This window comes from Prionailurus viverrinus, chromosome E3 (genome assembly GCF_022837055.1).
Source record: "Prionailurus viverrinus isolate Anna chromosome E3, UM_Priviv_1.0, whole genome shotgun sequence".
Lineage (NCBI taxonomy): Eukaryota > Metazoa > Chordata > Mammalia > Carnivora > Felidae > Prionailurus > Prionailurus viverrinus.
In genome coordinates this window covers 26,976,514-27,257,328 of record NC_062576.1, presented here as the reverse complement: position 1 = coordinate 27,257,328, position 280,815 = coordinate 26,976,514, and the positions used below count along the sequence as shown (strand labels likewise).

At 46.6% G+C, this 280,815-nt stretch overlaps 3 protein-coding genes and 1 long non-coding RNA gene across 4 annotated transcripts; all 4 read right to left on the bottom strand.

Moving 5' to 3' along the window:
- Nucleotides 1-93,479: 93,479 nt before the first annotated feature.
- Nucleotides 93,480-117,678, bottom strand: CLEC19A (C-type lectin domain containing 19A). The gene is made up of 5 exons (XM_047839338.1): nt 117,583-117,678; nt 106,427-106,592; nt 98,948-99,041; nt 94,888-95,017; nt 93,480-93,611 (listed from the first exon to the last, which is right to left on the bottom strand). The coding sequence occupies exons 2-5, from the start codon at nt 106,588-106,590 to the stop codon at nt 93,532-93,534; spliced, it is 468 nt and encodes a 155-aa protein (XP_047695294.1). The 5' UTR covers nt 106,591-106,592; nt 117,583-117,678; the 3' UTR covers nt 93,480-93,531.
- Nucleotides 117,679-124,902: 7,224 nt separating this feature from the next.
- SYT17 (synaptotagmin 17) lies at nt 124,903-208,226 on the bottom strand. Its single transcript, XM_047839336.1, has 8 exons — nt 207,569-208,226; nt 203,909-203,926; nt 203,077-203,225; nt 195,500-195,648; nt 192,534-193,153; nt 158,407-158,527; nt 156,714-156,869; nt 124,903-125,230 (listed from the first exon to the last, which is right to left on the bottom strand). Exons 1-8 carry the CDS (start codon nt 207,581-207,583, stop codon nt 125,034-125,036), a joined length of 1,425 nt encoding a protein of 474 aa, XP_047695292.1. The 5' UTR covers nt 207,584-208,226; the 3' UTR covers nt 124,903-125,033.
- Nucleotides 208,227-234,848: 26,622 nt separating this feature from the next.
- LOC125154694 (uncharacterized) lies at nt 234,849-248,271 on the bottom strand. Its single transcript, XR_007147886.1, has 3 exons — nt 248,214-248,271; nt 246,076-246,269; nt 234,849-234,893 (listed from the first exon to the last, which is right to left on the bottom strand). It is a non-coding gene; the product is annotated as an uncharacterized LOC125154694 (long non-coding RNA).
- Nucleotides 248,272-254,887: 6,616 nt separating this feature from the next.
- On the bottom strand, nt 254,888-261,835 carry ITPRIPL2 (ITPRIP like 2). The gene has a single exon (XM_047839115.1). The coding sequence runs from the start codon at nt 261,149-261,151 to the stop codon at nt 259,553-259,555; it is 1,599 nt and encodes a 532-aa protein (XP_047695071.1). The 5' UTR covers nt 261,152-261,835; the 3' UTR covers nt 254,888-259,552.
- Between the last annotated feature and the right edge of the window lie 18,980 nt (nt 261,836-280,815).

Genomic DNA, 280,815 nt, shown 5'->3' with positions numbered 1-280,815 from the left:
AGGTTATGACTCTTGATCTCGGATCAGGTCATGATCTCACAGTTCATGAGTTTGAGGCCCACATCCGACTCTGAGATGATGGTGAGGAGCCTGCTTGGGATTCTGTCTCTTCTTCTCTCTACCCCTCCCCTGCTTGTTGCTTGTGCTCTCTCTCTCTCAAAATAAATAAATAAACTTAAAAAAAAAATTAAAGTGAGGGGTGCCTGGGTGGCTCAGTCATAGGTTAAGTGGCCAACTTCGGCTCAGGTCATGATCTCACAGTTCATGAGTTCAAGCCCTGTGTCGGGCTCTGTGCTGACAGCTCAGAGCCTGGAGCCTGCTTCGGGTTCTGTGTCTCCCTCTCTCTCTGCCCCTCCCCTGCTCACGCTCTGTCTCTCACTCTCTCAAAAAGTAAGTAAACATTAAAAAAAAAAAAATTAAAGTGATTCACTGTTACTCTTCTAGTATGCTTCCCAGTTTTTTTGACATAGAGTTCCCGTTTTCAGGACCTACGTTCTGATAAATTTATTTTAGGAAATACTGTTCTAAGGACTCTGCTGATGTTTTTTTTTTTTAAGTTTATTTATTTTTGAAAGAAAGAAAGTGTGAGTGGGGTAGGAGCAGAGAGAGAGACAGAGGGAAAGAGTGTGGAGCCCGATGTGGAGCTTGAACCCAAGAACCATGAGATCATGACCTGAGCCAAAGTCAGATGCTTATCTGACTGAGCCACCCAGGTGCCTCAGTGATGTTTTATTTTTGAAAACAGGGTTGGGGGGGTAGTGAGGGTGGTGGTAAACATTGATGCTAGTAATCACCATAGTCTTTCCTTTATTTTATTTTATTTTATTTATTTATTTTTTTTAATTTTTTTTTTCAACGTTTATTTATTTTTGGGACAGAGAGAGACAGAGCATGAACGGGGGAGGGGCAGAGAGAGAGGGAGACACAGAATTGGAAACAGGCTCCAGGCTCTGAGCCATCAGCCCAGAGCCTGACGCGGGGCTCGAACTCACGGACCGCGAGATCGTGACCTAGCTGAAGTCGGACGCTCAACCGACTGCGCCACCCAGGCGCCCCTCCTTTATTTAAAAAAAATTTTTTTTAATTTTTTTTTTTCAACGTTTATTTATTTTTGGGACAGAGAGAGACAGAGCACGAACGGGGGAGGGGCAGAGAGAGAGGGAGACACAGAATCAGAAACAGGCTCCAGGCTCTGAGCCATCAGCCCAGAGCCCGACGCGGGGCTCGAACTCCCGGACCGCGAGGTCGTGACCTGGCTGAAGTCGGATGCCCAACCGACTGCGCCACCCAGGCGTCCCAAAATTTACTTCTTCAAACCCAGGCATTGGTAGCCATCAGTTATCTGGCGGTAACAGGTGACAGATATCGTTGTGGTTACTTAGAGTGGAAGACAACTAAGTCATGGTCTGATCCAACCCCTGAGTCTACTGACGAGGAACCTGGGGCTCAGGGAGATTCAGTCCACTGTGCAAGGTCACCGAATGCATCGATGTCTAACAAATTGGAAAGCTTAAAAAATAAATAAATGGTTAAGATATGAAGTGGCCCAGAACTATCACTTCCATTATCTCCGGCCCTTTAGTCTACTCTCATCTATCATTTGTTTACTTGCATCAGAAAATAACATTTTGTAGAAAGACCATGAATGTGGATACACTTGTTTCACCCATTAGAGAGAAGAGATGTATTACAACAAAGAGCACTAGATCTCCAGAGGTCTCTCAGCCTTCCAGAGAAAATCAGGCAAAGTGAAAATTCAGGCCGGAGTTCTTTATGTTAATGATGATACTGTTCAAAGAGCTTCGCTGGCGTGGAACTCTAGAGTTCTGGACATAATTTTACCTGCTCTGAGTTTCTAGTGTCCTCACAATGTGGGCCCTGTGACAAGTAAAAAAAAGTTGACAGCTGGGGTTGGCCTCTCCATGGAGAGATTTGCAGAATGTGACAACTCAGCCAACCTCTACTTGGGGCTTAATTCCACACTGTCACTAATAACACCAAAGAGGCCACATGGCATGTGTTTCCCACACCCCATGGCTTCTACTCTCATGCAGCCCAAACAACTTGTTTTCTGAAAAATCTAATTGGCATTGACCTTTGCTAGGTCATGGTCCATCAACGTCAGCACTATTGGCATTTGAGGCCAGCTAATTATCTAGGCGAGGACTGTCGTGTGCCTCACAGGGTGGTTAGCAGTGTCCTGTGCGTCCACTTACTAGATGCCAGAGCAGCCCCCAGCTTGTAATCAAAATATTTTGATTACAAAAATAAGTAAACAAATAAATAAAATATTTTGTAATCAAAATATTTCCAGATATTCACAAATGTCCTTTGGGGGACAAAATTGCCTCTGGCTGAGAACCACCGTTTCATCTTATATCAATCTTTTTTAATGTTTATTTATTTTTGAGAGAGAGAGAGACAGCGTAAGCAGGGGAGGGGCAAAGTGAGGGAGACACAGAATTGGAAGCGGGCTCCAGGCTCTAAGCTGTCAGCACAGAGCCTGACACGGAGCACAAACTCATGAACTGTGAGATCATAACCTGAGCCGAAGTCAGACACTCAACCAACTGAGCCACGCAGGCGCCCCAAGAACCACTGGTTTAGATGAATCTAATGAGAATGACTGACTAGAGAGTTATTTTCCTGTTAGATGGTGAAGTTTCTCAGATAAGGGACACAGGAAACATGTGTTAATCATCTTTGTATCTTTCCTCCCTGGCACATAGTAGGTGTTCATTCACTGATTTTATCCCACAAGTGTTTACTAAGAACCTATGTGACACTCTTCCAAGGGGGAAGGGATATAGCAGGTTTCAAGAAGTTTGCAATACAGAAGGGGGAAGATAGATAATAAAAACATAAATAGAGGCATAAGTAAATATATAGGGCAATTTCAGATGCCAAATGCTTTAAAGAAAAGAATATGGATAAATATGAAAGAAGCCTGCCTTGGCCAGAGACTCCAACATCAATTGGAAGTAAGTTGGTAACAGGATCCAAAAATAACAACGGATTCAACAAGATAAAAGTCTGTTTCTCTCTCAAGGAGATAACAATGGATTAAACAAGATAAAAGTTTGTATCTCCCTCAAGGAGAAGTCCAGAAGCAAGTTATCCAGTTCTGTGAAGGCAGTCCTGCTCCAACAAGTCCTCAGGGATCCAGACTTCTTCTATTTTATTGATCTGCATACAGCCTCCATTTCTAGGGTTAGCTCATCAGCTGCTCCAGCTCTAGCCATCATGTCACATTCCAGCCAGTAGAATGAATAAAAGTGGGGGCGGGGGAAGGCTATGTGCCAATGATTTTTTTTAAGGATGGCTCCTGGAAACTGCCACATTGTATTTCTGCTTGGATTGCATTGGCCAGAACTTAGTCATATGGTCATAAATCATCAAGGGAAGCCGGGCCATTACGGGTACAGCTAAAAATAAGTGGTTCCATTTCTGTGGACAAGGGTGGAGAAGTGTCTGCCAGAGATGGTCAAGGAAGGCCTTTCTGAGGAAGAGACAGTGATGAGAAGAGAGAGGCCATGAGAAGAACTTTCTGGCTAGGGCCCTCAGTTGCTACAAGCCTGGCATATTTGACAGATAAAAGTAAGGCCAATCTGGGGGAAAACAGGCAGACACAAGATCCCACAGAGCTTTGTGGGGCATTGTAATACGTCTGGGTTCTATTCACCGGCGACGGAAAGCCTTTGGAGGATTGTGAGGAAGGGAGAAAGGTTATTTGTGCTTTCAGATCACTCTGGCTGCTGTGTAAGGATCGAAGTGGGAGAGGTAGGAAGATCAGTTCGCAGGCTGTTGGAGTAGAGGTAATAGTGACTTGAACTGACCTATCGTGTGCACATGGTAAGAAGTGATTACACTTTGCCTACGATGCTGTGGGATATTGGGGGGCCTGGATGGCTCAGTCGGTTAAGCATCCCACTCTTGGTTGTGGCTCAGGTCCTGATCTCATGGTTTGAAGGATGGAGCCCCTCACGGGGCTCTGTGCTTACTGCACAAAGCCTGCGTGCTGCATGGGATTCTCTGCTTCTGCCCCTCTGCTGTTTGCACCCACGTGCACGCTCTCTCTCTCTCTCTCTCTCTCTCACAAAATAAATAAATAAACTTTAAAATGTATATAATGCTATGGGATATTGGAGCCAAAGCACATAGGCCTCCATGAGGGATAGGATGTGGGGGGTGATATAAAAAAATTAAGATATTTCCCAACGTTTGACCTGAGCAACCAGTGTGTGATTTATTGGTATAGGAAAGGCTTGGGAGGAGGCAAATTTGGGTCAAAAGTTCTCTTTTGAGCCTGTTAAATCCAAGATGTGTATGAGATCTCCGGGGAGAAATGCCAAGCTGGGAGCTGGATATGTAAGAATGCGGCCTGAAATGCGATTTTGAGAGTCATCAGCCTAAAGATGATGCTTTAAGGGTAAGTGTGAAATCAGTGCTAGAAATAATTGTCTCAGGAAAAAAGGAAAGTTATACATGTTCAAGTGCAATTAGACAAATTAAAAAAACCAAGAATCATCTATGTTAAAGACCCTTAAACATCCGTATAAGCCCCCTTCAAAATCATCAAGTATGCAACTCTGGCTCTTGGTATTCTAATTAAACCTGCCTGAGAATTCAAGCACAGCTCACAAGGAGCAAAAGGCTTTGTGTCATCATTGGTGGAAAAGACCTGAAAGAGCTTCTCTGATGCATTTGCATCGCATCAGTGCTGTTTTCTGATTTTTTTTTTTTAAAAATTGCAATTGTGGGGGGGCCTGGGTGGCTCAGTCGGGTAAGCGTCCGACTTCAGCTCAGGTCACGATCTCACAGTTCATGGGTTGGAGCCCCTCATCTGGCTCTGTGCGGACAGCTCAGAGCCTGGAGCCTGCATCTCATTCTGTGTCTCCCTCTCTCTCTGCCCCTCCCCCACTCATGCTCTCTCTCTGTCTCAGAAATAAATAAACATAAAAGAAAGAATGAAAATATCAAGCCTCAGAGAGATTGCATGTCTTGCTGGAGAACTGGGTCTGCCTTTCCTTAGACTTTTCAACAAGCGTAATTATTCAGGAAGCCTTACTCTATACAGTGCATCTCACTGAGCTCTCCCATTTCCTTACCTAAAGGTAGAAACCCTATGTCATTCTTCTTTTTTTTTTAATCAACTATGGTTTCAGGCTTATAATGGGTGCTCAAATATTTATTGACAGAATGAACTAGAGACACGGATATGACTACACAAAAACAACAGATTCATTAAAGAGGTAACATGGAATTCTAAGAGTCCTGGGATATCACTTAGTCTACAGGTCATTACCTGGCTGGCCTCAGGTGGTCGATGGCCTCAGAAATGTTTTGAGTGGTTTCCAATTTCTGCAAAACACAAAACAAAACAAAATCAAGTTATATGAGCTTCCAACATTCAAAAATTGGGAAATTGAAGACAACTATCCAGATTTTTTTTTTTTTTTTTTTTTTTTTGCTTCTCTTGAAATTGACAATACTGAACTCACGTTCCCACAGGTCAACAAGGAGAAAAGGGCTGAGGAGGTGATGCCCTAAACTCTGTTTAGATTTCCACCTAGGCTTCTGAAGCCATTTGAATTTGTAACCTCAACTGTCACACTCCTTTATGGAAGTGAGAAAGCCAGGTCGTGCACAGCAAAGTGACTTGCTAGAAGGGGGTCCAAGCATCCTCACTCCCAGCCTCTTGCCACACCCTGCTGCCCAGGAAGCACAGGCAGCCTAAAAATCTGTGTTTGTCCTGACTGTGCATAAACACATACACACAGAGATGAGTGTACAGCCAAGGCTAAGTCTCAAGACGAGGAAAAAGACTAAAAATGTAAATTGGGTTAATTTCAAAAATCTTGTCAGTTAAAAAAATTACAGTAAACTTTCTATTGCACTTGGTCACAAAGTCAACCTTTTTTAAAAAAATGTTTTTAAAGTTTGCTCCTGAAAAAAGCAATGTTTTTTTAAGTAATCTCTATACCCACTGTGGGGTTCGAATTCATGACTCCAAGATCAAGAGTCACATGCTCTTCCGACTGAGCCAGCCAGGAACCCCAAAGCTGGCCCATTCTGATCTGAAACTCTCTTTTCACATTGTTTAAAGAAATAATAGGGGTGCCTGGGTGACTCAGTCGGTTGAGCGTCCAATTCTTGGTTTGGGCTCAGGTCATGATCTCACAGTTTGTGGATTCAAGCTTCATATCGGGCTCTGCACTGGCAGTTCAGAGCCTGCTCAGGATTCTTTTCCTCTCTCTCAAAATAAATAAACTTAAAAAAAAGAGAAATAATAAATCTGGGTTAATATTTATTCCAGTTCTGAGCCAGCCATGGTTTCACTTTCTACATCATTCAGTAGCGATCTGGTGCGATGGTGAGAAATGAATGAAATAAGAAACTGGAGGGTGGGAGAGTAAGAACCAGCTGGCTCATGGGGAGGCCTCCTGGGAGCAGTTATTACATAATGTGGTGCTTAATAATCTAGTGAACTGTATACCTCCAGAACACATCCAAATGTTAATTAAAACGTTTCTTCCTTCCTTACTCATTCTGCAGGGCCCCCTTGAGGTGCTCATTGAATTTAATTCCTCTCTCCGGGTTGTTCTCCCCTCCCCCAACCAGGGCATCCACTGATGGGGGAGAGGGAGGGTCACCAGAGAACCAGAAAAACAAAAGCAACAACCTTTGGACCCAATTGGGTAAATCATTGATCTATACGTCAGAAACACTTCAGATGTGTTTTTTGTTCTCCAGGTCAGTGCTTGTCACATTTCTATGTGCTTCCCAGTCACCCGGGATCTTGTGAAAGTGCAGACAGCTTTAGCAGCTCTGGGTTGGGGCCTGAGACTCTGCATTTTTAATAAGCTCCCAGGTGCTGAAGCTGCATGTCCAGAGACCACGCTCTTGGGCCTCCAGGCCCTAGAGTTGACCACTGGTTCTCAAACCTGCCTGCCCATTCAAGTCACCCCAGCGGATCCGGGAGAACTACTGATATCTCGTTCTCCTCGGCAGATTCTGATTTAAAATGTATGGGTGGAGCCTGGCCGTTCGGAGTTTTCAAAACTTCAGGAGATTCTAGTACAATGCCCAGTTGGAGAAGCACTGCCCCAGACTAGAGCAAGCTTTAGTATATCTCAGGGTCACCCCCAGGGTTTGTTAAGACACACAGATTGCAGGACTCCACCCTGCAGGGTTTCAGTTGCGGTGGGTGGGGCCTGAGAATTTGCACGTCTAACAAAGTGCTGCTGATTCTGCTGGTGGGCTGGGAAAGAGAGAGAGAACACACAGGGGTGCTGTGGGGAGGAACTGATCTTCACTTAAGTACTTAAATAAGCAAGAATGACCAGTGCTTGGAAGCTATGTTGGCTGTCCTTCTCTTGTCACCCAGAGAGGACTGTCAACTAGTTACACCCAGCCTAGGATCCACCTTTATGCCCCAAGGCTCGTCAGTTCCCCCAGCTGGTTCACTCTGTGTGGACAGCTCCTTTTACGAGAGTTCAGGCCATTTGTAGCCACTGTAGAATAGACGCTGGTGGCCTCATCCCCGGAGAGGTGGTGCTGATGGTGAGGGTGAATGCCTGGCCCTGGGCAAACTGGAGATTTCCCACCAAGTCTGGATGGTGGTGGAACATTCTCACTTGTTTTGGTAAAAGCCCATGATTCCATTCCAGAGGTGCTTTCGTGGCTCTGTTTCTTGGGCAAAGGGTGGAAGAGCTCAGCTGTGACCATAGGAACATTGAGAAGGGGTGGGAGCAGTAAGAATTCTCTCATGGGAACAAGATGGAAGTATGCCCAGGGCACCTGGGTGGCTCAGGCTCCTTGCTGCCAGCGTGGAGTCTGGGTGGGATTCTCTCTCTGTCCTCCCCCACCCCCTTCAAAATACATAAAAAAACTAAAAAAGAAGAAGGAAGAGGAGGAGAAGGAGGGGGAGGAGGAGGAGGAGAAGGAGGAGGGGAGGAGGAAGAGGAAGAGGAGGAGAAGGAAGAGAAGGAAGAAGAGGAGGAGGAGGGGAAGGAGAAGGAGGAGGAGAAGGAGGAAGGAGAGAAGAAGGAGGAGGAGAGGGAGGAGGAGAAATAGGAGGAGGAGGAGGAGGAGGAGGAGGAAGAGGAAGGCGGTGGCAGCTCCACATCGAGGGCCGTTCCTAAAAATGTTGAGCTCCTTACCCCAGAGTTATTTTCCAAATCCATGTAATGTTTTTGCTAGCTTTTAATTTTTTTTTCCAGTTTTTGATTCTTTTTTTTTTACATTAAATTACATGCTAGAGATTTACAACTAAGCTTCAAGACAAAGCAGAGGTAAGGCCTAGCAGCTTTTTAAAAAATACTCATTTTGGGGGCACCTGGGTGGCTCAGTCGGTTGAGCAACTGACTCTTGATTTCCACTCAGGTCATGATCTATCAGTTGTCAGTTTGAGTCTCACTCAGTGCTGATGGTACTGAGCCTGCTTGGGATTCTCTCTCTCCCTCTCCCTCCGTGCGCTCTCTCTCAAAATAAATAAATAAACTTTAAAATAAACATTCATTTTTATCTTCTCCAAATACATTCCTTTACTTACCTATTCATTTTCTAAAAAAAAAATTGTTTTTTTATTTTTTAAAATTACTTTATTATTTTATTTATTGAGAGAGAGAGAGAGAGAGAGAGCACAAGTGCACAGGCAAGCAGGGGAGGGACAGAGAGAGAATCCAAAGGAGGCTCTGCTCTTTCAGCACCGAGCCTGACTAAGGACTTGAACTCACAAACCATGAGATCATGACTTGAGCCAAAATCAAGAGTCTGATACTTAACCGACTGAGCCACCCAGGCGCCCCTACCTTTTTCTTTTCTTTCAGGGACATTTTCATAACCAGTAGTTTGAGTTAAGTAGCATTTTTTTTAAACTGAAATAAATTTTATACATAACGTTATGTAAATTTCAGGTGTATAACATGTTGATTTGACACATTCCTGTATTGTCATATGATTACCACTGTATATTGACAATTAGGACCTATAATTATTTCCTTTTAGTGGTGGGAATAACTAAGATCTAGTCTCTTCGCAAGTTTGATGATTATGATACAGTATCGTGGTCTATATTCACTATACTATACATTAGATTTTTAGGACTTATTTAGTACCTGTTGCAAGTCTGTTTAATCCTTACAGAAAAATAACCCTGGAGAAAGAAACTACCATTTATTAAGTGCCTATATGTCTCAGGGATTCCACAAATTTATTTGCCTTCATTAGCTCATGGATTGCGGTAGAAAACTCTGCATTGGGATTATAACTATCTGGAATTTTTTTTTGGAAAAATATTTTTTCAAGAAAAAATAGTCTGTTCAGATGAAGCATTCTCACAGAGAAAATAATGTAGACGCTGAAGAAACATGTAGAGCTGTGAATGTATGTGGGCCATTAAGCCATAGAAATTTTCTAGACCTCCCCTGGTGGCCATTAAAACTCCTGCTGAGAGCTAGTTGGTTAATTCCATCACAAAGTTTTAGCTATCACCTCTAATGGTTTTTACCAGACCAATGGGGGATCCCGACAGGGTTAATGGGCAGTAAGGTTAATTTTTGCCTTCTGGCAGAGACTTTAAGAATTTTTGTTTTGGTTTGTTTTGATATATATATACCATAAATTATATAGCAGAATGAAGCCACATATTAGGCAAGGGACCATCTTTTTTATTTTTTATTTTTTTCCACCAAAATACTGTCAAACACTGGCCTTGAAAATGACCACGTTTAGGGGCACCAGGATGGCTCAGTAGGTGGAGCATGCGACTATTGATCTTGGGGTGGTGAGTTTGAGCCCCATGTTTGGTGTAGAGAGTACTTAAAAAAAAAAACAAAACCACTGTGTCCATTTCACAGGTCTGTTTGGGAACTACTCCATACCAGGCACTGGGTTTATAATGGTGAACAAAGTAGACACAACCTTTGCCCTCAAAGAGCTTCAGAGCTGGCAAAAGAAAGAAATACTACAAGTAAATATATAACCCCAAGCTGAGTGTTGAGCCTTGTCTCTTTGTTGTATGGATACAACCCCAAGTTGTACATATGAGAGAATAACAGGAAGATAACTTGCATGGGATGTCCAGGGGAAGTGACTTTAGCTGGGCCCTAGGGGATGAGAAAAAAGGAGCTAGGTGAGGAGTTCTGGTGGGGGAAGAACATTACAGCTGGAATTGAAAGGTCCTTGAGGTAAGAAGGAACTTGGCAACTTCTGGGGACTTAAAGAAGGGCTGTGTAGGAGACAGAGTTCTTAGGGTTCTCCAGGGAAAGAAAACCAACAGGAGAGACAGAGAAAGACACTGGCTCACACGATAATGAAGGCTAAATCCCACAATCTGTTGGAAGCCCAGAAGAGCTGGTGGTGTAGTTCGAGTCCAAACGTGAAGGCCTTAGAACCAAAGGAGCCAGTGGTGTGAAATGGGGCCAGTGGCAAGCCCCGTGAATCAGGAATGCTCATGGTATAAGTCCCCATCTCAAGAGGAGACAGATGTCCCAGCTCTACACTCAGGTAGGGGTAGAGAATTCTCTCTTCCTAAGGCTTTTTCCACTCTGGACTTCAACCCATTGGGCTAACGCCAACCTGGAGGAGGGCAATCTGCCTCACTCAGTCTACCGATTCAAATGCTAATCTCTTCCAAAAACACCCTCACAGATTCGCCGAGTAATGTTTAACTAGATGTCCACCTGGAGAGCCCATGGCCCAGGTCAAAATTAACCATCACAAAGGCTGATGGCCAGAAGAGGCAAGAGAGGAATGCAGGGATGAGTGGTTTGTACTGGTCAACTTGGTTACGTTGGAAAGAGGTCTCCTAGAATCCTCTTCCCTGTTCGATTTGGCCAAAAGAGGCAAGAGCAGGTGCAGCAGCACTGTCCCTGAAAGTCATCGTGGTCAGATGCAGTGGTAGATGGTAAGATACAGAGATGCCTGCAGGTTCCACTGGACTTTGCTCTCCTCCGCTCTACATCCAGCTCTTGTCCTGAACAACAGCAGCCCCTGTCCCACCACCAGATGCTTGGTGGCAACAGCAACACAGAGGCACAACCTGCCATAGAGCCTTCCTTGGCTGTTCTATTTTGGTGGCCAAATGTGCTTGGCTGCTCAGACCGACTGGCCAGTGCTTCCTTTGATCTCCTACTTTCCCTCCTGAATCATTCCTTCCCTTACTCCTCCTTCAGCTCTGTGAGGTCTAATTCCTAGAATGAATCTCTTATCCCATAACCTATAGTGATTCTGGGTTGAACCCTCACTGATACAATGGACCAGACCATGTAGGCCACTGTAAAGAGCAGGAGAAGCTATCAGAGACCGGTGGGTCAGGCAGCTGGCCTACATCTGTGTGTGGGGCTCCCTTGACCACAGCGAGGATTCAAGTACCCCAGGATTCTAAGCAGAGCAGGGCAGTGTGCAGAAAAAATTGCCATCAGACTATTCCCAAATCTGCCCCATGACCGGTTCCCTCTGCATTCTGGCAAGTGGTCATTATGATTTTGCTCCTCAGCCCTGACGAGAAGAGGTATTTTTCCCTAACAAGTAGAAGGATTAATGAGCAGGGAAAGACTCCAGTCCCTTATGGCCAGTGTTTAGAAGCAATAGCTTTGGGGCAGGCACAGGAATATGTTAAATGATTTGACTTTTTTTTTTTAATGTTTTATTTATTTTTGAGAGAGAGAAAGAGAGCAGAGGAAGGGCAGAGAAAGCGGGAGACTGAGGATCCAAAGTGGGCTCTGTGCTGATAGCAGCGAACCCAATGAGGGGCTTGAACCCACGAACCGCAAGACCATGATCTAAGCCAAAGTCGAACGCTCGACCGACTGAGCCACCCAGGAACCCCATAAATGAACTGGCTTTTGGACCAAAAGCAGCTGGAAATCTGCCCTCCTTTGGTGTGTATGTACAGGGCTCCAGGGATTTGCATGTGTGATTGGCTGAAGGAGAAAGTAGTGGCTACAGTTCAGAATCAATGGGGGGGGGGGGGGCAGGTAGGGGGTTGGGTGTGCTTTAAAAATATGCAGATGCTCCACTGTAGACCATGTAAATCCGATCTCTGGGGGTAAGTTTTTGTTTTTGTTTTTGTTTTTAGTCCAAAGTGATTTCTCTGAAGCTTTTTTTAGTCCAAAGTGATTCCAAGATGGGGCGCCTGGGTGGCGCAGTCGGTTGAGCGTCTGACTTCAGCCAGGTCAGGATCTCGCGGTCCTTGAGTTCGAGTTCCACGTCGGGCTCTGGGCTGATGGCTCAGAGCCTGGAGCCTGTTTTCCGATTCTGTGTCTCCCTCTCTCTTTGCCCCTCCCCCGTTCATGCTCTGTCTCTCTCTGTCCCAAAAATAAATAAACGTTGAAAAAAAAAATTTAAAAAACAAACAAACAAACAAAGTGATTCCAAGAATAGCCAGGGTTGAGAACCCACACAAACGGAGTGAAAAGGTCACAAACAAGGGACCCTGTGGGCCATGTCTGATCCAAGATGTGCTTTGATGGACACTATCTTCTTTCAGAAATTTAAATTCACCGCTAATATTGAAACAGAGAGACTGCAAAGACAAACATGAATTTCCAGCTTCCTTCCTCTGAAAACATGCAAGGATTGGCAATACTGGGCCGCGTTCACACATGGCAATGAGAGTTAAGAACAGACTGAGAGCTTCCTTTAGGAAGCCCCAGCCTCTTCTGTTAGTCACAGTCCCTACTAACTGCGAACGTACTGCCCGGCCTGTTCCATTCACCTTATTATCTAGCCCTCTGCTGTACACACTACATTTGGGGACCCCGCAGAGATCAGACGCGGAGGTCAGCCAACTAGAGCCATAAGGCTAGATCTGGCTTGCTGTCTATTTTTGTATGGCCTGCAAGCCAAGAATGGCTTTTACGTTTTTAAATTGCTGGGGAAAAAAGCGAAAGAATAATGTTGCATGACACATAGGAAATCAATACAATTTCGGCGCCCATATTGTAGCATAGGATAAGGCTGTGCTCATTTGTTTATGTGTCTGTGGCTGCTTTTGTGTTACCATGAAGAGTAAGTACATAGTTGCAGCAGAGATTGCATGGTCTGAAAAGCTTTAAAATATGTGCGATCTGTCCCTTTACAGAATAAGACTGTTAATTAAGAGAATAGGATTTAGAATGAAAGAAAGCTAGGATCCAGTGTTAACTATGTGAGAGAATTTGGGCAAATGATACCACCTCTCTGTAAAATGCAGAAAAGAAATCCTACCCAGCAGGGGATTGTGAGGATGTAGATTAGATCACTAGGCATAGCCCACAGCCCAGTGCCTAGAAAGTGGAGAATAAATTGTAGCCCATAGGAAAGCGAGACCGGGCATCACCTTGTGAGATTGATAGTGTTTTTCAATGAGTAACAGAAAAAGAACCAGAGTCATTTGCCTAAACAACAACAACAACAAAAAAGAGTTCATTGCTATTACCTCAAAGCGGTTACACTATTATGTCATTAAAGTCATTTTGCAATCATTCAAACTGAGCCATTGTTCTGCATTAGATATCTTTTAAATGTGAACACTGTGATATTGACCAAATACAAAATCACCTTTATACTCATAATTACTAACTATTGGCTTTGTCATCATGCAAAAGCCTTAGAAATAATAACCCTAGATAACCTTAGAAATAATATTTATGTTAGCATAAATAACAATAGGATTTCTTGAGAAAATGAACTGTCCATACTGAGTGAAAGCTGTCTTTTCTGTATTGTATATTTTACATTTTTGAAATTCATTCCATATCCAGGAGCTGATATTTTCACTTAATTTAAAAAAAAAAAATTTTAACATTTATTTATTTTTGAGACAGAGAGAGACAGAGCATGAACGGGGGAGGGGCAGAGAGAGAGGGAGACACAGAATCAGAAGCAGGCCCCAATCTCTGAGCCATCAGCCCAGAGCCCGACGCAGGGCTCGAACTCACGGACCGCGAGATCGTGACCTGAGCTGAAGTCGGACGCTTAACCAACTGAGCCACCCAGGCGCCCCTGATATTTTCACTTTAAAAAAAATGCATTTTGGGCACCTGGGGGGCTCAGTCAGTCAGTTAAACATCTGACTTTGGCTCAGGTCATGGTCTCATGGTTTGTGGGTTCAAGCTGCTCTCTATGCTGACAGCTCAGGCCTGGAGCCTGCTTCAGATTCTGTGTCTCCCTCTCTCTCTGTCCCTCCCCCACCGCCGTACACTCTCTCTCTCTGTCTCAAAAATAAATAAACATTTAAAAACATTTTTAATGAATTTTCTTCTGTTTGAGCAAAGTTGACCAAATAAAATCCTTGCCTATAAGTATTTTTAATCTAATTAAATCTCCAGAACTGACCATGCATATAAAATATACATAACATTACATTTACTATTTTAGCCATTTTAGGGGCGCCTGGTTGGCTCGGTTGAGCATTCAAGTTTGGCTCAGGTCATGATCTCACGGTTTGTGGGTTTGAACCCCGCATAGGGCTCTGCACTGACAGCACAGAACCTGTCTGTCTCCCTCTCTCTCTGCTGCTTCCCTGCTCACGCTGTCTCTCAAAAATAAGTAAACTTAAAAAAAAACAAAACAAAAAAAAAACAAAACAGGAGCACCTGGGTGTCTCAGTTCCTTGAGTGACCAACTTCGGCTCAGGTCATGATATTATGGTCTGTGAGTTCGAGCCCTGCATCAGTCTCTGTGCTGACAGCTTGGAGCCTGGAGCCTGCTTCCGATTCTGTCTCTCTCTCTCTCTCTCTCTCTCTCTCTAAGAATAAATAAACATTAAAAAAAAAAAACCCTTAAAGTGTACTATTGTGTGGCATGAAGGACATTCAGTGCTGTGCACCCCTAACTACTACCTAGTCCCAGAGTTTTTCATCACCCTAAAGAAACCTGGTACCCATTAAGCAGTCACTTCCCATGCTTCCCCTCAGCCCAGCCCCTGGCAACAGCTAATCTACTTTCTATACCTATCAATTTGCCAATTCTGGACATTTCATTTAAGTGGAATCATACATTGTGTAGTTTTTTGTGTCTGCCTTCTTTCACTCAGCAGAATGTTTTCAAGGTTCATCCATGGTTGTATTGTAGCATGGACCAGCATTTCGTTCCTTTTTGTGACTGAATAATAGTGCTTTTTTTTTTTTAACGTTATTTATCTTGAGAGAGAGAGAGAGAGAGAGAGAGTGTGTGTGTGTGTGTGTGTGTGTGTGTGCAGGGGAGGGGCAGAGAGGGGGAGAGAGAATCCCAAGCAGGCTCCGTGCTGTCAGCACAGAACCCGACATGGGGCTCGACCCCACGAACCATGAGATCATGACCTGGGCCAAAACCAAAAGTCTAACACACCCAACGGCCTGAGCCACCAGGCGCCCCTGAATAATATTTCATTGTATTGATATCCCACATTTTGTTTATCCCTTCATCTATTGATAGACATCTGGGCTGTTTCCCTTTGGGACTGTTATATATAGCTCTGGGATGAACATTTACATACATGTTTTGAAACATGTTTCAGGTTTGAAAACCTGTCAGAGTTCTAGTATCAAGACCCTTTGAGACCTTGCTGAGTGTCTTAAAAAAAAACGAACCAGTTGATAAGGACAGTAAAAGGACTGAGCCCTGGGTGGAAGGGTCTTGATAACAGATTTGCTTGTTTTTGCTTCATGCAGGTCTCACCTCCGGGAACACAAGTGCCATGAGGGCCAGGCACTCATGAGGGCCATGAGGGCCAGGACTGTAGCTCAAGGACTGCGGCACCTTGAGAGACTGAATAGACAGACACTGGCCAGACCTTATATAAAAACAGAATTCTGACCCTCAATCTGCAGCCCAGGAAACCAACCCATTGTCTACAGTAACCAGCCTGGGAGCCAAACAACAGCCCCTGGAACAACTGTCCCCCAAAGGCCAGGGCTTGATTAGTAACTGACAGCTTCCCTAATTCCTATCTCTGCTTCTAGCTTAGGACCAGCTAGAGAAAGCCAAATGGGTACCCCTAACCAATCACATGGCATGCCCTTCTTCTAGTTAGCCCACTTCTGACTTCCCCATGCCAACAGCCTCCACTGGGGGCACAGCTGGATCCTTCCTTCCTTCATTTACTTATGAAAAAATTTTTTTTAAATTATTATTTTTTAAGTAAGCTTGACACCCAATATGGGGCTTGGACTGACAACCCTGAGATCAAGAGTCAACATGCTCTATGCACTGAGCCAGCAAAGCGCTCCCTGCCCCCACCTTTTTTTTTTTTTTTTAACAATAAAGCTTTCCCTCTCCTCTGTCTGCCTTTGAGTCTGTGCCAAAACACAAATAATGGGGGCTGACTCGCTTGCTATAGCCTATATAGACAGCTCTGAGTAAGGAGCATCTGTTTGTTCTCCTTTGGATAGTCTTTGTCCATTTGCACAACCACCATGCCCCGGGCAGGGCCTGACACACAGACCATGGTGTGAATGCACAGGGCTGAGGAAGGGCCAGTGTGTCCCTTTCACAGTGCCCTGCTGGACACTCAGGCCCACAGCAAAGCCACACACTCTCTCTAGAACTCCGGCCCTGCCCCTGCAGCGGCCAGCCCACCACCTCTACCCGGACATCCGCAAGCCCTGGGCCCCAACGTTCCCAGACCTACTGGTTACCGCCTCCCTCCTCTGGAAGCCCTTCACCTGCTTTCCACACCCAGGATCACCCCAGGGCCCTGCGTGGCACGTAGGAGTCAACCTACCTCCTCCCTCTCGTTCTCCCCAGCCTATAATCCCTCTGTAAGTCCTGCTGGTTCTACTCCAGAATGCCCAGCGAAGCCACCCCTTCCTCTGGCTCCGTTCCTGGCTCATTCCTTCGTTGCAGCAATAGCTCAGAACTGGTCTAGCTGCCTTCAGCTTGGCCTCCTCGGAAACAGCCAGGGGACATTTTCCCAAACAACCCATTTCTGACCGGGAGGCTTCCCTGCCCAGCAGCCTCCCGTCACCATCACATTAGTGCCTAAACTCTAGAAAGAGGCTTTCTGGAGCCCCCAGACCCGGTCCCGGTCCACCTTTCCAGCTTCAACTCCAGGGCAGCTTCTGTTCTCAAAGTATACGCTCTGCCCTCCCTGCCGTCCCTGCTTTTGCCTCTGCTGGGCATTCTCTCCCCCTCCCCTTGCCTTGGCAGGTGGCTCCTCTTTTTCAAGCTTCACTGACTCACTGCCTCAGTCGTGAAGCTGCCTCCGTGCTGTTGCCACGATCCCCTCCGGACACCTGGTCACTCTGGGCTCATTACACTAGGATGAGACGTGCCGGTCTGTCTCCTTCCTTCCCCTCAAGTGTGTAAATTCCGTGAAGTCTGGAATTTTTGCTTTTGACCTTTGTGGTCTCAGAACCAAACGTGATGCCTGGCACATGACAGATACCAAAATGTCAATATTTGTTGAGCAAATGAATATTTGCAAAAAAAAAAAAAAAAGAGCTGTATCAGGGTTGGATTACTCAACAGAGTTTAGGGCCAATAGCCAAAGAGGGGAATACCCTCCCCTACCCCCACCCCACAAGAATTTGGTATTTGATACGTGGATAAAAGCAACGATGGTGTCATTCTGAGAAAAGAGAAAAAAGGAGAACTTTGTATACATTCTTACATTCCTTTTGCTGTCTGGGGTTCCCCCCCCATTATTATGTTCCCAGTTTTAAAGATTTTCTTTTTTTTTTTTTTTTGTTTTTTGTTTTTTTTTAATTTTTTTTTCAACATTTATTTTTGGGACAGAGAGAGACAGAGCATGAATGGGGGAGGGGCAGAGAGAGAGGGAGACACAGAATCGGAAACAGGCTCCAGGCTCTGAGCCATCAGCCCAGAGCCCGACGCGGGGCTCGAACTCACGGACCGCGAGATCGTGACCTGGCTGAAGTCGGACGCTTAACCGACTGCGCCACCCAGGCGCCCCTAAAGATTTTCTTTTTAAGTGATCCCCACCATCCAACACGGGGCTTGAACTACAACCCTGAGATCAAGAATCTCATGCTCTACGAACTGAGCCAGCCAAGTGCCCCTGACTTTTTTTTTTTTAAGATTTTATTTTTGGGGCACCTGGGTGGTTCAGTTGGTTGAGCATCCAACTTCTGCTCAGGTGGTGATCTCACGGTTTCTGAGTTCGAGCCTCACATCAGGCTCTGTGCCAACAGCTCAGAGCCTGGAGCCTGCTTCAGTTTCTGTGTGTGTGTGTGTGTGTGTGTGTGTGTGTGTGTGTATGTGTGTGTGTGTGAAAAACAAATAAACATTTTTTAAAAATTAAAAAAATATATAAAGGTTTTAAGTAATCTCTATACCCAAAATGGGGCTCAAACTCATGACCCCAAGACCAAGAATCACATGCTCTACGACTGAAACAACCAGTGCCCTGAAACTTGCTTTTGAGTCAATTTTAGCAAAATATCAAGGATGAGCAGGTACATAACCTTTTATTTGTTTTGTTTTTTTTAAGGACCCATGGGAGAGATTTCTTTCCTATTTCTTCCCCTCCTTCCAAAAAACATCTTACCTTCTATTAAGTAAATATGTTTTTATCATGTGTTTCCCTCTTTGCCTAGCTTCTGTGAAGCTCAGAGCCAAATTTGTGGCCCATATTTTATAATTATACAGTACCCAAGTGCATGCATTTCTGACTGCTAACTTCTCGGATTATTATTAAAACTTTATTTTTGGGGCGCCTGGGTGGCTCAGTCGGTTAAGTGTCCAACTTCGGCTCCAGACATGATCTCATGGTTTGTGAGTTTGAGCCCCACGTCAGGCTCTGTGCTGACAGCTCAGAGCCTGGAGCCTGCTTCAGATTCTGTGTCTCCCTCTCTCTCTGACCCTCCCCCATTCATGCTCTGTCTCTCTCTGTCTCAAAAATAAACATTAAAAAAAAAAAAAACTTTATTTTTCTTCTTGTTTCAATTAAGCCTTTACTTTTAATTGTTTTTTAATTTTTTTGCATTTATTTATTTTTTTTAACGTTTATTTATTTTTGAGACAGAGAGAGACAGAGCATGAACGGGGGAGGGGCAGAGAGAGAGGGAGACACAGAATCTGAAATAGGCTTCAGGCTCTGAGCTGTCAGCACAGAGCCCGACGCGGGGCTCAAACTCACGGACCGCGAGATCATGACCTGAGCCGAAGTCGGACGCTTAACCGACTGAGCCACCCAGGCGCCCCTGCATTTATTTATTTTTTGAGAGACATAGAGAGACAGAGCACAAGCTGGGGAGGGGCAGAGAGAGGAGGAGACACAGAATCTGAAGTAGGCTCCAGGCTCCGAGCTGTCAGCACAGAGCCCAACGTGGGGCTCAAACCCACAAACCGCGAGATCATGACCCGAGCCAAATTCGGACGCTTAACAGACTGAGCCACCCAGGCACCCCATTCACTTTTAATTTTTAAAAAATTTTTTAAAAGTTTATTTATTTAAGTAATCTCTGTACCCATCATGGGGCTTGTACCCACAACACCAAGATCAAGAGTCTCATGCTCTTCCAACTGAGCCAACCAGCTGCCCCTAGATTTATTAAAAAAAAATTTTTTTTTAATGTTTATTATTTTTGAGACAGAAGCAGAGGGCGAGAAGAGGAGGGGCAGAGAGAGAGGGAAACACAGAATCCAAGGCAGGCTCCAGGCTCTGAACTGTCAGCACAGAGCCTGACGCAGGGCTCCAACTCATGAACCCTGTGAGATCATGACCTGAGCTGAAGTTGGACACTCAACCGATTAAGCCACGCAGGCGCCCCCCTAGACTTTATTTTGTAGAGCAGCTTTACACAAACAGCAGGTTTACAGAAAAAAATGAGCAGAAAGTACAGAGAGTTCCCATATATTCTCTCTTCCCTTACATTTCCTGTCTTATTAGCAATTTGCATTGGTGTGGGACCTTTGTTGTAACTGATAACCCAACGTGAGTGTGTTATTGTTAACAAAAGTTCAAAACTTACATTAGGGTTCACTCCTTGTAGTGTGCAGCCCTATGGGTTTTAACAAATGCAAAACAGCATGCGTACACCCTTTCGGTATCATACGCACAGAATAGTTTCATTGCCTGAAAAAATCCCCTGTGCTTCAACTATTCGTCCCTCCTCCCACCACCTTACTGTTGGTTTTATTGGTATCTTGAACCATGTAAGAAAAAGGATGAAGAGGAATTATAATCATCTTATCCTATCATCCTCCTATGAAAAGTTTCAGATACCCCTGAAGTTCCAAAAAAGGATACAATGAGTAGCAGTGGTTGAATTGTTAATGTTTTGTCATTTTTGCTGTCATTTACTTATTTTTGTTTTTACTGAACTTGGTTTTTTTTTTTTTTTTTTCCCCCAGAACCATTTGAAAGGAAGTTGCAGGCATCATGGACACTTGGTCCCTAAATACTTCAGCATTCACGTTGTAGGAATAGAGACATTCTCCTACATTATCTCTGGGCATTATTCCACCTAAGGGAATTAACGACAATTCTCTACTGTCTCCAGTATCCATCCACTTCCAAATCAACCCAGGTGTCTTCAAAATGCCTTTAAGACTGCTTCGTTTCCTCAAACCAGGATGCCATTAAAAGTCACCTGTGGGAGGCACCTGGGTGGCTCAGTCGGTTGGGTGTCTGTCTTCAGCTCAGGTCATGATCTCACAGCTTGCAAGTTCAGGCCCCATGTCGGGCTCTGTGCTGACAGCTCAGAGCCTAGAGCCTGCTTTGGATTCTGTGTCTTCCTCTCTCTCTCTATTCTCCTCTGCTCATGCTCTGTCTCTCTCTGTCTCAAAAATAAATAAACATTAAAAAAAATTTTTTTTTAATTCATCTGTGGTAGGGGGACCTGGGTGGCTCAGTCAGTTAAGCATCTGACTCTTGATCTCAGCTCAGGTCATGATCTCATAGCTTGTGAGTTCGAGCCCCACATCGGGCTGCGCTGACAGCGTGGAACCTGCTTGGGATTCTGTCTCTCCTCTCTGGCTCTCCACCGCTTGCACTTTCTCTCTCTAAAAAAATAAATAAATAAACACAAAGAGAGAGAGAGAGAGAGAGAGAGAGAGAGAGAGAGAGAGAAATTCACCTGTGGCAGGTATTGTTGTCTCTTTACTCTCTTTTTATCCAGAAAACTCCTTTCATCTCTTTCCATCATCTCCTCTTTCACACTGATGTAAAAAAATTGTATAACACACACAAGTTTTGCCACCTTAATCATTTTAAACTGTGCAGTTCAACGGCAGCAAGTCCATTTACTTTACTGTGCAGCTAACACAACCTTCTGTTTCCAGAACTTTTTCATCTTGCAGAACTGAAACCGTGCACCTGTTACACATTAACTTCCTGTTTCTCTCCTCCTGGCCTCGGGCAACCATTGATCTACATTCTCAATGACATGGACTTTTATTTTTTGACACAAAACAGACTGTAATTATTTAACGTATATATTTCGACGAGTTTTAAGGTAAGTTTACATCTGTGAAACTGTCCCCGTAAATAACTAGAGCCATAAACGTAACCATCACCTCCAGAAGCTTCCTCTCTCCTTCCTTCATTTAGTGATAAGAACATGTAACATAAGATCTACCCTCTTAACAAATTTTTAATGATATAATACAGGGGCAGCTGGGTGGCTCAGTCAACTAAGCCTCAGACTCTAGATTTCGGCTGGGGTCACGATCTCATGGTTCCAGAGATCAAGCTCTACGTTGGGCTCTGTGCTGACAGCGTGGAGCCTGCCTTGGGGTTCTCTCATTCCCTCTCTCTCTGCCCCTCCTCCACTCTCTCTCTCAAAAATAAATAAATAGGGGTGCCTGGGTGGTTCAGTCAGTTAAGCACATGACTTTGGTTCAGGTCATGATCTCGCGGTCCATGGATTTGAGCCCCATGTCAGACTCTGCTAACAGCCTGCAGCCTGCTTTGGATTTTGTGCCTCCCTCACTCTCTGCCCCTCCCCTGCTTATGCTCTGTCTCTCTCTCTCTCTCTCTCTCCCAAAAATAAATATTAAACATTTTTCAAAAACATTCAAAAAATAGGGCTATCCCCTTAAAAAAAAGAATATCCTACAGATATCATACACTATCATTAGCTGTATGTGCTACACATTACATGCTGTATTATAGATCTCTGGGACTTTCTGTCTTGTATACCTGAAACTCTTCCCTCAGACCAACACCCTCCTGGATTCCCCTTTTTTCCAGCCCCTGGAAACCACCATTCTACTCTCTGCTTCTGAGTTTGAGAGTTTGGGATTTCTGACAGAAGTGAAAACACCTAGTATTTGTTCTTCTGTGTCTGCTTATTTCACTTAGCATAATGTCCTCCAAGTTCATCTAGGTTATACAATTAATACCAATCCTTTTTAAACTTTCCCCAAAAATAGAAGAAAAAGGAACACTCCCAAACTCATTTTATGAGGCTGGCATCACTGATACCAAAGCTGGACAAAGACATTACAAGAAAACTACAGACCAATATCCCTGATGAGTATAGATTCAAAAATCCTCGTCTGGTATTAGCAAACCAAATTCAACAACACATTATAAGAATCAGACACCCTGACAAGACAGACTTATCCCTGGGATACAAGGATAGTTCAACATACCCAAATCAATCAATGAGCTACACCACGTTCACAGAATGAAGATAAAAATCTCATGAGTATCTGAACTGATGCAGAAAAAGCATCTGATAAAATACAATATACCTTTTCAGGATAAAACACCTATGAACAAATTAGATATTTAATGGGGCGCCTGGGTGGCTCAGCTGGTTAAGTGTCCGACTTCAGCACAGGTCATGATCTCACGGTTCATGGGTTCAAGCCCCGGGTCAGGCTCTGTGCTGACAGCTCAGGGCCTGGAGACTGCTTCGATTCTGTGTCTCCCTCTCTCTCTGCCCCTCCCCTGCCCCATACTCTGTCTCTGTCTCTCAAAAATAGATAAACATTGGAAAACATTTTTAAAAATTAGGTATTTAAGGAATTTACCTCACCACCAAGACCATGTATGAAAAGGTAACATCGTACTTAATGTTAGAAAACTGGAAGCTTTTCTTCTAAGATTGAGAACAAGACGACGATGCCCACTCTTACTATTTCTTTCTTTTTTCAATGTGTATTTGTGTTTGAGAGACAGAGAGACAGAGCATGAGCAGGGGAAGGGCAGAGAGAGAGGGAGGCACAGAATCCAAAGCAGCCTCCAGGATCCAAGCTGTCAGCACAGAACCTGACGCGGGGCTCGAACTCATGAACGGTGAGATCATGGCCTGAGCTGAAGGCAGACACTTAACTGACTGAGCAACCCAGGTGCCCCTACTCTTACTATTTCTGTTCAACACAGTACTGCAAGTCCTGGCCACAGAAATTAGACATGAAAAAAGAAATAAAAGGCATCTAAACTGGAAAGGAAGAAACAAAACTATCTGTTTCCAGATGACATGATCCTATGGGAAGAAAGCCCTAAACAGGCCACAGACACACACACACACACACACACACACACACACACACACACACAGTGATTAGAATTAACAGACAAATTCAGTAAAGTTGCAGGATAGAAAATCAACATACAAAAATCAGTAGTGTTTCTTTACACTAACAATGAACTTTCTGAAATGATTGACATTTACCTTTAAAAGAATCAGGTCAGTTGTCATGAAAGATGTCCCACCTTCCAAATGTGTCTGGCCCCTTCCTGGTGTTGACTCTCTCCCGTGTCTTTCTGGAAAACTGGAAAGTTGCTTCTAGAGCCTTGACTCGATTCAGGCTGTTTTGGGGCAAGAGCACTTCATAGGTGACCTGTCCCTCAGAGTGCATCCCATCAGGAAGATACACGACATTATAGCAGCAATATTTTCAAGGGATTAAAGGGGCTGAAGGACTTAGTCTGGCCTTGAATTGAGTTGATCTCTCTACAGTTGATATCTAAGTTGATCTCTCTACAGTTTCTATAGATGTTTCCAGCAAACTTCATGCTGAATTTTTCTCCCAGCCACTGTATCCTGCCTTCAAAATCAACATTAATCTTAGCAGCCAAGGATGAAAAGGAGATATTCAATTAAATCAGCTGCAAATGCCACCCCCCCCCAACCATCTCCTGTTTCCTTCTCCCATATTCAGAAGACTGCTTTAATCTTAAGATGGGTTTTTATCCTTTACATTTTGATCACTAAATGGGTAGGAAGTTCTTTGCCTTGATGTTCTCAACCTGGGGCATTTTCCTTCCGAAGGTGTTAAAGTAGACAATTTCAGAAAAGTTCAAAGAGCCATCTTAAGATCTGGCCTCAGGTTCAATCATTATCTCTAGCTCATTAATCAGAAACATGGATGTCTAAATTGGCTTAAAATCTGTGCACAAGGAAACACACATGGAAAATACTCACATATCTCTGTGCCAGTTTGCAAAGGTTGGTTGGAGTAAGGGGCTGGTAATAACGATTATAAAAATACTTAGTATTTACTGGTTACCCCCTACATAGCTGGCTGCATGGAGTTTTTTTTTCCCAACACCAGGTCTCTGATTCTCCAATACCAACTGGCTGTCCAACAATTCAATTCTAATGCTAACTGGAGTAAGTGTCCGATCCCACAAATTAAAGGGCTGTATCCCACAAGACTGTCCCCACTTGTTTTTTAAGATTTTATTTTTTTTAATGTTTATTTTTGAGAGAGTGAGCAGGGGAGGGGCAGGCAGAGAGGGGGACAGAGGATCTGAAGCAGGCTCTGTGCTGACAGTAGAGAGCCTGATGCGGGGCTCAAACTCACAAACTGGGAGATCACAGCCTGAGGCAAACTCAGATGCTAAACAGACTGAGCTACCTAGATGCTCCTAAAATTTTATTTTTAAATAATCTTTACACCCAATGTGGGGCTTGAACCCACAACCCTAAGATCAAGAGTTGCATGCTCTAAGGGTGCCTGGATGGCTCAGTTGGTGTGACTCTTGATTTCAGTTCAGGTCATGATCTCGCAGTTCCTGAGTTCAAGCCCCCAAGTCAGGCTCCCTGGTGACAGCAAAGAGCCCACCCACTTCAGATTCTCTGTCCCTCTGTCTCTCTGCACCTCCCCCACTCACACACTTTCTCTCAGAAATAAAAAAAATAATAAAATAAATTTAAAAAAAAGAGGTGCACGCTCTACTGACTGAGCCAGCCAGGTGCCCCAGGACTGATGGGGGTGGGGGGTTGGAGGGATAGGGGTCAAGGAGCTGATGGCCAAGAAAGAATTCTTGAGGTGTCTTTGGTGCAAAAGGTGATTTTATTAGAACACAGGGACAGGACCCGAGGGCAGAAAGAGCTGCACTGGGGTTGTGAAGAGGGACTGGTTATATACCATAGAGTACGGGGAGGCAAAGTCAAGAGGAAGTTTCTTAAAGAGATTTTCAGACGCTAAAGACTCCCAGGATACTGGAGGCCTAGCTCTTGTCAAGCTAAGGTTATTTTTCCCTCTAGCAAAGCTTTATCATTAAGACAGTAAGTAGGGAGTTCCTGGAGACCAGGCTGTTGATAAGATTGCCTTTTTCTTTAATTTACTGAGCTATTTGTAAACTGATGGAGACTCTTTATCAGTTAACTGTTGGTTTTATTTTTCTTTCCTTAGTCCTGGGGCAGCCGGGAGCGCCTGAGGAATATCACACGTATCCCATTTGGCAGAGGGGGGCGGGGCAGGGTGTTGTTAGCTCGGGCTTTGCTCTTAGCTTGCCTTATGCCCCCTCATGAGGACTGCCCCCAACTTAGATGTGAGGCACAAGCTCTGAGTCACAACTTGTGACCAACTGGCTACAAATTTGGGGGTTCTCACAACTTCTTCCTGAGGTTTAATAATTTGCTAGAATGTTTCACAGAATTCAGGAATATACTTCACTTATTTTTATTAATTTATTACAAAGGATAAAAATCAGGAACACACCAGTGAAGAGATGTACAGGCAACGTATGGAAGGAAGGGTGCATGGAGCCAGCGTCCGTGCCCTCCTTGGGTGCACCGCCCTCCCTGCAGCTTGATGTGTTCACCAACTTGGCAATTCACCCAATTCTGGAACTCTGTGTTCCAGAGTTTTTATACAGCTGGATCTCCAGCTCCCCCTCCTCTCCCCTTCCTGAAGGGGAGGTTCCCACCCTCTAATCACATGCTCGGTCTTTAGAATGACCAGCCCCATCCTGAGGTTATTAAAGGGCCCCATCCATTGTCACCTCATTAGTAGAAACTCACATTTGATGAAAGGGGCTTGTTATGAATAACAAAGGATGCTCCTATCTCTCTGGAGATTCCAGAGTATTTGGAGCTCTGTGCAAGGAACCTGGAACAAAGATCAGATACATTTCTCCTTTCCTTTCTTCCTTTCCTTTCCTTTCCTCCTTTCTTTTTTCTCTTTCTTTCGAGAGAGACAGAGCATGAGCAGAGGAGAGTAGAGAGAGAGAGAGGGAGACACAGAATCTGAAGCAGGCTCCAGGCTCTGAGCTGCCAGCACGGAGCCTGACACAGGGCTTGAATCCATGAACTGCAAGATCATGACCTGAGCCTGAAATCGGATGATTAACCGATTGAGCCATCCAGGCACCCCCCAAATACATTTCTTATTCTATCACACTAATACATATTTTCTGATTATCTACTCTATTCCAGAGACTGGGCCAAGTGCTGGAGATACAGTGTGGGGGAGGGGGGGACAAGAAATGCATGGTTCCTGCTTTCATTGAGCTTGTAGTTTAGTAGGGGAGACAGATAAGTAAATAGGCAATTACAATTCAATGTAATTAGTGGTATTGATTGAAAGGGCAGGCCTACGCTGGCCGACTCCATCTTGTTCTGTGTCCTTCACCTTGACCACACCTCCTCCCCTTGAGTAATCCCCCCCCTCACCTGCCTGACAGGACTCAGACCCTTCCCCAGCCAATCGGCTGAGGCCATAGCCATTACCTCACCAACTGCCCCTAGGCCCCAATAAAACCTTTGTCCTTTTGAAACTCGCTCTCTCTTCCTGGTATCTCACCACTGCAGGTAGGGTGCAGGTAGGGGATTGAGCTCGAGCTAGCTCGAATAAAGGCTCTTTTGCTTTTACATCAGACTCGGCTCCCTGGCGGTATTTGGGGATCATGAATTCTGGGCATAACATTGATGAGGGAGTATAACTCAAGCTGAAGGCCAAGCACAAGGTAACAACACAGCCCCCTCCACCTCCCAGGTAGGATGTGTGTTGACATCGCTCAGGCACTCCTGGCTGCCCAAGAACAAAGGAAAGGACAGAAACTAAATGGTTGAACTGCTAGAACTCACAAGAACTGAGTCTCCATCAGTTTACAAATATCTTGGTAAATTACAAGAAAAAGACAATCTTATCAATAAACTAAGCTCCAAAAACCTATAGCCCCAACATTACCCTCCGCTCCACAGTGATGTGGGGGGAAAAGACAAGAGGGAAAGGTAGATCCAGGAACTCCCTACTGTCTTAATGTTGCTGCTTTGCTGGAGGGAAGGGTAGCCTTGCCTCGACAAGAGCTAGGCCTCCAGTAATCTGTGAATCTTGTTTAGTATATGAAAATCCCTTTAAGAAACTTCCTCTTGACTTTATCTCCCCCGACTCCATAATATATAACCAGTCACTCTTCACGACCCCAGTGAAGCTCTTTCTGCCCACGGGTCCTGACCCTGTGCTTTAATAAAATCACTTTTTGCACCAAAGATGTCTTCAAGAATTCTTTCTTGACCTTTGGCTCCAGACCCCCATCACTCTAAAATCCCATCAGTATTGTTAAAGAAAAAAAAGAGACATCAGACCCAAAATGGAGCCACTTGTGCTAAATCCCATGTCAGCAAAGCAAGACTTAATATCTAACTTAACTGCAGCTTCAGCCTCTCCCAGGAATGTAACCTTGAACCAGTCTACATGGAATGACCTAGGTCAGTGTTAGTGAGGTAATCCGCAGGATAGAAGCCTCCTTCCCTCTAAAGAAGGTGACCTTCCTGAAACCATCTACTCTTCGTTGGAAAATTTCCCTTTTCTGCCTATGAAATACTTCCATTTGTACAGCTCATTGGAGCTTCTCTTTGTTTGAGGGGTGTCCTGATTCATGATTCATTGAATAAAGCCAGTTTGCTCTTTCAACTTGCTTGGTTCACTTTTGGTTTTTAAGAGCATGAAGAAGAGGGGTGCCTGGCTAGTCCACTGGGTAGAGCATGTGACTCTTGATCTTGGGGTCATGAGTTTAAGCCCCACATTGGGCCTAGAGCTTACTTAAAAAACAAAACAAAACAAAACTATGATGAATAAAGTATAAAAAAAGTGGTAGTACATGGAAGACCACTGAAGGGGTAAGGATAAGGTCAGGGTTACGTAAGGATAAGAACAGAGCACTTTACACTGGCTCTGAACACAGAATATTCACATGTAAAAGAATGGAGCTGGATCCTCATTTACCACTATGTGCAAAATTAGCACAAAAAGAATGAAAGATCTAAATGCAAGAGCTAACACAATAAAACTCTTAGAAGAAAAGATAGGGCAAAACCTTCACCACATTGAATCTGGCTATGTTTTTTTGCTAGGACACCAAAGGTGCAGGCAACAAAAGAAAACATAAATGGATTGTTTTCATAAAAATTAAAAAATATTTGTGCATCAAAAGGCACCGTCAACAGAACGAGAAGGCAATTCACAATATGTGCAAACCGTAGATCTTTTTTTTTTTTTTTAAGTTTATTTATTTTGAGAGAGACAGAGAAAGCGCCAGGGAAGGGCAGAGAGAGAGGGAGAGGAAGAATCCCAAGCAGGCTCTGCACTGTTAGTGCAGATCCGATGCGGGGCTACATGTCACAAACCGTGAGATCATGACCTGAGCCGAAATCAAGACTCATACGCTGAACCGACTGAGCCATCAAGGCGCCCCTGCAAACCGTATATCTGACAAGGGACTAATATCCAGAATATACAGAGAACTCCTGAAACTCAACAGCAACAAAACAAACAACCTCATTAAAAACTGAACAAACCGGGGATGCCTGGGTTGCTCAGTTGGTTAAGCATCCGACTCCTAGTTTCGGGTCAGGTCATGATCTCACAGTTTGTGAGTTCCAGCCCCACGCTGTTAGCACGGAACCTGCTTGGGATTCTCTGTCTCTCTCTCCCTCTCTCTGCGCTTTCCCCACTCACACTGCCTCTGTCTCTTTCAAAAATAAGTAAACTTAAAAAAAAAAAAAGAACATAGGACTTGGATAGACATTTCTTCAAAGAAGATGTTCAAATGGCCATTAAGCACACAAAAAGATGCTCAATATCATTAGGGAAATGCAAATTAAAACCACAATGAGATATCACCTTCCACACATTAGAATGGCTATTCTCAAAGGAAACAGAAAATAACAGTGTTGGCAAGGACGTAGGGACATTACACCGTGTATTGATGGCAGGAACGTAAATTGGTTTTGTCGCTATGGAACACAGTATGGAGGTTTCTCAAAAAAAAAAAAATTAAACATAAATTTATCATATGATCCAGAAATTCTACTTCTGAAATTCTGAATTTCAATGCTTTCAAAGAATTGAGAGCAGGGTCTCTAAAAGGTAGTTTTACACCCATGTTCTAAGCAGTATTATTCACAATAGCTAAACCAGGGATGCAGCCCAGGCGTCCATCCACAGACGAATGCATGAACACGATGTGGTGTATGCAGGCTATTCAGCATTAATAAGGAAGGAAATTCTTTTTTATTTACTTTATTTTTATTTTATTTATTAAAAAAATTTTTTTAACGTTTATTTATTTTTGAGACAGAGAGAGACAGAGCATGAACGGGGGAGGGGCAGAGAGAGAGGGAGACAGAATCGGAAGCAGGCTCCAGGCTCTGAGCCATTAGCCCAGAGCCCGACGCGGGGCTCGAACTCACGGACAGTGAGATCGTGACCTGAGCTGAAGTCCGACGCTTAACCAACTGAGCCACCCAGGCGCCCAATAAGGAAGGAAATTCTGACACATGCTGCAACATGGGTGAAATTGGAATTCAGTGTGCTAAATGAAACAAATAGGGGCGCCTGGGTGGCTCAGTCAGTTAAGTGTCTGACTTTAGCTCAGGTCATGATCTCAAGGGTCATGAATTCAAGCCCTGCAAGTGGCTCTGTGCTGACAGCTCAGAGCCTGAAGCCTGCTTTGGATTCTCTGTCTCCCTCTCTCTGTGCCCCTCCCCTGCTAGAGCTCTCTCTCTCTCTCCCACAAATAAACATTAAAAAATTCTTTTTGATGATTAAAATGGTAACTTCTATAGTGATATGTATTTTCCCACAGTTAACAACAACAAAAAAGTACAATAACAGGTGTTGATGAGGATGTGGAGAAATTGAAACCCTCAAATACTGCTGGTGGGAGTGCAAAATGGTGTAGCCAGTTTAGGAACAGTCTGGCAGTTTCACAGAGAGTAAACATGAAGTTACCATTTGACTTAGCAAACTCCTAAGTATATACCCAAGAGAAATGGAAACATATGTCCACATAAAAACTTGCACTTACATGTTCATTGCAGTTAATAGGCAAAATATGAAAACAACCCAAATGTTTCTCAAGTGATGAATGGATAAACAAAATGTGGTACCTCCATACAATGAAATAATACTCATCCATAAAAAAGAATGAAGTATTAATACATGCTACAATATGGATGAACTTTGAAAAGATTAGGCTAAGTGATAGAAACAAGACACAAAAAGCCATAGGATTTTTTTTAATTTTTTCATTTTTAAAAATTTACATCCAAATTAGTTAGCATATAGTGCAACAATGATTTCAGGAGTAGATTCCTTAGTGCCCCTTATCCATTTAGCCCATCCCCCCTCCCACAACCCCTCCAGCAACCCTCGGTTTGTTCTCCATATTTATGAGTCTCTTCTGTTTTGTCCCCCTCCCTGTTTTTATATTATTTTTGCTTCCCTTTCCTTATGTTCATCTGTTTTATATGTTAAATTCCTCATATGAGTGAAGTCGTATGATATTTGTCTTTCTCTGACTGTTTTCACTTAGCATAATACCCTCTAGTTCCATCCACATAGTTGCAAATGGCAAGATTTCATTCTTTTTGGTTGCCGAGTAATACTCCATTGTGTGTGTGCGTGTGTGTGTATATGCCACATCTTCTTTATCCATTCATCCATCGATGGACACTTGGGCTCTTTCCATACTTTGGCTATTGTTGATAGTGCTACTATAAACATGGGGGTGCATGTGTCCCTTCGAAACAGCACACCTGTATCCCGTGGATAAATGCCTAGTAGTGCAATTGCTGGGTCGTAGGGTAGTTCTCTTTTTAGAGTTTTGAGGAACCTCCATACTGTTTTCCAGAGTGGCTGCACCGAGATGTGGGGTGGGGAGTGGAGAGAGAGGGAAAGAGAGAATCCCAAGCAGGCTCCACACTGTCAGCCCAGAGCCTGATATGGGGCTCCATCCACGACCTTGGGATCATGACCTGAGCTGAAATCAAGAGTCAGATGCTCAACCAACTGACACCCAGTGCCCCATAGAATATTTGAGTCCACGTATGTGACATGTCCAGAATAGGCAAATCTATCGAGACAGGAAGTAGGTTAGTGGTTGCCAGGAACTGGGGGAGGGAGCAAAGGGGTATGACTGTTAATGAGAATGATGTTTGTTTTGGGCTAATGAAAATGTTCTGGAACTAGATAGTAGTCATGGATGCACATCTTTCTGAATATACTAAAAACCACAGAATTTTACATTTCAAAAAGGAAAACTTACAGCATGCAAATTAGATCTCAATTTTCAAAACCGAGGAAAAAAAGACTCACCTGGAGATCTTGTTAACATTTAGATTCTGAGTCATTAGGTCTGGGGCTAGGCCTGAGACTCTGCATTTCTAACTTGTTCTTGGGCCATGCCAACACCGCTGGTCTTGGTCCGTACTAAGTGGCAAATCTAGGCTGTAGCCCCCTCTTGATTTAGCAAGTAAGCTTACGCTAACACAACAGCCTTACCCCCTGAGCTTCTGAAAGGGTAGCTGCCCAAGAACAGAACCCTGAAGTCCAGGGAATTTTAGCTCCTTCGGTCAGTCAGTATAATATACACAGTCACTGTAATTGGGCAGTGTCATGAGATCAATGTCTCCTGCTATGCAAACAATGTCTGTGGTGTGGCCTGGGCGTTTACAAGCAGCAAGAGCCCATTATACAGCAGTCGCCTTGTATTATAGCCTCAGCACACACATAAAAGGTACAAATAAAATAAATGGGGAAGTTCACAGACAGATTTGAGGTACTGTTTTGTACGACTGAGCAAAAAGTCAGTATTTTGATAATTTCCATAAATCTATGGGTTATAATTATTAATCCCATGCCAGAAACCTCAGCTGTTTAAATTTTAAGTCCATAGCCCATGCTGCTGAGGGCTGATTTTAATTTCTTTCTTGAAGCCTGGAATAATGTGATCGACCCAGTGGAAATGATTGAATCCCAGATGAAAACCCATTGAAAGAGGCACAGACCAGAACCAAAGGCCAACTAACACTCAAAGAAATGACACTGTGTGGAAGTGTAAAAAGAAAGTGATTGATATTGAGTATCTAATAGGTACCAGGCACTCTTCCTGTGTTACTTGTTTATATTTGTTAAGCATTCTCTCAAGTACCAGTAACAATATGCGACCATAATGGACGCATTCCTTAGCTATATTGCTAGATTACGACCAATCCCCCAATCGACTCTCATTGGCATATGATAGCCGCTATGTTTTTTCTTGCTCATTCACATCAGTGAATTGGCTGAAGGTGACTGGGGTCGGTTGGATTTAGCACCAAGCCATGGGTTTAAGTCTTACTTCCCACATCTCTCCTGAGATCAGCAGGTTTCTTGAGTTGTGTTCCTTTCGTGGAGATGGTTAGGGGCATAAGACGGCAAGCCCAGATGCACAAGCATATTTATTTTAAGGCCTTGCTTAGCATTTTACCAGCCAATATCCCATTAGACAATGCGAATCACGTGATGAAGACCAAAGTCAACACAAGAGGAAGGACACCTTCCATGAGGCTAGTGTGGATGGAGAGTTTTACTACGGAGCAGGAAATACTTGGGGCCAATCTTCCAGTATACCTCGGTGACTTGGCCAAATACGCTATATGTTTTCCTCCAACAGGGAGTCTGAAAGCAGACAGCCCGTGGCTGGTGAAATGTTCAATCATAATGCCACTCCAGGCCTTTCCTCTTTCCTCTCTGCCTTCTTCGGCATGCTGGATTCTGCCTTCACGCAGAAGTTTCCAGGATTGTGACATGGCTGCTCCATTTCCGGCCCTCTCTCTGTATTGCCAGCAGGAACAAACACGAAGTAAGAAGGGACTGGGCCTGATTCCATGAGGCAAAAGCTTTCCCAGAAGCTTTCTTCAGATTATCAGTCATTGACAGGAACTATGTCATTTGGGCATCATGGAAATGAACATACCCTTCAAAGGCCCACTGCTGCTCCAAACAAAATCAGGGTCTTTTTAGGAAGCAGGGGTAACTGACATAGGGTAGGCAACCACACTGTTCAAATCTCACAAAGATCCTCTGAAGTAAGCATTATTCCCATTTCAAAGGATGAGGAAATCCTGGCTCAGAAAAGTTAAATTAACTCACCCAAGTTGCCTCAGCCAGGGTACAAGGGTATAAGAGGATGGAGATTTGAACATAAGACAATGTCCATCATGATGATTTCATAACAAATCACTCATGGGGCCCCAAACACCTGCATTCTGGTCTTTCTCTCCACCACTAACGCAAATGTGTGACTTTGGACATTTCAGCCGATCTGAGTGAGTCTCAGGGTCTCCATCTTTCCAATGTCTAGGTGAGAGTAAGGTAACTTTATCAGTTCTTTTTTTCAAGCGTGAATGTTGTGTGACTTTGTAAGCGGTTTCTGATGTCACTTATGAAGACACAGACCCTTCCTCCTGGCAGTTTTTTCAGCCATTTATTATACACTTGAGGTTGGAGAGTACATTGATCCATCATGGCTTGTTAATGTCAGAGTTTGAGTTTGTTATCTCTCCAGAGCATTTCTTGGGGGCACCTGGGTGGCTCGGTTGGTTGAATGTTGAACATCAGCTCAGGTCATGATCTCAGCTGGTGAGTTCGAACCCTATATTGGGCTTGATCCTGTCAGCACAGAGCCTGTTTCCCTTCTCTCTCTGTCCCTCCGTCCCTCCCCCACTCACACTCTCACTCTCAAAAATAAATGAAAAACTTAAAAAAAAAAAAAAGCATTTCTTCCAGCTCTATTCAATTACTTGGCAATCTATGGAAAACCAGTATCATAGGAAAATTGATGTTTAGATGAATACAGCCATCATATTCTCTCCCAGAGCATTTAATGTAATAAATTACTTATCTCTGGCCTTAAAAGTAACAACAAAAAACTAAACTTCTTTTTAGCGAAATAAAAAAAAATTTTTATGCACGGTTCTCATCAAAGACAATTAATCCTTTTAGAATATTTCCTATACATGTATATAAATAAATATATGTAATATGTATAATATATAGCCCTATATTCGAGTGGGATAACAATATTTTGAATCTGCCTTATTTTCCATTTATATCTTATCCATGGCAAGAAATAAACATTATATCATCACTGGGAATGTCTGCTAACATTCCTTTATTTTATTTTTTAATATATGTATATATATTTTTTAACATTTATTCATTTTTGAGAGACAGAGTGTGAGCAGGGGAGTGGTAGAGAAAAAGAGAGAGACACAGAATCCGAAGCAGGCTCCAGGCCCTGAGCTGTCAGCACAGAGCCCGATGCAGGGCTCGAACTCACAAACAGTGAGGTCCTGACCTGAGCCAAAGTTGGACGGTTAGCCAACTGAGCCATCCAGGTGCCCCAATATATATTTTTAATGTTTATTTATTTTTGAGAGAGAGAAAACATGAGTGGGGAAGGGGAAGAGAGGAGGGGGACAGAGGATCTGAAGCAGGCTCTGTGCTGACAGCAGAAACACCAATGTGGGGATTGAACCCAAAAAGCGTGAGATCATGACCTGAGCCAAAGTCTGATGCTTAACTGACTGAGCCACCTAGGCACCCCAACATTCTTTTATTTTATACAAATACACTGAAATTTGTTTAACTGTAGGCATTGTTTCCATTTTTTTTTAATGTTAAAGAGTCGTAACTTCTCATAATGGGATCCATATAACTGGAGATATACAATATGATTTTGAGTAGTATATTGATGACTTATTAAATATTTAAATAGTTATATATTTAGGGGTACACGGCTGGCTCAGTTGGTAGAGCATGTGACTCTTGATGTCAGAGTTATGAGTTCAAGCCCCAAGTTGGGTTGTGGAGCCTACTTAATTAAAAAAAAATTTATATATTTATTTGCATATATATATATTTGCATACATATATTTGCATGTGTATTGTATATAGTCAGAAACAATGTAACTAGCCTTTTTGATAGTCATGTAATGTTTAATTTCAAGATAAAATTTATTTAACTAAATATCTTGAGTCAGTTAAAAAGACTAACAAAATGGTATGGTGGCACATGGATCGAACAAGACCACAAACTTAGTGCTTGAACAAGAGAAGTTTAGAAAACACTTCCATAAATGGTGCTGTGGTAAATATCCTGGGGCACATATCTCTGATTACTTGTCTGATATTTTCCTTGGGATGAATTCTTATAATTTTTCAAGTGGTAAGCACATTATTTTTAAATGTATGTTTATTTCGAGAGAGCGAGAGAGAGTGAGGGAGGGGCAGAGAGAAAGGGAGAGAAAGAATCCCAGGCAGCCTCCCCGCTGCCTGTGCAGAGCCCGATGCGGGGCTTGATCTCACGAACTGTGAGGTCATGACCTCAGCCCAAATCAAGACTCAGAAGCTTAACTGTGAACCACCCAGCAGCCCCAAGAGGCAGGCACATTTTTAAGGTTTTATATGTATTCTGCTAAACTGCCCTGCATAAAGGATGCCCCCATTTACCTTCCCACATTCTGTCCCACTGGAGTAGAAGCTTCATGAAGATACTTTGCTTTGTTCATTTTTGTAGACACAGCATTTACAAAAGTGCTTAGAAAATAGGTTCTCAATAAAAATGTGCTAGATGGACTTGTCAAGAACTGTGAAGGGTCTGAGACCTTATTCTACCTGCGAGTTAACACGATGGCCTGCCATGTCTTCATGGATGCTAGCAGATGGCACAAGACTGCTAGATCAGAGACAAAAGTCTATTACTCACCGCAATAGCAGCAGCTAGCATTTGTGCCCGTACCCCAAGACGCAGTCCCAAAGGGCAGTGCAAAAGGGACAAGGGATGCCTGCATATACAATGAGATGCATTACAGAAAAGGAAGCTTAAGCTTAGGCCCCAAATCTTTCATAATGGGCAATTAACCTGCCTGGGTTTTTCCCAGAGGGAGACATTACTCGTCTACATTGGACAGTAAACAAAATTGTCCTTTGTTCTGGAAGGAGATACTACCTCTATCTTCCAAGGCTGTTTGTTGCACATGCTTTTTTTTTTTTTTTTTAATTTGAGAGAGAGATAGGAAGAGAGCACACAAGTCGGGGAGAGGGGCAGAGGGAGAGAGAGAGAATCCTGTGCAGGCTCCTCACTCAGTGTGGAGCCTGACCTGGGCCTCAACCTCACAAACCACAAGATCATGACCTGAGCCAAAATTAAGAGTTGGACACTTTTTTTTTTTTTTTAATTTTTTTTTTCAACGTTTATTTATTTTGGGGACAGAGAGAGACAGAGCATGAACGGGGGAGGGGCAGAGAGAGAGGGAAACACAGAATTGGAAACAGGCTCCAGGCTCTGAGCCATCAGCCCAGAGCCCGACGCGGGGCTCGAACTCACGGACCGCGAGATCGCGACCTGGCTGAAGTCGGACGCCCAACCGACTGCGCCACCCAGGCGCCCCAAGAGTTGGACACTTCATCGACTGAGCCACCCAGGTGCCCCATGCTATACATTCTTAAAAAAACAATCTGGAAAAGCTCTGTTCAAAAAATAGGCAGACCCTCTAGAGACCCATGGAGAATTGTTTCCTAATGATGTCCACCCATCATTTCCATACTATCTCGGCTTTTGGTAAATTCTCCCATGAGTATGCCATTCCATTGGCCATTTTGATTAATCTGACCCAAAGAAGCTGGAACCAAATCCATTTACCTTGCCCCAACAGCATGTAAATGCTGTTACTGTTTAAGGTTACTGCCAACAGGACTCTAAGCAATAGTACTGGCCTTGGCAATTCTCCCACCATTGGTCTTGGACCCAGCCAGCTGAACAAATCCCATAAATGAACAAATCCCATCTGGATCCACCTTAGATAGCCAGGTGGCTTTCTCCTTAAATTTTTGTACTGACCTTTCCTCTTGGCTGAAGGCATTGGTCCAGACAGCAGGATGTATTAGCAATTGCACAGATTCCCCTGTGGCCTGTAAAAAGGAAGCCTGGGGAGCTTACATCACCCCTAACAACTCTGGCCAGTGAGTTGAGACGGACCTGAAAGTCTTCCAAGGATGAGGTGGTATCATTTGATCACCAGCTAAAGGCAGGGACAAGTTTCAGAGCACCTGTTGTAATTGGATGACTTCCACTGCAGGGATCACTGCCCACAGGGTGTGAAAAATAATGAGCCAGCCATTGCTCTGGGAATTTTAGGGCAGCCTCATTTTGGACAGATCTCTGCAGATCTATGGAGGCTGTAGGATCTACTTGTGGCATTTCCTCAATACTTGAACACCTCTTATGACCATCCTTATGGTGTAAGTCCTGGAGTTTCCAGGAGAGAGACAAATTAACGCCTGGCTTCCACATAAGAAGTGCACATGGCACTTCCGGAAAGAGCGTTGCTTACTACTACTGGGGTCTCCCACAACAATCCCACATGGAACCTACACCAGTCGGAGGGCATAGGATGATGGGGTCTCCAACATCTTCTCCTGGCCAGTTGGTAGACCTAAAGGCACCAGTACAGTTTGAATAGTCGAGGCACAGCCTGAGGGCACTCAGTCCAACCTGTTCTGTTCATGCCAGCAGCTGGGACATTTCTCTGCCCTATTCCCCCAGTGACTGAGCTATGGCTGTGGGAATGGAGGTAGACAAGAGGCTGACAGGTGTTTTGTGGGGGAGGTACAGGAACTGGTACCAAGCCTGGCTGTTTGCAACAGACTTCTCAGTAAGGTTAAGGAGAACAGTGATAAAATCATTATCAGAATCTTCTCACCGGGGATGGCAGACCCAGTAGACAGATTTTAAGGCGTTTGCAGCAGTTTGGGAAGGAGGGCATTTTCCTAAGGAAAGCTCTAGAAGTAGCTCTGAAAGACAATGGATTGTTAACGTCCTTTCTTTTTCCATACCTCCGGGAGTCCAAGGTGTCTCCTCCCCAGCAGCCTAGATTTTTGCCCTTCCTCAACTGCCACAAAATCCATGTGTCCATTCTGGTGACCTCACCTTTTCCAATCATCTCCTGCTCGCACAAAGCCCTCTTGTCTGAAAGGCTGGCAAAGGGACAAGGGCATTTTTATAAAACTTACAGAGAACTCCCATGGCCCCCCTTTAGGCTGTTATTGTAGGGACCTCAGTGAGCAGGGGACTCAGTTCATTGTCCTTGTGATCTAGGGCAATGTTAATCCAAAAAGAGAGTCCAGGGGTGGCAAAAGCAGAATTAAGTTGGATCCTCCTTGGCCCTCTTTGGCCAGGTTTCTACCCCGTGATGGTTAATTTTATGTGAAAACTTGACTGGGCCATGAGGTGCCCAGACATTTGGTCACACATTATTCTGTGTATATATTGGGTGTTTCCACATTATCTGAACATCTGAAGCAGTAGACTGAGTAAAGCTGATCACCCTCCCCAGTATGGGAGGGCCTCATCCAATCCACTAAATATCCTAATAGAATAAATGATTAAGTAAGAATTCTTTCTCTCTGCCTGCCTGACTTCAAGCTGGAACACAGTCTTCTCTCTTTGGGCTGAGACTCGGAATGGAACTTACACCATCAACTCTTTTGGATCTCCAGCTTGCCTATAGCAGATCTTGGATTTCTTAGCTTCCATAATTTTATATATACATAAAATTTATATATATATAAACCCCCATGGGGGTTCTCTGTCTCTCTCTACATATAATTATGGAGACTAAGAAATAAAAAAAATATATATATACACACACACACACACACACATATATATACATACACACATATATACATACAATGATTTTATATTTTATATAAATACATACTATTCTGTTTCCCATTGTTTCTGTTTCTCTGGAGAAACCAGACTCATACATTCCAGGAAAGGGTAGCCAGAGTTGCTAAAAGCCCAGAAATGGTCAGGATGGGATTCTGAATTTTCAAAGTAAGTCACTTCAGTATTCCTTTCATTCTGATCATTACTCGGGACGTGGCCAAGAGGAGGAGATGGTCACTATCTGGGGACAGCTGTATTCAGAGACTAGACTGTCTGACTAAGGTGGTTGGACCACAAAGAGGTGAGGAGGGAGAGTCTGAAATATTTTTGAGTTGGATTTGGAGGACTCAGTAATACCAGATGCTTATGTATGACAGAGAGTGCTAATGGCTGAATTGTAACCCTTCAAAATTCGTATGTTGAAGTCCTAACCCCTAATTTCTTAGAATGTGACAAGTGTTTGGAGACTGGACCTTGAAAGAGGTCATTAGGTAAAATGAAGTCATTAGGGTAGGCCCTAATTAAATGTATATATAACATATGTTTATATATACTTATATATAAACTACCCCGAGGCCCCCAAGGGCCACAAAATTTCTGCAGAAGCAGCCACTGTTTGCTATGTCATCCCCACCCCCTGGAATAAACCAGAAGTCAACATTGCAAGGGGGCAGGCATGAACATCATCAGAGTCACTAAAGACTGGGAGAATGCATTTTAGTGCGTCGTGACCAAGATTCTTCATTAGCTTCTGAGCATCCACTGTGGCTTGAGATTCATAGTCAGGTTACTCAAACCAATGCCCCCAAGTCTCATAAAGCAACAGAAATCAGGAAGATGAGGCTTTCAAGACAAATCCACTTCTATTTTCTCTTTCTACATCCTGTAGATAAAAAGGACTCACTATTATTTCTTGGAAACCCCACTGCACTTCTGGGTCCCAAAGTAACATCACTCAACACAGTTGTCAAATTATGACTGGTTAAAACAACATGTAAAACTTTGAAAATGGGCAGAGGTGGGGCACCTGGGTTGCGCAGTTGGTTAAGCATCCAACTCTTGGTTTCAGCTCAGGTCATGATTTCATGGTTTCATGAGTTCGAGCCCTGCATTGGGCTCCGCGCTGACAGTGCAAAGCAAATCCCTGCTTGGGATTCTCTCTTTCCCTCTCTCTCTCTGCCCCTTCCCCACTTGTGCTGACTCTGTCTCTCTCAAAATAAATAAACAAACTTTAAAAAAAAAAAAGAAAGAAAAGAAAAAGGGCATATAGACACTTGCAGAAAGAACAGAGTGACTCAGAAGCATCCAGCAACCCTGGAGATTCAATGTATCTCATGAGAATGAATGAATAAAGATACAAGACTTGCCCAAGGCCACCTAGGCATAAGCTAAGTCTGGGACTCAACCACAGGGTGCCAGCTGAGGCTGCTGGAAACTTCTGCAGTTCAGTATTGTTATCTTGGAATTTCTTCCTTCCCCTAGCATGTGTCTGCCAGGACACTGCCTACACTAGAATAGAATGATTTCTTGACTTGTCTGTCTCTCCCACCTGACTTCAAGCTCATGTGACATATTATCTACTTGCCTACTGGTTTATTTTCAATGTATTCCCAATAGGATGCAAACTCTTATAAGGGCAGGGCTTTTTTTCAATTGATGTGAAATTCACACAAGTGAACCATTGTAAAGCATACAATTCAGTGGCATAAAGGACATTCACATCATTTTGCAAGCATCATCTCTCTCTCTCTCTGGTTCTAAGACATTAAACAGTCAATCCCCATGATCCCCTCTAACCGGGACCTGGCAACCACTCATCTATTTTCTGTCTCAGTGGGTTTGCCTCTTCTGGATATTTCATATAAATGAGGTCATCCAATATGTGTCTGGTCTCTTGACATGTTTTTGAGACTTACTATGTTGTATGTGTCAGCACTTCATTTCTTTGTATGGCTGAATAATATTCCATTCTATGGATAAACCACCTTTCATTTATTCATTCGTTAATGAACATTTGGATGTTTCTATCTTTTGGTGATTGTGAAACAGGGTAGGGGTTTTTTGGCCCACTCTTTTTTTTTTTTTCCAGGGCCTAGAATTAGGAATGAAAGGTGGGCCAGGTGTTATAAATTTCTATCCTCCCTGGTACATATGGGCATTGCTAAAAGGCTTGTCGATCTGAGATCAAAAGAATAAATGACCAAAGAAGCAATTATGGTAGAAGGCACCGGGAGGGAGGAAGGGAGGGGCCCAACCAGAGAAAAGCTTTCTATTTTCTACCTTTTGAACTTGAAAAAATGAATCATGATGGCCACAGAGAGACATTTATATGCCTAGTTCTGAGGAAGGAGGTTATTTATTATTGGACAAGAGAGGCAAAATGATGCATTAAGATGTTGGGAGATTCAGAGTAAATCAAAAATAGATGGAGAAGGCAGTTTCTACCCAGGGGTTGAGCTCCAGGGAGAAAGCCATTGAAATCCAATTGCTTCCCCACAATGGACTTCATTAAATTGCTAAAATTACCAGGAGTCTATTGCAAAAAAAATAGAAAGGGCGAAGGAAGTAATTTCTCTTTAATTGTTGATGCAATTCGGAAGAAATTAAATTGCAATTATGTCATTTACTTATGAAGAGACCGAGTGTGAACACCCTGTGGGGACCCCTATCAGCCTTTTGAAAACAAGATGGCTTTTTGTTCGGGATGGTTCCCGCGGGCCCTCCCGGTTCCTTGGTGGGTTTGGCTACTTTGGCGCGCCCTCTCGTGGCCATGTGTGGAAGGTTCGGCACTTGCCCTCCGTCCCAAGAACAGGCTCCATTTGAGCTGCACAAATTAATTTACGGGTGGATCCGCAAATTAATTCACACTTAAACTGGAAAGTCCATTTCAGCATGTGCCACTTGGGGTGCAGGAAGGGCTGCCTAGGTCAACTAACGTGACATATTATAATTATAAAATAATTATGATTACGGTTATAATTTCAAGTAGTTTTGAATATCATAATATGAACAGTTTCCACCTCTCACCAGCTCACACATCTCATTTGGGATCACTCGTGTATTTCATAAAATTCCAGAATTTTCCTATGCATATGCAAGCCTGTCGCCATTCCCCCTCCACCTCCCAAATGGGCTCACGTTACATGTACCGTTTGGCGCTTTGCTTCCTCCTCAAACCCGTCTTTTTTTATTTTTAAATTTTTTATGTAAGCTCTCTGTTCAACATTGGAGCTTGAACTCACGACCTGGAGAGCGAGAGTTGCATGTTCTGCCAACTGAGCCAGCCAGGCGCCCCTACTGCTTCTTTTTAATTATGACAGTGCAGCAGCAAATATCCTTGTATCTTTGCCTATCTGTGCCCATCCGTCTGGACACGTTGCTATTGAAATGATAAAGCTGAAGTGGCCACTGGGACCGTGTTAGAGTAAGATGTTTGTTTCTCTCTCATATGCCAGTCTACGTTGGGAGTCTAGGGCTGGAATTCTGGAATGAGAGATCTGGGGACCTAGTCTCCTCCTATCTCCCTGTTTTGCATTGAGCCCTCAAACACAGCTCCAACTTTATCCAAACAGCTGCTCTAGCTCCTGCCAGCTTGTGTACATTCCAGCCAGAGAGAAAAGGGAAAGGTGACAGTGGAAGGCATACTCCTCCAACCTGGAAACCACGCACGTTATTTTTGATCACATTTGATAGGTCAGAGTACAGTCACATGACCACCCTGGCTGCAAAGGAGGCTGGGAAATGTAGTCTTTATTTTGGATGGCCATGCACTCAGGAAGGAAGGTGAAATTAGTTTTCAGAGACAACTACCCCTTTCTGTCCAGAGGTAACGAGAGAGAGAGAGATGAGGCTCCAAAATCAAGTGCTGTCTTTCAGGAAGAAATAACAGGATTTGGTGATTGAATGAGGAAAGGGGACGAGAACAAGGGAAGCATTTTAGATGACAGTGACGCTTCTCGCTTGTTATACTTTACAAGCCCCTCCGCTCCACCCTGCTCAGAATCAACACCTCACCCAGGGAGTATTTCCCCGCAGCCACTGACGCATGCCTCTCCTTCTCCAGAAAATACCAAACCCCTGATGATTCTTCTCTTCTACCCAGCTCATTTGGGCTGCTCTCCACCCCCAAATGTACTGCCAGCTGCTGTTTACTTAGGAAATGAAAACTAATTTTGGTGTTAGCTTTAGCACAACCTAATCTCTAAGCAAATCAGCTGCTGCTGCCATTGCACAAATATGAAAGACTTCAGAGTCAAATAGAAAAGACTTCTGACTTACAGGCTCTATGAAGTTATGCCCACAGCACAATGGTACTGTGGCGTTAAAAAAGCTACTTCCCTTCTGAATTCTGAAAACACCATGTTTGTTGTATTTGCCTTTTCCTCCACCTGGGATGCTCCTCCTTTCAGGTCTCTGCCCCATCATCATCTAATCAGGGACAAATGGCAAGCAGCCTTGGAGCCACTCCACTCCACTCTGCTCAGAATCACCCTTCCTTCTGCCACTGTCCTTTTCATCACAGTACCTTATTACCATCTGACAAATAATAGGTTTACTCTTCAGGTGGTTTATCATGTCTCCCCACCCCTTGAGTAGATTGCAAGCTCCTTGAGGGCAAAAACTTGTGTATTCTGGTCACTGCTGTCTCTCTGGTACCTAGAACAGTGAAATACCTTGACGTCTATTTGCTTAACCGCCAGTGCTGGCAAAGGTATAAGACATGGGAAATAGACCCTTTGGAATAAACTGCTAATGGCAATGTTGTTCAGAACCTATCTTCTGGAAAACAATTTAGCTTGATTCTTATTCTCTATGTTTATCCTAAAAATTTAATCAGTGACACAAATATTCAGAATATGCATTGGCAAACCTTTTCTGTAAAAAGGCGGATCGCACACATTTAAAAGTTTGTAGGACATACAGTCTTGGCCACAACCACTCAATTCTGCAGAGAGTAGCCATAGGCAATATGTAAATGAATGCATGTGGCTGTGTTCCAGTAAAACCTTATTTACAAAAATAGATGGCAGATTGGATTTGGCTCACTAAGCTATAGTTTGCTGATTTAGATTTAGAACAAAATGCCATTTATAACAGCATCTATTGAGAATATCTGAAATAGTTAACAATTGGGAATTGACTGCCACATCCATAAGGTGAAACTGATGTAGCCATTCGAAATGGTATTTTCAAAGAAATCATGATGAACTGGGCATAATCCAGTTTAGAGCATAATCATGGAGATGAGATCAGGTTAGCCTTTAATTAAGAGTTTGAGGGGCGCCTGGGTGGCGCAGTCGGTTAAGCGTCCGACTTCAGCCAGGTCACGATCTCGCGGTCTGTGAGTTCGAGCCCCGCGTCGGGCTCTGGGCTGATGGCTCAGAGCCTGGAGCCTGTTTCCGATTCTGTGTCTCCCTCTCTCTCTGCCCCTCCCTGTTCATGCTCTGTCTCTCTCTGTCCCAAAAAAATAAATAAACGTTGAAAAAAAAAAAAAAAAAAAAAAAAAAAAAGAGTTTGATCTCTGGAGTCAAAGAAACTTAAGCTGATTCCAAACTTGGGTGCTTCCTGGCTGTTTGAGTATGGGCAAATTGCTTTATTTCTGGTAAATCTTAGGTTTTTTTCAGGGCATGTGGGTGGCTCAGTTGGTTAAGCATCCAGCTTCGGCTCAGGTCATGATCTTTTGCTTGGTGGGTTTGAGCCCTGCATCAGCCTCTCCCCTGACAGCTCAGAGCCTGGAGCCTGCTTTGGAGTCTGTGTCTCCCTCTCTCTCTCTAATAAACAAATATTAAAAATTAAAAAAAAAAAACTTAGTTTCTTTGCATTTGAAAAGTGAGGAGAAGAAATTACCTATCTTGTAAGATTGTTGAGAGATGATATATACAGCATATTGCTTGGCATATAAGAAGTGCTTAACGTAATTGTTCTCAAGTGGGGAAATTCAAAATGGACTTGTTTTTATAGTCTCACCGGACTGCTGAAGCTGGAAGGAAGCCTTCAAGGGTAAGTGCTAAGGAGGCACTCAATAAATACGTGACAGCTTTGGCTTCCAAAAGACTAAGGAAGAATGCTGATTGGATCATCTGCAGTCACATGACCACACCTTGGACCAATCAGTGCGTCAGAAAGTTTGCTCGCGTGCCTGTTCCTACAACAACGAGGACAGCAGTACCTGTGCACTTTCGCGTGTGCTCCACAGCTGCTCGTGGGCTTTTTCTAGCAGTACCTAAGTGTGCAGACAGTGGTGAAAATGGCATGTGGGGTCCCTGCCCTGGTGGGGTTTACAGTGGTCTTGGGGAAGTTGCCAGACTTTGGTATATTGTACCATTTCCAAAATCTGTAATCCTGGAGTTCACTTCCTGTCATGGCCCTATGTTCCTGGGGTGCGTGGCTAATGTTTCCATCTGTTGGAGCCCTTATATATGATGCAGTGATTTACAGTAGTAGGGGCTGAATAGCCTGCTGTGGGTTTCTGATAGTGAGAGACTCTTTTTGAAGATCTATTTCTCACCCTTATTTTTTCTTTCCCTCCTCTTCCCCACCTAAAACTCCATTCTCTGCCTGTAGCCTGTACTCTCTGTTGAGTTCTGTCTCCCTCAAAACACTTTCTCCAATTATAACTGCCTTTCTACCCTGATGATTTCCACCTAACATCTTTGCTTTACTCAGATTTTTATTCACAGTGTATTTATAATCAAATTCCACTTTAAAAGTTCCTTTTACGCCTAGCCCTTCCAAAACCAATCTACTGTGTCCACAGTTATAGAAGTATTACTGGATGCTGGTAGAAAATACAGATTTCTTGGATTCTATTCCAGGCCAATGGACACAAATCTCTGGGAGAGGGTTTGTTTGTTTGTTTGTTTTTTGTTTTTTTTCCCTGAAGGTTAGTCTAACAAGATTTTTACAAGATGAACAACCAGGTTAGAGAATCGCTTGTCATCGCTGAATTTACTACACTTGTAATTTTACATTGGTTATACGTGTACGACTGTCTGCCTTCTCTGCAAGATGCTTGCGTGTTCAGTACGTATTTATTTTGAAAAAGAACCACTGACTGCCGACAGGACGCAGCGACGACGTTCCCACAATACACCGGCAGGTGGCACAAGAGGCTAGGCCATAGCTGAAAACTAAAACCTGTGTTCTCATTCATTGAGATCATGGGTGGGTTTGTATTTGTAAAAATGGTTTTGTACAAACAGTCCCACAAATTTGTGGGATGATTTCTGTTTATGGCGCATTAAAACCCCTCTTGGGGATCCTTTTAAAACTCCTTTAAAAATGGGAATGTTCATGAATTTCCCTGGAAGGGGAATGATTTTCCTCCAACAATCTCCTCTATTAAGTATGTTTGAAGAGTACTCAAGTACTCAAGTATTTGAAGTGCATATTTTTATCTTAATTTATTTTATTATTTTTTTCAATATTTCATTTTGGGGATGCCTAGGTGGCTCAGTCGTTAAGCATCCAACTCTTGATTTCGGCTCAGGTCATGATCTCCTGGTTCTTGGGATCAAACCCTGCGTTGGGCTGTGCGTTGACAGCACTGGAGCCTCTCTCTGCCTCTGTCTCTGTCACTCCCCCTTGCACGCGCACTCCCTCTCTCAAAATAAATAAATAAATAAATAATAAAAGATCTTATTTTTAAGTAATCTCTATACCCATCATGAGGCTTGCTCTCACAACTCCGAGATCAGAAGTTGCATGATCCACCAAGTGAGCCAGCCAAGCAAACCCCCTACGAAATCTGCATACTTCATTAAAAATTGTTTTAATGTTTTATTTTATTTTTTTGAGAGACAGAGAACAGGGGAGGGGCAGAGAGAGAGGAAGACACAGAATCCAAAGCTCCAAGCTCTGAGCTGTCAGTACACAGCCAGACACAAGGCTTGAACCTGCAAGTCGAGATCATGACCTGAGCCTAAGTCAGATGCTCCACCAAGGGAGCCACCCAGGTGCCCCGAAACGTGCATAGTTTAAAAATAGATACGTGATGGTATTGCCTGCAACCTTCCTGGGCCTCAATTCTCCCTTCTGTAAAATGCAATCAGAAATGACAGTTTCCAGACTCCTTTCGGGCATGAGGGAGGTTCTGGGTGGGGGCGGAAGGTAGAAGAATTCTATTTCTTGATCTGGGTGCTGGTTATACAGGTGTGCTCCGATTGTGAAAATTGATAAAGCTGTAAGCTTACGGTAGGTGCACTTTTCTGTGTGTATGTTATACATCAAAAGGTTTTAAAAAAAGGAAAATCAATAAAGGTTCAATATTTCCTATCACCGCCATAATGGATTATCACAAGTTTAGTGGCTTAAAATAACACAAATTTATGGTACAGTTGCTATGGAAAACAGTATGTAGATTCCTCAAAAAATTATAAATAGGATTACCATATGATTCAGCAATCCCAATTGTGGGTATGTGTTCAAAATAATTAAAAACAGGGTCTTGAAGAGATATTTGTACACCCATGTTGATTGCAGCATAATTTACAATAGCCAAGGGTGGAGGCCACCTAAATGTCCGTCAAGTGATGAACGGATAAACCAAATGTGGTCTACACACGCCATGGAATATTATTCAGTCTTAAAAAGGAAGCAACCCCATCATACGCTACAATAGGAATGAACCTTGGGAACATTAGGCTAAGTGAAATAAGCCAGTCACAAAAGGATAAAGAGTGTATGATGTCACTTCTATGAGGTATCTAAGGTGGTCACTTTTTTTTTTTTTAAGATTTCAAAAATTTTTTAGAAATCTCTACACCCAGTTGTGGGGCTAGAACCCACAACCCCGAGATCAAGAGTCGCATGCTCCACTGACTGAGCCAGCCAGGTGCCCCTAAAGTAATCAGCTTTTTAGAAACAGAAAGTAGAATGGTGGGGGTGGGGGTGGCGGGAGGAGCTGGGCGGAGGGGAAAATGAGGAGGGAGGAGGCTTCTGTTCAAAGAAGAGAGTTACAATTTTGCAAAATGAAAAAGTTCTAGAGATTTGTTGCATGACAATGTATATGTAGTTAACACCACTATACTGCACACTTAAAAATGGTTAAGATGGTAAATTTTGTGAATGTGTTTTTTTACACATTAAAAAAAAAAGTCCCCACAAATTTATTATCTTACCGGTCTGTAGGTCAGAAGTCCAAAAATGGGTCTCACTGAGCTAAAATCAAGATGTCAGCAGGGCTGTGTTCCTTTCTGAGGTTCCAAGAGAGAGTTACCTTCCTGCTCATTTGAGTTGGCAGAAGCCAGTTCCTTGCGATTATAGGGCCAAAGCCCCAGCTTTCTTCTTGGTTGTAAGCTGGGGGCTGTTTCTCAGCTTCTAGAAGTTGTCCCGTTCCTTGGTTTCCTGCCTCCATCTTCAAAGCCAGTGTTGGTGAGTTGAATCTCTCATGTTGAATCCCTCCTCCGCCATCTTTGAGGTCTCATGGGATTAGATTGGGCCCACCTGGATGATTCAGGCTACTGTGCAAAAGCCCTTTCATCCTATAAGGTAACATATTCACAAGTTCCAGAGAATTAGGATGTGGGCATCTTTATTCTGTCCTCCATGGGCCCCCTGACCATTGTGATTTGTGTCCACATGATGGCAGAAGAGAAGATACAAATAGGAGAATGGATGCCAGTATGGATTCTAATACAAATACAAAGGTTCACATTTATCCAGGGTTTATTATGTGCCAGACACATTTCAACACCTCATAGGCCTCATCTCATATAATTCTTCTAGGAGGTAAATGTTATTATTTTATAGCCAAGGAAATGGAAGTCTAAAGTGATTAATTAACCTATTTAATGTCACGCTGCCACTGATGATGGACTTACCGTAAATTTGGGATTTATATTCATACAGTCTGCATGCTTAATCAATCGGCTATCTGCTTGTTTCATAAATGTAATGATGTTGATGACAAAATATTAATTAGGAGATTATACCTGTACATTTAAAAGGAATATCTATAAATAGTGAGTTCAAGAAGTAGGGAATTCGACACAGCACCACATTTATCTTAGAATCAAAGACACCGGAGTTCAGAGGGAGAATGAGTACTTATTCAAGGCCAGAGACGGAGGAACTTTTAGAATCTTAGTCTCTTCAGACTAGAGGGTCTTGAAGGTAATCTTTTTCATCTGTCTACCTTTGGGTAGGACCTTATACAGCCTGACTTACAGAGAAAATCTAGCTTTGGGGCTGTATGTGGTGGTGATGGGAACGTGGTTATTAACGTGTTTTTCTAATTATGTACGAAAGGAAGCATTCTCTCTGTCTCTCTTTTTTAAAATGTTTATTTAGTTTTGAGAGAGAGAGAGAGAGAAGGAGAGAGACAGAGCACAAGTGGGGGAGGGGCTGAGAGAGCGAGACAGAAGCCAAATCCGAGCTGTCAGCAGAGAGCCTGATGCGGGGCTCTGACTCATGAAACGTTGAGATCAGGACCTGAGCTGAAGTCAAACACTTAACCTACTGAGCCACCCAGACACCCCAGGAAGCTTCCTCTTAATTCTTGCTTGCATTCAGAAGGCCATGCTGGAGAAGACTCTCCTGCAGCCAGAGTCCTGGGTTTTTACCCTGTGTCCAGCCCTCCCCATGTGCTTTCAGAGTAAATCCTGATTGGTCTAAACCTGGGCTTAGCAACGATCCTGGTCTGGCCAAGAGCACATGAGGGGAGTCTGCTGGGGGCTTCTGGGAAAGGTTCTTTGCTTTTCAGAAGAGGTACACAAAGAAGAAAAGGCTGCTGTTCCTCCTCCCTGGACCTGTCCCTGCCAGCCCACGATGCTTGGAACTGTGGCAGCCATGTTGTGACAACACAGGTTAATCAGAGGAGGAGACGCGGGGGTGGCCGAGCAGGTAGACAGAAGGACTGGATGACTTCGCTGAGCCACTGAACTAACTGGTCCTGGATGCTTCTGCTGCCGGAATTCTTACTTTTCAGCCACTGGTGGCTGGATTTTCTCTCACTTGCCGACAGAAGCCCCCCAACTGACTCACCCACTCACAAGTTTCAGTCTTTGTTTTCCCATTGGTCATGGTTTGTCTCAAGACGACAGTGGCACTGATGGCTGACCCCACTGCCTGCCACCCTTCCGAGGCTCTCCGATGTGTCTACTTACACACGATAGAATGGAGCATTAATTGAACATCTACTTCGCACCCAGCACTGTGTGAGGCTCAGAGAAATAAAACGTCTGCTCAGGATCCCACAGCTAGTAAATGTCTGATCTGCACAACACAACACTGCTTCTCCCCTCGAAGGAAGCTTTCTTACCTGTTCCGAATGCAGGAAGGGGTTCATTTAGTAAAAGACGATAAGAACGGCTTACTGGGTGGCTGCTCCCCTTTTCATACTGCGGTCTCTGGAAGGAGGTCAGTATGTGTGATTCACATTTGAAGAGTGCAGCATTCTGTTCTGCCTCCTTGCAGGCAAAGTATCTATATCTAAATTATGCAGAATTCGCTTGCCCAGGAGAATCTCTTGTCGAGTCTCCCCATTTATTTATTTATGAAATTATTTATATCAGTATGAACTTGTCTTTTTTCTTTTTCTTCTTTCTCTTTCTTTCTTTCTTTAGAAAGAAAGGTAAACATACTTTATTTATTTTGAGCCTCAGGTTATTTCAGCTTTGGCCACTGAGGCTCCTTCAGGTGGCTCCTGTGTCCCTTTGACATACCCCATCCTTGTGACTTTTTGTGTGACTATTTCCTTTTACTTTCTGGCACTACAAGGTGCTCCAGGCTCGGCTCATATGTTTCTTGGCCCTGTTCTAGCATCAGCCCCCTGTCCTTTGGTTGGAGAATGGTATTAAAGACTGAGATCTGAGAACCAAATGTGCTTGTTGCTACTGAGGGGTTCCTGCTGTTGGTCCCCTCGGTGGATAGTACAAAGCAAAGTACCTGTTCACTAACCTGTGTATACAGTGTATCATTAACTATTTCTACGTGGCACCATCTGAACGTATATTAAGCTCAACGAGAGTTCACAATGATCTTTCCAATTGTAAACCATTGCCGCGTGGATCATTCTAGACTTCTCTGCTTGTTTATTTAAAATCTCCTACTCCAGGGACACAAGGGTGGCTCAGTCAGTTAAGCGTCCAACTCTTGGTTTCAGCTCAGGTCACAACCTCTCGTTTCATGGGTTTGAGCCCCACAATGGGCTCTGTGCTGGCAGTGCAGAATCTGCTTGGGATTCTCTCTCTTTCTCTGCCCCTTCACCGCTTGCTCTCTCTCTCTCTCTCTCAAAATGAATAAATATACATTAAAAAATAAAATGAAATCTCCTACTCCAATAATGAGAAGCTTGGTTTCCACCATTACTATCCATTTACTTAATTGTTCAATTCAAGCAAACACATATAGTGGTATGCCTTTGTTTTGACCAGCAATTCAATGTGTAGAAATTTGTCTTACTAAAAAACTCCCCCAAGAATATACAGATGCTTGTGGGAGGATGCTGATTGGCAGACTGACTTCCTGCCAATATCTGACTCCCTTCCCTGTGGGAGGATTATACTTCTCTGCCATTTGAACCCAAGATTGGTCATGGGACTTGTTTGGGCCCCCCTGCCCTCACAAAAAAAATGTAAGCAGGTCACATGTGTCACTTCCTGTCAGTCGCTTCAAGCCAGTGTATGTCTTGTCACCTCTTTTTTTTTTTTTTTTCTCTATGCTATGCTGTCCTGCAAATTTCAGATAATGGCTGCTCCATCAGTCTGGCTCCTGGAGCAGAGCTGACACAGGGCAGGGCTGTGGCTGGAAATAATGGAAATGCACCATGAGCAAGAAATAAATCTTCTTGTGTTCAGTTACTAAGATTTGAAATATTAATTACAGCAGCCTAACTTAGCAGCCCATCCTAGCCCATCCGATAGAGTTTGTAACCGTGAAAACTGAGAGGGATGTGAATATCCGTCAATAGAGGACTAAGTTAATAAACAGGGTGTATTTCAATAACAGTCTATCAGTGCAGCTCTGACCACAAAAAATGTCTGCCTCTATTATTGGGATGGAAAACTGTCCACATTGTTAAATGAAAACACAAGCAATTGGTGGACCAGTTTACTTAGTAGGATCACATGCTGTAAAACAAATAATTTATGGACTGATGTTAGCATGTGCGTAGGAAAAAAACTCTGGAGGAATAAATACCAAATTGTAGCAGTGGCTGTCTCTACATTTTCGATTTCTGTACTTGAATTTTTACAAGTTCTGAGTCAAGATTCCCTCTGCTCTGGGCTGGATCTGTTTCATCTGTCAGTTGGCAGCCAGACTGGATTATGCAAATTGGCTTTCCCCTTGGATGGATTTGACAATCTACAAGGTTAAGTCTGGAGGCAAACATGTGGACTTGTTAAGTGGGGACAGGCTACTAAATAGGGCACTTTGAGCAGAATTCCTGGAATTTTTTCCAAGCCCATCAAAAGCAAGGAATGTCATTAGCACTCATCTTAAATCCCAGCATAAACAATAATGATCACAAACTGATGAAGGCTTAGATCCTTTCTCCACCTCCATTTGTCACTTATGACTCTTGGATAATTATTTTCCCAGAGGAGTTTTATCAACAATAAAGAGACATGTTGGGAGTGGAGGGTTTTGTCTTTTTCATCTTTGAAGCCTCAGTACCTGGCTCTGGCTTGGCCCAGGATAGTTATTCAATTAATGTGATTCAGAAAATGTCATTTTCAATAATTATTTTTTTAACATCTATTTTATTTAAAAAACTATCATGCAGTAAAATTGACCTTGCTTGGTATGCAGATCAATGATTTTTAACAAAAGTTTTAAATGTTCATTTATTTATTTTTAATTTTTTTTTTAATGTTTAGTTTTGAGAGAGAGAGTGAGACAGAATGTGAGTGAGGGAGGAGCAGAGAGAGAGGAGGGACACAGAATCTGAAGCAGGTTCCAGGCTCTGAGCCATCAGCATAGAGCCTGATGCAGGGCTCAAACCCATGGACCATGAGATCATGACCTGAGCTGAAGTTAAATGCTCAACTGACTGAGCCATCCAGGTGCCCCAGTGTTTATTTATTTTGGAAGGAGGGCGCAAGTGGGGGAGGGGCAGAGAGAGAGGAAGACACAGAATCCGAAGCGGGATCCAGGTTCTGAGCTGTCAGCATAGAGCCTGATGTGGGGCTCGAACTCATGAGTTGCGAGATCATGACCTGAGCAGAAGTATGACACTTAACCTACTGAGCCACCCATGCGCTCCACAGATCAATGAATTTTAACATATGTATAGATTTCTATAGCTACCACCACAATCAGAATACAGAACAGAATTCTATCATCCCAGAAAATTCCGCTGTGTTTTTCCTTTATAATTACATTCTGTCTCCCTCCCCATCCCTAACTCCTGGCAAACAATGATATGGTCTGTGTCTCTATGGCTTTATCTTCTCAAGAATATCATATACATGTGAGCATACACATTAGATAATATTTGAGATTGGCGTGTGTCATTTGTTTTTTGTTTTTTTTAATTTTTTTTCAACGTTTTTTATTTATTTTTGGGACAGAGAGAGACAGAGCATGAATGGGGGAGGGGCAGAGAGAGAGGGAGACACAGAATCGGAAACAGGCTCCAGGCTCTGAGCCATCAGCCCAGAGCCCGACGCGGGGCTCGAACTCACGGACCACGAGATCGTGACCTGGCTGAAGTCGGACGCTTAACCGACTGCGCCACCCAGGCGCCCCTGTTTTTTTTTTAATCTTGAGAGAACACAAGCTGAGGAGGGTCAGAGAGACAGTGGGACAGAGGATCTGAAGCAGGCTCTGGCTGAAGCAGCAAGCCCCATTCGGTGCTTAAACTCATGAGCTGTGAGATCATGACCCGAGCTGAAGTTGGACGCTCAACCAACTGAGCCACCCAGGTGCCCCTGTCATTTGGTTATTTTTTTTATTGCTGAGTAGTATTTCTCATTAATATCTCTTTTTCTTGAGCACCTACTATGTGTCAGGCTCTGTGCTAGGTATTGGGGATATAACAAAAGACAGGGTAGATATGGTCCCTATTGGTAGGGAGCTTACAGACAGCCTCATAGAACGTTCATAGAACGTCAGAGTCCTGAGAGGGCCCAGAGATAATCTCTCAGCTACTGAAAGTGTGGCCTTGGACCAGGAACATCAGCATTCCCTGAGAATGTGTTAAAAATGCAGAACCTCTAGGGGTGCCTGGGCAGCTCAGCGGTTAAGCGTCCCACTTTGGCTCAGGTCATGATCTCCCGGTTTGTGAGTTCGAGCCCTGCATTGAGCTCTCTGCTGTTAGCACAGAGCCCACTTTGGATCCTGTCTCTCCCCCCCCTCTCTCTCTCTCTGTCCCTCTCAGGCGCAATCTCTCACTCTCTCTTACAAATAAAAACATTAAAGAAAAATGCAAAATGCAGAACCTCTTACACCTGAAACTAAAGTAACATTGTATGTCAACTATTCTTTTCTTTTAATGTTTATTTATTTTTGAGACAGCGCGAACCGGAAGGGGCAGAGAGAGATGGAGACAGAGAATCAGAAGCAGTCTCCATGTTGACAGGAGGGCGCCCAAACTGGAACTCACAAACCGCAAGATCATGACCTGAGCAGAAGTCTGATAATGATCAACGGAAAGAGCCACCCCGGAGCCCCCAGCTATTCTCGAATTAAAAAAAATGCAAATCCTCGGGCTGCATTCCAGACCTACCAAATTACAGTTTATATATTAGCAGGATCCCCAGGTGGTTTCTTTGAACATTCAACTTTGAGAAGTCCTACTTTGCCCTCCACAGAGCACAGAGATTTCTACATCCTTGTCCAAGACCCATTCAGTCTTTGCGTGACCGCCTCCAGCCACGGGTCTTATTTTGCACTCCAGCCACCTGATAAGCAGCTCAAATTATTTGAATCCTTCTTAGCCTAAACAGAAATTCGCTTTTGTATAAATTCCACACTATGATTCTAGTTCTGACTTTTGGGTCAATCCAAAACACATATTCTTTCACCTGATATCCCTTTGGTTATTTACTGACTTAGTGTCCTTTTCTCCAGCCTGGATACTTCCAGATGCTACAGTCACCCTTTGTGCATCCTTTTATTCACCCACCTAGTCTATTTTTATTGGTACCTACTACATCTAGTCACTGAACTTGACCTATGTCCCCGAAATTTGGACATAGTTAAAATGGGTTCACTGGATATTATAGTTCTGCATATTCCTGATAAGATTTAAATGAAGGAAAGAAAACCTTTAATGTGGGTGTCCATGATTGGAAGACACAAGCCCCCAAATGCCAGATAGGTAACCAAGATATGCCATTTAAAGGAGGGTAGTAGCTGCTATCAACATCAGCCTATTGTTCCTGCCTGGGAGTTAAGTCCCACGAGTGCCTCATCTTCTGACTTTTCAAGACAAGTCAGAAATGTGGGATTTGGGAGCGCCTGGGTGGCGCAGTCGGTTAAGCGTCCAACTTCAGCCAGGTCACGATCTCGCGGTCCGTGAGTTCGAGCCCCGCGTCGGGCTCTGGGCTGATGGCTCAGAGCCTGGAGCCTGTTTTCCGATTCTGTGTCTCCCTCTCTCTCTGCCCCTCGCCCGTTCATGCTCTGTCTCTCTCTGTCCCACAAATAAATAAACGTTAAAAAAAAAAATTAAAAAAAAAAAAGAAATGTGGGATTTGATGTGAATTTTTGGATTTTCAGATGTGTACAATTATACCAGTCAGGGTTATCAACTGCTAACAGAATTCTCTCTGGTTGGCTTAAGCAGACAAAGGGTTAATGTGAAAGGTATACCAGTTAGCTCCGAAAATTGACCTAAAGGTGGGGAGCTGGGCTCAGGAGACCAGGCAAGAACCATGAGAGCCCCAGCAGCTGGGACAGAGACAGGTAGTACCCAAGGAGGTAGCTAGTAAAAGGCTAGCATTGGTAGGTACCACTGCCCTTGTGACTTTGGGCAATGCTCCCCTAGCCCATCAGTCCCACTGCCCTTGATGTCTTCCAACTGCCACCTCCATTTGAAATGCCAGGTGTGCTACGTAAGTTGCAGCCTCTGGGGCACATGTCCCGGAATTCCTGTTTTTGAGAGTTTAAATGCTGGGAGGTTAGAAAAAAAAAAAAATGAGCACAACAACCATATTAGGAATGCCTTCGGCTGCAAGTTACTATGAACAACTGAAAACCTAAGGACAGGGATGCCTTGCTAGCTTAGTCAGCAGTGTGTGTGATTCCTGATCTCGGGGTTGTGAGTTCGAGCACCACACTGGGCCTAGAGCTTACTTAAAAAAAGTATATATACAACAAATAAAAATAAGTTGCAAACAGAATGCCCTTCATCTCTACACATTCCAGAGTGTATTTCCCTAGTACAAGTTTCTTCCTCCATGTAACCACAGAATGATCAAATTCAGGAAATGACACATTAATACAAATATTTGGCTTTTTCCAATCTCCAGAGTGGGTGACTGGCAAGAGAGAATGGAATTGGGAATAGCCATGAGGGTAGCCAAACACAGAAAATAATTTTGAAAAAGTCCCACCATATAGAGTGTCTACGGACTGTGTCCAGCCTGAGAGCCACCCACTGACTTTACTGCTTTAAACTTCCTGCTGAACTATCTCTTTTGATTAGAAGAGTAAGAATATATGATATAAATTTCCACTTTTCATATTGATATCATTTACTTTCTTTTTTTTTTAATTTACTTATTTGAGAGAGAGAGAGAGAGAGAGAGAGAGAGAGAGAGAGAGAGAGAAAGAGAGAATCTGAAGCAGGCTCCGCACCTGTGGAACCCGATGTAGGGATCAAACTCATGGAACTGTGAGATCATGACCTGACCTGAAACCAGGAGTTGGACATTTAACCTACTGAGCCACCCAGGTGCCCCAATGTCATTTACTTTCTAAATAGTGTTGAAAAGAATCTATTGGAGGTAACCGGCAGGTGTAGGGACAGAGTATTATTTTCTCCAAATTTTTACTGAATAGATAAAAAATGAACAGGTTTTTTCTTTTTCTTCAATTTCCTTGTCATGTCAATTTCCTGAAAACCTTCCCTAAATGATATAATTATGTTGCTTTAAGTCTTACAATTTATAATGCAATCAGAATAAAAGAGGGATATTGAGAGTTCTTCCTCATCTCCTAGAAAAATGAAATTCAAATTGTGCTAGAGAGATAGGAAATGGTACACATGGAATATTTTTATATTATCCTTTTTAATGAAATGGAGGGTAGGAAGTATTTTGTAAAAAATGGGTGCTACAGGGGCCTGGCCTCTGGTCTGCTTGGGGGTGTGGGGAAGATTATGTGGGGCTGGCTAAAGGGTGAGTCAGAGATGGGAGAGCAGTTAAGAAAAGAGGAGGGAGGCAATGAGGTTCCACTTGGGGAGAAGGAGAGACATATTGACTGTATGCAGCCTTTTCTTATCTCCAAACTGCACCCTCTTTTGCCATTTTTTCATCTTTCTTTCCAGAGGTGCCAAGTCCCAAACTAAAGGTTTAAGCAGAGAATGTCAAAGAATGGGCTATAATACAGCTGGTTTCTCCACTCTGACAGGGAGGGAATTCTTTTCTTTTTTTTTTAAATGTTTGTTTTTGAGAGAGAGCAAGCATGAGTGGGGGAGGGGCAGAGAAAGAAGGGGGCAGAGGATCTGAAGCAGGCTCCAAGCTCCGAGCTGTCAGCACAGAGCCCAATGTGGGACTCGAAGCCACGAACCGTGAGATCATGACCTGAGCCGAAGTCAGATGCTCAGCCGACCCAAGTGCCCCCAGGAAAGGAATTCTTATTGGAATTGGGGTCTCAGGGGTTTGGCAGACCTGAGGGTCTGGGAAGGGCAACACAACCAGGTTCCCAGAGTGTCGGACCAGAAAAAGAGTACCAAGAATTGGGTTCAAGGAATGACCTATGGCTGGAAAAAAGAAAATTTAGGAAGGCACAGAATTTATCTGTATTGGAGCCACTAGTATGGGACAAAGACTGCATAGTACGTGTGGGTATGGGAAGCCTGTGGTGAATTGCAGGTTTTGGGGCTAGTGGCAGGGTGGGGTGGGAGGTTGGGGAGAAGGGAGAGTTTGTGAGAGGAGGGCTTGCCAGATTAAAGAAATGAAAGATAGCCTCCCTTTTCCTCATTCCATTGTTTCTGCCTTCTAAAACTATTCTTATTTGTGTTGACATGGAAAGAAACATCAAGGGAAATATTAGATGAGTTAATCTTTAATTAAGTCAAGCTGAACATAGGTATTTGGGACAAGATGATTTAAAAAATCTAGTTATGGGGCGCCTGGGTGACTCAGTTGGTTAACTGACTCTTGATTTTGGCTCAGGTCATGATCTCACAGTTTGTGGGACTGAGCCCTGTGTTGGGGTCCTGTGTCACAAAGGGGGGCCTGCTTGGGATTCTCTTTCCCCCTCTCTCTCTGCCCCTCCCCTGCTTGCATGCATGTATGCATGCACGCTCTCTGTAAAATAAAAAACTAAAAATCTAATTTAGGAGTTAAAGAGCATAGGGTTTGGGGTTTAGATAGACCTGAGGTCTATCCCGGGTCTTCTATTCCCTAGCTGTGTGACCAGAGATAAGTTACTTAACCTCTCTGTGCCTTAGTCTTCCTTTACAAAATACAAATAGTAAGAAAATCTACCTTGTTGGGTAGTAGTGAGAATTACACAAGACAATGCATGCTAAATGCCTAGTACAGATTCTGGTGCATACCAGGTCATCAATACCCCATAGTATCTCTGCTCCTGGTGACTTTAGGGACATCATTTAATCTCTTGGGGCTTCTGGAGTTCATTGTATGGAGAGATTAGACAAAGGATGGGAAATTGCCTTTAAAAATTACAAAATGTATTTGTAAACAGAAGGTTTTAAAAAATCATGCAAGAATACATAAATAAAGGGATACATAAATAAAGGGAATACATAAGCCAAAGGGATTTTGCTGGTTGCATTGAAAGCCAGGGGTCTGGAGGTCACCCAGAGGCAGCAGACATCCACGTTGACAGAAGCTAAGATCTTATTCATGACCAGCTTTGAGCTCCCCAATGGCTTGATGATAGGAAACTGTGTGCAGGATATCATGAAAGATACTGTTAGTTGCTACCTGGTGGACATTTCCCTTTCTTTCCTTTTCAGCCAAATTCTGGTTTTGTTCAGGTATCCTGTGGTCATGAGCTTTAAGGAATCTGGCCATCTCCTCAGCCCCACTGAATGGGGAGTGTAAATCCTGACTATTTCGAGCCAATCATAGTAATTCTGCTTCCTTGGCCAGTGACTGGTTCACAAATGGGCATGTGATACCATCCTGGCTAGTGAAGGAAAGCCTAGGGGGTTAGGCTTCTATGAAAGTTTTCATATCTTATATATGGACACAAGGAAGAAATATGTCCTCTTTTCTTGCTCTGGCCTTTGGATGTTGTTTTGTGGAGCTGTGATTTTTGGACCTGTGTCAGTCATTGTGCAACCATAAGAAACAACACTACATCTGGCAATGTGGAAAGCTCTAGATAACTTAGGTATTTGGTGATATTGTTGAACAATTAAGGGCACTCCCCCCCTCCATTCAGGCATCTTGTTATATGATTATTTTGTATATGGATCCTATTCTGCAACCTTGTTAAACTCATTTGTTCTAGTAGTTATTTTGTAGTTCTTTAGGCTCTTCTATATAAATAATCATGTTATCTGCAAATAGAGATTGTTTTACTTCTTCCTTTCTGATCTTTATGCTTTTATTTCTTTTTCTTACCTTATTGCAGTGGCAAGAACTGCCAGTACAAGGCTGCCTTGTTTATGATTTCATCTTGTTAGATGAGATTGTACTTTTATCATTGCTTAAACCAGTTAAATTGGGTTTTCTGCCAGCTTCAATGCTTCCAGCTGAAAGCACTGTAGCTGATGCTATTATTAAAGGAAAGATTGATCCCAGAACACTTGGTTGTATGCAGATTGGAATTATGGTGATACAGACAAAATAGTAACATCTCAGGTTACCTCTAGCTGCAGACCTGTTGGGTTCCATTTGAAAATATAGCTTCTTAAAAGAACGTTTTTTTAAGTTTATTTATTTATTTTGAGAGAGACAGCATGAGTGGGGGGGTGGGGCAGAAAGAAAGAGGGAGAGAGAAGAATCCCAAGCAGGCTCCACACTGTCAGCGTGGAGCCTGATGCAGGTCTATTAACCCACAAAATATGATTGGAAACCAAGAGTCCAATGCTTAACCAACTGAGCCACCCAGGCGCCCCTGAAAATATAGTTTCTTTACTCCTGGGGAACCAGGCTATTCCCAGTGATGCCGAGAACTGGATTTGCAATAGGGTGACCTGATAAGGCCAAGATCTGTCTCATGGAGAAGTCTGGCTGCATTCCCCACACAATCGAGAAAGTACTTTTACGGCCACATGTTTCTGTGACAGGCTCCCAGTCTCCCAGGAGGAAGGCTGGAATTTGAGCTCACTGTTGCCAATTATCCAAAAAGGATGTGATCCAGGAGCACGATAAGGATCAACAGGGCTCAGCTGGGATTTGGCCTTCTCCAAGAGGAAGGAATAAAATCTTTGATCGGCTCTGAAAACAAAACTAAACAAAATCTCAGGCAATGGCAGACACGGTTCTTTGCTATGTATAAGCTTTTTTTAAAAAAGAAAGTTTAACCAAATGTTAAGGTTTTCCTATGTGGATCTCAGACTCCAGCGTTTACTCGGAAACCCAGCGTCACGTTCGAAGTACCTGTAGGCCATATGTGCTCCAGCAAGGGCTTCGGGGGTGTCAGGTGGTGGCAGTGGGCACGTTTGATCCCCACCTGCCGCCACACGAATGCCCAGACCCAGAGACTGCCATTGGCTTTCTGAGCAGTCACTGAGAAGCCTTGCCAAAATATAATGATGCCAAGTAAGATGAACAGAGGGTGCTTGGCCTTTGCCTGCAGCGGCCGGCTTTCTAACACCGGAGGCTCCGAGGTTCTCAGTGCCAAAAGCCATGCGGCAGCTCTTAACCTGGAGAGAAGGCACATGGGACAAGTGGCATTCTTCCAAAGCCTTTATTCGGTCGTTTTGGATAACCGCATTTTAAAATGCCGGTGCTTGTCATGTTCTTTCCAGCCTGACATTTTGGAGAAGGCGTGTCTAACTTTATACATTTATGACGCAGCATGAACCATGGAGAAATCATTTCAAAGATGTATTCAGGCAGCTTCTAAAGGGCCACTCCCACGGCTGCTGACGCAGGTCATCCACGGTGCATGGATGGGGGTTACGAACAGTCAGGCCGTTTTGGGTTTGCCCTGGTTCTGATGAGAGCGGAGCTCTCTCTGGCCATATTTACTTACGGCTCTGCGGTCAGTCAAAAGGACACGTTCACAAGACTGCAGGCTGGGAAAACTGTTCTCTCTTGCGTGTTCAAATAGCTCCATATGGATAGCAATATCCTTTGTATAAGACAATAATATGAAACTCACAGGGGCATCTGGGTGGCTCAGTCGTTTGAGCCTCCAACTCTTGATTTCGGCTCAGGTCATGATCTCTCAGTTGTGAGACTGAGCCCCACATCGGGCTCCATGCTGATGGTATACAGCCTGCTTGGGATTCTCTCTCCCTCTCTCTGCCCCTCCCCTGCTCTCTCCCCCCGCCTGTCTCTAAATAAATAAATAAATAAATAAATAAATAAATAAATATAATATGAAGCTCACAGATCACCGATCATCTGTCCAAAATAGTCCAGACTGGGGTACCTGGCTGGCTCAGTCAGAAGAGCATGTAACTCTTGATCTTGGGGTTTTGAGTCCCACATTGGGTCTATACCTAGAGATTACTTAAAAATAAATAACCTTTAAAATATTCCAGATTTTGTGACACTGTTAGGATGAACAAATGAATAGGTAGAATATTGTGGTAAATCACACAACATAAAATTGGCCATTTTATACTAAATGTCACTGAATTATACTCAAAATATCCACTCTATTACTAATTGCTTTGTTGTTCTTTTAAAACATTTTTTTGGGGGTGCCTGGGTGGCTCAGTTGGTTGAGCGACCAACTTCGGCTCAGGTCATGGTCTCGCAGTTTGTGAGTTCGAGCCCCGCATCGGGCTCCGTGCTGACAGCTCAGAGCCTGGAGCCTGCTTCAGATTCTGTGTCTCCCCCTCTCTCTGCCCCTCCCCTGCTCATACTCTGTGTCTCTCTCTCGCTCTCAAAAATAAATAAATGTTAAAAAAAAATCAAAAAATTTTTTAACATTTATTTATTTTTGAGAGCGAGGGAGAGAGAGTGAGCACAAGCAGGGGATGGGCAAAGAGAGGAAAAAGAGACAGAGACAGACAATCTGAAGCAGGCTCTGCAATGTCAGCACAAACCCTGACGTGGTGCTCGAACCCATGGGCCCTAAGATCATGACCTGAGCTGAAGTCAGATGCTCAACCAACTGAGCCACCCAGGTGCCCCAAGTGCCTTGTTGTCATAGAATTTAGTTAAAAGTAGTTCATCCGGCAGCATCTTAATTTCCATTGCCAAAGCCAAAGTCAAGGTTGAAATGGACATGTAGACTTTCTGTTATTATGATTTTAAATATTATGTGTATTTAGTGTATACTGGTGTCTTAAAACTTTATTGATTTTAACTAATTACAAGGTGGGTATTATCAGTATCCTCCTTTACAAGGGTGAGATCTCTGAGGTTAACTGACAAACCTGAAGGGCTATACAGCTTTGAATCCAGATAGGCTCTAGAGTCCGTATGCTTAACCAACAGGTTAAATTGGCAATAATTACTGCTGTGTCACTTTTGGTACTGGCATTGATTGAGGGCTGACTGTGTGCCTTATACGTGCGCGCGCGCGCGCGTGTGTGTGTGTGTGTGTGTGTGTAGACTGAGAGAGAGAGAGAGAGAGAGAGAGAGAGACGTGTCCAAGGTCATAGGCTTGACAAAGCCAGGATTTGAACTTGGCTCCTCTGCTCTGGCTTCTTGCATTACTTCATGTTGCCTCTGTTGATGGAATTAGCAAGTGCAAAGTAGGAACTCGAGCCTTGCCAGGGAGCAGGAAGTTGGGAACCAGGAAGATGGCTGGGCCTGGTCTGAAACCCAGCATCACTACACATCTGGGGACTGATTCAAAACCAATTCCAGAGAGGGACAGATGTTAACTGACTTATTGTCTTGTCTTCTGCAGAAGCTATCACCAGGGAGGGACCGACCAAGATGTGTGGGCACCTGGACGGGCAAATGATGTGGTGTCCCGTTGACTCAGGTGGTCAAGGTTAAAAGTCTGGCTCCATCAGCTACCAGGTTTGTGACCTCGAACAAGTTCCTAGAGCTCTGTGCCTCAGTTTCCTCATCTGTAAAATGGTAAAAATAAATAGTACCTACCTTACAGGGTTGTAATGAAGAGTCAGTCATCTGTATGCATAGCGAGAGCCTTGTAAGTCACTGTAAAAGATAATGACAATTTTCTCTATCTGGTTGCATTTCCAGGGATGTTTTAGCACCATCCCTGTGATTTGGCTTGGACTGTCCCATCCCTTAATTCAGTTTGGACCCAAGTCCAAGCCACTGTGCTAATCAGGATCTTACCACATCTCAGTCAGTCCTCCCCCAGAGCAAGAAGGGAGCCCCTGGGTCCTGCTGGTCTCCTGCCACTGTCTGCGTGGCCCTTTGCTGGGGAGACAGAAACCAAATCCTTCCCAAAGATGCTGGGAAATTAGTTTAGCACCGTCTGCCGGTGTGCAGTGACTCAGAGGCTACCAACGTGGTGGGGCTCATGGGCTCGGGGGTTTGAACAAGATCGATGTTGTCATGAATGCAAACCAGGCCGAGTTTGCCGTGAGGCTGGGAGGCAGGGAGAGCCTGGGCCTTCTGCTTGCTTGCAGCTCTCTTTCGAGGTGAGCTGAGGTTTTGAGCTGCGTTGGCAGCTCTCACAATGATGGCAGAGAAGCCAGAGGGCCCTGAGGAGAGGCACTGGGGTGCCAGGGAAAGCTGGCCGTTGGCTGGACTAATCTGAGGGGGCCTCCATCCTGGTTGCTTACTGTGTGACCTTGGCAAGTAGCTTAACCTCTCTGAGCGCCCTCTCCTTGTCAGTCAAGTGGGGTTGCAGGGAGGAGGAGTGGGGTGACGTATGTGAAGGGCAAAGCTTAGCACAGGACACAGCAAATGCTCGGTCATCACACCAGTTCCTAAGGTTGGGCTTTATATGCTCCCTGTCTCTTCCTTTCCTCAAACGTCCCCATCCCCTTTGGACCCTTCAAAACGACTCTCTGAAGGCGAACGTTTACCAAAAAGGTGGAGAAGGAAAGGACTGGGGGGAAGTGTTGTGAGAATGTGTATGTGTATGTCTATGAGTGTGTAAGTGTAAGAAACAGAGGAAGGCACACACAAGGCAACACACACACATACACATGCACGTACACATAGAGATGCACAGACACACATAGAAAGAGGGGGGGGCAGAGGCAGACGGGGGGTCCAAACCCTAGCTCTGCCACTCATGAGCTGTGTGACCAGTCACCTAACTTCTTGGCCCCTCACCTTGCTCATCAGTACAACAGGGACCCTACAACTCCTTTATAGGGTTGATGTGAATGGTTGCACATAAAGCAGTTAGAGAGTCCGGTACATAGTAAATGCTCAGTGAATTGTGGCAGGCAGGATTCCAAAATGGAGCCCACGGTGAGCCCTCCCTATCCAATCCCTTCCCCTGGAGTATGCGGGAGGGGGGACACGGGAATACGGTGAGGCATCACTCTGCCGATTAGGTTACATTATATGGCAAAGTAAAAGGGTGCTGTGGATGTAATTAAGGTCTCTAACAAGTTCAGTTTACCAAAGGAGAGATTATCCTGAGTGAGCCTGATTTAGTCACCTGAACCCTTAGAATGTAGGTCTAGAGGTCAGAGACAGAAGAGATCAAGAAATTCAAAGCCTCAGCGATGCTCTCCAGTTGGCCTTGAAGGAGCCAACAGCCGTGTGGGGAGAGGACTGTGTGGCAGGGAACAGTGACAGGCCTCCAGGAGCTGAGGCCTCAGTCCCACAGCTGTAATGAAGTGAGCTCTGTCAACAACCAGTGAGCACTGGAAGAGGACCCTGGCTTCAGAGGAGACGTCGGCCTCACCTTGACTTTGGCCAGGTGAGACCCAGACCCATTATGGAATCAATTTATTCTTTAAATAATTTTTCTTCTTTTAATGTTTAGTTTTGAGAGAGCGCACGCGAGCAGGGGAGGGACAGGAAGAGAGGGAGACAGAGGATCTGAAATGGGCCCTGTGCTGACAGCAGGGAGCCCAAGGTGGGGCTTGAGCTCACAAACCGCGAGATCATGACCTGACCTGAGCTGAAGTCGGACACTCAACTGACTGAGCCACCAGGGCGCCCCTGGAATCAATCTATCCACCCATTCTACAGCTGATAGCTGTTCAGATTGTGTTCAGTTCTGGTTGGCACTTTTACTTTGCCCTGCAAATTTTTTTTTTTTTTTAACATGGACAATATAAAGCAGGCTGACGGTGAGAAATCCTGCCACGTGGTGTTCATATTATGGTCTGGTTATACTTGGGTAGGAACTTCCGCTGAAGCCACCGACACTGTGGCCCTGCCCTTGAACGTGGAGCTGGAAGGAGAGATTACCACCAGCTCCATCACTCCATGGATGGCAGAGAGTACAAGTGACCTCCCCGAAATGACAGAGGAAAGAAATTACAGGGTAAGTTGACGGTGGAGCTGGCATTAGGTCCAGGTGCCCCAGAAAGAGCAAGAGCTTTGGACTTAGATGGACATTGGTTCCAGCCACTCACTAGCTATGTGACCTGGGAAAACGCCTCAAAGCCTCTGAGCCTCAGTTTCCTCATCTATAAAATGGGGGACGCAGTAACGCTTTGCAGGAAGGGTTAGTGAGGTAATACTTTATGTGCCTGGCCCTCGGCAAGCATTCAGGAAAGGGGCTCTGATCGCCACCCCACCCCCAAGTCTGGAGTACTTGCCGTGCACCTTGCGATCTCCGGAATAACAGGGAAGGGATCCCATGGTCTTGACAGCTTTTGGCAGAACTTCATGAGCGCCAGACTCCTCCCAGCCACTTCCCAGAGATAACTATCTATTCGTCTGGAAAGATCTATCTTGACTTCACTGCAACGAGGAGCATATTTTGCTCCTGTAACATTTCTCTTGGTGCAGTACAGGCAAGAGATAGTTTTCGGCAGGAGGTGGAAGGAATGTCCCAGAGAAAGGAAAAATCAAGAGCGCTGCCCACACTGCCCCTGGTCACTTTCTTTTTCTTTCCTTTTTTCCCTCTGTCTGCAGTCTCTTTCTTCATTAAGTCTTCTTAGGCCAAATAAGAATACTCTTTAGTATCTGGGAGTACACTCAAATTTTCAAATCCCTTCAACATGTGTTTTTCTTTTTTCTTTTGTAAAGTTTGTTTTGAGAGAGAGAGAGAGAGAGAGAGAGAGAGAGAGAGACTCCCAAGCAGGCTCTGTGCTGTCAGCGCAGTGCCTGACGTGGGGCTCGAACCCATGAACCTGAGTTTGACCTGAGTTCAAACCAAGAGTCGGACACTTAACCGACTGAGCCACCCAGGCACCCTGCTTCAACACATTTTATGTTTTTTAAAAACATTTTAAAAAATGTCTTACTTATTTTTGAGAGACAGAGTACAAGCGGGAGAGGCGCAGAGAGAGAGGGAGACAAAATCCACGAAGCAGGCTCCAGGCTCTGAGCGATCAGCACAGAGCCCAACAAAGGGCTTGAACCCATGAACCACGAGATCATGACCTGAGCCAAAGTCGGACGCTCAACCGAGCCACCCAGGAACCCCACATTTTGTCATGTTTTAACTTCACAGCAATTATGTACTTGGCACATGGCTATCACATGCTAATAGCTACAGTCAGAGGCAATTAATAACTCATATAATTATATGATAATATAATGGCTAATATCCGTCGATCATTTACAAAATACCTAGCACTGTTTTAAGTGCTTTTATGGGTGTTAATTTTCCCAACAACCCTCAGAGGTAGATATTAACGCTGATACCATTCTATAGGGGAGGAAACTGAGGCTCAGCCAGGTTCGGCAACTGGCCCAAAATTGCACAGCTAGGAAACAGAGGAGCTGAGTGTTGAATCCGGGTGGGCACATTTTTCTCCCTTTGTCCCTTTAGATCCAATTGCTGTCCTCTGCTCCGTTCTGTGCTCTGGGACTCTGACCTCCATGACCTATTATTTCCTTGCTCTCTGGTTTCCCTTTGGGTTCAGCGGGTGGGAGGTTGGGAGGACAGGAAGAGACGAGGCTGTTTCTCGCCCCTGCCCGCCTGGCTGCAGTTCTGGACAGCCATGACTCTGGCGAGTGGCCCTCCCTCCACCAGCCTGGCTCTGGTGACACAGCCTCTCTTCTGGTACCCGTCGGGGTGGTGCGGCTCCCTGCTGATGCCAGTCCTGTGTGTGATGCAACACGTCATCACGAGACTCGTTTGAAATAAACCTTGTACTGTGTGCCACATGCTTTCCTGGCTGAGACACCAGGCGATCCAACCTCAAAGCCTGAACACTCAGCCGCCACCTTACATGGCCTCGACCCGACCTGGAGACGAAAGCTTTAGGATTCCCCTCGGAGAGGGAAGTGAGAGAGCCTGTAGCCCAATGATCTCATTTCACCAGTGAGAATACTCTAGGAGGTGCTGCACGGGGAAATGTCTTGCCTCTGACTGTAACAGATCCTGGGCTCTCATCATTCTGGACGGACCCACACATAGCTTCTTACTGCAAAGCACCTGTGATTTTTCTGTCTGGGCCACTCTGTGGCCCCAAGAATCTGCTCACTGAGCACTCTAGCCAAGCTGCAAGCGCTAGAGGACTTGTGTCCTTGAGGCAGCCTCAAGCAGTGACAGATAGAGGCTGGTGGACTAATGCCCCCAACTCCCTCACCCTTTAGGTGAGTTCTGTACAGTCTCCCGGCTGGGCTGGGTCCCAGGTGCCCTAAGTAGTAACTCCCTCCTGAATGCACCCTGAGTTGGCTTCCTTCCCTTCCCTGTCTCACTTTCTCAGGGTCTGCTGGTGCTTCCCGGGATCGCCTTCCAAGTAAACGACGTGCATCAAATTCTTGTCTCTGGGGTCTGCTTCTAGGGAACCCAGACTAAGGTAGGGACCACCAAGGGTTTTCTCTTGCCCTGCACCTCCCTTTTGTTCTGAGAAGTAGACTTCCCACTCTTGGCAGGGGGGATAGATCTCACTCTCCATCCAGCTCCAGGGCTTGGAAGTCTCCTATATCACACAGAGTACCCTGTCTGTCTGACCACAGGGATTCGTTCAAGGATGGACATATGTGATATTGTGATTTATAATAAGGAACAAATATTTGTTTTTCACCCACAGGCTCCTGGCTCACAGCTCCTAAAACCCTTGGATTTTCCTGTGATGAGAGGGATAAAGGTGTCTTTTGTTATGCTAAAGAGGGACCTTGGAAAGCATCTAAGGATGGGGGCAGGCTGCCACGGGAGCCAATCTTGTGAATAGAGCCTTGGAAATTTCAGTCCCACGCCTCTCTCTCACCCCCATCTCTGGGGAGGGGAGAGAGGCTGGAGACTGAGTTCAGCGGCCAGTGGCCAATGATTTAATCAATCATGCCTGTGTAATGAAGCCTCCATACAAACCCAAAAGGAAGGGTTCAGAGAACTTCGGGGTTGGAGAACATGTGATTTGGGGAGCTGGGGCACTGAGAGAGCATGGAACCCCCCCCCCTCCTTCCCACATGTCTTGCCCTCGGTATCTTTTCCATCTGGCTGTTCCTGAATTCTATGCTTTTATCATAAACCGGTGATGTAGTAAATACATGCTTTCCTGAGTTCAGGGAGCCTCTCTAGCAAATTCACTGAACCCAAGGAGGGGGTCACGGGAACCTAGCTGACTGGTCAGAAGTACAGGTGACAACATCGATTTGTAATTGGCATCTGAAATTGTGGGGGGGGGGGCAGTGAGGATCAGTCTTGAGGGAATGAGCCCTTACCCTGGGGGATCTGATGCTATGTCCAGGTAGATAGTGTCACAACTGGCCAGAAGTGTAGTTGGTGACCACAACTAGGACTGGATACAGAGTCTTAGCATGTCACCCAAAGCCCCGCTAATAGCGATCAACTCTAAGACTGCTGGTGGAAAGAGAAGCCCTCCTTCCATGGGGGCCACCCAACTCCAAGGAGCAGGGCAGTGGGGCTGCTAGCAAACCCCTGCCACCTCTTAGGGAAAGCTTGTCTGTGAATGAAGCCGGCACCAAGCAAAACAGGGCTGAGAGAGACAGACTTCCTGAAGACACTGTCTGCATCCCGGTTTTATTACTATTTAGGTGTGGCAAGGCCAACAGAAGAGGTGATTGCCGTTAAAAAGATAACTTGTTATGCTCCCAGACCTCAAGAGAGAGTACATGTTGCAGGATGGGGGGACAGTCAGGGAAGTACCAGGGTCAGTCACCAGGTGGAGGTGGGAGGAGGGTCTGTGGGTAATAGCCTTTATTGTGGTTCCTGCAGGAAAAACAGGTGAGGCAGAGGAAGCACGTTTGGATAACTTCAGTGGACTCTGGGGCACTGGGGCTGTCCCTGATGGTTGTCACTGGCCCTGGGGTGATGCGAGCAGGTATATGGTGGCCCGGGTGTGAGAAATGGATCAGGGAGGATGCTGAGGTATAGACTCTGGATTGGGTGGTTTGTACCCAAAAAGTGCATTTGGAGGGGTTCACCTGAGGAGTGAGGGGGACAAAGGAGGCAGAAGGCCCAGGCGAGGTGACAGGGAACTCAGGCCTGTTACTGGGTTGTGGAGAACAAAGTGTGTCCTGTCCAGCTATGCACGCAGAGCAGACGGTGAGGCAACGAGTTTGCAAGGTAAAGAAACATAGTGAACACAGTCCCTGAACCCAGCCGTGTCTCGATTTTGGACTTCGTCACAGGAGCCGGTAAATTCCCTATTCTCTTGCAGAAGCCAGTTGAAGGTTGTCACTTGCCAACAGATAGAATCACACAGCTGAAGGCAGGTTTGGGAGTAAGAAACCAGGTATCTACGAGGCCAGTCTTGTTTTCCACTGTGCCTCTCAATGTGCTTGATGTGTCCCAAACAAATGCCAGGTGACCCCTGGATTTCAACAAATGGTGTGGGTGACAGGACTCTGTGGAGATCATAATGACATCTGGGTGATCAGCCACAGCCCCTGTCTCCGTGTTGACAGGAGAACAAGGGAACAGAGGTGTCCAGCGGGGGCAGTTAGTCCATGAGCAGAGGCTCCTTCACTGCAGTCTCCCCAGGACGACAGATTACAATTCCAGAAATGTGCACCTGCTCTGTATTCGGGAGACTGTTTTTTGTGCATCAAGAGACCACTTGAGGCCCTGTGAGCGAAGACGTAATGGAGCTGAGTCACAGTCTGGGAACGTGAGGAACTAATGTCCTCAGATGGAGGTGACTTGAGGGCATTTACCAACAAAGCAAATGTCACGAGGTAGTGATGACATTGCAGTTAAAGGGTGCCTTCCTGGGGCACCGGGGTGGCTCAGCCGGTTGAGCGGGTGACTTTGGCTCAGGTCATGATCTTGCTGTTTGTAAGTTCAGGCCCTGGGTCGGGCTCTGTGCTGACAGCTCAGGGCCTGGAGCCTGCTTCGGATTCTGTGTCTCCCTCTCTCTCTGCCCCTCCCCCGCTCTGTCTCTCTGTCTCTCTCTCTCTCGCTCTCTCAAAAATAACATTAAAAACAATTAAAAATAAATAAATATTTAAAAAATTTTCAAGGGTGCTTTCCTATCCTTCAGGGTCTGCTATCAAAACAAAGCAGATACTCTGCCTCTCCAGAGGGTTTTACCCAGAGACCAGAAGTTCTCTGAATGCAGAAGAATTGGAAATAGCATATTGTGTTGGTTAGCACGAGGGGTTGACAGCTGTATCCAGGACTCAAAAATAACTGTGGCTCTAACAAGATGAAAATTTGTCTTTCTCAGGCAAAAGTCCCCAGCTCGTGTGGTGGCTGGGGGTGCAGGGTCCCCCCATCTTGTTGGCCTGCCTTCCCTGGGTGCTGCCCCATCTGCAAGTTCCAAGATGGCCACCAGCATGTCCAAATTCCAGACATAAGGGAAGGGGAGAAGAGGAAGAGGAGGGGCACACTGCTTCCTTTGAAGTCATGATACAGAAGTTGCTCCTATCGCATTGGCCAGAACTTGGTCACAGGCGGCCATTATTCTAGGCAGCCCTGTGCTCAGCTACAAATTGTGACCCTGCTCCTACAGAGTTGAGTTCCTCAGCCTTGGTGCCATTGGCATTTTGGGCCAGATAATTCTGTGTTGTGTGTGTGTGTGGGGGAGGCTCTCCTGTGTGTTACAGGGTGATTAGCAGTGTCCCTGGCCTCCACCCACTAGATGCCAGTAGCACTCCTCCACACTGTGACAACCCAAATAACCCATCTCCAGACAACAAGATTGTCCCTGCTTGAGAACCACTGCCGCAGACGAAGGGGAGGGTGGATATTGGGGGACAGCTAGCCATCTCTGCCACCTATTAGCTAAGAGTTTTCATTTCTTTCCTCCTCACAAACAGAAGAGAGTGGTCAGTTAGGAGCACAGCCACACGAGGCAAGTGGACGTGAATTCAGATGCCACCTCTGCTGAGTACAAATCTGTTTCTGCCTGAGGAAAACCTGGCTGGTTGCTGGGCGCACGGACAGGAGATGATGCACGGACAGTACATGGCATGGGGCCAGTCACATAACGAGCACTCAGCAAATACTAGCTATCTACATGGAGGCTGGCTTGGTTTTGGCGGGGGTGGGGGAGGAGTCTTGGTGAACTTTTCTGGACGGAAGGGACACTTGGGTTGTGGGAGTTTGCAAAAGAGGAGGGAGACTGATGGACCATTATTTGATGGGGGAACAAAAGAATTACAAAGAGCCAGGTGATGGTTAGAAGGTGAGCAGCAAAGATATCAACACTTTCTTATATAGAAGACAGAACTGGGGCGCCTGGGGGGCTCGGTCAGGTAAGCCCTGATTTCAGCTCAGGCCATGACCTCACGGTTCATGGGTTCGAGCCCCACATTGGGTTTTGTGCTGACAGTGTAGAGCCTGCTGGGGTTCTCCCTCGCCCTCTCTGATTCTGTCTCTCAAAACAAATAATTAATAAACTTAAAAAAAAAAATAAGACAGAGCTGGGACTAGGTCCCTGAGTTCCATGCTAGTGTTTTGTTCTTTATCACTACAATGTGTCTGGGTAACAGTGGTACAGCCGTTGATCCTAGGCTGATTCCTCTTCCAGGTGCAGCCCTCACTGACCTTCTGAATCAGGACTGGGTTCAGCTGCATAAAACAGCAAGCCCAGTTGATGGTACTTTATAAAGGTAAAGCGCGGTCTCTCACATGAAAAAAATGTCTGGAGGTGGGTGTCCAGAGTTGGAAAGACAGCTTGGCATTTTCAGCAGGGACCCAGGTTCCTCTCACTTTCTGCCCCACCATCATAAGCATGTGCCTTTCAGTCTCAAGGTCATCTCATGGTTGCCAGTGGCGGCCACAGCCGCTGCTCTCCCATCCACGTGCCAAGTGGCAGGAAGGAAGGGACAGGCGCAAAAGCAAGACTATCATCTGAGCCAGCCCCTTTTGCTGGACAGTGTTACCAGAAACCCTAGCCAGCAACTTCTACTTCCATCTCATTGGCCAGAATGCTCCCTGAAAGGGATGCTGGGAAGTGTAGTTTTTTAGACAGGCACATTGGCTCTCCAGGTGTCACCAGAGCTTTCTGGAAAGGAATAAGGGGTGGAATGGATGTTGTGTAGGCAACTAGAAATTTCTGCCTCACCTTCCAAGGTGGGAATCTGTGAGTGACCAAAGGAGAGGGTGATGGGGGGGGGTGGTGAGCCAAAGAGAGGGAGGGAAAGAGAAAAAGGAGAGAGAAGTCATCTCTGAGTTACATTCTGAAAGGAGGGATCGCTCCTAGGAGCTCTTTGTGCTGGGCCTTCTCCAAGTGGAGTAAGATGTCAGCAGGGACCATGTCAAGGTGCTTTCATTGTGGGATTCTAGCTAACTTCAGAAAAAAGGCCATTTGTTAGAAAGAAATAAGGAAGCCTAAAGAATCATTAAAAAAAAAAAATCAAAAAGGATCCTCAGGTGGAACAAATCAAGAGTCTTGTCAGTTCAAACCATGTTGCTGTTGTTGGTAGGTCCTTTGACTTCAGACTCTAAGTCCTGGGAGAGAGCGTGCGGTTCGCCTTACCTGCGAACTGTAGGAGGACACTACAGAGTCTGTCTGTAGTGGGGGGAAAAGGGCTCCCCTAGAAAAAATTGGGATGTTGCAGCAGATAGAAAAGGATTTAGAGATCCAAGGGCCAGCACGATCAGTATCCACTAGCAGAAGTGATGGGAAGAGAGACTATTGTAGGTTATTAAGGGCAGGAGAGTAAGGGCCATGTTCAAGGAACATTCAGTTGGCCAGGGGTGAACAAGCAGGGGTGCAGATGGTGGGAGGGGGACAAGGCTAGCAGGGTAGGTTGAAGCCAGACCCTAGAGTTCTTTGATAACCAACCCGAGAACTGTATATTTTTTTTATCAGGTGGGTGAGAAGTGTTTTTGCACAACAGGACAAAGCAATCAAGCGTGAGCCATGCTATACAGATTGATCTAAATCGTCACATAAATGTGGGGAAAGTCTCTCTGGGTTTCAGGGACACTGGATGAGGGACTCAAATGCCACCAGATCGCTCTCCCCCTCTTTTCCTCCCTCCATCCCTCCTTTCCTTCTCACCGCTTCTCTCTCGTTGGCTTCATTTTTCCAGACCATCTTCCTCACGTAGTTGAACTCCACGCAGCACCTATCACCTCCCTCAACTCACACTCAGCTTTAACCGTGTGAGCCCTGAGCCTTACCTCCTCGGGTGCCAAATGGAAGAAGTTAGAGAGGGGTCCTGATTGGTTCAGCTCAGGTCAGGTGACACCCCCAAGCCAATCAGGTCCAAGGAAGCCCACCTGAAAGGAGAGAGCCTCTCCCATCAAAAGCCCCCCGCGGGGCACCTGGGTGGCTCAGCTGGCTAAGGGTCAGACTTCAGCTCGGGTCATGACCTCATGGTTCGTGAGTCCCACTTCGGCTCCGGCTCCGTGCTGACAGCTTGCATTCTGGAGACAGCTTGCATTCTGGAGCCAGCTTCAGATTCTGTGTCTCCTTCTCTCTCTGTCCCTCCCCAGCCCACACTGTCCGCCTGTCTCTCAAAAATAAATAAACATTAAAAACAGCAACAAAAGTGCTGGAAAAAAAAAAGCAAGCAAGCACACCACAAGAGCAGGGCAAAGAGCATTTCCCAGGAGGAGGAGGGTGGTGGGGCCTTGTAGAGATAAAGCAGCGAATATCCACTTTTCTCTTCCTCCTGTTACTGTTTCAAGGGCATTTTGAGCACCTACTATGAGCCAAGCACTGTGTTAAGTGTTTTATATGGCATATCCCATTTTGCTCTCTCAACAAGCAGGTGTCGTTATTACCCCATTTTATATTTGAGCAAACTGAGTCTCAGAGAACGTTAGAAAAACTCGTCTAGGTTAGGCAGCCAGTCTAAGTGGCAGAGTAGGGATTCAACCCCATTCTGCTGAGCTCTGAACTATCCCATTCTGCCGAAGATCCGCTTTGGGGCCTCCCTCACCTTCCTACGCAGAGAGACGTTTGGCAGGGTCACCACTAGCCCTTTTGGCGCCTTTATTAAATTAGAAAAATGCTCCCCTTCTTCAGGATGTGTTACCGTCATCTGCTGGAAATTGTCAATGCAGATATACAAATCTGCCCCCTCTGTGATGTGAACGATGCCCCTTTAGATGAGCTAGACCTTGCGTCGTTCATAAACCACCCAGCTCTGGGTGTTAATACAGGAGGCAGAAACTGTGGCCAGATGTTTATTGAATGGCAGGGACTAACGTGGATTCACTGGGACCGTGACTTATGTGGCCTCTGGAATAGGCAGATGTTTGGGGGAATGTCTGGAGCTGCTGGGTCTGGGTTGAAGAGACACAGGTCAGTGCAGAAGCTGGTTTCTCACTCCTATGCTGGGTCTTGCCATTTTGGCTCTTGGCTACTGAAGAGGCTGGCTGTACGGGAGGACCCTCGGTCAGGTTCAGACTCTTCCTGGGTACACATGACTGACCCATGAACTTGAGCTCAGCTGGGCAATTCTCAGGGATATAGATGTCTGTGACCTGGGGATGTGTAAGGGTATCTGGGGCTCTGGGATCCTGTAGCCACTGTGGTGGGAGGGGGCAGTGGTCAAGGCGGTAGGAGGTACTAAGTTCAAAAGTGCTGGGCTTGGTGCTTTAAGGGGCTGCGTGGCCATATTCCTGGAGGAATCCCGGCGCTTATGTGAACTTACCTTGGGCTTTTTGGCCTTGGAACTCTTAGAATACCTGCTGGAGAATTTCGAGGCTTCGGAATTAGGCTGGAGCCCCGTCTTGGGGTATTCGTGATGTAGGTCACTGGTTTCATGAGTGGACAGTCATAGGGGACCGTCTTGGATGCATGGTTTGGGATGCTTGGAGGAGTCTGTGACAGGCTGGATGGCTTTGGTCTCAGCAAAGGCACCATGGGAACAACGCCCAGAGGTAGTGGTCTTGGTGGTAGTTGGAGGGTACCAGGGGCCCTCCGGGAGGGGGGTGCCGTGGGGACCTCGGGATTACTTGCTCTAAAGGAAATTTCTTGCCATGTACCTTTCGTCTTTCCTTTTGTCTTAGGTGAATGGCGGATGGGGTCTGGCAATGCCATTACATAGAACAAAATGGAAGGGAGTTTCATCCCTGAACGACTGCGTGAATCAGAGTTGCTCTACCAGGCTGGACCACTCACCTCTGAACTCTTACAAAAGCAAGAAATCAATAAATGTAATAAATAATAAATAATAAAAACGAACAAACCTAGAAATGACTGTATTTTGGGATCTCTTTGTTACACAGCTTAGCTTTCTAAAAGATTTTTTTAATGTTTATTTATTTTTGAGAGAGAGAGAGAGAGAGTTGGGAGGGGTGCAGAGAGAGGGGGTGGAGGACCCAAAGCAGGCTGTGCGCTGACAGCACAGAGCCCCACGCGGGGCTCCAACTCACCAACCAGGGACCAGAGCAGAGAGGAAGTGACACTTAACCAGCTGAGCCACCCAGGAGCCCCTACACAGCTTAGCTCATATACGAATATAGAATATATGCTCCTTTGTCCCTGCCTCCAAATCCTGTTTTCCTTCCCACTGCCCGCACCCTTTCTCCATTCAGCCCAAGGCAAAAGGAATACTCGTTTTGGGTTTCAGCCCAGTTCGCTTATGCCAGTTACTTACCCAGCCTGAGGAGCTCCTCTAGTGACGTCAGAGCAGAGTGGGGGCACCCATCCCTTTGGCCTAGAGGCTACCATGTCAGCCCCAGCCTGTGAGCACAGCTGCCTTTGTCACGGTCACTCCTGTGCCAAGAGTGTGATGTTCTCACAACAGTCGCCACAGGGAGTGCCAACTTCCCCACGTGGCAGTCACAGAGGAAGCGTCTTACCTGGTGGCCGGACCTGGACATCAGCACCCCTCCCACCCCCCCCACCCCCGGCTCACTGCACCCCGGCCATCCAGGCTCTGCGTCAGAGCCCATGCCCTACACCAGTAAGTGTGTAGATGCAATCACACTAAGAATGTGGAGAAAACGATAGACTTCACCCAGGAGTTGTGGGGCCACAGGGCAGAAGGGGCACATTGAGCCGGCCACGTCATTCCCCTAGTGGCCTGTGGTGGGTGTTTCTGTCTTCCCGTGTCCTTCAGCTGGGATGCCACTGAGCCTGCCCACTGACTGCATTTCGTATCTAGCTCCCAACCTTGGTGTCTGCCCTCTCTCGGATTCTGATTCAAATTTGTTATCCAATAGTGTGTGGAGGGGCTTCTCCATCCCAGTCCACATCCAATCATCTGTGATGATACTAAATAAAACAGAGGCTCCTTTGTGGGTAAGACCCCTCACTCTGAAAGGTACCTTAGTGGGGCATGTTTCGTTATTGGAGCATGACCTTTGACGGAGGGACATAGTGCGGTCTCATCTCGAAATATCACTGTATTTTACCTAAATAAATGTAGTCAAATTTTATGCAAACTAATGTATTTCTTATATAAATATAGAAAGATAAAGATGAATTTTCCTACCAGCTACTGAGACTGTAACAAATAGCACGCCCCCTATGCTGGACACCGTTTGAAGTGCTTCACAAATATTAACTCATTAAGTTCGCCAAAACTTGCCATTTGTAAGGAACCGAGGCACAGAGAGGTTAAGTAAAATGCCCAAGGCCGCCCAGCTATTAATGGGAGAGCTGAGATTCACACTCTGTCAGTACGACTCCAGAGCCTGTAATATGCTCAGCCACTATGTCATTCCTCTTTCCCTCGTTCTGAAGGAAGGAATAAATAGAGATTCCTTTTGTGCTTGCGCTCTCCTAGGGTGTCTTTGCATTTTGAACGATGTACAAATTAAGTCACGAATCCAATTAAGGGTACTGGCTAAACGTATAAAATAGAAATGGCCCTGTCTCTAGGGCAGTGGCTTCTCATGGTCGCTCTAAGGAAGTGATCAGAATTTGGGCACCTTAGTGAGAAACCCCGGGAGGACAGGTATGTTCCAATGGGGAGGGTACTGGTTTTGGAGTTAGCCAACTTGGAGTCAGAATCTTGACTCTGCCAATTACCAGTCATGAGACTTTGGCCAAGCTACTTAATGGGAATACTATTGCTTAACCCACAGAGTTACTGGAAGGCTTAGCCAAGACCACACCAATCCAGTGCCTGGCACACAGTGGGCTCACAAATAGCGCTGGCTCCCGGTATCATCCCTTTATTACAGTATGCGTCCCGCTCAGCTTTGAGCCCATTATTTTTATGTAAATACGTTTCTTCCACACCGGATTATAAACCCCTCAAAGGTTCAGGCTGGATATAACCCAGTGTTTTTAGAGGCACACCAGCCTGGTAGGCACAAGAATACGGTGATAAAACAGGTAGTGTACATTTCTATAGATCCGTCCCATCCTGTGCTATGAAGGTCCAGATGGTCAATGCCTTCATGACTTGTAATGGCACAGGTGCTCAGAACACAGACCTCTCAATTGTAAGGCCACTTGTTCCATTTGCTCTTCCTTTAGTGATGGGCTCTTGGGAGGAAGTGGCTGGGACCAAGGCCATTGAACACATCCCAACTCTCAACAGAAGCTGCCACATTGCCTCCGCAAAAGCTTCACAACTTAACCTACCCACCAGCGTGTGAGGATGTCCATTTCACTAGAACATCTCCAACATCAAATCTTTCCGTTTTGGTTTTTTTTTTTTAACTTTTTGCCTATCTGAAGGATAGCACGTGGTATTTTGCTGATGTTTTGGTTCCCTTTACCTTACTATGGAGTCTGAGCACTATTTCGTAGGGTTACTGGCCGTGTGGTTTTCTAGGAGACACCTTTCAGCAGTGAGGGGGCATGTAGCTCGGATGACCACGTTGGGACCTCTTTTTCATGTTTTCAAGTCTCTGCCTCAAGGCCTACCACGGGGCATGGGACAAGGCTGGAGTTCATTTGTGTCTGTTGAAAGGCATTGAATCTTTTTGCAGTCAGCAATGGTCTAACTAAGCTGTTCCCTGGGGTTGGAAACCCTCCAGCTCTAGACATATACAAAAACAAATTGCAGAGAGTGAGTGGAATAAGTATTTGAGCATTTCAGAGCCATGGTGGACTTGATTGTTAGGCTGAGTGTCTTGCTGAGGGGCAGATATCTAGATTGACGGATCACAGGCTGTGGAGCACTTGATGGGCTGGACCCGCTGTGCTATTTGGAAAGTGTGCCCCCCAAAGATTCATTTGGAAGGTACAGAGTGAATAGTCCAAGGCTACTGCAGGAAGTGCTGCCTCGCGGGACATGTGCTGGATGTGACCTGCTATGTGAGTCAGAGGCTTCTTGGCTGCAGGGAATCCAGAGGGACCAAGAGAAGCCTGCCCTGACCACCAGCCCTCCATGTCATGCCCTTGTCAGCCAAACTGCCCATAAAAATTACCCATGAGTCCCTCAGCCTGGCCCTGGGATCTGGCTCTGGTTTGGTGCCTGCTACCCGCGCCACACCCCCTCCCCAAACCCCCAGCCCAGGTCCCATCAACTGTTCTGTCCATTCCCTGCATCTTGAGTACAATTGTTCCCACTTTCTTGGCTGTGAGCACAAAGTTTGAGATCAGAGACCTCGGCAGTCAAGTAGTGGTCTCACGATCACATCCTGAGTGCTGAGGGCGATGCTCGGTATAGAAGAAGAACTCAATAATTAGCTTAAAAATAAATGACTCCTTGCCACTCAAAGCATGGTCCCTGGATCAGTACAAAAGGCATTGCCTGGGAGCTTGTTAGCAATACAGCATCTCGGGGCCCTGCTCCAGACCCTCTGAAACAGGATGTGCACTGTAAAAGACCCCCAGGTGCTTCATATGCACCTGAGAATTGAGAGCACTGGCCTAATTCATAGACTTGTCCTGAAAATCGGTGACGTCAGGTGTGTACGTGCCCAGCAAAGAGCTTGGTATATTACAGATGTTCAAATAACATGAGTCATTTCTTTCTGTGTCCCTTCTGCCCTAAAGTGCAAAATCTCTGAAGCTAGAGACCATGTCTCATTTCCCTTGAGATCTCTAGTCAAGTTTAGCACCTGGCTTATAGTCATTCTCAGTAAGTTTTTAAGTGCTAAAGACTTAGCATGGCTTCGTACAGTGATTTTTCAAATTGCAGGTTGCAATCCATTAGTGGGTGGGGAAATAAATTAAGTGGGTTGTAACCACTTATTTATTTTTTAAAAAAATTTTAAAGGTTTATTCATTTTTCAGAGACAGAGAGACAGAGTGTGAGCAGGGGAGGGGCAGAGAGACTGACACACAGAATCCGAAACAGGCTCCAGGCTCTGAGCTGTCAGCACAGAGCCCGACGTGGGCCTGAACTCACAGACGGTGAGATCATGACCTAAGCTGAAGTCGGACGCTCAACCGACTGAGCTGCCCAGGTGCCCTGGGGTTGTAACAATTTAAAAAAATAATTAGGGGGCACCTGGCTGGCTCAAGCAGTGGAGCATGTGACTCTTGATCTCCGGAATGTGAGTTCAAGCCCCACACTGGGCATGGAGATTACTTAAAAATAAATAAATAAAAAGTAAAATAGAAGAGAATAGAAAATGTCAAAGCGCATCACATGTAATAAGGATACGTTTTGGGGGGTACCTGAGTGGCTCAGTCGGTTGGGCATCCAACTCTTGATTTTGGCTCAGGTCATGATCTCACAGTTCATGGGTTCAAGGCCCACATGGCTCTCCGGCAGTGTGGAGCCTGTTTGAGATATTCTCTCTCTCTTTCTCTCTCTCAACTTCAGCTCAGGTCATGATCTCACGGTTTGTGAGTTCGAGCCCCACATCGGGCCCCCTTTGGCTCCTCCCCACTCATGCTCTCTCTCTCAAAAACAAATAAACATTTAAAGTGTATTTCTTCCCGAGAGTCACAGTCTAACTTGGTCACACTTGGCCAAACTTAGCGATTCTGTGTGCAATTTCTGGAATCGGATGCCGGTGGATCTATATCCCACTTCTCCTATTTATTGACTGTGTGACCTTGGGCAAGTTACTTAACCTCTCAGTGGCTTCCAACTATGAACAAAGTTGTTATAAACATCCATGTGCAGGGTTTTGTGTGGACATAAGTTTTCAAACCCTTTGGATAAATACCAACAAGTGTGATTGCTAGATTGTATGGTAAGAGTATGCTTAGTTTTAGGTGTTTTTTTTTTAAGTTTTTATTTAAAGTCCAAGTAGTTAACACACAGTGTTATATTAGTTTCAGGTGTACAACATATTGATTCCACAATTCCGTACAACATCCAGTGCTCATCACAACAAGTGCCCTCCCTAGTCCCAATCACGTATTTCACCTATCTCTGCCCCCAACGCCCTCAACCAACCTCCCCTCTGGTAACCATCCGCGTGTTCTCTATAGTTAAGATTCTGTTTCTTGGTTTGCCCGTCCCTCTCTCTTTCTCCCCTTTGCTCGTCTGTGTTGTTTCTTAAATTCCACATATGAGTGAAATCATCTGGTATCTGTCTTTCTCTGACTTATTTCGCTTAGCATTATACAGTCTAGCTCCATCCATGTCGTTGCAAATGGCATAAATATGCTTAGTTTTGTAAGAAACTACCCAACTGGCTTCCAAAGAGTCTGTACAATATATTTTGCATTCCCACCAGCAATTAATGAGAGTTCCTGTTGCTTCACATCCTCGCCAGCATACATTACCGTCAGCATTCTGGATTTTGGCAATTCTAATAGGAATGTGGTGATATCTTACTGTTATTTTTTTGTGATTCCCTCATGACTTCTGATGCAGAGCAAGCATAATGTTTTCAAGGTTCATCCACGTTGTAACATGTCAGAACTTCATTCCTTTTTATGGCTGAATAATATTCTCAATTATAGTAGAAGAAATAAAGGGAGTAGGTCCTGGGTTTGTTTTTTTTAACTGCTTCAATATCCAAATGGGGAAAAATAAAAGTCACTTGTGTATAATTTTCATGAGGGTGACACCACCTCCCCCGTACAAAGAACTGTCCCTAACCAAGCTGTTTTATGGCCTTAATATGCTTCCAGTTAAATTGGCTTTGCTGGAAAGAAGTTATTTGGGTTTTGTCCCCACTTTCATTGGTCTGGCAACTTGGAGCTGACAAACTGTGTTGAATTTGTGTTATATCAACTTAGCTACGGTGGAACTGCCTTTCTCAGAACTCCCTTCCTCACAGAGTTCCCTGTCGTCACGGGTTGCAGAAATATTTGTGCAAGATTTGGAAGCCAGAAGTGGACTGGCAGTCATGTTGCTGTCCACACTAAGGAGATTTTACTATGTTTTCGCTGTCGTTCTTCCGGTGTAGTTGTGTCCTTTGCTCTCCAAACAAGTGATCACTCTAGTCCAGGGAAAAGAGTCAGATTTTATAGAATCTGTTTGAAAATATGTTTTGATGAATGTAAAACTATAACAAAACATATGGATATCCTTTCCAAATTTGAAAATAAACAATAAAGAGAACAAATTGGAAATGTATGAATCACCAGATGAAAGGATTAATTATTCATCTTCCCGTATGAATTCCTCCTGTGAACACTCCCTCAATAAGTCACTTGTTCATATGTCCTTGTCTTAGGTTCTGCTTCTAGAAAATGTGACCTAAGAGAACAGGAATTTCTGGATGCCTCGAACGCGTACCTCCTAAGTGCCAGTCTGGGGGTCCTGAATAGACTGGAGATGATAACAGCTCTCACCCACCTCTTCAGGAATAGGTGCTTATGTTTCCCAAATGCCAAATTCCAACATGTCTATTTCATAAACCCCAAATGTCTCCATGGCCCTTAGATGTTTCTACACTATAAGGTATAGGAAGGCAAGGGAAACAAAGTGAGGGGTGTTATGGCACCTTATAGTTTGTCATCCCCTACCCGTCACCTTAGAATTGTATCAAGAGCATGGTGGGGAGGCGGTGGGAGTTGGAAGCAGGAGAAACATCATGGACTTGCATGAATATTCCAGTGCACCGGAATTCTGATTTTGGGACTTGGGATTTGTCCTGCATGCTGGCAGCAAATTGTGAAATCCCTGGGTAGGCAATGCTTCTCCGATATATTGATGTGTTTAAGCTCCTGACTCACCCATAGTTAAACAAAAACAAAAACAGCCCACTTGACCTAGGGCTGGGGAGTTAGGGGTGATGACCAAGGGGTGTGTGTTTCCTTTGGGGGGTAATTAAAATATTCTAAAAGTGATTATGGTAATGGGTGCACAAATCTCTGAATGATCTAAAAGCCATTAAACTATACACTTTAAATGAATGACTGTTATGGTGTGTGCTATAGACTGAACACTTGCGTCCTTCCCTGGCTCCCATTCGTGTATTGAAACTTATCCCCGGTGGGATGGTATCTGGAGTGGGGTCTTTGGGAGGTGGTTAGGTCATGAGGTGGAACCCTCATGAATGGAATTAGGGAAGACAATAAAAGAGACCCTTGAGAGTTCCTTCATCCTTTCCACCATGTGAAGACACAGTGGAAAGTTGGCTGTCTGTGAACCAGGAAGCAGGCTCTCACCAGGCACTAAATCTTTTGGTGCCTTGATCTTAGATTTCACCTCTAGTACTGTAAGGAAGAAACTTCTGTTGTTCATAAACTACCCAGTCTATGGTACTCCGTTATAGCATTGTGGACTAAGAAAGTGAGTGAATTATATTTCAGAAAGCTTTTTGAAAAAGAAACCCTCCCAGATTTCTTTCCAGCATATTCCAGTCATGACGGCAGTGCTGGGGTGCAGTGTGGGCCACTTGAATGTATGTGGTTAGCGGCCTCTCCCCTATCTATTGGAGAGTGACTACTAAGTCTTGGGAAGTCCTTTACACCAATAATAACCAAAATGCCACCCAACTCCCAACTTACTCCAAAGCCCTCTTGGCTGTCACATTGAGCTTTGCCCCTCTCCACCCCATTCCATCTAGGCCAACATATATCAACCTTCAAGGTAGACCAGCAGGCCAGCTTTCCCCCAGCCCCTTCTACCACCACTAGGTCTTGGTTGTCCTCTATCTGCTAGAGTGAGAGTCTTCCTCATTCCCTGAGCTTTGTGAAAGAGCTTTCAGATCTTCAATTCTGAGAACTCCTGAGAAGAAAGTGGCTTTCTAGACCATGAATTGTAGATCATTATAGATCACCGAGTCTCTATTGCTTAACTATCTTTTGGTTCCAAGTGTTAAGAACAATTATCCACGAGTTTGAAAAGGAGTAAAAAGATGGCTGTATAACTTTTCAAACTTAAATCAGAACACTATCTGCTTAAAGGCTATCTGATTTTCTAGGGGATGTAACTGTTTGACTTTGTTATTGATTAGGCCCCAGTTCTATAAAGGTAGGTGTTAACTTGTAGAAAATTGACAAGTTGCAAATGATTTTTGTCCTGTGGAGAAGGTAATCTCAAAGATCATTGACATAGTATTAGAGCAGGGCTCAGCAAACTTCTTCCATAAAGGGCCAGACGATAAATAGACTTTGTGGGCCATACATTCTCTGTTGCAACTATTCCACTCTGCCATAGTAGTGTGAAAGCAACCACAGACTGCTATGAATGAGCAGGGCTGCGTTCCAATAAAACTTTATTTATAGACGTTGAATTTGAATCTTACGTCACTTTCACATTATGAAATACTGTTCATTTTTTTTCCACCTGTGTAAAAAAATGTAAAAAAAAAAAGAAAACTCTACAAAAATAGGTGGTGGGTTTGGTTTGATCATCAAGTCATAGTTTGCCAATTCTTGGCCTAAAGGTTTTATTGTCCCACAGGTCTTTAGCTAGTTTCATATTTAACTTGGAAACTTATTCCAGCATTCTTTTTTTCTTTTTTAAAGATTTTATTTTTTAAAGTAATCTCTACACCCAATACGGGCCTCAACAGTAGCACGTTCCACTGAAAGAGGCAGCCAGGTGCCCCAGCATCCTTTTTTTTTTTAACTTTATTTATTTTTGAAAATAAATTTTGAAAGAGAGAGACAGTGCAAGCAGGGAAGGAACAGAGAAAAAGAGAGACATAGAATCCGAAGCAGGCTCCAGGCTCTGAGCTGTCAGCACAGAGCCCGACAGGGGTCTCGAACTCACGAACCGAGAGATCATGACCTGAGCCGAAGTCGGACGCTTAACCATCTGAGCCACCAGGTGCCCCAGCATTCTTTTTTCCTATGAAATGTGAGTGTGGATGTGGGTGTATATTGGTGGCAGCATGTATATATTAGTTACTTCTATCCTCTGAACCAGTTTTGCCATCTAGCTGGTTCCTTCATTAATGAGTTAAATACATCTTTGACACATGTTCGCCATATATTTTCAGTTCATTTTGAATGTGGAGTCATTCGGCTATCTCTTCTCTTACCTGGGCTCCTCTCCTCTCCACCAAGTGCTTATCAAGATGTTTCCCTAAATAAGGTCAGGTCTATGAGAAATTCTGATGCCTACAACTTCCTCCACACCTCTATTATTACTATGAGGCCCTTTTTCCAACAATATCCTTCTTCGTGAGGCCAACTGCTGGGGCTGGCAATGGGCTGGCCTGCATGGATGAAAGATACTGAGTTAATGACACTGATAGTGGCTGATGTCCAGTGGGGCTTGGCAATGAGTTGGCAGTGAACTTCAAGCTGCCAGGGCCCACGTGGAGGAGAGCGGGGCGTGTGGAGCCTCTGAAGGCTCCAAAAGGGCTTCTCCCCAGCTCCCCCTGCATCCACGCTTGCAGCACAGCTGGAGACTCATTCCTGCGGTATCATTACTATGAGCCAGGGCTCCCTAGAAGACTGGCTCTGACAGGCCAGCGTTATCGCTGGGGACTTTCTATTGTAAGACAAATAGTAATGACTCCAGCTGGGCGTGGGGAGAATCATAGGCTTCTTCCCAGGGTAAGTTCCCGGGGTGCCTGGTTGTTGTTTGGTTGGGCGGGGGTGGGGGGTGGGGTGGGGGGGGTAGGGGGGGCAGGTGTTAATTACACAGTCCCTGGGTGGTGGGAGGGAGCCATTTCCCAGCTGAGGAGGACTGGAAAATCTGGCACCTTCCTCCCAAGTCAAGATTGCCGAGACCACTATGATCAAATGCTCGTCCTCAGTGGGTGGTAATCAAAGGATTATTTATTTTGTAAAGTCAATACCAGCCATGAGTGTTATTATTTTTGTCATCTTTGCATAGATTGGGGTGGAAATTGGTATTACCTTCTTGAAAGTATTTGACAATAAATATATCAAACATATCAAAGTTTTGTCCCAATTACTGCAGCTGGGCCTGGGTCTGTGGCCAAGTCAAACCAACCCTAGGGGTTATGAGAGAGAATAGGCTGAACTTAGCATAGTTTAGAAGCATCTACATATTTTTAACTACACAAATGATGCGCATGTATATGATCACTGTGTGAAATCAAACATTACAGATAACGCTGACATTCCCCCACGGGACCATCGCTCTCATCTCTGAGGTCCACAATTTTATCAGTTTTGTGTGCATCTTTCCAGCTTTTTTCTGCCATATTTACAGATACACGTGTCTATAGAAATATGAGGTATAATTCCATGGGGGAGATTGTGGATATATAAATGATATAATATTTTATCCATTTTTCTACAACTTGCCTTTATCACTCAACAATATGCCTTAGGGGCGCCTGGGTGGCGCAGTCGGTTAAGCATCCGACTTCAGCCAGGTCACGATCTCGCGGTCCGGGAGTTCGAGCCCCGCGTCAGGCTCTGGGCTGATGGCTCAGAGCCTGGAGCCAGTTTCCGATTCTGTGTCTCCCTCTCTCTCTGCCCCTCCCCCGTTCATGCTCTATCTCTCTCTGTCCTAAAAATAAATAAACGTTGAAAAAAAAATTAAAAAACAAACAAACAAACAATATGCCTTAGACATGTTTTGTGTCTGTACATAAAGGCTACATAGTGTTCTAGTGACACGTGCATAGTTTATTTAACTGACGGTTTCTTTGAGGGCAATGGTTCTCACCCTTGTGTACTGCCCATCTCCCTATTCCATAGATGATGAAAAGTGTTCATACTCATAACACGCTGCTCAAGAGATGCATATTAATTTGTAATAGTCTGGGAACCTCTGTCCTCACTCTGTCCCTTCCTTTCTCTTTTGAGAATGCATATAGGAACGCAAGCCAAGAGTTAGTGTCATTATAATTGGAGTAATCTTGAACTCGGTCTTAAAAAATGAGTAAATCACTGTCAGGCCTTCCATTTTAATTATTGTTACTATTAAACAACTTGGAACATCTAACAACTGGTCTCCGTGTGCTTCCTTAGTCCCATCCAGCTGGAAAGAGAGAAAACCCACTCCGTCCACCATGAAATTGAGTGCTTCCTTACATAATAGGCCACTGCGTTATTCTCACATAGGACCCTAGGCTCCCTTTGCATAGAAGAAAAAATAGCTTTTCCAGGGGCCCATCCTAGCTTATGGAAGAGTATAAGGGTGAGCCTTAGGAGTGAGGGAGTGAGGGGTAATTCTGCTTTTGGTGTCTGCAAATTAAGAGAGAGGACAGGGGGACAAATAATAAACTTGACACTGAAGGCCAAATAAAAAAAGAGAGGGGGGGGTCAGGGGGTGTTCCAGGCACAGGAAGTGGCCAAGACTGACGAACACCTCAGGACCCAACCACTCTGGCCTGTGTCCCAAGTCGAAATGCAGAAATGAGTCCACACCACGTGTGGCTGAGTTCCGAGAAGACAGCATGACTGAGCAGGCCTTGCGTGGGCCAAGTGCTTAGTCTCATTCACTGCAGAAAGCACCTGCCCAGGAGGCTCTGTCTCAGGTAAGCAGACAGCTGCCTTGGTGCCAGGTTCCAGCAGAGGTGTGTGCCTGGGTCCCCACCAGTGGTCTGGCAGTGGGGAAAGAGGTCAGCTCAGGATCACTAGTGTTGCAGCAGTGACATTAACACGAGCCAAAAGGACCAGGACCCGAGGGCTGCCCATGTGCCTTGAAAGGTTTCTTCCTTTGCGGAGATAAACAGGAATGAACATCCCCTAGGGATCACAAATTGTCACAGAAGGAAGGTCTGTGGCAACAAAGACAGTCTCAGGTACTCACAATAGGTGCAAAGTCACCCAGGTTGAATACTAAATGGCGGTGTCCTGTCCTTGTCCTAGCTGATGAAGCAGGAATGCCAATCACCATAATGACAGCGAATGTTTATTAACTGTCTACTATGTGCCAGCCACTGTGTGAGCACTTTTCGTGGAGTGTCTCACTCCATCCTCACAGCGTCACAGGAATGTTGGCATTTCCATCTGCATTTCCAAATGGAAGCCTGGCAAGGCGAAGCAGCTTGGCCAAGGTTACACGTTGCTGCAGTGGAGGATCGAGCCACGCATCTGACCCAAACCCACGATCCTCTCACCTTGAGGCTCAGCAGAGCCCCTGTTGTGGGGTTGTTGGGAGGACTGCATCGGCTTCCATGGCTGAGGTCCCTGACAGTCGGTGGATGTTAGGAAGAAGTGCTGTACGGCCAGCCCTGGGTTGGAAAAGAAAGCCGTGGAATCTTCTAACATGGCATGTTTGTAAGAACTGGCTTCCTAAAGAGAATTCCCCAGCTGGTCAGAGTCGCCTTAAAAAAGATGGACACTGGGCTGTTGGCTTCGAAATTTTCTTCAAAACAACAGGGGCCTGTTTTCCCTGTTTTTTTCTTTTTTTAGTATATGTGCTGCTGAAGTGAGCACTGTTTTTTTCTTTTTTTAATGTTATTACTACTATCCTTCAAATTGGGCAAACCACTTAACTATGCCCCATGTGTTTATTTTGACAGCTGATACACCTCCTGATTCTCTTTTGCAGCACCACAGGGAATATCCTACTTCTTCTTCTTTTTTTTTAAGGAATAACATTTAACAATTTTTTTAAAGTATTGTGTGTCTCCTTTTTAAATTATTTTTTTAAATTTAATTAATTTTTTTTTTTAATTTACATCCAAGTTAGTTAGCATATAGTGCAACAATGATTTCAGGAGTAGATTCCCTAATGCCCCATACCCATTTAGCCCAGCCCCCCTCCTGCAACCCCTCCAGGAACCCTCAGTTTGTTCTTTGTATTTATGAGTCTCTTCTGTTTTGTCCCCCTCCCTGTTTTTATCTTATTTTTGCTTCCCTTCCCTTATGTTCATCTGTTTTGTATCTTTTTAAAAATTTTAATGTTTATTTATTTTTGAGAGAGACAGAGACAGAATGTGAGTGCGTTAGGGGCAGAGAGAGAGGGAGACACAGAATCTGAAGCAGGCTCCAGGCTCTGAGCTGCCAGCACAGAGCCTGACACGGGGCTCGAACTCACCAGCTGTGAGATCATGACCTGAGCCGAAGTCGGACGCTCAACCGACTGAGCCACCCAGGCACCCCACATCTGTTTTGTATCTTAAAGTCCTCATAGGAGCGATGTCATATGATATTTGTCTTTCTCTGACTAATTTCACTTAGCATAACATACTCTAGTTCCATCCACGTAGTGGCAAATGGCAAGATTTCATTCTTTTTGATTGCCGAGTGATTCTCCATTGTATATAGACACCACACCTTCTTTATCCATTCATCCATCGATGGACATTTGGGCTCTTTCCATACTTTGGCCATTGTTGATAGTGCTGCTATAAACATGGGGGTGCACGTGTCCCTATGAATCAGCATTCCTGTATCCCTTGGATAAATGCCTGGTAGTGTGCCATTGCTGGGTCATAGGGTAGTTCTGTTTTTAGTTTTTTGAGGAACCTCCATACTGTTTTCCAGAGTGGCTGCACCAGCTTGCATTCCCAGGGAATATCCTATTTCTTATAAGCTGAGAATAGGAAACAAAAATTACTCCCTCCAAAGGCTCTTCATGGGAGTGAGCTGTGGTCTTGCTCTTCGCTGAGAAGACTGCCCTGAGGCTGCAGTCAGCTTTCTGTTTTCAACCTTCTTCCCAGTTTGAAATTTGGAGTTGGTTCCTCATGACCCTCTTGTACTAGAGATTTTTCGTTGTATCATTAGTGTTTCCACCAGCTCTTTTTTGATAAAACACACCTCCAATTCCTGCTGGAAAGCCATGCCTCTGCAGTTCTCAAAGGCTTGATTGCACAGACCATGATTGGCTGCAGCAATCAAGTTCCTTTACCTCCTGGCCACAGTGATTGGTTGAGCTGGCCAAATAACCCACATACAACCAATGATATGAAAGGAGATGGTTGCTGGGGCTTCTGGGAAAGAGGCACCCCTCCTGCTCTTGAAGGATGTAACTGTAGAATTACACTGGCCATTTCTGCTTTCCTAAGTGGGGAGACTGGAGCTTCAGGATCAAGCCAATGCCATGGAGGCAGAGCAGGGAGGCAAACATCTTTGGCAATATCATTTAAGTCCTTGGATCAAGCTGAGCCTGAGGCTAGATACCTCAGGACTTTGCAGCTCAATCAGTAAACCAAAGTCTTTTTGTGTTTAAGGCAGTTTGGGTTGGGTTTTCTGTCACTAGCAATCACAACAGCCTCGATGGTGCACTTGCCTCTGAGGACTGGCAAGGGAGCAGAAGGAGTATCCGCCTGCTTGGAGGCTTGGTCTGAAGGTGGGGATCAATGTGCTGGCAAGAGTGCGGGTGAAGAGGGGCTCTCATACACTGCAGGTATGAGTATAAATTAGTACAGCCTTTTGTGGGGGCTGTCTCATTATACTACAGGTATACGTGTTAATCTGGGTCCTCTGAGAAGCGGGCACCAGGATGGATTAAGTGTGCAAGGATTTTATCAGAGAAAATTGCCTTTGTGAAAGAAAATATGGGGGGGGCAGAGAGGGCTGGGAGAGGTGTCAGTCTGTGACACAAGTCTGCCCCCCCCATCCCCCCAGTGAAGGACAGACAGTGGAGGCATCCTAGACTGGCCTGTAGTCTAAGGCAAGTTCAGCAAGGCCATCAAGGTGTCCCTGAGCCGAAGTCCGCCAACATGGGAATGCTCTCCCCCGGAAACAGGGCTGTCTCAGGACCCTGCCTCACTTAGTCATTGCCTGGGAACAGCCTATGGAAACTGAGGCCTCCAAGCAAACAAAGTGATGGATTTCTTTTTTTTTTTTCAAAATGATGGATTTCAACAGGAGGCCCCGAGGTGCATTCTCATGGTGGTCGCAGGACACATACTCAGAAACCACTATTAAAAATCAGCAGTGGTTAACTCTGGCTGGTGCGATTATGGGAGATACACACAACCTAAGACACCTTTCTCTATATACGGTTTTACAGTCCATGTCCATATTTTTATATATAAAAAAAGTAATCCTATTTTAACATGGGCACACACTTTGAACAGGTAATTCCACTTCTAGGAATATACCCCCAAGAAAATAATTGAACATGCATACAGAGATGCTTATCACTGTGTTATTTGTAAGAGTGGAAAATTAGATGGTACGTAAAAGGCTAACAATAGGAGTGTTAAATACTTTTTGCTACATCCACATGCTGGGATGGTATGCTTCATTTGCAATGATCCTATGGGTGATATATATTAATTGCCATGCGCTCCAGCATCCCTGTCTGTCTGTCCATCTATCTATACTCTAGGTGTCTAAAAATCTCTCTTGATTGTTTCCACCCCTCCCTCTATCCATCCATCCACTCATCCATCCATCCACTTACCCATCCATCCATCCATCCATCATTGATCTATTTCCCCCTCTCCACCCCCCCACCCCCACCCCGGATTATTCTCAGGCTTGGTTGCCTGGCTTCCCTGCCCACAGCATCTCAGCAGCAACAGTCTAGAAAAGATGGGAGATTCTGTGGGCTGTCAGAGACTGGCACAGTGACTCCCAGATATGATAGGTGACAAAAATTACCTGAAGTAGACAAAGCGCATATGACCCTGAATCGTCAAGGAAAGGCTAATCTTGTTGGATATCATCTGTTTGAGGAAGCAGGAAAATGTATAACGTGGTTAAGAAAGATTCCCATCCAAAGTAGAAAAAACAGAGGTATTTGTGACGCCTGTGGAATGAGTTTTAGTTTTCTGGAAAAGTCACCTCGGCCGAGCTCCTCATTCCCCAAAGCTGCCTGATAAATCACAGTCAGAGCTGAAGGGGAGTGTATCTCCATTATATAAAAGAGAAAACTGAAATTCAGGGATGTTAAGCCACTTAGATGAGGTCACACAGTAAGCCGAAGTGGTGGGATCCGAATCTATGTCTTTTTGATTCCAGTTGTGATATCATGGAGATGTGCCACCCAGATCCCTCCTTCAAGGATGAGGACAGAGAGCTTTCAGCTGTCAGTTCCTTCAGGGTCAGCTGCAGCCACAGAGAGGTCACATCCTTTCTGGGGAAGACTGCATCACTGAGTGAAGTATGGGTCTAAAGTCCTGGCCACTTCAGCCCTATGTGGTCCACTCCGACGGTCAGGATTTCTCCCGGATCTCCCGGCCAGGTTGGCTGATAATTTGCCAGACTGCACCCCAGTTCCACTCCTTCCTCTGCTTTCTCTTCCCAGGTATTGGTTCCTAATAAACAATCTCTACTCCAAACTCTGTCTTAGCAACCAATGCCAGAAAACCCAGTCTAGAACCAGTGATGCTGGGAGCAGTCTGAAAAAGCCACAAGACGGGGCTTAGGACCTGGACTGCTCTCCTGCCCCCCTCTAGGTTGGCAATCAATAGCAGTAGGTGGAGCACAGCCTCTGGCACAAGGTGGTCCAAACCTCCATAGACTGAGCTGGGAGGGTGTACCAGGGCGAGGGAATGTCCTAGCAGAAGCCATGTATCAGGTAGTTGATGAACAAAGAAAACAGTACCCCTTAAGCATAACTAGGTTGGATGGCTATTGCTACAAGGCTTTGCAGGATACTAAACAGCCAAGGACAAGTAACAGGCCCTTCCTCTAGGAGTGAAAACCAGAGAGCCTCTTGGGTTGCAGACAAGGAAGCTGTCAGGAGGGCAGACCAAGCCCGAGACTCAGAGTGACCGAACTTCAAAGGCAGTTAAGCTCCCAAGGAAAGCAGTGTTACACTATGGTCAGGGCCCTGAATGGGACCCTGACACATGGGATGAGGTCATCTGGGTGGTGCCCCCCCAAAGACGTTTCCACTTGAGGGGCCATTATGAATAATGCTGCTATGACCCCTCATGTTTGAATACCTGTGTTCAATACTACTGGGTATATACCCAGAATTGGAATCACTGGGTCCTTTGGTAATTCTATATTTAACTTTTTGGGAAAGCACCATACTCTTTTCCAGAATGGCTTCACCATTTTATATTGCCACCAGCAATGTATAAATTTGTTGATATTTTTGGGTTTTGGGGGGAACGACTCTCCTCTTTGGGCCCACATGGTTCAGATGATATTAACTCCCACCACTCTCTGCCCCAGAGATGGGTATCTAAACAACCAGAATTTGCTAAAGTGGAATAGGCATGTGACTGAGCCAGGCCCGTGAAATTCAACTCTGAATCTCAAACAACCTTGGATTTGTGTTGCTTACATATATCCACCACCCTTGTTTCTTAATTAAGCCAGTTTCAGTGTGACTAAGTCACCACTCTGTATCATTAAGACTTGCTTGTTTAAAACCTCTGCCTGGGGCGGCACCTGGGTGGCTCAGTCGGTTAAGCATCTGACTCTTGATTTAGGCTCAGGTCATGATCTCATGGTTCGTGAGATTGAGCCCCATGTTGGACTCCGTGCTGACAATGTAGAGTCTGCTTGGGATTCTCTCTCTCTCTCCCTCTCTCTCTCTCTGCCTCTCCTCTTCTCTCTCTCTCTCAAAATAAATAAAAATACACATTAAAAAATTAAAAACAAAAATCTCTGCCCAGGAACTTTATCTCTTCAGTGGCTTATATTTATTGAGTGTCAGATTTACACTAGATATACCTACATGATGTGCTGGAGTTGGGCTCACTTTTGACGGGGCAAGACCGGCTCAGTGAATGGTCAGAGACGCGATCTTGCAGACAAAGGGGAACTTGCGGCTGCATGTGTTATCATTCCATGACCTCAGAGCTGCAGTGAGAAGAAGCACAGAATCCGGGTGAGGGTCCACCTACCACAGTAAAAGTAACCTCACCGCCCCACTGGAGTAAAAGCCCTCTCCCGTGGCCTCATGCCTGCACTGGCACCCCTTTCTGGCTGGTGCTTGATGAGGCTGCTGTCCGGCCCTTCTCTCTCCTAAGGCTGGTCCTGACTTGCTGCTGTGGAGGGGCAGGACACCCTTTACCCAGGGGCTTGGCCCAGCTCTGACTCCCAGGCTCCAGACTGGCTCCCAGGATAGCAAGTCCCTGTTCCCTACCTCCCTATTCGAATCAGGAAAAGAAAAAGGGGCGCAGGAGGAGCAGGAGTTGGGTGCTTGAATCTGGACTTTGGTAGATCCAGGTTTGAAACCCATTTCACTACTTGCTGTGTGACCAAGAACAAATTGTTTAACATCTCTGAGCTTCCATTTCTTCATCTGCAAAATGAGAATATGAATCATTTTCACTTCTCCAGATAGGGTTGAGGAGTGATGATGTTGCTCATGCTGATGGCGGTGATTGCTAATACCACATGCAAATCGTTGTGGCCACTTTATGTACATTAGCTTCTTTCCTCTTCACAGCAACCTTGTGCGTTAAGTATCATTAGCCCATTTTGCAGATGCAGACTCTGAGCCAGGAGGTTAAGGCATTCACTTTGGACCACGTGATTAATACGGGGTGGAGCTGGGGTTCGGAGAACAGCTGGATCAGCTGTGCCTCCTATAATCCTCATGTCTGCCCTGTGGGTAGAACGGTTACTAAATCCATTTTACAGAAGAGGAAGCGGAATCTCAGAGTGAATAAGTGATTCCCTGCAAGGTTACAGAGCTAGAAAGCAGCAAGGCAAGAGCTTGGACCCAGGTGTATATCCTTTTCACTACTTCCACCTCGGTGCTTCTCCAGGCATACCTCTGCTCTGATAGGAGCACGAGCCTGGGGTCGCGGCTGGCACTCCAGCGCACTGGGGAGCTGACACAGAAGCACCATCTTTTGACTACAGTCTGTGCGACCCCGCCCCTCCAACCTGCCCCATGCTTCTGCCTCTAGTATCTTTTTAATGCAAGCACGGTCTGCAGGTCAACAATGCCCCGCTACCTACTGTTTAAACTGTATCCAGGGCGGAGAAGGGCCCGGCCCCCCAACCCCGCCCACTCCTCCCCCACCAGCCCCCTAACGCCCAGGAAAGTGGGGGGCAGGCAGTCTCTCTGCCATCCCCGGCTCCTCCCCAGCACCCCTGCAAAAGCCCTGATCTCGCGGGCACTCACCGCTGGTGGGTCGGTACCATATCTGCACGCAGTCCTCTTCTGGGTCCTTGTGGACGCCGTCGTCCGGCTGGCTTCCGTCCCAGTAGCTGTAGTCATAGGAGGAGCCGTCGGTCCATTCAAACTGCCCTTCCTGGGCAGTCCCATCCAGAGTGGAGGAACCCAGTCCGTGAGAGAAAGATCTGGCATCAGAGCCAGCCCCAGCTCAGGGCTGACATTCTAACGCCTCCATATGGAACAGTGCAGAAGTCCTCACTTTGGGGGCGCCTAGGGGCTCGGTCCGTTAAGCCTTGGACTCCTGATTTGGGCTCAGGTCATGATCTCACAGCTTGTGGGATCCAGCCCTGCCTTCTCGGTATTCTCTCTCTCCCTCTCTCTCTCTCTGCCCCGCCCCCACTCGTGGGCGCGCATGAGCCTGCATGCTCATGAGCTCTCTCTCTCTCTCTCTCTCTCTCAAAAAGAATCTTAACAAGGGGCGCCTGGGTGGTGCAGTCGGTTAAGCGTCCGACTTCAGCCAGGTCACGATCTCGCGGTCCGTGAGTTCGAGCCCCGCGTCGGGCTCTGGGCTGATGGCTCAGAGCCTGGAGCCTGTTTCAGATTCTGTGTCTCCCTCTCTCTCTGCCCCTCCCCCATTCATGCTCTGTCTCTCTCTGTCCCCCCCCCCAAAAAAGAAAATAATTAAACGTTGGAAAAAAAAAAGAATCTTAACAAACAAACTTTTTAAAAAGTCCTGGGGTGCCTGGGGGGCTCACTCAACTGAGCTTCCCACTTCCGCTCAGGTTATGATCTCAAGGTTCCTGAGTTTGAGCCCTGAGTTGGGCTCTGTGCTGACAGTATGGAGCCTGTTTGGGATTCTTTCTCTCTCTCTCTCTCTCTCTCTCCCTCCATCTCGCCCAGTCTCTCTCTCTCTCTCAAAATAAATATATAGGGGCACCTGGGTAGCTCGGTCAGTTAAGCCTCCGACTTTGGCTCAGGTCATGATCTCCTGGTTGATGGGTTTGAGCCCCACGTGGGGCTCTGCGCTGATAGCTCAGAGCCTGGAGCCTGCTTCGGAGTCTGTGTCTCACATTCTCTCTCTCTCTCAAAAATAAATATTAAAATATTTTTAAAAAGTCCTCAGTTTGATGCGAGATACTGCTATTATACCATCACTACTAGCTGCTGTTTATTGAAGGTTCATTAGTTGCCATCGGGGCTCTACTTGTTTTCTCCCCACCGTCGTCCAAGCAGGCATCGTCATGTCTATTGCACAGATGAGAAAACTCAGATTCAGATTGGCCTAGCCAAATTCACATAGCTAATAAAGCATTGGTGCTGGCATTCAAACCCAGGTCTGTGAGACTCCGTGCCCAAGATTTAACTACTACACTTTTTTTTTTTTTTAATTCAATTTACCAGCAGACCGGAGTCACCCTTCATTTCTTTCCTTTTGTCCCTGTACTGTGTATTTTTCTTGCCTGATGTGAGACTTCTCTGTCCAATTACAAGAAAACTCCTGTTGGGAATTTGATTGGTGTTAAAATAAATGTGCAAATTAACTGTGGAAAGAACTATATCCTTGCCATGTTCTGGAACACGAGCCATTTCTGCATTTATTCAAGTCCTCAGAAAAGTCTCCCCCGAAAGACTGATGATTACGGAGGTGGCATCAGATAATGGAAACAGCATGCTGCTTCTGAGAGAGAGGCTAGAGCTAGATGCTACCCACCTCCTCACTGCCATCTGGACAGGTTACCTAACCTCCCCAGCCTCAGTTTCCACACCTTTACAATGGAGCTAGTCTCTCCCTCAGAAAGCTGTTGTGAGCAGTGATGAAATAAAGGGCACAAAGGACTTAGCTAGTGCCCTGCAAGGAAGATTTTAAAAAACAAGATCTTTTACTGTATTGTTTGTTATTACTACACTCAATTATTGTAATACAAGTTCCTTAAACCCTAAGTGTATTCACAATCCTTTTTTTCTCTAAGTTTACTTAAGTAATTTCTATACCCAACGTGGGACTCACACTCATGACCTTGAGATCAAGAGTCACATGCTCTTCTGACTGAGCCAGCCAGGCGCCCCTATAATCCCATTTTTTAAATTTATTTATTTGTTTGTTTATTTATTTATTTATTTATTTCTGAGAGTGAGTGGGGGAGGGGCAGAGAGAGAGAGGGAGAGAGAGGAGCCCAAGCAGGCTCTGCACTGACAGCAGCAAGCCTGATGTGGGGCTCAAACTCATGAACTGTGAGATCATGACCTGAGCCCAAGTGGGATGTTTAATTGACCGGACCACCCAGGTGCTCCTATAATCCCATTTGAAAGTTACTATTACGAATAGAAATTTTGCGGTTCTTTTTTTTTTAATGTCTATTTATTTTTGAGAGAGAGAGCATGAGCGGGGGAAGTCCAGAGAGAGAGAGAGGGGGACAGAGGATCCAAGGAGCCTCTGTGCTGATGGCAGTGAGCCCAATGAGGGGCTCGAACTCATGAACCATGAGATCACAGCCTGAGCCGAAGTAGGACACTTAACTGACTGCGCCACCCAGGTGCCCATTGTGGGTTTGTTTTTTTTTTTCAATTACAACTTCTATGTAGGTTCTTGCAAGATGAATTCTATTGATTTAAAAAAATATATATCCGGGGCGCCTGGGTGGCTCGGTTAAGTGTCTGACTTCGGCTCAGGTCATGATCTCATGGTCCGTGAGCTCGAGCCCCGCATCGGGCTCTGTGCTGACAGCTCAGAGCCTGGAGCCTGTTTCAGATTCTGTGTCTCCCTCTCTCTCTGCCCCTCCCCCGTTCATGCTCTGTCTCTCTCTGTCTCAAAAATAAATAAACGTTAAAAAAATAAATATATATATATATATATATATATATATATATCCATCTCTGTTGAGTCTGGCTACTACTGTTGCTTCTGCTATTTGACAGTGACTTCTACCAGCCCTAGTGAGCTCTTAGAGTGTCCCAAGTGCCAGGCTAAGCTCACTGACTTTTCATAACAAGGCACTGTTATCATTACCCCTATTTTATAGCTGAGGAAACTGAAGCTCAGAGAGGTCAACAAAAAAAAATTGCCCAGAGTCGCCTACCAGCCAGTAAGAGGCAGGACGGGGGCTGGAACCGGAGCCCTATTCCCCGCAGTACTCTGGGGGCAGGGCTGGTAGCATACATGCAAAACAGAGACAGTATTCAGCTCCCCCAGGGAAAGTCTGGGGACAGAATTCCCAGGGGGACTCTGCTGCGATGTCGCCAGGTATGAGATCTGGCCTTGCTCTTCACCATTATTCCATCGACCCCTGCCCCATTTTGCATCCCAGACCCACTTGTCTTTCAGGTCCTCGAATAGGTCATGATCTCTCACGCCTCAGGACCTTTGCCCATGCTATTCCCTCTACCCGGAATGCTCTTCCTCTGGCTGACTCCTATTTATCCATTAGATACCAGCTTAAATGTCTTTAACTTAGGGAGGCTGTGGCAACCACGGAAGTGCACTGCTTGGAACTCCCTCAGGAGGACCAGCTACAGGGAGCACGGCTGACCCACAGCCTCAGCTCCCCTGCCCCTTCGGATTCACCGCTGCGTTCACAGCCAGACCAGGTTTCCTCCAGGCTGTGCCCAGTCAGTCAGTGACTCAGCAGGTACTCAGGGGTGCTGGTGCCGGCCCATTCCTGCCCCAGGCGGGGTTCCTTTAGTGACCATCCTTTGCCTGAGGACTCCCCACTGGCCTAGCCAAATCTTTCTCAGAACTGTGCTATCATCACACTTATGTCCCCTCCTCTTTTCTCCCTCACAGATCTTTCCCCCTCAGAAATATTTTACACATCTAGTCACATTTTTGTGTCCACTGTTTTGGGAACTCACACCCAAACAGAGGCCTTCCCTGATCCTGCTATGTCCCCGTCATATACTCTTTCACAACACTACCTTCTACCTGGGGCATCCCGGTATCTGGTTTCTCTCCACGTGCTGGGCACGCCGCAGTGACCTGCCGTATGGGCCCCAGGTGAAAGGTCGGCTAAGTCAAACTGGCATCCTGGCTGCAGCTGCCAAGAGGGCCTGATGGCCCCTGCTTCCTTACCTGTCTGTGATCGTGAAGCCCCGTCCAGATGTCAGCTGGGATCCCAGGCACACAGCTGTTCACAAGGTCATACACAAAGACATTCTCTTCCCAGCTGCAAACGTAAGAAACGCAGTAGTGTTACTCGTCTCTGTTCATAGGACAGAGCCAAAAACTGAAAGCAATCCTTGTTTTTTCCTTCGTTTTCTTTTTTAACATTTATTTATTTTTGAGAGAGAGAGAGAGAGAGAGAGAGAGCTCACTCTAGTGGGGGAGGGGCAGAGAGAGGGGAGGGGAGACAGAGACTCTGAATCAGGCTCCACGCTGTGAGCGCAGAGCCCCATGCGGGGCTCAAACCCATGAACCATGAGATCATGACTTGGGCTGAACTCAAGAGTCGGCCACTTAACCGACTGAGCCACCCAGGTGCCCCTCCTTCTTTTTCTTTTTTTCTTTTATTTATTTAAAAAAAATTTTTTTTAACACTTATTTATTTTTGAGAGATAGAGAGAGACAGAGCACAAGCGAGTGAGGGGCAGAGAGAGAGGGAGGCACAGGATTTGAAGCAGGTTCCAGGCTCTGAGCTGTCAGCACAGAGCCGGACATGGGGCTCGAACCGACAAACTGTGAGATCAAGGCCTGGGCCAAAGTCGGGTGCTTAACCGACTGAGCCACCCAGGCGCCCCTCTTTTTCTTTTTTTAATTACACCACCCATATGTGACTGTCTTTTCATGGCCACCTCCGGATCAGATCCATGCCAGTTCAAAGCAGATCTCAGCCCCACTATTCATCCTAAAAATTTGCATCTGTCTCAAACACCCCAGCAAATGAGGTGGATTATATTGACAATATCATGAAGAGACAGAGAAAGGGGTTTCTCATGCGCTCTGCACATCAAATAACTTGATGGAAATCTCCACTAGACACTTTCGTTTTCTCTCAGAAGCCCTCCTATGCTGCCAGTCCTTACATATCCTACCAGGTTTTTGTTCACATACCGCCTCCAAAATCTTTTGCCTCCCTGGAAAATTCGGCTCCGGGCTTGAGCTCGCATAGCCCACTCAGCAACACCAAAGCCCTTTGGTTAACAGGCCACCCCCGCTTAGAAAGTGTCAGCCTCTTCAGGCTGCAGTAACAAAATATCATAGACTGGATGGCTTTCAAACAACAGAAATCTATTTTTCACAGTTCTAGAGGCTAGAAGTCCAAGTTCAGGAGGCCAGCATGGTCAGGTGAGGGCCTTCTGGGTCACAGACTTCTCGCTGTGTCCTCACACGGAGGAGGAAGGGGCAAGACAGCAATGTGGAGCGTCTTGTATAAGGGCACTAATTCTGGGGCACCTGGGTGCCTCAGTCGGTTAAGCATCTGGCTCCTGATTTTGGCTCAGGTCATGATCCCAGAGTCATGGGATTGAGCCCCGTGTCAGGCTCCATGCTGAGCCTGCTTGGGTCTCTCTCTCTCTCTCTCTCTCTCTCTCTCTCTTTCTTTCTCTCACCCTCAAAATAAGCAAATAAACATTAAAAGAAAAAGGGTGCTAATCTCATTCATGAGGGCTTCACCTCATGACCTAATCACCTCCAAATGTCCAACCTCCGAATATGGTCACGTTGGGCATTAGGATTTCAACCTATGAATTTGGGGGGTGGGACACAAATATTCAAACCATAGCAGAAGGCATTGGTGTGTTCTTGGGGGACCCTCACCTCCTATTTCAAAGAACTCAGAAAATACTTCACCTAACAAAAGACATCGGTGGAGGACACTGAAAGCAGTCTGCTGCCCAGAGCAACAAAGAAATGGAGATGGATGGATGGATAGAGAGATAGACACATAGAGATTTTCCTTGGATCATTAAAATGTTTCCTGAGCGCTGACTTCATGACAGGTACCGTGTTGCATGTTTTGCATATGTGAAGTCACCGTATTGCCTTTTTTTTTTTTTTTTTTTTTTTTGCATTGTCATATCAATGGGACACTGGGGTGGACACCCCTGGTTGCTTACTCCATAGCCATTTCTGGTCTCTTTGCCTGCTGCCTACATAAGAAGTTAGGAGAGGAAGGGCACCTGGGTGGCTTGGTCAGTTGAGCATCTGACTCTTGATTTCGGCTCAGGTCATGATCCTAGGTTCGTGGGATTGAGCCCCAAGTCAGGCTCTCCGCTGAGCAGGGAGCCTGCTAGAGATATTCTCTCTCTCTCTCTCTCTCTCTCACCCCATCCTCTGCCCCTCTGCCCTGCTTGAGCATGCCCACATGCTTTCTCTCTCTCTCTCTCTCTCTCTCTCTCTCTCTCTCTCTCAAATAAAAACACCACCCAAAAAGAAGTTAGGAAAGCTAGGTTTCACTTTCTAGCCTCCTCTTCAGCCACCACTGGCCATCAACCCCAGGTGGGCCAAATGGATGTAAGCGGACTTCTGTAAGGGGCGTCTGGGAAATACTGCCCTCCCTGATAAATGGAGACAGGTGTGCAGAAAAGGCTGCAGGGTCCATCGTGGCCTTTCCTTCTTGGGTTATAGTTGAGGGTGGACCTGATGTTTGAAGCTGCTGCACTGAAGAGCCTGGGGAAGGGAACAGCTCACCCAGCGCCCTGCTACCATCGGCAGAGGCCAGAAGGGCAGGTAAGGGAGGTGAGGGCAACGGACACACAATAGACTCGGCTCAAGGAGCTCACAGACCCAGAGGGGCAGATCCCACCAGACCAGGGGTCCCATTTTCGGCTTCCACGTGGCATTAAGGTAGACTTCAGTATGTTCAAGAAATCTTTATCAAGTCATAGTTAGCAGCCTCAGACCGAATAACCAGCAAATAACTCACTTTAAAACGGGACTCTGGTGAGGTGCCCTTTATGCTGCAACAAAGCGTATCTGCTGTCATCGGCTTCACCGGATGGCCACTCTCCACGGGCTGCCACCTTGTCTAAAATGCCCCCTATTAAATTCCCTTTGTCCTGAGGCCCTGGTAGCCAATCAGAGCACCCACGTTTATTCTGCTTCGTTCTGTGTTTGTGGAAGACGTTGCCACTCCGTTCCAGAAGCACTCAGAATCTTTCTCAACACCGTGCTGCAGGCAATCCCATTCAGGGAGCTGCAGATACAGTTGGGAACTCAATCTTTGGGTCTCCCCCAAATTCATTTGTTGAAACTCCATATTCATATGTTGGGAATATATGAACCCAAATTCCTATGTTCATACCATTGTGATGGTATTAGAGGGTGGGGACTCTGGGAGGTGATTAGGTCATGGGGGTGGAGCTCTCATGAATGGGATTAGTGCCCTGAAAAGATGCCAGAGAGCTCTCACCCCTTCCCCGGTGAGGATGCAGCTCGAAGATGGCCATCGTGGACCAGGGAGCAGGCTCTCCCACTATGAACCTGACCAAGCTGGCACCCTAGCTTGGACTTCTCGCCACCAAACTGGGAGAAATACATTTCTGTTGTTTGTAAGCCACCCTGTCTGTCTTGTTTTTGTAACAGCAGCCTGAATGGACTAGGAACCGAGATACCGTTGGAGGAAATGGAAGGGAAAAAGGGTGAGTGGGGCAGGGCTTGCTGGCCCTCAGAAAGACGATCTGACATGGGAACCTTAAGTAAGAACTGGCCCCCTTGAGATGCCTAGAATTATAATAAACGGAACTATTAATGGCTCCCTCTCTTGAGCACTCAGTGACGAGCTAACTTTGTAAGAACTTCAGATGCTTGGTCTCCTTGGTCAGACGGTGTAGGGAGGAAGTGGCAGAGCTGGGACTAGTCCAGGACTGTCTGAGTCTAGTGTCCTTGCTTCTTCCTTTGGAACATCTGCTGTTTCCATTCTTTAGGCTTCCTCATCCTTGAATATCCTGATCCAAGATGGTCCTTCCAGGAAACCTTCCCTGAATACCCCCTATCCACTCCGGACCACCTGGAGCACACATTTCTGACTTCCCAGAGGCAGGCTGGTTGGTTTATTTCTCTATTTCTTAAGGTCTGGTGTCCTCAAATCAGCCACAGGGACCACATAAACAACACCAAACCTTACTTCTACTTGACATCAGCAGGGCTGTCTTCAACATTGATGTTCCAAGAGTATGTGTTCCGCCGTGTGAGGGAATCCACTTTCTGGGGACAGGGTGTTTTCACCCTAGTGGGTCCTTGAGCTTGGTCCTGCCCCGCTGCGTAAGCACTGGCATCCCCACACGCCTCTCTCACGCACAATTTGGGGTCTCCTACATTGACTGCTGAGCATACACGTTGAGCAGTCATCGGGTAGAGTGGCCGCCTAGCCATTTTAGCACTTTGTCATCTTTGTTCAACAGCACCTGCTTGGGAAGAAATTTCTATATTTCATTGCATTTTCCCCATAACTGGTCAAAATAACTGGAACATAGAGAAGCCCAAGGTGCTACTGCAAGTAATAAGGAGCATAGAGCAGTTGAACTTAATTCAACTCAACTGCCTCTTAAAACAAAGGAGGAAATGATTAGGTAAGCAGAAAGTATGAGGATCTTAAATTTCAATCAGATGCTTCACAGACAGACATAAGCTGATTGTGTGTTTAATTATGAAAGAAAAAAATAAAAGCATGAAGAAAACACCAGAAATATAGAATTGGATTGTGTCTCAAAGACAAGATGTAATTAGGGATTTTATAATAGCGTCTAGCTTTCTGTGAACTGAACTTCACATACAACAGGTTAAGGAGTTGTTCAGATCCAACTTTCCAAAATGTTTTCATAAAAGTATCATAGACCGGGATGCCCCGGGTGGGGGGGCTCAGTCGGTTAAGTCTCTGACTCATGATCTCTGCTCAGGTCATGATCTCATGGTTCATGAGTTTGAGCCCCGCGTTGGGCTCTGCACTGACAGAGTTTGGGATTCCCTCTCTCCCTCTCTCTGCCCCTTATCCACTTGCTCTCTCTCTCAAAATAAGTAAATAAACTTAAAAAAAAAAGTATTAATACCAAAATGGAAAACTACCTGTAAAAGAGAGGAAAGGGAGAGAATGTTAGTAGTACAAGAAGGAAAAAGAGGGGGCATTCGGAGTTGAGAAGACAGGAAGAAGGTAGGTTGAGGCAGCAAAGGACCAGAATTGGGTCAAGAATTGCCTGGAAACTCCCCACATTTGCCCAGAATCTTTGCTGATGCCTAGCTAAGGTTGAGGTTATAAGCACCATGAGTGGCTGAACTGTCCTGCCTGTGGGCTGGCTAAAGAGAAATTTTCACTTGGAATCATTTAAAAATGTACTCTTTATTCCGAGTATCTCATTTTCCTCTACAGCCTTGAAAGTTTTGACAACTTCTTTGATCCACCGGTGTGCGGGCCGGTCCTGTGCTCTGCCTGTATCACAGCGGATTTGCCCTGAAGACTGCCTTTCCCACGTTTTCTTGTCAGCTTCCCCCCAAGCAGTGGGAAGGGCCAGAAGAGGAAGGGGGCAGAGAGAAGCGGAGAGAAGCCCGGTATTTCTCTCCCTGCCTCGGGAGTCGCTGGCGGGGGCTGCCTCGCCTTGGTGGCTCCAGCTCTATGAGACTGGTTTGCCTTCCCATTAGGGGTGGAATTGGCTTCCTGCTGTTGTGAATCTCTAGACTGCCTCATTACGATCTTAGATTCCATCACTCGTGCGTATTAAATTCTGTTCTGCATGTCTGAAGTGGTTCCCGTTCTCCTAATAGACCATGACTGCCTCCCATCTTCTTCAGCATCACTGAGAATACAGTGGGAGCTCTATGTATCTGTTGGCTGAATACATGGAGGATTCATTTAAAAACTAAGACGGGGGTGCCTGGGCGGCTCCGTGTGTTGAGTGTCCGACTTCGGCTCAGGTCATGATCTCATGGTTCATGAGTTCGAGCCCCATGTCGGGCTTATAGTGCAGAGCCTGCTTCTCTGTCTCCCTCTCTCTGCCCCTCCGCCACTCACGCTCTCTATCTCTTTCTGTCAAAAATAAACATTAAAAAAAAAAAAAAACCTAAGATACAGGACCCCTTCTCTGTTCTTAACAAAAGTCCGTGACTCTAAAGCATAAAGAACCAACTGTCTTTCTGACTTCAAGTCTCTGAGATCCTTGAAAAGAAGCCATACATCGGCAAGGCCGTCGGGTGTGAAAGCAAGTCAGTTAGAGGTGATGAAGGGGCACCCGGGTGGCTCAGTTGGTTACGCGTCTCACTCTTGATTTTGGCTCAGGTCACGATCTCACGGTTCGTGAGATCGAGCCCAATGTCAGAGCATGCTTGAGATTCTCCCTTTCCCTCTCTGCCCCTCCCCAGCTCGTGCTTGTTCTTTCTCAAAATAAATAAATAAATAAATATAACAAACAAATAAATAAAAGGTGATGAAAAATGGGCTCCAGGAAAGGTGGGCAATGAGTGCAATTACGGTGCCACGGAGTTAGGGTGACTTCAGTGAAGAGACGGAGGAGAAGGGGATGGGAATTCCCAGCAGAGGGAACAGAATGTGCAAAGGTCTGGAGGAGTAAAACGGTTGCACCAGACCGTAAAACTTTGAGACGGTCAATGTGGCTGGGGCTTAGGAGACACAGAGGAATGCTGAAGGTGGCCTTGGTGGGTGGTCATTCGACTGTTCAGGTTCCAATCCCAGCTCCACCACTCTAAAGCTATGTAACTTTGAGCCAGTTACCTTCTTGGAGGATCGGGTTCCGTGTCTGTGCAAAGGAAGATACTACCTACCCAATATGGTTTGAGAGAGCTTCAAAATGATGCTGTACACAAACACTCAGCAAATAGACGTCAGTTATTATTCCTTGTATTATATTCTTGGTATATATATTATGCACATTGTATCGCAGGGTCAAGCCCCGTGTTGTCACATGTGAAGGCGGATCCTGTAGCAGCTCTTAGCTTCCCATGCTACACGCTTCGCCTTCAACTGTTTCAATGACAAATTGGGCTGGATCGGTTTGTTTCTTTCTTCTTCTTCTTCTTTTTTTTTTTTTTAATTTTTTTTTCAACGTTTATTTATTTTTGGGACAGAGAGAGACAGAGCATGAACGGGGGAGGGGCAGAGAGAGAGGGAGACACAGAATCGGAAGCAGGCTCCAGGCTCCGAGCCATCAGCCCAGAGCCCGACGCGGGGCTCGAACTCACGGCCCGCGAGATCGTGACCTGGCTGAAGTCGGACGCCTAACCGACTGCGCCACCCAGGCGCCCCTCTTTCTTCTTTTTTTAATGTTTATTTAATTTTGAGAGAGAGAGAGAGAGAGAGACAAAGCAGGAGTGGGTGAGGGGCAGAGAGGGAGGGAGACAGAATCTGAGGCAGGCCCCAGGCTCTGAGCCGTCAGCACTGAGCCCAACGCAGGGCTTGAACCCATGAACTATGAGATCATGACCTGAGCCGAAGTTGGACGCCTAACCGACCGAGCCCCCCAGGCCGGATCCGTTTCAATGAGAAATTGGGCTAGATCAAAGTTAGCTTGAATTACCAAAGAGAAACACCAGTGAGAAACGCCAGTTTTCACTCTCCGTTCCAAAGGGGGTGCTTGGTTGGGCTATGGGGGACGGATGTCCACTCACCTGTGGATGGAGGCCAGTTTCGCAGATTTCCTGCCAATGGAGAACTCAGAACAGTAGAAGTCAGCCTCGGCCCAAGTCTTATTGAGAGGGAAAAATCGGTAGCAGTGGCCTTTGAACTCCATCCAGAATAGTGGGCACAGAGAAGCCGGGGGCAGCTCGGGCATGGCTGTGGGCAGAGAAAGAGACTGGCGGGAGGGCTGGTAGCGCGGAAACATTGTTCCTACAGCTTGTGACACCTTTTCAAGAGTGAAAGTAAAACATGTCCCATTGTGATTAGTAACATTCTGTGCTTGAGGTCCAAAAAATACATGCGTACCTAAAATTTACCAAATGACAAAAGTAATATATGCTCATTGTAGAACACTTGAAAAATGTTACTGCTTTGGTGTGTTTTTCTTCGTATCATGCTTGAACGCAGTGATTTGTAAAAATTCAATTATTATATTGTACTTTACATACCTGTCAATATTCAGAGTTCCAAAAATTAGAATATATTCCCCTCCTGTTATTATAAATTTTCATAAACATTGTTTTAAATAGCTCTTGAATACTCCACGGAGTGGTTCCCCTAGAGTTTATTTAATCATTCCCCTATTTGTGGATAATTAGACTGGTTCCCTTTTTTAAAAAACAAATACACATAATGCTGAGATGAACAGCCTCGTACATCAAGCTTTTTTCAGCATTTCTGAAGATTTTCCAAGGAGAGATTTTTAAGGCTTTGATACAACTTGCTAAATTGCCTCCTGAAAGCAATTTATCCTCCCACAGTAATGTCTGAGAGTGCCCATCTCACAGTGCCCTCGCCAGTGCCGGGTGTTGTCACTTTAATGGCAATCTTTGCAAATTTTATAAGCAAAAAAAAGGTGTCTTGTTTCAATGTGCAACTCTGGGCTCTGTGGTGAGGGCAGACATTTCTCCACGTGTTTACTGACAAACGATAGCCAAGACTATTTATATCTGTAGCCCATCGAACTACTGGGGTTCAGGAAGCATCCTTAATTCTGAAAACGCACAGATGGAAATCCACTTTTGAGACAATAAAGTTCCTCCAAGCCTCAACCCCCTTGAAGGCCTCTTAGGAGATATCTTTTTTTTGGAAACCACAACTCAAGATAACTGGTTTGCGAGGAAGAAGGCACAATGAGAACCTGCCTTGAGCTATGTTAGGTAGCTCACCCACGGTGGGGGGGCAGGGCTAACATCTGTTGGACTGGGACTTTGGAGGTCCGGGTCCCAGCCGCCAGCTCTGTGCCTAACATGCCAGGTGACAATGGCACATTCAGCTGTCAAACTGGTTGATCTCTGGGGCCCCTTTTGTGGCCCCCCAAGGGTGTGGGATCTTTGCCTTTCAAGCCACTGTAACAGCTGGCTGAGCTCTTGAATAATAAAGTAGTGGACAACATTTATGAAGCATTTGTAATGTGTCACACACCTACAGGGAAACTGAGGCTTGGACAGGTTAAGTGACTTGCCCAAGGTCATCCTGCTCGCAAGTGGCAGGTAGGGATTTGAACCGAACCTCCTGACACCAGAGTCTTTGATCTGAAAGTCCACGTGATGCCTCATCATGGGACACCAACGGGGCTGAGAATGGTTCACTGTCTTTCAGCACCTTACTTCATAGAAGTTCGCCAAATGCTTGGCGTCCATGGATTGCTCTGTAATAGTATGATTATTAATGATTAGCTCAGGGTTTCATAGCCGGGGTTGATGGGGTTTCGGGGATCCATTGTGTCCCCTGAAATGAAGTGCAAAATCAAGAGTGTGTACATGTGCATGCGCATTTATCTGGGGGAAAGAGTCAGATGTCTTAATCCAGAGAGCTACGCTAAGCAGAGAGGTTCCATGTCTCCCATCACTGACCAGAGCCACTGGGCTTTCTCATTTGACCAGAACTGCCCTTCCTCCCCGGCCCCAGACAGCCACACCATCAGTCCTGCTTTGTTCCACCTCTTGAAACAGTGGATGTTGCTGAGCTCTTTGTAGGAACTTTGTGGCACTACCTTTGAAGATGCAGAAAGACTTTAATAATTAAATGAAAGGGGCTGGAAGGGGAAAGGAGGCGGCCAGGGTTCCTACTCCCCTCTTCCCCAAGGTCCAAAGGCTTCTCCTGGGTCCTAAAGCCTGGTGGATATTTCCAAAGCAGGTCTCCCTGTGGAAAACAAGCTCCCTCCTTCACCCTCCTGGTTCCTTTGATTTTGTCTACTGAACAAATGGTGGTTATGGATGCCTGGGGTGAAGCATACCAGAAAATGGGGCTGTGACAGGTCACTGCTCAATTATTCCCTTTTCCACCTGGGCAGGCAAAGGCCTTTAATTGGAAGGATCTGGGAGGCAAAAAGCCACGTGTTTGCACATGGGATAATGAACTCCACCCTGCCTGGTATCCCACACCCCCCTTCCCTCTGGGATTTCTAGAAACTGAGACTAGAAGGATCTTAGAGGCCTTTTATCAGCCTGAACCCCAAAGTAGCCTTCACTAATCTGTGTCTCTCTCACAAAGGGATTTCTACAGGTTTACAGCTTGATGAGTCAGGTAATGATGGCAGGTAATGATGGTAACAAACAGGACCAACCCCACTGGCTGTCACCTGAACCAGGCATGGTGTCAGGCTCTTTGTACATATCAGCTCAGTTAGTCTTCACACATCCTACAAGGTAGATACCACAATCACTCTAGTTTTTCAGAGGAAGGAACCAAGGACAGAGAGGTTGAGTAACATGCCCAATATCACACAGCAGCTGAGTGGCGGAGGTGGTTTTTAAAGCCAGGCTGTATGGCTCCAGACCTAATTTAGAGATTCCTGTCGGATTTAAGCCCATTTCCTTTTGACTCAGTCTTGATGGTCTGGACATTCATTCATTTCCTTTTTCATTCAACAAATTCTATTTGAGCACCCACTTGGGCTCAGGCAGTTAGCTGGAGATACCGTGGCCAGCTACACAGAGGGGGCTTCTGATCACTTGGGTTTTACAAGATTGACATAAAGAAAAATAAGAATGGGGGCGTCTGGGTGGCTCAGTTAAGCGTCCAACTTTGGCTTAGGTCACGGTCTCATGGTTCGTGGGCTCCCCGCGTCTGGCTCTGGGCTGACAGCTCAGAGCCTGGAGCCTGCTTCCGATTCTGTGTCTGCCTCTCTCTCTGCCCCTCCCCTGCTTGCACTCAGCCTCTGTCTCTCAAAAATAAGTAAAATGTTAAAAACTTTTTAAGAAAAATAAGCACAGAAATAAATTATTATGTCGTTTGTGGATGTGGGTCATGCTGGCAAAAACTTGAGGGAGCACCCCCAAATTATTTTTGGAGGCTCTTATTTGTTTACTCGTTTTGTCTCCCTAGTTGAACTGGTGGCCACTCCAACTGTCTCCTCAAGGAGCTCATGGGTTGATTAGGACAGGACACCAGAGCCCCCTTCCCAGATGGGGAAACTTCAGGGTGTTGCCACAGGAGCACCTAAAAGTGGCACCTAGGATTTGGAGATCTGGGACGCTTCTGGGAGGGGATGATGTCTCAACTGAGTCCTCAAAGATAAGAGTCAGGGAACATGTTTCCAGTGAGGACACAGCAGGTGCAAAGGCCTGGGGGTATGAGAGAATATGGAACATTTGGAGAACTGCAAATGGTTCAGCCAAGCTGGGAATCGGAGAGGGTGAGAAGGTAAGAGATGAGGCCAGAGGTGGCAGAGGGAGGGTGGAGGGGAAGGAAGGGGAGGGGATGCACAAAAGGGCTCGTTGCTCTGGAAACCGGGAGCCTGCAGTGGTCTTTTCCTTCAGTTAGCAGCACTAAAGGCCACCAAGGTCTCCCAGCTGGGGTGGGAGTCAAAGTCTTTGGGAGCTCTGAGCTTGCGAAGAAAAAAGAACACACCAGTGGAGTTCGGGCCTCATTTTTTCTCTCTCTCTCTCTTTTTAAAAGAAGAAATTGTCACCTTCCCACTCAATCTGGCTGCTCGCTCCCCTGGCACCAATCCAGCCGCCCACAGTGCACTACCACGCTGCCTCCCGCCCAGATCCGCCTTGGGAGCCAGCCAGGAGGGGCGGTGAGGGAGGCTCTGGGGGCCACGTCCCAACCCCCAGCCCCACCCCCACTCCTGGGCCCCAGATGTCCCAGGAGACCGGGAAGGTGGCCTCTGGGAGGGCTGCCTCACTTCCCGCTGCCTCCCTGGTTCACACAGCCCGCTGTCAGGCCGTCCTCCTCCACTAGTGAGTCCTGGATCCGCACTGGTGGTCCTGGGCTTCTCATGCCCGAGTTTTGCTCTCCCTTCTCTGGGCCACTCTCGTGGCCACAAGATACAGAGGAAAGAGCACTGGGAAATGTCTTACATTCTTAATAGCAGCAGCCAGTCATTGGGTGGTGAGTGTATAACTGCTCAGATCAGGCTTGGAGGGGTATCGGTATCATGCCCGTTTTACAGCTGAGCAAACTGAGGCTCAGAGAGCTGAAGTCACTTGCCCCTACAGCTAGCAAATGGTGGTGGTATCAGGATGGACTCAGACATCCCTAAACACTAAGTGCCTCCAGGAAACCTCTTTTTTTTTTTTTTTACTGGTCTTGGTTTTCTCATTTGTAAGACAAATATACCAAACACCAAATTTAACAGTTCATTGCTGAAGCCCTAACTCTTCAATGTCTTTGGACATGGGGCACTTGGGAGGTGATCAGGGTTAGATAAGTTCATGGGGGGGGGGGGACCTATGATAAGTGCTCTTATAGGAAGAGAAAGAGAGAACAGAGCCCCCCACCCCCACCCCCCTCTCTCCACTGTGAGGGGAGACAGCATCTGGAAGAGAGTACTCGCCAGGAACCAAATTGCTCAAGATCTTGATTTTGAACTTCCCAGGCTCCCAAACTGGGAGAAATAAATTCCTATTATTTCAGCCTCCCAGTGTATGGTGTTTTCACCATAGGTTATAGCAGCCTGAGCTAAGACCAAAAGTTAATTAAGCAAATAATTCAATGTTTCCTGGGTGCCTACTGGGCTTTGAGGTCTGTGACCTCAAGTCGCTCAGTATGGAGAGAGGAACACACACATGGCAATGAGATGCACTTCAGAAATATGCAGAGGGCTCCGTGACCGTGGAGGAGGGGTGGGGAACGGGCCAGAGCGTCCATGCGGCACTCTGGGATCTGACTCTATGATCCAGGCTCTGAGATGTCTTCAAAGAAGTAGGGACATCCAGTTGCTCAGACCTCCATGCTCCAGCGTGGACTCTGGAGTCCAACGGCCCCAGCTGGACACTCAGTGCTTTGTGCCTCTGTTTTCTCATCTAAAAATGGACATGACTTGGGGCGCCTGGGTAGCGCAGTCGGTTAAGTGTCCGACTTCAGCCAGGTCACGATCTCGCGGTCCGGGAGTTCGAGCCCCGCGTCAGGCTCTGGGCTGATGGCTCGGAGCCTGGAGCCTGTTTCCGATTCTGTGTCTCCCTCTCTCTCTGCCCCTCCCCCGTTCATGCTCTGTCTCTCTCTGTCCCAAAAATAAATAAACGTTGAAAAAAAAAAAATAAATAAATAAAAATGGACATGACGATAATGCCTACTTCACAGGGAAGCCATGGCCTGGCTCATGGTTGGCATCCAAGTAAGCATTAGATATTACTACTACAGAGACAGCTTGGGCCCCGAAACCTGCCTGGAGCTGTGAGTACAGTGCCAGCTTCCTGGAGGAAAGAGAAGCCCGATTCCCCCTTGCCCACCCCCGGGGGCCTGCGGAAGCAGCCAGTGAGCTTCAGACTTCAAACGCTTTGCTGGAATGTCCTTTGCTGTGAAGAGTACTTGGCCTCAGGAGCCAGGAAATGAAACTTGTTGGTAACGGTTGAAGAATCATAATGGCAAATATTTATATAGCTTTTACTAGGTGCCAGGCTCCCTTCTAAGCACTTTACACTCATTAATCCACTTAAACAATGTGATCAAAGCCAGGTTCGGAGAAAAGGTTTTACGGAAAGGCTGTAGTCTGGCTAAAGCCTCCCAAGCCTTCCAGAAGTGTCTAAAGTGATCTCAAGCAAATCTAGAGGTGTGGCTCCGATGCACTGTGTGCATATATCTTCACGTGCATGGAAGGTTAGGAGCGCTGGGATCAGTAATAATATGACCAATGCTCTTTTCTGCAAGGAAAAGTTGGGAGTATCCAGGGGAGGATAAACTAGGCCCATTCTCAATAAGGAGGGTTTTGACTGTGCCCTCAGCTTCATGGTCTGCAGGGGCCCCCTGACACCCTAAGATGAGCCCTCCCTAGTCACACATCAACATGCACACTCATACACACACACCTGCACGCACACGTTCTCTTCTGACTCGAAGTCACTTTCCTCTAGAAGATCTGTCTGCCCAGGCCCCAACTAGACTTTCTGCTGGGCTGGGAACCTGGAGAGAAGGAGAACTACCACTTGGACAGATGATGACCATGGCAGGGTCACTGGCCTCTGTAGGCCTCGACTTCCACACCTGTAATATCGAAGGGTTGGGCTCCATGGATTCCCCAACCCTTCCTGCCAATTTCAGTTCTGAGCTTTCCAAGGTTGCCGGGGTTTGAAGTGATCTCAGTGCCCCTCTCAGCTGAGCTGGGGGTGAGCTGGGGGAGAGATGTCTGGAAGTTCCTTTCTCCAATGGAGGTTTCTGTCACAGCAGAAGACCGTCTCTGGCCATTTCTATCATCTCGTCAACAACTGCAGTAACAGAAGTACTAGCGGTAAGAACTCAGTTTTTAAGCACTTACCGTGTGTTAAGCACTTCACGTCATGACCTCACTGAAGATCCCCCAAATGTTTCGTAGGCACTGCTAATTATCCCCACTTTCTAGAGGAGGAAACTTGACGCTCAGAGATGCCAGGAGCATAAGCAGAGAGAGAGAGAGAGAGAGGGAGAGAGAGAGAGAGGAGACTCCCCAGTTGTTTCCACTTGCAAACTCAGCCTCAGGCCCTTTCCACACACTGGATACAAAGGAAAGACTGGAATATACAAGGCAGACTTCAAGGATATTTTGTCCATCTCTCTCCTGCTTGCCCATTGCATGGATGCACAAACTGAGCCATAAGAGCAAGGATGAAAGACCATTATTATGGACTGAATGTTTGTGTCCCCCTGTTCCTCCCCCATTCATATGTTGGAGCCTTAACCCTCAATATAATGGTTAAGTGGGGTCTTTGGGGGGGGTAATGAGGGTTCAATGAAGTCAGGAGGGTGGGACCCCCATGATGAGACTAGTGTCCTTATAAGAAAAGGAAGAGAGGGGTGCGTGGGAGGCTCAGTCGGTTGAGCATCCAACTTCACCTCATGGTCATGATCTTCCCGCTTGTGAGTTTGAACCCCGCATCGGGCTCTGTGCTGACAGCTTGGAGCCTGGAGCCTGCTTCTGATTCTGTGTCTCCCTCTCTCTCTGCCCCTCCCCCGCTTGCACTCTGTCTCTGTCTCAAAAATAAATAAACATTAAACAAATTAATACAAATAAATAAATAAAAATAAAAAAGAAGAGGAAGAGGGACCAGAGTGTGCACATGCTCTTTCTCTCTCTGCCATGGGAAGACATAACAAGAGGGTGGTCATCTGCAAACCGGGAAGAGGGCCCTCACCAGGGAACTGAATCAGGCAGCACCTTGACCTCCCAGCCTAGGAACTTTGAGAAACAGATTCCTGTTGTCGAAGCCACCCAGTCCATCGTACTTTGTGATGGCAGCCAGAGCTGACTGAGACAGATGCTCAGAGATTTTATGACAGAACTGGAGCCCGACACTTGCCTGAATGAACTCATCTCCCACCATCAGGGTGGCCAGATTAAGAAGGAGGCCCAGGTAAATCTGAATTTCAGATAAACAACTAATTTTAAGCCTACCTCCCACATAATTTTTTTTTTCAACATTTATTTATTTTTGGGACAGAGAGAGACAGAGCATGAATGGGGGAGGGGCAGAGAGAGAGGGAGACACAGAATCGGAAACAGGCTCCAGGCTCTGAGCCATCAGCCCAGAGCCCGACGCGGGGCTCGAACTCACGGACCGCGAGATCGTGACCTGGCTGAAGTCGGACGCTTAACCGACTGCGCCACCCAGGCGCCCCCCACATAATTTTTTTAAAAAATGTTTTTATTTATTTTTGAGAGAGAGAGAGAGCATGATCAGGGGAGGGGTAGAGAGAGAATTGCACAGAGGATCTGAAGCGGGCTCTGCGCTGACAGCAGAGAGCCTGAAGCAGGGTTCGAACTCACAGACTGTGAGATCATGATTTGAGCCAAGATCAAGAGTCACTCAACTGATTGAGCATTCCAGGCCCCTGTCCCACGTAATATTTGAGACATGTTTATGCTGAAAGATGACTGTTTACCTGAAATACAAATTTACACGGGCACCAGGCATTTTCTCTGGTAACCCTATCACCCACTGTTTAAGTTGGTCCCAACACTGTAACAGCCCAATAATGTGGTCTTATGGGAGTCTTACAAGTAGTTCATTATTAGTCATACTTTAATGGGGATCAAAACGGTATCTCTGCCATAAAGTTATTGTGAAGGTTAAATAAATCTATACACACAAAAAAGTGCTTAAAACAATGCCCGGCATATAGTAAGGGCTGTGTAAATCTTAATTGGTTATAGGTATTATTTAATTAATTAATTAATTAATTGAGAGAGAAACAGAGTGCAAGTGGGGGAGGGGCAGAGAGGGAGACAGAGAATCCAAAGCAGGCTCCAAGCTGTCAGCATAGAGCCCAACACAGGGCTCAAACTCACAAAAAGCAAGATCATGACCTGAGCCGAAGTCGGACACTTAACTGACTGAGCCACCCAGGCACCCCATTAATAATAATTATTATTATTATTTTCATATATTTTATTTTTTTATTTTTTTATTTTTTTTATTTTTTTTATTTTTTTTTTTTTTTTTTAAATTTTTTTTTCAACGTTTATTTATTTTTGGGACAGAGAGAGACAGAGCATGAACGGGGGAGGGGCAGAGAGAGAGGGAGACACAGAATCGGAAACTGGCTCCAGGCTCTGAGCCGTCAGCCCAGAGCCCGACGCGGGGCTCGAACTCCCGGACCGCGAGATCGTGACCTGGCTGAAGTCGGACGCTTAACCGACTGCGCCACCCAGGCGCCCCCCACATAATTTTTTTAAAAAATGTTTTTATTTATTTTTGAGAGAGAGAGAGAGCATGATCAGGGGAGGGGTAGAGAGAGAATTGCACAGAGGATCTGAAGCGGGCTCTGCGCTGACAGCAGAGAGCCTGAAGCAGGGTTCGAACTCACAGACTGTGAGATCATGATTTGAGCCAAGATCAAGAGTCACTCAACTGATTGAGCATTCCAGGCCCCTGTCCCACGTAATATTTGAGACATGTTTATGCTGAAAGATGACTGTTTACCTGAAATACAAATTTACACGGGCACCAGGCATTTTCTCTGGTAACCCTATCACCCACTGTTTAAGTTGGTCCCAACACTGTAACAGCCCAATAATGTGGTCTTATGGGAGTCTTACAAGTAGTTCATTATTAGTCATACTTTAATGGGGATCAAAACGGTATCTCTGCCATAAAGTTATTGTGAAGGTTAAATAAATCTATACACACAAAAAAGTGCTTAAAACAATGCCCGGCATATAGTAAGGGCTGTGTAAATCTTAATTGGTTATAGGTATTATTTAATTAATTAATTAATTAATTGAGAGAGAAACAGAGTGCAAGTGGGGGAGGGGCAGAGAGGGAGACAGAGAATCCAAAGCAGGCTCCAAGCTGTCAGCATAGAGCCCAACACAGGGCTCAAACTCACAAAAAGCAAGATCATGACCTGAGCCGAAGTCGGACACTTAACTGACTGAGCCACCCAGGCACCCCATTAATAATAATTATTATTATTATTTTCATATATTTTAAACAACGTTTGGAAATAACCTTCGCGGCAGAGGTGATAGGCAAGATTCTCAGCCCTGAGCAGGCTGCAGGATTCAGGAATCTTCCCACCCGGACGGGTCTCTCAGAAAGAGCCCCCAGCCTCTGCATTGCTCATTTGAAACTGAGCTCATTTGAAGCCCTGAGACTTTCAAGTTGGAGACTGGAATGCCATACACCAGAGGCTGCTAGGTCCGAATTCCCAGGGACACAGAAAACCCTCAGAAGTGGGCCACAGAGCAGTGACCTCCAGGGAGGTCACGAGAGGGACAACTGTGTCCCCTCAGCCTGCCCAACGGTGGTGGCGCAGCATCAGGTCCGAAAGCTCCCTGGGGGCAGCTGCCACAGCCAGGGTGGGGGTGGGGAGCCCAGGTGCCAAATCCCTAACAGAAACAGCCTTTTCAGATCTTCCTACAGTGCCAGGCACCAAGCCTGAAGTACTCCCCCACTTTATCCGACTTCCCTTGCAGAGTAGCCCCAGAGGGTGCCACTCTCACCCCCATTGTCCAAAGGAAGCTGAGCTCAGAGAGGTTGAGAAACTTGGGCAAGGTCACACAGTTTTTAAGTTGCAAAACTGGGATTTAAACTGGGGCATGACCCTAGCACAATGCCCCTGGGGCCCCGGAGGGGAGATGGAAGGGCTGGGGGGGGGGGGGGGGGGCCCAGCTCAGCTCCCGCCACACCGTGGGTCAGGCAGGCCTGCAGCCCAGGCAGGCCTCACGGATACAACCTCAAGTATCTGTGAGGTGTCCTCCTCTCCGCCTGCTCCGGCCCTGGCCCCTATGCTCACCTGGACTGATATTGATGTCCGTCTGTGGAAAAGCCTGTGCAGAAAGGAGGGTCAGTGAGGCCGCGGCCCACAACCCCCACCTTTGCATCCTGAACCCCGAGGAAGCCACCTCCAGGCCTGAGTGGAGGAGAGAAGCCTTTCTGGGAGCTCTTCTGGGCGCAGGCGAGAATTGCTGGGAGCTCCGGACTCACTGGGTAGACCCCAGTCTCCTCCTCCTCCCCTCCCTTCTCTCCTCCCTCCTCCCGGCACTGGCACTGCTGGAGACAGCTCCGAGTGACAGCTTGAAGGCTGCCGGGGTCAGCCCCCTCCGGGGAACTAAGAGAAACCCGCAGCCCTGCTTCTGAGCCACTGCGTGGCCTTGGGCATGTGCTCACTTCTGTGAGACTCAGTTTTCTCCTCTGTAAGATGGGATAATAACAGAGTTTGTATCTGGGCCTGTCACAGGAAAGAAAGTATCTTGGATCCTGTAGAGGAAATACATACATACCAGAAGATAAAAATGCAAGTCGGAGCCCAGTGCGGAAGGAAGTCGGAAGTCGGAAGTCCACAGCAGGCGGGAGGCTTGCTTCGGCTCAGCTGTCCCTCCACCACGGCCCTGCAGGCATTAGAACTAGCTGCTTGCGGGGCCTGGGTGGCTGGGCAACCGACTTCCGTTCAGGTCATGATCGCATGCCTCGCGAGTTCGAGCCCTTCACCAGGCTCGGGCTCGTTGCTGTCAGTGGAGAACCCACTTTGGATCCTCTGTCTCACTCTCTTTACCTCTCCCCTGCTTGCGTGCAGTCATTCTCTCAAAACTAAATAAACATTAAAAAAAAAAAAAAAAAAAGAACTAGCTGCTTGCCTAGGAAGACCTAAGTGAGTTAACCTCCTCCCCATCCCTCCACCTTTCAGGGTTTCTTAGGGGTTAAAGGAGGTGCCTGTAGGAGGTTCTTGACACAGAATAAGTGCTCAACAAAGAGAAGCAAAAGTTATCATTCATGCATAGTTCTAGTGTGTGGTTTGCCCGGACTTAAGTATTTTTTTACAAAAGCAGAAATGAACTACTGGGACCTCATCAAAATAAAAAGCTTCTGCACAGCAAAGGAAACAATCAGCAAAACTAAAAGGCAACCGACAGAATGGGAGACAATATTTACAAATGAAATATCAGATAAAGGGTTAGTATCCAATATCTATAAAAAGCGTATCAAACTCAACACCAGAAAATAAATACTCCAGTGAAGAAATGGGCAAAAGACATGACTAGACACTTCTCCAAAGAAGACATCCAGATGGCTAACAGACACATGAAAAAATGCTCAACATTGCTCATCATCAGGGAAATTACAAATCAAAACCACAATGAGATACCACCTCACACCTGTCAGAATGGCTAACATTAACAATTCAGGCAACAACAGATGTTGGCGAGGATGCGGAGAAAGAGGATCTCCTTTGCATTGCTGGTGGGGATGCAAGCTGGTGCAGCCACTCTGAAAACAGTATGGAGGTTCCTCAAAAAATTAAAAATACAACTACCCTACAACCCAGGAGTTGCACTACTAGGTATTTATCCAAGGGATACAGGTGTGATGTTTCGAAGGGACACATGCACCCCCGTGTTTATAGCAGCACTATCCACAATAGCCAAAGTATGGAAAGAGCCCAAAAGCTCCTTGATGGATGAATGGACAAAGAAGATGTGGTATATATATATATATATATATATATATACACACATATACAACAGAGTATTACTCAGCAATCAAAAAGAATGAAATCTTGCCATTTGCAACAACATGGATGGAACTAGAGGTATTATGTTAAGCGAAATTAGTCAGAGAAAGACAAGTATCATATGACTTCACTCATATGTGGAATTTAAGATACAAAACAGATGAACATAAGGGAAGGGAAGCAAAAATAATATAAAAACAAGGAGGGGGCCAAAACATAAGAAAGTCTTACAGAGAACAAACTGAGGGCTGCTGGAGGGGTTGTGGGTAGAGGGATGGGCTAAATAGGCAAGGGGCATTAAGGAGGACACTTGGGATGGGCACTGGGTGTTACAGGTAGGGGGTGAATTACTGGATTCTACTCCTGAAATCATTATTGAACTTTATACTAACTTGGATGCAAATTTAAAAAGTGGCTAACAATTATGTTTATTCACTAAATAGGTCCAAGAATTTAACAAATATTTATTTCCTAAAAAAAATACATGTTAAAAAAATTTTTGTAATGTTTATTTATTTTCGTGATAGAGACAGAGCGTGAGTGGGAAAGGGGCAGAAAGAGAGGGAGACACAGAATCTGAAGCAGCCTCCATCCAGGCTCTGAGCTGTCAGCACAGAGCCTAACGCGGGGCTTGAACTCATGAACTGTGAGATCATCACCTGAGCCTAAGTCAGGCGCTTAACCGACTGAGTCACCCAGGTGTCCCTAAAATAAATGTTTTCACATCCACTGGTGTTTTCACTGGGAATGTCATTGCATTTAGGAATTAATGTCTCTAAAAACTGGAGTCTTTCACTCCTCCACTTTGTGTATTGTCAGGCAAGTCACTTTGCCCTTCTGAGGCCTCAGCTTCCCCCTTAATAAAATAGGGGACACCAGCAGAACCTACCCCACAAAGATTGAATGAAATAATTTGTTCGTTAAAACTTAGCATAGATGCTGGCAAGTAGTAGATGTTCAATAAATGATAGCAAATGTTGCTAGGATTATCACTGAGCCAGTGCCAGCCCTTTCCTGGCAGGGGACCCTGCATACTCCCCACTCCCCACTCCCTGCTTCCACTCCTGAGATGCTCCATCAGGTACTCTGACACTTTGTGTGGCTGGCACTGACAGGAGGGAGTCAAATCCGTCCCAGTCGCTGGTTTTCTCTCTGGAACACCCGCGGCTGTGCCTGTGAGGCATAACTTCTAACTTAGCTTGTGCCCACGCAGCGTGCGTTGCCCTGCTGGCTCTGGGCCGGGGCGGGGGGGGGGGGGCACGGGGGGCCTGCCAAAGCCTGACTCAGGCTCCGAGCACAGCTTAGGCTCAGTTTCAGCCTACAGCATGCCTCATATCTACCAGTTGCCTCATAACCGGGTGCTGGTGCACATCCCAGCACATGCACGTGTATTTATTTAGGAATGACATACATTTATTATATAAGTGATGTGTGTGGATTACTTACTGTGCTAATATATCAGGTCTTACAGAATACTCTGCCCCCAAATTGAGAATTTTAAAAAAGTTTTTTTATTTTTGAAAGAGAGACAGAGACAGAGAGATACAGAGATAGAGCATGAGCAGGGGAGGGGGAGAGAGAGCTGGAGAGTGAGAATCCAAAGCAGGTTCCAGGCTCCTAGCTGTCAGCACAGAGCTTGACGTGGGCCTCGAACTCAAGAGCAGTGAGATCATGACCTGAGCCGAAGTCGGACAGTTAACATACTGAGTCACCTAGGTGCTCCAACAATTTTTTTTTTAAGATTGATAACAAAACATAAAGTTTGGATAATTTCTCCTTACTCTCCGTCATCGGGTGCACTGCACTTCGGGGTCCCTGCTGTCACGGAAATCAAGCACGTTCAGAGTGTGAACCCACTAAGTGGGGAGGAGGGTGGTCAGACACAGGCCACTGGAAATTCTTTTGAAACATGAAAGATACTGGGGCTCCTGGGTGGCTCAGTCGGTTAAGCATCCGACTTCGGCTCAGGTCATGATCTCACAGTCCGTGAGTTCAAGCCCCGCATCGGGCTCTGTGCTGACAGCTCAGAGCCTGGAGCCTGCTTCAGATTCTGGGTCTCCCCTCTCTCTCTGCCCCTCCCCTGCTCATGCTCTGTCTCTCTCTCTGTCAAAAATGAACATTAAAAAAAATTTTTTTTTAAATTGTATGTATTTAAGGTATGCAGTGTGATGACCTGATACACACATACACAGTGAAATGATACTACAGTCAAACTAATTATCATCTCCTCACATAGTTACCTTCTTTTTGGTGATGAGAGCACCTGAAATCTACTCTCTTAGCAAATTTCGGTATTCGGTCCAGTGTTATTTACCTATATGCATCACGCTGTACGTTAGCTCTCTAGACCTACTCATCCTACATTACTATAACTTCAACTTCTGTAAAGAGCCACAGGGCAAGTATTTCAGGCTTTGCAGGCCACGGGGACCCTGTCACAACTACTCACCTGTGCCAAAGACTAGGAACGGGCCTGGTCGGATGCCAATAAAACTTCATTTACAAAAATGAGCAGTGGGCTTGTTTGCCAAACAGTAGTTTGCCAACCTCTGCTTTAGACCTCAATATACTGACCAGAAGGTAGGTAATTTCCTTAACAAATACGATCTTTGCTGTGATTTGGAGGTTGTAATAGAGATGTCATCATAACATAGTATATATATTTTTCTTCCTAAAGCTGTATTTATTGTGTGATGGCATTACTGACCCACCCCCGCCCCAGCCACTCATACACACATTCACACACACTGTGCTCATGGTGACCTGAGGACTCAGTGAAGATTGTTCCCTCCCCTCCCCTCCCCTCCCTTCCTTCCTTCCTTCCCTCCCTCTTTCCTTCCTATCTACCTACCTACCTATCATCTATCAACCATGTCCTTTAGTTTCTTAGCTTTTATTTACTTAAAAATATTTTTTAGTGTTTATTTTTGAGAGAGAGAGAGAGAGAGACAGAGAGGGGAGAGAGAACAAATGGGGGAGGGGCAGAGAGAGGGAGACACAGAATCCGAAGCAGGCTCCAGGCTCTGAGCTGTCAGCACAGAGTCTGACGTGGGGCTCAAACCCGTGAACTGTGAGATCATGACCTGAGCTGAAGTCGGACGCTTAACCGACAGAGCCACCCAGGTGCCTCTATTTTTTTTTAAAAGATTTTATTTTTAGGTAATCTCTACACCCACGGTGGGGTCAAACCTACAACTCCAAGATCAAGAGTTGCATGCTCTACCTACTGAGCCAGCCAGGCACCCCAATTCCCGAGTTATTTTAAATGGTCTTTTTGAACATGAAAAAGGGCAGGTACCCCACTGGCAGTAGAAGACAGGTCACCCAGAAAGGAAAGGAATCCTTTTCTTCATTCCCCTGCAGTGATCCCAGCTTTCTGGAAAAAAATCCCCTATCAGTGCTCCAAATAGACCTTCCTGGCGCCCCGGGACTCATCATGTCTGAGCAGGGCTGCCACAGGTCACAGCACATGTCAAGTCCCAGGGGGTGGGCTGAAATCCTAAGAGGCTCTGGGTCCCAAGAGCCGAGAGGACTCAAGGACCGGGGGTGGGAAAACAGACTCGCCTTCTAAACTTCACAGCACTGCTCCTGCCCTACCTCCTCCCCTTGAACTTGGGTCCCCAGGCCCCAAAGAGGGTGTGTAGGTGGCCCGTGAATCTCCTTTCCCACCTTCTCGCTGAGGAGGAGGAAGATGCTAACGAAAACAAATGGGGAGCCCCGGCCAGGGCACCTGGGGCTCAAGTTTTATAGAAACCAAGTCATTCCTTCACCTTCCAACACATTTCCCTCGTCCCTGACAAACTCTCTCCTCAGAGACGTGGACGGCTCTGACATCCGTCCTACAACCGTCCCCTCCGGTCAACCAGCAAACGTCGTCAGACGCATGCCTCCTGGGAAGAGCCAGCACGCACCGCATGCTTAGGCTGTGCGAGCATCGTCCAGGCAGATCCTCGCATGAGCCGTACTGGGGGGGGAACTGTCACCCTATTTCAGACAGGACAGCTGGCAGTGCCCGTAGGCCACACACCCGGCCGATCACATGCCCCTCATTCTCTCTGCCTGAGGATTTCTTGGTGCTACTGAAGCTTTCTGAGCCCACACGGGACCGTCCTAAAGTGCCAAATGTTTAAGGTCTCCAGCGACAACCCTCGGGCCCTGAGGGATGAGGGTCAGCAGTTAAATATTCCAGTTTCCCCATTGCGATCGTTCTCAAGTGTGTTCTGTGGGGTCCCCAGCATGACTGAGCCCCAGCTGCCCGCAGTGCCGGTCGATGCAGCCTTCATCAGCTTTTCTCCTTACTCCTCCACTTAGGCTTCCGGGGCGGTCACCACCCCAGCGCCCAAGCTGCATCCAAGCCCTTGCTTCGAGGTCTGCCTTTGAGGTGATCTTAACTAAGACAACGAGGGGACCGAAGCCCAGAGAAGTCGTGAGGCTTGGAGGACACGTGGCTAGGGAGCGGTGGGCCCACGACTTGAACCGTGGCTTCTATGGCTCCAAAGCCCAGGGGCCCGAACACGGTTATCACCTCATCTCTAGTGCCAAACGCCTGCTGTGTACCCACCTTCCCTCACTCCCTGTTTCTCTCATGCTTTTACCCTCTTCTGGACAACCATGGGAAGAAAGCCATTTCATTTCATTTCTCCAATGCATTTTTAAAATGTTTATTTATTTATTTTGAGAAAGAGACGTAGACAGCGAGCAGGGGAGGGGCAGAGAGAGAGAGAGAAAGAGAGAGGGCACGGAGTCTGACACAGGGCTCACACCCATAAACCGTGAAATCCTGACCTGAGCCGAAACAAAGAGTCAGACATTTAACCGACTGAGCCACCCGGGCGCCCCAAGGAAGTCATTTAATAGAGAAGGAAAGTGCTCTTTTTTCCTCCTAAGAAGCTTAACCTAGCCCTCCTGCCTTTTGTTCTTGACCTCCAGGCGATACCAGTGCTCTGAATTGCTGGGATGGTTTGTTACACAGCAGTAGTAACCAAAACACCCTCGCACACTTTATGCCCCGTGTTCATGAAGAAAAAGAGAACTCAAATGCATGGCACAAATAAATAATCTTTAATTTCAATAAATAGCTCCCCATTATGCCAGACAATAGGCTGTGGGAAAGATACAGAAGCATCCAACGGGGAGAGATCTAGCCTAACTACACTAATTCCTTAGCATGAGAAAAATGACTTTGGTTCACACACAAACACAGAGAGATCCTCGGAGTATGACAAGGAAGAAGTCATCGTGGATGGGGGGTGCGGTGGCCATTTTAATCCGCGTAACTGTCCTTTGCAGGTCTTCTGTGTGTCACTGTTACCAGGATTCGGTCAAAGAAGGTTACTTTTGCTCTATCATATTCTATTTACTTGACATACGCACATGCTGTTACTGAAGGTGGGGTCTTGACAGACGGGAGGACACTGGGTGAAATTTCACAGGGAGAGGCAGAGAGAAGGGAGAGCTCAGGACGGAGGTGCTCACCAAGAGGACACATGGGGACACACACACACGTTCACCTGTGAGGGCACCCACGTGAGAACATCCACACACGTACCCACAGGGGGTCCCCAGGAATAAGCTAACACAAGGACAAATTCAGTGAAGCCAGGGAAGTTTCTTACACTGGAATATTTTTTGTTGCCATTTGTTTTCTCCAAATAGTCTAATCTATCACATCCACTAAAGAGAAGGCAAAGTACTTACACTTTGGGGGAAAGGTATCAGGTTGGAAGAACCCCAGGGATCAGCGGCCTGCTCAGAAGTCACCCAGTCAGCGGGTGTGCATTTTGGACATGGGGGTCGGGCCTCCCACACAGTGGCCACGCTCTTGCAGAATTTCATCTCAAAGGAGGCTGGCGCCCTTGAAGAGGCCCTTTCTCTGGCCTGAGGGTGGAAAGTGCATTTTGAGGCAGGGGTATCAACAGGAACAAACACTGCCAATGAGTCTCACGGCAGAGCCCAGTCAGCTTGTGACATATAGATGGGGTTTCCAGAAAGTTCTCAGGCCTTGCTCATTGAGGGCAGCCATTTTGTGTTCAGTAGTCAGCTTCCTCTCTGTTCTGAGAGGATTTAGGGTGTGTGTGTGTGTGTGTGTGTGTGTGTGTGTGTGTTGTGAGTGTGTAAGTGTGGATGTAACAGGCATGTGACACATTTTTTTCTGTCTTAAATTTTCTTCCCTTTTTTTTTTTTTTTTTTTTAAACAAACGAAAGCTGCTTTTCCCGCAGCCCTCAGGTCACCTCCAGCGAGGCAGGGGACACACGGTCACACTCAGCCCGGGACCTGAGGCTGTGCCACTGCTCCACGGCAGTGCGGTGAGTGTTGAGCATCCGTCGCCAGTGGTTGGACTCGGAGGGGCCCGAAGAATACTGGCCGATGACAATTCTTCCGATGAAGTCGTTGCTGCTCTTCATGTTGTGGCCGAACACTGGGGAGCCAGAGGGGCGGGGGTGGCAGGGGGGAGGTCGTGAGGAAGGAGGAGAACGGAACAGGGGGGCAAGAACAAGACAGAGGTCGTTAGTCTACACGGTCCTCCGCTGCAGACACGGGCTCCTGCTTTCAGGCACCATCTGTTTCTCTTATCGATGAGAACTCCCCCCGTCCCTCATCCCCTCCTCTCGTGGTCCCTTCACTCCCGTGGCACCAGGTGGCCCTCACCACACCAGGCGTGTTGCCGCCGCTCAGACTTTGTCGTGGCTCCACCAGACAGCCGCATACCCTCCAACGTGCAGCTTCAAACTTACGGCCGTCGCCCCACCCCACCGTCCGCGGAGCACTACAGCTGGGGACTTCTAGCGGGACAGTCAGCCGTCACTGGAGGCTGGCCGCGGACTTAACCCGGGGCTTCTCATTCGTGGCATTGCTGACATTTGGGGTCGGGTAATTCTTTGTCATGGGGGCTGTCCTGTGCCCTGCAGGATGGTTAGCAGCGCCTCCGGCCTCTACACACTACATGCCAGGAGCTGTCAGAACCCAACGTGTCTCCAGGTGGGGCCAATGTTCCCTGGGGGGCCAGTTCATGCTGGATGAACCACTGCGGGCCACGTGGCCAGACATCCTGGGCGATCATTTGCCAGCTCTAGGACCCTGGGACAAATGCAGACTGAGACTCAGTTTCCTCCTAGGTGATACAGGAACCTTTTTTTTGGGGGGGGGGGGAGGGAAAGAATTTTTTAATGTTTATTTATTTATTTCAAAAGAGAGAAAGGGAGTGAGCAGGAGGGAGGGGCAGAGAGAGGGAGAAAGAGAATCCCAAGCAGGCTCCACGCTCTTAGCACAGAGCCCGACCTGGGGCTCAAACTCACAAAGTGTGAGATCTTGACCTGAGCCCAAATCACGAGTCGGACGCTTAACCACCTGGGCCGCCCAGGCACCCCGCAACAGTAATCGTGATAGTACCTGACCTCACAAGTCACCGTGAGGTTTCAGTGAGATAATGTGTGGAATGCTCTCAGCACACAGTACCTAGATAAGCACTCAATGAATGTTATCCTGCTATTTTGATCCCACATTTCTGTCTGTGGACCTTTTAAAAAAATTTTTTTTTAATGTTTATTTATTTTTGAGATAGAGACACAGCATAAGCGGGAGAGGGGCAGAGAGAGGGGGAATCCGGAGCAGGCTCCAGGCTCTGAGCTGTCAGCACAGAGCCAGATGTAGGGCTTGAACTCATCAACCATGAGACCACTACCTGAGTCAAAGTCGCACGCTCAACTGACTGAGCCACCCAGGCGCCCCTGTCTGTGGACCTTTTATAAAAGAGATTTTATGTTTCCTCTGTTCCAGGCCATGAAGGCAAGTTTCCTGAGAGAAACGGCCATGGCAATGTCTTCTACCCCTTGTTGTAATGTGTGTCTCTTTGGAAGGCTTCCCTGTTAATTCTAATGCAAGCTTAATTTGTGTCTTTCAAGCCTAATGAGATAGTTAGCTTGATTTATCTTCTTGGCCAAGTTCTGCCTAATTCTTTATCTGCGTGTGGGTAGTCCGGGCATGCCATCTCGCTAACGGGAAAGCAGGCTGTGTCTGTGTTATAAATGAAGGACTGCAGAATGGGAAATATCACCCAGCATGAGCCGAGCAAAAGCGGGCTGGATCCCAGGAGGGATGCCGATTATCAAATAAACCAGCTAAAATATGCAGCCAAAAACAGAACTTGAATGCTAATGAGCCTCTGTTCTCCCCTGTGAGGTTCATACCAAGAATTCTAAATGATGAAAATTGGGGAGGGGGGAAATGGGAAGAAAAAAAGAAAAGTGGAAAAACAAAACCCCAAAACCCCATCCATTGTCTAAATACCAAAAAGGCCCAGGATGAACAAGGCTAGCCTGTACCAATCAGGTCTAGCACCACTCAAGTGTCCAGCACCTGTCAGTAACGTGGACGAAAATTGGACCACGTATATTTTTTGTAACTTGGTAAAGTGTTCAGTATGCGTGGGTAATCTTGTTTATGTGAAGATCCCTTACAGAAGGGAGAAATCAGGACTGGAATCTTTGCTTAATAAGACATTACTAAGGAGCTCTCTGATGCATTGATGTTTTTTTTGGAAAGGTAACACTCAGGATTGTTTTGAACCATGCTTTGTGGGCAGTGTAAGGTTTGATCTCACCAAACAAAAACAAGTTACCAGAGTGCCCTTCTCTGTGGGCCTCGGTAAAGCAAGATAACTACCATGAGGCCACTCCAGGCATTCCTTGGGGGCAGAATGTTCTACCTTCCTCTGCCTCTCCAAAGCTCAAGAAGGAAAAAGGAAATACATCCTAGTAAATGGAATGTAGGTTTTCCTTGGGAAAGGGGTTTTAATAAAGAAAGGAAATCTCAAACACTCCCATGCACTGTTGGTGAAAGAGGAAGTTGGTTCAACTTTTGAGAGAGGTTCACAGTATCTACTCAAAATAAAAATGTTATAACTTGTGATCCAGCAATTCTATTTCTTACGAATTTATCTCATAGATTTATCTGCACAAAGATATACATACAAGGGTATATTCTGGATATTAGATATTGGAAAATATCTGGATATTAGAGCCTTTAAGCCAAATCTGGCCTAATACCTGTTTTTGTAAATAAAATTTTTATTTATTTTTTTGAGAGAGCGAGCATGTGCCAGTGCATGCAAGCAGGGGAGGGGCAGAGGGAGAGAGAGAATCTTAGGCAGGCTCCACACCCTGCAAGGAACCCGATGCAGGGCTTGATCTCATGACTGTGAGATCCTGACCTGCATGAAATCAAGAGTCAGACACTAAACCGACTGAGTCAGCAGGTGCCCCTGTAAATAAAGTTTTATCGGAACCCAGTCAAATCCATTTGTTTACATAATGTCTGTGGCTGTCATTACACTACAGTAGCAGAGCTGAGGACCTGCAAAAAAGATTGTGTGGCCCCGAAAGCTGAAAGTAGTTTGTCTCATGCCCTTTCTGGAAAAGTTTGCTGACTTGCTCTAGAGCATTGTAAGAATGGAAAATGGAGGGGCATCTGGGTGGCTCAGTCGGTTGAGCATCAGACTCTCGATTTCGGCCCAGGTTGGGATCCTAGGGTCATGGGATCACGCCCCATGTTGGGCTCTGTGCTGAGCATGGAGCCTGCTTGGGATTCATTCATTCATTCACTCATTCATTCATTCATTCATTCTCTCTCCCTCCCACCCCCCATCCCCTGCTCCCACACTCTCTCTAAAATAAAATAAATAAATACATTTTAAAAAGAATGAAAAATGGAAATAATCAAAATGTCCATGAAGAAACGTAGCTGAGGCTGTGGTCCTCTGTCCACCCCCTCGGCCCACCCTAGAGGCCACCCAAAGCCTCTGTGGGGCGTGTCCTACCTCAAGCACCTAGAGCCCTCTGCCTGGGCCATGCCAGTCTGTGCTAACTATGATTTCTGGCGTAATGCTTGGGCCACTCAATAGCAGGGGCTGGAGACTAGGGTCAGCCAGCCACTGGGATGCCTATGTGACTGATCCCCTAATCAGTATCCCAGACATCAAGGCTTGAGTGAAATTCTCTGGTTGACAACCCTCCAAGTGTGTTTCCACTTAACTGGGACAATTAAGTGCTGTCCTTACAACCCCACTGGGAGAGGGCGACTGTAAACTCTGGTCTGGTCTCTCCTGCACTCTGCCCTGTGTGCCTCTTTCCTTTGCTGATTTGAGTCTGTTTCCTTTTTCTGTAATAAACCATAACCGTGAGTATAATAGCTTTTCTAGGGCCACCTCAGTGGCTCAGTAGTCCGAGCATCCGACTTCGGCTCAGGTCATGATCTCATGAGTTCGAGCCCCACATCGGGCTCACTGCTACCAGCACTGCCCGCTTCAGATCTTCTGTCTCCCTTCCTCTCTGCCCCTTCCCCGCTCACACTCTTTCTCTCTCAAAAATAAATAAACATAAGAAAAATAATAATAATAGCTTTTCTAAGTTGGTGAATGCTTCCAGCCAATCACTTCATGGTCTTAGGGACCTTCCAAGCTGCAGTTATCCACTTACCAAATGTCCTGATTGGCTTGCCTCCCTTTTCTGCCTCACTTCCTCACTTTCCTGTCAATACTTCCTGGGATCACCTCCTTAGTAGTTTACCTGAACCCAAGTCATTGTCTTCAGATCAGCTTTGGGAGGCATCCAGAGTAGGATTGGAGGAGACTAATTAAATCATCCTGATGTAATAATGCCATGGAAACCAATGTCACTGTTAAAAATGAGATAGACCTATATATATATATGAGATGGAAAAATCTCCAAGGCATATTGCTAGGAGACAAAAGAAGATGCAAAATAGTATACATAAACACACTCTCTTTTTTTGTTAAAAAAGTGTTAATATATAGAATAGAAAACAGTCTGGAGGAATTTCACCAAACTGTTGAGAGTGGCTCTCTCTAGAGAGGGAAAACAGGGAACTTTTTGCCTTCTGTATTATATAAGTATGTACAGTTTGCACTTCTTCCAAGTACATACTGCTTTGGAAAGAAAACAAGAGAAAAACAAGTTGCCATTAGAGAATCCACATCTAAATCGCCAGAAGGGGAAGAAGACTAAAAGGAAGTCTAATATCCTACGCTCCTTATCCCACTTTGCAAAGTAACTTGGCTCCGTGAATCATTTGGCCCTCGAAAGGCAGGCGCTCCTCAGTGATTCAGCCTTTCTGACGGGGAAACAGTAGCTGCCGTGACCATCTGAGTTAACTGGCAGGCTTCAGCACTCGCACACCATTGGGTAAAGTTATGGCAATCTTAACAGTCTTTTAGAAATCGAACATTTAAAATGCAAATGAGGGGCGCCTGGGTGGCGCAGTCGGTTAAGCATCCGACTTTAGCCAGGTCACGATCTCGCGGTCCGTGGGTTCGGGCCCCGCGTCGGGCTCTGGGCTGATGGCTCAGAGCCTGGAGCCTGTTTCTGATTCTGTGTCTCCCTCTCTCTCTGCCCCTCCCCCGTTCATGCTCTGTCTCTCTCTGTCCCAAAAATAAATAAACGTTGAAAAAAAAAAATTAAAAAAAAAATAAATAAATAAAATGCAAATGACAGTAAGCCAGAGCGGAATAAAACTAATGACTTCTATTATAAAAAAGTGGCCTGGGAGAGTATCAAGATTTGCCACCACTGTGAATTCTAGGGAGCGTGTTGTTGGAGAAACGGGGACTTAAGGCCAGATACACGTAGAATCCAGAAAGGGGCCCAGAGACAGTGGGCTGGATACCCCAACCCCTCCATTTTACAGATAAGGAAACCAAGTCACTGAGCTCGTTGTGACAAAACTTGAATATCTGCAGCAAATACCCCGTGAAGGGAGCCAGTTCTTCGTAACTAGATCCCTACTTTCTTCCTCTTTAGGAATAATCACAATTGGCAGTGTCGTTGTAAGGCATCCCCAAATATTCCTACTGGTTGTTCTGGGGACTCATGCTACTACAGTCACTAGTATTAGTGGACGATGTACCCTAGTCATCTGAAAGCAACTTTCCAATGACCTGCCCCGTGGTAGCACAAAGGCATCACAATAGTCAGAACAGATTCCAAGCCCGTGCGTCAAACCCATAGAGAGGGCTCCTCACATATTCTCTAAGAATCTACTTCCTCTTCGTGGATTTAGACATACTCCGAATAAGCTTGGTCATCTGATTTCCCCATGTGCAGTAATTTAAATTAATTTAGTGGATTGTGACTAGCAGACAGATACAAGAACTTTAAAAAGTACAGCAGAGGGGCACCTGGGTGGCTCAGTCGGTTAAGCGACCGCCCCTAGACACGGGCTCAGGTTGTGATCTCGCAGTTGTGAGATTGAGCCCGGCGTTGGGCTCTGCACTGAGCGTGGAACTTGCTTGGGATTCTCTCTCTGTGCTCTCTGCCCCTCCCCCACTCGCTCACACACACTCTCTCTCAAAATAAATAAACATTAAAAAAAAAAAAACTACAGGAGGGGCACCTGGGTGGCTCAGCCTTGGTTAAGAGCCTGGGTGGCTCTTGGTTTTGGATCAGGTCATCGTCTCACGGTTTTGTGAGTTCAAGTTCCATGCTGGGCTCTGCTTGGGATTCTTTTTCTCTCTCTCTCTGCCCCTTCCCCATTCGCATTGTGTCTCTCAAATAAATACATAAACTTAAAAAAAAAAAAAGTTATAAAAAAAAGGTACAGGGGAAGGGAGCCACTTCGTAAACGGGCAAACAACCCTGTACTCCTTCATCCAGCCAAGGGATATTCACTTTGTAACCATTTATTTTTACAGCTATGGCTCCGAATCAGTCAGAAAGTTCAGTTTTCCAGTTAGCGGGTCAAAGAAAGTATGAAAAGTTTTCTATTAAGCACAGTTAAAATTTTAAAGCCTTTTTTAAAGTCAAAGGGGAGAGGGTCCAGTCAGTGGAAGATTTACTCACACAAAACCCCTTTAGTGCCCTTTTCCCCCACGGTTATAGAGCAGAGCTGCCACCTTGCCCAGCAACATGCTGTCACCTGTCAGTCACACTGTGTTCTCTCCCTAGCCTTGACAAATCTCAAGCACCCTGATGCTTCTGTCTCTGGGGACGGTCCTCTGTGCAGACAGATGAGCCACCAAAGTCCAGTTCCATCCTCAGACAGGGCTTGGGTACACCTGGCACGTTCCACATCCTAGAATTTTAGGCTCAACTTACCTCTCAAGAATTATCAACAAATCTGTCTGCCTCTGTGGCACCACTCACCATGGCAATTCAGGCGAGGGAAAGAACTCTGGCAAAGCCAAAGCATGATGAGAGGCACCCACTGGGCTCAAGGACCAGGCCTCGAAGGAGCATGGAGAGTAACGCCCCTTTACTAAGCACCTACCATATGCATGGTCCAGGGCTAAGCACATCATGTGGATTAACTTGTGAAATCTCCTATCAACCCTCTAGAGTGAGGCTTCTCACCCTTAGCACTAGTGACATTTGGGACCAGATCATTCTGTGTTGTGGGGCTGTTCTGAGCATTGCAGGATGTTCAGAAGCACCTCTGAGTACCGGATGTCATTAGCAAGCAGTCCCCTCCCCAGTTGTGACAACACAAAGTTATCTCCAGACACTGTCACACATCCCCCAGCAGCAGCATCCAACCCTTCTCCATTGAGAACCACGGCTCTGAGTCAGTTGCTATCACTGGCCCACTTTACAGCTGGGGAGACTGAGGTGCAGGGAGGTGCAGGGAGATTGCCCACTGCTCCAGTCAAAATCTGGGTGCCCTGAGTGAGTCAGGAGCAAGCTAAGGCTTTCACATGTTGATATTTGCTGTGAAAATGAAGCTGTTCTACCCCCCAAGAGCTAAACTCTTGGGTTGTTAACTGAGTTTGCCAAGGCAGCTGGTCTGGAAGGGAAGCTGGATGACTTAGCGTGTGGGTGTCATAAACACTGCAAATTAAAAGGAAAAAAAAAAAAATCTCAACAGCTCCCCATTTTGCATGTATGGTTCCCAAGGTGATACCCCATGTGCAGCCTCAAGGCTGACAGCACAGTGCAGGGGTGCTCTCAGGTCACGGTCAGAGCCCCACCTCGTCACAGACCCTGTAGTCCACCTGTTGGGTGCTGAGTTGAGCTGTTCCCTCACTTCTGAAAAAAAAAATGCATGAAGCCAGCAAAACCCATCCTGGGCTGTTTTCCAGTCCTCCCTAATTCCTCAGCACGGAGGGATCCCCAGACTTTGTCTAGATGTTCAAGAGTTACCTCAACCCTCAGAGAAGCCCCAAAGCAGTCACCCTGGCCCTGTTTCCTCCTGTCTCTCCTCCCCACTGGCCAGCTCAGACGCACCCCAACAAAGATGGTACCCATTCTCTTGTCAACCTTTGCAAAACTTCCTCAAACTATAGCACTCCCTTTTGTTTCTTTTTCTCTCTGAATGTTTCAGATGTTTCTTCAAAACTAGGTAAATCATATCCCTTCCCTGGGCCTCAGTTTTCCCATTTTTACAACGAGTATGTCTATTTAGGTTTTAAGGCCCTTTTCAACTGTAACATTCCTTTGGTTCTAAGAAGTTTCATCCATGACTTAAGGGTGAGGTTTCATTTTGTGATTCATAGCAGCTATTCAAACAGCGAGTTCTTCTCCATGTTTTTCCTTCCGACAGTCACAAGGACAATTTAGATAACAATGTTATTGTAATTAAAAATCAGCAATACCAAATCCTGAGTCCTGTAGCTAGGCAATGAAAAAAGTAGTTTATATACATTTTTTGACTCAATCCCCACCACAATCCTATCAGAGAAGGTACTGTTTATATCCCCATTTTGCAGACAGAGAATTAGAGGCTCAGAGGGGTTAGGAGGTTGAGCGCCCAAGGTCACAGAGCCTGCCTGTGGCAAAAAGGACGGACATTCAGAGCTCAACATCACTTCTTCTCTTAGAAGGAAAAGTCTCACCCATTCCCCCTTCCACGGACCCTGATATATGACAACAAGATTGGGAGTAGGAATATTTTGCATGTGAATGTGTTTATAGGGGAGTTAGGCCCTCCAGCTGGTGTGTGAGGCGCCATGTTGGAGACCTTCCCATCATCTCTCTGGGCTTCAGCAGGTCTGCCTCCAGCATCTGAATGGCTACTTCTTTAGGTAGGCAGCAGACAAGGAAGTTGTCTTATGTCTACCGACTGTCGATACGAAAAACAGTGCATATGGTGTGTCAGCCCCCGTTCTAGGGATTCGTGATGACACTAATGATTTCATCCCCACAACTCTATTTACAAGGTGAGTACTATTATTGTCTCCTTGGGCCCACACACTACCGTCATGGCCTGCTTTCCTGAGGATGCGCTAGAGAGAGCCCCGAGCGTGCGGTGGGCATGTTACCTTGACTCCTTGGACTTGCCTTCAGACCTCTCACCCCACTGAAAGCGCGAGGCCCAGGGACACCTGGGTGGCTCAGTCAGTTGAGCATCTGACTTCGGCTCAGAGTCTTGCAGTTCATGAGTTTGAGCCCCGTGTCGGGCTCTGTGCTGACAGCTTGGAGCCTGGAGTTGGCTTTGGATTCTGTGTCTCCCCCCACTTTCTCCGCCCCTCCCCCACTCATGCTCTGTTTTTCTCTCTCTCAAAAAGAAATAAACATTAAAAAAAATTTAAAAAAAAAAAAAAAAAAAGAAAGAAAGCACAAGGCCCAGGGTGGAAGTCCCTTTTGGCCAGGTCTACAGGATATATACGAGCTTAACGAGTTGTTCAATTCCTTTCATGCAGTGGTTCTCAGCTGGGCCTGTTCTGTTCCCCAAATTTGGCAAAGTTAGGAGACATCTGGACTGTCACAACCAGAGCGGGAATACAGCTCAACACCCTACTGTACTCAGGACAGCCTCACAACAAAGGATCATCTGGCCCCAAACGCCCGCAAGCACTGAGAATGAGCAACCCTGCCTTAAGGGAAAAGCATGTGGCCTGGGGTTTCCCTTCATTAATCCACAAACCTGGGAGTGGAGGAAGAGGCTCTGAGAACTGTCACTGTGGCCTTAGAATTAGGTCTTTTCCACCTTCCTCAAGACTTAGGACTCAAGATTGAGATTCCCTTTGAAATTCCTTTGGACCACGGCTGGTCCACTTTTTCACTCCTCTGTGCGGAAACTGAGCCATGTGGAGCCTGCATTTATAAAGATGGCATATGGGTGGAAGAATCACTTTCAGTTCTGGGTGTGAATCACACCGTCTAGGAGGAAGCATTTAAAGGTGTGACTATAATATAATGTGCTTGTTTTTACACGAACAACCACAATGTATGTATCTGAAAGAGGATCATCTTTGTACACTTGTTTCTGAGCTGCTGGCATCCCTCTGGGGGAAATGTTCGCTACAGACTGGCTTCAGAGCTATTTGCAAAACACCTGCTGAACCTCCAAGGGGGTAATTAATCGAATCTTCCCCTCCCAGTCTTCAGAAATAATTGAGAAACAATTGAGAAAATAAAGAAGAAATATCGCAGACATGTGAGTCACTTGGAAGGCTTTGAAAAAGCCTAGTGCCTGGAAACTCAGTCCAAGAGATTCTGTTGATTGGTTTGGGGTCAGGGGCTAGATTCCAGGGTTTTTCAAATGCTCCCCTGGCGATTCTCATGGGGCCAGGTTAGATACACTGTGTTAGGTGCAAACAAAACAGTGGTTGGATTGGTAGTTCAGCTGGACTGTGGGAGGGGGCCTGGCCCTACTAGTTGTTCTGGAATTAAACTTCTCTGACCAAAACCAGTGGAGGCCTTGTCCCTGCAGGGCCAAGCCTGAACAGCAGGTGCCCTGAAGGAGCTACAGAGAATCCCACCCCTCCCCACCCATCGTAGGCAGGTAGGTCCCAGCGAGAGGAGGGCTGGGACCCACCTTAATCCCATCCAGCAGAAGGCTGTGGACCTCCAGAGGAAAACTGTTCCCAGTCAGGTAAGTCAACTCTTCCCTGGGAGGAGTGGATACAAAATAACAGAGAATAAATCAAATAATAAGATGAATGAAAGAGAGCCCAGAGGTGTTACATCAGGGGAAGGGTAGGCAGACTTTTCCCATAAAGAGCCAGACAGTAAATATTTTAGGCTTCAAGGGCCAACTGTAGTCTCTGTTGCAACTACCCCGCCATTGCAGCAGAAAGCAGCCACAGGGGCGCCTGGGTGGCTCAGCTGGTTACGTGTCCAACTCTTGATTTTGGCTCAGGTCACGGTCTCACAGTTCATGAGATCGAGCCCCACGTTGGACCCTGGGCTGCCAGCACAGAGCCTGCTTAGGATTCTCTCTCTTCCTCTCTCTGCCCCTCCCCTACTCACTCTCTCTCTCTCTCTGTAAACAAACATTAAAAGAAAGGAGTCACAGACAATATGTAAACGAATGCACATGAAGTGACATAATAAAACATACATATTTGGTCTCTGCCGCCACTTCCTGACACAGAGCTCCTAAAACCTTTGTAATTTCCAAGTGAAACGGATGATAGGAGCATCTTTTATTATAATATTTGGTCTTAGTCCCTGGTTCACGAACAAGAGCCTCTAAGACCCATGGAATCTTCAACTGGTGAGTGTCTTCTTGTATACTAATGATATGGCTGAGGTCTCCAGATGGTTTCAGGATGGGATCTAGCTGCCAGAAAGCCCAAGGCATGATTAGAAGGTTGGACCTTTCAGCCCATCCCAACTGCCCAACCTCTGGAGAGAGGAAAGGGGCAGGAGACTCACTTAATCATCAATGGCCAGTGATTTCTTCATAAGTCACGCCTGTGTAACGATTTTCTGTATGCCAAGCTTCAGCAAAAAGTCAACTTTAAACAACAAATGAATGGGAACTAAAGTTTGCCACTGGTCTCGAAAGGCGTGGAAACAATATGAATTGAGAGATACACAGAGAGATGGTTAGACGTGTGACAAAGCAAACAGCAAAATAGTCATTGTAAAATCTAGGTGATGGGGATACAGGTGTTGACTGAATAATTCTTCCAATATTTTCTTAAAGGGTCTCAATAAAATGTTGAGACAGTAAAAGACAAACACACAAACTCAACCATTTTTGTTTCATAGCCGTTAACTTGCTTCTTTCTGCCCCAGAAATCTGTTTCCGGGTCTGTGCGGCTACTCCGTTCACAGGCTGGTCACAGGAGGGAAAAAGGCCACAGTCCCCGGAGAGAGGCCGAGGAGCTTCCGGTGGGTCCCGCCAGGTTATCCCAGTGACCACAACAACCAGACCACACATGGCCAGAAACACCATCCTGGGCCTGAACAGAAGGGTCCAGCACCCTGATGTGCTGTCTAATCACAACAGCAAATGAAAGATTCAAGTCTGCTTTTGACAGATGAGCACGCTGGACCCTGTTCAAGGCGCACCCCTGCCTTAAATGCCCTTCTCCTTCCACAGGCATGTTCCATGCCACGAGACTCCCAACAAATGCAAATTAAAATCACATCCACATATTTTATTAAAAAAAAAAAAAAATACTGGGGCGCCTGGGTGGCTTAGTCGGTTAAGCGGCCGACTTCAGCTCAGGTCATGATCTCTCGGTCCGTGAGTTTGAGCCCCACGTTGGGCTCTGTGCTGACAGCTCAGAGCCTGGAGCCTGCTTCAGATTCTGTGTCTCCCTCTCTCTCTGACCCTCCCCTGTTCATGCTCTGTCTCTCCCTGTCTCAAAAATAAATAAAACGTTAAAAAAAAAATTAAAAAAAAAAAAAAAACCACTTATGGGGCTCCTGGGTGGCTCAGTCAGTTAAGCGTCCAACTCTTAGTTTCGGCTCAGGTCACGATCTCCCAGTTCATGAGTTTGAGTCCCATGTCTGGCTCTGCACTGACAGTAGACAGCCTGCTTGGGATTGTCTCTCTCTGCCCCTCCCTCGATTGTGCTCTCTCTCTCTCTCAAAATAAATAAATAAACTTAAAAAATAAAGAAGTCACTAAAACTAAAAAAATAAATAAGATAAAATTAAAAATTAAAAAAAAATTCTCTTCGGTTTTGTTTACTAAAGTATGATTTTCACAGAATAAAATCCATCCATTTTAAGTACACAATTGGATGTATACTGATTATTGTATACAAACACGTAACTACCACTATAATCAAGATACATAGTTCTCTCTCTCCAACAAAGTTCCTTCTTTTCCCTTTCCCTTCCATCCTTTTCCTTGACCCAAGTGGGCCAAGTTTTGCTTACGCCAGAATTTCATAAAAATGGAATCACATAGTATATAGTCATTTGCATTATACCGTAATGTTTTTGAGATTCATCCATGTGTATGTGTATTAGTATCTTTTTCTTTTTTATTGCTGGGTAGTAGTCTAATGTATGATGTATCATAATTGGTTTATCCATCCACAAATTGATGGACATTTGGGTTGTTTCCAGGTTTTTGGCTGTTAACAAATAATGCTATTAGGAACATCTGTGTGCATGACTTTTTGTGGATGTATGTTTTCGTTTCTCTTCCACTCCTAGTGGAATGCTGGTCTGTATGGTAAATGTGTATTTAACTTTAGAAGGCCATGCATACTGTTTTCCAAAGTGGTTACAGCATCTTGCATTCCTACCGGAAATGCAGGAAAGTTCCTGTTGCCCCACATCCTCGCCAACCCTTGGTATTTTCAGCCCTTATTTTTAAATTAAAAAAAAAAATTATTTATTTTTGGGACAGTGTAAGTGGGGGATGGAAAGAGAGGAGGACAGAGGATCCAAAGCAGGCTCTGTGCTGACAGGCTGACAGCAGTGAGCCCGATGTGGGGCTCAAACCCACGAACTGCGAGATCATGACCTGAGCAGAAGACAGAGGGACACTCAACCAACTGAGCCACCCAGGCGCCCCAGTATTTTCCGCATTAGCTGTGCTAGTGGATACGCAGTGGATCTTACGGTGGTTTTACTTTGCATTTCTGATGACTAAGGAGGTAGAGCATCTTTTCTGGTGCTGCTTTCCCGTTCCTGTGTCTTCTTGCGAAGGGCGTCTGTTCAAATCTTGGCCCGCTTTTTACTGAATTGTGGACTGTTGTCTTGTTACTGAGCTACTAGAATTCTTTATGTATTCTGGATACAGGTTCTTTATTGGTTATGTTTTGCAAAAAATTCCTCTTTTTTTAAATTTATTTTTGAGAGAGAGAGGAGACAGAGCGAGTGGGGAAAGGGCAGAGAGAGAGGCAGACACAGAATCCAAAGCAGGCTCCAGGCTCAGAACTGTCAGCACAGAGCCCGATGCGGGGCTCGAACCCACAAACCGCGAGATCATGACCTGAGCTGAAGCTGGATGCTGTATGGACCGAGCCACCCAGGCACCCCAAAAAAATTCCTCGAGGTGTGCCTTGCTCTTTTGTTTTCTTAACTCTTTCAAAGAGCAAAAGTTTTAAACCTTGATTAAGTCCATGTATCCCTTTTTCACACAGTTCATTTCAAAATAAAATAATTGCACACCCTGGGTTCTGGAAGCCAGCAACCAGTGTGGAATTGCTTTGCCGAGGGCAACTGAGAAATGAAAAATTAATCTGAGGCAGATCGGGGTGGGGGGGCAGGGAGGGTGGTGCTGATTGCCTGTGATTATTTTTCTGTACTTTTCCATATATTTGAATTATTATATAATATATATTAAAAATCAAAATGCTTTTTAAAGGTAAAAAAAAAAAATCACCTTGTAGCTGTTCAGCACTTCAGAATCTTCAAAACTTGTTTATTTCAGCCTTACAAGAATCCTTTTTTGGGCGGCCAGGAGTTGGGGCCTCCCTGGGCCACAAAGGTGCAAAAATATTTGCCAAAACCATCTGTTTCGTTTGCAAGAAGACAGAAAAGAATAAAACTGTGCCACTTTTTTTTTGGGGGGGGGCTTGCAAATTTTGACACTAGCTATCAAAACAGACAAACATCTATGCTTCGACCAAGCAATCCCATGGCTGGGTTTTAGTTCATGGTATATTTGGACACATCAGCAGAGACGCGTTGAGGATGCCAACCCCAATGATTCTTCTAACTGCAAAAAAAACCTGGCATTAGTCCCAATGGTACCAACAGGGGACTAATTAAATAACTTCTTCAACTCCTGGACTTAATGAAATATCACGTGGTTGTTACAAATAATTAGGGGAATCTGTGCTTCAGGTCAGCCACGCTGGTCTGCCGGCTATCTCTCCCATGTAAAGGCTTCTACACTTGCTATCCTTTTTGGCTGCAATGCTCTTCCTGCACTCACTCACATCCACGTGGCACATCTCCAATCTCCTCTCTGATCGCCTTCACATCCTGGCTCAGATGTCCCCTTCTCCATGAGGCCTTTCCCGGCCACCTTGGAAAAACTTGCAATCCTCACTCCAAAACTCACTATTCTCTTTCCTTCCTTCTGTTTCCTCCTTAGCACCGAACATCATCTCTACATGGCATCATACGGATTTGTTTTGTTTGCTACTTGTCTTCCCATGTTCAAGTAGCCACCTAATGAAACTGGGACTTTTTTTTAACGTATATTTATTTATTTTGAGAGACAGAGAGAGAGAGAGAGAGTAGGGGAGGGGCACAGAGAGAGAGGGAGAGAGAGAGAGAATCTCAAGCAGGTTTTATGCTGTGAGTGCAGAGCCCAACATGGGGCTCGAACTCACAAACTGTGAGATCATGACCTGAGCTGAAATCAAGAGTCAGACGCTTAACCGACTGAGCACCCCCCACCAGGTGCCCCAAAACCAGGATTTTTGTCTAATTTGTTCACTGATATATCCACGGTGCCTGGCTCTCCTATATATAAGTATGCTAATATGAAAAAATGCCCAAGAACCATTATGTGAAAAGAGCAAGTTACAGAAAAGCATATATATTTTGGATACTCACAATAGCAGGTGGAGATACACACATGCACACACACACACACACACACACTCATGTACACCTGCCAGATATATAGGCACATACATGTGCACATACACATAAATGCATATATTCCTAGAAAGAAGACTTGTTAGGAGTAACCATCTTTAAGCAGGGAGAATTTTTACTTTTTATTCTACTCTCTCCTAATGGTTGTATTATATACACATACATGTGTGTATAAATATATATCCTTTATAATTACTGAAAAGCCATCAGAACTCCTCTTCCCTTGTGAACCCTGCACATCACCACATGCAAGTGACACATACCCATAAACCACAAGGTGGGGAGGAGCAGAGACCGGATTTAAAAATACCCTGCTCCTCTTCCTGAGAGGGCCCCCCACCCCCTCGCCCGCAGAGCCAGGCTGCACTCCATCTGTCCAGGTCATACCACCTGGGAAGGCGGCTTGTTTGCAGAGCATGCTTCTGTCTGCCCACATTTTTATGGGTGGAAGCAAGGAAGCCATTTGAAAAATCTGCACAGATGAGCACACATTCACCCAAGAGTTTCTACCCCTGAATTCTTCACACTCAGGCAGCCAAAGAAAAACCACTAAGAATGAAGAGAGCTTAAAATGCCGTAAGAAGAAACATGCCTCTAACAGGCACCTAACTGGAGCAGACTGGCTCTGAGCCGGCACCTGCCTGCCCTTCACAGAGGTCACCACCTCACCCCGCAAACTCCAAGACCAGCAGATCCACCCCTCTGGTTCGGGGGTGTCTCTACCTCAGCACCATCGTGGGGGTTGTCAGTGCATTGTGGGATGCCAGCAGCATCCCTGAGCCCTACCCACCAGATGCCAGTGACACCCCTGGAGTTGTGACAACCAGAAACACCTCCAGACCCTGCCAAATGTCCGCTGGGAGACAACATCAGCCCAGCTGAGAACCAGTGGTCAACTCCTTTCGTACGTCAGCAGGTACCCAGGGCTTGCCAGCCAAAAGGTATCTGGCGAATTCACTACAGGAACTGCTCTCGTTGGGCTGAATTCCCCGAGCTTGGGGTTTGGTGAGGTGGGATCCCCCCAACACTGATGCTCATGGGGGAGCTCAGAGGCAGCAGGTGCTTGGGGAGGCAGGGGAGCAAGCTTGTTCAGGGCCCAGGTTGGCTTTTATTTGCCCAATTGGGCCCCTTTGGCAGAGACGGCCATGAGGTCACCAAAGCCTTTTCTTCCTGGACGAGCAGCAGGACTGTTATCTCAGCCTCCCCCTCGCGGGGAGCTGGAGCCAACGGAGTCTGAATGGAAGTGAAAGTGATATTCGTAACTTCCAGGCTTGGCCTATTAAAACTTCCCACACAATCCTCAACACTTTCTCTCTCTTTCCCAACCACCAGCTGGAGGTGAAACCCTCCATGGCCTGAGAAGACGGCAGAGCCACAAAACAGAAGGGGCCTGGGTCGCTGAATCCTTGCACGAAAGGCTACTCGTGAAGGAGCCCGCAAACACCAGTGTGCAAGCAAGAAAGAAGCTTCTACTGTGCTAAGCCCCACACAACGTGGCTGGTCTACTACAGCAGCCTTCCCCTCCCTTAGTTCATACAGTGACTTTAAGCAAATCATCTGAGTTCTTCCTCCTCTATAAAATGGGGATAACAGTAATACCTCCCTCGTCTGGTTGTTGTGAGGGCCAACTCAGATAGTCCTTGGGGCGGTGCCTGGAATCCACTAAGCCTTAATGAAGGTTGCCTGTTATTAAGAGTGGGAAGAGGGGCGCCTGGGTGGCTCAGTTGGTTAAGCGGCCGACTTTGGCTCAGGTCATGATCTCGCAGTCCGTGAGTTCGAGCCCCGCGTCGGGCTCTGTGCTGACAGCTCAGAGCCTGGAGCCTGCTTCAGATTCTGTGTCTCCCTCTCTCTGACCCTCCCCCGTTCATGCTCTGTCTCTGTCTCAAAAATAAATAAACGTTAAAAAAAAAATTAAAAAAAAAAAAAGTGGGAAGAGAGCTACCACTGAGTTCCTGCCCTTCCCATTATCCCTTCTGTGACTTCTCTTGTGAGGCACCCTCAATAACCTGGGAAATAATGATTTGCCCCAGTCCTCAAATGCCTCAGGAACACCCTGGGCTTTACAGAAACCTCTTGTAGTAAGGCTGGGGACCCTCATTTGATCACAGAGTTGTCCATGCCCCCCTGGAGTGTCCTGACCCCTCCTGACCCAAGACACCACTGAGAGGGCCAAGATGACCCTGAACCAGGATGGAAGAGGATCCCACCCACGAATCATCCATAGGCTGCCTCTCTTCTGCTTCTCCAGCCCTGATAAAATTAGGCAGAATAGAATCTAAAAGCAGACACGTAATGAGAAGTTTGGTGCCCGGCCAGCGGACACCTTCCTGGGCCTGTGTAACTCAGGATCACAAAGAAAGCAGCCGTGAGGTAAGCCGCAAAGACCCTGCCTCCCCCGGCCGGAGTGGGGCACCAGCGCCTAAAGACAGAGGGAAGGCCTACCCCTTGTGCCCGCTCTGCTCATTCTTCACCCACCTGTTGGCGGGTGAAGAATGCCCTTGCCTAAGGCTGTCTCCAGAAACGATTGCCATTATAAGCCAACTACATCCTGCTTTCCTGTGGGGGCTGGGGGTTAGGCAGAAACCTAGGGGAGCAGCTTTCATGTCAGCTTACACACATGGAAAGAGAAAATTACACCCACTGAGCATCTGTTATGTGCTAAGTATCCCTACACGCACATCATCTCACTCCTTTGGGAAGGCAGAAGCCACATCTGTCACGTTCGCCAGTTTTCTCAGTGCCTAACAGTCTCAGGGGGGCGGTTTGTGAGATCAGGCCCCGCACTGGGCTCTGCACTGGCGGCACAAAGCCTCCTTGGGATTCTCTCTCTCCTTCTCTCTCTGTCCTTCCCCTGCTCTCGCTCTCTCAAAATAAATAAACTTAAATAAAAGAGAAAGAAATACTTGTCATCTAAGCTTAACAAGTAAGCTTAAGCTACTTTTGCTCTGACCTCTCATGTAATTCACTCCCCTCATTAACTATGCTCTGGCCACTTTCGCCTTCTTGCTCATTCTTGCCTCAGGGACTTTGCACTTGCCATTTCCTCTGCCTAGACTGTTCTCCCTGATCTTTGCATAGCCAGCCCTTTCTTTTTTTTTTTTTTAATTTTTTTTTTCAACGTTTATTTATTTTTGGGACAGAGAGAGACAGAGCATGAACGGGGGAGGGTCAGAGAGAGAGGGAGACACAGAATCGGAAACAGGCTCCAGGCTCTGAGCCATTAGCCCAGAGCCCGACGCGGGGCTCGAACTCACGGACCGCGAGATCATGACCTGGCTGAAGCCAGACGCTTAACCGACTGCACCACCCAGGCGCCCCAGCCAGCCCTTTCTAAGCTTATATTACCCAGTTTAAAGTGATGCTCCGGCCCCTGTCACCATACTCTGTAATTACTTAGGTGTTTCTTTGTCTCACTCCAGCTAGCATACCAGTCTCATGAAAGGATTAGTTATTTCTGCCTCTCTGCTATTTCTCTAGCAACTAGCACAGCACCTCAACATAGTAGGGGCTTGATAAATATTTGAGGCTGTGTAACTCAGTGACCGAGAGTCCAGATTCTGGACCCAGAAGACCTTGAGCACAGTACTTCCCCAATCAGTGCCTCGGTTCCTCCTTCATAACATAATTGCAATTCCTATGTCACAGTGCCATGAAGATTAAATGAGTTAATTCATGTGAAGCACTCAGAGCAGTGCTGGGCACACAGGAAGTGCCATGTATGTGTTTGCTATCATTGCTAAAGACGGAATGAGCTACCTTGAGGTAGACCTATGTTTTTATATTTTCATTTTATTTATTTTATTTTATTTTAGGCGCAAGCAAGCAAGGGGCAGAGAGAGGGGGAGAGAGAAGTGGGGCTCACCCAAAGTGAGGCTCGAGCTCACCCAATGTGGGACTCAAACTCACGAACTGTGATATCGTGACCTGAGCTGAAGTCAGGCGCTTAACTGAGCCACCCAGATGCCCCCTCCAGGTAGATGTTATTTAAATCTGACAGGTGGAAAATGGACGTTCAACAGCATGAAAAGGTCCTACTTGAGATGATTCAGTTACCACGCTCTTTGGATCTGGTTCTCTGACTTCTAAGCCAAAGCTTGATCCACAAGGTCTCCCCGCGATGCAGGCAGATAAGGGACACTCAGCCTGTGCCCCACAGTCCCTAGTGTTTTAAAGGTTAAGCCTTCTCCCACACGAGCAGCTCTGGGTTGGTGCAGTCAAGACAAAGAATGGACAGAAGGACTCTCCGGAAAGGATATTCATGGTGTCTGGTTTATTCCACCAGCAAGCCTTCGTCTTACAGCCACCAGGTGCTGGCCTTGGCTGCTGAGCCCGGCGGCTTCTCGCCAGCACTGAAGCACAAGGCAAGGCTGAATCTGGCCTTCACTGGCTCTCCTTTCCCACTCCTTGCTGAGGCTCTGCAGGGACACGTGTGGTTGGATAAATCCCCAGCCCCCTGATGCTTTCCCCCATGGAGATTTGCCTGGAATGAGGTTCCCTCCAAAGGCACCAAACACATTAAACAACCATGCAAATGGAGTAAAAATCCCCAGGAGCCCTGGCAGCTGGCCTGGTCTTTAAAGGCTGCCACCAGAACCCAAAATGAATATTTAAGATCCAGCCAAGTTTTACCACCTGGGTGGATGGACTCTGGCAGCCTCAAGGAGCTCTCCGGAGGAGAAGTGAGGTGGGAGTGCTCTGCCAGGAGAGCCAGGCGTCTGCTTCCATCTGCTGACTGCCTATGCCCACATCCAGGCTCAATGTCACATCCACCGAGCCCTTACTAAGGGCCAACTGCTGTGCTAATAACATTACGTACATCATTTCCTTTTGTCCCCATGACACTCTAAGAGTTGGGAGACTGAAATCTACAGACAAGGAAATGTTCATTCAGAGGAGTTAAGGAGCTTGCCAAGATAGAGGAGTGTCCTTTACATCTACACCATGAGCACTTTCTGTTCACTCTGCCTCCTACCTTAGATCTCACTGTTACTTTTTTGAACCCCCTTTTGCCACCTCTGTGGTCCAAGCCACCATCACCTGTCCCTTTGACCAGCACTGTAGCCTTCCATAAGGTCTCTTTGCTCCCCCTCTTGCCTTCTGACAACACCATCCTCCATTCAACAGCTGGGGTGATAGTTTATTAATTCTTTTAAATGTTCACTTATTACTTAGAGAGACAGAGAGAGAGTGCGCACAAGGGAGGGGCAGAGAGAGAGGGAGACAGAATACCAAGCAGGCTCTGCCATCAACACAGATGTGGGGCTTGAACCCACAAACCACTGTGATCATGACCTGAGCTGGAATCAAGAGTCAGACGCTTAACTGACTGGGCCACCCAGGCGCCCCTGGACTGATACTTTAAAACATGATCATAGCACTTCCCTGGCCAAATACCCTCCAAGGGCTTCTCAAGGCACTTAGGAAAAAAAAGTGAGCTTCTCATCCTACATCCTCTACTTGACCTGCCCTGTGGTACTTTTTTCCAAACTCACACTGCCTTCTGTGCCCTGGACATAATGGAGTAAGCTGGGAGAACAGGTGAAGTGTCTTCCTACTATTCAGAGCGTGCTCTTCAGGCCAGCATCAGTGTTACCTGGAGCTTATTAGAAACACAGAGGCTCAGGTCTCTCTCAGACTTACTGAGTCAGGATCTGCATTTTAACAAGATCACCAGGAGATTCACACGGTTATCAAAGTGTAGTTGGTTAAGAGTGAGGAAGACTTGGGAACAAAACAACTTGGGTTGGAAGCCTGGCCCAACCATTCACCAGATGGATGACCTCGTGGCCCAAGTGACCAGTTATTTCCTACGTAGTAAAGAATTCATTGTGTCCACAGAGTGATCTTGTCTATGCCCTTGGCTCCTGGGAGGTGATCTCCGGGTTTCTGGAATATCCTGCAGGGGCTGTGTTTGCCTCAGGGCCCTGGCCACTGGACAATGTGATTTATGGGGAGAGCTTTGGGGTCTCCTGGAGGAACTGATGATGAGAGGTATTAGCTGGACCTCTGGGAGGTGCTGGAGGCTGAAGTTCAGCTGTCAAAGAGTGCAAGATGGAGCCCCAGTACAAGTTCTGGACACCAAAGACTCGGTGAACTCCCCTAATTGCTAACATTCTATGCACAGTGCACACCTAGTGACCAGGAAGAGGCAGCGCCATCCAGGACTCCTTGCGGAGAAAATGACCGGAGGCTCTGCATCTGGACCCGTTCTGGACTCTGCCCTGTGTGTCTCCTTCCTGGGCCGATTTTCATTTGTGCCCTTCTGCCACCATGAGACCGTAGTCATAAGTAACACTTTCTGGAGTCCTGTGAGTCATTCTTGTGCATCATTGAAACTGCACGGTCACAGGGACCTGACTTTCTAGCCGGCTGGTCTGAAGTGAGAACAGGGCAGTCTTGTGGGGACCATTCTCGCAGACTTTGCAGTTGGCTCGACTCACTGCAATCCCTTTCTCTGAGCTTCAGTTTCCCCAATGAATAATGGCCACTTTATAAGTTTATTGAAACCAAATGAGACAATGAACTCACAGGGGTTTCACGATAAATATAATGTCCCCACTATTCAGTCAAGGAAACTGAGCCTCACCAAGGCAAAGCCACTTACCCACAGTCACGGTCTGAGGGCAGGGCTGGCTGAATTCAACCACAGCGTGATACTGCCTCCTCGTGACTTGCTAATGCTTTCTGGGAAGGGAAGGACAGTCGTGGGGCCCCTGAGCTAGTGGTCCAGCAACCTGGTAAGGAACTCATGGGACGTCTGGGGGGTAAGTCCCCCACTCCCATCCTGATGGTCCCCACCATACTTCTCTCTTTTCCCCTTCTGTTCCTCTTTCCCTCTAATCTTTTTACTCTGCTGATCACAGTACATCATTTCTCTTGATCTGTCTGTAAGTTCACTCTTTCCTCCATCATCTCCATTCTGCCTTTGAGCCCATCCAGTGAATATCTGATTCGTCATTCTACTTTGCCGTGTGAAAATTTCCACTTGGTTCTTTTTTCTGTTTCTCTACTAACCTGCAACATTCTCTCCATACCATTCTTTCCAAGAGGATTCACGCTTACTTCTTGGAGCATGGTTGTAAGAACTTCTCTAACGTCTCTGTGTGATCATTCCAATATCTGGGTCATCTTGCAGTGGGTGCCTGCTGATTATATTTCCTCTGACAATTTGCCAGACTTTGCTGGTTCTTTGTGAACCAGGTCATTCTGCAGTGTATCCTGGACATTTTGAATATTATATCATGAGACTCTAGGTCGTGTTTAAATCCTTCTAAATAGGGGCGCCTGGGTGGCTCAATTGATTAAGCATCCAACTTCAGCTCAGGTCATGATCTCGTGGTTTGTGAGTTTAAGCCCTGCATCAGGCTCTGCAACCTGCGTCCAATCTTCTGTCTCCCTCTCTCTGCCCCTACCCTGCTCCCACTCTCTTTCTCTCTCAAAAATGAAAATAATAAAAAATTATTTTAAAATAAATAAATAAATAAATAAATAAATAAATAAATAAATCCTTCTAAATATATTGGTTTTTCAGTTGCATCAGGCAACTGACTAGGTTAGGTTCAGACCGCATGTTCTAACCCGCCTTCTATATGCTGTTTTTCCAATGTCAGTTAGTTTTCAAGGTCTTTTCAGTGCTATTCCTATCTGTCCCCAAGGGGCCAGCTCCAGACCCGGGTGGTAGTCTACACTTTGTAGTTCGGTTCTCAAAGTCTCCCATGTACTGCTTAGGGTCATATCCACTCACGAGCAGCTCGGGGTGAGCCCAGGAGTTCATATGTAAGTTCATGGGCTTCCTTCTGGGGCTGCCTTCCTCTCTGCAATCTTCCTCTGGCCCACAGGGGCCCACTTTCATTACCCTCTGTCCAGAAAGCGGAGGCTTTGGTCTCCATGCTCGGCCACTCGCTTCCTGTGACCGGATCTGGGTCTTGGCTGGAGCCAAGCGCCTACCGCCGGGTCCTCCCACACACTGCCAACCCCAGGGCACTTCAGGGAGCACAAGCCGGTCTGGTTCTATGGCTGAGTTGGCACAGCTTTCGTGTCAATCCCTGGCTCGTGGACACTGTACCAGCTGGCAGCTTTGGGGTGACGATGATTAGGTGAGGGAGCTAGGCTAGGGAGACAGCCACAGGCAGCCGGGCCGAGCCATTAACCTCAAAAGCGCCAGCATTTCAACTCTTACACACTGGAATTATTCAAACGACAGGCATGATTTTCCAAGGGGCTATTTCTGGGGTGGACAAGGCCACATGCTGATTTGCCTTTACTTCCCATCATAGGAATAATTTGCTACATTTTACACAAGAGAAAGTCTAGACTCAGAGGGGTGGAGTCCTCTGCTTGAAGTCACACAGCTGGCTAACAGTGGGGCCAAGATTCAAGTCCAAGTCTGTATAACTCCAGAGTCCATCCGCTCCTCTATGGCATCATCCGTCATCATCACCGTCACCATCACATTGGTATTCACGGAGCACAAACTGTGTACAAGGCACCGTGTAAAGCTTTTTATATGATGTACTGAGGTCGGAAGGGTGTAAGAGGAGGAAACTGAGGTTCGGGAAAGGGACGTCCCTGACCCAAGGTCACATGCACTTGCTACATGGTAAGGGTGTTATGTGAACCAAGCCGCGTGTCACCCCGATCTATACTCTGAATGGCTGTGCACCCGTTTCTCTAGGAGGCAGAGCTGCGCCTGGTGCCCAGTCAGTTGGGCAGGGAGAGGAGACAGAGGCTGTGGGGAGGCTGGAGAGGAGGCGTGGCAGAGGTGGGCTGAGGCCAGATGCTGGGGAACATCTGTGGCCCCGAACAAGCCCACAGCGTCTCTCCATCTCGAGGGAGTTTCTGGCTCTCGCAGAAAGGCTCTGCTCCTCTCAGACTGGCCTCCTCTCCTGTCCTCAGCTGGAAGCCCTCGGCTTCTTCAATGTCCTGCTTCCCAAACCCCAACACTTTTTCCAGCGGGTCCTCCACTGCCCGATCAGCCCTGAAGTCTTCCCAGGCGCGAAGGTAGCAGCATCGCTCCAGACCTTCTATCTCACCCTCCACCACGTGACCCCGCCCACCTCATCATACCAGCAGATTCAATGAACTAATTTGATGCTAGAGCTGCAGAAAGCCAAGCAATTATGGAAGCAGACCAGGTGCCTTGGAACTCACTCTCAAAGAGAGGCCTGGGAGGCCTCCAAGCAGACAGTGGGGTGAGGAGGGAGGCAGAACAGTGTGGGCGAATGCTGCTAACCTAGGCTGTGCAAGAGAATCACCTGGGGAGCCGTGAAACACACACCCCCTTCTCCTTCCCCAAACACAGATGCTCTGGCTCATTCAGTTGCTCTGGCCTGAGGCCTGGGCCTCAGGATTTTTTAAAGTCCCAACATAATATATGTAATTTTTTTTTTTCAAAAAAATTGTTTTACATTTATTTATTTTTGAGAAACAGAGTGAGACAAAGTGTGACCGGGGGAGGGGCAGAGAGAGAAGGAGACACAGAATCTGAAGCAGGCTCCAGGCTCTGAGCAAGCGGTCAGCACAGAGCCTGATGTGGGGCTCGAACCCACGAACCGTGAGGTCATGACTTGAGCCAAAGTCGGATGCTCAACCGACTGAGCCACCCAGGCACCCCAATATATGTATTTTTTAAGTGTTTATTTTATTTTTGAGAGAGAGATAGAGCACCAGCAGCGGAGGGGCAGACAGAGGGAGACAGAATCTGAGGCAGGCTCCAGGCTCTGAGCTGTCAGCACAGAGCCAAACGCAGGGCTTGAACCCATGAACCGGAGATTATGACTTGAGCCGAAGTCGGACACTTAATTGACTGAGCCACCCAGGCGCCCCTATAAAATAAGTTTTCCTTCCCTTTTTGGGTTTTCCACAGAAACTCTGACTTTAAGTTTAGCAAGTGGGTAGAAAATATTATTTATTTGTGTGTACTGCCCTGCTTTTTTTCAGAAAAGCCTTAAGGTGGACCTAGCTATATAAATATGGTGTCTTCTGAGTAATAATAATAATAGCTATACTGATGGGGCACTTTCTCTGAGCCAAGCACCATTCTATGCCTTTGTATACATTATTAACCCAGTTTGGACTTGACAATAATCTACTGATGTAGGAACCATTATCCCCATTTTACAGATGAGGAAGGTGAGGCAAAAAAGAGGTCAAGGCAAGCGCCAAGATCATAGAACGAACCCCTGGGCATCTGGCTCCAGGGTGTGGCCCCTAACCATGACATTTAGGTCGTTCAAGTGACAATAAAAGGGCAGGGACTTCTCTCAGGAAAACAGTCGGCAAGGGGCCAGCCTCAGCATCCACGTACTACTCTGAACCGCCTGCGTTCTGTGGAGCTCCAGCTGCATTTCTTGTTTTTGTTCTTTAAATTGTCATAAAATATGCGCAACATAAAATTTACACTTACACACTTTTAGGTATTCAATGCAGTGGCATTGAGATGATTCTGATTGTGGCAGAACCACCGCACTATCCGTCTCCAGAAGCTTTTATCTTCCCAAACTAGAATTCCACACCCGCCAACAAATTAGTCCCCATTCTCCTCCCCACCCAGCCCCGGTTAAACCTCTATTCTATTTTCTGCCTCTATCAATTTGTCTACTCTAGGCATCTCATATAAATGGAATTATATAGCATTTGACCTTTCATATCTGCCTTATTTCATGTAGCAGGATGCGTTCAAGGTTCATCCGCTTTGTAGCACGTCACCATTTCCCTCCTTTGAAGGCTGGATAACAGTCCACTGAAGGGACAGGTCACATTTTGTTTATCCATGTAGCCATCTATTGACAGACACCTGGGCTGCTTCCACCTTCTAACTACTGGGAATCATATCGCTATGAGCGTGGATACGCCAATGTCTGTTTTGAGTCCCGTTTTCGATTCTTTTGGGGATATACCCAGAGCGCAATTGCTGGATCACATAGTAATTCTATTTTTAATTTTTTGCAGAGGCACCATCAATCTGCATTTCTATTTTTCCTTCTTTTCTTCCCCCACTTCCAATAATAGCCCACTAACCACAGTGGCCAAATCCACTTTACTTTCCCCGGAAGACCTTTGGGCTGCATGTTTCTCCCCCATGAGTTGAAAAGCCACCCCACACCCCCTTTTTAAACTTCAGCTGCAGAAGTCACCTGATTGAAAACTGCAGAAGAACCCTCATCCCACACAGGAAAGTAACTGCCAAGAAAGCCCCACCCGCCAGCTAATTACAGGCTTTTACCAGGATTCTCCACAAATGCTCAAAGTGCAGATCAACCTTACTTTGGTTGGGAAGTGTTTGGAAACAAGCTAATAGGTAGGTTTCAGATCTTTAGCCTGGAGGTGACAGCTCTTTCCCCTAGCTGATAAATAAAGCAAGTTAGAACATTCTAGATTTGAATTCAGGACAATTCCTCAATTGCCTAGATAGATACTAGTTCAGTCTGTATTTCTTTTATTATTGCAGCCAGGGCCCTTCATGAAAAATGCCATCCCAGCTGGGATTTCCACTCACAGCTATGGTTCTCAACCCTGACTGCGTTGCTTTAAACATCTGGGGTGCTTTAAAAATACACATACACATATACAGAGAGAGAGCTGAGACCCCAGACTCAGTCCAGTTGGTCAGAGTCTCTGGGAGTGGGGTCTGGCCATTGGTAGCACTTTAAAGCTCCCAGTCGATTCTGAAGTACATACAGCCAGAGTTAAGAATCCCTTAGTGAAGAAGGCAGGGAGACCTGAGATTCTTCCTTCTCTAGAAAGAATATTTTCAATGGGCTTTAAGCTGGCAAGAGGTGCCCTCGAGCTAGGAGCCTGAAACCCCAACATTTATAAATTTTTGAAAAATGTTTATTTATTTTTGAGAGAGAAAGAGAGAGAAAATGAGCAGGGGATGGGCAGAAAGAAAGGGAGACACAGAATCAGAAGCAGGCTCCAGGCTCTGAGCTGTCAGCACAGAACCTGACGGGGCCTCGAACTCATGAACCGTGAGATCATGACCTCAGCCCAAGTCAGATACTCAACCGACTGAGCCACCCAGGCACCCCTCAAAAACCCCAACATTTAAACAAGAGAAGCAGGTCTTCCACAAATGGAGAGCACGGGCCTTGTCTGATAACTGTCACCATAAGTGCAGGGGGGTGACTGAGAGCTGTATGGGGGTGGGGGCAGGAGAGCTGCCCCAGTTTGAGGCTTCTGCCCTACGGTGTTCACATATGGCACTCAAGGCTTCAAAACACCTCTGAACGGATGTCAAAACTTTCTGTCCTTCTGGGTATTTTTCTGCTGCAAGGTTCTTACCACATTATCTCAAGCTCTGTCACATGCCCCTGGCCTTCCCACACCCTCCCTCGCTCCCCACTATGTGTAATCTCTGCTGTTACTGTACTATACCAGGGGACGGCATATAATGCGATTATAAAAAATAAGGAGCTAGGCCCACTAACATTTGCGTTGACCTGGAGGGACTGCACACATTCGTTTGTTAATGAAACAAAAGCAAGTTTCAGAGTAGTGTCCACAGAACAGTCCCAAAAGCTCCATGAGAGCAGGAAGAGCAGGGGCTGTTTTGTTCACTGCTATATTCCCAGCCCTCGGAAACAGTGTCTGGGACAGCACACGTGCTCAATACATACTTCCTGAATTAATAACTTCTTTTTTTTTTTTTTTTTTAAACGTTTATTTATTTTTGGGACAGAGAGAGACAGCATGAACGGGGGAGGGGCAGAGAGAGAGGGAGACACAGGATTGGAAACAGGCTCCAGGCTCTGAGCCATCAGCCCAGAGCCTGACGCGGGGCTCGAACTCACAGGCCGCAAGATCGTGACCTGGCTGAAGTCGGACGCTTAACCGACTGCGCCACCCAGGCGCCCCCAATAACTTCTTTTTTAAAAAGAAATGTTTATTTATTGATTTCGGCAGGGGGGAGGGGCAGAGAGAGAGGGAGAGAGAGAACCCCAAGCAGGCTCTACACTGTCAGCACAGAGCTGGACGCCGGGCTCAAACTCACAAACCCTGAGATCATGACCTGAGCCGTAATCAAGAATCTGACACTAAACTGACTAGCCACCCAGATATCCCTAATGAATAACTTCTTAAAGGAGCTGAATTTTCTGTATGTGGATGATGTTTGTGTGAATAAGGAAGAAAGTGTGAAATGATACATACCAGGTGGTGACCGGTGACTTAAGGGAGACTAAGGGAGATTAAGGGTGACTTAAGGGACTAGAAGGCGGATGAAGAAGAGAGCAAAACTGCCTTTTAATAATAATTAACAGGGGCGCCTGGGTGGCTCAGTGGTTTAAGCGTCCGACCGGCTCAGGTCATGATCTCACGGTCCGTGAGTTCGAGCCCCGCGTCCGGCTCTGTGCTGACAGCTGGGATCCTGGACCCTGCTTCGGATTCTGTGTCTCCCTCGCTCTCTGCCCCTCCCCCGCTCACGCTCTGTCTCTATCAAAAAATAAATAAATGTTAAAAAAAATTTTTTTTAAATAATAATTAACAGTTACTGGAGCACCTGGGCAGCTCAATCGGTTTAGCATCTGACTCTTGATTTCAGCTCAGGTCATGATTTCGAAATCGTGAGTTCGAGCCCCAAGTTGGGCTCTGTGCGGACAAGGTGGCATCTGCTTGGGATTCTCATTCTCTCTCTCTCTCTCTCTCTCTCTCTCTCTCTCTCTTTCTCTCTCTCCCCCTCCCCCATGCACTCTCTCTCAAAATAAATAAATAAACAAAAAATAATAATAGTTAACGGTTACTAAGTGCTTGCTGTGCACTAGACACAGTGCTTAGCAAAGATTATGTCTTGTTCTCATTTAACCCACATAACAATCTTTCAAGACGTCCTTGTGTAGTTACACCCATTTTACACCCTAGTAAGCATATAGCTGTTAGAGCAATAAATGCTCAAATTTTAGAAGAGATGATTAAAGACGCAAAAAAAATAAGAACATTCTTTTAAAAAAAAAAAACAAAACTATGGATGACCAAGAACTGAAAATAAATCCAGGTAAAACCTAGAGCTATGTTGTCCAACTGATAGCCATCATATCTTGCTCAAGGCCATAAAGCCAAGGCCCAGGCCCTGGTTCCACAGCCCATGCATTTAAACCCCCCTGCTCTTCTGATTCTCTGTCCATTCGCATCTTTTGGTTGTAAAGGGCGTGTGCTACTTTTGTCATAAAATCTTAAGTAAAGTAAAATACCCAAGTGTCAGGGCTTTCCTTATGGGCACTCAATGCCCCCTGGGCCCCCTCCTGATCTCCACGTGCAACATTAAGTCCTTTATTTTCAGTAGGGCCTTGGGAATCCATATTCCATGCTTGGATCTTATCTTGGTTCAATAAAGCTCCCACTGCCTGCCCTCTACCACTTAAAGATTCAGGGGAATCACTGTCTTCTGTCTTCACCTGAAACCTTGGGGAGAGTGGGACCCTTGGACAGCAGCCATCGCAGGCTGCAATAGATAGGACTGTCGTGTCTGCTTAGGGCAGGCATCCCCTGAATGGATGCAGACTCTCTGGGTGACAGGCCCTTAGAAAACCCAGAACCAACGTGCCTCGGGGGAGTCCTGGAGCACAGCGCATTTGCAATCTTGGCGATGAGAAGCAATAAGCCCATGCAGAGGAAGCCTCACATGCAACGGCTTTTCAGCCACAGCCTTCTTTCTTGGGAGACCTGCAGCTAAGGGTTTTAGACTAGATCTAAACAGATGAAGCTTCTGATTACTCTGGAGCAGGACTCTTCAGTGTGATGCCAGAACCCCAATGCCAGCACTACCTGCGCGTTTGGGAAAGGCAGACCCCTTCATCTTTGGAGCGAGGAAGACTAGAGCCTGAATCTTGATTCTACCAGTCTGACGCTGGGTGGCTTGCTCAGGTTTTAAGCCTTGGTCTCGATCCCCAGCCCTGTAAGTCTACAGGGATGATACTGACTTGACAGGGGGAATCATGATGAGTATTAGCGATAATATAAGTGAAGCCCCTCCTATGACAAGGACACAGGAAATAAAAACCATTACTTCTATTGGTTCTATGCTGCGGGAGCAAGCTTCCAAAATGGCTCCCAATGATCCCTAACTTCCAGTATTCACACCCTCCTGTAATCCCCTTCCCCTAGAAGGTGAGCTGGACCCACTGGGTCGCTTTTACTGAACAGAATATGGCAAAAGTGGCGGGACATCATTTCTAAGGTTAGGTTAACAATAAGACTCCGGCTTCCATCTTGCTCCCTCATGTGCCTGCTCTGATGGAAGCCATCTGTCATGCTGTGAGTTACCCCATGGAGAAGCCCACGTGATGAGAAACACAAGAAGGTCACTGGCTGACATCCAGGAAGGAACTGAAGCCTCCAATCTCATGCATCTCCACTGCAAGAAAAGGAATCCTGCCAACCGTTGACTATGTGCATAAGCTTAAAAACAGATCCTCCCCCAGATGAGCATTAAGATGAGACTGCAGCCCCAGCCAATACCTTGAGTGCAGCCTTGTGAGATAACCTCAGCCAGGAGCACCGAGCAACGCTATGCCTGGGTTCCTGAGCCATAGGAACTATGAGCTTAATAAATGTTCACTGTTTTAAGTCACGAAATACGTTTTGCAGCAATAGATAACTAATACACCCTGAAAACAACTGATTAAATTCAACCAGAGTGGCACATGGAGCCTCTACTTAAACACCATGTCCTCTGGGAAGGCTTTCAAAATCCTCCCGAGTTAGGTGACCCTATTTCCTCATGTTTCCCTATTAGACTATAAGCTACTGGAATGATCATGCCACCAAAACTAACATAGTGAGCACTCATTACTATTTCCAGGTTGTAAGTCCCTTAGTCTTCACGACAAACCTATGAAGCAAGTACTATTATTGCCCATTTCATAGGTGAAGAAACTGAGGCTCAGAGGGGCCAAGCTACTTGCCCAAGTCTTCAGTAATTATGTGGAAGCGCCAGGAAACCTGGCTCCAAAGTTGACATTTGTAATAATCATGCTGTACAGTTTTATGGATCTTGCCCAAGTTCACAAGTGGTAAATGAATTCAAACCCAGGTAGCTGAATACCAGACATAAAGTTCTTAAAGACTGTCCTCTCTACATACCTTCTGTTTTTAGGACAATAAGTGGAATAGCCTCACCTGGAGATCATCAGGATCTGGAACACAACGTACCTGTAAACACTAAGCTGGCATTTTCCAGTTCTTCTTGGGGAACTTTGAAGCTGAAGGATTCATTGTAGAAAGGATCAATTGTTCCTCTTAAGAAGGATGTCTTCTTTGTTTTCACAAGCTTGAGTCCATGTACCAGCTGGATTTTCACAAACGGGTCTGGGAATCGGACACAGCATTATACAATGTTGGAGCTCATGAAACTCAATCCATCCATCCAACTTGCCATCTATCTGATAACCCAACCATCTACCCATCCTTTCGTCACTCTTTATCCCCATCAATCCATTTATCTTTCCATCCATCAGTCCAGGTATCCACCCCTCCTTTTGTTCATCCATCTTCCCAGCCATCCGTCCATTATCCATTCCTCTCTCTTCCCCATCCAGCTGCTTATCTATTCATCCCCTTCTCTCTTCCTCCAGCCATCCAAGATTTATTGAGCTCCTTCCATGTGTCAAGCACTGTATGCATTTAACAGATGAAGAAACTGAAGACTCAAGATAGGAAATGATCTACTTAAGATCAGACTAGTGGGAGAAGAGTCAGACCCAGAGCCTGCCCTCATTTTTCTGCCCCTAGAAACCCATTACCTTGTCAGTGAGCCCATAGCACATACGTAGGAGTATCAGAATAGTAACTATCATTCTTAGATCACTTTCTAGTTTACAAAGAGATTTGCGTACCTTATCTAATATTTGTTGAAACAATCCAGTGAGATGGGTACTATTATTATCTCAATTTTTCAGATGGAGAAATTGAGGCTTATGGAGGTTAAATAACCTCTTCAAGGTCACATCATTTGTAAGCAGTAGAATTAGGACTTGGTTCAGGCAGTTTGACTTTGGAATGCTTAATCAGTTTATCATACTGACTTTCCCATGGTGATGAGTCTGAAACTCTCCAGCCTTAATACCATCCCCTCCAATGGCCCCTTCAAAACCTCTATTTTTATAATGTGGTTTTTGAGAATGCAAGTTGTCTTCTAAATGCAGCTGTCACCTTATAGCAAAAGTGATTTATTTTAGCTACTGTACTTAGAGGAGACAGTAGTTCCTCCACTGAGCTGAAGAGGTCCCAGAGACCCTGGCTACTTTCATGATAATATCCTTTGCTGTCAAGGGAGAAGCTACATACAGATGGAATGGAATCTGTTCCATTTCATTAAAAGTCATGCTTGAATTGGTTTGCTATACAGTCAGACACTTTAAATACAACAGTCTTTTCAGAGCTCAGATTTAAAAAGATTCAAGGTCTACTTGAAATGAGCTAGGGAAAAAAACATCAGGGTGTACCCCACACGCCCAGAGACCAGAAGGTGTGGTCAGTGCACACTACCGCCACCTGGAGCATAGCATCTGCATTGCAGGCATAGCATCTGGATAGGCAAGTAACTTCCTTGGGGCTGCGTGTATACAAAGAGCATGCAGAGGTCAGTAGTTATCACACGTGGTCTCAGTCAAATCCCCAGTTCAAATGGGTTACTGAGATGGCATCATTTACCTGCCTCATCCTAAGAGACATCTGATTCTTTATTTTTCCTCTTGGTCTAACATCCTAGTTCTAAAAGCTATTTGTTTACCCTCACAGGGTCTTCTTAATAGTCTCAGGAATGCAGGAAAAAAAAATCAAGCCCCATGTCAAACAAACAAAGGTGCTGTGTTAAGGAAAGGGGGAAGGAAGGGTCACACTGTACCTGAACCTTGGCTCACATCTGTCTGAAGAAGTTGCTTGGCTCGAATGACGTCAACGTTCAGTCTCCCAGCACTTGGGAGATAATTCAGCGACAGAAGCAGCTCCCCCAACTCTACCTCATTCTGCAGAGAAAAGAAATGGTTGGGAAGTTGCTTTTTTCTTGTATTCCTTTTTGTACCTAGCTTGCAGGAAAGTGATTCCAGCAGCTTATGAATGGGCTTCTGTGGGTGGATCGTTTGACACTGGGTGCCTCTTTCTTGGGCTTCTCTTAGCCTCTGCCCTCAATCATCCCACCTATCTCAGAAAGTTCTTTATTTTCTTAAAATACTTAGCAGTAGTAACAACAAAGCACTGATAATGATAATAAATACATGCTACATATCAAGTACCGTGCTAAGCATTTTCTGTGGAAAAAGTAGTTCAATCTCCACAATGAGTCTGTAACATGTTACTATTAACTCTCATTTAATAGATGAGGAAACTGAGGAACAGGATAGTGAAATCCCACGTTCAAGGCCACACAGCTAGAAAATGGCAGCACTGGTGTTTGGACCCAGGGAGGCTGATTCCAGACACTCCGACCACTGTGCTTTTCTGCCTCCCAACAGAAGTGGGAGCACCTATGTGGGCAAGAAATCTGTTCTCAACCTGGGGTCCACAACAGAGCCCTGGCTTCTAGCCTCACTATGGCAACACTCAGCCAGTGACATCCCTTGTTAAAAAATACCCATTCCAGGGCACCTGGGTGGCTCAGTCGGTTGGGCGACCGACTTCAGCTCAGGTCATGATCTCGCAGTCCGTGAGTTCAAGCCCCGCATCGGGCTCTGTGCTGACAGCTCAGAGCCTGAAGCCTGTTTCAGATTCTGTGTCTCCCTCTCTCTCTGACCCTCCCTCATTCATGCTCTGTCTCTCTCTGTCTCAAAAATAAATAAATGTTAAAAAAAAACATTTTTTTAAAATACCCATTCCTTTGATGTCAACACTACCATGCTTGTGAGAAATTCACCCAGAGCCTGATTCCACACTTCCAAAAGTACCAGGAAAACAGGAGGCCCCACTTCTCTGTCCCATTAAAAAAAAAAAAAAGTTATTGTAAAAACTTGCAACCATATACAGATTTACACAGGCCCATGTAATGAATCTCTATATACCCACCACCCAGTGGTAACAACGATCAACATCTTGCTAAAGGATGTTTCATCGTGTCTTAGTCTGTACTTGTCTTTGTTCATACAACAAAATACCATAGATTGGGTGGCTTATAAACCACAAAAACTTCTAACAGTCCTGAAAGCTGGGAGTTCAAGATCAGGGTGCCGGCATGGTTGGGTGAGGGCCATCTTCTGGGTCACAGGGTTCTTGTTGTGCCGTCACATGGTAGAAGGGACTGGGGAGCAATGTGGGCCCCTAATCCCATTCAAGGGGGCTCCACCTTCATAACCTAATTACCTCCCAAGGGCCCTCTCTTGCAACAGCATCACATTGGACGTTAGGATTCCAGCATATAAATTTTGGGAGGACACAAGCATTCAGAGCATAGCACATCTATACACCGACTTGCAAAAAATTTTAGCTGAAAGTTTTAAACCATGTCCCAGACATGATGTCATTTTACCTGTATATCCTTCAGAGTGTATCTCTAAATGACAAGAACATTAAAACAAATATTTTTAGTATGGGAAATTTCCAATCATATTCAAAAGAAAGCAAAAAAGTATAAGGAAACTCCTCATGTCCACCATCACTCAGATTCAATAATTATCTTGATTGACTTATACTCTCATTCAACTCCCCATATCATTCTGAAGTAATTCCCAAACATCATATGATCTTATCTATAATATTTTAGTATATATCTCTAAAAGATCAGATTGATCTATTCATCCATCCATGTAACCACCCGTGAGCTAGCCATCCTCCATCTATTTATTCATCCATCCATCCTTCCTCTACACATCAGCCATCCATCTTTCAGCCATCCATCATCCATCTATACTTCTTTTATCACTCTGTCCATCCACCTGCCCACCCATAATCTCTATCCCTTTTGGATATCAGTCATTCCAGCAAATTTACGTCAAGCGGCAGGCAGCTCTGGAACATAGTTTGGCACGTGGTAGATACTCAATAAACATGCGCTGACTGCATCCACAGTCAAGCCAAAAGATTTCTGGGCTGAGTGAGTTAGTTCCCAAACAAGAAGTAACCTCACACATTACCTCAGAGGTTACAAACTGTCAGCCTATAGATAGATGCATTTCATTTGGCCCACATCAAGTTGAAACATACTAAGTTGCTAATTATTATAAAAATCAAGAATCAAGACATCCCACTTTCAAAAAAAGTTCTGGATTTCTTGCCTTTCTTGAACAATGAAGGTCCGGCAAGGCTGGGCTCCACATCCCCACCTCGTAACATCTGGCCACAGTGCAGCCCACCCTCCCCACCCCCAGATGGAACCTGCCTGCTTCATTTCACTATGTCCCCATCTATCCTTCACTGCTTTACAGGCAAGCTTGCAGGTTTTTAAAGACAAGAATGGCCAACTCAGTGTGCTGATTCATCAGGGAAGTTCAGACAGCCCCTATACGCAGCTGTAAGGGGTTTCCCCCTTTTTCTTTAAGGCCTGGAAGACGCAGTATCCTCAGGGCCTGACTCTGCAGACATATTTATCCTGAGGCGAGAAATGCAGAGAATTCTCCAGGGAGAAGCATTCATATCCTTGTAGACTTAGAGCAAAGACTTTCCTGGTTGTACAACTAACCAGCTGCTCAACTCATGATACAGCTCTCCAGGTAGGGATCATAAGGTGTACTTCAGTCCACTGAGCTGGTAAAAAATAAATTCAACACATCTAATGTCATCGAGGGTAATTCATTTAGAGATAGGCCCAACTGAGGGACAAAACTGTATGGCAGGAAATCAGCCTACAGAGATAGACCAGTGGTTCTCATATGGGGACAATGTTGCCGCCCTTAACTCCCCCGGGGACATTTTCACTCTCTAAAGACATTTTGGGTTGTCACAACTGAGGTGGGGGACGCTAGGGAAGCTAGTGGGTAGAGGTCAGGGATGCTGCTCAACATCCTGCAGTGTACAAGACCGCCCCTCCCACCCCGCAAAACAAAGAATGGTCCAGCCCGAAATGGCAACAGTGCTCAGACTGAGACACGGGTTAGAAGAGAGAAAGGGGGACAGATGTCTCTTTTAGGATAACAAAAGAAGGAAATATCCGTCGACTCCATAGTTCCATTTGCAGGAATTACCCCATCAATGTACCTCACTGTGTGTCAAGATGTGCACACAAGGTCTCTGACCCTCCCCCATTCATGCTCTGTCTCTCTCTGTCTCAAAAATAAATAAACGTAAAAAAAAAAAAATTAAAAAAAAAAAAATGGGGCGCCTGGGTGGCTCAGTCGGTTAAGCGGCTGACTTCGGCTCAGGTCATGATCTCGCGGTCTGTGAGTTCGAGCCCAGCCCCGCGTCGGGCTCTGTGCTGACAGCTCAGAGCCTGGAGCCTGTTTCAGATTCTGTGTCTCCCTCTCTCTCTGACCCTCCCTCATTCATGCTCTGTCTCTCTCTGTCTCAAAAATAAATAAACGTTAAAAAAAAATTAAAAAAAAAAAAGATGTGCACACAAGGATAATAAATACAGTATCATGACCTTGATAGATTGATTGTAGGCCATGCCATGCAAGGAGTGGGGAACAACACAGTCCCTGCCTCCATGAACATACACTGTGGTTGGACAGACAGAGAGTAAACAGACTAAAAAAGGCACAAATGGGGGCACCTCGGTTGGTTAAGCATCTGACTCTTGCTTTTGGCTCAGGTCATGATCATGAGTTTGAGCCCCATGCTGTCATTGCAGAGCCTGCTTGGGATTCTCTCCCCCTCTCTGCCCCTTCCCCACTCGCACACTCTCTCAAAATAAATAAATAAACTTAAAAGAAAAAAAAAGTCACAAATGAGGTGATTTCAGATAATGCTGAATATGAGGGGTGGCTGTGTGGCTCAGTCAGTTAAGCATCCGACTTCGGCTCAGGTCATGATCTCATGATTCGTGGGTTCAAGCCCCGCATTGGGCTCTGTGCTGACAGCTCAGAGCCTGGAGACTGCTTCGGATTCTGTGTCTCCCTCTCTCTGTGCTCCTCCCCACTCACTCTCTCTGACTCTCTCTCTCAAAAATAAACATTAGGGGCGCCTGGGTGGCGCAGTCGGTTAGGCGTCCGACTTCAGCCAGGTCACGATCTCACGGTCCGTGAGTTCGAGCCCCGCGTCGGGCTCTGGGCTGATGGCTCAGAGCCTGGAGCCTGTTTCCGATTCTGTGTCTCCCTCTCTCTCTGCCCCTCCCCCGTTCATGCTCTGTCTCTCTCTGTCCCAAAAATAAATCAACGTTGAAAAAAAAAAAAATTAAAAAAAAAAAATAAAAAATAAACATAAAAAATTAAAGAAAAAAATTTTTAATTAAAAAAAAAAAAGAAAAATCCAGCAGGGTAGGGAGATGAGGGACGTTTCTGGGGCGCGGGAAATACTCTGTATCTTGATTATAGTGGCAGTTACATGCATGCATTTGCCAAAAATCAACAAGCTACGTATTTAAAAATGTATGTATTTATCGTATGTAAATTATACCTTAATAAAGTTGATTAAAAGGGGAGATATGAAATAACCAAACAGGGAAGAATATTATTAGCATTTGTCAGACCTCGGACATGGTTACCTGGGTATTTGTTTTATTCTTTTAAGTTAGAAATATTTCATTTAAAAACATAACACAAACATTTAAAAAGCAAGCACGAAATCCTAGGCAGGGTAAGAGAATGGTGACTGGTGGGGCACATGTGGGGGCCGTCACGTCAGCCAGGGCGCTCAGGCAAGGCCTCTGTGAGGTGAGGTTTGAGGAAGGCCTAATGGAAGTGAGGTGGAGAGGGGGACACACCAGGCAGAGGGGTGGGAAGAGGGAGAGATTCAGGAAGAGAATGAAGGCCAGAGTGGCTGGAGTGAGCTAAGAGGTGGATTCTAGAAAGATCCATGTCAGCTAAAGAAAGCTGCCCAGAGGCTGACCTGTGGGAGTACGTCCACCCCAGAGGTCCTTACAGGAAATGGAAAAAGGAGCAAGGCCAGCTACAGGGCTCTCAGCGCCTAAGGGGCCCTCAAGCCCTTTCCAGAGTGAAGAGAGTTGCTCTTTTCCTCTTGGGGGGGGGGGGGGGGGGCATTGACCAAACTTCAACAAGGCAGCTGCTAGTGTCATCCTCTATCTTCCGCTTTCTAAGAAAATTGTTTTTCATGTCAAAAAAAAAAAAAAAAAGCTCTTTTATTCCTCTTTCTCCTCGAAGGTTATGAGCAGCTGCTCTCTCCAGCTCTCCCCCACCCTCGCCTCCAACACACAACTATCAAGGTTTTCACGCTGTATTTTTCCAAGGGAAGTGGTCCCATTGATCCACTACTCCTTCTCTCTGCCTCACCTTGGGAGTGATCAATTTGCAAGACAGTTGTCTCAAATTCAGGGAACAGTTGGCAGAAATAAAAAAGAGGGCTAGTTGAGCAATATCCAAGGGTTCACTGATTTATTTAATTAACACTTATTCTACAGTTACTCAGTCCTAGGCACCGGGACATCATGATTGTGATAATTATGGCAAACCTGTATTGCGAAATCACCCTGGGGCAGGCACTGACTCTGGCTCATTTCTGCCCCTCAACAGCTCTGGAGGTTCCCATGTTAGAGGAAAGAATCTGGGCTCAGAGAAGCCGAGTGACGTGCTCAAGATCACATTATAAATAAGGACAGGAGGCAAGCTCAGCCCGCTCATTAACTCTTATAAAATGTGGCTGGTAACGAAAGTACAATGCCACCAACAATTCGGCTTATGGGTGGGGAGCAGGAAAGATACAAAAACAAATCAAAATTCCAGTGGCCTCACACTCACTGGGTTGGCTAGAAAAACAACAACAACAACCACAAAATAGCAAGTGTTGATGCAGATGTGGAGAAATTGGAAGCCTGGGTGCTGCTGGTGGGAATATAAAATGGTGTCGCCACTGTGCTACTTGCCTGGCTCTTCCTCAAAAGGATAAACCTAGAGTTACCACATGACCCAGAAATCCTTCTTGGTATTTCCATTCTCCCAAGAGAACAGAAAAACTTGTACGTGAATCTTCATGGTTGCACTATTCACAATAGCCAAAAGGTGGAAGTGGGCCAAATGTCCACGAATGGATGAATGGATGAACAAAATGTAGCATAACCATAGGACAGAAAGTTATAAAAGGGAATGAAGTAGTGATACATGCTACAATATTTTGTAGGTGAACCCTGGAAACATTATGGTAGCCGAAAGAAGCCAGATACAAAATCACTTATGGTATGATTCTATTTCTGAGACATCCAGAACAGGTAAATCTAGACTGACAGAGAGCAAATTGGTGGTTGCTAGGATCTGTAGGAGACAGGCTGGGGGCTAGCGGGACAGATATGGGGAGTGACTCCTTAGTGGGCATGGGTCTCCTCTGGAATGATGAAAATATTCTGGAACTAGAGAGAGGTGATGGTTACACAACACCGAGAACGTACTAAATGCCACTGAGCTGTATACACTTTAAAATGGTTAGATTGAGCGGCACCTGGGTGGCTTAGTTCGTTAAGCGACCATCTCTTGATTTCGGCTCAGGTTGTGATCTCGTGGTCACGGGATCAAGCCCTGCATCAGCCTCTGTGCTGAGTGAAGCCTGCTTGGGATTCCCCCTCTCCCTCTGCTGTCTCTAAATAAAGAAATAATCTTGAAAACAAAAGTTTAGATTGATATTATGTAAATTTTACCTCAGTGAAAACAAATTATGGGTCCTAAGTGTTAATGAGCCACATAAACCTGACCTAGTGCAAGACATAGTAAAGTACAACCCATTCTTGGGAGGGGCATAGTCAGGGAAGGCTTCCCAGAGGAGGCATTCAAGTTAAGTATTTTTTTTAAATGTTTTATTATTTATTTTTGAGAGAGAGAGAGAAAGAGACAGACAGACAGAGCATGAGTGGGGGAGGGGCAGAGAGAGAGGGAGACACAGAATCTGAAGCAGGCTCTAGGCTCTGGGCTGTCAGCACAGGCACAGAGCCTGACATGGGGCTCGAACCCACGAACCGTGAGATCACAACCTGAGCCAGAGTCGGATGCTTGACCGACTGAGCCACCCAGGTGTGCCCCTCGAGTTAAGTCTTTCTTTAAAAAAAAAATTTTTTTTAACATTTATTTATTTTTGAGACAGAGAGAGACAGAGCATGAACAGGGGAGGGGCAGAGAGAGAGGGAGACACAGAATCTGAAACAGGCTCCAGGCTCTGAGCTGTCAGCACAGAGCCCGACGCGGGGCTCAAATTCACGGACCGTGAGATCATGACCTGAGCCGAAGTCGGACGCTTAACCGACCAAGCCACCCAGGCGCCCCTCGAGTTAAGTCTTTCAAGATAAGTAGGATGGGGGTGCCTGGCTGGCCCAGTTGGTGGAGCACGAGACTCTTGTTCTTGGGATTGTGAGTTTCAAGCCTGCCATTGGGTGTGGAGATTACTTAAAAAAAAAAAGAGGGGCGCCCGGGTGGCTCAGTAGGTTAAGTGTTGGACTCCTGATTTTGGCTCAGGTCATGTTCTCACAGTTTACGAGATCAAGCCCCGAGCTGGGCTCTGCACTGAGCAGGGAGCCTGCCTGGGATTCTCTCTCTCTGCCCTCCCCTGCTCATGCTCTCTCTCTCTCTCTCTCTGTCTCAAAATAAATAAACTTAAAAAGGTAAGTAGGATGTATTAACTAACTGTATCATGGTAATCACTTCAAAATATATGTGTATCAAATCATGACATTGTACACCTTCAACTTACATATTGTTATATGTTACCTATATCTCAATAAAACTAGGACAAAAAAGATAGGTAGGATTTTGCCCAGGAAATATTTCAGGGAAGGACACTCCATGCAGATGGACCCGAGTAACAGAACCGTGCACTGCAGTCCCACTACCCTTTGCTGTTCTGGTCCTGAGGTTCTTGATCTCAAAAGATAAAGTCCCAAGTAACTTGCTATTAACAGTAAAGCAGGCAAAGATGGTTACTAATTTGGATTTCTAAATAAATTAATGAAGATTCTCTTCACAAATAACATCACCCCCACTTATTTGTACTCTTGGTTTTTATATTTTCCTTTGCTTTTCAAATGGGGAAGATGATGCTGGCTTCACCCTCAGGCGGAACAGGTATGTGCTGTGGATACCCTCAACCTGCATTTCAAGTAAAAAAAAGAGAGGGGGCGCCTGGGTGGCTCAGTCGGGTAAGCGTCTGATGTCGGCTGAGGTCATGATCTCACGGTCTGTGGGTTCGAGTCCCGCGTCGGGCTCTGTGCTGACAGCTCGGAGCCTGAAGCCTGCTTCGGATTCTGTGTCTCCCTCTCTCTCTGATCTCCCCTGCTCACACTCTGTCTTTCTCTCAAAAATAAACTAAAAAAACATATAAAAATTTAAAAAAGAGAGAGAAATACATTTTGGGGCAAGAATTTAATATTTGATATTCAGAAATAATTCTGAAGTAATCACTGTGGAGAAAGTCAACCATTGCTGTTCTCTTGAGTGACTTATGATGACAGGTCCCATAATTTTCAGGGCTTGGGATCTCAAGGTTGTATCTCAGCCCAGCCCCCAAGAAAGTGGAGGGTTCTCACTAAACTCAGGGCCTTTGTTCCAGAATGTGTGACACATCTGAACAATAACATCCACTCAGACATCAAAAACTACGGCTCTAAACAATCTGAAGGCAAAAATGTCCCTGGAGGATTCCTGAAGACAGCATCTTCCTTGTCCCTCCTCCCTAGAAATATCCGATGCTAAATTTGAAAGCTGACCGGTGGCCAGATGGTAAGGAACTTAGATTACAGAACAGAAAAAGCAGGACCATCTAGCTCAATAACTCCCCAACCTGCCCCACCCTCCCCAGAAGAATCATGGAATTTATGGTGATCTTTGTGGACACCCATGAAGTATTGGCCCCTGAAACTTACATCAACCTGGGGCAATTTTTCCCTCCCTCACACCTCTAGGGACATTTGGCAATGTCTGGAGAGATTTTTTGTTGTCACAAATTGGGAGGGGGTTGCTACTGACGTGTGGGGGGTTGAGGCCAGGGATGCTGTTAAAAATCCTAAGAAGTGCAGGATACCTCCACCCCACCCCCCAACAAAGAATAATCTGGCCCAAAATATCAACAGTACTGAAATATTAACTAATATTCTCTTCGTATCCATGATTCTAGCCTGGACAAATGTTAGTACCAACCAAAGACTGAATTTTTCTCCAATAGATATGACGAGAGTCTATTCACTACCTCAGCTAAGCTTGTCTTGGGTCTTCTTCTCCAGATTGAAGGAGGCCAAAGTACCAGCTGGAAACCACATATCAAGTACAATTTCTATCCTTCTGCTTCCTCTTTGAGACTTTCTTCTTTGCTGTAAGCAGAAACCCAAGCACCCGACACAAAACCCAGGAAGTGGGCTCAGCCTCCCCAGGAAGAACGGATTGCTTATTCTGGGAGATTGCTTATTCTCCAACGCTATGAAGTCTCCCTTCTCCCACCCAAATTTAGTCAGATAAGGTTGGCATGTCAGAGCTGGATAATTTGGTCCAACACTCTGGTTTAGAAAAGAAAACAGAACCGGGCCATTCTCTTGCTTCCCTAATTAACACCCTCCATCCACCGCTCTTAGAATGAAATCCAAAGTCCTTAGCCTAATCTAGGGGTGCCTGGCTGGCTCAGTCTGAAGAGCATGTGACTCTTGATCACATGGGTCATGGGTTTGAACCCCACCTTGGGTAGAGAGATTACTTAAATAAATAAACTTTAAAACAACAACAATAACAAGTCCTTCGCCTCATCTACAACAAGATTCGTCAACCTCGGTACTATCTGGGGCTAGATCATTCTGTCTTGTGGGGGCAGTCCTGTGCACTGTAGGATGTTTAACAGCATCCCTGGCTACATCTACTCGATGACAGTAGCATACCATCCCCAAGTGTGACAACCCCAAATGTCTCTCTACATCACCAAACATCCTCTGAGGGCAAAACCCCCCAACTGGGAACCAATGCTCTGCCAGGATCTAAATAATTTGACCCCAGCCTACACCTCAGACCTCACCCGCCAGCCCCATCTGCCTTCTTTCTATTCCTTGAAAACAAGACCATTTCTGCCGCAGGGTCTTTGCACCTGCTATTGCCTCAGCTTGGGAACATCAACTCAAACATCACCGCCTCAACCACACTTTCCAAGACCACCCAGCTGAAGATAGTCCCCGAGCCTCCCTCCCTCTCAATTGCTTGTTTTCAGCACCTACTTTATTTCTGATAAAGGCACTTTGTCCTTATCTGATATTTTCTGGTTCTCCATGGAGGCAAGGACATTATCCATCCATTATCCACAACTACATTCACAACACACGGAGGAACTTCAATCCAGATGACCATGAGAACGAGCTATGCAGCCCTGACGTGGAGGCCTGCTACCACTACATCACGGTCCAGAGAGGGGGCCCCATGTCTGTTGCCTGCCCCCCGACCTCAAGAGAAGTGAAGCGGAGTTGGCAGACAAAAGCCAGGGGACAGGTGCCATTTCTACCTTTTCTCATTTTAACGCAATGTCACAAATAAACAGGCCTGGTTTCCTTTTTTAAGAGTCCGATGAGCTGAATTTGGTTGAGCCACGTGGGGTGGGCTTGGGAGGATGGAAATAGACCATCTGTAAATTACTCAAAAGAATCCAGAAGCCATCCTCTCCGCAACCCCCCAGCAGCCGGCTTGTACAAATGCTGCTCCGTTCTCTACCCAGACAAAAATTCGCTCTCCCTGCAGCCTTTGAAAACAGCTAAATTCTAATCAATAAAAAGGAAATCAAAGAAAACCATTTGGGACAAAAGACACTTTCTGGGGAAAACAACAGCCTGGCTCTCCTCCTGAGACTCGTCCTTTTAAGTGCTTCTAAATGGCGCTCTAGCTCTGGCCCTTGCTCACCGAGCAGAGGGTTTCAGAGGTATGCACACAACTTTTAACGAGGCCCAAAGAAGCCTGCTCTGTGTTTCCCTGACTTTGTTCTCATGTGTTGGGAGAAACCCTTTGTCTCTTAATTTACTGTGTAAACAATTAAAATAGGAACGGATTTTTTAAAAAGCGAAATCCAACAATAATCCCAGCACTTTACACGTTTCATCACATGCTTCCTTTTCTCCACTGCTGCCCCACCCCCATCCCAAGTGTGTGGCTTGAACTCATGACCCCAAGATCAAGAGTCACAAGTTCTACTCACCAAGCCAGCCAGGCACCCACAAAGCTTCATTTTTAATTAGTTATTTATTATTATTTATTTACTTACTTATTTTTCATTTTTTTTTTTAATTTTTTTTTCAACGTTTATTTATTTTTGGGACAGAGAGAGACAGAGCATGTACGGGGGAGGGGCAGAGAGAGAGGGAGACACAGAATCAGAAACAGGCTCCAGGCTCTGAGTCATCAGCCCAGAGCCCGACGCGGGGCTCGAACTCACGGAGCGCGAGATCGTGACCTGGCTGAAGTCGGACACTCAACCGACTGCGCCACCCAGGCGCCCCTTTATTTTTCATTTATTTTTGAGAGAGAGGGAGAAGGAGAGAATTCTGAAGCAGGGCTCGAGCTCACCCGATGTGGGGCTCGAACTCATGAACCCTGAGACCATGAGCTGAGCTGAAGGCAGATGCTAACCTGACTGAGACCCTTAAGTTTCATTTTTAATGTCTATGCAGAATATTCCATTAGGCTGAAATACTGTAACTTATTTTAACCGTTTTCCTATCGCTAGGTACTTAGGTTATTTTTTTTTTTAATTTTTTTTAACATTTATTCATTTTTGAGAGTGAGAGAGACAGAGCATGAGTGGAAGAGGGGCAGAGAGAGAGGCAGACAGAATCCGAAGCAGGCTCCAGGCTCTGAGCTGTCAGCACAGGGCCCAACCTGGCACCCAAACTCACAGACTGCGAGATCATGACCTGAGCTAAAGTTGGATGCTTAACGGACTGAGCCACCCAGGCGCCCCAATTTTTTTTTTTTTTTAATTTGAGAGAGCACAAGCAGAAGAGAGGGACAGAGGGGGAGGAGAGAGAGAGAATCTTAAGCAGGCTCTACACTCAGCATGGAGCCCATTGTGGGGTTCCATCCCACGACCCTGGGATCATGAGCAGAGCCAAAATCAAGAGTCAGATACTCAACTCACTGAGCCACACAGGCACCCTGCTATGCACTTAGGTTATTTTTAATGACCTAAAATTGAGCACTTTGGTATTTTTCTTCTTTCAGATTACATCCTTCCAATAAAACCCATCAGTGGTATTACTGGGTCAAAGAATATATCAAGATATATAAAAAACATCCAAATATTTTTATGCTGCTCAATATCAACTGCCAGACCAGCCCAAAGGGCTAAAATAACTTCATGGCAACCAGCAGGATAGAAATCTCCTCACAAAGTCACCAGCACCGAACATTAACATTTTAACACATGGGTATGGGATCTGTGGGGCTGCTGAAATATTTTTTTGTTCGTATTTCTTTGATTGAATATCTAATCATATATTGATTTAACTGCATTTCCTCTTTTGCATGAAAATGTTGACAGTCTTTCTGGGTGAGTTCAATGCCCTGCTATATGCCCACGGCTGCCTGACAACATACATTTCCCACCGGAATGTGTCTACCTGTTCCTGTCAGCCATTCTAAGTGTTCCTGTCCACTGGGTATCTTATTTTGGATTTACTTTGTATTTCCCTGGCTGCTTTCACATTCATTGGCTATTTATACTTTTAAAAGACTCTGCTCATTTCTTTGTGCCGATTTTCTATTGGGTATTTGTCTTTCTCTTATTAATTTACAAAAGGCCTTTAAATATTATGGATACTAAACTACCCACCTGTTATGTGTTGTTATGGATTGAATTGTGTCTCTCCCCCACCCTCAGATTCATGTTTAAGTCCCAACCCCTAGGATCTCAGAATGTGACCTTATTTAGGAATAGGGTCCTTACAGATGTAATTAGTTAAGATGAAGTCATATGGGAGTAGGGTGGACCTCTAATCCAATATGACCATTGTTTTTATAAAAAGGACAAATCTGGACACAGATATGCATATTAGAGACAGTACCATGTGGAACTAAGTTATAATGCTTAGAAAAGATCCTTCCTAAAACCTTCAGAGGGAGCATGACCCTGCAGACACCTGGATCTTATGCTACTGGCCTCCAAAACAGTAAATTTCTGTTGTTTAAGTCACTCAGTTTTTAGTACTTTGTTACAACAGCCCCAGTAAACTAATATACGTGTATAACAAACGTATCTTCCCAGTTTGTGGCTTTCGTTAAAAAACAAAATTTTTTACTGTATTTTCTGACGAGCAGAGTGCATAATTTTAACATGGTAGAATACACCCATCTTTTTCTTCTATGGTTTGCACTTTATGACTTTTTTAGAAATGCTTTGTTATGCTAAGGTTGCAAAGATATTCTCTTTTTTTTTTTTTTTTTTCTTTCGTTTGTTTGCTTGTTTTGCCTTCTAAAAGTTTGGTCTTTCAAACATAAATCCTTGGATTATCTGGACTTGATTTTGGTATATGGTGTGAGGTAAGGCTGTTTTCATTTTTGAGGTAGTGACCATCTTTTTTTCTCCTGTCTTTCTGCCCCATGAGACAATGACTTTGTAATTTTATATTACTCTGCCCATCCCTCCAGGTACAGAACAGACTCTTGATAAATGCTGACGGACAGAAACATTTGTTTATATCCTGCAAATGAAGCTAAACTTTCCAGGGAAGATAGGAGAGAAGCTCAATCTTTGGATATGGAGAGTTCCTGTACAGCACTCAATGGCCATCTAAATTCAGTCCACATACTTCAGACCTACTCAAGCATCTCAAAAAGAGTGAGACCTTGACTCTATCATAAATTGAACTCCCAGAGAACATCTTATAGCAAAGATGGCTGGTCTAACAGAGATCACTCCACTACATGCGGCACTATCAACCCAAACCTGAAGTGACAGCATGAAGCCTTGTCTCCAGCTACCCAGTATCCATAACAAAGGACTAACAGTGGACACAATTATGTTAAGGGAGAGTCTCCCTCAAGTAGAAGGAGCAGCACCCAGGAAAGGCCAGGGCACTAAGGGGCAAGTGGCCGGGAGAAGTTCTACCAGCTAAGGGAGAGCTTTTGAGCCAAGAGGGCCCAGCCCCAGACCCTTCTTCCATCTGCTCATTCCATTTTTGGGTAGGAAGTCCCTCTCTGCTTCTCTGTGTCTCCCCAACACCTACCCAACTTCAGATCCAGCCCGAGCATCCTGTCAATAGTTACTTATAGACCACATGTAGGGCACAGGGCTAGCATACAGGAGTCACTCAATGATTATCCTGACTGTCCTGACACCAAGCACCCAGAAGTGAGCAAGACAGTCAAGGTCCCTGTAATGCAGTTCCTGAGAGTAGGGTGGGCCCTAAATCAAACATAATTGGTGTCCTTATAAGACAGACGTGGTCAGAGAAGAACACCACGTGATGACAGACAAGAGATCCAGGTGCTACATCTGTAAGCCAAGGAACGCCAAGGACTGCCTGCCACCAGAAGCTAGGACAAAGGCATGCAACAGAATCTCCCTCAGCCCCTCCAGAAAGGAACCCCTGCCAACACCTTAATTTTGGACTCCCAGACTCCAGGACTGAGAGAGAATAAATTCCTGTGGTGTTAAGCCACCGAATCTGTGGAACTTTTGATGGCGGCTCCAGGAAACTAACACAGTGATAGATTAAGCAAAGGAATCAGGTCACAGAGCTACCTTCCAATGCCAGCTCTAGCAGGTCCTGACTATGTGGCCTTGGATATGCTGCTGAACCTCTCTGGGCCCCATTTCCTATCCTCCTGGGAAAACAGGGGACAAAATATATACCCCATGACATTCTAGTAGAGAATAGCTCTTTTTTAAATTCCTCTGTTGCTGGCATCACCGGGGTCCCTCCTGGTTTTCCGCTTACTCCTAGCTTCCATTTTTTGGTCTTCACTGTTCTCATTCCTTTTCCTTGGCCCTTAAGTACAGTCTTCCCCAGAATTCAACTCCTGGTCACCTTTTCTTCTTACATTATACAGTGTTTCTTGGCAACTTTGTGCCAGGCACAGAATTCTGAATGCTTTCCTTTAGTCTCCCATTTGATCGTCACTACAGCCCTCTGGGAGAGGGACTACTAATACCCCCACTGCACATATGAGTAAAGGGAGACAATGGATTGTTAAGGCATGTGCCTGACATCACACAGTGAGCAGGGGGCAGAGCCAGTGTGTGATCTAATAAGAGATACATATTTGGATTTTTGTCCCCTGTTTCTGGCATACAGCTTCTAATACCCTTGGAATCTCTGGGGAGATAAGAAGGGCTTGTGTATGCTAATGAGATGACTAAGGGCTGGGGTTCCCTACATAGTTTCAGGAAGAAGGCTGGTTGCTAGAGAGACCAAAGCACAATGAGAGGGTTGGAACTCTGGGGAGGGGCGGGGGTGGAGGCTGAGTTCAATCGCCAATGGCCAGTGATGTAATCAGTCATGCTTATGTTATTAAACTTCCACTAAAAAAAAACAAACAAAAAACAAACAAAAAAACTTTCCTAAATAACAGGGTTTAGAGTTAGCACATCGAGGTGCTGGGAGGATGGTGGACCCCGACAGGGAACAGAAGCTCCGTGCCCCCCTCCACCCAATACCTTGCCTTATGCATCACTTTTGTTTAGCTGCTCCTGAGTTTATATCCTTTAAAATAAACAAATAGTAAAGTGTCTTCCTGAGTTTTGCGAGCAATCCTAGCAAATTATGGAAGCTGAGGCAGAGGTCAGAAGAACCCCTAGTTTATAGCTGGGTCAGTGAGAAGTATGGGGACACCTGGGACTTGCAATTGGCATCTGTGATGGGGGCGGTCTGGTGAGACTGAGCCCTTAAACCGTGGGATCTGAACAAACGCCAGGCAGTGAGTGTCAGAACTGAACTAAGTTGTAGGATACTCCGTTGGTGTCTGGACAAACGGGGAATGTGTTGGTGTGAATAAAACACTCCATACATTTAGTGTCAGAAGTGTTATGAGTAAAAACGGCTTATAGGGTATGAGTCTAAGGAGGCTGATTCCAGATTGTGCCTTTTTTTTTTTTTTTTTTTTTTTGGAGAGAGGGAGAGAGAGACAGAGTGTGAGCAGGCGAGAGTAGAGAGAGAGGGAGACACAGAATCTGAAGCAGGCTCCAAGCTCTGAGCTGTCAGCACAGGGCCCAACGCGGGGTTTGAACTCACAGACCGCAAGATCATGACCTGAGCCGAAGTCTGACGCTTAACCGACTGAGCCACCCAGGCGCCCCAGATTGTACATTCTTGACAACTGTGCTCTTTGGCTTTTATCCCCACTGTCCCCCACTGAAAACTGAGGCTCAGAGAAGGCAAGTAATTTTCCCAAGGTCGCACAGTGAGTATCCCCTGCCTGGGTATCCCCATAACATGAGTGCCCTGCCTGAGAGCTCAGTAAATATTTACTGAATGGACGAAGGTATATGTGGTCAAGTCAGGATTTGAACTTGGGTCTGTAAGGCTTCAAAGCCCACCCTCTTACCTAGTCCAGGGCCTGGCACATGGCAAGAGTCTAATACACCTAGTGATCAATTTTAGAAAAAAACAAGAAAAGCACAGGCATTCCTGTAGCTACTTTGCTCTCTTACGTCAGCTGCCCTCAAAAGCCCTGTTATTAAAAAAAATCGCACTTTCTCTCAGCCTCAATTTGGGGGGTGGCTATAGGCAGCAAATGTTTCTGTCTACTTGGCATCCTTCACCACTTATTCTGGTATCAGAAGCAGTCTGGCTGTGGTTTGGGTGGGGCTGACCTTGGGCACTGGACCCCACGGGAGAAGTCTGTGGAGCTGTGCTCAAGAAGGTCCCAGAGCTTCCCAGGTGCCTCGCGGTTCAATTCCTCCTTTGCTTCTATGCCCTGTCCCAGTGCCCTTTCTGTACTACCCTCGTTTCCTCCCAGAGCTGGTGAATGCCAGCTCCACCGTTTACCAGGTTCTCCAACTCCTCAGCCTTCGTGTTTGTCTCTGCACAACGGGACAGTAGGAACACCTGCCATGTAGAGCTCAAGAAAGAATTGAGGGGAAGAACTGAGAGCCCAGCAGTTAGCAAGCGAATCCGTTATCATTTTACGTATCATTTCCCTCAAGCTGGCCAGAGTCAGTTCTGCGGCTGCTTGAACCGAAGGCCCTTCTCTCAGTCCCACTCTTTCACTTTGCATCCTAGTCACTGATGGCCATGACTTGTTTGGCCGCTGCAGGAAATGAAGATGCACTGAGCTCCAGCGTCACCTAAGTTCGAGTCCTGGCTCCGCCATTTATTCCGTGAACTTCTGAGGAAAGTCATTCATTGCCTGGAGTTTCAGTTTCCTCGGGTGTCAAACGGGGATGATCGCTGTCCCTCAAGGCTTGTATGATTCGGCAGGGTCACGTTGGAAAATGCTTCCTTTGGACGGTGTCAGGAAATAGGACGTATTGACAGATGCTCACTATTTGTTTGAGTGACAAGTCTTGAGGGAAGGGACCAGGTCTCACTCTTGCCTGTAGCCCCAGAACCTACGACTGGTACAGGCTCCGTCAGTGGTGACAGTCCACCGAAATCTTCAACCTCTGCCTCTCTGAGCGGAGCCCCAGCATTGCCTCTGAAACTTACCATCAGACACCGGGGCCACCCACGCACCAGACACTTAAGAGCTCCAGCTTTACCGTCTCAACCCCTCCCGGGGTTGACAAATCACTTGCTGGCTCATGTTGCTTTAATTTCCTTGGTCAAACTGAGTCACCGTTCCTTAGCTAAGAAGACTTTAGCACAATCCCATGGTAGTGATTGCCAGCAACATTTACTTGGGGCTTACCAGCAGTGAGTGCACATCAACAGAAGCCTTGCGATGGGCTGGGCCCGTGCGAACACCATAGGCATTATCAGATGCCACCCTCACTGCAACTCTTGAGGTCGCATTTGCTTTTCCTGCCATTTTCCATAGAAAATAGAAGGAAGCTGACCTTCAGAGAGAGAGAGAGGGTGGAGGCCAAGAGCAGATGCCAGACTTCGAATGCAGACTCCTCCATTCACTAACTGCATGGCCTTGGGTAAGTTATTTCAGACTTTCTGTGCCTTAGTTTTTTAATTTTTTAACATTATTTTCTTTATTTACCTATTTTTAAGATTTTTTTAAGTAATGTCTGCCCCCAACATGGGGCTCAAACTCACAACCCTGACATCAAGAGTCCCATGCTCCACCAGCTGAGCCAGCCAGGCACCCCTGTGCCTCATTTTTTTTTTTTTTTCATGAAAAATAGGGATAATGATAGTTCCTGGGTGATTTTCAAATTTATATGGAAAGCCCTAAAATGATATAATCCCTGGTCAATGGGAAGACTCAGGAAGAGTCAGAGATCACCATTATTTTCAGGACAATCAGTAACTGCCCCAGGTCACCTCACTGCCAGTGGCTGGGCTGACTCTAGCCTGAGGATCTGTGGGATGGCTGGGCTGTACTCTTTATATGGCACCACTGTATACATACATTGTGCCCTGTGCTTTGAGCCTCAAGGGGCCCTCTTGTGGCCCACAAACACACCCTGAAGTAAGTACCACTGTGATCAGCGGTATGTGGATATTTAACCCTCCAGGAGGGGAAAAGGCTCTGATTTGGAGTATTTGTCAATTTCATACACAAGGGCTGACCTCAATGTGAAGTCCTTCGGCTTCCGAAATTCCTGACAATTTAAAATGAGCTCTGTGAACCAGTGCAAGCTAGCTCCAGCACACCATATCATCCCCATTTTATAGACAAAGAAACTGAGGCTTAGACATGATAAGATAACTCTCCCACGACCACACCTCTAGAGGATATAAAAACCAGGACTTGAACCCAGGTCTGTATATTCTAGGGCCTATGCTCTTAGTCACCACAGACCCCTTCCCTTGTGGGGTGAAGGAGTGTGGGACAGCACCCCCACCTAAAAGTCAGGCAACTGACTAGTCTCTGAAAGCTGTCACTGAAAGCTGTGTGACCTTGGACAAGTCACTCAACCACTCTGTGCTACAGTCTTCTCATCTAGAAAACAGGCTTGGTGCAAGTCATTACTGGTTCCCCTTCTAATTCACATTATAACTAGGAATCAGAAACTCATGTTGAGATCGGAAATGCAAACTCTACTTCTTTTCTAGGAGGAGAAAAACAGGAAGGACTACATGAAAAGAAACTTCTAGTTAATGTTCCCTTCTAAGGCTCTGCTCGGGCCGGCCCTGGCTGCACAGTGTTGCCAAAACACTGCTGTTCACCAAAACCTGGGCGGGAAACCCTTTTAACACACACAGAGGCCAGGATCCGACTGAGAGGGTCAAGGCTGACAGCAGCTTAAAGAGCAATGCTCATTAAAAACCTGACATTTGCCTTGTCGAGGGCCTCGCCGGTTATGGTATCAGGTGGTGAGTGATCTCAAAATACAATATGCAGTCGGGAGAGGCCGGGGCCGTGTATCACTCCAGGCAGTTTCCAGGAACTTGGCCCAAGCTACACAACTCTGGATACCTCAAATCGTCAACTATTTTTCCTTTTAAAAGATGTCCTAAATTCTTTTGATCTCTGTCTGCCTGACACATGGTAAGACAAAGGATATGCTGAAACACAAACTGGACCCTATGGCCAATTCCTCATGGCCTGGATCTTACTTGCTTCCCAACCTCTTCTTTCTTTTTGGCTTCCTCCCTCCTCCTTCCCAGTGCACGAGCTCCCGGTCAATACTTACTCAGTGTATATTATATGCCAGGTGCTTTGCCTGCCTGATCTTGGTTTATCAAGATGTAATGTAGTGGAGTAGAGTGGCTAACAGCACAGCCTCTGGAGCTGGACAGCCTGGGTGCAAATCCCAGTTCTGTGGACTTGGGCATGTTACTTAATGCATGCCTCAGTTTTCCCCATCTATAAAATGGGATGATAACAATAGTTAATACAATAGAAACGCTTAGCACCATGCCTGTCATACAGTGAGTACTATGTCACAGTCAGCTCTCTGTATGTATTATCTGCTCCAAGTCCCCTATGCCGTAAGCACTGCATTATTATCCCTCATTTACAGGTGAGGAGTTGGACTCACGTTCATGCAGCTGGTAAATGGTGAAGCCGGGACATTGACCAGGTCAGTCTAACTCTAAAGCTAATGCTCTTTACACAACAATATTTATTCAGTTCAAAAAACATCTACCAAGTTCTTTCTATGTGCCCCAAATACCAAGAATAAGTAATAGGAGACGCTGATATTATGGAAAGCCTGGCCAAGCCTTTAGCCATACATTGACAGGATGCAGAAGGGAACTTTTCCTTTGGCCTCCTGGGCCCAAAGCTGGGGACAAGACACAGGGACTAAGGAGCCAGCAACAGTGGGTCCCAGCACCTCCCTCTGGGATCTTCAAGAGGCAGAGGAGTACTGCTCGCAGGACTCAAGCCCACCCCCATTCCCTGCCTCTGTAAGCAAAAAAGTTGACACTGGCTGAGTGGGGAAAGCTGAGGGCTGTCCCTGCCCATCCACCCCAAAGCCGAGAGAGATGGCTGCCAAGCAAGTCATGTGCAAAGTGACTCACGCCCCTACAGGAAGGGGACACTGGTGCCTTCTTCTCTAGGGGCGTCTGGTTAGCCAGGGGTCTTGCTCGTCTGTTTGTCACCATCCTGACGAGAGGAAAGGAGAAATGGAGAGAAGCGGCAAGCAGAGAAAGGGAGAGCAGGGAAGATCCTGCATTCGGAGCCCTCGAGGTGGCAAGAGTAAGCGTGGGGACACAGAAGGTGTCACCCCAGCTCCCAGACCGCCGAGCTCCCTGCTGCCAGTGCTGTATCTTTCCAGCCAGGAGTCTCGCTGGCCACCGCAGGCCTCTCTCTTCATGTCCACAAAGCAGGCTGGAGGAACCCAGGGAATTAAGGGTTCCTGAAGCAGCCCTCAACTTATGACTGCCTTAGGGAGCTGGTGAATAGACGCCCTGGCACCCTCGCCCCTGCACCAAGTGCCTGGGAAAATTGCACCCCATGGTGGTAACCTGCCTGATAACACGTCCTGTACAGGTCTCACTCCCCTACTTCCCTTCTGGTTTTTCTCAGCAGCAGCCCCAAATAAAATACTTGCACTCAAATATTGGTCTCAGGGTCTGCTTCTAGGAAAGCCCAGGCCAGGTCACAGATGACTTTCCCATGGCCAGTGAGCCCCATAGAAGGCAGTGGGATTGGGCCATCTGATCAGGACCCATCTTTGAGAGCTGGTCCTCCAGTGAAGGTAGCCCAACAGCAAAAGGCCAAAGGCTACACTCCCAGGGCCAGGGCAGCCCCCCTCCACTCTGGGAACTTCCAAGAGGTGACATCTGCCTGCTACCAGGGCCAGGTCTTAAACCCCTGACTGCCAAGGTTCTTTGGTGTGTTAGCCAGGGAAACGGCAACAATACCAAAGAAAGAACTGGAACGGTGGCAGCTAAAGAAGAGACATTCACTCTTCCTTCTCCTAAACCACGCTCCCTCCCACTGTGAGGCCGCTGAGTGGCAGTGACAGGCTGGAATGTGGATGTGGTGACAAGCCTTCTTCTACCAGGTGGACAGGGGCAGGACTCAGGGAAGGACAGGCCCCTGAGAATCCTCCCTGGGACTTCTGGAACTTTTAGAAGACAGGATGTCTCCTCCCATGTGTGTGACCTGGCTGGTGGGAGCTTAGCCTGGGGCATCTTGTGGCTGCTTTTGCTTCTGCACAGGAAAGATCTTCCTGGGAGAAAGGTAATGGAGGAAGGCACAGGTGAGGAACATTCCGGCTGAGAAAGATTCTCAGCGCACAACCTACCTCCTAGACCCAGGGGTGCCAGGAGCCCACACTACCACAGACCTTCCTCTCTGCCCAAAGCTAGTTTGAGATGGGTTCTGTAAGCTTTTTTTTCTTTTAAGGTTTATTTATTCATTTTGAGAGGGGGACAGGGGGAGCGGGGAGAGAGAGAGAGAGAGAGAGAGATTGAGAGAGAGTCAGAGTACTAAGCAGGGTCCGCACTGTCAGTGCAGAGCCTTACGTGGGACTCGATCTCATGAACAAAGAGATCATGACCTGAGCCAAAATCAAGAGCTGGATGCTTATTAAAAAAAAAAAAAAAAAAAAAAAAAAAGGTGGGGGGCACCTGGGTGGCTCAGTTGGTTAAGCATCTGACTTCACCTGAGTTCATGATCTCACAGTTCATGAGTTCGAGCCCCTCATCGGGCTCTATGCTGACAGCCCAGAGCCTGGAGCCTGCTTTGGATTCTGTCTCCCTCTCTCTCTGCCCCTCCCTGACTCGTGCTCTGTCTCTCAAAAATAAATACACATTTAAAAAAAAAAAAAAAAAGAGTTGGAAGCTTAACCAACTGAACCATCCAGCCGCTCTGGTTCTCTCAGTTTTAACGAAGATTCCTGATGAAAACAGACGTTTTGAGGGCCATCCAAGAAAGTAAATCTCTTTACCTCAGAGTCACGTGATTTTTTTTTTTTTCTATTCCTCAATTTAAAGAAAGGCAGTTCCCACAACGACACCTATCTTGGTCACCAAATCAGACTGTTCTATGCACATTTTCAAAAATCCAATCAGTTTGGTGCTCCCGAGGAAAGCCATGAGCATGCCCCCTGGTCTCTAAAGCCTTTCCTAAACAGGCTCCAAGCAAAAGTAGAATTCCTTCTAAGGGGATAACTCCAAAGGTAGAAGGAAGCAAGGTACATATTCATATAAAAATACAGGGGCACCTGGGTGGCGCAGTCGGTTAAGCGTCCGACTTCAGCCAGGTCACGATCTCGCGCTCCGTGAGTTCGAGCCCCGCGTCGGGCTCTGGGCTGATGGCTCAGAGCCTGGAGCCTGTTTCCGATTCTGTGACTCCCTCTCTCTCTGCCCCTCCCCCGTTCATGCTCTGTCTCTGTCCCAAAAATAAATAAACGTTGAAAAAAAAATTAAAAAAAAAATACAGTTATACTTATGAGAGATACAGTCTTATCACATACTCGAGTTACATGGGGGTAGGTCAGTTTACAAAGTCATCGGCCAGGGCTGTCTCCTAAATAGATTATATCATGCGGTCATGGGTGTGGGCTTAGAGTTAGTCTCAGGTTCAATTCCCCATTCCAGCTGTGCAACCATAGGTAAGTTCCTCGAACTCTCTGAGCCTCAGGCTCCTCATCTATGAAATGCAGGTCCCATTACTATCCACCGGGTAGGGTAATGTAAGTATTGCACCCAGCCCAGGGGGCTGGGATGCAGGAGTACCCAGAATACATTTATTGCTAAATGTGGGTCTCTGAATCTTATCTGGCAAAGGCAATATGCACAGACTTCACTTCCTAAGCCACGAGACCCTGAATACTAGGCAACGAAGATCTAAAAGGCGTTCCTTTGGTCAGAGTAAATCTCAGGCTAAAGCAATTTTCAGAAACATAAATATCCAGCATCCCAGTGTGCAAATATCACTTTTGACTAAACACATTTTCTTCTTCTGAGCGCAAATCAAACACTTCTCCTCAGTAGGAAATCTGGCTTTGTAATAAAAGATGCTACACCCCTACACGACTCAGAATTATGCCCCAATAACTTTTAAGAGCACTCTAACCTGAGTCTGCTCCTTCCCAAATGGCTCCATAAAACATAATCCTAATGGCAGTCTGTGTGGGCCACCCGGCTCCTTCAACCATCACAAGAGCCAACCAGTGAGCCATGCTTTAGACCCGTATGCCCGGCTTGGACAGCTGGCCCTTTCCACCTGCCCCCAGCCACCCAGCGCTGCTCAGCAGGAGACCGCATTTAGAATCTCCTAGCACATTCGCCCAACTGCGATTCATCCAAGACTCAGGACCTTGGAATCAGTGAGGCTGAAGTCCGGGAGCCGCCACTGCTTGCGAAAATAAGGGCAGAGCCAGCATGGTGGCAAAATTCCCACTCTGTCAGACAGTCTCGTCTACAGCGCCCCGAAGCCAGAGTTGAACGTCTAAGGGTTGGTCCTGGACAATAAAGATCGTGCCTTTATTTTTTAATGTTTTTAAATGTTTATTTTTAAGAGACACAGAGTGCGAGCAGAGGAGCAGCAGAGAGAGAGGGAGACACAGAACCTGAAGCAGGCTCCAGCCTCCAAGCTGTCAGCACAGAGCCCGACGTGGGGCTTGAACCCACAGACCGTGAGATCATGACCTGAGCTCAAGTCAGACGCCCAACTGACTGAGCCACCCAGGTGCCCCAAAGATTGTGCCTTTAAGTTGTCTCTCCAGCTGGCCCCTCGTGCCCCTGCACCTCACACACAGGTTGGGGCCATCACCTCCTATCTACAAGACTGTACGTAGCAAATGACTCCTAAGTGTGCCTCTGCTTTCTTCTCTCTTTGCATCCCAACACTTTACTATAAAGACGGTTACATACAGAAGAGCTGAAAGACCTATACATTCACCTCCTTTATACACATCACCTCACTTCTGCAATGCAGCTATTAATATTAATAATTCTACATTAATAATTTAGAGATAGGCTAGACTTGCCTTATTGCGTACCTAACGATCTTTTTGGAAGGCTTTTTATTTTTTTTAATTTTTTTTTTTTTAACATTTATTTATTTTTGAGACAGAGAGAGACAGAGCATGAATGGGGGAGGGTCAGAGAGAGGGAGACACAGAATCCAAAACAGGCTCCAGGCTCTGAGCTGTCAGCACAGAGCCCGACGCAGGCCTCGAACTCCCAGACCGCGAGATCATGACCTGAGCCGAAGTCAGCTGCCTAACCAACTGAGCCACCCAGGCGCCCCTGGAAGGCATTTTATTTATTTATTTATTTTTTTTTTTAACGTTTATTTATTTTTGGGACAGAGAGAGACAGAGCATGAACGGGGGAGGGGCAGAGAGAGAGGGAGACACAGAATGGGAAACAGGCTCCAGGCTCTGAGCCATCAGCCCAGAGCCCGATGCGGGGCTCAAACTCACGGACCGCGAGATCGTGACCTGGCTGAAGTCGGACGCTTAACCGACTGCGCCACCCAGGCGCCCCTGGAAGGCATTTTAAAATAAGTTACAGACATTGGTACGCTTCTCCCTGAAACACTTCAGGAGGCAGGTCAGTAGCCAGCGTTCATTGTGTGTTTACAGCTCTTTGGGTTCGTGTGTGTGTGTGTGTGTGTGTGTGTACAAATGACACTTATGTACAACCAGATGCCTGAACCTCAAGTGTACCATGTGAGTTGGACAAATGCACACACCTGGGCATCAAAGTCCCATCGGGATGCAGAACCTCACTATTAGTCCAGAAATGTCCCTCTTGCTCCCTTCCGTTCGATCCCCGCCCCTACTGCTAACTTCCCATAACCAGTGTTCTGACTTTTCACCACAGATTAGTTTTGTTGGTTCTCAAACCAGTCATGTAGACGTGCTCTCCTGGGTCTGGCTTCTACTTAGTGTGATGTTGTTCAGAATAATGCTCTCCTTGTCATACTGTTTGTGACACCCCTCTATGCTGTTGTGCGTATCGGTACTTTGTTCCTTCTTATTGCTGAATAATGTTGCATTATATGAATATTCTATAGTTTGTTATCCTTCATCCTGTTGATGGGACACCTAGCTGTGTCCAGTCTGGGGCCTGTGACATGTAAAGCTGCTGAGACTATGTGTGTGCAATTTTTTGTGCAGACATAACATCGTCATCTCTCTTAGATAAATACCTAGGAGTGTCACAGCGAGATCATAGGGGCAGATAAATGTTTAGTTTCACAAAAAACTACCACAACTTCTTCCTAAGGGGTTACACCACCTTATACACTCCCACTGTCTGAGAGTTCTGGTTGCTCCACATCCTTACCAACATTTGGTGTTGTCAGTGTGTGTAGCTTTTAGGTAGGTGTGCAGTGGTATTTCGCCATGCAGGTCTCTGATGACTCATGATGTCAAGCACCCTTCCATGTACCTATAGACCATCTGTATGTATCTTTTTTGGTGGAGCGTCTGTTCAAAACTGTTGCCCATTTTAAAATTGGATTTTTTTTTTTTGAGTCATTGGAGTTCTTTTTATATTTTGGATATAAGTATCTTGTCTCCCAGTGATTTTTCTCCAGGGCAGCCTGACCAAGTCACCTCTCCTTCTCAAAACTCTCCAGGGCTTGCCATCACACTTAGGAATAGAATTCAAGCCTTTACCTATACTTTTAGCTCTAAGACTGATGTGAAGTGACCTTTTATACCAATTCAACCTCATCTCTCATGCTCTCCCTCTCACTTACTCTACTCCAGTCATCAACGTGCCAAACCAGCCTCAGGGCCTTTGCACTTCCTCAACTCGCTGTTTGAATGCTCTTCCCCCAGACATCCTCCAGGCTGACCCCCTCATTCCATCTAGCTCACCCATTTAAAGTAGCTTCCCCACCCTCACCACCCAGTCCTCCCTCTCCAGCTCCATAGCCTACCTTGTTTTCTCTCTTGGCATAGACAGTGAAACATGGCATTATTTGCTAACTCACTTATTTGCTACACACCTCCCTCCACCGGAATGTCAACTCCACGAGGGCAGGGACTTGGTTTGGCTTGCTGTGGAGAACCAGTATAACGCTGTGGTTATGGCACTTCACTTTTCAAGTCAAACAGCCTCAGTCCTACAGTCTAATTTAGCCTCGGTCTAAATTAGTTGCACAGACAAATTACTTAACTTCTCTCTGCCCAGTTTTCTCCTTTGTAAAATGGGCCCCTGTTAGGATAAATGAGTTAGCACATATAAATCATTTAGAGCACTGCTGGGCTCACAGGAGACACTGACTTATAGCTACATTAGAAATCCCAGCCCCTGGGGCGCCTGGGTGGCGCAGTCGGTTAAGCGTCCGACTTCAGCCAGGTCACGATCTCGCAGGCCGTGAGTTCGAGCCCCGCGTCGGGCTCTGGGCTGATGGGTCAGAGCCTGGAGCCTGTTTCCAATTCTGTGTCTCCCTCTCTCTCTGCCCCTCCCCCGTTCATGCTCTGTCTCTCTCTGTCCCAAAAATAAATAAACGTTGAAATGTTAAAAAAAAAAAAAAGAAAGAAAAAAGAAAAGAAATCCCAGCCCCTACCACACTGATGGTACAGAGCCTGCTTGGGAAAAATCCCAAGTCTCTCCTTCTCTCTGACTCTCCCCAACTTGTGCTCAACTCGCTCTCTCAAAATAAACAAGCTTAAAACAAAAAGAAAGAAAGAAAGAAAGAAAGAAAGAAAGAAAGAGAAATCCCAACCCCTAGAACCTGATCAGCACCTGACAAATGTATATGAACTAAATACATGAATAATTTATATAGGTACAATATTTGTGTTGTGTATTTACTGGGTCAAAATAATTATAATCTCCCCCCAGTTCGAGGGACTTTCACTTCCAAAAAGTACTTTCTCCTGAGAAGAGTTTAGCTCCATACAGACGTGCTGTAAGGGATGGAAGGTCGTAGGTGCTGTGTCTCCACTTGGGCACAACCAAAGCACGACCCACGCGTTACAGGATTCCAGCCACAAGCTGGAGTAAGAACTCTGGTCCCTGTATTTATTTTATTTATTTTCCTTAGAGAGAGAGAGAGAGAGAGAGAGAGAGAGAGGGAGAGAATCTTAAGCAGGCTCCATGCTCAGCGTGGACCCTGATGTGGGGCTCAATCCCACCACCCTGGGATCATGACCTGAGCCGAACTCAAGAGTCAGATGCTCCACCGACTGAGCCGCCCAGGCACCCCAGGAACTCTGGTCCTTCCTAACACTTTGCGAGTTTCTGCTATGTCCATGGGGCACCTCCTCTCCCACCACCTTGCCCACCCTTCCCAAAGCCACGTGATCTTAAGAGAAGATAAGCTGCCTTTATCCTTGGATATTTTTCTGGCTTCAAAAAGGCCTGAAGAAATATGTATACACCCATGTTTGTAGCAAAATTATTCACAATATTATCATACATTAGAGCATTATATATTTAAATTATAATAATATATATCACATAATATATTATAAAATATCACAATATATACTGTAACATATATCTCAATGACCAAAAGGATGGAAACAACCCAAATGTCCACTGACAGATGAATGAATGGACAAACAAAATGGGGTATATACATATAAAGGGATATTATTCAGGGGCGCCTGAGTGGCTCAGTCGGTTAAGCATCCGACTTCGGCTCAGGTCATGATCTTGCAGTTCGTGGGTTCGAGCCCTGGTCAGGCTCTGTGCTGACAGCTCAGAGCCTGAAGCCTGCTTCGGATTCTGTATCTCCCTCTCTTTCTCTCTCTCTCTGCCCCCTCCCCCACTCGCGCTCTGTCTCTCTCTCTCTCTCTCTCTCTCTCTCTCTCCTCTCAAAAATAAATACACATTTAAAAAAATTAAAAAACAAAAAAAGTAAGGGATATTACTCAGCCTTCGAAAGGAAGGGCATTCGGACACCTGCTACAACATAGATGAACCTCGAGGACACTGTGCTGAGTGAAATAAGCTGGTCATGAAAAGACAAACACTGCGTGATTCCACTTACGTGGTACCTAGAATAGTCAGATTCATAGAGACACAAGGAATGGTGATGGCCAGGTGCTGGGGGCTACGGGGCCTGGGGAGCTGTTGTTTAATGGGTGTAAAATTTCAGTTTGGCAAGATGGAAAGAGTTCTGGAGACAGATGGTGGCGATGGTTGTATCATGAATGTACTTAATATGACTGAAATGTACACTTAAAAATGGATGTGTGTTACTAAGATATCACCTCACGCCAGTCAGAGTGGCCAAAATGAACAAATCGGGAGACTATAGATGCTGGCGAGGATGTGGAGAAACTGAAACCCTCTTGCACTGTTGGTGGGAATGCAAATTGGTGCAGCCGCTCTGGAAAGCAGTGTGGAGGTTCCTCAAAAAATTAAAAATAGACCTACCCCATGACCCAGCAATAGCACTGCTAGGAATTGACCCAAGGGATACAGGAGTGCTGATGCACTTGTACCCCAATGTTTATAGCAGCACTCTCAACAATAGCCAAATTATGGAAAGAGCCTAAATGTCCATCTACTGATGAATGGATAAAGAAATTGTGGTTTATATACACAATGGAGTACTACGTGGCAATGAGAAAGAATGAAATATGGCCCTTTGTAGCAACATGGATGGAACTGGAGAGTGTGATGCTAAGTGAAATAAGCCATACAGAGAAAGACAGATACCATATGTTTTCACTCTTATGTGGATCCTGAGAAACTTAACAGAAACCCATGGGGGAGGGGAAGGAAAAAAAAAAAGAGGTTAGAGTGGGAGAGAGCCAAAGCATAAGAGACTCTTAAAAACTGAGAACAGGGGCGCCTGGGTGGCGCAGTCGGTTAAGCGTCTGACTTCAGCCAGGTCACGATCTCGCGGTCCGTGAGTTCGAGCCCCGCGTCGGGCTCTGGGCTGATGGCTCAGAGCCTGGAGCCTGTTTCCGATTCTGTGTCTCCCTCTCTCTCTGCCCCTCCCCCATTCATGCTCTGTCTCTCTCTGTCCCAAAAATAAATAAACGTTGAAAAAAAAAATTAAAAAAATAAAAAATAAAAAAAATAAAAACTGAGAACAAACTGAGGGTTGATGGGGGGTGGGAGGGAGGGGAGGGTGGGTGATGGGTATTGAGGAGGGCACCTTTTGGGATGAGCACTGGGTGTTGTATGGAAACCAATTTGACAATAAACTTCATATATTGAAAATAAATAAATCAATAAGTCAATAAATAAATAAAATTTAAAAAATAAAAGATAAATTAAGTGATTATTATGTGAATAGAAAAAAAATGGATGTGTGTTTTGTCGTAATTACTAATAATTTTTTAAAAGAAAGGTTTACACGGATTTCACCTTTAACGGCCAAAGTGTCGATTCACTGTGGACCACTTAGAGCAGAATTTCTCTTAGCAGCAAGAGTGACTTCACACTTATGTGATCACCCCATATGCTTCTTATTTCTCTGTCCCCATTTTCATGATCTCCTAGCCAAGTCTTATCAACAAGCCCCCCAAATTTACAGTAGCTCCATTAGCTACTAGCTTCCTGAATGTCGAGATCAAAGACACAATGTTCAAAGCCACAAAACAGCTGGGACATTCCGCTGTGAGCCAGAGAATGCCTACACGCTGGCCCGACCAGTCACCCGCTCCCATGGGTTCTCCAAGGCACAGAATGTAGAAGTAGACACTGAGATCCTACGCCATAGAGGCAGGCCAGGAACAAGACTGGAGAGTTCTGCCTTCACCTTATTGCACAACCCCATCTTCCCCGCCCATTCAACTGGCCAACAGATGCTTTGGTGAAGGTAGATGTTGGCCTGCAATGAAAATCAGCATTGACATCCAATGGCCTCAGCAACACTGCGTGAGGATTTTGTTTTCTGTCTCCGACACAGGCCTACTTTGCTCAATGTGGATTTTTGTTCAGAACCAGTTTCTCCTTTTCTACATATGGAATGAAAAACAACAGAGTTACCTGGATATCTGCTCCTAACACCCTCTGACCCTGTGTCTCCCTGCTTCCCAACAACTGTTTCCCCTGGAAAAATGCTCCCCACCCTGCGGGGACCAGCCCTGCCCTCACCCTGCCTGCATGGCAGACCCTGCTGTGGTCCTTGAACCTCCATTCTCCCCTTCTTCCATAGTGGGCTTTCTCACACTGACACTGCACACATTTTGGGCCAGACCATTCTTCATTGTGGGGGCTGTCCTGTGTCCTGCACATGTTTACAGCACCCCTGATCTCCACCTGCCAAACCCAAAATGGTTCCCAGGGCTGCCCAGTGTCCCGAGAGCAAAGCTGTCCCTGGCTCAGAACAACTGTTCTGCAGGAGAGAAGCTTTAAGCAGGCCTGTGGCTGCCCAGCTGCAGATCAGATTTCCCAGGCTTGTCCCAACCAACGTCTGGCAGATATGGGAGTACAAAAGGCTGGCTCCTGGCCTGAGGGAGGAAGGCACTGCAATGCCAACCCACGATCCAGAGTCCCCTCCCCGCCACAGATCAGCTGAGGCCAGGTCTTGTTAACACCATATCTTCGCTGGGCTCTCACCCTTTCCCTAGACTGCTCCCTTCCCTCCCCTGCAGGGTTTTCTCCTACATTCGGGTTTGGGCTAAATGACACTCCCCCTCTCCAGAAGATATGTTATCATCTAAACCCCCCACTACCTCAGAATGTGACCTTATTTGGAAACAGGGTTGTTGCAGATGTAATTATTTAAAATGGGAACATAATGGAGTAGGGTGGGCCCCCGGTGTCCTCATATGAAAAGAGAAGACACAGACACACACAGAGAGAAGGTCATGTGATGACGGAGGCAGAGACTGGAGTGACCACCAGAAGCCAGAAAGAGACAAGGAAGGATTCTCCCCCACAGGTTTCAGAGGGAGCGTGGCCTTGATCACGGACTTCTTACATCCAGACTGTGAGACAGTAAATTTCTGTCATTTTAAGCCTCTAATTTGTGACGTTTTGTCACAGCGGCCCTACAAACTAATCCACAGCCAAATCCTTATCTCAAGCTCTGCTTCCAGGGAACCCAACCTCAGACAACTGGCCTGTCTACTCACGGAGGTAAACTGCAACTGAGCCAGCCAGAGACCCCCAGAGTGTGAAGTCCAGAGCCGCCTTGAGTTGGGGGATGGGAGTCTGCTCTTCTCTCTGTCAGTTTCCACGAGACTTTCTTTGAGGGAGAAGGAAGGTGGCGGAGGAGAGGAGGGGAGGGTGGCAGGTGGGAGAAAGAAATTCACTTGGGGGAAACCTTCCTTCCTTCCATCCTTCATTCATTCAACAAATGCCAGGCACTGTTGTAGGTCCAGGGCACAGAGAAGTGAACGAAAGAGACAAAAATCTGTTCTCATGGGGTATACATACTAGTGCGGGAGGTAGACCATAGAATATATGGTCTGCAAGATGATGGTAAGTGTCGTGGGGAAAAGTAAAAGCAGGGGAGGGGGAGAAGGAGTACCTCGGGGGAGGGGGAGGGGGCTGCCATGGCAGCAGAGGGATGCAGCAGACACTGCCTCCGGTGCCAGCTACAGACGGTCTCAAAGCGCCACTTGGGCACATTATCAGCAGCACACGTGGTCTCTTTCTCTTTTCTGTCCCCGCCCCTGCGTGAGGCCATGGGAGCCCACCTGACCAGTGTGCAGGGGCCAGACGGCAGCCTGAAGAGTCACCACTCACTCCAGAGGTGCCCTCCTTCCCTGGGTCTCCTCAGCCCTCACTCCTGCTTCCTGGGATCACCTCCTAAATTAACTGCCTGCACCCGCGTCCTGGCCTTGGCCTCAGATTTCAGGAGATTCGGAGGCAAGGTGTGTGGATGTCCACATTCTCTGTATGTCTAGGGTGTTCCATAGATGTGCAGAATCAGGCTGGCCACAGAGTTTATTTTGTCCAGTGGGTCTCCCTCTTTCAATGGTTTCCCTAATTTCTCAATGGTTGAAAACCCAATGATACCACATATTGAGGAGGATACACGGAAAGCATCCAATATATCCTGATCGTGTGATGGGAGGAGGATACGGGATCAGAGCAAGCACTGCTAACACCTTGACCACCACCTCCTGGTCCTGATCACCTCAGTGCACACACACTTGCATCCAGCTGCCAGCTCTAGAGTTTTGTTTTTTGGGTTTTGTTTTTTTTTGTTTTTTTGTTTTTTTTTTGCACCTGTGGATGTCAAAGGTCTCTTTATTGCCAGGAACAGGCCAGGAATGCCAGGGGAAGAAAGTTCCCATCCCCCAACTGCCCTCATTCAATGGCTGATAGGAGTCAGTGTATAACCCCTCCGGCTGCACCACCCCTCAGGTGGAAAGACTCTTAGGATGTGTCTAATGCTGGCTTCCAGTTTTACAGCTCCAGTCACCCACAGGGGTGGGGGCCTGATAATGCAGACTTTATGTGACCTTCCCACTGCCTCCTGGTAATTCCTCTGGTGTCACCTCCCTAAAAAATGACTTCCTTTGCCTTGGGATTTTCTTCTTCTGGGGAAATACAAACTAAGAGAAGGATAAATCTCTCTTTGTACGGACCGATGGATGGACACACACACCACACACACACACACACACACACACACACACACACACACACACACACACATTAGAGCAACCCCTCCAGTCCCCAAGTTTAAAACCCATACCCCAAATGTGAGGCTGGATCATCAAATCCCTGGCCAGTACGGTTCAGCTCTGAAAAACACCTTGGTGTGTCTGACACAAAATAATTCCGCCTGCATTACACAGAATTGTCACCCTCAGCATGAATGGACCAGACTGGCCTCCAAACGGCTGGGTCTTTTCCTTCCCTCGGACTTCTACCTCATCCTTCCACCCACAGTACGTGCGCTGTTGTCCTCCAGTCCACAGAATGCCCAAGGGAGGGACTCTATCAGCCCACTGGGGACAGAGCCTGGTCCGTGGGTGGTTTCCCAAGCAGCCAATTACATGTCTGTGGGCTGGTGGAGGAAAGAAGCCAATCTCACAATTTGCCTGAAAAATATCCATATATCACCCGTTCTTCGGCCTTCATTTTATTTTTCCCAAATCAATTTCTGAAAGTCAAAATGACTGATTGCTTCATACCCTGGATAATCATTGTCCTTATTAAATACCTCAGCATTGATGACAAAAAAGCTCCCAGGGTGGTAGTGGTTACATGAACCTATACATGTGATAAAATTTCATAGAACACACACACACACACACACACACACACACACACACACACACACACGCAGTGGTGCATGTAAAAATGCGTGAAAATTGAATAAGGTCCGTAGTTTAGTTGACAACGTCAATTTCCTGGTATCGCTAACGCACTCTGGTTGTGTAAGATTTATCACTGGGGTTGCTGGATAAAGAGAACACAAGGAATCTGTGTTGCATTTGCACCTTCTTGTAAGTCCAAAACGTCCAAATAAGAAGGTTTCAAAATGCAAAGACACTTTAAATTAAAAAAAAAAAAAAAAAAAAAAAAAAAAATCATCTTTTTTTTTTCTTTTTTAAAGTCCCCAGCCAAGAAACAGCACAAAGTCACCCCCTTACCTGAGAACTGGGGATCAGCGCCTTCCACCAGTGCCCGCCTTTCACCAGGTCAACCTCGCACAAAGGCACGGAGACCTTCCCAATGACACAGTGGCGGGAGAACTTATCAAAATCCACCACAGTTAGCAGCAGGGTCCTCCTCTGCGCTTCCAGGAAGGGGATCTCGAAGGTGTAACGCTCCTCAAACACGGGCTTCTGGGTCTTGCGTTTGACCCCCGTCTGCTTAGAGTTCTTCTGGTCTGGCAGGAGACAGATCTTGACATAGGGGTTGGAGTGGGCCATGTCCTGGCGCGAGCCGTCGTGGGAGATGGGGGGCGGCAGGTCCCTGGCCTCGATCACCCTCACCGTCAGATGGTTGTGCAGCAGGTCGTACTGGGTGCTGAAGTGCAGCATGCCCAGCTGGTACTTGGACAAGATCTCTTCGTCTGTCAGAAAGTCCACATCGTCACTGTCGGAGTCGAGGGAGTAGAGCTGGGGCTCGAACTTTCTGAAGTAGTCATCTGGGGTATAGGTCCGTCTGAGCACCGAGGGCTGGATGGGCTCCTTTTTGGCGCTGAGAACGCCAAACTCGATGGGTTTAATATCAATGAGTGGGGAGCTGGGTCGTCTGGATTCAAGACCTAAACAGCCGCCAAAAAAGAACAATTAGCACCACCACATATGGGGCCAAGCCTGGGCTGCTTCTTGAGATTGGCAACATTTCCCAGACTCCTATATTGTTCACTCTGTTTCACAATGCTCTTCCCCATCTGCTCTCCACACCTTGAGATCCTCTTATTTATTCTATGAGAGGCAACAAGACGGCATTATCACCTCCATCACTGCCAGGCACTGTTCTAAACGCCTTGATATATCAAGTCACCTGATGGCCACAAGGTATTAGGGAATGACTAATCTGACAGATAGTAACTCTCCAAAAGGGACACAAGTACTAAGAGGAGAAGCCAGGAGTCAAGCCCAGGCTGTCCGGCCCCAGAGTCTTGACTCTAGCTGGTACCCTATACTGTCTCCACTTTCAGAGAGTGGACTCTGGAGCCAGAGCTTCTGGGACTCAGTTTCCCCATTTGTAAAACGGAGTCAATAATATCACCTACTTCAAAGATTGTGGTGATTCACAGAGCCAATGCATGGAAAGGGCTCGGCATAGAATGTGCACAGGGTACGAGCTCACTCAATGGTAACTGATGCACTTCTGCAAGAACCATGTTTGGACTTTACCGCTTGTGGGGCGCCTCCTCCCTGCCTATCAACCAGCAGAGTTCATTGCTCCCAAGTTCATCATTTGAATCTTTGCTCATCCCTCTATTCTAGCAATAATCACATGGAATTAAAAAAAAAAAAAAACTATTTAATTGAGGCACAACTGACATACAAAAAGCTGTGCATATTTAATGTACACAATTTGGTGAGTTGGGAGGTAGGCAGGCATCCTGAAACCGTCACTACAATCTATGCTATAAACATATACCATCACCTCCCAGTAGTCCCTCCCCCATTTTTCTCTCTGTTCCTAGGAGTTTGACCATTAGATTCCCCATCTACATGCAGTCATACGGCATTTGTTCTTTCATGACATTCTTGTTAATTGCTTGAACACCGGTCTTGCCTGTGAAAATTGTGAGACTCGTGTCTCGTGCATGGTTGGTATTCTGACAGCTGTGTGCTAAATGGAAATAATCCGTGTACAGAGCTGAGCATGAGACCCAGGAACTATCTAGACCAGTGCTATTCAAGAGAAATACAATGGGGACCAGAAATACAAACCACACAGGGAACATAAAATTTTCCAGTAGCCACAATTCTCTTAAAAGTACAAAGAATTGGGTGAAAGGGCACCTGGGTGGCTCAGTTGGTTAAGTGTCCGACTTTGGCTCAGGTCATGATCTCACAGTCCGTGAGTTAGAGCCCCGTGTTGGGCTGTGAGCTGGCAGCTCAGAACCTGGAGCCTACTCCCCCTCCCCCTCTCGCACTCTGTCTCTCTCTCTCTCTCTCTCAAAAAGTAAATGAACATTGAGAAAAAGATTATATAAAAAAAAGAAACAGGTGAAATTAACTTTAATTTGTTTGACATATAATCAAAATAAAAACATTTTAGTGAGACAGTTTAAAGTCTCTTTCATGTACTGTCTTCAAAATCATGGGTACATAACACATACATCATGTCTCAGTTGGGCTTAACCTCCCATTTAAATGGTCACCAGCAACATGCATTGGACTGCATAGGTCAAGAAGAGCCCTCCCATTTTACAGACGGAAAGACTGAGGCCTAGAGAAGCCTCACATCCCCTCTTTTCCACTCTTTCAAGCCCTCGAACTTTTCTCTGCTTCCTTTTTCTTCCCTATTTACTCCCAGGAAAGATCAGACACCAATATTTCCACCTGAGTGGAATTATTTCGTGAATGTTAAGCTTTTTCCCTCTGTTAAGTGAATTGCAGCAGCTGAATGAGACAGCAGAGACACTTTCAGGAGGTGAGAGGAGGCTGGGAGTCTTTGGGCTTTATCCTCCTTTCTCCTCCCCATCCACATCATGCCATTTGGTCAAACACATACTCTGCACATCAGAGTGGACAAACTGGGGGCCTAGAGACCAAATTTGACCCACAGATACATTTTGTTGGAGTTTAAAACAAAGGAAGCTTCATATAGAAACACAGATTGCCAGTTTCTCTTTGGAAAAGTCAGGTAATACGGAGCCCACCATCTCCTTCAGCGAGGGCCAAGTAGCAGCTGCCCCCTTGCAATGGGGCATCAGCTCTCATGGCCACAGTCCCCACCCTGCCCTGGTAACTCTGGAGGCTGAGACAACCCCTTCCCTCACGTGGATCCATGCGGGGATGCCGTCAGCTCTCCTCTTTTGTCCTGGGGACCTGGCTAACTGGATTTGAATCATGGGCTCTGAGCAGAGGCTGAGCAGCACAGGATTGCTGAGCCACGAGCCCTAGACAGTCACAGCAAAGATGCTTACTTGAAATCCTCCGGGTCAGGCTGTAGGTAGACTTAGATGTGTCTGAGGACGAGCATCTTCGATCTGGGGAGTTGGTCCTTGGGGTCAGAGGGACTTCACTGGCTGTATGGACGGAATCCCCATCCTTGTCGCTGCTCCGGCTGGCCATCCTACAGAAAAAGAAGAGGTTCCAATGGTTGTCAAAAAATCTCCAGGGGCTGGCATCTCTCTCTCCCTTAGAGGACAGACCCATGATGAAACTGTTGCAGATCCAATTTGTACTACTTGCAATAATAGAAACTCGAATCAGTGTGGTAGCCCTAAGCTCTCAAAAACAACTCACTTTTTTTTTTTTAAGTTTATTTATTTTTGAGAGAGAGAGTGTGCGTGGGAGCATGAGAGCGTGTACATGAGTGGGGGAGGAGCAGAGAAAGGCGGGAGGGGGGGTGTGGTACAGAGGATCCAAAGTGGGCTCTGAGCTGACAAGAGAGAACCAGATAAGGGGCCTGAACTCAAGAACCGTGAGATCATGACCTGAGCTGAAGTCAGACGCTTTAACCCACTGAGCCACCCAAGGTGCCCCAATAACATCTTACGTTTTGCACAAAATATGAAATGATATTGAATAAATACCTTCCAATTTAGAACAATCTGTCAAGAATGTGCATAATTTCACATTCACAGACCGGGGGGGGGGGGGGGGGGGGGGGGGGGAGGGAACTTACTCAGGGTATTGCCACATGGGGGCACCACTTAGGCTAAGTCAAGACCAGGCCTGTTGGTCTTCAGTCTGGAAGACACCAGAAGGTTGTTTCTACCCATCTGATCTTCTGCAGATGGCTTTTGGTGAGGAATGCCCTGGTATTTCAACCTTCACTGTGTCTCTACTTTGATATCTTTAAAAAATATCCTATAACAGGGGCGCCTGGGTGGCTCAGGCGGTTAAGTATCCAACTCTTGATTTTGGTTCAGCTCATGATCTTACGGTTCATGAGTTTGAGCCCCGCTTAGGGCTCTGCCCTGATAGCATGGAGCCTGCTTGGGATTCTCTCTTCCTTTCTCCCTGCTCCTCCTCCCCCACTCACACGCAAGTGTGTGCACATTCTCTCTCAAAATAAATAAATATCTAAAAAATACCCTATAACAGTGTCACTTGAGAGTTCTTGGAGCGGCAGGGCAAGAGCTACAAAATGGTGCTGAGAATGAATGACTTGAGAACAATAGTTGGATGTGAAGAAACAGCTAAAAAATGAGCAGCAGCTCTGATTCCATGTGCTCCCAATGAGGATGAAAAATACTGAAAGAATAAAAAACACCGTGCCGGGGGGTAGGGAGATACAGGGTGGTAATTAAGAGCACAACCTCTAGGTTTGAACCCCGCCTGGGTGACCTTGGGCAAGGCTCTTCCTCTGTGCCTCCATCTACCCATCTGTAAAGTGGGAATAATAATACTCACCTTGTATGGTTCCAGTGAACACTGAAGGAGTCAACGCATATAATATGCTTAGAACAGTTCTGGGTATGTAGTAGGTATGTGCTCAATACATTTCAGCTGGTATTATTACAACCTGTAAGATCCCCCAATCCCCATAAAGCTAGGTAAGGATGCTTGGGTAAGGGGAAGTGAGGGGGCAAAGCTGGCGGTGTGGCCTGTGAGATGGATGCCGCTAATAACATGCCCCTAAGCTATTGTGGCTGTAGACTGATACTTTCCGAGACTGCACCTCCCACCCCCCAACTTGACATTTAAGCCTGCACGGAGCTGGTCTTGAAAAATGCAAGTTTCCAATTCTAGGAGGTCTTCAGATGCATCCTGTGCATGAAATGAGACTGATCTCATGTTCTTCCAAAGCAAGATCAGGGTCACAGCCAGGACAAGACCAGGCATGTTGCAGGGGGAGGGGAGGATGCCCAGTCCTTGCTTGCCTCCTCCTCCTGGTCTGTAAAAGGTGAATATAGCAGATGAAATGTGGAGGGTGGGAGGAGGAGAAGGCAAAGAAATGCAATCATATTGTATCACGCATTCTTCTCTCTCTCCCTTAGATGCAAGCAGCAGCACCTTCCGAAGAAGGCAGAACCACCTCAGCACCTCCACCTCCACCTGTGAGGCCCCACCCAGCTTGGGCGCAATCACCCCCCGGAGCTCCGGTCGAGTCCTCTCAGCCCTTGTCTGAGCAGCCCCTGCCCTCTCTGCACCCACCATGCTTCCCGGCCCTTCCTCCAACACAGTGAGCCGGGCCACGCTGTTCTCTCTGTTTGGGATGCTCTTCCTGTCTCCATCTCCTGTGCGGCTCCTTCTCATCAGTCAGGTCTTGGCTTCAGCAGCACCTCCTCAGAGAGCCCCCACCCTGTCGCTGTCACCTCCTCCTACCCCATCAGCCCTTGGCCCTGCACCTTCTTTCCCCCCTTTAACAACGCACATAACTCCTCTCTAGTTGTGGCTTGTCTTCTGCATCTGACACCAGATCCTTGCCCCACGAGGGTGGTGTCTCATTCACCACTGCCCACCCTGCCCTGGCACAGAGTCTGGCACGTGCGGAGCCTTCCACATTCATTTTCTCAGTAAATGAATGAATGAACACACCCTTCTTGGGATTCTTATCTGATTTATCTGGTCTCAAGATGATCTGAGTGCTTATCTTGTCCCACCTCCCACAGCAGGTACGCTTCTTAAATGGGGGGGGGGGGAGGGGGAGATGTGTACTTATCTTGATCAAAGGTACCAGGTGCTGAGCACCAACTATGTGCCAGGCACTGTGCTAAATGCTCTGTCTGAACCATCTCATTTCACCCTTAAAACAATCCGGAGTTTACTTCTGTTACTAACAACCCTCATCCTCTTTACAGACCGGGGAATGGAAGCCTGGTGGGGTGGGGGTTGGGATGGGTATTTATTTTGCACCACTGTTAAACTCCCAATGAAGTCCAGTAATACCAGCCTCTAAGCTGCACACCCCAAACTACTGAGCTGGGCATCCCTTGTGAGGCCTGTAAGAGCTACGCATATAGTAGGTATTTAATACATGCTTGATGGACACAGAAATAACCTGAGTAGTTCACTCTTCAATGATGATCTTTCTGGCATTGCTCCAAAAGGAGCCAGTGGGATTGTACAGTTTTCCTGACCTTCCCCAGCCCAGCCCAGCCAAGGAAAGAATGGGAGATTCAAATGACAGGAGCATATGTGGCAATTAATGGTGTGTCCCCCCAAATCACATACACAAAGGACCAGCTCATCTGGTACCTGCCACCCCACAGAGAGGCATGTCCTGTGGTTCTGAGCTCAAATGTCACAGTAGGAACAGCACTGCAAAGCCTGTACACTTGACATTTCTACTCCCTGCCTGTTTGATAACATGCAACTGCCCACTTGGTAAATAAATCTGGGGAAAGCACAAGCTGTAAATTCACTTTCTGAATGATTTAACCCGCCTCCCCTTTACAGATTTCTCTTAACATTTTGCATTATGTTGCGTGCCACAAAGGTACTAAGTTGTTACCCAGGATGCAAGATATTCATCCTGGGAAGCATGGAAGGTCATGTACCGCTGTTCAGGCTCTAGACTGCAGAGTTCTAGGTGTTATCATTCATAATGACGACCATATGAAAGGGGCCTTCTGGAGTTGTGTCATGCGTCGGCCGTGCTGGGAAGGTTCCAGTGCTCTTCTCTGCTTGTGGCAAAACCAAAGTGTCATCCCAGAGGGTCCCAACTCCTTACCCCCTCAAAGAGTCTCCCGCTTGCACAAAGGGTCAGCAGCCCAGGTAAAGTGCAACTGTTCGCCAGCTCAGTGGTAGAACCCAGGCCATGCATCTGTAATACTTAACATCTGGGTATCTGGGGAGAAAAGGTACCTAACTGATTTTCAATGTCCATCAGGATTCTCCACTAACAGGCAGCTGGGTGGCTCAGTTGGTAAGCATCCCTCTAGATTTTGGCTCAAGTCATGATCTCACGGTTCAGGAGTTTGAGCCCCACAGCAGCCTCCAAGCTGGCAGTGTGGAACCTGCTTGGGATTCTCTCTCTCCCTCTCCCCTCTCTCTGCCCCTTCTCAGCTCATTCTCTCTCTCTCTCTCTCAGAGTAAATAAATAAACTTAAAAAAAAAAAAAAAAAAAGGATTCTCCAGTGGTTCAGAAGCAAATTCAAATTCTAACTCTGCAATCTGACGTTCAAAGCCCTACATGCTCTGAGCTTGCAGGCTCATTTTCCATGATTCCCCTACTCTTTCTAGATATTGTGACCATTTGTGGTATTTGCCTACCCTGGGTCCATTCTCTCCTCTCTGGTTACAGCGCTCAAATTGTCTATTACAGAGATCAGCAAACTATGGGGCCAGATTTTGCTGCCTGATTTTGTAAATGAGGTAAGACTGGAACATAGCACGCCCAATCATTAATGCCTCACCTATGGATGCTTTCGCATTACAATGACAGAAGTGAGTGGCTGAGACAGAGACTAAGCCCACGAGGCTAAAATATTTACTGTCTGGCCCCTTTACGGGACAAGTTTGCCAACCCCTCGTCCACGAGCTGAGTTCATGTGTGTCAGGTGGGAATGATCCTTTCCCTGGTTCCAGGTGGTCAGACAATCCAGGCATGATCCTAGCACCATTTCCTCCAAGCAAAAGTGATTGACTCAATGTTTGGCACATGACCCAAACCAGGACAATAAGAGCCTCTCCTGGTTTGTTTGCTGCTATTGAGAATGAAGCAAAGAAGAAAACAAGCTTAAGAATCAGGCAATACAGAAGAAACAGAAAGAGACAGGGAGGAGGAGAGGGCACAAACGCATGCCCATGACAACATTTGTACCCCTGGATCCACTGATGCCTGAAGCCATTATCCCTGGACTTTTTCCACAGTGAGACTCTATGAAAAACTGTCATATTGGTGTGCAGGGTGTGAATGCACAACTCCAGGGGGTAGCTGGACCTATGTACCTGCCTTATCTCCTGTACTAGATTTTAAATCTCCTGAGCACAGGAATGGGACTCTATCTAGCCTCTGCATCCCACAGTGCCTGGCACACAGTGCCTACTCGAGAAATAATTACCAAAGAAACTGTAAGGTTTCAACTAGATGACTGGCACTTCCAGGATTCAATTTTTGCCGGTAGGTTAGTCAGTTAGTCAGTAACTATTTTTTGGCGTGAACAACACGGATAAAAACCCTGCCCTCACAGAGCTGGCACTGCCTGAGTACGGCTTTCAAGATACCAAATGGGCTGAGCCAACCTCTGTACCTAGGGCAGCAGAAAATGGGAATGACCTCTTGATTAATGAACTGGTTCCACCAAACACCTCAACCCTATGCACACCTGCAGGATTCAGGCTACAATCCATGACTGATGAAATAATTTCTTAACACTATCTTTACACCAGTTTAAAGAATCTCTAGTGGGGCTCTTGGGTGGCTCAGTCAAGAGCATCCAACTCTTAGGGCGCCTGGGTGGCTCAGTTGGCTAAGTGTCCGACCTCGCTCAGGTCATGATTTCACAGTCCGTGAGTTCAAGCCCCGTGTCAGGCTCTGTGCTGACAGCTCAGAACCTGGAGCCTGCTTCGAATTCTGCGTGTGTCTCTCTCTGCCCCTCTCCCACTTGCACTCTGTCTCTCTCTCAAAAATAAATAAACATCAAAAAAAATTTATTTATTTATTTTGAGAGAGAGAGAGAGAGAGAACAAGCAGGGGAGGGCCAGAGAGAGAGAGGGATAGAGAATCCCAAGCAGGCTCAGCACTGTCAGCACGGAGCCTGATGCGGGGCTCAAACTCATGAACCGTGAGATCATGACCAACAGTCAGACGCTTAACTGACTGAGCCACCCAGGCGCCCCTAAAAAAATTTAAAAAGAGCATCTGACTCTTAATTTTGGCTCAGGTCATGATCTCAGGGTTGTGAGACTAAGCCCTGCATCGGGCTCTGCATTGGGTGTGGAGCCTGCTTAAGATTCTCTCTCTCCCTCTCTCCCCAACTCACTCTTTCTGTCCCTAAAAGAAAAAAAAAAAAAAAAGAATCTACAAATAACAGAAATGATTCCTGGGGCCCCTGGGTGTCTCAGGTGGTTAAGCATCAACTTCGGCCAAGGTCATGATCTCATGGTCATGGGTTTGAGCCCCACATCCCACATCAGGCTCTGCTGTCAGATCCTCTGTCCCCCCACCTCTCTGTCCCTCCCCCACTCACACACACTCTCTCCCTCTCTCAAAAATAAACAATAAAACAGCAATAATAATAATAATAATAATAATAAAAGGTGATTACTTACTGCTCTGCGAAGCAGGTTATGCTTAATCACAACCCTAGAAAATAAGTTCTATTACTGTTCTCACTTTACAGATGAGAAAACTGAGACCAAACAGGGTGAGATGGGTCACCTACATTTATGACTGCCGACCAGGTGACAATCATTCTTAAGTGCTCTTCTGTGTACTAATCCATGCAGTTGCCACAACAACCATAGGAGATAAACACTATTGTTTTTATCACCCCCGTTTTACAGATGGGAAATCAAAGCAAAGAGATCTACTGACTTGCCCAAGGTCACAGAACTAGAAAAAAAAAGGAGAAACTGGATATGAATGCATGGAGCCTGACACAGAGCCATTTTGCTATGAAAATATTTGATGCTTGCTTCTAAGGAGAGCAGGTGAGAGGGGTGAGCCATGACCCGCCAACGTGAAGCGAAAGAGGGGGCATCATGGACTTCCAGAAACGCGGCTGAAACAGCACCGGGTTCCCACTGAGGCTCTGGCTGTGGGCCCTTGCACTGTCTCTTGCCCTCTCTGGACCTCCCCGTCCGTGTCGTGAGAACCTGTCCTCGAGGACGGCCAGGCCCCTTCTCGGCGCTGGACCGGCAGACTCAACCCAGACTCTCTGGCCACGTTCCTCTCTCAGCCACAGAGAGGTGGACCAGACACGTGGCTGAGAAGCTTCAAAACTGTGTTCCCAAAATATCTGAGCGACTGGCAGATGGAGATGTTGTGTGCAGGCGCGGGAGGAGCACGAATTAGAAATAAAATGAGAGATGCCAGAGAGAACATAAACAGCGTTGGAGGACAGGATGGAGCCTGGGGGTGCTCTTCTGCTTCCCTGTTTCTGAAGTTCTTGTTCAGACCAGCAAAAAGGCATTTGTTTGTTCATTCCATCTACCACCCATGTAGCAGTTTTTACTGAGCATCGACTATGTGCCAAGCACCGGGTCAGGCGGTGGGACAGTTTGTCATACTGACTTGGATGGGAATCTTTAGAACTTGGACATCCCTTGAAGCATACAGATGCTCACAGAGCTCTTCCTCCACTCGGAGTGACACTCAACGTGATTAAAAGTGCCCACACGCTCGGCACCGCACGGTTCATATCTCAGGAGGACCAACGGGAAACCAGTTCAACGACAGCCTCACCACCAGCTGCCCCCCGCCCCCCGGCCTGCCCAACAAGAGGAGAGGCAGAGAGTATGTCCTCATCAGCAGCAAAGACGTCAACGGACACCCAGCCTTCCCCTGTTTCCTACCCCTGTCCTCCTGCCCGCGCCCTCTCTCGCAAACCGAGAAAAGAAAGGTCTTGAGGTTGCCTTCAAGGAAGTTCAGAGTGGTTTTACTTACAGCCAGGGGGGAGTCTGGGCAGGGAAAGGTCCCAGAATTTCAACTTCGTCCTCACTCGACTGGCAACAGCTGGACTCATAACACTTCTGACAGCAATGCCTGAAAGTCCATCTGCACAGCAGCAGATCGGAGATTCTAGAAAGAAAACCCTGAGGCCATTGGGGGGAGGTGGGCAGTGGAGAGGGGGAGAGGGGGAGCGGGGGTGGGGTGGGGGGGGCGTGTGGGAGGGGTGGAGAGGAGGAAAAGGAAAAACACCCGAAATTACAAGCAGCTGATCCCTGATGAGAAATAATGACATTCAGGAGGTCTGTCTCTGCTGCTGAACACTTAGAACAAAATGTTTTCCGTTTCTATTTACCAACTGCAGGCACAAAGATGGCAAACACCAACTCGCTGGAGCCATTAATAGCGAGCAAAACATTCACAGGTATTCCCTTTTGTAGTTTATGTGAATGTCATTCTTGACATGTGGGTGGTTTATACAACATCATGAGGGCTATACAATATGTTCTCGAAAACACAATGAATATTACTGTCTTCTTGAAAGCAAAGCAAAAAGATTTTTTTTAAAAATAATCTCCGTGACATGAAAGTAAACAGAGGTAATCAAACGGAGTAAGGAGGGGGTGGGGAGGGATATCCACCTCCTCTCCCTTAGTGTGTTTTCATCGGGATCTCCCTTCCACAGAAACGCAGCGAAACTGTGCCGCTCTTAACCTCCAGTTATTGCTTTAATATTCAACGTCCCCACAGCCCCACATAAGACTCCAAAATGAAAGGCAAGCACTTCGTGATCAGAAACCAGACCACACGAATCATCGAATTAACCCACCTCGTTTAAAGGTTCCAACTGCCCTTTTAGAGATCCACGAAGAAGCCAAGGGGCGTCGGGGGTGAGAGGATTACAAAAAGAGAGACAAGACCAGTTTAGCAATATTCCAGCAACTCACAAAAGAAAAAAGAAAGCAAGAAAGAAAGAGGGAAAAAAAAAAAAAAAAAAAGCCCTGCATCTTTCCACTTACCATCCTGGGAAGGGAGCTGACTCCCTAACAAGGTGCTGCTATCTGCGGGGCTGCTGGTAGCCTCCTGGCTAACCAACACCGAATAAATGGGAAACTTTAGCATTTCGATTTGATTTGCACCGTATGCTGTTATGAATCAGAGCGGGTGGATAGATAGTCATGCTATCCAATGCAGCCACGCTTGGGAAGAGCAAACCTTCCTATACAGAAATAGCCATAAAGCCAACCCAAAAGGACATGACTAGCTAACATGCAGGCAGGCACAGAGTGGATGTCACTTGGCTCCCGCACCCTCCCAGAGGCCCTACCTTACAATTCTGCTCCAATGGTGATGGTGGGGAGTTCCTATGACCACCCACAAACACAGGGAGCCCAAAAGGAAGCCATAATCTGGTCCTGGGGAGGGCGGAGGGGGTGGGGCTACCTCCCTTTTCAGCCCCACCTCCCACCCCCACTTCTTCTCACAGGTTTCCAAGGCACAGATTCCCTCCCCCTCTTCAAGGGAAGAGTCACAGTGGCTTCCAGATGAATGGGCCAAGTAAACCAGGTAGATTAGGAACTCCACATCCCAGCCTGGGATATATCCCAGAGAGGAACTCAAACTTAGAACTTTAAATCAAGAGGGAGAAATTTACCCTCTTTTTCATTTCCCTTTCCAGGAGGTCTCCCTTTGGTATCATCATGTGTTAACGGGTTTCTAACACTTGCAAATCCCCCCCACCCCCTCTTTCTTTTTTAAATAGAGAGCAAACCTCAGCTCAGAGCCTGGGACCTAACTAATCACGTGGCATTACTATCATCCTGTTTATTCTTCCAGTTGCCTTCTGCTCATATCAAGTGATTCTGGTCTTCCATTATGCTAGTGACATAAAGTTTCCTTTTCAAATGATTTTAAGTAAAAAAAAAAAAATAAGCGAGCCCATTTATAGGAAAAAGTATTAAATAAATCTGGTACAAGTGATAGCTCACAAATTCAAAAATCCTTGAAGTGATAAGGGAATGATTACGGCTTGGGAAACGAAGTCTCTGGCACTAATCACAAACTCTTCCAAAAGCAAAACTGGGAACCCTACATGGCAAGGCCTGAAGACGCTTGGGGGCCACGCAGAGTTGAGTGGTTAAGTGTTAGTGCTGCCGTCACCACCGGCCAATCACGTGACTTGGGTGAAGTCAGGGGGCCACTCTGAACCTTAGTTACCTCTCTTTCATGGAATGGCTAAGCTAGGACTTGGACTATGCAAATACCCCACTACAAAATATCTGCACCCTTTCTGTGGCTTTATGAGAACGAGGTGGTTTGTCAAGACCAGTTGGAACCTACTAGGCACCACAGACTGTCCAGGCCGGCCCACGCAGGTAAAAGCAGGAAAAAGCTATGCCCTCATGCGCTTACAAATGAAAGTGCTTGAAAATGTTTCAAATCAAGTGCAAGGATAAAGTGCTTTTTTCCAACGGTCCATGCCCATTCTTTTCATAGAGGAAAGCATTTCCTGGGTGTGTGGCAATCAAAAGACACCATTTATAAAACCATGTGAGTAGAGACCAGGCCACTACAGGGGCCCAATCATCCAGATTTCTCAAACGCCAAGTTTGGCAAGATGAGAGAAACCAAGGAAAAGGAAGAGGAGAGGGAAGAAGCTAAGACATGCTTGCCACGCATTGGGTCCACTGGGTTCATGTATTTGACTAGATGGAGGAGCACTGATTCAAGCCAGAAAGAAACAGGAAGAAGGAGAACCCAGACATTCTAGAACAAAGGTTGGCAAGCTATGACTTGCAAGGCTAAATCCAGCCCGCAACCTGTTTTTGCACGGTCCTCCAGTTAAGGATGGTTTGTGCATTTTTAAATGGTTGCAAAAAATCAAAAGTACTACTTCTTGACTAGTACAAATAGTTTTATTGGAACTCAGCCACGCCCATGCATTTACTATTATCTATGTATGTGTGGCTGTCCAGCGCCACGGTCAGAGTTGAATATTTGTGACAGGCCACGTAGGTCTCCAAGAAAAAAGTTTACTCTCTGGATCTAGAAAAAGTTTCACACCTTGTTCTAGAAGCAAAGACAGTATCACCAAGCCATTCTCATATTAGCTGTTTAACAAATTCCTCAGATTCCCCATCCTCCCTTCTAGGTCCCACCATGACCCCTAAGCAGCTGTGTGACCTTGGGCAAATCACTAATCTCTGTCCTGAAGGTGGTTATTAAAAACCACAGAAGCATGTTCTAAATATTGTTTATTTCTCACTGGATTCTGAAGGTCAGAGACTGCTGTTTTCACAGCTTTATCCCCAGTGCCCACACACAGTAGGTGGTCACTCGGGTGTTTGTTGGGTGACTGCTGAAAAACCCCACAACAACATTCAGCACACAGTATGTGCACAGTAAATGTGACCTTCAGTGAACTTGAAAAGAGGACCTAAAGATTGCATGGAAGCCAATGGAGCAAATCTAAGCCAGGAGAGGGATGGGGAGACCAAGGCAGGTGACAGAGCACAGAGTTCCTGGCAGGCTGAAAAGTCTGAGGATGAGAGAGATGTGACCAGTGGGGAACTGGGAGACCAGCAGCCACCCCCCCCCCCCCCAGCTGTAGCCGAGGGTAGAAGTGAGCCCAGATGCACCCTAAATGAGGGAACCTGTAGGCTTCTCTGCTGGGCTCTGAGGAGCCAACCCCAGAAAGCAAGCGGATCCACGGGTCTGACTGCAGGTCTGACTGCATGACCTTGGAGCTGACCTGTCGCCACTGCCTCCCCCACCCCGCCCGCCCCACCCCCCACCCCCCACACACCTCGTATAGAAGAGAAAGGTCTGGTAGTCAAGCAGCCTCCCCTCAAGAAGGATGCTTGGAAATCATTTCAGTTCAAGGATTCTTGTGAGAGTTTCCTCAAGGTGATGGGGGTCCACAACTCCCAGACCACAATGCAATGGCCGAAAGTGATCGGTTGTTCCCGCCCCCCACCAACAGCACGCCTATGGTGTGTCCCCCACCCCTCAGCACCCAGGGTCCGGGAGAGACGACGTCCTTGTCCCTCCTGGCCGGAACAGCCGCCTCAGGCTCGCTCCGCCGGCCAATTAGCCAGAGCCGTCGCCACGGCAACGGCAGCTGGCGGGCCGGGCGGCTGGCGCGTCCCGGGCCGCCCTCCCGGCGGCCCCTCCCCAGGGGTGGGGTGCAAGGGGAGGGGGTGGGGTGGGGGGGCTGAAAAGTCCGCCCCAATCCCATTCCCTCCCGAGGAGGAGAGGGCACCCGTGCAGAGTCCGCAGGGGCCGTTCATCCCCGGGTGTGGGGGTCCCCAGCCCCTTCTCCTGGGGCGTACCCCACCGCTGCACAGGTTGCGTGCCCTCGGGCACCCTTTTTCTCGAAGCAAGTTTGTGGGAGCCCAGCCGTGTGCCCTCCCTTGGCGGGCTCACAGCCGGAGGGGGCGCGGCACCCCCCACCCGCACCGCGGACCTTGCCCCCCAGCCTCAGCCCTACCTGGATGTACGCCATTTTCGCCCTCGCGCTCACTCCGGCCCGGGCATGGCGCCGCCACGGCCACTTTGCCCTCGCCAACAGGGGAGTGGGGGGAGAAGGCGAAGGGGGAAAGGAAGAAAAAGGCAGCCGGGTGGCCCCAGACGTGACTGGCGTGGCTGATGAGCGGCGCCCGCCCCTCCGCCGGCCGCCCCGTCCTTGCCTTTCCCTGCGTTCAGGCTCTCGGAGTCGGGGCCGCCTCCCAGGTTGGGAGAGCAAGGGCGCCTGGAGCCCCCGCCTCGGCCACCCTCGCTGTCCGGCGCTCCCCCCGAGGCGCTCCCCTGGCTGGAATGAGGCCGGGGCGCCTGGGGAGGGAGCCCGGGGCGGCCGCGGGGACTGCAGCGACCCCGGCGCAGGCGGGGCTGGAGACGCCGGGGCCGGTGCGCGCCAGAGGCGGGGGAGGGGATGGGGAAGCGGGTGGGAGGGGGCGGTGCGCGGGTCAGCCCATCCGGTCGGCACGCGGGCTGGCACCTACCGAGAGCAGAGCCCCCGGGACAGCCTTGAAGCCGAGGGGGCACAGTCCTGCCCGCCATGGAGTCTGGAGCGGGGAGGGTCCTCCCCACCACCCCCCTCCCAGTCCAGCTCGGACAAACTTTATTCCCGCCCCACCCGACGAGCCTAGAACTGTTGCGGCGAGGAACGCAGGGGCCAAATGAACCGGAGCCTTAAGATAAGGTGGGGCGTGGGGCACCCCGAGGGAGGTGCTGCGGCCGGGGCCGCAGGGGCGTGCGAAGAGAGCGGAGCGCCCCTTTGCCCTAAACCTGCCCGAGTTGCGCCCTCGGCTCAACAGGTCTGGCGCGGGGCGGCCCGGCAGCGCCACCCAGCGTCGCGCCCGCGACGTGCGCGCCTCTGCCGGCTTGAAGCTCCGCGCCAGCGAGCGTGCGCCCTCGGGCGTGTCCATCCTGTCCCGCTTGCTCGCGTCTCTGGGGCGCCCAGGGCCTGGATTCCTCCCCGGAGCCGGTTCTCCCACCCCGGGGCCACAGAATTGGGGCCCACTCTGCACAGAGGGATTTGAAGTGGAACGTTGCCCTCCGCCGGTTCTCTTTTTAAAATCCCCAGCCGTCTCCCGTTTATCAACTCCTCTGTCTTTTCATCACTAAAAATGGCTTAAAATCTCTGTCTGCCCTGCCTTTTCTCCAGGGCTAGCTGAGGGAATGAACGTGCAAGTCATAAACGAAAGGTGTAATGTGCACATGTGTATATATTCTTTGTAAAAATCTAACAGGTTTACATTTTTTAGTATGTAATATTTCATTCGAAGCACGTGGCATGCAAAGTGCCCAGCGTTTGTAATCCGGCAGGCACTGTGCTCAACACTTCACAAGCGTGATTGCATTTCATCGTCCTCTGCCTTGCTCGCTATGCGTCAAGCACAGCGCCTGGCCAGAGTAGGCGCTCGGTAGTTTCTGCTGTTGCTGTTGACTCCTCTTAACCGTTTGAGGGGGGTGCTGCAGTTGCCCCCGGTTCCCAGATGAGGAAACCGGGGTGCAGTGAGGTAGATCCCCTCCAGCTACAGCTGGTAGCTACACGCACTGGCCTTTGAATCCGCACAGTGTGCGCTCCTGACCACTTAATGGTATTTATCTATAATGTTTCTTCAGCGCTGGATGGAAACGGTGCTTGGGGGGAGAGGGCTGTCTACCGGGGTGGGCGTTTGGGCGGGGGAGCGGGGGGTTGGGGGACTTGAGAGAGGTGACAGCGTTTGCCAAGCGTTCCCAGGAAGAATGGCTAACCTTTCTGAGACCGTGTGCCAGGCTCCGCTTTAAACCTTTTACACAAGTACAACTTTCAATTCTGATAACCATGAGGTGAGCTCTGTTACTATCTCTAGATGAGATTACTCTCTCTAGATGAGACTAGAGGAGGTTGAAAGCAGTGAGGTAACTTGCCCCGGGGGTACTGGCATTGAGGAGCTGAGACTCAAACCCTGACAGCCTACACCAGAATCCTTCCCCTAGCCGCCACACCATACTGCCTCACAGTGCTGGGTATTGGGGGAAGGGGGAGGAAACCCTTGGGGTTGGTTTGATCCCTTAATCCCTAAAGACTTAAAACTGTCTGAGAAAACCAAGCACCCCTCCTCCAATGCAGGCAGTTATTTTAATTGAACTCTCAAGGCCCAGCTCCTCACAGCTGTGCCATTCTGCCTCCAAAGAAAGCATGAACAAGAAGTCAGCTCGAAGTCATTCGTCAGACATCACTCCAAGACTGGCTTTCCGGGTCCCCAGCTCTGTGAGCCTCTCCCTGCTCTTCACAGGGACCTGTAGTCTGGGCTTTGAGGTATAATCTGGACTCAGACCAAGGCTGTGCCTGTTAGGACAAGGCAGCTGGCACCCACCCGGGTCTCGGTGGGAAAACCCCCAGTTCAGAATTCTGCGGGGTCCCTGAACTTAGGAAAGAAAAGAGTTACATCTCCCTTGTCACCAACCTCTGCGTGCGATCCATTATCTCCTTTCATTATGGATGCAGGCAGCAAACCACGACAATCTTAACTTTTACCTGGGTTTGTCACCGATAGAAATAGAAGTCAATAGAAATCAGATATATTCACCTCACATTACAGTTGTTGTGAATAACTTGAAATTTTATTTACATTCTTTACTGCTTGAAAATCACAACCAGTAGATCTTTCTATTGAATGCATTAATGAAGAATCACATACATTACCATATTTAAATTCGTTTTAAATTTTTTACAAGTGTGTTTCATTAGAATCATTTCAGGGGCACCTGGGTGGCTCAGTCAGTTAAGTGTCCGACCCTTGATTTGGGCTCAGGTCATGTTCTCATGGTTGGTAAGATTGAGATCCACGTCGGGCTCTGTGCAGAGCCTGCTTGGGATTCTCTCTGTCCCTTTCTTTCTGCCCCTTTCCCCACTGTTGTGCTCTCTCAAAATGAAGTAAATGAAAATAAATACATATATAAGCAAATAAACATTAAAAAAAGAATTATATCGTTTCCCTATAATCCTATGTATTCCACTCTATGATTTAAAGACATTATTCTGAGATGGGGTCTACAGACTTCAAAAGACTAGCAGGGGGTCCATGGCACAGAAGGGATTAGGAACCCCCGCAAGTGGCAGGTTCATTAGCTTAGGGGTGAGAGTCAAAACTGCCACGTAGTTGTCTGGCTGGAGCAAAGGGAGAGTGTTGCCAGGTGGGGTTAACATGTAGGAGAGGCCAGATGCCTGGCAACCTGGTAAGTTAGCCCGTAGAAGAGCAGGGTCAGGCCCAGAAAGATTTTGGCAGGGGTGTGTGTGTGTGTGTCTGTGGACATGGGGTACACAAGCCTGGAGGCAGGGAGGATGTTGTAGCAATCCAGGTATGAGGTGATTCGAGACTGAACAACGGTCATGGCAATGAACCGATGGCTGTAACTGAATAAGCAGTGATGAGGTTCTGGAAGGCAGGGGAGGCTGGAGGAAGGCAGGTTTGCTGGGGGAGTAGTTGGGGTTTTATATTTGGGTCTGTTGATCTCAGATATGTATTATATAGGGTTCCTGGAAGAAACTCAATTCCATCCAACAAGAAAGAACTTATGGGCTCATTAACTGGGAAGTCCAAGGGCAAATCCTAGTGTCAGGGCTGGATTAGAGATGCAAAAGAAGTCATAAGGACTCACTCTCTCCATAGTGCACCTCTTCGCAGCTTTTCTCTGAACATTGGACTTTTTTTTTTCCCTGGGATAGGTTTGCTTCACATGGCAGGAAGATGGCCATTAGTGCACTTGAGTTTAGATTTTAATAGCTTATGCTCCAAAAGTAAGGGGGACTTTTAATGAAATCTTAAGGAAAAATTCTAAGTGGTCCTGCTTGGGTTAAGTGCCTACCTCTGGACCAAGCACTGTGTCCAAAGGAGCCAGCACGCTGCTTGCGTCCACCTGGACCAGGTGCGCAGAGGTCGTGAGCCACCATCTCACAAAGACCACGTGGAGAGGGAGAGGATCGGGTTCCCTAAAACAGTTCAGACCCTCCTAACAGAGAACGGGGCTCAGATTAGCGGAAGAGTTAAGGCTTCGGCCACCTCCTGGGGGCGCTTGTGGGCTCACCTCAGTCTACAGCCTCTTAGAGGAACCTGGCGCCTCATCAAGACCCAACCCCAGATGGCAGACACATAATAATGGTTTGCTCTTCAGGGTCCTTCAGAAGGTAGTTAGAAATGGCAGTGCAAACCACAGACCTCAGGGTATCTATTGTAATTAAAAAGTGCCAGAACAGCAAAAAGCAGTCTCTGGCAACCATATAGGCAATACACATTCTGGTTAGGTGACTTTCTATTTCTGCCAAACAGGCTGACGGTACTTGTCTCCTAAGTCAGTTTTAATTATACGGCTTCCCGAACATGCCATTCAGATCCTGTTTTAGCTGTGCCTGTAAACCCTGGGCAGTGTTTCTGAACTCTGGGGAAGTAAGAAGGCTCTGGGCTAATTAAATCGCTGGTCTGGCAATAGGAAGGGCAGCCACCTGTTAAGTATGAGCTCCAGGGCTGACATGACCAAGTAATCCCATGTAAGGAGTTGGACCCCTTTCTTCTCCATCTTTACCAAAAGGCAGTGTGGTTTGATGATCACAAGAATCTGGAGTCCAGTCCAGCCTTGTCTACATAATAGCTGTGTGGCCTTAGGCAAGCCCCTTAATCCCTGGAAGCCTCAGTTTTCCTTACCAGCAGAATGGGTATAATACTTCCCTCTGAGGGCTGGTGTGGAGTCAAGCAAATGAGAAAAATGTATGTGAAACACTAGCGTGGGTTCACAGTAAGTGGTTCTCTGTTTCTTTCTCCCATAACATTGAATCTGTGGCTGTGGTGCCTCTTATTCTATTTTAGAGTTGGATGGAAATGTGGGTTAGGGAGAAGGAAGGGACAAAGTGGAGGTTAAAATCCTGGCCTCTAGGATCAGCCAGGACTGGGACTAAATCATGCCACCTGCCATTTAGCAGCCATGGGACTTGAGACAATTCTGCATCTCAGCTCCCTCTTCACTGAATGGGATACTAGCAGCCACTATTTCATGGAGGTGAGGACTCTACAGGCCAGTCTATATCCATCCCTTGGCATGGTGCCCACCACTGAGGATCTGCTCCAGAAATTCTAGCTATCACTATTTTTGGTTTTCAAAATAGAAACAACCACACAAAGTTGCTTTTATTACTAATAACTGTACTAGGTGCTTTACTTACCCTAGACGGTTTTCTCTTTCTTGTTGGTGGCCAACACTCGGAGGAGAGAAAGCCACATCACACACTAGCAATCATTCCCAAACTTGACTGTACGTGGACGTGGGGGGCGGGGGATGGTGTTTGGTTAACATCCCTATTCTCAGACTCCTCACCCAGACGTTCTGATGCACTGGTTGGAGGACGCGGTCTGCAGGTCTGCATTTCCTAACAAGCCTCCCAGGAGATGCTGATGCAAGTGGTCCACAGTTTGACCTTGACCTTGGCATGCCAGGACATCATCTTTGTGATGCTCACACACCCTCCTGCCTAGGAGGACCGGTGCCAATCCGTTGGCTGGAATGAGTCAGGGTGGGGGGCTGCACCGGGGCAGGGGTGCCCATAACCCCTGAAGATGTCTGGCTCACCGGTGACACTTCACCTCCAGCTGATCTCTGCATGGCACTAGACCTGTCATCTTGTATGCTGCCTGCTGGCATCACTTCCAAGGATCTTGCTGAAATGAAGGAGTCTGATGGCCTAGCTTTTGCAACGCTCACCCCGTCTTACCTCCAGCCCCCACACTGGTTCAAGATTTTCTACCACATATGCCCCCATCTGAGGCTGGTGACTACATTCACCTCTCCACCCCATGATTCAGAAAAGGGTAGCTAATTATTTAGTCTTCAAGAAGGAAACTCTGAGGGCGATTTAATAATGGGCTGCAAACATCTGAAGAGCTATTAGCAGGGCACTGGTGACCACCTGTTCCCTCTCTGCACCACATACAGGAGAAACAGAGATGGGATTTAACTGCACAAACAGAACAGAGAGCCAGGGGAGACACGAGTGTGATGGCACAGATGTGGTTTTAAGGGGCAGCATATAAAATCCACCTTCGTAGGACTTATGACAAGGAAAGAGCTTTGAGTCTGATGTGTCATCTTCCCCCAGAGGCCAGCAGCAGGGTCTGATGCTCTGGACAGCTTCAAAGGAAAGATTCTGTCCTTCCTCAGCCCTGCGCCCTGGTGCCAGGCACACTGTAGAGCAGTGGTTCTCAAAGCATGGTCCCTGGTCCAGCAACATCAGCAGCTCTGGGACCTTGCTAGAAATGCGGACTCTCAGTCCCCACCCTGCACCTAGTGAATCAGAAACTCTGCAGGTTGGGGGAGGGGGACCAGCAAGCTGTGTTTCAACAAACACTCCATCCAGGTAATTCTGATGCTGGCTGAAGGGTGAGAACCACTAAGTTTCCAACTTCACTGTGCATTCCACTCACCTGGGGATCTTATGTTCTTGTTTTGTTTTTTAATGTTTTAGTTTTTATTTTTGAGAGAGTGCAAGTTGGGGAGGGGCAGAGAGAGGGGGTCAGAGAATCCAAAGTGGGCTCTGCACTGGCATCAGAGATCCCCACATGGGGTTCAAGCTCAGGAACTCAAGAACCCAAGATCATGACCTGAGCCAAAGTTGGATGCTCAACCGACTGAGCCACCTAGGTGCCCCATCACCTGGGGATCTTGTTAAATGCAGTCTCTGACTCATCAGGTCTGGGGCAGTAGATCCTAAGATTCCACATTTCTAACAGCCTTTAAGAGTGGTCCACAGACCACACTTGGAGGATCGAGGATCCAGAACAAATGCCAGCTCATGTCATTCCTCCACCTGAAACCCTCCAGCAACTCTCATCTAAGGTAAAAGTTAAAAAGGTCCCACATAACCTGGCCCCTCATTAGCTCCCCCGCTGTCCTCACCTCTGCTTCCCTACCCCTTGCACATTCCACTCCAGACACAATGACCTCCTCACTGTTTCTTGAACACCCCAGACAAGTTCCTGCCCCAGGGCCTTTGCACTTGTTTCTTCCTCCTGTTACACTCTTCCCTCTGAGCTCCCCCTTGGCTTGCTCACTCGTTCACCTCTATGCAGGCAGCCTACGAGATGGCCCATAATGATTCTGCCCCTGGTATTGACATCCTTGTATAAAATCCTCCCATTCAATATGGGCAGAACTTATCACAGGTGATGAGATGTCACTTCTGTGATTAGGTTACATAAAGCAGTAATTTCTGTCTTGGTAGCTGGCTCTTTCTGCATGACGCAAGCTTCCATGTTGGAGAGACCCACATGGCCAGGAGATAAGGATACCCAGCTAGAAACTGAGACACCCCCTCCCCTGCCCCACTCCAGTCCAATAGTCCTAGAGGAGCTAAAATTCTGACAACAGGGGCACATGGGTGGCTCCATTGGTTAATTGCCCGACTCTTGATTTCGGCTCAGGTCATGATCTCACAGTTTGTGAGTTCAAGTCCTACACAGGGCTCTTCACTGACAGGACAGAGCCTACTTGGGATTCTCTCTCCCCCTCTCCCTCTGCCCCTCCCCTGCTCACACGTACTCACTCTCTCTCAAAACAAATAAACATAAAAAATAAAATAAAATGGATACTTCCCTGGTTGAACCTTCAGGTGAGACCCCAGCCCAGCTCACCTCTTGACTACAGACTTGTGGGAGACCCTGAAGCAGAGGACCCAGCTCAGTCATGCCCAGACTCCTGGCCCATCAAAACTGTGAGATAATAAATATGGGTTATTTTAAGCAGCTAAGTCTGTGGTAATTTATTAGATAGCTTCAGACAATACAACGTCCTTTAGGTTTTGCTCAAATGTCACCTTTTCAGTCTGCTCTTCCTCAACTTTCCTCTTCAAAATAGCAACCTCTTGCCTCTCCCAGGAACTCTGTTCACCTTCCCTGCTTAATTTTCTCTATAACACATATCACCATGCGACATACCTTACATCTTTCCTATTTTTTATGGTCTGTCTCCCCAACTAGAAGTGAGCTGTATGAGCTGAGGGGGACTTTTTGTGGGGTTTTTTTTTTTTGGCTGTTTCTCCCACACTTGTATCCTTAATACCTAGAACAGTACCTAGCATGTAGAAGGCACTCAGTAGTATTGCTGAATGAATGAATGGATTTTGCCAACAATATCTGCCTTCCACGGAGAGGAGACAACTTTACATTTTCTAAGCCTAGCCACCCCACTGACCAATGAGATTTTTCCAGACATCCATATGTATCAAGCCAGGGAGGAACTAATGGCCCCACCTGGGTCTTGCCCCATCTTGTTAAGAGAGACACGGGGACATGTCCTGTATAGAAACCGAGACCTGCTGACACCCCCTGGGAGCAATTTTGCCTTCTTAGGGGAGCATGTGAGGTTTAACTCTTTACCCATGTTTCAAAGCAAGGCTCTTGGAGGCCTAGTACTCTTCCAAGAAAGAGCTTGTTCGAGGTGAAGAGGCATTCAGCATCATCTAAAGAGCCATCGCCCTGAATGGCAGCTTGTATGTGAACATTCACAGCAGCATTATCCATAATTGCCTCAAAGTGGAAACCATCCAAGTGCCCATCGATGGGTGAATGGATAAACAAAATGTGGTATAGCCACACAATGGAATACTTTACAGCAATAAAAAGAAAGGAACATGCCACAACGTGGGTAACCTCAAAAATATTTTACTCAGTGAAAGGAGCCAGACAAGAAAGACCACGTGTGGTATGACTCCATTCGGATGAGATGTCCAGAAAGGGCAAATCTGTAGAGACAGAAAGGAGATTTGTGGTTGCCTGGGGCTGGGGGCCTGCGGGCTGGGTGTGGGGAATGGATGCAGAGAGTTTTGGGGGGTGACAGAAATGTTCGAAAACTGTTTTTGTGGTGATGGAGGCATGACTCTGTGAATTGCTGGAAATCATTGAATTGTACACTCAAAATGGGTGAGTTTTATGGTATGTAAATTACATGTCAACAAAGCTATTTTTAAAAAGAAATTAAAATGAAAGCTCTTGCTTTCAAAAAACCTTTTGGCTTTTTCTTATTGTTCTATGTCTACAGGCTCTTCTCTCAAATTCGCTTGAAGAATTACACTTCCTCATTTTTTAGATACATGTTTCTATGAAAGATCAATGCATAGCCCTCACTGGTGTTCCCATTAATACAAATCAAGGTTATAAACAGGCCTTATTTCTGCCCTGAGTAAGACAGTAAAAGGGGTCATAACATTCTGACACTTAAAAAAAGTTTGTTTAATGCTTATTTATTTTTGAGAGAGAGAGAGAGAGACAGACGGAGCATGAGTGGGGGAGGGGCAAAAAGAGAGGGAGACACAGAATCTGAAACAGGCTCCAGGCTCCGAGCTGTCAGCACAGAGCCTGACGCAGGGCTCCAACCACGAACTGTGAGTTCGTGACCTGAGCCAATGTTAGACACTCAACCAACTGAGCCACCCGGGAGCCCCACATTCTGACATTTTTGAAGTGTTTGCAGACCTTTGGTTGTCTGACTTCACCACTGAGTGAACTGCACCAGCGCTAGGGATCTGTGCGCATCAGAGCTCCCACATTTACACAGGGAGTAGGAACAGTAGGAATAACATCTTACATTGTCATTACAGGGGTTGTTAGAAGCACGAAGTACTACTCTTGATTAGTCTGTTTCTGGGTGACTGTAAGGTCCATCACAATGCAACTTCAGCTTTGGTAGCCCCTAAACTGCCACTGTGAGTCAGTCGCAGACGTGAAGGGGGACGGGGCACTCTGACCTGCCCAGCCTGGCTCACGTCCCCGTGTCTAAGGGGGGAGACGACACACTGTGATTGGCAGCACCACAGGCAACAAGTGGAAAACAGAAGGGCAGAGCCCACAAAGAAAATAGGGAGGGTAAAAAGACAAACACCGCATGACCATTATATTACTCTCGTGTGCAGAAAAATCGTAACAGGCCAGGATGTCCCATGGCCAAGGACAGCCAAAGTGGACTTCATAGTAGGTAGGTGATGGTCTAACAGGTGCTCATAGGGATATGCCCTCCTGGTTATATTCAGATCCACCCTGAATATATCCAGGGGCAGCAAGATTTTCTTTTCTTTTTTTTTTTTTTTTTTTTTGAGAGAGAGAGAGGGCCACAAGTGAGTGAGGGGCAGAGAGGGATAGAGAGAATCCCACAAGGGGCACAGAATGAGAGGGAGAGAGAGAAGCAGGACTCACCTGAAGTGGGGCTTGAGCTCATCCGATGTGGGACTCGAACTCACAAACTGTGAGATCGTGCCCCGAGCCGAAGTCAGATGCTTAATGACTGAGTCACCCAGGCGCCCGATTTTTCCTTCTTAAAGACAGCGCCATACACATCCGTGTCCTCTCTCTTCACTCAAGAGGAATTACAAGCATTGAATGATTCTGGGAAAGCACGGGATCCCAAGGTGATGGTCACTGGCTAGCCCACGGGGGTGGGCACTGGGTGTCTGCCAAGCCCCCTCCGCTCCTCACTCCTCTGCTTATACAGGACTGGTTGTGCATCATTTTCAGGGCTCTGTGCAAAATGAAAATGTGGGGCCCCTTGTTCAAAATTATTAAAACTCTCGAGACGACAAGGACAACAGGGCATCAAGCCAAGTTTAGGATCTTCTTGAGCACAGGAGCCGTACCACTGTCACCAAAGCCAGCCCTGTCCTCGTGATACAAATCTCTTTTTCCTTGTCCTGCTTGAAGGACTCTCGTAACTCCTCTCCTTCTCTGAATCACTCCTGCATCCTCTCCCCCTTTGCCCACACTCCCACTCTTACCCAGTATTGAAAACTAACACATACAAAAACACCTTCCCCGGCAAACTCAAATCCAAATATCTCTGGGGCTGGAGAGTTCTGTGAGGAGAAGTAGATTCTTACTGTAAGATTTTTATTCTGGGGTGCCTGGGTGGCTCAGTCAGTTAAGCATCCGACTTCAGCTCAGGTCATGATCTCATGGTTCATGAGTTCAAGCCCCACATCGGGCTCTGGGCTGAGAGCTCAGAGCCTGGAGACTGCTTTGGATTCTGTGTCTCCCTCTCTCTCTGCCCCTCCCCTACTCACGCTGTCTTTCTCTCTGTCACAAACAAATAAAACATTAAAAAATAATAAAAATAAGAGTCTTATTCTTAAAAAAATATATACATTATTCAAGCATGTCCCACGGTATTTATTCTCATCCTTGCCCAGAAACAGCCCCAGTATCTTTCATGGGTCTTGGGTCAAAAAAGTCAAGTAGCTTGCTGAGCGGAATCCCAATCACTAGGGCTTTTGCTGCTCGATGGTATTCAATTACTATTCTGTTTTTTGAGCCTTTACTATGTGGCCAAGCACTGCCCTAAACACTTGAATACCTCAACTCTGTGAGCCAGACACAGAGGCAGCCCCCACTTTTCAAGAAAAAAAAATGAGGCCAAGAGATAGTCAGCAAACCGTCCCAGGCCAGATAGTTAATAATTGGCAGAGCTGGGATCTGAATGATGTCTGACAGCGAGCAAAATTCCCGCTCTTTCTGTTACACCAAACGACGCCTGATCATTCCATTTCTGACCCCACAGAGTTCTGGAGACTAAACATAGGACAGATGAAGGTATTGGTATCTTGTGATATCAATGCCTTTGATAGTGCTCTAATTCCATGAAAATTGATCAACTTTGAAGGTTTTCATGGAAAAAAAGTCAAAGGCCAACCACAGAGCTTTGGGTGAAGACCAATGTCAAACCCCACTAGACTATCCATTGTTTTAGATATTTGTGGGTTCAGAGATAAGATCTGGGAAGCCTGAGCTGCTATCTTCCTGAATAAAGCAAATGGGGGATCAGTAGAAATAAGCGTAAATCATTCTGCAGAGAAAGGGTGGGTGGGAGATTGCTTCAGAGCAGTGGAGAAGAGGCTAAGCTAAAAAAGTGGAAACTTACTCAGTTCTTCCAAAAACACTGCATAGATCATTTATTCTATCAAGTATATTGAGCGCAAATTTCTATAAGCCAAGCATTGTCCAGGTGAGGGTATGGGAAGTTCGAGGCATGCCAACGCTCAGCTCAAAAGTCTTCCACGGCTCCCACTGCCTGCAGGATAACTACCCACCCTTGCCTGGCATGGCAGGCCTTCCCTAAGCTGCCTTCATCCTGTCTTGAGGGAAGGCCTACTGTGCATGGAAAACTGGAGAAGGGGAAAGGCTCCTACAGGGAGAGCTCAATTTAAAAAGTGAGGTCAGACATTAGGAAGAGAAGTATCTCCTGAGGGTCACACCCAGGTTAACAATGGGTCTGGGCTGACTTCACTCTTTGGGGGACCACATGTGCCTCCCTGACCACCAGAGCCACAGAACTCCCTGAGGAGAGGATCAGATGCTCCCCCATGGTCTCAGAACGAATGGCATCTGACACCCAGAATTGTGCCTCTTGTTTGGGGATAAGTTCAGCTGACAAGCCTAGGCTTTTCCCTGGATCTGTCATGACCCAGAGAGTATTCCTGCCCATCAGGCTCCCTCCCTCTCCAAAGTAAACGCTGAGTTAATAACAGTGTAATTACCGGGTGGGGCTCCCTTCCAGACCTGCCCTCACACTGTCGGTTCAGCCAGTTTCTCAGAGAGAGGTGCATTTACCCATCCATTCCCCAGCCTCATCAAATCTTTTTTTTTTTTAATGTTTATTTATTCTTGAGAGAGAGAGAGAGAGAGAGAGAGAGAGAGAGCATGAGTGGGGGAAGGGTGGAGAGAGAGAAAAGGAAACACAGAATCCAAAGCAGGCTCCAGGCTCTGAGCTGTCAACACAGAGCCTGATGCGGGGCTGGAACTGTGAGACTGTGACCTGAGCAGAAGTCAACGCTTAACCAACTGAGCCACCTAGGTACCCCCCGGCCTCATCAACTCCTGACGGATCTCATCCATAACACATCTGAGCCTCCTACCAAGCTCTTCACCCAAGTTCTTATAAGGCTCAAATCCTTTCTTGTGTCAGACAAATCTTCCTTTGTTAAAAACTTTTTGATGCCACTTATGTCAACTGTGAAACACCCGCTAGCAAACTTGACTATATGGTCCAGCTGTGTAAAACGCCCAAGTGTCTTTGTTTCCTTCCATTCTTCTTTCTGGACCTGACACTCCCTTTCTGGTTCAGGACACTTACCTGTTAATGATAACCCAGTCTCTTCTGATTGAAAACACCCTTCTTCCAGGAGACAGAGTGAATAGAACACTTTCCACCAGCTCCAGGGGTGTCCCCAGCTCTGAGCCTTTTCCATGACAGATGCAGAGAACATGTCAGAATCCCAACAGCATTGTAGGGAGACCATTGAGTCTGTGGGACCTCCGTTTTGGGGGGGGGGTCTCATCCCTCTTGTCTTTGCACGGGGATGGGGGCTAGGGTGAGGGCTGACAATGTATTTGCACTACCCTTAAATTTTGTGTCCCAGGTGCCTCCTTTGCCTGACCCTAGTCCTGGCCCTACTCTGCATGTGGCCTTCTGTTCTTGCTGCTTTTCGCTGAGGAGTGACAGGTCTATGCTGGTCTGGACTATACTGGCTCCTGGATCTCACACTGGAACCCATTCCCAGTGGCTGTGGGTCCTGCCTGTGTCCCTGTGATTGCTTGTGTTTCTTCCCAGCCCCAGACTTCTAACGGTCCCTGGGATGGGGGTAGGGGTGGGTGGATTGTTGTAAACGCCAAGGGACTTTTCTGCAGCAGTCTGGACTCTGGGAGGCTGCCCCTGAGGCCACCCTCACCCCAGATCTTCCCTCAGTCTTGGTTAATCTACCATTGCCATGCCATACTGATGCACTGGGTGCCAACGTGGGTTTCTCCACGAGACATGCAATCCCTCCAGGCTGTGTTATGGTAAACTGAATACCAACTCTCTGAGTCCCCAGAACCTCGGTGGAGGCTCCTACAGCTCACTGGCGTTAGCTACTTCCTCCAGGAAGTAAGAATGAGGACTCTTAAACCTAATCTCTTACCTCACTTCCTCTCTCTCCCCTCCCCCTCCCAGCCCAGATGGTGGTTCTACTTCCCCATTACATATGGTAGGAATCCCCTTCCAGCATTACCTCATGACTGTTTTCTTCCTGCTCAGTAGTTACCAAAGAGTGGTCCCCAGACCAGCACATCAGCATCACCCAGGAACTTGTAAAAACTGCAAAATCTTAGGGCCTAACTCAAACCTTCTGAATTGGAAAGTGTGGGGGTGAGGCCCAGCAATTTCTATTTTGATGAGCTCTGCAGGAGGTTCTGATGCATGTTCAAATTTGAGAGCCTCTGCTTTAGGGTCTGAATCGATAGTTTTGCCACCCTAGCTGCATCACCTGGGAGCTTTTAAAATTTCTTGATTGCTAAGCTCCATCACAGACCAATTAACTTTGAGGCCCATGAAGAGATACACAAAGGGACACCTGGGCGGTTCAGTTGGTGAAGCGTCCAACTCCTGGTTTTGGCTCAGGTCATGATCTCACAGTTCATGGGTTCAAGCCCCACATTGGACTCCATACTGCCAGTGCAGAGCCTGCCTGGGATTTTCTCTCTCTCTCTCTCTCTCTCTCTCTGCCCCTCCTCCACTCACACCCAAGAGTGCATGCTTTCTCTCTCTCAAAACAAATAAACTTAAGAAAAAAAAGGAGATACAGTCAAAATCTACCCAGCCTCCTCTAGATCAGCAACCTCCCCAGATGACCCACAGACACGTAAGCATGATTGCCATTTTAGGCAATGAGGTTTCAGGGTAGTTTATTATGCAGCAGTAGCTAACTGATGCACAGCACAGTAAGAACATCTGATAAGGCAGTGACTGATAACTTTACTTTCCTCATTCCCAGCCCTCAGTTCTGTTCTATGCCTGCTCTCCCCACTTTCCAGACACCACAAGCATACCCTGGCATAGGTATACTCCCTATGTCTCTGCCCGAGCCTCAGCAAGCAGACCCTCCAGGAGCAGATGGAGCCTCTAAACAAGTTCCGGCCAGCAGAAATACAAGGTGAGCCACATATTTAATTTAAAATTTTCAGCTGGCTGGGCACCTGGGTGGCTCAGTTGGTTAAGCGTCCAACTTTGGCTCATGATCTCACGGTTCATGGGTTCGAGCCCCGCATCGGGCTCTGTGCTGACAGCTCAGAGCCTGGAGCCTGATTCAGATTCTGTGTCTCCCTCGCTCTCTGCCCCTCCCCCGTTCATGCTCTGTCTCTCTCTGTCTCAAAAAAATAAATAAAACATTTAAAAAAATTTATAAAATTTTCAGCTGGCCACATTTTTCAAAAAGTAAGAAGAAACAGTGAAATTAATTTTAACACTATACTGTGTCTTCTTAGATGTGTTATTATATATTTCCTTTATAGATTTTGCATATTTTCTTTAACCCAGTATCTCCAAAATACTGTCATTTCAACATGTGGTACTAGGCACATTGCAGGTGTTGACGAGCTGCATGTGGCTAGTGGTGACCATGTTGGATGGAGAAACTCCATGCAGATCACTGCACCTGTCCCTTCCAGAGCAGGGATGACAGCAGGAGTGAGGAAGAAACAGAAGGATCCGGAAAAGCTGAGCCTCTGCCAACCCCATGTCATACGGAGTCTTGACTCAAGAACAATTACGCCCAGCATGCTGCCAGTTGTAAGACATTTGCTCACGCTGTCCCCCTGCCCTATATGTCTTCCCATTCTGCCTGACTTGGCTCAAATGTCACCACCTCCATGGAGTCTTCCTGGAATGCCCACAGCACTAACTTCAGACTTCTAAAATAGCTCTTCATAGCCTATCCCGACAACAGCTACCATTTGTTGGGCATTTACCATGGGGTGAGTGCTTAACCTGAATTATACCATATGATGCTGACACAACACCGTGAGGTAGGAATTATTATCCTCATTATAAAGATGAAAAAACTGAAGTTCAGAGAGGTGGAGAAGCTTCTCTAAGCTCGCTCAGCTAGTAAGTGGATGAGCCAGGATTTGAACCTAGAGAGGTCAGGCTCCAGAGCCTATGCTTTCAAAGCCTGTTCCCTTGCTAATCAAAATGTGGTCCTTAAAGCAGCAGCACCTGGAGCTTGTGAGAAACACGGATTCTCAGGCTGTATCCCAAATCTGCACAGAATCTGCATTTTAAGAAGCCTGGGTGGTTCATGGGCATATTAAACTCTGGCCGGCACTGGCCGAGACTAGCCTTTATCTTAGTTACATGTTATGCGTCTGTTTCACCCACAGGCCACCAGCCCCCTGAGGGCAAGGACTGTACCTTTCCACTCCCGTTTCCTGAACACCTGCTATAGAAAACTGCCTGAAACAGCTATGGAATCAAGTTCTTCTGATCCTACCCAATGGAGTGTGCTTGTTTGTTCGCTTTTAATTTTTAAAAATTTGCTTTAAATCCTGCCTGGGGAAAAGAGCAAGAATACACTGCGCATGGCCAATTTAAAAACATCTGTCCGCGTCCTCCACGATAGCTTGTTCCATTTTCAAAGAGCGAGGATGGCAATGTCCTGGAGCTCCTGGTGCCTAAGATAAATGGCACCGTGTAACAGAGCTAACGCCCAAAACCCGCCGGGCCAGGACTCAGTGTGCCTTTCTGATGGTTGCCGTTCAAGAAAGTATTCTCTCCAAATGGAACCCATTCTGTTTTAGAAAGTGTAAATCTTGGGGTGCCTGGGTGGCTAAGCATCTGACTTTGGCTCAGGTCATGATCTCACAGTTTGTGAGTTCAAGCCTCGCATTGGGCTCTGTGCTGACAGCTCGGAGCCTGGAGGCTGCTTCAGACTCTGTGTCTCTCTCTCTCTGCCTCTCCCTGCTCACAGTCTGTCTCTCTCTCTCTCTCTCTCTCTCTCTCTCTCTCTCTCAAAAATAAATACACCTTAAAAAAAATTAAAACAAAAAGAAAGTGTAAATCTTTGGGGTCTCCTCAGCAGGAGTAGCCCCAGAATTTTTATACGAGGAATGGTTTGGGTCTCTGGAAGGAATGAGGACTTGAAGACGAAGATGTTTAATACCACATGAAATTAAGAAAATGTTAGTAGCCCATATTAAAGAGTGGGCTGATGAAAACAGGATGGGAAAGGCTGAAGCTCCACAATGCTATTCCCACTGGTGTTCAGGTCTCAGGAGAGCAAAGCACAAGCCATTGGGAGGATGGGAATTTGGGGTTCAGTGTCGATCTCAACCAACGTAGTAGAATTTTAGAACACCAGAGCTGGCTGTGACATGGCACAAAATGAGTGTTTCAGAAGTAGTTGTTAAAAGTTTAGTAAGAATTATCTTGGGTTGGGATTTTGCTCATCTTTTTGATGCCATTGAAGCGGGAGATCCAGAGACACCTGAAACTTAGCACTGTCAATCTCCTTATACCTCCTTCCCTCCCACTCCATCCAACTCTCAAATTTCCTTAGGGAGCCATATACAGGGAATAGAAACTAGACCGGAATCAAGACATTTCTTTTTTTTTTTTCTTTTCCATCCCTCGCTCCCTCGTTCCTTCCTTCCTCCCTCCCTCCCTCTCTCTCTCTCTTTTCTTTCTTTTAGAGAGTGGGTGGGAACAGGGGGAGGGCCAGAGGGAGACAGAGAGAGAGAGAATCTTAAGGACGCTCATTGCAGAGCCTGACATGACCCTAGGATCATGACCTGCGCTGAAATCTGGAATCAAGAGTTGGACACTTAACCGAATGAGCCACCCAGGCACCCCAAGACATTTCTGTATTAATAGTTGAACTTGGACTTAATAATCACCAGTGTGGAACTCCCTAAAAAAAGTTAAATCAGAGGGGCGCCTGGGTGGCTCAGTCGGTTGGGCGTCCGACTTCAGCTCAGGTCACGATCTCACGGTCCGTGAGTTCGAGCCCCACGTCGGGCTCTGGGCTGATGGCTCAGAGCCTAGAGCCTGCTTCCAATTCTGTGTCTCCCTCTCTCTTTGCCCCTCCCCCGTTCATGCTCTGTCTCTCTCTGTCTCAAAAATAAATAAACGTTAAAAAAAATTAAAAAAAAAAAAGTTAGATCAGAGAACTTAGTTTGAGTGCTAGACTACAACAGGCTTCCTAACTCCTAACCTCCAGTCCATGGATATAAATCTTGAGGTCTTACCAAACTTAATATGGAGCCCAACCCAATGGCCACCAATTTCCCAATGGGAAAGTACAAGAGTTCAGGCAGGCACTCCTAGATCAGGGTCCTGCTGAGCCCCCTGAAGTGGGAGAGGAGGCAAAGCAAAAGAACAGCCATTGCCACGCAGTGACCCCTCCCAAGAGTGACGCATGGCCCAGAGAATGTCTGGGACTCTGAAGGAGCCAACTAGCACCTTTCCCTTGGAGAGGAGCTAGAAAGGTGCTGGGCAATGGGTGGGTAGGCATGAGGTCTGAAGAATCCTCTTTGCCTATGTAAATGAATAAATAAATAACTTCTTGGGCCTCATCAACCGCACCCCATCCACTTTACATGACAAAACTCGATCCCTAAGAGGGAAGTGGCTAGCCTACAGTCATGCAACTAGACCACTGGTGCAGCTGGAGGGGAAAATGGGTTTGTGATTTCTAATTCAGAGTTTAGGTGGATGCTCTTTCCAGCTGGACACAGCCTTCAAGAACTACGAACTCTATGAAAGAATGAAAGGGACTCAAGTGTAACCGAGTATTGTACAAATGAAAGCAACACTCCCACTGGCCAGAATAGGATCACATGGCTATCCCTAGGTGCAAAGGAGTCTGGGAAAGCAGGGAATGGGATTGCCGATTGAGTGGCATAGTGACCAACCATGATCCATAGTCTAAGTCCACTCCTACCTGGAACGAATTCACAGTATGCAAAGAAGTGGGGTTTGTAGGTAACATTGTACAAGCCAGTGGTAATATTATGTTCATATTAGAAATAAAGAGCCCGATATTAGAACGCAGAAGTGATTTGCCTACAGTCACAGCTAATTAACAATCAAATCACATTTCTTCCTTGATTCCTGAGTCCGAGCTCTTAGCTGCAATGGAATACTGACTTCCAGAAAGAAAACAAAAATATGAGACTCTTCAAAAATTTGAGAATCATGCTTTGCAAAGCTATGCTAATGTTCTTTAAATACTCTCAGTTGAAAGATACTTGAAATTTATATACATTCTTCAATCAAAGCAGCAAGAGATCATTTTCTCTTCACAAGAAAATCATATAGGACGATCGAACTGCATGACCCCAGCAGACACCATTCATACAGAGCCTGCGTTAACAGCACCAAGTTGTGCTGTGCACAACCTGCCCAACCACAGATATCAAGCTGTGCTTAATTTAACCTGCATGGTCTCCAGTTTCATCACTGGCAAATTGAGCTGGTTGTTCTAGACTGATTTGGAGGTCCCTTGTGAGACCCTGTGATACGGTAACAGACCATGTGTATTCACACAGGAGAATAATAAATAGGCAAGAACACAATGGTGTCTTTTGCCTTCCCAGGAAGCCTCGCTGTTGCTTTATCCCCATATTGCCCATAATACAGCCTTTATGAATGTAAAACACCCTTGTTAACAATCCAGAACTCTCTTGAGCTTAATTTATCAGAAACAAAGTATGTACTTAGAATCACATGAAAGTATCCCTTCCTCCTCCTCAGACTAACAGCTAACAGAGAGCAGGGCCCTGATCCTTGAAGGACACTATTTACGGGTATTATGCCCGCTAGGAATTGGCATGACCTTTTTTCTGCCTGTTTAGTCTCCAGAGGGATAGGCCCTCTTATTACATTTTCCCAGCCTGGAGTTTAGCTCCGCAGGCAACCTCCTGTCATTTGTTTGTCTGATGGGTATTATTTCTTCCAAGAATCTAATTAGGATCTTTTAAAGGATTCAGCCTCAGAGTGCGGGAATTAAATATGACTCAGAGTGTGTGCTTCCTAAAGCCAGGCGAAAGTGAGATGATCATTCATCTGATTTATTCATACATTATTCAGCCCACAAACCTCATAAGCCTGACAGTGCACCTTTTTAAAAAATGTTTATTTATTTATTTTGAGAGGGAGAAAGAGAAAGAGAGCATGCACCCAAGTCGGGGAAGGTCAGAGAGAAAGGGGACAGAGAGAACCCCAAGTAGGCTCCATGCTGTCAGTGCAGAGCCTGACATGGGACTTGATCTCACCAACGGTGAGGTCTTAACCTGAGCTGAAACTAAGAGTTGGACAGTTAACCTACTGAGCCACCCAGGCGCCCCTGACAGTGCACCTTTTGTGTGTGGGCCAACCTATGTTGGGAGTTAGGCATGTGGATAGAAATGGACGATCTTTCTCCACCTTGGGTTGTTTAGCTACATATCACAGCTTTGCTCCATATATATATATATATATATATATATATTTTTTTTTAGAGAGGGAGAGAGGGAAAGAGAGAGAGGGAGCATGAGCAGAGGGGAGGGGCAGAAGGAGACAGTGAGGGAGGGAATCCCATGCAGGCTCCACACTCAGCGCAGAGAGACCCCTACATGGGGTTCGATCCCATGACCCTGGGATCATGACCTGAGCCCAAACCAAGAGTTGGATACTCAACCGACTGAGCCAGCCAGGTGCCCCCACATGTATGCTGTATTTAAAGAAAAGTAATTAAACACATGACACATGTGTCCACCAAGTGCCCTTCCATTTCCCTCTTTTCTTGGATCAAAGAAGATTACAGTCCATAGCCCCTCTGCAGCTAGGTGAGGCCATGTAACCAAATCTAACCAAAGGGTGGTAGCACAAGTGACCAATGTCTTTTTTTAAAGTTTATTTTTATTTATTTTGAGAAAGACACAGAGAGCAAACAGGGGAGGGGCCGAGAGAGAAGGAGACAGAATCCCAAGCAGGCTCCACATTGTCAGTGCAGAGCTTGATAAGGGGCTCGAACTCATGAGCCATGAGATCATGACCTGAGCTGAGACCAAGAGTCAGATCCTCAACCGACTGAGACACCCAGGTGCCCCAAGAAATGATCGATGTCTTTAAGAAGCAGGGTACAAGCTTCAGTTCTCTCTTACCCTGTTTTGGGGACCAAGAACGATCAAGGTTGAGATGTATGAACATCTGTCAGCCTGAGTCTCTGAGTGACCGTGTGGAACAGAGCCCCAGCCCAGTCCCTACTGACCTAACTTAGGTAGCAGGGATAAGAAATATACCTTAGTTTTCTTAAGCCACTGAGATTCAAGGACTCATTTATTGCCACAGCATAATTTAGCTTCATCTAACTAGTTTGAAATCTAGACTTTTAAACCATTTAAACTGGTTGTGGTGGATTTGGGGAGAACAAATATATACTTCATTTCTTTAGTAATTATTTGCAGATCACCTGCTGTATTCCAAGTACTGTGCCCGGGTTACAAAAACGAGTAAAAGATCGTCTCTGCCCTCATGGGGCCCACGATCTGATAGCAGTAATAACATCACTGGCAATAATAATACCTGGCAAGTAGCAGTTGCTCAGTAAATACCACCGCTACCATTGCAGCTCAGATTCAGAGCTGCACACACGTGCAACGCACTCCTCTCGGCACACCCAGCTTGTGAGCAAGCCAAAACTTGTTAGGCACTAACCAGTGTCTCAGGATGTGTTCTTCTTTTGTGCTGTGGTTCTCCTTCCAACAGTTTGCCAGCCTGTGAAAACTTAAAATAGTCATTCGCAGAATCTCAGAAAGTTCCCCTTTCATAAGAAGAGGCAAATAGGCACAACCAGCCTCACTTCCAAAAATACGAAAAGTTAGAAGAAAATCAGAGTTATTAGATGCAGTGCAGTATGTTTAATTGGTCCTGGAGCAGAAAAAGGGCATGGGTGGTAAACTGGGTAAAATTCAAATAACATCTGGAGTTTAGTGACTATTACGTACCCAACTGAATATTTAAGTTTTGATGAATGCACCACGGTTTTGTTAACATTGGGGGAACTGGGTGAAGGGTATACTGGAACTCTCGATGCTATATTTGCAACTTTTCTGTGAATATAAAATATTCCAAAATAAAAAGATTTTTAATAATCAGTATTAATGTTTTCCAGGTTTCTAGTCTGCAGGGTAAGTCTGTGTGCAGGGTTACCATATAAAATACAAGAAGCCCAGTTAAATTTGAGTTTCAGAAAAACAACTTATTTTTAGTGTAAATATATCCCAAATATTACATGGGATATGTTTATACTGAAAACATTTATTGTTCATCTGAAATTTGAAATTACCTAGGTGTTTTGCATTTTTATTCACTAAATCTGGCAAGCTTCTCCAGATGTACTATTGATAAAGAAACATAAATATGTCTTATCTTACCGACACCTGGGTGGCTCAGTCAGTTGAGCATCTAACTCTTGGTTTAAGCTCAGGTCATGATCTGGCAGCTTGGTGGGTTTGAATCCCGCATTGGGCTCTGTACTGGCAGTATGGAGACTGCTTGGGATTCTCTCTCTCTCTCTCTCTCTCTCTCTCTCTCTCCCTCTCTCCCTCTCTCCCCCCTCCCCCAATTGCGCTCTGTCTCTCTCAAAACAAATAAATACACTTTAAAAAAAAAAGTTAAAAAAATAAAAAGATTCTCTCCCTCTCCCCAGCTCCCTGTGCACTTTCTCTCTCTAATTAAATACATAAATAAATAATAAGTCTTATTTCACAATATAAAATGACACCACATAGACTGTATAGGTTTTAACATGTAATTACTAAAGTGAAACATTAGTGCACATTTCACTTATTTGATATTAATTAATTATAATGGGGAAGCATTCTATATGAATGTGTAATTAAAGGAGTTAATGAAAAAAATAGGAAGGAAAGAAAGAATGAGTGGATAAAAAATAAATGAGTGAGTGAATAAATGAGTGGTAAATGTCCCCAAATCCGAGAGAGAAAAATGTATAAATATTAGAAATATGATAGGGCTCTCTAAAATACCTATAATCCACTTTATAAATTGAGACAGACTAGGATAAACTGGGAGTCACAGTTGTGCCTGTTAGCAATGGCATCAATGTTGCAGCTCTTTAATCAAGAAGGAAAAGAGGGGGGTGCCTGGGTGGCTCAGTCGGTTAAGCATCCAACTTCGGCTCAGGTCATGATCTCTCGGTTTGAGGGTTCGAGCCCTGTGTTGAGCTCTGTGCTGACAGCTCAGAGCCTAGAGCCTGCTTTGGAGTCTGTGTCTCCCTTTCTCTTTCTGCTCCTCCCCTGCTCACACTCTGTCTCTCTTTCAAAAATAAACATTAAAAAATATTTTTTTTTAAATAATTTTAAAAAAGAAGAAAAAGAGGGGTGCCCAGCTGGCTCAGGAGGTAAAGCATGTGACTCTTGATCTCAGGGTTGAGTCTGAGCCCCATGTTGAGTATAGAGATTACTAAAAACAATACATAAATAAATCTAGAAGAAGGAGGAGAGGGGAGGAGGGGGGAGGAGGTGGACGAGAGGGGAGGAGGGGGAAGGCAAGAAGGCGGAGGATAGGAGGTGGGAGAGGAGGAGAGGAGAGGAGAAGGGATCAGGGAGGGGAGAAGGGAGGCAGGAGGGGGTAAAGAAACCCAGGAGCACTATGGAAACTGCTCAAGTTTTTACCTCCAAAATTTAATATAAAAATTTCCAAACATACCAAGAAGTCTAAAGAATGTTGCAGTGATCACACAGGCTCTACGGTTAATATTTTACTGTACCTGCTTTATCATCAGTCTATCCATCCCATTTCCACCTGTTGATCTACCTTGAAGTCTGACGCATTTCAAAGTTGCAGATCTCATTTCTCTTCCTCCTAAATACTTCAGCAAGATTATTACTCCCTAGAGTTCAATATTTGTTTATAGGTGAAATTACATGCAGTAGTTTGCACAGATTTTAAGTACACTGTTCAATGGGTTTTGACAAAGGAACACACAACTCAAACCCCTCTCAAGATATAGAACATCACCAGCACCCCAGAAAGTACCCGTGCTTATACTGTGCTCACCTCTCCTGATCTTCTACCTTAGTAAAAATATCTCCATGGGTAAAATCAAAGACAAATGCATGTAATTCTAAAATAACAACTCATAGTCCCCCAAGCTGTGGATGGCAAGCCAGGAGGGTGCGGGGTGTGGGTCACCATGGGTCCTAGAAGTTCGGGGGGTTCTGTGCAAATCTCTGCCTTGAAAGCATCCTGCCATCCATCCTTTTTCTCATACTCAGGAGGATACACTTGAATCAAGTAATGGAGAGGGCAATTACCTCCTCTATCCCTGTGTTTACAGACTTTGGGACTTTGTTACAAATACGTAATACACTACCTGCCACATCATGGCCCCACAGTGAGACCATTCACCTTCGCATCCAGCATGTAAGGATATGTCAGGCCCTTGCTCCCAACACTGAGCCATTCGACAAGCATTGATCCAGCATCAATTCCAGAGCAAGCCTGGGATGAACGTGGAGGGTGCAGGAGTGATTCTGAAATGATCCCGAGCATCTGGTAGGGATGCTCAGGCCAGTATGGGGACAGACTACTTGGGTCCCCAGGTATATCTCAGCTCCTGGCACAGGGCCTGGTGCTAAGTCATAGCTCAGAAACTGCTGATGGGTTGAGTACAGGCATGACCTCATTCATTCAAGATATACTTACTGAGGGCGCCTGGGTGCCTCAGTCTGACTTTGGCTCAGGCATGATCTCACAGTCCATGAGTTCAAGCCCCTCATCAGGCTCTGTGCTGACAACTTGGAGCCTGGAGCCTGCTTTGGATTCTATGTCTTCCTCTTCCTCTCCCCTCCCCTGCTTGTACTCTGTCTCTCTCTCTCTCAAAAAAAAAAAAAAAAAAATATATATATATATATATATAATATATATATTATACACACACACACACACACACACACACACACACACACACACTTACTGAGCACTTACTGTGACGTAGACACTGTGGATGCAGTAATGAACAACAACAAACAAAACCCTGGCCCCTGTTGCATGCATATCTTGGTGTGGGGAGTGGGTGGCAATAAACACTTAACAAGCAAATATATGGATTCCCAGATAGTGGAAACAGGTTGCAGTTTTACAGAGAGTAACCAGGAAGCCTTGCTCAGCAACAGCGAGGCATGACCTACACGAGGGGATGTACAGGGAAGTGTGAATCAAGGAGCGAGTGTTTTCTTCTACTGGGGCTACTGCAACAAAATACCAGACCGCGGGGCTTAAACAACAGAAATTTCTTTCTCAGAGTTCTGGAAGTCCAACACCAAGGTGCTGGCAGGGTTGATTTCTCCTGAGGCCTCTCTCCTTGGCTTGCAGACGGCTTCCTTCTCACCGCATCCTTACAAGGTTGCCACTCTGCCTGTGTCGTCTGTGTCCTAATCTCTTCCAATAAGGACACCAGTCGCTTAGGACTGGGGCCCACCCATGAGATTTCATTTTACCTTAATTATCTCTTTTTTTTTCTTTCTTTCTTTTTTAACATTTATTTATTTTTGAGACAGAGAGAGACAGAGCATGAATGGGGGAGGGGCAGAGAGAGGGAGGGAGACACAGAATCGGAAGCAGGCTCCAGGCTCTGAGCCATCAGCCCAGAGCCCGAAGCCGGACTTGAACTCACGGACCGCGAGATCGTGACCTGAGCTGAAGTCGGACGCTCAACTGACTGAGCCACCCAGGCGCCCTGTAATTATCTCTTTAAAAGACTTATCTCTAAAACGCAGTCACATTCTGGGTCTCCTGGGTGGCTCAGTCGGTTAAGCATCCGACTCTCGATTTTGGTTCAGGTCATGATCTCACAGTCTGTGGGATTAAGTCTTACATCAGACTCTGTGCTGACAAAGTAGAGACTGCTTGGGATTCTCTCTCTCTCCCTCTCTCTCTCTCTCTCTCTCTCTCTTCATGCTTGCTCGCTCTCTCTCAAAATAAATAAATAAACATTAAATACATACATACATACAGTTACTTTCTGACATACTGGGGGTAGGACTTCAATATACGAATTTGAGGAGGTGAAGGCAATTCAGTACCTAACAGCGAGTGAATGAATGAATGAACGAACGAATGAATGAATGAACGAACCAGTCCTCTGCTTGGTTTCTGAACAGGAGAGTAAGGATGGTCAGAGAAACACGAAGACTGAAGGAACAGAGGACAAAGGACAAGCAGCCACATTAGGAGAAAAGCCAGGACTTGACGTGTGTTAGTTTTTTTTTTTTTAAGTTTATTTATTTATTTTGAGAGAGACAGGGAGAGTGAGCAGGGGAGGGGCAGAGACAGAGAGGGAGAGAGAGAATCCCAAGCAGGCTCCACACTGTCAGCGGGAGCCACATGAGGAGTTCCATCCCACGGGCGGTGAGATCATGACCTGAGCCGAAACCTAAAGTCGAACACTTAACGGACTGAGCCACCCAGGTGCCCCCTGTGTGTTGGTTTTTCAAATCCCTCTTGGCCAATTCAAAATGTGTTTTTTTCTGGCTCTCTTAACTGCTTCTGGAAACAATTCTATTAACTGCTGGCCTGCAGCAGCATGTGCTAGAGGAAAGCCCTGAACATGGACTCAGAAGAGCTGGGTTCTATTAGCCTCTCTGCTGGTTGACCTTAAGGAAGTCACCTCCCCACTCGGCACCTTATTTGCTTCATCTATAAAATGGAGATGAGAATCCTGCCCTTTCAGAGAACTGCCCAGAGAAGTGAAGCGAGGCAAGCAGCAAACAGATGAGAGCATGTGGCAACAGGGCTTTGTAAACAGGAAATGTAGTATAAATAAAAACAGACAGTATTACTGTGAAGCTTGCAGTGAAAACCACTGCAGACAGCTCAGAGTTGGGACCTTCCCGCCAGTTCAAAGGGTGCTTCGTTATTAAATTCCAGCCGCTTCCTGGTTGTTTCTCCCCTCAACCCCGGCCCCCCCCCCCCAGGGCAATCAGAGAGTACAGGGCTGGGAACAAGAAAGGCTTATAAAAAGGGACAGGGAGGCTGATCCTACCCAAGGTGGAGAGCTGGCCATTCCTGCCTCATCAAGGATTCTTTATAAGAGAGGGGCGCCTGGGTAGCTCAGTTGGCTAAGCGTCCGACTGTTGATTTCAGCTCAGGTCATTATCTCACAGTTCAGGGTTTGAGCCCCACATCGGGCTCTGGCTGACAGCACAGAGCCTACCTGGGATTCTGTCTTTCTCCCTCTTTCTCTGCCCCTCCCCTGCTTGTGCTTTCTCTCTCTCTCGAAATAAATAAACCTTTAAAAAAAAGGATTCCTTATAACATAGATACACAGATATAGATATATACAAAAAGCTGTAGCTGTTTAATGTATGCAACTTGATGTGTTTGGAGATAAGTGTATACCCGTGAAACGATCAACACTGTCAGGGCCATAAACTTACCCATTGCCTCCAAAAGCTTCCTCTGGTTCCTTTTGTTTTTTCCCTCTTATGGTAAGAACACAAAACATAAAAAAAAAAAAAAAAAAAAAAAAGAACACATGACATAAGATCTACCCTCTTAGCCAACAGTTAAGTATACAATACAATATTGTTTAGCATAGGCCTTGTGCTGTACAATAGCTCTCCAGAACTTACTTATTTTGCATAACTGAAACTCTGTACCCTTTGACCAACATCTCCCCACTTCTCCTTCCCTCCTAGCCCCTGACAACCACCTTTTTACTCTCTGCTTCTGTGAGTTTGAGTGTGTCAGTTTCACATATAAGTGAGATCATGCAGTATTTGACTTTCTGTGTCTGGCTTATTTCACTTAGCATAATGCCTTCCATGTCCATTCATGTTGCTGCAAATGACAGGATTTCCTTCTTTTTAGGGCCAAATAATATTCCATTATATATACACACACACACACACACATAACACACACATAACACATTTTCTTTATCATCAAGGATTCTTGGCATTAAGAGCTGTTTGATGGGTACTGTCCTTGCCAGATTCTATGCTAAACCCCCTCCAGGCATCAATATGCTAAATCCTCGCAGTACCCTCTGAGGTTGGAGCCATTACCTACCCATTTTCCTGATAAAGAAACTGAGGCTCAAAGGAATCAAACTGCCCAGAGTCATATGGCTCTTAGGAGGCAGAATTGGGCCTAAATCAGCTCTTCTTTTAACTTCAACTTACTCTCACCCTCACAATTATACAAAACGCCCTAAGGTGTACCTGGCATTTAGGCGCTAAAGATATCTAAGATGTCTAAAGTCACCTGTTTGAATCCCAGCTCTGACATTGCCCAGCTGTGGGACCCTGGACAAGTTACTTACCTTCTCAGAGGACCATCCTGACCATCTATCAACTCCACTACCACCCAAGCGGGAGCTGGGGATTGTTACCTAAACTCAGTTCCCTCAGTTCCCTCCGCTGTAAAATGGGGATAATAACAGCCCATATCCAGTGTATAAAGCACATAGCCCAGCATTGGGCAGCTATCATTTCAAACATTATTATTTTACAATATTATACCTACACCCCATCCAGGGTAAGGAAGAAAAGCAGAGATAGAACCAGAGATTAGAAGAATAAATTAAAATTTTTTCACATTCAGCCCCTTTCAGAACTTAGGATCAAGAAAATAATTATCTCAACTAAAGATGTGTTGTTTTCCTTTGATTAGAAAACAAGAAATTGTGTGTAGCAGCACTGTGTTTCCCTTTTTGCTTTGGCCGCCAGAAGGCTCAAAGCGAAATTTAATTTTTAAATCTTATTAAGAGTAACTGAATGAATCTGGGCCGTCTTCCTTTCTGTCATGCACATTTAAAATTTTCTGTTCTATTGACTTTATTGTTCCTGTAACATTTAAAATTAATGTAAAACAATTGTTAATGCAACTGCTTGAACAATGGGTGAGATAAAAATGAACAAGACATATTATGTAGTTATAGTTTAAAACAGTGCATTTGAAATCAAAGCACTACCCGTTACTTGAATTTTAGACAAAGATAAAAGACACTGAGAAATCAGAGATGAATTTCAAAGTAGAATTAGTTCAGAAGAAGCATTTAGGGAGAAAAATTGTAAATCACCCCAGACCTCGTCAGTCCTGTTTGCAGGCAGAGGAAGGTCAGCTTTGGTCCCTCTGGGCTCCACCCTGGCTGGCACTTAGCTATTTGAGTCCCAGCTCTCAGAGGAGCAGAGGCCTGCCCCTATGTTCCCATGCCTCAAGGGACTTCCTGTTTATCTTTCCGGATCTTGTGTCCATTCGCACAAGATGTGAATCAGCAGCAGAGGCCAGGATGACAGGAGCTATTTCTGTAAGTCAGTTCGATGTTAACCATGCTGGAGTGAAGAAAATTTACATTTAAATGAAACTTCGATCAAGTTCCCATTGTCTGGAATCTCCAGAAAGAGAAACTGTGGGTTTCTGTGAGACAGTGTGTATGTGTTTACATCCAAATACGATATTCTCTGTAAAGAGGCTGTGACAGGTGTCCTCATCTGGAGTTGGTGTAATGGCCAAAGATTGGAAACAATATAATTGATGGGAACTGGCAAAATATGATGGAAAAGGATGCAGGCGTTACTAAAGAATGAGGACACAATTAACTATGAAAAATATTCGGCGGTATCTAGTTACTCTCAACATACACCTGAGATTCTCATCCTCTGCTACCCTCAGGATAAAATCGGAAGTTCTTAGCCTGGTCCAAACCAGGCTTCCTCAGCATCGGCACTACTGACAATTGGGGCCAGATAGTCTCTGACGGTGGGGGAGGGGGCTGTCTTGTGAGTTGTAGGATGCAGAGGGCATGTCTGGACCCCACCCACCAGATGCCAACGGGACTCCCCTCTGCAAGGTGTGACGAGAGGGTCTCTAGTCATTGCTGAGTGCTGCTACCTGCAACAACATGACTGTATCTCACAAACATAATGTTTGGCTAAAAAAGCTAAACAAATACATGAAAAGAGTATATATTATTTATAAACCCATTTGGTTTGGGAGAGGACATCTAGGATGAGAGGAACGTTCTGTTTCTGGATTTAAGTAGTGATTACTTAGGTGTTTTTCACTTTGAAAGTCACTGTGCTGTGTGTGCACTTTCCTGTAATTACAATGTAATTCAATAAAATGTTTATTTTATTTATTTATTCAAGAATATTTATTTATTTTGGGGAAAGCACAAGTGGGGGAGGGGCAGACAAAGGGGGACAGAGGATCTGAAGCGGGCCCTGTGCTGACAGGCTGACAGCAGCGAGCTCCCGATGTGGGGCTTGAACTCACGAACCACAAGATCGAGACCTGAGCCAAAGTCTGCCGCTCAACTGACTGAGCTGCCCCAATAAAAAAAAATTTTTTTCATGAGGCATATCTAGATGGGTTGATATGGAAAGATCTCTAACATACATGGCAAGTGGAAACAAAGCAAGATGAAGAATGAACATGTCGTGATTCTGTTTGTAAAGGATCCCCAACAACATGGGGAGAGCCCACACGCTCCCCGTGGAAGTGTCGACTGTGAATCACTGCACAGCAGTGGCCCTCATTAATCACACTGGAGTTACCCACACCCCATAACATCTGGACCCCAAGGGCATGTTCCAGAGAGGCTCCTGCCCACTGCCCAGAGAGACACTGACAGGAATACTCACCACAGGGATTCTGAGATAGTAAACAGAAGCTCAGAGGGGTTAAGTGACTTGCTGAAGATCACACAGCCTGTGAATCAGAAAGCCAGGATCTTGGGGCGCCTGGGTAGCTCAGTCAGTTGAGAGTCTGACGTCTGCTCAGGTCATGATCTCACGGCTCATGAGTGCGAGCCCCACATCTGGCTCTGTGCTGACAGCTCAGAGCCTGGAGCCTGCTTCAGACTCTGTGTCTCCTTCTCTCTCTGCCCCTCCCAGGCTTGTGCTCTGTCTCTCAAAAAATAAACATTAAAAAAAAATTTTTTCTTTTTTTTAAAGAGAAAAGAAAGCCAGGATCTGCTCCCAGGTGCCCGGGAGCTGCTCTGAGGGCTCTAACGCTCTAGCGCTTTCTCCTGGGCCTGTACATGGGTGGAAAATCCCACCCTGGCTGGCTAAGCACCCTTCCAGCTGAGCCGCAGGAGGCAGCCTTCAGACCAGGAGTCACTGCAGAGATCCACCACACAGGCTGAGGGTGACCTCTGCCAGCATATACCCTCCCCTGCCCAGACCCCAGTATGCACAATGTGTCTGTCTCCTTCCCAGCCTTGAGTTATTCCACAAAATCCCCCCTTTTATATTGCCTTATCCTTGGGAGGTACCAGCCTCAGGCAAAGGAAAAAAACCCACTCTCCCCTATGCTGTGGGCTCACCCAGAATCCCCCCTCTTCAGTGGGCTGGCCGCCCTGCCCACAGCCTGGCCTAACGGAGAAGCGATGATGGCAGACAGCCCGGGCAGGACAGATCCCAAGGCCTTGTGCGGGGGGGAAGCCAAGAGTGGTTCTTGCCTTCGGGAAGGGAGAAGATGTGAGCTGCCTGAAGAAGATCAAAGACAGCTTCATCCTCTGTGCAAGTGGTGAGCTACTCACACCTTAAAAGGGATAGATGAAATTAACATGGCAACTGTCCCCGGATTGACAAGAAAAGTCACCCACAGGCATGATCACACCTGAGAACCTCTTGCTGGAGCCTGAGCTGTGCCCTGCTTTCTCTTCTTTTGGTTTGGGATCACCCACCCAAAAACTCAAATTCCTTCTCATATTGAAAATAATGATAATAGGGGCGCCTGGGTGGCTCAGTTGGTTAAGCCTCCGACTTCGGCTCAGGTCATGATCTCATGGTTTGTGAGTTCGAGCCCCGCGTCGGGCTCTGTGCTGACAGCTCAGAGCCTGGAGCCTGTTTCAGATTCTGTGTCTCCCTCTCTCTCTCTCTCTCTGCCCCTCCCCCGTTCATGCTCTGTCTCTCTCTGTCTCAAAAATAAATAAATGTTTAAAAAAATTTAAAAAAAAAAGAAAAAGAAAATAATGATAATAGTAACAATAATAACAGGACTCTCGCTGTTGAGACTGGTGGGCATTACTCAGGTAAGTGCTTTACATCTAGTGACGTGTCTCATCTTCCCACTTCCCAAAAAGCCTGAGAAGGAGGTTCTATTGTTAGCCCAGTTTTGCTAATGGGGAAACTGAGGTGCAGAGAAAGAACACAGGTCAGGGGTCACAAACTCAAATGCCTCCAGGAGCACGCAGACAATATAAATGGGGGCAATGGGAGGATATAAGATATCAGTCTGGATTAGTGAGGACTGTATGAACTGAGAATAAAGGCGACAGCCCCTCCTCAGTCCCATCCTTAGGACTGCCACTTGGGAATGTGGCCCGAGTGTAGCCAGATCTCATTTTTCAAGTGAAAATATAAATTTGTATTTGAATGTGAATATGACATCTTCCCAGTTTTGTTAGCAGCTAAATCACTTAGGATTAGGATTTCCTCCTTATGACAAAACCTCAAAACAAGAAGGCTAAGATAAAAGTATCAGAAAGTATCTGGAGAATCAACAGCTCAGAGCTGGGATGGAGACTCCAAGCGTCAGCAGGGACCCAGACACTATATTACTGCTCAGCATCCTCAGCTCACGACTTTCATCATCATGGTCACCTCATGGACCAAAATGGCTGCTGGTGCTCTGGTCATCTCTCAAGAGGGGGCAAATGAGCAATCGCCAAGCAGATCACTTGATTCCCCACCCACCCAACGCTACACTTGGCCTTAGTAGGCATTTGAATCTCTACACCTTGGTAAATCTAGGATGGAAAACAAAACCAAATTCCATGTTAGCCTCTCTTAATGGGGCTCCATCTCACTCACAGAAGGTTGACAGGGACTAATCTGATTATTATCCAAGAACCTGGGATGAATCTCCCATTAGCTAAAAGTCTGGGATTGCATGTAAGATCAACCTCCTTGCCATCAATTGAAAAACTTTGCCACAGTATTTTGCAGCATCTCTAATCAAGAGATGGAGTCTACTTCTCTATCTCCTGCCCCTGCGCTGGCCCCAATATTTTCTTTGACCAGTGGAATGTAACAGAGGTGGTGTGTGAGTTCTTGGGCCTGGGCCCTACAGCTTCCACTTTTGCTCTCTTAGAACCCGGAGACTGCCATGCTGTGAAGGAGCCTGGGATGGAAGGCAACATGAAGAGAGGCCTGGCCATCTGGTGGCCCCGGACAAGCCCAGACCCCAGTGGATCTGCCAACTGAATGCGGCTGCCTGAGTGAGCCCTGATAAGACCATCAAAAGAACTGCCTGGTCGGGGTGCCTGGGTGGCTTGGTCAGTTACGCGTCCGACTTCAGCTCAGGTCATGATCTCACGGCTCACGAGTTTGAGCCCTGTGTCAGGCTCTATGCTGACAGCTCAGAGCCTGGAGCCTGCTTGGGATTCTGTGTCTCCCTCTCTCTCTCTGCCCCTCCTCTGCTTGCATTCTGTCTCTATCTCAAAAATAAATACACATCAAAAAAAGAAAAGAACTGCCTGGTCAACCCATAGAAATTGTGACAAATAATAAATGGTCACTCTGTGAAGCCACTACTACCATTTGGGATGCTTTATTAAGCAGCAATATCTAGCGGATACATTCTTCATCTCTGTCTACCTTCCTGTCCCAGATCCTTACCAGGGTCTATAGCGTTGACTCCACCCCTAGGGTAAGACATTATCTCTTCCCACCATCCCTCTTGATGCCAGTTTGGAGACTTGAACCTGGTCCCTTCCCAGCTCCCACCTCTCACCATGACCCTCTTTTCTGATCATCTCAGATGATTTGCTGATTTGAGAACCTATCTGTATCAGGTTTTTTTTTTTTTTATTTTGTAATATTAACTTACTGTGAGAGAGATAGAGACAGAGTGTGAGCAGGGGAGGGGCAGAGAGTGAGGGAGACACAGAACCCGAAGCAGGCTCCAGGCTCCGAGCTGCCAGCACAGAGCCCGACGTGGGGCTCGAACCCACGAACCGCAAGATCACGACCTGAGCCAAAGTCACACACTTAACGAACTAAGCCACCCAGGTGCCCCCCTATCTGTATTAGTCTTATAGGGCTGCCATAAAAAAATGCCACCAGATAGACTGGGTGGCTTAAACAACAGAAGTTTATTTTCTAATAGTTCTGGAGGCTGGAGGTCCAAGATCGGGTGCCAGTATGGCTGGTTTCTCCTTGGCTTGAGGTGACCACCTTCTCACTGTGTCCTCGCATGGTCTTTTCTCTGTTCATACGCATGGCTGGTGTCTCTCTCTCTCTTCTTAGAAAGACACCAGTCCTATTGGATTAGAGACCTACCCTGATAGCCTGTTTTTAACTTAATCACCTCTTTAAGACTATCTTCAAATATAGTTACATTCTGAATACTGGGAGTTAGGGCTTCAACATATGAATTTTGTGGGGGGGGGAGGGACACAATTCAGTCCATAATACTGCCCATCTCCCCACTCACCTGCTCCTTAAATAAAGGTGGAATTCAGGTTTTATCGCAGAAACTCTTGTGTTTTTTATAGATGAGTGCATGTATAATTGGTTGAATGTGACATATATGGTTTATTGGAGTAGGTGTTCAATGTATTAGAAAACTACGTTGTAACTAGCACTGAACCAACGGTTTTACAGATGGTTGTTTGGAATAAGGCTACAGACAAAAGTCAACATTAAGAAAAAACAGATGAAATGAATAAGGCACACTGATGTAGCAAAGACAGTCAAGGTGGCGGCTCAAGGGCCAGAGTTGAGGAAACCTGATACTAAGAGAGCCAGCTCTGCAGGCTGGTGACCCTGAGCTTCTTTCCTGGCACTGGTGCTCCTTAGCTGTAAGACCCTGGGCAGGCCACTCAGCCTGTTCAGAGCCCTGGTTTACTCATTTATCTAATGAGGATGCCAAACAGACCTGCTCCAGGTGGCTGTTCAGAGCATCACATCAGCCTCTTGGGGCACTAGGCACAGCACGTGGCTCGGGGACCAGGGCCATTCCTGACTCTGCTGCTTACCAGCTGTGTGGCCTTGAGCAAGTTATTTGCCTCTCTGAGCCTGCTTCCTCTTCTATAAGAAGGGCATAATGGTACCTAACTGCTCGGGTGGTCAAGAGGATTCAGTGAGTTAATTCACCTTCTGAGTGATGTCTGGTACACTGTGAGTGTATGATCAATATCATTATTACTAGTTACTCTGGGGACAGCTCTGGACACCAGCTGAAATGGTCCCTCAGAGAGGCCTTCATCAGGGGCAAGTCCCAGCTCCAGGCCAAGCCCTTTCCAATGAGGCTGATGTCAGAATTCCTTAAACTCCATATCCTGCCATTGTCCCCAACACTCCAGCTCCAAGGCGGGAGATGATGTCATGGGAACTGATGGGTTTTTTCCTAAAGGGATGGGCAAGGGTGGGTGGGGAGGGGCCTTGCTAAGGCAGCCCTTCTCTCCAGCTCCTGGTCTCAGGGGGGAAGCTTGGCCCTGAAGATCTTCACTTCTGTCTCGTAGGATTCTGCATTATATGAACTTTTTATTTTATTTATTTTTATTACATCTATGATCACAAACAAGAAGCTATTTTCATTTTTCCCCTCCTCCCACCAAAGCTATTTTCATTTTGAAAAATGAATCCAAGGCCAGTTTGACCCTTCTAGATTCCCAGGGTCAGTTCTGATTTATCTGGGTCACTTGCTCCTTGGCCTGGCTCTCTGCAAAAATAATTTAACAGAACCAGGATACTTCAGGGGTTCCTTCACTGAAGACCACTCTGACTCTAAAGTGGAAATAAGACCACTAGCTACCTCCTAGGCCCAAATGAGTCATAGACTTAAAAGTATTTGGCACATAATGAGCACTGAATAAATGGCACCTTTATTATTATTCATGAATGTCAATCATGTTCTGTGCCAAAACCTTCCATGCTTGATTTTATATAATCCTCACAAGGACCTCAAAGGTGGGTTCCCATTTTACAGATAAGGAAACTGAGGCTCAGAGAGATAAAGGGACTTTACTCAAAGTTCTGAAGTCAAACTACATTGTGTCGTCTGCGATGTCACTTCCTTTGGGAGGCTTGCTTCCCCTGCTCCTTCCCAGCACTGTCCCCCTGGTGGCTAATTCTCTCTTACCTTGCTCAGAGCTCTTTGTCCCTACCTTCACATGGGAATCATCTGGGAGGCTTTTAAAAATCTTTTTCTTGAGCTGCACACTGATCAACGACATCAGAATCTCTGGGGTTGTGACAGTCACTTAGGAGCATGATGGGGAGTGATACTGGGACCTGAGTTATTAATGCTACCCACGTGAGTCTAATGTGCAGCTAACATTGAGAACAGGTGTTTTAGAGTGATTGGTAGGTCTGTCTTCCCTTTCTTATAAGAAGGGTCAAAATAGGGTGACTAATGTCCAGTTTGCTCCGGACTGAGGAAGTGTCCTGGGACACAGGATTTTCAGTGCTGAAACTTGGAAAGCCCTGGCCAGACTGAGACATGTTGGTCACCTTGGCCAAAGCCAGGTCCCACAGTCAGCAAGACCCAGTGGCTCCAGGTGCCAGGCCAGTAACTACATGTGTGAAGTAGCTGGTGGAAAGGTGATAGAGGATGGTATCTGAGAGCGGACAAAGAGAGCGTGTCCTGCTAGAACCTTTACATTTCAGTGAAATCAATGTACCAAACAGGTCCTACCGGCAAGCCAGACCCATTTGTTTTAAACCCAACAGATGAACTTCACCTTCTACTCTAGAGCCACCAGGAGAATCTTCCACCTACAGTGGGGTCTTGGTGGACCAATGGTTTTCAAGCCCCTGGTGGGGTCACCTGGGTAACTTCCAAAAAAAAAAAAAAAAAAAACCATGATGCTCAGCTCCAGCCCAGACCAATTGAATCACAGTCCCTACGGGTGGGACCCAAGCATCAATATTTTTAAAAATCCCCCTCCCCAGGTCACTATAATGTCTGGCTAGGGCTGAAGATGGCTGGGATAAATGATGACCAAATGAAGGAGGAAAAATGGGCTTCTCTACATCTTCAGTGTCTCTCTGATGTCCTTGATGTCTGACTCATAAGGTTTGGGGAGCATTTCTGTTCTACCTGCTTTCTACAGTCACAAGCAAAAATGAATGCTGAAGCAGCGAAGATGTCATTCAGTAGGTGAATGGATAAATGAACTATGGTTACATCCAGATGAGAGAATATTATTCAGCGCTAAAAAGAAATACACTCTCAAGCCATGCAAAAACATGGAGGAATCTTAAATGCGTATTACTAAGTGAAAGAAGCCAGTCTGAAAAGGACTGTATGATTCCAACTATATGACCTTTTGGAAAAGCCAAAACTATGGAGACATTGAAAAGATCAGTGGTCGGGTTACCTGGGTGGCTCAGTCAGTCAAGTGTCCAACTCTTGATTTCAGCTCAGGTCATGATCTCACGGATTGCGTATGGCTGTGCACTGACAGTGTGGAGCCTGCTTGGGATTCTCTCTCTCCCTCTCTGCCCCTCCCCCACTCATTCTCTCTTTAAAAAAATTAATAAGCATTAAAAAAAATATATTAGTAGTTGCCAGATGTTATGGAAAAAGAAGGGATGAATAGACTAGACACAGAGGGTTTTCAGGGCACTGAAAATACTCTGTATGATACTCTAATGGTGGATATATGTCATTGTACATTCGTCCAAATTCATAGAATGCACAACCCAAGAATGAACCCTGAGGTTAAAACCATGAACTTTGGGTAATAACGATGCATTAATATAGGCTCATCAATTATAACAAATGTACCACTCTGGTGGGGAATGTGGATATGGGGAAGGCTATCCACATGTGGGGACAGGGGGTATAAATGGAATCTCTGTGCCTTTCGGTCAATTTTGTTGTGAACCTAAAACCACTTCTAAAAGAATAAACTCTCTTAAAAACAATCCGTACAGAACAAGGACTTCCAATTCATTCATTCATCAAGCACCGCTGAGCCCCAGCACCTAGCCCAGCTGTCAGTGATCACCACCAGCCTAGTGGCTTCTGTTGTGTGACACTGGGCAACGCACTTAACTTCCCTGTCCCTCACGTCTAACATCAACAAAGATGTGTAGGTCTCTAGCCCCATGGCCATTCCGAGTAAGGCTAGGGATCCAAGGTCCCAGGCCTCTGGGCCTCTTCATGTGGAGAGAGACTTTGCACAACAGAAGGAAGACAGGAGGGTTTCCTGGCATCGGAACACCTTGTTCAAAAGAGAGGAGGAAAAGGTCTCTGAGTCATTGGAGGAAATTACCATGTTCAGTGGAGAGGGATCAAACAACATGTGTATATGTGTGCCCACGCATGTGGACATGTGTGATTCTACACATGGAAGTGGAGGGGGTGTGTGTGAGGGTGTGTATGTCTGGAGTATGTGCATGTGTGTATGTGTGTATATGTGAGTGCTTATGTGCAAATATGTATGCATGTATATGTGAACGTGCATGAGGACTTGGTGTCAATATGAGGATGTAAACATGTGACTGTCACTGTATGCCTGTATGTGAATTGTGGACGTGTGTGTGATGAATGTATGCGTAATGTGTGAATATGTATGCACCCACATATTTGTGTGAATGAGTGGGTATGAGGTTATGTGTCACTCCCCGGCTGTCGTGGGCAAGTTATTCAACCATTCTGTGCCTCTGTGTCCCTATGTCTAAAGTGAGGATAAGTACTTACTCTGGTGGATTGAAGGTGGCTGCAAATCCTTTGCTAGTCCTGCCACCAGGAGGTGGAGTCACTTCCTCTTGAACCTGGGCTGGACTTGTGATCTGTTCTGACCAATGGAATCCGGACCTTAGGAGATCTGCCGTTCTTCTGCATTTGCAAACATGACACTGCCTCTTGGAACCCAGTGGCTGAGCTGTGAGATGCTAGAACCGAAAAGTAAGGCCATGAGGAGGGAAACCAGCGCGTGTGGGTTGTCAGTGCCAGCTGAGTTCACAGCGCACAGTAGCACCAACTGCCCTCTGCTGTAGAGGACCGTGGTCCTAGCTGACATCACGAAGAGCAGAACTGCCAGCAGAACTCAGTTAACACACAGAAATCATAAGAGACAATAATAGCAGTGGCCGTTTTTAAGCCATTAGGTTTCAGGATGGTTAGCTACGCAGCAGGCATGCCTTGTAAAATTTTTAAGCACTTAGAACTGAAGTTGGCAAACTTTTCCTGCAAAGGGCCAGGTAGTAAATATCTCGGGTTTTGCAGGTGATGCAGTCATTGTCACAACTACTCAACTCTGATGTGTAGTGCAAAAGCAGCCAGAGGTAATGTGTTAATGAATAAGCATGGCTGTGTTCCAATAAAACTTTATTTACACAAACAGGTGGCAGGCTGGATCTGGCCCCCTGGCAGTCAAATGTTTGCCCAGAGCTAGAAAGCTGCCTGGGATCCGGTGAGTGCTTTAAAGTGTTGGCTACGAGGCGCCTGGGCGGCTCAGTCGGCTAAGTGTCTGACTTCGGCTCAGGTCATGATCTCATGGTTCGTGAGTTTGAGCCCTGCCATCAGGCTTTCTGCTGCCAGCGAGGAACCCGCTTTGGATCCTCTGTCCCCCTCTCCCTGCCCCTCCCTCTCTCATGCTCTCTCTCTCTAAAAAATAAAAATAAATAACTATAATGTGTTAGCTATGAGCGTATGTGTTAAAGAGAGTGTATGTCTATGTACCCACGTGCATACGGGCATGTCTGCATGTGAAGCATGTGCCAGAATGAGTGTAAATGTGTCTATATGCAGAATCAGTTTAGTCCTTCTGTAAGACAAATAGGTTCATATCAGCTAACTTTTTTTTTTAACTTTTTGGTAATGTTTTATTTATTTTTGAGAGAGAGCGAGAGCATGAGCAGGGGAGGGGCAGAGAGAGAGGGAGACACAGAATCCGAAGCTGGCTCCAGGCTCTGAGCTGTCAGCACAGAGCCTAGCTCGGGCCTTGAACCCACAAACAGTGAGATTATGACCTGAGCCGAAGTCAGATGCTTAACCGACTGAGCCACCCAGGCACCCCTCAGCTAACATTTCAACGCAGCTACCTCAGGCCTTCCTGCTTCTATTCTGGGGAGAAAGGGAAGCATGGTACAAAGCCAAGGGAAGAAAGAGCTGGTATGTCCCTATCGTTTTCATCTGGGTTAAGTTTGGAGGGAAGCCATCATCTGTCAGTGGCTGGGCTACTGTAGGGCAGGCAGCCCACGCCTTCCTGTCTGCTGAAAGGAGAAGTCAGTCCTCTGGGGAGAGGGGGAGGGGATGCTGTAAAAATGAAAAAAAAAAAACAACAAAACACTGGAACTTTTAAGGAGGAGCTTGGAAACTGGAGAGAAAGCTATCCCTCCCCCCCCCCCCCTACAGTGGGTGGCTTTTCCAGGCAACTTGTCAACATCTGCTTGCTGGTTTCATTCTGATCTCCCACTGTGGGCCTCACGAGGGGTGACTTCCTGCATGACTAACCTCCCTGGCTCTGTTTGCAAGGGCCAGAAATGAGTGTTAGCGTTGTAGCCAGATGTGGATTCAAATCCCTGTTTGCGCTTACTTACACAGGGCATGTGGCCTCCTTTGGCTGAGCCTCAGTTTCCTCACCTGTAACATGGGGATGATATTACTACTACCTCCCAGGACTGTTGCAACGGTCAATTGAGGGTGGTGTGTGTCTAGCATTTTGGCAGAGAGCCTTGCACATAGTAGGTGCTCTGCAGGGTGACGTCCAGAGGCAGACCCTCATGGTTAGCGTGCCCGCCAGGCTTCAGAATTTCGGGGAAGCCTTCTCTAACCCCCTGGGCTGCCGTAAAGTCCCTTCTGATTTAGAAACCTCTTTCCTTCAAAGCACTCACCTCTGGTAGTTATTCTGCACTCATCGGCATGCTTATTTGTCGAGCAGCAGTCTCTTCCGACGGACTGAAAGCTGTAGGCAAAGACGAGATGGAGTCCGTTTTGCTAACCACGCAATCCCCAGTGCCAATAAGGGCCCTGGCACATGGTTGGCACTCAATGATTATTTACTGCACGTGTGAATGCCGATGGAGCATTTCGTAACTGGGGAGTCCTTGGGGTCCGAGGAGAGAGCATCTTCTCTCCATCTACTACAAACACATCAAGATAAGAGGCTTGCAGTGGGGTCTTCCAAAATGGGGTGATGATAGGAGCCCTCTTCAGCGTCCTGTTGTATCGATAGGTTGAGCTGGGCTTTTCTGCAGTCACAAAAAATCCCAGTGTTTCATTTCACAAGGCTAACACCACAGAGGTTTGTTTTTCACTCATACAAAGGCCACAATGAATCAGGTGACCGTCAAGGGCAGCTGTGCTCTTTGTGGTGACTCAGTTCCATCTTGTGATGGCTTTCACGAGTGACCTTTAGGGCTTCTGCAGGATCATGTACAAGTCCCTTGTGCTCCCTGCCCATTGCTCAGAACCAGTCGGCTGGCCCTGGCAAATGGCAGTGGGGCGGGAAATACAGGGTTACTCGAGGATATTCAGTGAGCAGGAGTGTCTCTGCCGAGAACGTGGGAAGGGCTCAGACGTCTCGGCTGGTCTCCTGGGTCTGGGTTTAATGATAGGACAGCCAAATGCATTTCGAATACTTGGAAAATGGAGATCCCTACTAATTAGACTGCTTTTGAAAACCAGGTATTTATCAGAGGAAAAATAACCAATCATCGCAAAGCCTTTACTTAAGATACGAGGAGCAGTGTTTCCAGTCTGCAGTTTCTTGCCATGCAAGACCCTGAGGGCCCCCCATCTCCAGATGCCACACCATTTTCCTCCACGGTTGAAATATGTCTTAGTAGTTTTGATAAGGATCGACAGTCGCCCATCAGAGGCTTAGCTCCTAATTCGAGGGGACCAGTGATTAAATAAACCGTGAAGATAAAAATCTTTTGCTGAGATAAGGTCATTACAACCTTTTAGTTTGAGTCTGGTACACAGTAGGACTCCTAGTTTCCACCACCACCCCCCTACGACATCCGGCTTCACTGGAAGGCGCCTTGATGGACTTTACTTTTTTTTTTTTTTTTTTTTAATGTTTATTTATTTTTGAGACAGGGAGAGACAGAACATGAACAGGGGAGGGGCAGAGAGAGAGGGAGACACAGAATCAGAAGGAGGCTCCAGGCTCTGAGCCATTAGCCCAGAGCCCGACGCGGGGCTCGAACTCACAGACTGCGAGATCGTGACCTGAGGTGAAGTCGGACGCTCAACCGACTGAGCCACCCAGGCGCCCCGGACTTTACTTTTTTTAAGTGGTAGCTCAAAGTCACTACATCTAAGATGGTAGTGGGGGGAGGGGGAGGAGAGAGACTGGGACAAAGTGTGGGCAAAACCATTGAATATTCATGAAAAGAGCCAGCAGTTTGTAAAGACAGGCTGTATATGATGTGTGTTCTCACCAGGCTAGAAGACAAAAGAAGAAGGGCAGTGTGCCTCTGAATAGAGACGCTGGGTTGTTTTTTTTTTTTTCTGCTGAGAAGTTTCAGGATGACTCTGATGCCTTTTATAAATTAATTTTTTTTAACTGTTTCTATCTCCCTGGGGTTGGAGAAAAGGGGAAGTGCCAGAGGAATTAAATCCTATGCCTGCTTGATATTATTTTGCCCCGTATCTCCCAGCTGAAGAATTCCATCCTGGGCTTCTATTTCCGTCCCGCCACCACCACTACTGCCAACCACCTCTTTTCGCTGTCTCTACCGCAAAGCAAACCTCACACACACCAGCTGGAGGTTCCAGGTTCTCGGACCTAAGCGCCATCTCACTAAAGGAAGTGGTTCACCACCCTGGCGGCCTTCTAGAATCATCAAGGGAGCGGCAAAAAGTACCCACACCTGGGCCGCACTCCCCGCGCTTCTGATCTCATCGGGCCAGGGTGGAGTCCCGAGCGTGGATAATTTCACAAAGCCCCTCATAGGTTGTTAGACAGCCAGGACTGAGAACCACGAGCTTTCACTAAGCTTTCTGCCTCGGACTCAAGCCACGAAAATGAAATTTTGTTTGAGAAATGAAACAGAGAAAGCTTATAAGAAAATGCCATAGTTCAGAAGAAAGAGACACGGGGGTGCTGGATCCTCTCTCTGGGCGTCCTCCCTCCTGGGAACACGTATAACAAGTACTCACAGCTGCAGCTCACTCACAGGCCTGAAGAAAAAGGTTGGTGGTGGGGGAAGGTGCCGGGCAGAGAGCCAGATGGTGACCATCCCCTAAGAAATGGATTTACCTTCTTCCTGTTCCACAGATGCTGGGGCGCTACTCCTGAGACAGCAGCTAACACTTGGAGGGCACTTCTCAAGTTCGCATGCATCGCTCTTTGATGCTCCCAACCAACCTCTAAAAGGCAGGATTCTCCTCCTTCATCGCCTCCCCCCCGCCCTCCCGGCGATTTTGCAAACGAGGAAATTAATGTCCAGATAAGTTAACTGACTTGCCCAAGAGATTACAGCCTCTGAATGGTGGAGCTGGGACTTTAGTTCCAACATTTACTGCGCATTTACTATATGCAAGGACTTAGACAAGTATAAATAATATAATTATGAAATTATATATTCCATGATTACATCTTTGACACCACCTTCGGCTATTTGTTCTTAGCATTTCTGTGGCAGAATCTTATTTACCCACTAATATCCATTCTTCCGTTATATTTGGCTTGGGCAGCTGTATGCCATGGGGCAGGCTTTCTCCTCCAGCTTTCCTCACGGCTAGGCGTGGTCACGTGACACCATCCTGACCAATGAGATGTAAGAAGACGGCTACTACGTTCCCTAATCCTGGCCAATGAGATGTAAGATGACGTATACTATGTTCCCTAATCCATTCTCGCTTCTCCTTGCCTTAAACAATGCCTGGAACTGTAGTAGCAACTGTGGGATCTGGAGATGACAAGTATGATGATAAAAATGAAAATACCCAGGGGCACCTGGGTGACTCAGTTGTTCAAGCGTCAGACTTCGCTCAGGTCATGACCTCATGGTTTGTGAGTTCCAGTCCCTGCTACGGGCTCTGTGCGGACAGCTCAGAGCCTGGAGTCTGCTTCATATTCTGTCTCGCTGTCTCTATGCCTCAAAAATAAATTTAAAGAATTAAAAAAATATATTTTTAAATAAATAAATACACATTTTTAAAAATGTTGGGGGGGGGGGAGTGAAAATACCCAGAATGACAGAGCAGAAAGATGCCTGGGTCCCTGATTCATCCCTGAACTGCTGGCTGTGCACCTCCAGGCTCTGGCTGTTGAGGAAAAACAAGCCTCTGTTTAAGTCACCGTAGGTTAGGTTTTTATAAGTTGTGACCTAATGTATAAGTGACACAGTCTCCTGCATGCCCTTCATCACTATGGTGGGTCTTTTCCTTTACAGTTGAGCACCCCACCCACCAGCTCAACAGCAGGTAGCATCTGACTGCAGCTGAAGCTTAGCCACTTGGGGCACATTGAATCAGTGCCCTAATTGTATTACCTTTGGGACCTGTGGCATTTTTGTCACCCGAATCAGCACTTTCGTTTTCCCAGATTCCATTTGTTTTTACAAGATAAGGGCGAATGTAGGAACACAGTCAAACAACTGTGTAAACAATCTGCACAAAGATGGCGACACTGGCCCAACTCATCAACTGAAGGGGGGGCCAACACCCTTCTGCCACAGCTGATGAGGCAAACCAGAATTACTGTGGGCAAGGTGCTTTGGGGCGTCAGTCAAGCACGTGTATCAAAGTCAGGCTGTTTGAAAGTCAAATGTACAAAAGTTAAGGACTGCCTGTACACACTCCAATGGCAGCCCAGTATGCCAGATTGTGGGTTTGTTTTTTTTTTTTTTTTTAATTTTTTAACTTTATTTATTTTGACAGGGCAGAGACAGTGCAAGTGGGGGAGGGGCAAAGAGAGGAGAGACAGAGAATCCCAAACAGGCTCCACATCGTCAGCACGGAGCCTGTCGAAGGGCTCGAACCCATGAAACCATGAGATCATGACCTGAGCGGAAGCCAAGACTCAGATGCTCAACCAACTGAGCCATCCAGGCATCCCTGCCAGATTGTTTTTTTAAGATTCCAAATCAATTCTCTATTGCTGAGCTACGAATGACCACTAACTCAGTGGCTTAAAACAATACCTATTATTTCTGAGAGGCTATGAGCCAGCTGAATGCTTCTGCTGATCTGGGCCAATCTGTGACTGGTCTTGGCTAGGCTCGCTCAAGTGCTTGGGTCAGTTCGTGGTCACATCAGTCTGGGACGGCCTCATTCACAAGTCTCACAGGAAGCTCGCTGTCAGCTTCAGGGACAGGGTTGATTGGGCCACAGAGTCCCTCATCCTCCAGCAGGCTATTCACACGGTGGCTGCAGGTTTCCAAGAGAACAATCAGAGGCAGACGAGGCCTCTTGAGTCTCAGGCCAGGAACTAGCACAGCATCCCTTCTGCCACATGCTATTGACTAAAGAGAGTCCCAAAGTCCTTCCAGTTTCAGGGGTAGGTAAAAAGCCTCGCCTTCTTGATGAGACAGGCTGTGGAGGCATTGGCACAGGAAGAGAAAGAGGACAGGGGCCATTTTTGTCATCAGTCCACTGTCGTACCCAGAGTGACGGCTTTCCATCGAGTGGATGGCCATGGACGTCAAGGAAAGAGATAAACCAGATCGGAGTAGATAGAGAGATGGTTGCATGGACAAAAGGGAAACATGCCCTGTAGTGGAGAAAGAATGAGCAGCAAAGGAAACAGAGGAAGAGGATGGAGACACAGATTAAATCAAAATTCCATTCCAATAATTACTTCTATGCTCACTGTCCCTTCCCAGGTGCTTATTATGTTAAGCACCATCTCACTGAATCCTCGATCACTCCTGTGAGGGAGGTTCCATTATTAATCCCATTTTATAGATGAGGGAATCAAGGTTCAGAGAGGATTAGGTAATTTGCAGAAAGACACACAGGATGAGTAATGCAGGACACAAGACTTGAAGACAGATCTCTTGGTGTCAAAGCACTGGCCCTAATCAGGACATTGTTCTATCTTTAGGCCAACTTGTTTCTCTATCCCCACCTCAGGCCCCCTGCCCAGGCCTGGACTGTTGCAGGATCTGAAGACTTCCAGCCTGATTACTTCCAACTGATTTTTTTCTGTAAAGGTCCACTGAGTAAGCATTTTCAGGGTTGTGTTGCAAGTATTCAGTTCTACCAGTACAAACAGTATATACACCGTCTACAAAACTTCATTGGCAAAAATAAATTAAATGGCCACCCCCTGCTTAATCCATTCTCCACCTTGCAGCCAGAGTGGGCCAGACTCAAATGTGACCCTGTCATTCCTTACCTGAAATGTTTCACCAATATCTCCAGGATCAGTCCAAATCTTTATCGCGGTATGTATGACCTTGTGATCAAAGTGTGGCCCCTGGGCCAGCGGCATCACCATCATGTGGGAGCTTGTTGGGAAAGCAAGTCTCAGGTCCCACCCTGGACTTGCTGAGTTAGAATCTGCATTTAACCAGTCTCCCTGGTGATTTGCACACTCCGGTTTGGGAAGCCCTGTCTTCAGGACCCCCATCTCCTGGCGCCTGCCTGTCTCCCCCCGCCTCCATCCTTTGCTACTGGAGCCTCTTCCCTCCCACCCCCACTTTCCAGCCAAAGTGAAATTCCCCACTCATCTCTGTTCTTGATACATTCCTCTGCTACCCAATTCCCTCCACTTAGCGAATTCCTGCCTACCTCTAGATCTCACATTAGACTCCACTTCTTCCAAGCAGCTCTCCCGAACCTCCTGAACTGCACAAGGTGCCCCTCTTCTGTGTTTCCATAGCCCTTCCTCATCGCCAACCACCACACTGCATGGAAACGACTGAATTGCCAACTTCTCACAATTAGTGTGCAAGTTCCTGAGAGAGAGACCCTGTCTGCCTCGGTCATTTCTACACGTGTCCTCAACACTGGGGACAGTAAAGACTCAAAAACTACTTGTTGAAAACTGAATGAAACACACCCACCGCCTCTGCCCTGGGCAAGTATCCTACACAACTACTGTTTAATCAGCCTGTGGCTGCAGGTTTCTCTAAGCTTTCACTTGGCTCCAAGGCTTTGTGGAGTCTTACATCGTCCCCAAGATTCCATCTTTCACTAAGCCTGGTGGTTTTTCATTATTAGCAAACGTTTACTACTTGGAGAGGGCCCAGGGGCCTAAGAGATTTCTGAGCAAAATTCTTGAGCGGTAAATTAGCCACGGGCCAAGACTTGAACTGTGTTAGGGAGTGTGTGGGGGAGCCAGGCAGAAGGTTCTAGGCGAGAAAGAAGACTTGAAGGCAGGACCCCAGGCTGCACACCTTCAGAGCTACGAACTAACATCTTTTCCCACCTGTGTATGGTGCCAGTTCTAGATGAACAATTGTTCTAGCTTTGCTGAGTGGGAAAAGACTCCCAGACACCCAGAGGTGGAAGTCAAGTGAGCTTTGTGTAAGGAATCATAAGCCAGTGCATCCATGGGATGCCCTCCCCAAGGGAAGAGGAGAGCCCTCCTCAAATCAGACACTCAATCCAAGGTTTTCTACAAGTTCCTTTATTAACAAAGCCAAGTATAAAAGAACAAGGCCCCCCAGATGACCCGAAAGATTAAAAGTGCAAATTTACTCCAACCTGAAATAGAAGACAAATGGCTGGCCTCAACTGCCTAGGCCATGGAAATTTGGTGTGATTGAAAACTCCTTTGAATCACACAACTGTAGCAGCGGAATCATATTTGATTAACTCTTTGGTCTCTGTTACTGGAACAAACCATACACCATGACTGCAGCCAATGGGCTACATCATAATATATAGCTGGGGGTCAGAATACACATTTAAAATAACAATAAAATAAGAGGAATGTTTTAAAGTCAAGTCACTGAATCAAGGCACCTTTTTTTTTAAAGCACAAGGTGCTAAAAATATTCCTGAATATCTTTGATACTTCAAAATCCAGATTATATATAATTTTTTCAGTCTATTCTCTCTGTATAGATGATTGCATATTATCTTCACCCTCTCCCAACTTATACTTGCTAAATTTCCACCAAATCATGTGCTATGTAGGTATAAATGGAAACAAACAGTAGTGTCTAAGTAACAGATGTATGATTAAAAAAAAAAAATTAACGAACACCAAGATGATAACACTGAACATTTTTCCCCCCTCTCTAGGGTCACTGGAAATGTTAATGAGGTTCATCTTCCCCACTACTGGGGAAGGAAGTCATAGCCTTCCTCCCTGTAGGTAGAGATAAGTTAAGTCTTCACCAAGATCAAAAGCCACATTTTACAGAAAGAGTGACTTACTCCATGAGGTTAAAAGAGATACTTTGGAAGCATGTTAGGTTAATTCCTTCCAAATCCTAGGATGTCCGTTTTGGTGGGACATCCCATCCCAAGTCAGAAAGGGGTAGAAACATCTGATCAGAATGGTATTCTTTGGCAGTAGGAGCTTGAAAACCCAGCACTGGATTTCTGTTGTCCACGGCCACCAACCATCCTTGCTAAGGCACAGTATGGGATCCCACTAAAAACTCACTTAGAAATAAGAACAAAATACAAATAAAAAGGAAACAAGTTCTTCTGCAATCATTCCTGATTACTCATCTGCAAACTCCAACTGAGCCAAGGAGCTTAGCCCCAACTCACCAGGAAGGAAATGCCAAGAACTGGCTCCCAGCGGTTTGACTGGAGGATGTGACTGGGAATTAACAACTCCAGGATGGAGGGTCCTCCTGGGAATTATGAGTTAAGTGTTATCTGTGGCCATGTTAATTTTTTTTTTTTTTTTTTTGGTTTGTTTCTACAATAAAGCTTAGCTCTGAGAGATAAAAAGAACTTGAAGTATCACAACCCCAACAATGTATAACAACATTATCTCCATAACAATAAATATAACCTTATGCATACTGTGTAAGGCAGGGGCCGCAAACTGGTGGCCCCCAGGCTCCAGCAAATGTTCTGTTCGGCCCACATGGTGTTTGGAACATTTTAAAATTATTTTGTTTAAAAATGAGAAAGTTCCACTTGAAAAAAAATCCTGATTTCCGGCCTCTCCCTACCCTTTTCCCAGCAGAGCTGAACGTTGACTGCCCCACTTAAGATGGGCACAGTCCCCACCACCCACCCACCCCTTCCCATATTCATCTCCCTGCCTTACTTCTGCAGGCTGCTGAGTTTGCGACCCCTGGTTTGAAATAGCACATACCTAAAAATGTGTTTCCTACCCAAACCTCTTGCACCCCCATGTGATTTCCACACCGTCTGCCCTTCTCCTGTCTCTTCCTTCACTTCTCTCTTAAGGCCTCCTTCCTGAATTCTTCAGATTTCTCCCTCCCCTCCATCCTTCCATTCTCCCTTCTTTCAGCTTCCATTTCCTTTTTGCAAAAAACATCTCCTTCTCTCAGCGCATGAGCCTTCCGGGACGGCTCCCAAGACTGGTCAGTGGGAGTTACTGAAGGGTGTCTTTGGGCAAAACAGCTGAGTCATCTTCCCTAAAACTTTTTCTTTGGGCACTGGCTGGACAATTCATCTTTTTTCTTTAACATGAGCAATTGTGAGGCTTCTCGAATAAGAATATTTGCATAAATGAATCTCTAGTACCAAGTATACACCAAAAATGTGTATGTACATTTCAGATCAAGGACATGACAGAGCCCTGATAAAATACAGAATTGAGCTTAATTTAAGTGCCTCAGGCAACCATCACACCTGGCTAATATGCCATATTATTTCATTTGTACACAGTACATGTTTGGGATCACTAAACATTGATCAAAATTGATCGACATCTCTAACTTTTGGTTACCATGTGCAGAGAACAACTGCTCAGCATGGCACTTAAATAAAACATTAATATTTTAAAAATTCACAAACACAATGCCCCATTAATTAAAAAATAAGAATAAAATTTAAAAATCTTGAGGATGGATGAGGCTTTGGGTAATTAACCTGAAGAAAAAAAATAACACAAACACTACAAGAACAGAATGTTACCAGATTTACACTTCAAAAGACTAGTATGATTTAAAAAATAAAAATTAAAAAAGGAACCTATTGACTCAGCTAGAAACATCTGAAAAATTCAGTTTTTAAAGCTTTATAATCCCTCCAATAGCCTTGCTGTTCCCCACTTCAGTAGACTTAATGACTACGGGGGGAATTGGGGCTTATATGGAAACATTATAAATATATATATATATTTATAAAGATCTACGTACTCTTGGCATCTATTTTAAAAAGTAAGTTTAAGAAACACTGTGCAGTTTATATCTTCGCAGGAAGTTGGTAGACGGATCCCTTTACTAAATGCAGTACCTTATGACCTAACACTGACCTCCAAAGCTGGGAATGACCTTTGTGTCATCAAGAGGAACTGTCCCCAGAACAACCTCAAAGAGAAGGCGCAACATTTGCAACTATTTCTCTTACAGTCCAAAGTGACAAAGGACAGAAGTCGTCTCCTCAGCTCCCACGAGGATATCCTGCCAACCATTTATTCACAATGACTTCCTGCAGTGGCCAAGTAGGTCCCCTCAAGCAAGTTTAAAGAATTCCCTCAAAACAACTCAGAAGTTGAACAATGGCCCAATTTAGATGGCTCCTTCTGTCTTCCAAGTTTTACCTTTAAGAATCTAAGGAAGTACATGTCTTTGTCAAAAAAAAATAATAATAAATAAAAGTCCCCAAGTCTAGCACTGGGTGGGACTGGTTACATTTTCTATTCGGCAAGCGAGCGGATGGTGGACTTACTGACACTTCAGCCGAGTTGGGGACATTTATGTCCAAAGAGAAACAACAGCAGACTCCTGACAAGGACTCCCCTCACCTCCCCCTCACTTACTCTCCTCGGCTGATCAGTCAGGGAGCCCAGAACCCAGGATACTGAATTCTTTACGAAAGGCCCTGCAAGACCTGGGCTGAATCAACTACTCCTCAAGTTGGCCTTAGGACCACTTACTTAAAGGCTGCGGGGGGGGGGGGGGGGGGGGGGTGAGGGGGGGCGATGGGAGAGGAACTTTCTAATGCTAACCATCGCCGAGCATTCACTGAGAGAGCTGACCACATCCTAGGCACTACAGCCTGCATTGCCTCTTCGTCATCTCATGACACTCGGAAAGAAATCACCGGGCAGAGGAGTGTGTTAAAAAGGCTGAAAACAAACAAACAAACAAACCAATATGTTTCTGTCTCAGCCAGCAGCAAGCTATGGTGAGTCATCTTCATATGCGAAGATCAAACTATATCTTCCTCAAAACCCAACACGTTTCTACGTCCTCACCAGCGTCGTGCTAAACATGGATCCTTTGCTACTCTGCACTGTGCCTGGCTCGCGGTATGCTCTCCATGAATGGGTGTTGACTGGTACTCACCCCATTGTATGCCTGCAGGGATGTTAAGCAAGCCTGCTTTTTAAGACTGCACATTTCTTAATGACAAATGGAACTGGCCTCCCTTTCAGATGCAACAACTTGGCACTGGCCATTAGCACAAAATGAAAGGTCTGATCAAAATACAGTGCTGTTTGCTCTGGGAGTTTCTCTAACCAACTCTAGACGACCTCTCTCTCAACATATGTGACTTCATTCTTTGCAATCCTGTCAGACACCCGTGATTCCACCATTTAAAAAATACGTGAATATTAGTTTGAGCGGTGGAACCTGTGTTCCTCAGAACATTAGCCCCTAGAATAGAACTTCAATTCCAGTTGTAAAGATTCCGATTTTTAGGAAGACCATCAGGAATCCAGGACCTAGCAAGTAGTTACATCAAAAAAACATTAGCTTCTTTAAATCTGGGGGCCAGAGATCTGTGTCTCAAAAAACGACAGCGGAAACTTTCTCTGCAGCTATTTCTTGCTTCCTTTACTGGACTTCCCTAAAAGCTGGATCCTTCTACAGAATCATTTCACACAAATCAACATTTGGACCAACTCTTAGCTGCTGGGGTTGGATGTCTTTCTGTAGCTTGCTCCGGACACTACGGTGGGTGTGAAAAAGATGCCATAACTATACTGGCTTTGGAGCCAGGGGTGACATAATAAGTCACCAAATGTCACCTTCTGAATTTTCCAACACCTGTGGCAGCTCATTTCCTTGCGATAAACTGGCTTCGTTGCCATCCCCACCCCCATGGGGGGGTGGGGGGTGGGGAGAGGCTTTAGGAGCTTTTGGCCAGGTGGAGGCGCTGTCAAGGTTTATGGTTCATCTTCAGGGAAGCCCTGGGTGCGCTGACTCCGGGGTGGGGGGCACCTGGCAAGGTAGCGAGGACCCCCATAGACCCGGAGAAGCTGGGGCAGCCTTCGCCACGTGGACAGCAACCTCGCAGCCGCGAGTTCCCGGGCATGTCTGTCGAACGCGGCCAGGAGGTCAACCGGGGCAGCTTCACGCAGAACCTTGGGCAGTGGGCCCACCTCGGCAGCGGCCCCACCAGGGCCCAGGACGCAGTGGAAGAGCGTATGGCGTCGCAGCAGGCAGTCCCTAAGGAACTGCACTAATTCTTCCAACCGCTCACCCAGGTGTGCCTCGTCCCAGCCTTGAACCGGAGCCCCCTCACGCAGCAGCACCGCCAGCAGCACTGTCTTGAGCATGTACGAGGACAGAATGCGTCCCCACTGGGTGGCGGCCGCCGGGTCCAGCCCGCGGGCGCCCAGGTCTCGCAGAGCTTTAAGCAACTGCAGGCACTTGAGGTAGCAGGCACCTGGAGGGGCCCGTTCCTGCAGCCAGCTCAGCAGCTTCTGCTCCTGACGTGCTGTATTCACACCCCACAGTGCATCCGTGCGCAGGCCTCCCGGGAGCTCCGACAGGGGCCCAACAGGTGAGGGTGGCGGCGGTGGTGCCACGAGGAAAACGCCATCGCCCAAATGCACAGCGGGGATGAGACGCACTGCCATGGAAAGGCGGCAGCAGCCGTAATCCGTGCGGCACGGCAGGATGTGCAGGGTAGGAGGCTGCTCCAGGCCGCCGGGGGTCAGGCTGACCCGACAACGCCCCTCCAGGCTGTAGCGCACGGTGGCCAGGGAACGCTGCAGGTGCGACTGGAACCAGCGAAGCACCATAGTGGCGGAGAGGTGACGCCGCCCGAGCACGTCCACGCAGAAGCCGTCGGCAAAGGGTTTGCAGTCCCGGAGCCAGTGGCCCCCGGAGGCCCCCGGCGGCGCCTTGAGCGCGCACACGAAACAGCCGTGGAAGGCTGGGGCCAGCGCGGGCTCGGCGCCCAGGCTCCGAGGCTCCAGCGCCACCAGCGGCGGGAGGCGCAGTGGCACCAGCACATCGAAGCCGTCGGGCCGACGGATTTTATGCTGCTCGTAGGCGCTGCCCACCTGGATGAAGTCTCCGCGGAAGGCCAACGCCAGCGCCCCGCCGGGGATGGGGCCCGGGGACCCCCGGGCGCGGCCAGCCCGCACCAGCTCGCCCACGATCCGGCTCACGTGCGCCTTGCTGTGGCCCAGCACGTGCGGAGAGAGGCGCACCTCGTGCTCGTAGTAACTCTCCAGCAAGATGCCAAGGCTCGGCTCTCGGAAGTGTCTAGGAGAGAAGGTGGAGTGTCTCCCCAGGCGGGGAGCCCCTGGCAGGAAGCGCTGCCGGACGGCGTGGCGACAGCGCAGGAGGATGTAGCCAAGGAGGAGCAGGACGGCCACCTTGAGCAGCGGGAAGCCGCCGTCCGCACCGTCGGGGGGCTCAGCCCGGTCGTCCCCGCTTCCCCGGAGGACATGGTAGAGGCACACAAGGGCAGTGCACAGGCCGGTCACCAGGGGCCAAAAGACGCGCAGATTGAGGGTGTAGTGCACCGACATACCGGGTGCCCGGGACAGCGGCGGCCCTGCAGCCCAGGGCGCGAGCCCCGGCGGCGCCCCCGGCCCAGCATGCGGGCAGCGCCCCGGCAGCCCCGCGGTCCCGGTCTCCTTCGCCTCCGCGGCGGCTCCCCCCTCGCAGGGTCCGGGGAAGGCTCCCTCCAGCTCGGCCTCCTCTCCCAGCTCAAGTTTTCCTTCCAGCTGCGGCCCGCCCTGCGCTCCCGGGCCCCGGGCCGCGCCCTGCGCCGGCTGCGAGCTCCGTCCCGCCCGGCGGCCCTCCCCGCCCCGCCCGGCGCGCCGCCCGCGGCCAGCTTCCGACCCGGCCCGGCTCGTCTCCTACCCTGGGCGGCACTCGCGGGCTCCCCCTCCGCGCTCGTGCCCGCTCTCCTCCGCTCTTGTTCCCGTTACTCGGCCCCAGGAGTTTCCTCTTCCGAGGGGAGGCGAGTCCGCGCCAGCTAGCGGGGAGGAAATGCCGAAGTCTGGAGCCGAGCGCAGAGCGGGCGGGCGGCGCGGCCCCCTCCCCGGCCTCCGCCTTAGAGCGACGCGGGGCGGCGGGAGGGACTTCAGGAGGCGCTGGTAACTGACTTCCCGCGGGCCACCCCCGTTCCCCTCCCCGAAGGCAGAACTGGGAAGGCCCTGATTCCGGGGCGGTGGCCTTGTCCTGGGAGCTTCTGGAGTTGTGCTCACATAAAGTTACACTGGGAAGTTGAAAAGGAGGAGAAGAGGACTCACACCCAGGGTGTGCCTCCCCACCCCCCAGCCAAGCAAGTCGTGGCGCTGGTGGCGTGGCAGGCTTGGGCACGGAAGCGGCCGCTGCCACTGTGCTGCAGTCCCTTATTCAACCAATATTTACTGAGTACCTACTACGTGCCAGGCAGTAGGCCAGGAGCTGGGGCAATAGCAATCTACAAGGTCCCTGCCCTCCGTAAAGCCTACAGCCTTTCTTAAAAAAGGAAACCAAAAGAGAAAGGATTCCATAGCAGAAAATGCTCTGAAGGAAATAACACTGCGCGACGGAGTGAGAAGGGCGGGGGCGGGGGCGGGGGGTTTGCCCTCTAAAAGATGGAAGCTCTCGCGGTCGGCTGACATTTGGTCTGAGATCTGAACCAGGAGGAGCCAGCCTTGGGAATCACAATAGCAGCTTTTACAGAAGACTCACTGTGGGCCGGTATTGGGCTAATCCTTTTACACACGCTCCCACCTCCTGTCAATGCTATGAAACGTCCGCTATGATTTTCCCCATTGTTCAGAGGAGGAAATTGAGACACAGGCAGGTTCAGCCCCTTGCCCAGGGTCACACAGCTTTAGCAGAGCTGTGCCTTGAACACCAGCATCCAGCTCCAGAGAAGCCAGGGGGCAAGACTCCAGGAGGTTGACCAAGAAGCCCCTTCTCCACCTACTTACTGGGAGTTGTCTGTGTTGTCGGGACATACGCTGGGGCCTCGGTCCCTGAGAAGCTTTGTTTTGTTTCATAACGGGGAGCACTCCCTGAAATAATCGGGATTTCTTTAGCTAACCTGGATTTATTTAAATCATTATCTTTATTTACTTATGTTGCACCTTCCCTGCCCCCAATGCCATTTAAAGAGAGCAAAGGTGGAATGCTTTAAAAATGTCAGAACTCAGCTGCCATCTGGGACTCAGCACAAAGAGGATGGCTCCTGAGTTAAGCACCAAGATGCTTCTCAGGAAATCCTGGATTGAGCCTCTTAGAGCTGAGGAGACCTGCTTTCAGATCCCATCTCTACTACTCTTAGCCACTGGACCCTCGTCTAGTAGTCTGGGTTCTTTGGGCTGCGAGTGACAGAAACATAGCTAAAAAATAACTTCTTGTGTGTTTATAGCAGCACTATCCACAATAGCCAAAGCATGGAAAGAGACCAAATGTCCATCGATGGATGAATGGATAAAGATGTGATACATATATACAATGGAGTATTACTCAGCAATCAAAAAAGAATGAAATCTTGCCATTTGCAACTACGTGGATGGAACTGGAGGGTATTATGCTAAACGAAATTAGTCAGCCAAAGACAAATATATGATTTTAGTCATATGAGGACTTTAAGAGACAAAACAGATGAACATAAGGGAAGGGAAACAAAAGTAATATAAAAACAGGGAGGGGGACAAAACAGAAGAGACTCTTAAATATGGAGAACAAACTGAGGGTTACGGGAGGGGTTGTAGGAGGGGGGATGGGCTAAATGGGTAAGGGGCACTAAGGAATCTACTGAAATCATTGTTGCACTATATGCTAACTAACTTGGATGTAAAGTAAAAAAATAAAATTTAAAAAATAACTTATTGTGTCATGTTAAGTGAGATACCCAGGAGATCCTGCTTCAGTACAGTTCGATCCAGACACTCTCCATCCTATTCTTGACTCTGCTTTTTTCTAAGCTGGGGCACTCTCTGCCAGGCCTCCTCCATCTCCTGCAGTGGCTCTCCCCTCACGTTATCTTCACATTAAACTCGTCATAGAGGAAGAGAGAACTGTGCTTGCCTGGAAATTGTAGCAAAGGCCATGCCTCGAGATAGACTTGAGATATATGCTAAAAGTGACCATGTTAGGAGTGCCTGGCTGGCTCAGTTGGTAGACCATGCGATTCTTGATCTTGGAATCCCGAGTTCAAGCTCCACATTGAGGGTTGAATTTATTTAAAAAAAAAAAAAATATATATATATATATATATATATATATGTATGGGACGCCTGGGTGGCTCAGTCGATTAAGTGTCTGGCTTCAGATCAGGTCGTGATCTCGCGGTTCAGTTCGGGCCCCCGCATTGGGCTCTGTGCTGACAGCTGGGAGCCTGGAGCCTGCTTTGGATTCCATGTCTCCTTCTCTCTCTATGCCCCTCCCCAACTCGTGTGCTCTCTCTCTCTCTCAAAAATAAATTTAAAAAACACTTAAAAATTTATTTATTTTTATTCTTATTTAAAAAGAATTTTTAATGCTTATGGAGAGAGCACAAACGCACACATGCAGAGGAGAGGCAGAGAGAGGGGGACAGAGTTTTCAAAGCTAATTCCACACTGACAGCAGAGAGCCGGATATGGGCCTCAAACTCAGGAACCGTGAGATCATGACCTGAGCTGAAGTCTGATGCTTAACCAAATGAGCCACCCAGGTGCCTATTTATTTTTAAATGTTTATTTATTTATTTTGAGAGAGAGAGAGAGTGAGCAGGGGAGGGGCAGAGAGAGAGGGAGACAAAGAATCCCAAGCAGACTCCACACCATCAGCTCAGAGCCAGATGCAGGGCTTGAACTCCCAAACCGTGGGATCATGACCTGAGCTGAAATCAAGAGTCGGATGCTTAACCGACTGAGCCACCCAGACACCTCCCCAAAAACAATTTAAAAAAAATAAATAAAAGTGACTAAGTTAGAGAATGCGCTGATAAACCTGGTCTGGGCTGGTTCTATAGACTAAATTGTGTCCCCTCAAAATTCATATACTGAAGCCCTAACCCTTAATGTGAGTGTATTTGGAAATGGCTTTTCAGTGGTAATTAAGATGAAATGAGGTTATAAGGGTGAGCCCTAATCCAATAGGGCTGGTGTCATGATAAGAAAACATAGGGGGTCTCTCTCCATGCACATACACACCAAAGAGAGGCCTGGTGAGGACACAGCAAGACGGTGACCATCTGTAGGCTAGGCCAGGAGAAGAGCTTGCACCAGAAACCGAACCCTGAGTGCCTTGATCTTGGACTCTCTAGCCTCCAGAACTATGGGAAAATACATTTCTGTTGGTTGAACCATCCAGTCTATGGTACATGTGGCCCCCACTGACTACTACAGTTGGAGGTGGGGTAAGCCCTGCCTAACCCACGGGGACTATAGGAGGGGTACCCCTCAAGGAAAGTCCCAGCACTTCTCGGGAAGAAGGGGGAGGCTCAGGCATGCAGAGACAGCAAAGTGGCCACCATTTTGGTATAAACCTCTTTATCTCACTTTGCTTCAATCTCCCCTCTAATCTATGAAATAGGAGAAATATTAACAGAGTGACATTTGTGTGGCTCAGTCGGTTAAGCGGCCGACTTCAGCTCAGGTCATGATCGCACGGTTTGTGAGTTCGAGCCCCCCATCAGGCTCTGTGTTGCCTGGAGCCTGCTTCAGAGTCTGTGTCTCCTCCTCTCTCTGCCCCTCCCCACCCATACCTCGTCTCTCTCAAAAATAAACAAACATAAAAAAAATTAAAAAAGAAAAGAAGGGGCAGGGGTGCTGAAAATTCCAAGCTTCTAATCATGGCTTGGTCTCTCTGGTGACTGCCCCCAATCCTGGAGCCATCCAGGAGCCCCCACCCCAGTCATCTCATTAGAGCAAAAGATACTCTTAGTGCTCTTATCACCTAGGAAATTACGAGGGTTTAAGGAGCTCTGTGCCAAGAACCAGGCTCAGAGACCAATATATACCTGTTTTCGATGATCTCACAGTGGGCCACGATTCACCCCACTACACGGAGTAAATGATGCTTCGCTTTTACTGTTTTTCCAGCCGATAATCGGTTTCCATAGCTCATTTCCTCCAAAGAGTACAAGGTACAAGCCTCAGAACTTCGCCCTTGGAAAATCTGCTGTATGTGTCAGAACAAACACAAATTCATTTATTATTAATTTATTACACACCTCCATGGGTTCTCACCTTGTGCCAGGCAGAGGGGAAGGTGAAGGAAAATAACCCAGGGCTCCAAGCTCAGGTACTGAAACGCCAGACGCACTGCATGGGAGGGTTCAGAAAACTGCCACTTTTTCACTGACTTTTGATTCTTACTTCATTAAAAACAGTCTTCTTTTTCTCTCTCTCAAAAATAAATAAACATTTAAAAATTAAAAAAAAAACAAAAGGGGGCACGCCTGGGTGGCTCAGTCAGTTAGGCGTCCAACTTGGGCTCAGCTCATGATCTCACTGTTCCTGAGTTCGAGCCCTGTGTGGGGGTCTGTGCTGACGGCTCGGAGCCTGGAGCCCGCTTCGGATTCTCTGTCTCCCTCTCTCTGCCCCTCCCCCGCTTGCACTCTGTCTCTCTCTCAAAAATAAATAAACGTTAAAAAAAATTTTAATTAAATTTAAAAATAGGCTTTATTGTTTAATATTTGACTAAGGCCACTCCTGTTTTTTTTTTTTTAATTTTTTTAAAAGGTCAGCAAATATATACACACAGTCCTCCCAGCATTTCTGATATCCCAGAGGTGTGTCCCGTGGAGGAAAATGCTAGTAAGAGGAAGAGAGAGGGTTGAGGTGACTCATTTCTCACAGGAGGCTTGGGGAAGGCTCATGAGGACTGGGATGAGACATATGATCAGGCTTTGAAGGATGGGAAAGGACATTGCGTTTGATAGATGTCATGTGCCTCCTGGACGCAGTCCTGCCCATGCAACATCTCCTGAAATAGTCAGAACGAGCCCAGTGAGGCAGGCTCTGTTATTAAGGCCATTCCACACATGGGGAAAGTGAGGCTAAGAGAGGGTAATCAACTTCTCCTAAGTCACACAGCTGGCAAATCTGACCCCAGAGCTGAGTGCTTAAACCTGGTCCTTGACTCCCTTTCACAGTGTAAAGTGTTTTACAGCACAGAAAGGGAGCATTCTGGAAAGGCAGGTTAATTTACATTTCTATCTCCCTAACCAGGTGATGAGGTTCTTGGAAGCAGGGACTTGGCCATATTCAACTTGGTGTCCCCAGCAAGGGTTGAATGAATGAATAAGATTTTGGGTAGCAGGAATGCGGGGAGTCCATTTCAGGTAATGGCAACAGAATGTGCAAATGCACGGAGGTTGAGGGGCATGTGACAGTTGTGGGGAGCAGGACATCAGGCTTGTTGTCACGAGAGTCTGGAGTTTGTGGGGGCACCTGGGTGGCTCAGTCAGTTAGGCGTCTGACTTCGGCTCAGGTCAAGATCTCACAGTCCCCATGAGTTCAAGCCCTGTATCAGGCTCTGTGCTGGCAGCTCAGACCCTGGAGCCTGCTTCGGATTCTGTGTTTCCCTCTCTCTCTGCCCCTGCCCCAGTCGTGCTCTGTCTCTCTGTCTCTCAAAAAATGAATAAATGTTCAAAAAAAAAAAAAAAGAGCCTGGAGTTTGTGAATGGACACGGTGGCATTCATTGGCCATCCATTCCAGCCTTCTCCAGCAGCCCTTCTTCTGCATCTGGGACTGGAAATCCAGACACATTCTTGGATTCTCCGGCCCAGGGACAGAATCCGCCCAAGACACCTGCTTTGGTAATATGGCTGGTGGCAAAGGTGGGGTGGTTCTGCGACCCACAGCTGGGCCTTGATTCCATAGGCAGCTCTCCGGTGGAGGCTGAGGCAGCAGCTCCCATGATGGCCCAGTTCTGCTGTGTGGCTGAGGACTCTTCTGGAAGTTGGGGTCACAGTCCTTTCCTGAAGCTTTCTCAGGGCCTCTCAAACCATATACGATAAATGATCTATTACCATTTCTTTAAAAATTTCCTATTGGTTCTCGTACGCACAACTATCACACAGCTCGTGTCACATACAGCTCAGAACACCCATGCTGGTCTATCCTCTTCAGAGAGACAAATTCATCAATCACACTTCTTTGGATGTCACAGCAATGTCAAGTTGATGCATATGTTTCTAAATATTCACTCTCAAGTGACTGGACCAGGGCAGCCAGGAACAAGGGAGTCTGCCCCACAGCTTTGCAACAATGCCACCCAGTACTAGGTGGTGACCAAATGCCCTAAACCTATCTTTTCCCATAGGGATTCTGAATGAGACGCATAAGTCATGATGAACCGGGATTCAGAATTAAGCAGAAGTCACAGAATATGCAAAGAACTTGTGGCACCTGGGTGTCTCAGTCAGCTGAGTGTCCAACTTCGACTCGGGTTATGATCTCATGATCTCATGATCTCATGGTTCGTGAGTTTGAGCCCCACATCAAACTCTCTGATGTTGGCACGGAACGTGCTTCAGATCCTCTGTCCCCACCCCTCCGCCCTTTCCCCACTTGTTCTATCTCAATAAATAAATAAAATTAAAGAAAAAAATATGCAAAGACCTTGAGAAAGTAGATACCATGGCAGGTCATGGGAGGGTAGGAAGAAGCAGGGAGAATAAGAAGTTGATCCAAGAATGGTGGGTGTCCAAGAATGATTGATGTTGGGACACTACAGCCACCGTGTGCCTGGATGACATTCCAGACCTCATTCCTGTTTGAGTGAGAGGCTGTGGCCTCATTTCTTTGGATCTTATAATAATCCCCACTGGGGTCTCAGATCACGTGAGTGTGCCTCGTCCTCATAACCCTGATGCAGGGCTGGTCATGGCATGAGGTGGGGAGGCATTTCAGTTCATAGCAGAAGCACAGGTGACAACCTAGTCTTGCAAATGGCACCCAAAGTGAGGTGGTAAGGGGACCTCTTTTGGGACTGGAATCTGACTGTCTCCAGGTACATAATGTCAGAATTGAGTTGAGTTGTTGGACACTGAGCTAGTTTTGGACAATTGCTTGGTGATATGAGAGAACCCCCTTCCATACATTGGAATTGGTCCTAGAATCATACACGGCCTTATAGAATGTGAGAAATAAGGCCACTGACCCAATCAAAGGAGGGATGTGGGGCCTCGGAGCACAGTGAAGTGAGGCTTTAATCAATGGTCTTGCAAGAGCGGGTGTCAGATGGACAGGTGCACTCAGGGCAGTTACAGCAGACAATTTATCTCTTAGGGTGCAAGTCCCTCCCCTGATTCCTCATTGGCTGAGTACCACAGAGGTTACAGCCTTACCCCAAATGTTGCCTATGCCCGTGTAAGGCAAAAACTAGTCTGATTGAAACAAATGTATATTTCCTGACAACACACAGAGACTTTCAGTCCCTCCTTTGTTCTTTGGCTCAAGCTCATCGCAAAGCCCATGAAAATAAGCCCGCGAAATGGAAAGGGGGAAAAAGAACCAGGAAGTGAAGTGTGTAAGGGTTTGGGACTCTATTGTGGGTGGGTGGAGGACTCATATATTTCCAGTAGGTGGTAAACCCATTGTTAACTAGACAGCACAGCTTTTATTTGGTATTTCTGAAAATGAACCATCTCCCTTACTTCTCACATAGAACAGCAAAGGAGGCTGGGAAATGTAGTCATTACCCTAGATAGCATGTATCCTGCTAAAAATAAGTGTTTTGTGACTACAGAAAAGAAAGGAAATAAATATTAGGGGACAATTATCAGCCTTTGCCATAGCAGGCAACCAATAGGATCTGCTCCAAGGACTGCTGTGAGATGAGTTCTATCCTGATTGTGATTCATTATTTGTGTGATTACTAAATAAGTGCTCGTATTTTTAAATATATTGTGAGAGTTTTTGCAAACGGGACCATAACTGTCTTGCACATACTAAATTACTAATTGTTGAATGGCTGACTGAATGAAAGAAACAATGAATGAGTCTTCCTTCAGAAGTCTAGCAAAGTATCCCTACATCGATAAAGAGCTTGTCCACCAGAAAGTGTCCTTCCCTGATCTCCATTTTCAAAGACACTCTTTGTTTCAGAGTCCTGAATAATGAAACCAACATCAGTCAAAAGAAAGCTTTGGTCCGGCAGAGATGAAGGGCCAAGAGAGAGCTAATGAGTCTGTAATGCAATTTGGTGCCAATAAAATGGTGCAATATTAAATTCAAGGCCATGAGATTTACACTAAAACCCAACACAATTAAAGAGTAAGAACCCGATCCCCCACCTGCTCCAGTTCTTCTAGTTTGAGTCATTTTATGGACACAGACTTCCCACTGACATTGTCTGGTGATGTCATGGTGAGAATTTTGACAGTCATTAAATTTCTGGCTGGAAGGCCAACTCAGCCAGAGAGACTCAGAACGGAGAGGGCCATAAACTCACTGAGTTCCAAAAGCCACTGTCTACAAAGTCAATGAGTTAGATATGAGAGCTCCTTCCCTGTCTCCTGCTACCAATGTGGTGATACAGGTCAGCCTGTCCTGAATGTCTGCTGCTTGGTGGGCAATGTTCTAATTAAGGCTGTTATATCATTTAACTCATTCACACAGAACAACCTTATGAGGGAGGTTCTATCTTTACCTCTATTTTGTAGATGGGGAAACTGAGGCATATAGGCACACTACATACTTTGCCCTAGTTCATAGAGCCAGAAACTGGAAAAGCTGGGCTTCAGACCCATGCTTCTTATGCTGATAACTTGAACCACCCCACAAACTGCCTCAATTGCTTCCAAACGGACATCTGAGGATGTTTTCCAGGGTCTGGGGCAAAAAAGCAAAATGTGAAGAGAATGTGAAGAGAATTTTTCATAAGGTTCAATTTACAGTGGAGTCTCGTCTCACTGGGTAGGGGCATTTCAAAGTCATCACATAGCAGAAGAAAAATTGCATTTCGTTTAAATTACCCTTGATAGATCAGCACAGGGATTTGGATTACACATTTGTCAAAACTCATTGAATAGTCCACTTCAGACTTGTGCATTTCACTGTATCTCAGTTTTACCTCAAAAAAAAAAAAAATCATAAACACAAATTGGATTCTAGGGAGTGAAATGCATGGTGAAGTGTTTAGGGGTGATGTGTACTGATTTCAGCCGCTGCCTTTGAAATGTACCAACAAGACGAGCTGGGATGATGGGTGGAGAGGGGGCTGGATAAACGAACAGACATGAGAAAGCAAGTCGAGTTAAACATTCACGGTAGAATCTAAGTGGCAGTAGTGGGCGTCCTCTGCACAATTCATTTGGTTCCTCTGTATGCTTGAAAACTGTTTTCAATATAATGTTGAAAGAAGAAAATACATTTCAAAATCTATTAGAAAGTTGCTGTCTTGGAAACTGATATTCTGTCTCTCGCTGACCCTCACAGTCTGATGTTTCTCCAACTTTGAAACCATCGGTTGAGCACCTGATGAAGGAGTTGGTTTGAGTTATCGACCAAGTTGTATAAATAATACATATCTTCAAGCATTCAGCATGGTGAGGGAGCCATTGTAAGACATGGAAAATGGCAGACCAGGGGAAGCCAGCTCTTTAAGTAAAGGAGTGAGCAAAATTGTCCACGCTATTTAAAGTGCTCTCTCCCACACCCAAAGCGGTTTTGTTTATGTAGCTGAATCCCAACAACTTATACTTGCATATAATAAGGTTCTAATAAAATCATTGAAAAAAAATTTGTCCTTTAAGAGTATGCCTGTGGAGCCTGGCTGGCTCATTTAGTGGAGTATGTGACTCTTGATCTCAGGGTTGTAAGTTCGAACCTCACATTGGGTGTAGAGATTACTTAAGGGCTTTTAGGGGTACCTGGGTGGCTTAGTCAGTTAAGAGTCCGACTCTTGGTTTCCACTCAGGTCATGATCTCACAGTTCGTGAGATCGAGCCTCACACTCGGCTCTGTGCTGACAGTGCAAAGCCTGCTTGGGATTCTCTTTCCTTCTCTCTCTGCCCCTCCCCCCACTCACACTCTGTATCTCTGTCTCTCAAAAATAAATGGACATTAAAAAAAATTTTTTTTAACAAAAGCTTTTTAAAAAAATAGTAAGAGTATGCCCTTTCACTCTGACGGAGGTTAAAAAAACCATCTTCTCCTAAGGAGAAATTGACAATAATGATGATCACAGGAGGTCTGTCTCTCTCCTTAAGTCCTAACTTAGCAAAGTGAAAAGCGGGCAATCCTAGGTCAGAGTCCCAAATCACTTCCCTCTGGCACTGGAATGTGGGCAGGGTTTTTATCTGTGTTGTGCTCTGTTATCTCCTCAGCGCCTGGCACAAGAATCGCTCAATAAATAAATATTTGTTGAATCTATTTTACCAGCCTGCGAAATCTAAAGGCTTGGAGAAAACAAGGGCCTGCACCAGGATGCGAGAACTTTTCTGACCCCACGGAATGCTAGACAGAAGTGACTGTGCTACCGCTTGGCAGAAAGATAGGGGAGCAGGGGATGGGGAGGGGGGAGGAAAAGGGGGGACAGGAGAATTACATATTAACATTTATTGCAGGAAAGCCACCCATCTGCCCTTGACTTCATCGGGCACATGGCTCATGATTAAATGTGAGATGGAAGCTGACAATCTGCTTGTCACCTCCCTCTATCTAATTTCCACCTCCTGGGTGTGACTAATATTCAAAGACTGCTATTTCCTTCAGTATGGTCCCAGGAAACAACGTAATGAGCTCGACCACAGAAATGCAGCGACCCGTTCCAGTCCTGGAAAAAAATAAATCAGGTGTATGGAGATAGTACAATGTTGCATATTCTAGGAATTTAAGAAATTATTTCAAGGGTGTCTGACAACACGTGCCTTTTCGTCATCCTTGTGGACTCGAGCCTCCTGCATCCCATCCCTAGGCTGCAAGGGATGGGGAGAACGAACAGGTTGCTCACTTTCTCTGAACCTTCAGCAACTGTCATCCTCTGGGATGTTTTAGTCCTTGGCCGCTTGGAATGCTCTCACTGGAGGGTACGACGCCCTTCAACCTATCCATCTGAGCCCCTCGCAGATGTAGATGTGATTTCTAAGTCTTTGAGAATTAGCTTTGTCAGTGATCTCGGACTCCTGGCTCTGGAGTTCTCGAGCATCTTCTAGAACCGTCCCCTGCCCCAGTCTGATGGTGCTGGAAAGCTGGCGTAAAAGATGCCCCTCTCGGCTGGCAGCCCCACTGTCCGACTCTCGCTGGGCCACGTGAGGCCATCCCAGCCAAAGCAGCATCTTGTTTGTCGCTCTGTGCTTTGGCCATTAGCTTGACAAAACGCCAAGTCACCTTCACATACATTTCACTTGAACACAAGAGATCCTTCACTTCTCTTCTTTGTTAAAGGTACATTATTTCAAGGGTGTCTGACAACACGTGCCTTTTCGTCATCCTTGCGGACTCGAGCCTCCCGCATCCCATCCCTAGGCTGCAAGGGATGGGGAGAACGAACAGGTTGCTCACTTTCTCTGAACCTTCAGCAACTGTCATTGTGGGGAGACAAGGAGTGAGCTCGGCTGTCTTTTTATAGCCCCTCTGCAAAGGTCAGGCTTTCTTCTGCAGCTGGAAGTGGCCCATGACACACTGTGTGCATAAAAGGGACGGGTTATCAGCCTTGCCTTCATGTCATGGCTGTGCTGAGCACATAATCTACCTCCCTTTTCTTTAGCAAGGCCACCCGGGGCTCACTTTCGTGTGTTTAATTTCTGACCCTGCATGAGAGGCCCCTTCCCCAACATCCCCGTTCTTTACGAGGCCTTGAACAATACTCACCTCGTTTATCCGGGATGCCCAACTGGTCCATATCCCATACGAAGTGGGTGTTCAATATGTATCACTGAAAACCCCAAACCCAAACTAGGCACAGTTTGCTGTAACCCCGTAGAGGGACCAAGAGCCAGGTATCCAGGCATGTTCGGAGTTATTTTAACAGAACAACCCTCTTCCCACTGTGCGGCTTTTGTTTACGTGGCAGCTGTGTGGGTTACTGATCATCCATTCAACATCCATCAATTCAACACACACCTATTGACCACCTACTTACTATGTGCCATCCTCTGTCCTAGGTGCTTAGAACAACTAGGTGTTCCAAGTGCACTCAGGAAACAGAACAAAGACCTTAGCCCTCACTGAGCTGATATTTTCAGCCTTGTACATTGCAGTGGGGACCACAGAATTTACTGTACGAACTCGCTCTTGAGAGGGAAAACGGTTACCATGGATAAATACGTTGGACAAGAGGCATTGGCCAGGGCTGTCAGCAAGGCGTGCAGTGGTTCAAGATCTTGCCTTGAAGTGGACACAGCTCAACAGTTAGGTGCTTCTAGGGGCACCTGGGTGGCTCAGTCGGTTGAGCGTCCAACTTCGACTCAGGTCATGATCTCACAGGCTGTGAGTTCGAGCCCCCCGTCAGGCTCTGTGCTGACAGCTCAGAGCCTGAAGCCTGTTTCAGATTCTGTGTCTCCCTCTCTCTCTCTGACCCCACATTGGGCTCTGTGCTGACAGCTCAGCCTGGAGCCTGCTTCCAATTCTGTGTCTTCGTCTCTCTCTGCCCCTCCCCTGCTCACAATCTGTCTCTCTCTCTCTCAACAATAAATAAATATAAATAAACTTAAAAAAAATAAGTATGAAGTGTGAGGGGACTCTCAGTCTTGGCTGTCACCCAGGACACCCAGGGCACCTTTTTCCTCTCTCTCTGGAGGTATCCCCTGTCCTCCACCCATCTTTCCCTTACTCTGGGCCCTGTTTTGACTAATGGCATTTTGCAGAAAAATTGCAGATAATTTTTCTTCAGACACCATCTCATCCCCTAACAAACACTTCACATTGTTAGCCACACCCTTCCTTATCCCCTTAATATGGAATTGCAAAATAAACCTTATTTCCATGTACTTTGATCGATACCTGTGACTTTCTATTTTCTAATTCTACGTACAAAAGCTCTCCAAATACCTCAAATATGTCCACGGTCCTGCTGAACCCTGAGTGAAGTCATTACAAAATGTTATGGATCTAAAAGGATTGGGGGAGGGGAGATCCTGGGTGGCTCAGTCGGTTAAGTGTCAGACCCTTGATCTCAGCTCAGGTCTTGATCTCAGGGTCGTGAGTGCAAGCCCCAAACTGGGCTCCATGCTAGGCAGGGAGCCTCCCTAAAAATTAATTAATTAATTAATTAACTAATTAATAAAAAAATAAAAGGGTTGGGGGATGGTAATTCCAACAGAAGCCCTCTCTACCTGCCAAAGAAATGAGTTTGAAAGCAATTCAAGGAGGTAAAATCACAGATCTTGAGATTAATTCAGTATTGAGAGTGAGGCTGGAGATACAATCAAGGATGAATCTGGTGTCTAGTTTAGTCAACTGGGTGGCTCTTTCAACCCCAGCGGCTGCCACTCTATCTGGTACAGGGCAGATGTTAAATAAATGTTTACAAAAAAAATTTTCCCCAAAGCAACCACTTCCCTTGATTTGATTTCCTTATTTCTGTCCTATATTTTGACTGTTTTCCCAGTCATTTCGCCTGAAACTCATCACTGACTCATCTTTTCTTTAGGTCCTGTGTTAGTCAGGGTTCTCCCGAGAAACAGAACCAAAAGGATCTACATATACAGAAAAAAGAGACTCATGTGATTCGGGACGCTGTTAAGTCCCAAGATCTGCCGTCTGTAAGCTGGAGACCCGGGAGGGCCAGTGGTTTAGCTCGAATCTGCAAAAGACCAAAGAGCTGATGTTCCAACGCAAGTCCTGAGTCAGGAGAAGACCAATGTCCCCATCCAGCAGTCAGGGAGAAGGGGTTCCCTCCTACTCTCAGGAGAGACAGGCTTTATGTTCTATCTAGGCCTTCGACTGATTAGATGAGGCCCACCCACATCAAGGAGAGCATTCTGCTCTACTCAGTCTACCAATTCAAATGTTAATCTCAACAAAAAAACACCCTCACAGAGACACCTAGAATCATCTTTAGCCAAATGTCTGGGCACCCTGTGGCCCAGTCAACTGAACACAAAAATTGACAAGTCCTTTTTGATTAGCCAACAATTCCCACTCTTCTTCTGGAGAGGCGGTCTCTACGCGGTCAGGGTCCTGGCAGCAAAGAGAGGCACACTCAAAAGAGGCTAATACAGGGAGTTTATGATGGGGCTATTCAGAAAGGCAAGGGCAGGATAAAGGAAACTTAGACTTGAGGGCTGGTCTACAGTCCCCTAGGGCCTATATCAGTCAGAAGCAACTGTGACCTCTGGGCCCGATGGAGCAGGCAGAGAGGATGTGCCAGGTGCGATTAAAAGCACTTGACAGTTATGACTTTTAAAAAACCCACAATTTGGGGGCACCTGGGTGGCTTACTCAGTTGGGTGTCCAACTCTTGATTTAGGCTTGGGTTGTGGTTCGTGGGACTGAGCCCTGTGTCCTGCTTGGGATTCTCTCTCTCTCTCCTCTCTCTCTGCCCCTCCCCTGCCCGTGCTTTCTGTCTCTCTCAAAATAAATAAATAAACAATTTTAAAAATCCACAGATTTATTGAGATATAATTCACATATCCTACAATTCACCAATTTAAGTCGCAATTCAGTGTCTTCTAGTCCATTCACACAGTTGTGCAACCATCCCCACGGTCTTAGAACATACTTCTTACCCCCAAAAGAACCCTGAACCCCGTAGCCATCACCTCCCAACATCTCTGTTGCCCCAAACGGAGGCAATATTAATCTACTTTCTGTATCTATTGATTTGCCTACTTTGGATGTTTCGTGTCAATGGAACCATAATTTGTGGCCCTTTGTGATTGACTTCTTCCACTTCGCATGTTGTTTTCAGGGTCATCCGTTGACAACCCAGGTGCAATCATTTTACAAGTGGGGAAATTAAGGCACAGAGAGGTTAGGTAACACCCACTAAGTAGCAGAGCAAGAATCCACACCCAGGTGTTGTGAACTGCTATGCTACTCTGCCTGCAACGTGTGCTGTGGACTCTGGGAAAGCAAAGTTTTCTCTCTTCTGCAGAAGCTAGAGGAAGAGATCTTCTTCTTTCTGGTGGCTGGAGCAGTGTTAGGAGGTGATGCATGGAAGTGTTGCAGTAATTCTGCCGCCACACGTGGGGAGGGCCCCTGGCAGGTCATTGTGAGCCTGATATCGACACTGTGGAAAGCAGAGAGACGAGAGAGAAGCCAAGTATTTGGTTCGCGCTCCTGGATCAAACCATAGCTGAAGAGAACAACCTCTGGGTTTTTCATTTAGCAGAACTAATAGTTCCTTTTACAGCAGAGATGAGATGTTTTGGGTCTCTTCTAAATGTTATAAAAAAGGACTGAAGTTCATGTTCTAAAGGTTTTGTTTTTGTTTGCTCCACAGTACTTACAATAATATGCTCCCTTAAAACCAAATAATTGAGATAATTATTCATTTAGTGGCCACGTCTTATTTAAGCATGTATACTATACAGAGCATCAGCAACCAAGGGCAACAGGTGGCATCTCCACACAGTGTTTCATTGTTTCAATAAGGCCAGTTGGAAGCTAGGCATGGAAAACATCACACAAAGGCTGCTCCCCACCCCTACCCCCAGCAGAACGGGGAGCATTGCTCTTCACCATTGTTTCCACCTGATGAAGAACGTGTTTCCAGCTGTCATGGCACTGAATGGGCCGGAGAACACTGGAACTACAAGTCACATCTCAGCAGAAAACAGCGCAGGAAAGAAATGGAACAGAATGGAAATCCCAAATCAGCCCGGAAAAATAAAATGTAAAGCAGGGGAAAAGCGTCTATTCGGGGGCAGATTTAAAATAAAGCCCTTGGAATGAAACCACTGATTCTTAACCAGGCCTGCACATCAGAGCCCCTATGTGAGTTTTTAAAAGACATTTATCCCCCAGGCCAGCCGTGGAGCTCCTGCTTCGGGAAGGCTGGGTAGAACAGATGCACATTTGTTTTTAATCTCAGGGTTGACTCTGATGGAGCATGCCCAGTTAAGTGTTCCAGGATTAAGAGTTAGAAAATTCTGTATAGCCCTAGAAATGTAATCGACATTTTAAAAAAGGAAGAAAGTCGGTTAAGCGTCTAACTCTTGATTTCAGCTCAGGTCACGATCTCACTGTTCCTGAGTTGGGCTCCGTGCTGACAGCACACAGCCAGCCTGCTGGGGATTCTCTCTCTCCCTCTCTCTCTCTCTCTGTCCCTCCCCTGCTCACAGGAGCACATGTATGCACATGGACTCTCTCTCTCAAAAATAAATGAAAAATTTTTTTTTAAGGAAGAAAGTCACATGAAGAGAAATTCTAAAGAAACAAAACACAGCAGCAAAAAATAAAAGCATTTTGAGGAAGAAGACTTGAGACACGGCCACAGGTTAAATGTTGGCCAGGCTCATCCCGGGTTTGGGATGCAGATGCACAAGAGGACACTCAAAGGTTGACCCTCCTGCCTGACTTCATCCTTTCATCCAGAAGTTTCTGTAGAAGCCTCTTTTAGGCAAGAGGCTTGAGCAATGGAAACTTAAGTAAGGTAAAAGTGCCCCCAGTGACCACTGGGCTGAATGCTAACAGGCTCAGGAGGCGACCGCCTCAAAACATGCACGAGCCCTAGCTGACCAATGGGCTACTTCCAACTAGGCACAGGTACCAAAAAAGGAAAATTGCATACATTCCATACCTCCTCACCTCTCCTCCTTAACTCCAGCCTCTCCCCCACCCCCCACCACTGCCTCTGGACTGACAGTCTGCTCTTTGCTCCCTTGCAATGTATTCAACAAACTTCTAGCTCTTGTATCTCCTTTGTTCTGCCTTGAGCAGAATTCTTTCACCGCCTGCACCTCAGGCCTCCACCTCATCGGGTCCCACCACAGTGTCTAGGTTGTTCATACTGAGATCAGGAAGATTGTTTGTCATTACTCGTAATTACTCATGTCAATTCACTTTCTTCCACCTCATGCGTTCACATGGGCTTTTTTTTCTTTTAGCTAAGATTCATCTATCACACATTGGCGGAGGGCCAATGAGGTGTGCGAACAGCCCTTGACTTTAATAAGGTCACAACATGTTGGACAGATGTCAGGAAGGCAGGTAGTGACCACACGATGGTAGAATAAAGTACCAGGGCAAGAAGCTCAAGTATGGAGAGATAAGAGAGGGTGTGGGGTGACGTCACTTAAGAGATAAGCGGTTTAGAAGGGCAAATGGCCTTCATCACCTTCATCGGAAAAAGGGAGGATCGTACAAATGGGAGGAAGGTGTGTGTAACCAATGTGTGTCCAGGGAGCAGCGTGAACTGAAGAATAAATATTCAACACTGCCCCTTGGATACTGCTTGATGCTTGAAGCTGGTTTCTCCGTGTGGTACTCCTAGACAGAGACTAATCGTCCTGCCCTGTTTTCCTCTCTCCCTTTCCTAAAGAAGAAAATGAATCATCCTCCCTGATAAGGGATGCTCTCAAGTCAGTGGGCCAGAGCAGACTGGAACAGCCCTCCGTCTCCTGCAGTGTGCAAATGTGACAATCCATTCCCATTCAACAGCGGAGATCAGGAGGTGGGACTACTGGGGCCCGATTATCACCACACGTAGCAATGACCTCGCCTTGCTCACCAGGCGTTGTCCCTGGGACATTCTGGACTGACGAGCAGGGCAGGCTGCGCGCCCGGACTCAGAACTCGGGGTGAGGGCGCCCTCTGGCGGCCGCAGGCGGGCGCAATGAGGCCCAGGACCTTCCATTGCCCTTGGCGCGCCAGGGAGCTGATCTTCCTACACGATCCCAGATCAAAGGACCTGTCGTGTTCTGTCACAGCCCTGCAGGGCTGCCATTTCGGGAGACAGGAGTGGGAGGAAGCACGTCCCCGAAGGCAAGAGGAGCCTTTTAAACCTTTGAAAATACATTCAGCAGGAAAGCGCCTTGTGCTCTGGCAGAGCCAGAAAAGAGCAGTTTTGTGGAAAGGTTTCTTTTGTTCCTCTCTGTTGGGAAAGGTCAAGTTTTCTTCTCCTCAAATCACCGGATCAAGAAGTTTTAAGGAGGGCCTTAAGGAGGCCATGGGGTGAGGATTCAGACTTTTTATCACATTCTTACAAAGTTTGGAACCTCCAAAAAGGGGGAAGAACCCTGAGAGGTCTCTCCTCCTGAAATTCCATAGAACTATGTTCAAAGGTGGTCGCCTAAAGCATCAGAGGTCCCCCAATTTGGTGCTATTAATAGCCCAAACGTCCACCTGACAGAGGAAGAGAGGAAATTAGAAGCCAAGGGACCCGGTGGTTAAGTTCGAGGCTCTCCAGCACCTGCAGACTCTGTTTCCACCTCCTCCTCCATAAAAGGGGTGAGGAAAGTACCTGTTCTGAGGGGCAGTGGTGGGAATGCGGTGGGTGAAGCAGTTAGAGCAGTTCTGCAGGGTGGCAGGAGGCCAGTGTCGCGGTAGTGGTGGTGGCTTAGTGGGTCAGAGGGATGAGGTGGATCTATACACGCTGTCTTAGAAGGATGGCCAGCATAGGTCTTTAAAAGGAAAGCACAAACTGCAGATCAAGACACACAGTATCACTCTGCACAGGGAACACTACAAACCCAAAGGTGTACATGTATGAATAAAATACTTATTATTATTTTTTAACATTTATTTATTTTTGAGAGAGCGTGAGCAGGGGAGGGGCAGAGAGGGAGACACAGAATCTGAAGCAGGCTCCAGGCTCTGAGCTGTCAGCACAGAGCCGGACGCAAGGCTCGAACTCATAAACAGGAGACCATGACCTGACCCAAAGTCGGATGCTTAACTGACTGAGCCACCCAGGTGCCCCTGAATAAGAGATGTTTTAAAACGAGTCTGGAAAGGTACACAATGAATTTTTAATAGTGGTTACTTCTAGAGATAGGTTTGGAAACAGTGCTTTTTGTGTGTGTTTTTTAACCTATATGTAGTTTATATTGTTTCATTTCGAAGCAGTGATTTCTTTGGGAAGTGTTGGGGGGGGGGAGAAAAAAATGTACTGTCTTATGTGACAGATTGCTAACAACTAATCACAAAGTAAGGCAAGTGGTCAGTTTCCTGAAAAGCAACAGTGGTCTGCAGAGAGATTTACTTGTCACTGTAAATACTTTTAGCACTGTTGGAATATTTCACCATGTGGATGTGTGCATTTTTTTTTTTTTTACAAAAAGTTTTCATTTTTTAAAAATGGCAACTGAAAATTGTATTTAGTCCAGCAAAAATTTACTGAGTGTCAGGCACTGTGCTAAACTGT

Coding starts and splice junctions, on each gene's coding strand:
- CLEC19A (XM_047839338.1), bottom strand. CDS start 106,590: ATGCCCGAGCTGCCCCCGGCTTCTCTGTGCCCACTATTCTGGATGGAG. Junction 95,018..98,947: donor GGCTTCACGATCACAGACAG/GTAAGGAAGCAG, acceptor GGGACTGCCCAG/GAAGGGCAGTTTGAATGGAC. Junction 93,612..94,887: donor ATGGTACCGACCCACCAGCG/GTGAGTGCCCGC, acceptor TTCTCACTGCAG/CTCTGAGGTCATGGAATGAT.
- SYT17 (XM_047839336.1), bottom strand. Junction 193,154..195,499: donor CCTGACCCGGAGGATTTCAA/GTAAGCATCTTT, acceptor GCGGCTGTTTAG/GTCTTGAATCCAGACGACCC. Junction 125,231..156,713: donor TGCCAGCTTAGTGTTTACAG/GTACGTTGTGTT, acceptor CTGGCTCCCCAG/TGTTCGGCCACAACATGAAG.
- ITPRIPL2 (XM_047839115.1), bottom strand. CDS start 261,151: ATGTCGGTGCACTACACCCTCAATCTGCGCGTCTTTTGGCCCCTGGTG.